This window comes from Hippocampus zosterae, chromosome 17 (genome assembly GCF_025434085.1).
Source record: "Hippocampus zosterae strain Florida chromosome 17, ASM2543408v3, whole genome shotgun sequence".
In the NCBI taxonomy this organism is placed as follows: Eukaryota; Metazoa; Chordata; class Actinopteri; order Syngnathiformes; family Syngnathidae; genus Hippocampus; species Hippocampus zosterae.
In genome coordinates this window covers 6,221,932-6,491,386 of record NC_067467.1, presented here as the reverse complement: position 1 = coordinate 6,491,386, position 269,455 = coordinate 6,221,932, and the positions used below count along the sequence as shown (strand labels likewise).

General features: G+C 43.3%; 18 protein-coding genes and 2 long non-coding RNA genes across 40 annotated transcripts; 12 read left to right on the top strand and 8 right to left on the bottom strand.

Moving 5' to 3' along the window:
* Positions 1-18,156: 18,156 nt before the first annotated feature.
* Positions 18,157-20,906, bottom strand: LOC127590149 (suppressor of cytokine signaling 3-like). The gene is made up of 2 exons (XM_052049599.1): positions 20,706-20,906; positions 18,157-19,413 (listed from the first exon to the last, which is right to left on the bottom strand). Exon 2 carries the CDS (start codon positions 19,303-19,305, stop codon positions 18,691-18,693), a length of 615 nt encoding a protein of 204 aa, XP_051905559.1. The 5' UTR covers positions 19,306-19,413; positions 20,706-20,906; the 3' UTR covers positions 18,157-18,690.
* A 14,946-nt stretch (positions 20,907-35,852) lies between these two features.
* On the bottom strand, positions 35,853-62,397 carry cyth1a (cytohesin 1a). 5 transcript variants are annotated; one of them, XM_052048326.1, is made up of 13 exons: positions 62,192-62,397; positions 47,332-47,414; positions 45,279-45,343; positions 43,344-43,410; positions 43,145-43,263; positions 42,412-42,492; positions 41,905-42,017; positions 41,339-41,487; positions 41,151-41,262; positions 37,911-37,987; positions 37,769-37,837; positions 36,957-37,111; positions 35,853-36,752 (listed from the first exon to the last, which is right to left on the bottom strand). In XM_052048326.1, exons 1-13 carry the CDS (start codon positions 62,208-62,210, stop codon positions 36,674-36,676), a joined length of 1,188 nt encoding a protein of 395 aa, XP_051904286.1. In that variant the 5' UTR covers positions 62,211-62,397; the 3' UTR covers positions 35,853-36,673. The 5 variants fall into 5 exon arrangements, with proteins under 5 accessions (XP_051904286.1, XP_051904284.1, XP_051904285.1 ...); XM_052048324.1 differs by lacking the exon at positions 62,192-62,397 and adding an exon at positions 60,137-60,413; XM_052048325.1 differs by lacking the exon at positions 62,192-62,397 and adding an exon at positions 56,723-56,994.
* Positions 57,512-60,281, top strand: LOC127590155 (uncharacterized). The gene is made up of 3 exons (XR_007959553.1): positions 57,512-57,784; positions 58,665-58,840; positions 60,132-60,281. It is a non-coding gene; the product is annotated as an uncharacterized LOC127590155 (long non-coding RNA).
* A 1,547-nt stretch (positions 62,398-63,944) lies between the features above and the next one.
* Positions 63,945-76,366, bottom strand: usp36 (ubiquitin specific peptidase 36). Of its 3 annotated transcripts, none has more exons than XM_052048301.1 (20): positions 76,224-76,366; positions 73,328-73,593; positions 73,003-73,224; positions 72,661-72,771; positions 71,670-71,772; positions 71,501-71,568; positions 71,242-71,312; positions 70,876-70,958; positions 70,689-70,800; positions 70,460-70,600; positions 69,706-69,806; positions 69,480-69,618; positions 68,964-69,329; positions 68,460-68,687; positions 67,142-67,251; positions 66,395-66,979; positions 65,842-66,029; positions 65,582-65,767; positions 65,396-65,511; positions 63,945-65,220 (listed from the first exon to the last, which is right to left on the bottom strand). In XM_052048301.1, the coding sequence occupies exons 2-20, from the start codon at positions 73,578-73,580 to the stop codon at positions 65,089-65,091; spliced, it is 3,315 nt and encodes a 1,104-aa protein (XP_051904261.1). In that variant the 5' UTR covers positions 73,581-73,593; positions 76,224-76,366; the 3' UTR covers positions 63,945-65,088. The 3 variants fall into 3 exon arrangements, with proteins under 3 accessions (XP_051904261.1, XP_051904262.1, XP_051904263.1); XM_052048302.1 differs by having other exon boundaries at positions 73,003-73,218; XM_052048303.1 differs by lacking the exons at positions 73,003-73,224; positions 73,328-73,593; positions 76,224-76,366 and adding an exon at positions 72,921-72,939.
* Positions 76,367-77,301: 935 nt separating this feature from the next.
* Positions 77,302-80,353, bottom strand: LOC127590146 (metalloproteinase inhibitor 2-like). The gene is made up of 5 exons (XM_052049597.1): positions 80,080-80,353; positions 78,730-78,809; positions 78,546-78,648; positions 78,233-78,357; positions 77,302-77,942 (listed from the first exon to the last, which is right to left on the bottom strand). The coding sequence occupies exons 1-5, from the start codon at positions 80,207-80,209 to the stop codon at positions 77,745-77,747; spliced, it is 636 nt and encodes a 211-aa protein (XP_051905557.1). The 5' UTR covers positions 80,210-80,353; the 3' UTR covers positions 77,302-77,744.
* A 6,390-nt stretch (positions 80,354-86,743) lies between these two features.
* LOC127590150 (metalloproteinase inhibitor 2-like) lies at positions 86,744-88,136 on the top strand. Its single transcript, XM_052049600.1, has 5 exons — positions 86,744-86,983; positions 87,139-87,218; positions 87,287-87,389; positions 87,592-87,713; positions 87,931-88,136. The coding sequence occupies exons 1-5, from the start codon at positions 86,854-86,856 to the stop codon at positions 88,105-88,107; spliced, it is 612 nt and encodes a 203-aa protein (XP_051905560.1). The 5' UTR covers positions 86,744-86,853; the 3' UTR covers positions 88,108-88,136.
* An 887-nt stretch (positions 88,137-89,023) lies between these two features.
* On the bottom strand, positions 89,024-90,427 carry LOC127590145 (metalloproteinase inhibitor 2-like). The gene is made up of 5 exons (XM_052049596.1): positions 90,211-90,427; positions 89,859-89,935; positions 89,683-89,785; positions 89,421-89,542; positions 89,024-89,251 (listed from the first exon to the last, which is right to left on the bottom strand). Exons 1-5 carry the CDS (start codon positions 90,371-90,373, stop codon positions 89,078-89,080), a joined length of 639 nt encoding a protein of 212 aa, XP_051905556.1. The 5' UTR covers positions 90,374-90,427; the 3' UTR covers positions 89,024-89,077.
* Positions 90,428-90,832: 405 nt separating this feature from the next.
* LOC127590148 (metalloproteinase inhibitor 2-like) lies at positions 90,833-92,080 on the top strand. Its single transcript, XM_052049598.1, has 5 exons — positions 90,833-91,001; positions 91,096-91,172; positions 91,240-91,342; positions 91,530-91,651; positions 91,810-92,080. The coding sequence occupies exons 1-5, from the start codon at positions 90,878-90,880 to the stop codon at positions 92,002-92,004; spliced, it is 621 nt and encodes a 206-aa protein (XP_051905558.1). The 5' UTR covers positions 90,833-90,877; the 3' UTR covers positions 92,005-92,080.
* Positions 92,081-93,234: 1,154 nt separating this feature from the next.
* LOC127590144 (metalloproteinase inhibitor 2-like) lies at positions 93,235-120,758 on the top strand. Of its 2 annotated transcripts, XM_052049594.1 has the most exons (6): positions 93,235-93,412; positions 93,636-93,712; positions 93,788-93,890; positions 93,997-94,118; positions 94,194-94,310; positions 120,609-120,758. In XM_052049594.1, exons 1-6 carry the CDS (start codon positions 93,283-93,285, stop codon positions 120,741-120,743), a joined length of 684 nt encoding a protein of 227 aa, XP_051905554.1. In that variant the 5' UTR covers positions 93,235-93,282; the 3' UTR covers positions 120,744-120,758. The 2 variants fall into 2 exon arrangements, with proteins under 2 accessions (XP_051905554.1, XP_051905555.1); XM_052049595.1 differs by lacking the exon at positions 120,609-120,758 and having other exon boundaries at positions 94,194-94,412.
* LOC127590152 (metalloproteinase inhibitor 2-like) lies at positions 95,760-97,461 on the top strand. Its single transcript, XM_052049603.1, has 5 exons — positions 95,760-96,028; positions 96,465-96,538; positions 96,607-96,709; positions 97,009-97,130; positions 97,242-97,461. Exons 1-5 carry the CDS (start codon positions 95,899-95,901, stop codon positions 97,407-97,409), a joined length of 597 nt encoding a protein of 198 aa, XP_051905563.1. The 5' UTR covers positions 95,760-95,898; the 3' UTR covers positions 97,410-97,461.
* Positions 103,697-114,709, top strand: hs3st2 (heparan sulfate (glucosamine) 3-O-sulfotransferase 2). The gene is made up of 2 exons (XM_052048342.1): positions 103,697-104,448; positions 113,453-114,709. Exons 1-2 carry the CDS (start codon positions 103,991-103,993, stop codon positions 114,069-114,071), a joined length of 1,077 nt encoding a protein of 358 aa, XP_051904302.1. The 5' UTR covers positions 103,697-103,990; the 3' UTR covers positions 114,072-114,709.
* Positions 120,759-130,891: 10,133 nt separating the features above from the next.
* On the bottom strand, positions 130,892-143,677 carry usp31 (ubiquitin specific peptidase 31). The gene is made up of 16 exons (XM_052048299.1): positions 142,552-143,677; positions 142,206-142,340; positions 141,996-142,090; positions 141,834-141,926; positions 140,685-140,820; positions 140,458-140,605; positions 140,117-140,294; positions 139,889-140,000; positions 139,703-139,797; positions 139,226-139,303; positions 138,788-138,917; positions 138,091-138,210; positions 137,700-137,925; positions 137,457-137,615; positions 137,047-137,199; positions 130,892-135,631 (listed from the first exon to the last, which is right to left on the bottom strand). Exons 1-16 carry the CDS (start codon positions 143,077-143,079, stop codon positions 134,253-134,255), a joined length of 3,765 nt encoding a protein of 1,254 aa, XP_051904259.1. The 5' UTR covers positions 143,080-143,677; the 3' UTR covers positions 130,892-134,252.
* LOC127590158 (uncharacterized) lies at positions 139,633-140,957 on the top strand. The gene is made up of 2 exons (XR_007959556.1): positions 139,633-139,749; positions 140,474-140,957. It is a non-coding gene; the product is annotated as an uncharacterized LOC127590158 (long non-coding RNA).
* A 2,038-nt stretch (positions 143,678-145,715) lies between the features above and the next one.
* baiap3 (BAI1 associated protein 3) lies at positions 145,716-177,881 on the top strand. The gene is made up of 34 exons (XM_052048300.1): positions 145,716-146,815; positions 154,290-154,432; positions 161,160-161,247; positions 161,705-161,788; positions 162,008-162,115; positions 162,272-162,331; positions 162,464-162,530; positions 162,845-163,058; positions 163,145-163,189; positions 163,853-163,930; positions 164,480-164,585; positions 164,676-164,783; positions 164,857-164,949; positions 166,102-166,205; positions 166,280-166,397; positions 166,564-166,688; positions 167,625-167,715; positions 167,819-167,875; positions 167,966-168,063; positions 168,155-168,210; positions 168,675-168,822; positions 168,944-169,067; positions 169,949-170,089; positions 170,433-170,528; positions 170,770-170,985; positions 171,368-171,436; positions 171,514-171,593; positions 172,088-172,196; positions 172,278-172,343; positions 172,540-172,623; positions 173,130-173,250; positions 173,541-173,664; positions 174,411-174,616; positions 174,903-177,881. Exons 2-34 carry the CDS (start codon positions 154,299-154,301, stop codon positions 175,004-175,006), a joined length of 3,522 nt encoding a protein of 1,173 aa, XP_051904260.1. The 5' UTR covers positions 145,716-146,815; positions 154,290-154,298; the 3' UTR covers positions 175,007-177,881.
* Positions 177,882-178,301: 420 nt separating this feature from the next.
* gpr146 (G protein-coupled receptor 146) lies at positions 178,302-202,979 on the top strand. Of its 4 annotated transcripts, none has more exons than XM_052049589.1 (3): positions 178,302-178,368; positions 188,597-188,703; positions 200,024-202,979. In XM_052049589.1, exons 2-3 carry the CDS (start codon positions 188,692-188,694, stop codon positions 201,047-201,049), a joined length of 1,038 nt encoding a protein of 345 aa, XP_051905549.1. In that variant the 5' UTR covers positions 178,302-178,368; positions 188,597-188,691; the 3' UTR covers positions 201,050-202,979. The 4 variants fall into 4 exon arrangements, with proteins under 4 accessions (XP_051905549.1, XP_051905548.1, XP_051905551.1 ...); XM_052049588.1 differs by lacking the exon at positions 178,302-178,368 and adding an exon at positions 181,120-181,646; XM_052049591.1 differs by lacking the exons at positions 178,302-178,368; positions 188,597-188,703 and adding an exon at positions 193,891-194,236.
* A 165-nt stretch (positions 202,980-203,144) lies between these two features.
* Positions 203,145-211,275, top strand: gper1 (G protein-coupled estrogen receptor 1). Of its 2 annotated transcripts, XM_052049593.1 has the most exons (3): positions 203,145-203,716; positions 208,225-208,799; positions 208,869-211,275. In XM_052049593.1, exons 2-3 carry the CDS (start codon positions 208,521-208,523, stop codon positions 209,544-209,546), a joined length of 957 nt encoding a protein of 318 aa, XP_051905553.1. In that variant the 5' UTR covers positions 203,145-203,716; positions 208,225-208,520; the 3' UTR covers positions 209,547-211,275. The 2 variants fall into 2 exon arrangements, with proteins under 2 accessions (XP_051905553.1, XP_051905552.1); XM_052049592.1 differs by having other exon boundaries at positions 208,225-211,275.
* A 2,846-nt stretch (positions 211,276-214,121) lies between these two features.
* On the top strand, positions 214,122-235,486 carry unkl (unk like zinc finger). Of its 2 annotated transcripts, none has more exons than XM_052048312.1 (14): positions 214,122-214,277; positions 216,094-216,303; positions 216,955-217,131; positions 217,592-217,725; positions 217,827-217,962; positions 218,847-218,964; positions 219,066-219,150; positions 219,409-219,563; positions 220,112-220,289; positions 220,454-220,543; positions 220,875-221,105; positions 221,655-221,839; positions 222,684-222,941; positions 235,244-235,486. In XM_052048312.1, the coding sequence occupies exons 1-14, from the start codon at positions 214,213-214,215 to the stop codon at positions 235,250-235,252; spliced, it is 2,031 nt and encodes a 676-aa protein (XP_051904272.1). In that variant the 5' UTR covers positions 214,122-214,212; the 3' UTR covers positions 235,253-235,486. The 2 variants fall into 2 exon arrangements, with proteins under 2 accessions (XP_051904272.1, XP_051904271.1); XM_052048311.1 differs by lacking the exon at positions 235,244-235,486 and adding an exon at positions 223,028-228,238.
* Positions 230,026-232,375, bottom strand: igfals (insulin-like growth factor binding protein, acid labile subunit). Its single transcript, XM_052048320.1, has 2 exons — positions 232,087-232,375; positions 230,026-232,007 (listed from the first exon to the last, which is right to left on the bottom strand). The coding sequence occupies exon 2, from the start codon at positions 232,000-232,002 to the stop codon at positions 230,266-230,268; it is 1,737 nt and encodes a 578-aa protein (XP_051904280.1). The 5' UTR covers positions 232,003-232,007; positions 232,087-232,375; the 3' UTR covers positions 230,026-230,265.
* Positions 235,487-235,810: 324 nt separating the features above from the next.
* shisa9b (shisa family member 9b) lies at positions 235,811-244,598 on the bottom strand. Of its 3 annotated transcripts, none has more exons than XM_052048341.1 (4): positions 243,883-244,598; positions 242,802-242,908; positions 239,670-239,810; positions 235,811-237,959 (listed from the first exon to the last, which is right to left on the bottom strand). In XM_052048341.1, exons 1-4 carry the CDS (start codon positions 244,290-244,292, stop codon positions 237,586-237,588), a joined length of 1,032 nt encoding a protein of 343 aa, XP_051904301.1. In that variant the 5' UTR covers positions 244,293-244,598; the 3' UTR covers positions 235,811-237,585. The 3 variants fall into 3 exon arrangements, with proteins under 3 accessions (XP_051904301.1, XP_051904299.1, XP_051904300.1); XM_052048339.1 differs by having other exon boundaries at positions 243,781-244,597; XM_052048340.1 differs by having other exon boundaries at positions 235,811-237,956; positions 243,781-244,597.
* mrtfbb (myocardin related transcription factor Bb) lies at positions 237,069-268,986 on the top strand. Of its 7 annotated transcripts, none has more exons than XM_052048317.1 (17): positions 237,069-237,205; positions 238,774-238,863; positions 247,915-248,074; positions 258,187-258,391; positions 261,807-261,872; positions 263,589-263,644; positions 263,745-263,820; positions 263,878-264,039; positions 264,486-264,643; positions 264,903-264,992; positions 265,351-265,604; positions 265,997-266,090; positions 266,509-267,003; positions 267,106-267,183; positions 267,268-267,390; positions 267,480-267,540; positions 268,211-268,986. In XM_052048317.1, exons 4-17 carry the CDS (start codon positions 258,295-258,297, stop codon positions 268,504-268,506), a joined length of 2,106 nt encoding a protein of 701 aa, XP_051904277.1. In that variant the 5' UTR covers positions 237,069-237,205; positions 238,774-238,863; positions 247,915-248,074; positions 258,187-258,294; the 3' UTR covers positions 268,507-268,986. The 7 variants fall into 7 exon arrangements, with proteins under 7 accessions (XP_051904277.1, XP_051904275.1, XP_051904276.1 ...); XM_052048315.1 differs by having other exon boundaries at positions 265,348-265,604; XM_052048316.1 differs by having other exon boundaries at positions 264,900-264,992.
* The last annotated feature ends 469 nt before the right edge of the window (positions 268,987-269,455 follow it).

Genomic DNA, 269,455 nt, shown 5'->3' with positions numbered 1-269,455 from the left:
GATGTCAGGTGCAATGATGAAGGATCAGTGACCTCAATCAGTGCTCTCATCAGCTTTGAAGACTGAGGCTGAAGACCAGATATGCATTATTTATATAAGCTCTACTATTTATGGGGGTGTGTGGGGGCACGCAACTCTCTCTGAATAGTATTCCAGCTCCTACGTTGAGAATAGCGGCACAATCTTCAACACAATGGAGGAGAGAGGATAAAGAACGCTTTGTGACTCGCCTCCATCTTTGTCACCATCACTCCACCGGCCAATAAGTCTCCTTCAACCGCCTTCCGGGCGTTTATTTCTACAGACAATAAACTAGCGTTTTCGTTGAAGCACAGCTCCACTTGATCGCCACAGTTCAGCTTCCGCCACATCCCAAACCCAATTACCAAGTGATGTTACTCTGGCTAAATGAAGCGAGCAAATAGTGCAGGGCACAAGGAGAAGCGACCTCCATTTCTGCTGGTACCAGCACATTTGACACCCCAATGCGGCAACACACCATAGACCCCCGCCACTTATTTGACACCCCTTGTCGATCGATTGCCTTAATAATCTTGGTTACCATATTCTCATATATAGTCTGGCAAGAACATTAAAATATACTGTATGTGAAGTAAAACTCCAGTCCATCAATCCATTTTCTAATTTTGAGTGTGAAATTGGGTACATCCTGTCCTGGTGCTCAATCAATTGCAGGCAGCGGTGACTGATGTCTTAATCCATCCTCGATCACATCCTACGTCGGGAGTAAGGAAGGAAGAAGAGCCAAATATAGCATTAGCGTCATTGTTTCCATCTGTCTTTGGGCAGATGATTAATTGTGCTCCTCATCTGATCCGGTTTGCGCGCTTTCATATCAAGCTTCTGCTGATTTTTTTCCAGGAAAGCTGTTTGAAGTCAACTCACTGCGAAACAGTGATGTCGGTCGGACATACCCTAAATCAAGTTGAATTCAACTCCGCTGAAACCTCAGTGAAGCTCAGACTCGCATCTAATTCTTCATTCATCATTCATGTTTACATCAGCGAATGATGTTCAAATTGATTTGCGTCTGCTTTTTTGGGTGCGGGGGGGTTGGTGGAGTAAATACATCCGCGTCTCCTCAATTCGGCTTTAGCGTTAAGCTAGCTGGGGAGTACGCCTCCCTTTGACGCAGACAAGCACACGTTTATTGCTGTAATGGCATGAGATGCCAAGTAACGGCAGAGGACTTGATACGCTGCCAAGATGGACTTCAACGAGTGTACTGCGAAACAGTTTGTTTCACGCTAACCATTCCCACACGTTTCTCATATCTCTGGAACAACCCGCCACTTGCCTTCATGCGACACATGCGCACTCCGCGCACGTATTCATCAGTACGTGAGACACACTCAGTGTCAGCCGGCGGAACAATGCGACAATATGAAATGATACGTTTTGATTTGCCGTTCACTTTTTAAGGCCCATTCACCTCTCAGTTGGAGTCACCACCAATTCGTGCATAGCCCCGCATCTCACAATTTATTCTAACAAGCAGTGGAAGGCACGTATTAAATAAGCTAACGATGATTACAACATAGATGTGGAGTTGTGGAAGCCAGTTTGGTTTAGCAGGACAGTGGACACATTGCACTATTGTTGTCTTTTTGTGAGTGTAAAATGATTGATGTCCGAAATGAAACATTTCGGACATCTTTCACACGCTCTTTCTTCCTAATTTACACTAACCGCTTCGGGAGCCAGTGTGGAAAATGATCAATGCAAACTGTGATAAGAAAAGAGTGGACACCAGAATTGTTTTTATTTCATTCATTCGTCTTCCTAACCACTTGATCCTCACTAGGGGGGTGCTGGAGCCTATCCCAGCTGTCTCCGGGCAGTAGGCGGGGGACACCCTGAATCGGTTGCCAGCCAATCGCAGGGCACACAGAGACGAACAACCATTCGCACTCACACTCACACCTAGGGACAATTTAGAGTGTTCAATCAGCCTGCCATGCATATTTATGGAATGTGGGAGGAAACCGGAGCACCCGGAGAAAACCCACGCAGGCCCGGGGAGAACATGCAAACTCCACACAGGGAGGCCGGAGCTGGAATCGAACCCGGTACCTCTGCACTGTGAAGCCGACGTGCTAACCACTGGACTACCGGGCCACCCGATGTTTTTATTTATTTTTTGTTAACATTCGCTGATGTCTGCATTTCATTGTGGTTTCCCGTGATTTATTTTCAAGGACATTCTACTCCTGGATCAAAGGTAGCACTCAGCATGACGACCCATGTTTCTCATGACAAAAGAGTGGTTAATAGGATTTGTTGTTAGGCAACAACATAGGAAACGCAGCACTCAGGTAAGGACGCACCCCTGCGGTAAAACAAGAAAGCACTGCCAGTTGGCCGTCATCTCAGGTGTTAAAAAGAGTTGTCAGGGGGCTCATTTTTACAACAGAGGACACCGTCATGAATTCCAATTAAGTCAAACAGCTAAAAGTCTCCACGGAGACCTCCCTCGTAAAAGAGCGCAGCAGCTCTCATGACAATATTTCGAATGAAAACTGAAGTCGAGTCACTCCGGTAACTACAACTGTATTTTAACCGTCGCACCTGATGGCGTTTTCCTGGGAAAGTGTGGAGCATGACTGTGGCCCATAAACAAGCCAAATTAAAAATTAAACAACGACGGTAAAGATTAATCGCCTGGTTTGTTTTTGATGGACGGGAGATTACACAGACCTTCTCGCAAAGTCATTACCCAAAGCCTGCCGGCCCTGGTGATTAATCATCCTGTTGGCCGTGCTAGGACAATCAAATTGATCGTCTGGCTTTGGACGGGCATCCCATAATCCACTAGGTGTCAGCGTCCCATCATCTTCTCATCACGCTGCGCTCGCTTGTGTTGTTTTTATAGGGTGTCGGCGGTCCGGATAAAGGATGGATTTGACCAGCCGAAGACTTTTGGACTTGCTACTCATCTCGGCATCCTGCGTTTTTGTACAGCCACGGTGACATTGAGCTCATCTACTTTGAGGTCACTTAATCGAACAGGAGTTGCAGCTTTCTTTTGGCTACCCTTCATGTACACGGATGTCCCGCTATTGATTGTAAAAGGGGTCCACGCCAAGTGCCAGGTACTCTTTCTGGAATGTAGGTCAAAGGTTATGTTTGGATACACAGCGGTTTTCAATCGCTTCAATTCCAGTGTGGGAACGTTGCAACAAAACCACACAGGCAAAAAGCAACAACACTGCGCTCTCTCTGAGACATATTTTTTTTCACCATCTCCTAAAAATATTTATGTGTTGCTCTCCAAGGGCCGCCATCATGACCAACTTTGAAATACCGTGGCGTTGGATGCCAGGTGTTCGAAACCGAAACCATCGAAACCGAGGCAGGGTCATTACTCCTACGTAGATTTAATACTTGCGCTCGTTGAATATTAACACTGCATTTTAAATAGCAGTGGTTAAAGAACGGTTTCATTAAACTTGAATTGAAATTGCATCGCAAATGTTTGAAAACAAATAATTCAAAAATATCAACTGATTAAAAGTTAAATCCAACTCATTTATGAGAAACACATAAATGGACTCAATAAATATATATTTTTAAAAAGCCACAGTAATATTATGAAGAGTTTGAAAATTAACACTGCTATTCACTGTGGGAAAATAAAAATCGGTACTTTTATAATGATTCAATAGAAAACAAATTGTAGTCGTGAAATTAAAAACTGGACCTTTACCAATGTCAAAATAAACACAAATGCAACTGTGAACCCGTGCAGGTCTTAGCAACCACACATACACGCTTACTGGGAAATACACTCATTTTAAATTTAATTTGACTCGCTAGATCTGCGGTGCATAAAAATCTGAAAAAAATCTTTTCCAGCTCAGACAAGAATAGTCAACAAACAACGGTGCCATGTTTGCACACGCCGTGGTGTAACATCCCCCATGTCACGCAGCGCCATCAGTGTGACTCCTGCTGTCAAAACAAACAGTGCAGAAGCATGTTCACTATGTGCAGTCTTAATCCACAATCCAACACCGCCCGTCGCCAACCCACAGGACAAGTTCGAACTGGCACGGCTTGAGAAGCAAAATTAAAGTCAAGACGGGAAGAGCCCGAAAACACCCCCGCGTCCCCGTGCTGCCTGATCATGCTGCAACACAAACTTTCAGCTTTTTTGCCCTCACAAAGGAGAAGGGGCATGCGGAGTAGTGCCCCACCAGAACCAGCAGATGGCACTGTGGGTAAAAACAGCGGTGACGAATGTGCTTAGCAAATGTAGTACTTTACGGAGGATGTAATAAAGCGCTTCAAACAATTGGGTGGATGGATATAAGGGGAAAATCGACTTTTGGCGTCATGTGGCAATAGTAGTTGATACCCAGCCTTACACAATTGTTAAATTCCGGGTAATACTGTGACGAGGTTAACAGTGAGGCAGTCGTTTTGAGACGAAAAAGTCACCATCACTCATCGACTGACTCACAAGGGTGAAATGAGCTCAGCTCCACTCACTTGAGCTCACATGGTTAAGTTAATGATCAACCGTGTGACTGTCAGAGGATCCTTTGGTCAACTGCTGGGTTTTGTTTGTACTGTCTGGTTATTTGGAAAGAGGAAATCATTGTATAAGGCTTACGATTCCACATTAGTGGCCTTGGTGGACGGCCATGGTTCCCGTGAAATTCATTCAAAAAAATAAAAATAAAACTTCACCATGATCTAGCAGAAGTTAACGAAAATCACAAAAATTAGGTCAGGGACTTTTTTTGCCTTTTTCTGAGTAAAGAAAATGAAGTAAAGGTTATTTGGTTAAAATGTTTGATCGTTTCTGGATAATTTGGGGCTGCTGAGTGCGAAAATGACATCATCGGTTTCTTCGAATTGGATCTCGTATTTGATATTTCCGACGCTGAATTGACATCACCTGTTTTTATATTTTGTTCACGACCTCATTTCATTTTTCAGAATTTTGGCTCGATTTGCACACGGAACATGATTTGCATATCGAGGCTCTCGGCGATACCGATCGTTGTCTTTCAGGGTATTGCATCAAAAATGAACGAATAATGGATTGACATGCTTGAAAAGACAGATACAGCCTCATCAAAGTTATAGCGTAAAAGAGAATAATCGGTGCCCTGTTTTTCCCTCGCATTGATGTGCTCGGGCTGGTCCGTCGACATCTTACGCACAACCGAAGCACTCCTATTAATGGAAAAACACCTGCTGGATCTTCCTTATCCGTACCGTTCTCCAGAAATCATGCAAAATCTGATTTTTGGATGTGGAGGATATGGGATTAAATGCTCAAACAGCTGTCATTAGTATTGACAGTCATGGTGGTAGAAGTACGATACAGGATTAGTAACGGTTGGAGTCTTTTTGGTCAACGTCATAGTCGTCGCAGGAGTGATCTCTCGCTTTCGCTCTTCGTCTATCCATCTATCGAGTCGATCTGTGACCTGCTAAAGCTAATGCTAAAGCCACATGCCTGCGCTAGCACACCCTTGAAGCCCCTGCCGATATGCGATCCACTCACGCTCGGCTGACGATGACCTCACACCGGAGGAGCTTGGGTTTCTCACATCGGACGCCAGGACAAATGGCATCCATCCCTGTTCATTGAGCTCCACGTCTCGGCCGTTTGCGGACAATTATTCAACCGCGCGAGGGAAAAGAAAAGATGCTCTATCGGATGTCTGTAATTCAATCGCGTGTGGCTGCATCTGCCCTACAAAAAAATGTCATGAGGCTTTTTGGGCGCAGTGTCTGGCTTGGTGGACCACCTTCTGGCTAAGACACAAGAAGCAAAACGCAGATCGTCCAATCCCAGGACCGGATCTATGTCTGTCTATTCATCCATCCATCCATCCAGTCAGCCAACCATCCAACCTACAATGTCTAATTCACAGCAAAAAATAAAATCGACCTTTGGAGAGATCTAAAGTCTCCCACAAGAATAAAAACAAAATTAGAACATTCATGGTCGGGGATGTTGAAAGGTGGCGGAACTAGGCTTTATTGAGTCCACCACATGTTTGATGGTGTTTGGGCCCGAGTTCAGGCCATCCAAGCAAGCTTTTATGGAACTTCCCCTGGAACCAAACAAGACCTTGGGGAAAGCGCACGGTAGAAATGTCCAAAAAGAAACAATTCAGAATGCGTCTCGATACTTTTTGAGTGCGCCTTTGTGTTTCCTCATGAGCATGACGATTATCAACAATTCTGCTCTGTACACAACCCAAACAGCTGGAGAGCCCCCATTATGAGACTTCACTATACTTAACTTTTCGATGATTAACCCTTTCATGCACCCTGTAACCTAATCACGTGATAAGTTGTCCACTGCAAGAACCGCTGTCCCTGAAAGGGTTAAAAAAAATCAATAAATAATTGGACGGACTACTGTGTGGTATTTGCCCGGCAAACACACACTTTCAGAATTTTTTTTTGTAGTTTTCTAAATAAACCGGCCTCAACGTTTCTGTATATCAGATCGATTGTATTTCTACGTATTGCAGCTAAAGTGTCTGCTGAGCAGTTTCAATTTGTACGATTGAAAGCGTAAAACGCTGCAGCTGCAAGTGTTTACACTCCACTAACTTCCCATGAGCTCATGTAACGCACACGTCATGGAAAACTGTATTCCTTCCCACAGGAGAGTCATTTAAGCGGGACGTAGTGTAAAATAGGTTTTTAATGCTTTTTTTTTTTTTTTTGGAAGGTGTGCTGTCAGCATGGCTGGCCGAAAAAAAAATAAATTTAGGCAAATGAGCGTGCGACGGTGCCCACATTACTATTATATTTTTTTTTATTATTATTATAAAGGTGGTGGACATTGGATGGCACTTCTGAGCAAGGTTATCTCGATTAGCAGGAACGTGAGCTCAGACAAGAAGAGTTCACAAATAAACAAACTCTGGATGTGTCATGGAGTTGAAGACTGGGTCGAAAAGCAAAACAAACCCCAAAATATCTTGTCTTGCAGCAATTTCTTTTCCGGGAGATGCAGCTAATTCCACTGTGGCGTCACCAAAGTGACATGAGGCGTGTGACGGACTCGTTGCGTCTTGAATGGTCAATGATGAGTAGAGAAATACTAAAATGATGAAAGTCGCATTCGGGAGTCGTTGCGTGTTTTTCTTGTTTGTGCGGTGCGATGCGGTGCAACTGGTACGTTTCAGTCAATTTGAGTATCGTTTAAAAGTCGATATATCGCAGACGCGCAAATCTATTTCAAAAATCACAAAAGCGTTTCAACTGCATATTCAAAATCTTTTTAATATAGCATTCGTATTTCTGGAGTTGGTGAATTTTTACTCTAAGCTCACAAAATAAAATGCCCAAAAATTTCAATTGTGACGATCAACTAACAACACCGATGTCCACGTTCTCCCTATTACCAGCCACTACGAGAAATGTGAAGAGAAATATTTTTCCAATTCGTTATTTTAAAAGCAGGTGTTTTCTTCTACGTCATACATTCGATTGGGAAGTTTAACAATCGCTTTACCCAATTCTAGACAATGAAGGGATGCAGAGTGATGTCTCCGTGACTAAACCTGATACCGGGAAACTAGTGGCAAAACTGTATCAATTTAGAGGAACACCATCATCATCATCCTCTCGGGGGAGGGGGATTGGGGGGTGTCGTCTGTCGTGTGACTTCCTATTCCCTCTTCTCAGTCAGCCGAGAGGATGTTTGTGTGTCATTTTTAACCGCTGAATCACAATAATAATTTGGACTGACTGTTAGTTAGAACACGACCAGCTCTCAAACGTGATGACACGGTGTGAATGTCGTATGTACGGAGTACATCGTCCATTTTTCAAGTTGGTGATGCCATTTTTGCTTCAAAAATTTTTTTTTATTTTTTTTTTTATTTTATTTATTCCATTTTATTTATTTATGGGCGGCCCGGTAGTCCAGTGGTTAGCACGTCGGCTTCACAGTGCAGAGGTACAGGGTTCGATTCTAGCTCCGGCCTCCCTGTGTGGAGTTTGCATGTTCTCCCCGGGCCTGCGTGGGTTTTCTCCGGGTGCTCCGGTTTCCTCCCATATTCCAAAAACATGCGTGGCAGGCTGATTGAACACTCTAAATTGTCCCTAGGTGTGAGTGTGAGTGCGAATGCGAATGGTTGTTCGTCTCTGTGTGCCCTGGCAACCGGCTGGCAACCGGTTCAGGATGTCCCCCGCCTCCTGCCCGAAGACGGCTGGGATAGGCTGCAGCAACCCCCGCGATCCTTGTGAGGATAAGCGGGTCGGAAAATGGATGGATGGATGGGTACTTGGTGTAAAAAGTTTGAGAACGTCTTGAAATCGTATATGCGCGGGAATACTGTATAACAAATATTACTCAAGTACTTGATCTCACTGTAGCTGTGCATATCCATTGCACATGCTGTATTTCACGAATGTTGCTTGGATGGAAGCAGTCCCGTGTTCATGTAATTCTATCCTGCCAGCATAGCTTGAAGGTTTCTTTTGATTAATGCATTTGACTGAAATAAAACCCGCTCATCCACACACACACATGCAGAGTACCGATGAATGAAGGACTCATGATTACATTGATAAGAATAGGTTGTTTGTGCTCCTCCCAGCATGCTATTTGAGCAGTAGCTGCTTTTAAGAACAAAGTGCAGGCTAACGTGGGTGGACAAACATTCTCCTCCTCAGGTCAGGAAATTCATCAAACCACCTCTCGTAACAGTGAAACGACCGGCGAAATATTGTGGCATCAAAATGAAGACAAGCCCAAGGATACAGGGCCAAGCTTTTCTTCCACCTTCCAGCGGCTCCCAGCGCTGACTCACTCATCCCAAACAGAGATCACAGAAAACGTCCAGGTCTCACAATAAGATTTCCATAAGAATCCATTTAACAAAGCGACAGGTTTGCTACATTCTTGCAAATACTACACCTGCCTGTATGGTTTTTAAGTCTATGCTATTATGGACTGTAGCGATTAGTAAACCTCCGGTTGTGTTGCCAATCTGCATCGATGGATTTACAAGTTCCGTCTGTCTGTGAGTCTGAATATAGTTGAATGAGCTAGTTTTCCAAATGGGATTGGTTGAAAGCAGTGCGGGGGTGGAGCCAGTGCAATCGAGGCCAAAGGGGAAAGTGAGGGACGTATCAATGGCCGTCATCGATTAATCGAGATCGGTTATCATCAACATCGATGGCAAAAACCTGTAAATTTACTGCACGGGGATATGAGATGATGACTACAAGGTGAAAAATACGGTGCGGGCGCGCCGTGCCGTGAGTAATGTGCGAAGGGTTTCCTGACGTGCCACAAGCAAATGACTCACGTTTCTCAGAGTTCTCAGTCAGTTCCTTGATTTTTCTTTTTTTTTTTTACTAAAAGAGCGTCACTAATGCCATGATTCTGTTTTTGTGCGTCTCCAACAGGTGGCAGAGGAGGGCCTTCCCTCCAACAGGCACACCTGCTGCACATCACCATTGCTTATACATAAGGACCGTCAAGCCTCGGTTGGATTATGGTTCATCTTCCTTGTTTAAACGTTTTGTTTTGTTTTGCCACGGTTTATGCCACGTAGTTTCTCATCAGGTTTTTGCATTCTGGATGTATTTTTGTTGTGTAAATATCGTCTCGGTTTTGTATCTGTCGTGGTTTTTTTTATTTCTTGTATTTTTTATTTTTTTATGACCAGCTATTTTTCTTTGGGGGGGGTTATGGGGGGCGGATGTTACTCTCATTCAGTCACTTCTGGTTGCGAGACATGTCGAAAGACAGCATTTTTTTCTGACGCCAATTCGCAATGTTTCATTTTTCCTGTTTCTTGACCGATGTCGACACCCGGGCGGTATGAAACTGCGACTATTTCCAGATAAAATGCAAGAGTGCAGGATGTGAGTCACGCGAGTAGCCAAGCGCTTTATTAAATCTATGAATGGCGCACTCTGCAGTGATCCTTATGTCGTTTATGACTCAACCTGCTGGAAATGGTCTTCAATAATCACCTGCACTCTACTTACGACTACAATTACACCTTCCATTTCTACCCTTTCATCATATTATTATGCAAATTCACAGGATTTATTGGGAAAAAGAGCAAAACAGCATTAGAGCCAGTGGGTGCGATAGTTGGCACTGAATTACAAGAATAAAGTGGCGTTTGTAACAACAAAGTCTCATTATGTTCTTAATATGTTGTGTTTATACGTGATTTAATTAAAAAAAATATATATATCCCTGCAATTGTTGAAATAAATAACAAGCAAGCCAGCTTGTGAGCACAATACTGCCGCATCATTGCTTGGTGACTGACCATGCAACAGGGATCAACGTCAAGTCTGTCATCCTTATCTCATCTTATCTTAAGCAGCGTTACAGCCCAGAGTCCCCCGTCGTCCACTGCAGGAAGACAAGAGAGCACAAAGCGCTCGTCGAGCCCTTCGCTTCCCTCATGCAATTCATGAGGTGGAGGAGTGTTTCAAAGGAAAAGCGCAGTGCGCCGCTGATTCACAGATTCAGCAGAAGGGAGGCTTTGCTTCTCTGCTTCAATATACAAGTTGTTCCTCGCCCGGCTTTTTTTTTTTCAAATATTGTTGGTGGTGTTGTAAAACAAGCTCAAACACAATTCAACCAATAAGAAGTCCATTTCATTTTAGAACTGTGTAATTGTATTTTATCATTTATTTGTTTAGTTCAATGACCCCAAACGAGTCACATGGCATATTTCCTGGAATGATGACAATCACTTCCACTGTTATCTTACATCACGGATGAATTCAGACGAAGCGGCCGCATGACCACCAACCCTGGCGCTCTGTCAAGAACAACTCCGCCAAAGCCATACCTGTTCAACTTCTTTTGCTAGCAAGTGTTGCTTGCAAGAACCTGCTCGTTACTGTGTATAATAGTTACAGGTTTGCCTGTTAGGCCCCCATCTACGGTAAATTATTAGCCACACCCGCACTACGTGCAGAGCAATAGTCTGTCCAAGTACCACCATCGTGACAAGAATGCAGTAGCATAGTAGGGCTATAAATCTTCGATACAAACACGATAGATTAAAAAATCAATTTTAAAAAGAAGCTTTTTCCCCCCCGGGAAAAATAATGGTTTTGGAGGTGTAAAGATTCCGCCCGACAACATTTAATATTAAGGTCAGTAATTCTATGCACGGTTTGAACATTAACAAAGAGACATTCATCAAGTTACTTTAAACACTACAAACGTATAATTGTTTCTTATTTAACCATAATAACACATATTTATAGGAATATAAAGACAGTATATTCATAATACAGTCATATTTGAATCACATGGACAGTGCTTCAAATTGTGAGATTAAGATTCAGCGCATGCTTTGAAAACAATCTTTTCTTGGTGTTTTGGGGGGGTTGTTTTTTTTTTCATAGAAAATAATAGAAGCCAATGTTCAATGTTTTTTCGAATATTGACATGAAAATTCTTTCCAATGCAAAAAGAAGAGGGGATTTATTCATAATATTTCTTAAACACCCTCGAAATGCAAAAATAAATAAATAAATAAATAAACACTTACACCATGTGTTTTTTAGTTATGGTCATAAGATGAAGTGGGCATTTCCTTCCAGTATTGTTTTAGTTATGGCCTCCATTGGCTTCTGTGTTTCTGGTTGCCATGGTGAAGCTAACCAGGACTCTGTTTGCGCGACTCGAGTGTTCGCTAACCAGAAGGGCGTTGTTACTTCACTACGGGAGAGACTTCCAAGACTTCGTCTGTCACGGTGACTCACAGGGTGTTTCCCGACACAGCGCTTAGAGTCTGTTTGGGATTTCTGCTCAGCTGACATTTTTGTTTTGTTTTGTTTGCTTTGCATGACAATAGTTACATAATATGCAGAGGGCACTCAGGGACTCCCTCAAACCGAAATGATGGCCAAAAAAACATGTTTCCTACAAGGCTTGGAACATTCTGCAAAGCTTCATCGATGTCATAAAACATACTAATCGCAAAAAAAAAAAAGTTCGGGTGAAAACTCAGAATGAAGCTAAAATGTATTAAAATCTTGACAGGTGAACCTATTTTGACCTTTTGAATGCAAATAACTGCTATATCTTTCAATAGGCTGCTTTGGCACAAGGAGATAAATGGCAAAATTCACAAAAGGAGTTTTGTTGTTGTTTTGTTTTGCTTGCCCAAGAAAAACCCACAGTTCTATTCCTTTCTGTGACTCTTCCAGTCATTTATTTATTTTAATGAACTGACAATTTGAGCGCCTGCATTTGCATCAGCATCTATCCATTGCAATTGCGATATGCAGTTCGCGAGCTAAAACGCATCTTCCCCTTGGATAGACCACTCGCGTTGTCGTTTTGAGAGTGCCTCGTTGTTGGCCATGAGTGCTCACGCCTTTCGCCCCATGAAAAGAAAGGTGGAAAAATGAAAGGGAGAAAAAAAGAAGACAGACTAAAAAGTCAGCAGGTGGACCGGGGCTTCGAGCTGGAGAGGCCATTACAGAGCGCCTCGTCGTTGCCCCGTGACAAACCCGGCGGAATATTTGCCAGCCATGGGAGGCTTTCCAGCAAGCATATATTTCACGGCTCAAAGGTGCATGGGTGTGGCTTCAGCATATTCAACAGAGACAATGGCTTGATTTTCACAATTTCTAAGCCTCATTCTATATGGCTGCCATGGCGATTACACTTTGCCCAACAAGAAATGCGTTTAAAACATTTTGCCGACCTTCACGAATTATTTAAACAGGTCAACAGTCTAGTCACACACATTGTTGTGGGGATGGCATTCCGCTACCCCGAGCTAGCAAAAGGCGAGGACTATATTTACTTGGCAACACACATAGTGAACGTGACAAACGTTTGGTGTCATGCACCTTCTACTGCGATCTGATGTCAAGCCACTGAGTGCACGGGGGTGTCTAACCACATTGTGTCATGACCTAAATGCAATTTGGTTGCGATCAGCCCACTCTCAACAAAAAAAGCACATGGTGCACATTGTTGCCTGGGAATGACGTTTTTGATGATGTTTTGACAAATTTTGTTACAGCCAGGGAAGAAATATTTTTTTTTTTCATTTCTGGGTGAGAGCGTCAACATTTTCAATGGAGTACTTTCAGGAATACGCTGCTGTGTGTGGTGTTCCACTCAGAAAGTGGTTGAGAAGACCGAATTTTTGTGAACTAAGTACTTGGATTTGGTGACCGGTTTAAAGCATTTTGAGTCCATCTTGTTCGTCCCGTTTGTCAAGACGGAGCACCGAGCGATGATGTCGAACAAATGCTATTTTAGCTTCTCCCGGTTAGCTGCCAAGTGCGATGACAGCAGTTTGGACTCTGGAACGAATCCCGGTGTCTTTTATTGATACATTTTTATGTGTGTTTTCTTTCACCTTCTCCCCCACCTCCCCTCCCATCTGCATTTTTTTCTCTCAGCTGGAAAGCATCTGAAGTGGCGCAGACACTAACACAGATGAAGCGTCAGCTTGCATGCTTGGACGCAGATAAAAGTGAATATCTACGCGGCGGGGGGGGGTTGGGGGGGGTGCTGTTGGAGGTCTAACAGTAAATCCCAAAGTATGGAGGAGCAGGAGGAGTGTGCCCGGAGAAGTCGCTTTGGACTGGAGGGGTGGGTGGGACTTACTGGCCCGTGATGACTCACAGCTTTTGGCCCGCTCCGTGCTATCTGGCATCTGGAGCTCATTGACGACCGCGCTCCATGGCAACCGGCAGTTGTGGAATTGTAAACAGGCTGAGCCAGTGGAGAGACGAGCGGGAAGCTGCTTTTGGCTGCTTGCCGCCGTCTCACTCGCGCACACACAAGAACGCTGCCTCGACATGCTGAGGTCACGAGGAGCATGTTAGGTGAACAGGATCAGACGCAAATATGTTGACATGCGATACATGCCCCTCCTCTTCTGGATGAAGGTTGGTGCGGGCTAATTGTCAATCTCAAGTCATATCAAATAGAAACTTTGTCTGTCTTTGAAAATTCAACCCAAATCTAGTTTCACTTAGAAACAACAGATAGGATTACTAGGTCCATCTTTCCTAAAAAGACACACACAAAAAGTCTCAAGAACCCATGCTGCAAAAACTACAGGAAGTCTGCCATTTCGGTTTGAAGTAACAATTTTCAAAGGGTCCATAACGGATTCCAATTTGTTTTTAAAATTCAGATGGCAAAGCCAGTTTGATTAAGCAGCGTGAAATTTGGTTGGCTTGGCTATCACCAGAAGACACACAAAAAAGACTCAAGAACACATGCTGTAAATGACACAGAAAGTCTGAAGTTTTGGTTGGAAGCCTTCATTCGCAGCATAAATCAGTTTCACTCACCAACATGAAATTTGGGAGGCACTTCTATCAAAAGTCCGTGCACCAAAAAGTCAAGAACCAATGCGAAAAAAGACAAGAGGTAGTTCACCATTTCGGTTTCAGGTGGCCAGTTCCAACTTAGTTCAATGGTACATGAGTAGAAACATGAATGTCCCAAAAATATGTGTTGAAAAAGGAACAGGAAGTCTGCCGTTTTGGTTTGGAGTGGACGAAATGAGCTTCACTGTATCACAACGGTTGGGAAAATTCAGCCCCTGAAGGCAGTTTTACTTAGCAACAAGAAACTTGGTAAGCACTCCTATCACGAGCAGACAAACAAACAAGTTCCACGAACCCATGAACGAAAATACACATGGAGTCAGTCATTTTGCGTTGCGTTTCCATCAACAAATGAGCTCGATAGCACAACTCTAAATTTTTTGAAAAAGCAGTTCCTGAAGTCGGTTACCTAGCAACAAGAAACTTGTTTGATCACGCGTAGACGCACAAAAACTAAAAAGTCAAAAACCCATGTGCAAAAAGACACGAGGGAGTCAACCATTTTGTTTTTAGGGGTGTGGGGGGGCCTGTCCATTTTAAAAACATTGGCTCAATAGCAGAGCCATTTATGTTCTGAAAATTCTGTCTCCAAATGCAGTTTTACTTTTAAATTTGGTCGGATTTTCTATCATGAAAAAATCCACAAAAAAAGCCTGCAATGTGGATTGCTTTGCAACATACAAACCGAACCTAATTGCAACATATCAAAAATAACACCGTTCAGTGAAACAGCCTGCAAGTGTAATTCTAAAGAACCAGAAATCACAAAAGCACTTCTGAGTAAGTTCATAGCTTTCCCTTGAACGTCCATAAAGCATAAATGACACAACCGTCACAAAGGAAGTGTGTATCTATGGTGACGAATCTTGAGTATCCGCCTGCAGTCACGTGACATCCCTACCAGAGAATTTCCTCAGAGCAACACAAACAAGCAACAAGTGTCCCTTTTTATAGCGCTGCGTAGAAGCTCTCGCGGGCTTCGGCTGGTCGTTCGCATACTTTGGAAAGGCCAGCCGACGGCTCGGCTTGCACACATACAGCGAGGATGGCATTCAAAATGCCGCGGCTACAAAACGACATTGGCGTCCGTACGCGTGCAGTTAATGACGGGTCTTTTTTTCAACTCGTGTCCTTGATTTGTCTCATATCAATACACTGCAGAGGTACAGAGGGAGAGGAAGTTATAATGGCTGACTGACAGTTCACAAATCAGAGCCCAGACCGGTTGGGAGCAAAAATATGCTGTGGAAGCAGGTTGAGCCCCAAGCGGTTTTTCCCGTAACTCCGCAGGAAGTTTACTGTGAATTCCCGCTCATCTGTCATTTTAGCAGGTTGCAGTAAATATAGTGTGCATATATGCTCCTGGATATCATCTGGTTCTGGTGGTGGTTTACTACATGGACTTCAGTCAGTATAAAGCACCACATTAAACGCGACAAATATTTGCCGCCGCCGCAGTACTTCAAAGATAAGGAGAGATAAGGCCGACAACCAGCGAGTGCAAATTTAATTTAAATTACGATGTTATGTGACCTATCATGGAATTCAATTTGGCGTCACCTTAAATAACCGCCAGACTTTCAGGAACCTAAACGGTCTAAAGGTTAGATCAGCAGTTCTTAACCCGGGTTTGATCGAAGATGATCTAGACATTCAATGAATTGTTCAGATATTTGCGATGCATTAATATCTAAATTATGTGTCTTGAGATTAATTCATTCCAGCCTCCCAGCAGAAAAACAACAGAAAGTTTTAATGTGTACCGGTATTTTAATGAGGAAAAATACTATACCAAAACAAACAGACAGTCGCAGGTTGGGAAATTTCCGACTTCCCAATCTTTTGGACTTTGTGTGTCTGAACTTCAAGTGCGTTCAAATGCACTTTTTCCAGCCGTGGGTCAGAATTTGCTCACTTTACAAAAGTTTTCACTTGTTACATTTGGAGGTTGAAAGTTTCTGCCAACCCAGGTTTTTTCAAATGCCATGTCTCAATCAAGTCGCTGTAAAGCAATTTATTTTCCCTGACTTTACGTGGAGGCACGCCAACTCTAAGAGCGTTAAAGTGTACTTTTCCAATTTGGGAGACAAACATTCCAGACTTTCCAGTTTCCAGTACACTTGTCGTGGCTCGTGAATTACCGACTTGCTAATGTTTGTAAATGTTGCATCTTAGTGAAGTTGGGTTACAATTATTTCTCCTGACTTTGCATATAGCGTGGGTGACATTCCATACGATTTTCCAAGCCATAGTTTGCAAACTCGTGAGCACAGCAGACAATTTCCAGTTGGCTCCAATCGGTGTGAAAGACAGCAAAAGTCCACAAATTCAAAACAAAATCCTCTTATAGTTAAGAGACGGAATATTTCAATGTTTTATTGATAAAGAAAAACACAATGTATGAAGACTGCAGTAGGAGGAGAACAAAAGGGCAATTTCTCAAGTATTAACATACCAGAAAAGCTCAAGCTAATTGATAATGACTATTTACCATCCTTATTGCTGGGGAATTTTTCATCACTGGAAGAGATCAGAGCGTTTGAAGTCAATTCAAAATGTATGCCAAGTGAGTCGCACATGTTCAAAGGAATTGCACAAATCAGAATGTTCACGACAGATGACATTTCTGAGAAGTTATTGCACTGGCAAAGTGCTGCGATAGAATCTGATGAGTCATATGCATGCGAGAGCTCCTTCAAAGCAGGAAAAGCTTCTCGGAAGTCTCGTAAGTTCCCAGAAAGTTCTTCGCTTGGGAACACGCCACAGCCTCGTGTGGAAGTCACACAAGTTGACAATGCGTTCTTTCCGGTGGCAAATACCAAAGGGTTTCCCCCATTTGACCAAAGCAGGTTTGATAGCCTAAACAGTGTAAAATGTATGAAATGATGATTTTGTGTAAAGTGTCAGACAAAAATAAGAGCTTAGAAGGGTGACCCAAGAGAGACATTTTTCTCTGGTGGTTGGCCCCCATTAGTCAGACTCTGTCAGTTCTTGTGGTGTTCCTCAAGGCTCCTTTTTCGGCCCCATCATTTTCACGCACGACATGCTTCCTTTCAGAAGTACAATCAAAAAAGTTAAAGGGATCTCATTCATAATACAGATGTATTTTTATTTTAATCCTGAGTTCATCCAATTATGTACAAAATGCAACCGATCTGATTTTGTCTGTACCTTATAGGTTCAGGCACATCATTCCCATTCAGTTGTCCTTGCAATGGCTCCCTGTTCATTTTCAGATCCAGTAAAAAAAAAAAAAAAAAAAACACTTTCAGAGCCCTCAGGGGTCAGGCTCCTCCATACTTGGTGGATAATGCGTCACTTCCCCGTTGTTTTAGACAACCGCTGTCTACTGACTGACTTTTGCTTTTTGTTGATTGAAGCTAATGCCTGGCTCTTTTGTGGACATTTTTAAAAACAAGCTTGTGAAGGAAATGGTTTCAGTCAGACTTGATTGCTTTGATGTGTAAATAAATAAGTAAATAAATAATTTAAATATACTGTATATATATTTTTTTTGTTGGACAGTATTAAATGAATGATGCATGAGAAGTGTCTGAGAAGTGGAATGGCTAAATGGATTTAATTTTTTTTTTGGTTCACGTTTTGTTTTTTTGTTTTTCTAAACAGCATTATATTTGGCACCTTGTACATCTTGGCCCCCTGGACATAGTTTAAAATGGTTCTTTTTTGGGTTAATGCTATTCATTATATTATTGAAATATATATGTGCCATTTAAAGTCTCCATACAACAGAGATCACCATGCAACAGGGTGGAAAACAGAGTACACTGATATGCAGCTCAGTAGAAAAATAACATTCTTTATTATAAATTACTGAAATGTTCGTCCACATATAAATAAGTGCAAATCGTTTTGTCGACCAGTCAACCTTTAAGCATCTTTCGTACATCTTTATAAAAGATTTTGTCTTCAATGTAAACATGGTGTTGTCCAACCCACCCCCCAAAAAAAGACAGTGAATTAAGACAATTGTTGTGTCTTGTTTAAATACATTCATTGGCGAGCAAGTGGCGTTCCTGTCAGTGCCGAAAGTTTAAAACGAACAAAAAAATAATTGACCTTGTAAATCTGCCGTAATGGAGGATCGAGTCAAAGTTCAGCCCTTACAAAAGGTGCGACTGCTCTTGTAAAAACTACTCCCAGAATGCACTGTGGGAGGACCCTCCCGGGGCTGCTGGACGGACGCAAATGCGTTCATTGAGGCATCACACCACATTTGTTAGCAGCATCATTAAATGAGGGAAACTGTGCGTCATCTTCGCCGGGAACTTCACTCCTGGCTCGCAGTCCTCCCCTCAGACTTGGAATGCGCTTCTAAATGGGAGACTCGTAATCCTGCATGTATTGTCTTAGAGGATGGGGAAGCTGGTCCCTCGTGGAGGAAATGTCCAAATGTCCATTAACGGTTTTCCTGCATAAGTGCTGCAAGGTGGACGGGCAACAGGCGAGCGGTTTGACCAACTCCAGCGGCAGCTTCTCGCTGCCCGAGTAAATATAGTCCACGTTACGTCCGTTGGCTCTGCTCTGAGGCATGTAGTAGTGCACCAGCTTCAGGATGCAGTCGAAGTGGGGCACGTCGTGAATGTTCTTGGGGTCCGTCTGCAGGTAGAAAGAAGCGGCGTCGCATTGGACCCGCAGGTTTTTGGTGCCCGCCGTTGTTTTGACGCTGAGGGTGAACAGGTGGCGGTTGTCGGAGCTGTCGCGCACCAGGAAGGTGCCGGCCTTCTCGGCGCCCAGCAGGCTATTGGCGTTCTTGCCCGTGATGGCGCCCCAGTAGAAGCCGCTCTCCTGCAGCTTGCGCAGGGTGGCCAGCACCATCTGGTACTGAGCCATGGACGTGAATGTCTTGTAGCGCTGAGGCAGCCGCACGCCGGCAGAGTCCAAGTGGCTGCTGCTCATGGCTGAGTAGGCCTTGCTGAGAGTTACCATGGCGCTGTGGCCGCTATGTGGTGCGGGGCGTCCTGGAGATGTGGGGGCGAGGGGTGGCACCGTAGAAGAAAATGACACTGGGACGGAACGGTACTGAAGAGGCGACACCTGAGGAGGCAAGAGGAAGACCTGGGTTAGCGCACAGTCTGGATAAAGCTTTTCGATTGTGAGAAAATGTCAACTTTTTCATACCACCTCAAAATACTAAATACGCATCATCACAAGAATATAATCTTATTTTTAAAGAATCAGGATACCTCCTGTTTTCTGGGGAAAAAAAAAACACCTGACTTGGTTGTCGTAACATGACAAAAAGATTCTCAGCTAATAGCTTCTTGTCCAATAAATACATCACTAAACTTCTGTCCTGACAATGGTCGAGACAAAATAATTCTTTGATTTGCCCTAAAACTTTGACCCGAGTAAAAGTCCAAAAATCAGTAGTGAGGTGGGCTGTGAAGGTATCCTTGACACAGTTGACCACTTGGCTCTGTGGGGGTACTTCGGAGTGCTTAAGACGACTCCTGTTGCCTTAATTCAAGGGCACGCTTGCCTTATCTAGTTCTAGGGTACATTCAGGGGGGGGGGGGGGCTTTTTGGATCCTGGCAGAGGTAAAAAAATAAAATAGTTTTGGAGCTCAAAAATGATTACTGGAAATGAGAGATGAGAGACCGCTGTTGGCCTAATTTTGATACGCACGGGTACTCCCACTTTTAATTGCAGGAAAGGAACCAAAACGTCATTTTGTGTTAAATGAGATAAGATGTTACAGTTCTGTTTCCCTAATTCTGAACTCGACAGAAACGTAGGCTTAGGCGCCTCATATGAGGTGACCCAAAAAAAAGAAAACAGCTTTCGAAAACTTGACTGAGTTTTTCCTGGCAGTGTAACTAACAAGTGTTTCACGAGGCAGCGCGACTGGAGAAAGCTGCCCGTTTGTCTTGGCATCTTTGAATCATACATTCCTATTTATGATCGCGTGCAAGTCCGGTAAGTACTTTTTGTTTGTGCAACACTCTGCCTCAGGCACCATGGTCAGTTCCAGTAAACTTCTTGTGAAATTTGCACGGGAAGACCTACGCTCGTAGACATAAATACAACTCTGGAAAATAAATAAATAAATAAATAACTGATGGGTACAAAATTATCCATTTGTCTAATTTTGTGATTTATAGTTCCTGCAAATATTATTTGGAACCTCTTTTTTTGCAGACAATAACACCCACAAAGCTCCATTGTTTTTTCTGTTACTTATTGAAAGTGTTTTTTTGTTGTGTTTTGTTTGTGTGTTTTTGTTCTGAACTTTTCCCAGAAGTATGATGCAATGACACCATCAGTAAGATACACATCCACATTCAAAGTTGTGAGCTGGAGAAAAAGATCAAAGATGGATGCTCACCTCTTGCCAAAAGTCCTTTCAAAGTTTAAATCCAAATGGTCCAAATGTTCCTGAGCGTGGAGGCAGCTCCCGGCTTTAGCTTGAAATTGAAATTCCTACCCCCCAAAAAGTAGTTGTGTGGAGTTTGCCGCAAAATTGAGTGCGGTGGAGCAGTTGTGAACGGCGTCTGCGCCCTGCACTGACGCACAGGACTGCCTTTATAGAGAGAGAGATCCTCCTACTGCTTAGTGTGCGTCTGCTGTGCTAGCAGGCCCCACCCCCACTCCCACCCCCCTCCTTCCAGTAAGGCGCTGGCAAGTTGACAGGAAACTCAAGTTCTTTCTCTCTTTCTCTCTCTCTCTCTCTCTCTCTCTCTCTCGACCCCCCCCCCCCCCCCCCCACAGAATGGCAATGAAGCCACTATTTATTATTCATCTTTTGGATACTTTATCACCACGCCTAAACAAACAATATAAAATAAATATAATAATAATAAAAACCGGTCATGGTGCACGTAATTGAGTATTTGCATACTGGAAGTTCCTCTTTATTGTCAAGCTATGAGGTAATGACTTGGACTGCGCCGAAAGGGATTGTTGTGTAATAAGCTTCACAGAAATTCTCGGTAAGAGGGGTTAAAAAAAAAAAGCTTGCAAGCGCACCTGTTGGCCAAAGGGGGCGCCAAATCACATCACACAAGTGGTAAAGTACTTCTACTCTATCCTTGAAATGTTCAAATATTTTTGTAAAACACCCCCCAAAAAATGCTAAAAGTAGAAGTACTTTCAATTCCTGTAGTTACTTCTCACCACTGCATATAATGTAGTGACGTTGCACATTGTCCAATATAACTATTATGCATGCATAGTAACCATAAAAATCTGAATTTATAAACACTAATCATTACAGCTGTTGTTTTTAATCACTGATATTCAGTTGAGCATCAAGTACTTTTAATTATTGGTACTTGTGCTTCCTGGAACTAAAAGGCTTTACTATCAAATATGATGGAACCAAGCACAACAGGTTCCATGGCCTCTTCGAAGTTCGACGACCCGAAGCAAAGTCTTCTTTTGGTCTCTATAACTAGCCGTCACCCTAAATTCAGCCAAGACGCATTCGTCCACCAAAAGTTCCAGGATAAAAGATACATGAGGCTAGGAACATATTTCCTCAAATGGTGACATTGAGCCGGCGCCAGTGCTGCAGTCAAAATGACCCATGTGGAGCTCCAGACAGAAATCTCCAAACTGATAGAAGAGGCATGTGCAACGGCATTCAAAAACCGCTAAAAAGGTAGACTAGGCTGTCGTTGGGATGATGTTGTTGGAATGCCTGGAGTGAGCAATGCTGATTCCTGAGCATCAGGCAAAGAATGTGAATCTTTGGCATTTGTGATGGTGATTAAGAAGGTGCTCGTGCAGTAAGCATGTCAAGGCTTTGCATTGCTGACTCAGGAATGATCAACAAAGTCCACACCGGTAGCAAAAAGCCTCAGGTCACCTTCCGGTGCCGTCCCATGGTTTTCCTGAACCGGCTCACTCCTTCAGTCATCAGTACTGCTGACAGAGCATTGGCACAACAGAAAAAGGTCAAATAATCAACCACATCCTCCGGGAACTGCACACAAGAAATTTAGTGAATCTCTGAATTTGTGGAGCCGAGTTTTGTGAGTGATGATGCACTCTAACCATAGGCAATCAAGACATTTCAATTAGGGGAAGGATTCCAATATCACTCATCTGTCTAGTACACAATGTTCACATTTGGTAACAATGACTCACGATCTCTTAGAGTTGTTCACGTTTGAATAACTCTCCAATGGCCGAATCAAATGAAAATGGCAGACTGTGTCTCTTTTCAGTTCATTGTTTCAGTGACTTTTCTGTGGCTCTGTTCGTGCGAGATAGACCTACCAAATCTCTTATTGTTTAAGTCCAAAGGGCTCAAGGGAGAGGGTGGGGGGCTGAATTTACCTGCAAAATAGAGATGCGCCAATTGAGATCATTTTTGATAGAAATTGCCACTTAGAAGGAAATGGTTGGCTTCTTGTGCATATGCAAGCATGTGTTTTGAGACTTTTTGGGGGTCTACTGCTGATCGCAAATTTTTTTTGGATTTTTTTTGTGGGTCCACTCATAATGAAAATGCAGACTAAACGTCATGCTGCCAATTCAAACTGACTTGGTGGCTGGATTTTTCTGAAAAATTTGGGATGTGCAATTAAGGCAAGTTTCAGTAGAAACGGCCACTCAATTTGTAGAATGCAAATTAACTTAACTGGGACACACCAAGCACGCAAATGATTTTTTATACACACACACCTTATTATAATAACCTTTACCAACAATTGCTGGATCTGGATGGGTACTGGCTCATTTGCCCCTCATATAGAAATGAGCCGTGCTATCAGATGTGAGTAGAGGCGGACTGGCGGCGGGAGGGGGGGGGGGGGGGGGGGGGGCTTGCGGGTAGCTGCCTGACGCCACGGGCCTGATGGCCTGATGTCTTTTGGTAAATGCCAGCTGGGTCCACAGAGGAATCAGGTGTTGTCTGATTCAGAGGGGACGGCGGGGAGGGGCAGCTAGCCTTGGAACTTATTTCCAGAAAGTCCGTTGCGTCATCATGAGGAGACACGTATGGTACATTGTGTCCACGCTTCCCACCCCCTTTTCAGATCTCTTACATTCCCCACACCCAAAATCACAGAGACTGATAGGAGTTCATGAAAAAATGTCAACTGGCCGCCATGGGAAACGGGATGGTTGATTTTATGACATGCGGATTCCAGTCTCACGCACTGTAATTTACACACTTCCTAGAAAGTGACGTTTAAGTACATTGTACTCCTTCAACGGCACAAAGCGGATAAAAAGAGAACTTCTGTGGAAATACTTTGGAAGTTGCACACTGGGAAAAGACCAGACTTGCTGTCCCAATTCTACAAAAAAAATAAATCGACTCACCTTTGGATCAATAATGTACATTTGATTGCAGTTACTTGGAGCAACATGTTGCTTCACTATAACTTGATGATCTTAATGTGATCACATGATAGCGCCGCTGTTCTCTGGTTCAACAACCAGATATACCTTATGTTATAAGCCTAATTCTGAAAATGATCTTCGACCTACAAGCCATTTTAAGTTGCGAGCAAAAATGTTTGTCTGGACCCGCCGCCGTTTGTCTGGACCCGACTCAAGCCCATTTCAGTCCACTGCCTCATTGTTATGCAAAGTCAGTCAGCATGTTTGTGTAGTGAAGTCTAGTGCATGATAAGTCCCTGGTTTAAACCTAAAAAAAAAAACAAATAAGGCAGCTGCTTTTTTCCCACACCGACTCAGAAATGTAGCTTCGCTCAACATTCCCGTAAAAAGCCGCTGGGCACACACGGGAAGTTTGCAGGAAGTCTTCCCTCTGGAATGATGAGCGAAAAAAATGTTTTCATACTAAATATTTGTCATGCAGGCAGAGTGTCAGAGTGCTGCTACAGTCAGAGAGAGGCTGTTTCCTCTGCCAAGGAAGTTTTAATTGCTTGGTTGTTAGCTGTATGGTAGGGGTGAGGGGCAATATTTGGGGACAGCTGGATACTTTTTTTTAAAATTAAAATAAACAAACTACCGGTATATAAATAAAATTAATGAATGAGAAATTGTTTGCAGGGTGGGCTGTCTTTTTTTTCTTTTTACTTGATATTATAAGCGTAGTCACTGTAACGTGCCACGCATGCAGGTGGCCGTTTCCTGGCATCGAAACACACTCATCATCCTTCCTGGTGGCTTCCCGTCATATTAGATGGAGATGTGCATTCACTTCCTGTACCTACCTGTTTGCTTCCTCTTTCATGCACCGCTTGCTTGGGCAACTAGCTCCACCACTACGTGATTACTGGTAGTCATTTCCTGCTCACTAACCTCTCTTGCTGTCGATAATAGGAAGCGTAAAGCCCCGAAGCATGTTCTTGCTTTATTTTCCTTTTTTCCCCCTCCCCCTACAGCACATTCTTTACTCTGACGGGCCAACAGCACATGCTGTGTATTGACACCTGTGTGTGTGCGTGTGTGTATAGGCATGCGTGTCGCAGGATTCCAGGAATTCTCTGTCGAACAGTTTGTTTTCACGGTCTTTTGAAACGTGTCGCCTTCATGGAACTAGAACAAATACAGTGCTACATATATGCTTATCTCCTGGATTTTTCTCATCAGTGACAAGTAGTGTATTACAATAATATGCAACAATACAGAGTTGCAAGTCACAAATAAAGCTCACGCCCTAACTTTGAAGTCTCAAGCAAGTCCTAAAAGTCACTGAGTGAATCAGCTAGGAACTATTTTTCACATTTAAAAGGCCTCAGCTAACTTTAGCATGATCAAGCTAACAAGATAGATAATGTCTGCTCACTAGATAGCATTTTTTTCAAATGCTTTAAATTCTCTCAAGAAACAAAGAATATAGAGCAAGATGGTAGCTTGCTTTGACGACACAATATGTTGCGCAAAAAAGAGGTCAACTAGGTAAGTGTGACGTTTAATTTTATTTTTTTTTTAAGCGTTGTCATCACATAAGGCAAGCTAGGACAAGTCAGGCCGAGAGGGTACATTGAGTTCTTCACATGGCCGCCCCCGTATTACATGAGGGCTACTTAGGCCAGTGGCAAGTAGCATTATTGTCAAGTGTCTTCTGGGAAAAAGCACAATACCTCATACCATTGACGCCAGTCACATTCCCGCATTTTACACTTACTGTAGTGTACACAATAGCAGGTCCCCAAACTAATGACATCAAGATCAGGTTTTGTAACACAATGGAAATAAATGTTAGGTCACTACACCAAACACACCCGATTAGCCGGAGTGAAACAAAACCAAATTAAACATAGAAGACAAATAAAACCAGGTAAATTACATTCACGTACGTTCTAATCCTAATAGGGGAACACATACAAGACTGATGAACGTCATTTACTGTCATAGAAGGTATGGTGTGTGTTTCAACTTTTTGTTTTTCCATATCTACAAAAATGAAATGTCAAAAAACATTTGTTGACAGACATAAACAATGTGGGAGTGTGCGTAAATCAACACCCCCCCCAATCTTTTTTGTTTTCTAGTAAGAGTCAAACTGTTGAGATCTGCAATATTTACTGGACAGCAACCAAATGTATTGCAACAAGGTTCAAATGTGGAAAGAGAGAATTTAGCCACGTTACGTCAAACAGCTGCACTATTGCGAGAGTCAAGTTGTAATTCGATGAGAAACGTGCCAAATGATGCAAAACCATTTTTTTTCATTTCTAATTAATATTGAAGTATAAAAATAAAAAACATTCTTGATTCCCGCAACACGATGACTTCTTTTCTTGGCAATGGATGACTATTCTTGAGCACGATTATGCTCTTTTCTTCCACTTTATAGTTTTCTTCTTTGCATGTTATGAAAAATAGGGCAACATTTGGGTTTAGGTGTTCCCTTGTTTGTGGAAAGGTGGGTTTATTTTGTAAAATACATATGTTAGCGTGGTTTTAATGCTATTTAGTAGTACTGACTTTTATTTGCGTTCTTCTCTTGTTTGTCTAGAAATGGTTAAAATGTAATTAAAATCTATATTTAATTTCCATTGAAAAAAATAGGAATGCGTCACTTTATACTACATTTTATTTTTCTCTTGTGGCTGGATGACTTGACGTGACTTCAATTCATTTAAATAAAAATGTAAACACAACATTGTATTATCTAAATGCAATGGTGTGTTCTACTTTTATTTCAAAAAGAAACGAAAAGGGGAAAAAAAGACTAATTATTTAAAAAAATAAACATTAAAAACTGTGGCAGGTGGGTTTATTCCGTTTTTAATTTAAAAGCGTTTTTGACTGACTAAATTTCTCCTGTCTGTTGTGCAAATCAAAGAAGAGGAGGCCTTCTTAGATATGATAAAAGGCTGGGTTGTTGTTTTTTTTGCACAAGCGCTTAATTTGCTTTATTCCTGGCGTCCGAGGCTTTGCCGGAAAGTCTGTTCGCAAATGGATTTCGAGCCAGCGAGCTCATTGCTGACATGCGACACACATGACAGGTCAAAGGTTGCTTTGTTTGTTTGTTTCGTTTACAGGAATGAAATAAAATGATGAGACACTGCACTGACTGTGTGCAAAAAAAAAAAAAAAAAAGAGCATAAAAGGGTTCAGAACTTCTCATCGTGACTTGTTATGTGTCCCAAAGCGTTACGGGAAAAGATGTGTGGTGACATTAAGAATAGATTACCATGATTAATCAATCCACTTTGCCTTGGTGAGACGCGCACGCCTTGTCATGTAGTCACTTTGCAGAGGAAAAATCATTTGAAGCCGCACAATGCTCAGTTGCAACACTCTGGCCTTTTTGTTGTTGTGTTTTATGCTGCACAACACTGCTGGTGGGAAAGATTTGCGCAATATCCCTTTGAAAAAAAATAAATAAAAGCCATCCTGCTTGCTTCACAACATTCTGGACTGTTCCCGTTTTCCTCATTGACGCCATAGCCAAGCTTTCCTCATAAATGTAGCCCAACTTCTTAATGTGAGCCTCCGTGACACTCAAGGAGGAGAGAGATTCCCTGGAAGTGTTTCGAAAGCATTTACCACAAAGGGTTGTGAATCTTTGCAATAAAAGATGATTTGATGCAGACTGCAAATGTGCCGTTTCCTTCAGAGAAATTATATACAGACATGCATAAGAGATATATCAGGGAAGAAGCAAAAAAATGTGATATTGTGAAATGACAACAGCTTTTAACTCAATTAATTAACAAAGCCAATTCAAAATTCAAATTCATAAAGCGTAATTACGTGACATTGTGTAGTATTCATGTGTTGGATGTGTGCCTTTAAGGGGCGTGAACGAGTGCGTGTCAAACTGGAGCTGGAGTCGGCCGGTTCGTCAGCGTGTGAGCATCTGAGTGTGAGCTGTGGTCTATGTCAGCTCCTTGCAGGAACGATCATTTTTAGATTTGGGTTTGACCCTTTGTTCGATTAAATGACTGGAGGTGCACCAACAACTGTGCCACCCCCCCTTACTCACACGCGAGGACATCACAGTACTGTAATTACGCCACTTTTTTTCCCACTTCGCTCGAGCTGGAGTGAATCTCAAGTAAAAACAACAACAAAAAAGCTGAACAAAACAACAACAAAAAACACCGTATTAAAATGTCATCACAATTTTAGAATTTTGAGAAATATCTTTGGACCGCTTCCGACATCACTTTTATTCCTGCAATAATGTGAGCCTTTTCTTGTAAGTCCTATTTCTTGTTTAGTCCCACCTTTTTTTCTAGCAGTCACAATACTATTTATAAGTTTACTTTTATCACATTTAGAAAAACAAATAGCATGTGTTTGCACCGATAAGAATATGAGGTCATAGCCCCCCACACACACACACACACACAAACACACAGACAGTGAAAAATGCCTATCTGGCAAATCGAGCATGCTGAGAATGGACCATTGTTATTCATGGCGGTATTAGGATTGATCCAACCCGGGCTGCCTGGCACCACCGCCGCCATCCGTTTATCAGTATCGGGTGGCGGGAGACGGAGAAGGCGATGACATAATGGGGATGGCTCAGAATGGACTTAGGTTCTCACTAGCGGGCCTGGAAATAGCAGGCTGATGTCATTGGGAAGATGGCTAATGAATGCGTCTGCGCTGGAATAGAAGCTCGGACGCAGCCGCGCTGATAGCTGAGATGGACGGTTGTGGTTTTTAAACACACACATTATTCATATGCAAAACAGGTTGTTAGAATGGTTACCCGCATAATGATGCCACACAAACACAGGCAGTAATCCGATGCTGCGCGGTGCCAGTAAGTGCGGTGAGAAATTTCCAAATAGACAAAGTGTGCGTCTGCGTGTGTGCGCCTGTGTCAAGGTTAACATGGCACATAGACACACCTGCAGGGATGGATGGATGGATGAAAGTAAAGAAAGATGGACATATGGATTGACGGATGCAAGGAGTGATGAACAGATAAAAAAGATGGATGAGGGTCAAAGACTGGATGAGTTCAGTGCATGGGCAGAGCGATGGTTGGATGGTCTGTGGACCGGTACCGGGCCTCGGTCCAAACAAGTTCATAGAAGAGACCCGATGAGCAGTTTAGTCGCTAATAACTAGCCAGCAGCCACCGGATAAAGTAGCAAATGAATCATGTCGTCTTTTGATCGGTCACATTTGCAAGTAGCAATGATGCTAACGCCGTACGTAGCATCATAACTTAAAAATTATTGTGTTTACTTTATGGGGCGTATTTATTCGTCACATTCATTTCTTCATAGTTCAGCGTTTTATTTTATTCTACATTCGTTGCACAGGTCAAATAACAATGTTTGAAACGATTTAAATAAAAAAATCAATGTTAATAAAATGATGAATTGCTCGATAATCATCTTTGTTGCCAGTAGCGATGCTTTAAAACTTGGCAATTTGAAAGCAATGAAAAAGTGGTCTGCAGAACTAGAAAAGTAATTGAAGCCGAACGGTCTCTCTTTCGAACGAGCTTTCCTCCTTTTACCTGCGCACTCAGTGACTCAGAGGCAGATGTTTCAGGACGCCACACGCCTTTTTCCTCTCCGTTTCTTTGATGCCATCAGAAAGTGATTTCCATGTGACTCAGCACATACAACGGGTTCAAACATACAATGAGATCATACGGGGGGGAGCGCAAGCGGGTTGCTACGAGCGCCATTCTTCATGCTTCAATGGAGCCTTTGTTTGGAATGCAGGTGGGCCTATGACACGACCTGTGACACCAAAAACTATTGCAGGAGGGGAGAAAAAAAAAGCCACAAAACAAGTAAGCCGCAAATATTCATCACACAATTTTACAGACATTTTAGCTAGCGCGAGATTTCAACATTTACAGTCCCGTCTGGCGCCAAAGTGTCCAAGAAGAATAGATCATAAGGCATGACACACTTCCCCTACTTTAATTAGGGAGTATGACTTCATAAATGACAGCATAGTTCTCCATTTATGCACACTCAAATGCGCGCGGGCGCACACACACACACACTCATGTCCACCTGACATCCTTACAGGGTCAATTTAATGCGAAGGGTGATGTGGAAGAGTTCCGAACATCTGACTTATGTTCAGAGAAAAAATGCCTGCAGGCCTCATGTCATCCAATCTTGAGACTATGCTTTAAAGTCGACCTTCAAATCCACTCCATATTTTGTTGGATTTAAAAAAAAAACATAGAAAATAAAAGCTAAAAGAAAATGAGGCCGCATAAAAGTCATCAAGAAAACAAAGAGATAATATTAAAAGAACCTCAAATGGCACCATTCTTTTGGGATGCACAACAACGGCCGTTAAGACACCTTGGAATGAGGACAGCTGCCAGCCAACAACTCGTTTGGATGGAATCACTCGATAATATTTCAGTCATTGTAAAAAAAAATGGTGCTAGAGGCCAAATGTGTCTGTGTAGTTTGTGACTTTTTAGAGGCTACATTATTGGGGTTTTTTTTAAGCGGTCGCATACTGTATTTTTGCATGCCTGCCGCCTCCGTTCAGAGATGGCCTCTTAACCTGAAAGCATGCATAAAGTAAAAATAAATATGCCTTCTCAATCTGGCACACCACTGACAAGAACAGTGATAACAAATCATGGCATTTTTTTATGTAGCGTTTTAAACTTTTTTTTTGTAATTGAAATGGTGAAAAACAGTTTAACAATATATTGCCATAATGTATTCCATCTTTCTGTCTTTGCACGCGTTTGTATACTGAGTCGCAGTGGCAACCCCTGACAGGGAAAAGTCTCTAAATTCACTTTGCAGGGTCATGAACAGAGAAGGCCTCAGTCATCTCTCTTTGTCTTAATTGAAAGTCATACAAAACAGCAATCAAAATGACACACTACCACTAGAACGGACCTCCATTGAAGCCATTTCCTTTTGTTTCTTTCAAAATGGGCGCTCCCCAAAGACAGGAAATTCTTCTGGAGCAGCTCCAAAACCACCGCCTCCATTTTTTTTCCTATTATTGTTTTGCTCCTTCCCTTCACTGTCCCACTTCCCAGCCAGATATCCTAGAAGAACCAGTACAGTGCGTCCTGAACGGCGTGTAAACAAACCACCTTGCACCATTCCAGAAAACCTCTGCCATCAAATGCGAAATGTGGCATTTATGCGGGAGAGACAACGTAATGAGACGCGAGGTCAGTTGTTAAACTCCCACAAGAGATAATAACACTGGCACCACATGAAAACACACATGCGACGAGAATTCCCAAAATGAAAGCCACACACACACACACACACACACACACGCCACATTTTCTTTCTTGCCCCCAAAACAAAGTCCTTCCAGTAAATGTAATAATGAACGCCGGCCAACTGGGCGGTCACATGACGTTGACTTCTGCTAACATATCAAATCATTGACAGAAACCTTTTATTGTCTACACATATTCACACTTACAAGTCATAAAACGCGGCCTGTTCCCATTCTTGTCTGCTGATAAGATGCAAAATAAAACAAAACAATTACATGCACAAGTTCCAGGAAAACTTTTTTTTTTCCTCCTGAGGCAACATTTGGGAAACCCAAATGGATACCGTTACGAGTGTGACAAGATAACTACAGACCTGAAATGGACTTTAGCGTATCATGGGAAATGGTCTAAGATTTATGTAATGCTATTTACATACATGAATACATGAAAGCCCAAAATAAAATTTAATGAAATTAAAAGAAAACTGTACAAGTGTGAATTTAATTTGACACATTCCAAAACAGTCCAATACTTGTAATATTTTTCAATTATCATCAGGACACTGTAGCAATGTTGTGAATTTACACATCAATAGCCAAGAATTTTTTTTTTTTAATCTTGTATGAAATTACACTTCAATCACGAGAAAAAGTCAGTATTTTCCCAAAACAAAGTAGCACGTGCATTTGTATGAGACAGAGGTTTACTTCTACTTCATCAGCAGTTTTCATGATTGCCTGGAAATATTCACTTCACGTTTCTTTGGGGCAAGAAGTGTTTAGAAACAAGAAAAACTTGGAGTCAAACCAGCGTGACCGAACAGATTGCAATCTACTTCCTTTTTAAAAGTGAACTTCAGTTTTAGGTTGAAAAGAAAAAGCTGCACTGTGTAGTCTTGCCCATTTCATGAAAGACAACAATCTATAGGAAGGAAAAGGAGGGCATGTCTTGTTGTGGCCGCCTTCTAATCCTCTTTCTGAGAAACGATTCCCTCTGGAATCATTTACTGTCCCTCTCCAACGTTTTACCACTGATTTACTGTTCTGCTGTAAAAACACATACTGCTTGCAGCTACAGTGCATCTCCGACAAATATGTGGCACAGTTGTATTTTGGACTGAGAAGCTTCAAGACTGACTACTTACGTTCCATACACTCGCCAGACTTCATTAGGCACACCTGCCAAACCGCACTATTGTGACATGCAATCACAAGATCGTAGTAATAAATAAATACATGGCCTTCATAAAGATATTCTAAAAAAGAAAGTTTTATGTATTCATAAGTTATGGGTGTAACTGTGAATATGAACAAAACAAGACAGAAAATGAATGAATGCATATTGATATTTTTATCACCTGTTGCATTTAAACAATTCAAGGTATTTTGAAAGTTCTGAATATTTTTTTCCTCTCCGAGTTGCCAAATAGGAATTAGCTAATTTAAGGGAAAAGGCCACTTTCATCTGAAAGGGGATACAACAAAATGCATGACGTGACGGCTAACAAAAACTACAAAAACGAAAATGAAAGCCACTAATGTTCAAGACAATAGTACACACACCGCATCCTTTTTATTTAGCAATTATAAAGCAATTACAATTATTCCGTGTATGTGTGTTTTCTAACTGCTTTACGACCAAAAAAATGACGGACGTTAAATTTTGTAAGAAGCTAGCAAACTTGAAAACCAGACGAAATTCATCTCGGGATATCAAGCAAGCTATTCGTGTGTTGTTGTATTTTTCGTGTTTAGTGCTCATAAAGTCTTCCAACGTGTCAAAGAGAATAGTAAAATAAAAAAATCTAACGAAAATAATAACATGAAAACGGTATCGCGGATGGCGATACGACTTACAGGTTTATCGGTGCGAACATTTTGAATTAGCACGTCAGAAAAATGGAAACGTGTCTACATTTGGTCGTGGATGTTTGTGTTGCTACGCAGTGGGCTCTCACTTACCCGGGTCACAATGGTTTTACGAGCCGAATCGTTTTCACGCGAGGTCGGGACGGCACTCGGTTCCCTCGCCGCCGTGCCGGGCCAGGAGCGGGAGAAAGGAGGGGTGAGGGGCGGGGGGGGGCTTCTGGGAAACAGTCTGGGCCTAATTGGAAGCGTCTCATGTGTATCCACTTAAACACACGTACAAAAAAAAGAGTGGGGGCGCGAGGATCCCGCTGCTCGCCCACTTGGGTTTCCACCTGGGGAAGCTTCCACCCACGCACGTAACGAGGCAGGCATGAACGTGCTGAGTGGGTTTCGACTTGGCTTCGGGCCCACAACAGTAGGGCACACTGTCTTACCGCAAGAACTGCTGCCTGATTGAAAATTGTATACCTGGTTTCAGTTCGCCAGGTTTCTACATTCTGATAATAACAATTATAATTCACAAGTCCCAGCCCTCTTTTGTTTCTGCAAACACAAATGATAACCTTGGAATAAATCTCTTGGCGGAAATCCTTTATTATGTCAGCTCTGTTCTTTAAATCATTAGCTTCAGCTGGCAAAGATACATGAAACCTGACACACGTTTCTTGTGGTCACCCACGCCCCCAAAAATGCCCCACTGAAAACCCTTATGAAAAAAAACGCTGTTGTAATATTAGGGGGCATGATGGTCGACTTGTTCGCTTTTTTTATTTGTCCATATGTCAACCAGATGATGCTACTTTATCCCATTCAAACCATGGTGCAAAAATGTTGCAATATTTACTGGTTTGCATTACTGAAAAGACAATCATATCATGTGATAGTGGAATTTTTGACCAGAATTGAACCTGCCAAGTATGTAATGTTCAAGCCCTCGTTTGTTTTCTTGTACACCCGAATTCTGTAACTCCAATCACAAATAGTAACCCTTCTTTATGTAATTGCTCGTTCCTTAAATTAGCCTGGACTTGTTCCAACTAGTGACAACAACAAAAAAGACATCCCATTGAAAAATAAAAAAAATATTCCTTTTTTATTTTCCCCCCAAATTATTGCAATCAACTCCCATTCGAAGAATGCAGCAAAATGTCAAGCAGAATTCCACACTGGCTGAAATGATTAATCATATGGTTTGACCCTGAACCTAATAAGTACTGTATGTCTCTTTCAACAACATAGTCACAGTCTCCCCCTGTACCCCCACCCACAAATCATAAACTTGAAAGTTTTATAGCATTCAGTATCTCTTATGTTCACCCATACATCTTATCCTGAACAGGGTCGCGGCGGCGTCCTGGAGCCTATTCCAGCTGACTTTGGGGGCGGACGGCGGACGACACCCTGAACTAGTCAGTCGCAGGGCACATGTTGAGATGAAGCACACACAGCCACATTCACACTAGCACTGAATGGGGATATTCTCCGCTGTCTGCACACAAGGCAGGCGAGTATACCATCAGCGGTATCTCGAACGTAATCCACAAAAGATAATGGGAGGCAACTGGACTTGTGACCCGAAATGCTTCAGTTGTAAATCTTAGATATCGTTTTTCTTCAGTAATCGCAATGCTTTCAATTCAAATGAAAAAGTTGAATGTGTCATTTTTGATGCCATTTAACTCTGACTATCACTCACCTCTGGACTGTTAGAATAAAGTGTGGGGCAGGATCTTTTTTTTTCTCTCAGAAGACAACCTGCCTGTTTCGATTTTCCTCTACAAAAGTGTGATACTGAACGAAGCAGCTCACTTTCTACACCGCCGCCGCAACGGTGTTGAGAGATGTCTCCGTGACATCTGAGCCAGAGTGGGGAACTTCATTAACCTACCTGTGCAGCAGTGGGTTATCATCTTGAGTTGTGGTCTCGCCGAGGCATGTCTCTAACTGTATTTCCTCAGATGTTTAATCAAATTCCTCTTGTTGAAAGTGCTCGCCTTCAGCCATCCCCTGGACAATTTTGCAGGGCATAATTTGCAGTCGGCTTTCGTGTTGTTGGAAGTGTTTTACATTGCCATGAGGCTGACTTTACTTGTGGCTTTCATCAAAAATTTCAAAGCCGCTCTCCTCATTCGGGGCATTTGTCAAAATGTCACAAAAAATATTACTGTTTCCCAAAAGGGTGGCTGGTTACAGTAATAAAAAGGACGTATCTTTATTGAACATCTGAGTGAAAATGCAAATAATTACACTTTGAAGTTATTGCAATCGTTTGCCTTCCGATCCATAATTTGAGCATTTTCTCCATTCAAAGCATGCAGTAACATTTCAAGCAAGCGTGACTAACTGAAATGATACACATGTCGCTATTATGTCAGTCAAATGTTTGATAATGATTTTGCCTGCCAAGTATGTAGTGTTCCGCACCGAAGGACCCTCATTTTTGTTCTTTTACACCCAAATAACAGTGTTGTGACTTCTTGCTGCAAGCTTTGACTGTGTGAATAGTAGCGCCATCTGGTGGGCTAATCAGTTACCTATAAAAGTATCAATGACGTGATGAGTGTCAGCTGGTTGGTGGTGGTCTGCCTGGGTGGTGTCACAGGCGCACAGCTGCACACAAAACAATTCGACCAACAACATGCTTGCTTATTTATATACTGGACCACTCTCACCCAGACCTCCTGTTCACTGAATGAACGCTCACTCCATATAGGAAAGTCATTCCTATTCATTGCTTCATTAGACATCACTTCACATATTCCTATTCCCGCTGCCTCAATGTTGGGAGCTGTACAAAAACAAACAAACAAAAAACTGTGAAATGGCTTCAGGCTAGAAAAATGGCCCGATGTTAACACTCACATGCTGTAAATTAGTTGTATGAAAGGAATGATTTTTGTGTTGCTGGACATCCAACAAGTGCCCGTGGCCAATTATAATATTTGGGATTGATGGTACAAGATCTGAATAAGGCTCACCTTAAGCTGCACTTATTAGTCCCATAGTGCCCCCTGTTGTCCATAATAACACACGATCATACACTTAGGTCCGTTTTCTTTTAATTTTAACTCAAAGAAATGGCAACAATATTTTTTTTTGTTTTTCTTAAACAGGGTTAAAAAATGTCACGACTAATAGTAAAACAAACCTTGATAAACAAATACTCACTATACATTGAAGTATGTACAACATGGTCGATAAATAAAACAATACTGACTAGCAATATGATTGTTTTGTTTCCAATTCTCTACGTATTAGTGCACCGAAAGGAGTGGAAGCGGAAGAAAGATACATCAGGCACTCGTAATCATGAAAACGGCGCGTTTTGGTTCGATAACCTGAGATGAGCCATCGTTGAACGCCTATCAGTGGCCCTCTGAAGCTTCTGTATGCAATTTGCGCAGAAACATCCTGCAGCAGTGCGCTCGATGTCGTCGTTATTAAGATACGGGACTGATTTGTTATCGCTAACCAGCAGCATTTCTCTGTACAACATTAAATAAGGGGAAACCTGCATTTGTTTGATGAATAAAGCTCTAAAAAGACTTATCGAAACATGTTAACGCTTTTTCAAAAAGTTCTTTGCTTTTCCTTATGAGGAGTATTTTGTTGCCACGCGTTCAGACCCGCTGAGTTTGATGTGCTGCTTGGTGGAGTGAGTGTCGAGTGGGTGGGGCTGCGTGACGGATTCGTTTTTTTTAGAAAGCAGTGGGCTATTCGCAACCCCCCCACCCCCTTGTGACTCCATCCTGAACAGCCAGCGTGCGTCTTGGTTTCCTCGCTAGCCGAGTCCCAAAAAGCTCGGAGAACGCCCATCTGCTCCTTCGAGTGCAACAATGGTGAACGTGGAGAAGCTCCTCAGTGCCTCTTCATGGACGACACCTTCTTTTTCCTGGCAGCCAGCATCTCATAAAAGGGGTCTCTGCTGATGGCGGCCCTGCGGACACCATCCAAATTCAAGGATTAGTGATTATTTTTGATTATTTATAGACGTGCTTAACTCATTCACTCCCAAAGACGTTTTTAAACATCTTTTCAGACTTGGTCTAGAATTGGGTGGTACTGAATGAGTTAAACTCGGACCCACGAGGTGAGAAATAATTGTCTTTTTTTTTTTTTTGAAAAGCGGGGCATCACATACTTGATGCTGTTCATCCATTCGTCCTTCTCCTCAGCCGTGGGGGCCGAGATGCGGTAGAAGGTGTGGTTGCCCTCCACCACGCGACCGTCTGCCTCCGTCTTGCAGGCTTTGATCACCTGGTCTTTGTTGTCGGGGATGAAAAGCTCAAAGCAGTTCTGCGGCGGACGGAGAGACCACACACATGGCGGGTTACTGACGACAGCAATTCTTAGTCGAACTTCACCGGTGAACGAGGAACCTTTGTCGAAATCTTTAGCATCGTCTTGTTTTGCAGTAAAAACTTTACACCATCAAACTGGGAACTTTGAGGAACTGCAACTTAAGCGATGAATTAGAGGAACTATTGCTCTATGTTAACTGTTTTGTTACAGCTGCCGCTGTTGTGAAAGCGCTATATAAATCAGCATGTATTGTATTGTATTGTACCTCGGAATTAAGAAAACGTTTTGAGAAGTGAACGTAACCTCAGAACAAAGAACATTTCAGAGGACTCTTGTGTGGGAATAGGGGCAACTAGGCACTTTGAGGAACCGCACCACGACCCAGAAACGAGAAACTTTTGTAGGAACCATGAAGGGCTTTTGTACAGCAGGAAATTGACCCACAAACTTGGAACTTTACCACAGAATACGTCTTTGGCGATTTTACACTGCTTATCCCAGAACTAAGAAGTTTTAGGGGAACCTTGGGTGTACCACACTCATAAACCGAAACGTATATCCAATTTTGCCAGTAAAATGATCGATTGGAAAAGTTGCCGTTCATATTTCCATGCAGTGAGAAAATGAAGCAGAAGAGGGCGCTGTGCTTACGGGCTTCTTGTCCTCCACTTCCCTGATGCTGAGGTTCTCCAATGGGATGATCCCTCGCGGTTCCTTGTCCTGCACGTGCCGAGACACAAGCGAAATGAAGGAAACGCCATCAGAGGAGTACAAACCCTAAAATAATACTCACCGTCGTGTACTCAAAGTAGTAGAGGCAGTTGTCGGTTAAGATGAACCATCTCCTCTTCCAGGTTTTTACTCGGCCTCCTGTGTAGCAAATCAGAGCAATCAGAGTGGCTCAGTGGTAGAGAGCAGAAAGAGAGGACAAAAAAAAAAAGGACAAAGCGCCGACTTTAGCAACACGCAGGCGGACAGACGTGAAAAGACAAGACAGATGGAAGCTGCTGACAACTCCCCCGCTCACAAAGCGGTGCAGCTGGTCCTACCATGCACTCTCCACCACCACCACCACAGGTAGAAAGGAACGTCGCTTACAGATGAGACTCCCGCCTTTTATGAGGTCACTGAAAACTTTCTGCTGGCCCAGGAAACATAATACATCTCACCAAGACTCAGTATGGGGACTACTCCACTTGCATACAAATGCTGGATTTGCATATAAGACGCCAGCTGGGGTTGTTTACTCAACTCCATTACAAAATGATAAAGTGGAACCAGAGTTAAAAAGAATGACAACTGTTTGACTGACATTGAAAATCAGAGTGAAAAACGACATCTGAAGCTTTTAATCATCAGGTCTCTCGTTACAAGGCCTCTCGGCGACTTTCACGCCCGGGTGGGAGCTTTCATTAACTCGGGCGTCACTGACCCCACTCGACCTCTCACCTTCAACACGGCGGGCTCGTTTCCTGTGCGGGGCGGGGGGCGGTAACCTGATCCGCACAGGCAGATGGCAGCCTCCCGTTTTGCTACGAGGAGAATGCCAATGAGGGTTGGGAGCCTGCCGCTACGTTTTGCTACTCTGAAGCCTCAAAATTCCTGTTGGGGCGGGTGGGGGGTGGTGTGGGGGGGCTTCTTGGTTAACTACAAATGAAATCTAGACTACGTGAGCCCACCACCGTGTTAGTCGACATACGTCTACACTGCGAGAGAGGAAAAAGAGGGTTATAGTTCCCGCACATTTAGGCACCCTTTTTATGATCATATGCAGGCATTCAAGCTGTATATGACATCCCATCATATTCCAAAGCATCATGATAGGTTAAACATCTGCAAATCATCTACACAGGAGTGGGCAAAGTACGTAGGAAGTCAAGGGCAAACCTTGCCCACCCCTGAACAACAGACACGTGTAGCCCCCTCCCCCGGAACGTCATCTTGACCAAAAACAAGCAGGGTGGCATAGACGAACGAACACAAAGCTGAGTGTGGCTTGAGGACCCTCGAATTGAATCGGCGGGTGGATGCTAGAGTGGAGGGAAGGGGATGCGAGGCAGGCGAGCTTTGACCTCCATTTTGTGTTGGTTTGGGGGTCTTTTGATCAGTGCAGAGGAAATATTGTGACTGCAAAGGTTTTACGATGGAGACAGTTTGGACTCCGGGACAAATGATCCCAAATTAGATCGTATAGGGGTTCCGCTATAAAAACGCCAAATAATATTCAATTGAATTACATATAGAGGCCCTTTCAAACACTTTGCTGCCCGCACCGCTTTCGCCACTCGAGTATAGCACACAATGCCTCTGATCCACCGAATAGAAAAGAGAAGAGCCATGAAGTTGAAAAGCTGCAGTATGCCCGTTCGATAGACAAGAGAGCCAACCGGCGCGTACCAACGTCTTTATGTGGCTGCCGCGGCGGATGGAGGAAAGGGTATAATGCAGCTTTTAGATGCAACAAAAGTCCACATGAAAAGATAGTAACCATCAGAAGACCTCAGCGGGAGAGGTCATAAAGCCAGAGGAGCCCACAAGGGTGGACGCCAACCACCCGCAGAGATAAAAAAGAAAATGAGAGGACACAAAATATTAAAAAAAAAAAACACCAGCGCGGCGAGCGGACTCAACAGACATCTAAAGTTGAAATAACAGAAATAACCACAGACACGGAAAAAAAGACCCCAACTGGATGTCGGAGGAGAACAAAAAGCAACAATGGCGCACCACCAAAAGCACCGGAGAGCTGAGAGATGGAGCGTGTCTTTTGTTGTTGTTGTTTTTTTTTTTTGTTTGTTTGGGAAGAGCAGGTGTACATACCTCCTGAGGTAGGAAAGATAACAGCCAAAATCATGGGAACAAACAAACAAACGAAGAGGAAAAAGGGAAACAAAAAATAAATCATCAAATTAAATAAATGAGAAGGAATTATTGTACTTCATGCAGTGCTTTACGGTGTCGCACTTCTTTCAGCCACTTGGTGGAGCTGTGCACACTGAAAAGCCCAAACACAAAACATAGCCTTGGCTCCATATTGTCACTCATTTTATCCTCCACCTTGATTTTGCTTCGTTTTGATTAGCGGGGGAAAACTTGACGCGGGCCAATTGTCGAGATTCACAGTGATTGACACCATGGACTTTTGACTAATCAGAGCGAATCAGTACAAGGAGGGAGGAAACAGGAGGGGAGTGTTGAGAAATCCACCACTGTGAGGTTCAGCCACCATCAGTTGACCTGTGGAACATCCGGAACACAACAAGGGAGCCGACGAGCGTCTACCATGCGTACATCACGAATAAAAGACCGAAGGAGACGTAAGAATCTGGTTCACAATTTAAAAGCGCTCCCAGGTGTCTTAATAACATGTCTGCGGGCATGTTTTTATCAAAGGATCAAGAATGATAGAACTATAGCGATGCCTCGTGATGGATTTCATTGGTTTTGTGATCGTGCTAAAACTCAAAACAGTTGCACAACTCAAATCATTTTTCTTCATTGCAATAAATGGAAAGGCCATTAATTCATTCTATGCGTAAATGAAAATTGTTTTCTTTCAATGGACATTTTGCTGCTTTTTCTGGTGTGCGCACCCTGACCATCTGGGGGCAGTACAAGCATATGGTACCTGGTGACCGTTTTTAATAGTGGGGGGGGGGGGGGGGGGGGGAGTGTACTGCGTCTCCTTTCACTCCACTAACAGTTTGTTGACATTTATGCACATAGACTTCCTTTCCTGTGTGTATGTCAATGTATGCATCTTCAAAGATTTATAAGCCTCCACATATGGCGGTCTGATCTCAAGACCACCTTCATAATTCATGAAAACACGGCGTCTTCAGCGTCGGCGTCAAATGTGTGTACACAAAGACACACGCACATCCAAGTTGTTGACCTCGTTTTTTTGTTTGTTTTTTTTAACCGACTTTGATGTGTGCGCTGCGACTTGTCTGACAACATACCATACTGGATGACAATGATATTTTTTAAATTATTTTTGGGTGATGAAAGATATCAATTAATCGCCCCTCACCCAGTTTTAGGAGCCAGCCTTCTCTGTCCGGGTTGAAGAAGGTATGCGTGAGGTCGTTGCCGTCATCCTCTGGAATTTTAAACGGCTCATTCTTGATGCTGTCGTAAAGATTCTGCATTGGAGAAAGATGCGATTAACACACAGCGACTTGGAATCGGAACGAGAGGGGCCTTAGTCCCGAAGCTTGCCCTGAGCAGGTCTTCGGGGAGGTCTCCTCCCTCGTTGATCCCCCGGTTCATGGAGATGAAGCGCTCGACGGTGGGCTTGTCCTTCACGTTGGGGTTGTGGAGGCTGGTGTTGAGCATGATGATGGCGAACGACAGGATGTAGCAGGTGTCTGGAATACACGCGTCACAGTTACACCCGAGCGGCATGCCATGCTGTCGTGTCAACACGACCACACGCAGTCTGAAAGTTAGCTTAATGTAGCCACTGTTCTAGTGAAAGCCTGAGCATGCAGCTGACGAAGCAGCACTTTATCTGTCGTGCGAGGCGGTTAAGCAGCCCCCCCCTCCCCACACCCCCATGCATTATGCACATCCTTCTGCATCCATGATAGAGCCGCTCATCTATGCGCATTATTCCCAAAAGGCAGACAACGCCTGAAAGACAAACTTGGCAGACTTTGTGTCTGCCTAAGAAAGTAAGTAGCTCGGCACACCATTAGGCTCCCCTCGACTGAAATAATGGCAAATGATCAAACAGTCACTCATGATTCCAAGAGAGCTAAATTGAAAAGTTTCTTAGCTGGCACCTGTGGATTGGAAAACGCCAGGGTTGCATTGGCAGTAGCGCTGAGCGAAGGCCTCCATCATGCGGTCGATCTTCTGGGCTTCTCCCGGGAGCCGAAAGCTCCACAGGAACTGTCTGTGAGGACAAAGGTCGCAATCAGAGTGCGGTGAAGAAAAGTGCTTGGTTGGGCATGGTATCGAGCAGGGGTGGGTTTTAAACTTGTAATTTTAAACGAATAAAGACTTACTAAAATGGTCGTCTTAGTCTCAGGTTTGCTTGGTAAGTCAAAATATTCAAGAATTAAGTTATATTTTTCAAGATGTCACACATTTTTTGTTGTTTAAAAAAAATTCTCATCATCAAATTATTAGACAATGCTATGGCCTGACTAAATGAAGCCGAATCAAGTTATTTTTCGAGAATGGAGTCAAATCATATTTTTTGACACAAAGACATTTGATGTCATGGCTGTTGGTTCCCCTTTGTTTCCAACTATGTCGCAGATGTGACGCAGCTACGACCGTCTTACCTTAGGGCCTGCACCAGGTTGAGGTCTGTGAATTCATGAAGTTCAACAAAAGCGTGGAGGACCTGTATGTTGAACTCATCTCTATAAAGCAGACATGGAAATACATTTGATTAAATAAGAGCACAAACTCAGAACTTAAACAAAAGGTAAATGTCTGACTGTTGAGGCCTTTAGAGCAGGACTGAAGATATGTTGGTCGTAAAGGGACGGCGCTCCTCATCAGACGGTGTGACAGAGGCTCGCCCCTTTTGCTAATTCATTTATCATCTCATCTGGATGACATCACCGCGTGACCCGTATGCCCTTCGCAGTAAATGATCGTTCCCGTGAGCACCCACCGCCTCACTCCCAGCGGACTAGCAACAGAGTCAATCGCCTCAAAGCGTGCTGAGAGAAAATAGTCGTTCTCAGACCCCACCCTTAATGCGCGACCGTCTGACTCGTAATCCCCGCATACCAAAAAAGAGCCCGGTGTCATTTCCTCGGACCGGCATTGAGCAACAGACTCCAATCTTCAATTTCCCTTAAATGAGGCAGACGGTGTCTTGAGCGCATCACTTAAGAGTGACTAAGACAATCGAAAGCAGATGGAGGCGAGCGAGGAGGAGACATTGTCTAAACGTGGGACCACTCAAGTATTTTGGGGAAAGAATGGGTGTGGCCCTGCACCAGAAGGAAAGTGAGCAATATGGAAACTATGCACTTCTAGTATATCGGAATGTGGGTCCCTTACCTTTCCCCGAGATAATCCCCAATGGCTGTTTTGTTTAGACCCTCGCCCTTGCAAAGAAACTGAGCGATGTCATCGCTGGTGTTCTTCAGCAAATCATTCTCAATGAGGAACTGAATTCCCTGGAAGAATGACACGTGGGGTGGGGGGGTAAAAAAAATCCTCAGTCACATCTCAGGAATCACAGTTGTCGCTTGCCTACCTTTTTGGGGTCCATGTTGAATTTCTTGCGGCCCATTGCCACCTGTTTGTTCCTCTGCATGGTTTTCCTGGAAGTTCAGAAATGGAGCTGCTGTTATTTATGAAGATCATAGATCAAACCTAAGGACTAAGACTGGGGTGATCATCCAATCATCCATTTTCTATAGCGGTTGGGGTTGCAGGCCAGGTGGAGACTATCCCACTTGACTCTGGGCTACACTCTGAACAAGGTGGCCAGGCAATTGTAGGGCATAAAATGTAATAAGCAATAGGACTGTTTTTTTTAACCAATCAGATTTCAAATTCGTCCTCACAGAGCCAGACTGCTGGCCCTCAATTAAGTCATTATTTTTCCATTTTCTGATTGGTCATTTGAAGCAAAACTTGTTACCGCTAGCTTCGACCAACAAAAGTGATTTGCCCAAATGAATACATTTAGCGGCGGCCCGGTAGTCCAGTGGTTAGCACATCGGCTTCACAGTGCAGAGGTACCGGGTTCGATTCCAGCTCCGGCCTCCCTGTGTGGAGTTTGCATGTTCTCCTCGGGCCTGCGTGGGTTTTCTCCGGGTGCTCCAGTTTCCTCCCACATTCCAAAAACATGCATGGCAGGCTGATTGAACACTCTAAAAATTGTCCCCAGGTGTGAGTATGAGCGCGGATGGTTGTTCGTCTCCGTGTGCCCTGTGATTGCCTGGCAACCAATTCAGGGTGTCCCCCGCCTACTGCCCGAAGACAGCTGGGATAGGCTCCAGCACCCCCCGCGACCCTAGTGAGGATCAAGCGGCTCGGAAGATGAATGAATGAATGAATACATTTATCAAACATAATTTCTGGCAGATAGATTAATTCATTTATTTAAGATACTTTGGTCATCTGACACGCTTTGGCATTTTGTGTAGTACAGCAGTTTCTGTACATCATTGAACACGACAGTGTCTTGAACCGCAAACTTCGAAGCTGGGAGGCAGACGTCCTTCCAACCACAAGGCTACCTTGCTGTCTGACCTCAGCATTTTTGCCTAATTTTCACCTATAATCTTCCACTGTGATTCATTCATCCAACCGACGAGTCATCTGATCCAACGTGACTCACAAATCGCATTATTAAAATGATATTTCCTGACACCTCCTCTTTGTGGACCCTCACGGCCGTGACTAATCCTTCTTATGGGAAGAAGTCTTTTCTCGGGCCTGGAGCTGCTCTAAGGGGTCAAAGTGTGTTTTCAAGGTATTGCTGTCGCCGCGGTGATTTCCCCAAGCCTTCTTTGCCTCGCTCTCCCGAAATTCCTTTGGCTTTTTTTCTGTCCCGCCGCTGAGCTCCTTAAAAGTAAAACCTCAGCAGACAACGGACAAACGTGAACACAAAGTGTCGCCGTGGTAAGACGCCGCGATCGCATCGAGGAGATGAAACCCTTTAATGGGTTTGGGAGGCAAGCCAAAGTGCGCCATGATTCATCTGCTGTTGATGGGATCTCTCTGACCAAAGTAGTCGACCCCAGCGCACCCTTTCCCTGGGGACCTCGCATTGTCTGCCTCGGCCCACTGCATTATTCAATGAGACCTCCCATCATGTTGGGTGTGAGAGGGGGTGCGCCGGATAAAACATTTAAAGTGCCTTAAAAGCACGGCCAATGTGGGAGGAGTTTTTGGTGTGACGAGATAGCCATCGACTATCAATAATTGACAGCTTCATTGGCTAAGTAAACAGAAGGAAAGCAAGTCGGTTTTGGGCGACAGGCAAGGTGATGTTTGCCGTTGGGCGGAGTGGGGCGGGGTTGTAGGGATTGGTTATCCCCTTTTTCACTGCCTTTAAATGAAGGCATTTGTATTTGCGGGGTGGAGTGTGAAAGCCCCCAAATTGCGACAATGCCCACTTGGAGTAGGTTATATCTAAATGGCAACAGCTGAGGGATCTCCGAAGGAAGTTCCGCCTTACCTCTCCTCGGTGGAACCCAGGTTCTCGATCTCGTTGGTGACCTCTGCTATCTCATCCTTCAGCCGCTGTGGAAAAGAAAACGGCGTTCCCTTGTTAACTCATTCACTCCCAAAGACGTTTTTAAACGTCTTTTTAGACTTTGTCCAGAATTGGCTGGTACTGAGTGAGTTAATTATGTCCAATCTATTCTGAAATCACAATTAGATATATCGAAGAATACAAATTTGGGGGCAGTCTCATTTTAAATTGAAATCGTCTTCAGAGGAGGCTGTCTTAAGCCCCAAACGCCATTGCAAATGGTGAAGCAAGGCTGAAAAGCGGATTTGGGTTTGGGTGTCTCTTGGCGTTTGAGGAAAGTAGCATCACTTTTGTGCCGCTCATGTTTTGAAATGTTTTTGCTGATTTACTTGGGTAAATCCGGATGTTCCGGCTGCTCTCTGCTTCAGAATTCATCACCCCCAATAAACAGCTCTCAAACTACACTATCTAAACTAAATCCACATTGCGATATCAAACGAAAATATTTTTGGTTTACAGTCAAGTAATAGAATTGGCCATGCTTCTCGGGAAAGGTACCATCTTCTTCTCGAAACATTCAGAATAGAAGATGGCTCACTAGCTTCATTGAAACAAAGTGACGTTGATCGGCTTATTGTCATTTTGAAGGACATTGGTTTCATTCGTTGTTTGGCTTCATAAAAAATTCATGTAGGAGAACACCAAAAATCATTGTATTAAAAAGTCAAAATAATCATGATACGGGATTTGTATACAATCCTGTATTGAGTTCTAATGTCATACACGAGCCAAACAAAGCTCCTTGATTCAGAACCGCTATTTCATTACGGGCCGTACCACAAAGGCAACATCTGTGTCGTCGAGAGCTGCGCACTCCCGACGCATTCCTCAAATGCTTGCCTCTGCAAACAATGGCTGGGTGCACACTGGAGGCCTTGACCCGCAGGGCCGGCGGAGGAGGGCGTGGGAGTCAACAGGGGGCAGGGGGCAGGGGGCGGGGAGCGGTCAGTGCGCGCACCACCAAATACGTAGAGGGGTGGGGATATTAAGGGGGGGGTTCAGGCGACGATGCCAGTCAAGGCTCATTAAAGTGTGGATGTCAGCCTGCAGCGTTTGTCTGCGAGGACGGTTGGAAAGTCGATTCTCCCGCAGGGACATCTGGACGTGGGGCATAACAATCTGTCACCCCTGTGTGTCAATTGTCTTACCACCGGGGAGAGAGCATATTTTATCTGAATATTACCAAACATTATGTCGTTAAAACCACACTTCAAATCACTCAGCTTACAGCAATCACTTTATAGAGAGCTTCTTTTGAATGGCTCAACCACAAGCACAAATGTTTGGCTGGGGAAATTAGATCTGGGTAGGAAATACTCCACATTCCACTTGGGTTGAAATGTGTGGCGGGGGAATTTGTCGGCGAAGCGGGTGGGGAGTGGGGGGGAACACCAAGACGTGGGGAAAGAGTTAAAGCAAGTATTCTGACATTGTTTTGCAGGTCCAAATATAAATACCCGCCCACAGAGGAAAGTTTGGGAGAATTTTTGGTACTGTAGAAGACAAACAAATGTGTCGATGCTGCACAAAATACCACTGCCTGTTTTCATTGCTTTTGGTCCCATTGAAATTGGCAGGACTGTAGATATACAGTAGTTGTATGTGTGGGAGAGAGAGATAGAGAGAGAGAGAGAGAGAGAGAGAGAGAGGGAGAGAGAGAGAGAAAGAGAGATGTGATTGTGTACAGCAGCATTTGATTATGCATCAAGGAATATTTAACGCACAATCATTTGGCAATAAACAGCAATAACTAACTTTGACATAATGATGCATAATATCTTAGGTACATCGATTACACTGGAATATCTCAGGTTCAACACAGCCTGTACTTTGTTCAGACTTGTCAAGACAAAGCAGACGAAAAACTGCAAGCGGAATTCAGCTCTCATGCCAAACATGATTTTTTTTTTGTGTCCAATTCCAAATTGCACAACCTGTAGGGCATATTTAGACGTTCATTTGAACTTGACAGTACCTGAATGTCCTCCAGCAGCTCCAGCTTGCGCCGGCGGATGTTCTCCAGCTCCTGCTGCTCCTCCGGAGTAAGGTCGTCCGGCACTAGGACAAAAATGGGAGATGAGCACATAAGACACCAAAAATAAAATTGCTTTGTCCTTTTTCAACGAGTTAACTAAAAACCACTCGGCAGGCAAATCCCTGAGGGCGAGGCACAGAAATTCTCTTCATCTCACAAAGTCACAAATTGGCTGGGACAAGAGGGCCTAAAATTCACATGACTTGAGTAACTGAATCCATCCCCCTACATCGCAATATGAAATTAAAATATATAAATTATCATGGAAGTGTTTCTAAATAGGTTAGATGGTACTTTACTAAACTCAAAAAAGAAATACAAACAAAAACAACACAGAATATAATTTTGACAACATTTATCGAATTCATTCATTCATTCATGAATGAATGAATTTATCGAATTGAAAACATAAAATAAAAATTCAGCACTTTGTAGTGCAAAATAGTACACACCATCACAAATAACCTGGGGATTAGAAAATCTGTATTTAATACATTCTTAAATATAAATATACTTTTCATCTGTAAAGCTGGCTGGCGTTCATATGAGGTAACAACAATTCAGTTCCAGTTTTCAGATGTGCATGCTATCTCTGTAGCTATTTCATATTTTCTTTCGAGACATAATAATAATAATAATAAGTTGACTGGCGCATTTGATGTTTATAATCGATTACACTCTGCTGTAACGCCAGACTTCTGTGAAACGTGTACAGTCCTAACCGAAAACTTATTCTCAGGGTGTGCTACTTCAAAATTTGCACTAGATTAGCAGTTAGCATTGCTTCTCCGTCCTCTTTTTTTTGCTTGGCGCGTAGCATGCTTTACTCATCCACCTTTAGAAATCACAATCATCGTCAGAGGGGTCATTTTTATCCTAATGGCTGATGATTGACTACAATCAACAAATCACAAGCTAACCACCTTCATCACTCTTAATATTGAGTATCTATGGAAACCATACTGAACAACAAGGTCCAGAGGAGATCAGGACCAAAAAAAAAGGCCTCATCCAGGTTGGTACCAAGCGTGTGTCACTTCCCAAAACACAAGCAACACCGCTGGGCAGGAAACCATCCACTTAAATTAAAGGCTGAGAGCTGCCTGTTTCCCTTCTTGTACAAGTCACCACTTGGCCATGAGTCAGCAAACGTCTGGCCTGGCACGGCCTGATGAAAAGAGGCAGTCTTCGGAAAGGGAATATATAAAGACAGAGAGAGAGAGAAGTAATGAAGGGAGAACGAATGCATAAGAACCTTGTAGCAACGTGACAGATTGGGACCAATGTAATGAAATGTTCTCCTCCAGAAATAGAAAGAAATCCAAGTGTATTTTGTCTTCGAAATAGCAATCTTGATTGTTATGCGAGTGCATGCACTACATCCATTTTGTCGAGGTACGGGAGTACACTTTCGGACAGCTGAGTTCCCGGATTGCTCAAACAGTTTCTGGTGAGGGTCCGGGAAGTGACACATCAAGGGAGAAACAATTACAGCTAAGATTTTTTTCCTGCGTTCAAAATTGCATTGCGGCCACCTAAAGCTAATTTTGCGGCGGCACCAGTCAGTCCGATTGATATCGCTCAAAACAGGGTAAACCTCCAGCTGTGATGATTGAAGGACTGATGTGCCTCTGCGGCAGCTTTGTATTTTAACTGCAGTTGCAGCGGTGTGCCACTACGGAGGTGCTATCGCAACAGCAGCGCACAGGAAAGACCCGAACCAACGGGCTCACGTTCTCCTTCACCGAGCTCCGGTACTTTATGAATACTGACCCCACAGTTGGTGGACTCTGAGAAGAGGCCTTTATTACGCAAGTTTTAATAAACTACTGCTTGAACACGATAATAGTCATATTCTCATTGGAACTCTGAATTCAAAGTAGGTTTCCTGTAAAAGAAAGCGAGTCAGTTGAAATGACAGAACGCATGCACGTCGTGGCGCATGGTCGGGAGGGTACCACCTCTGCCTCAATTTGAGCCAGGAAAAACCCTAATTATAGCTCACTCTCCCGCAGCGTCACAGTCCTCTAATATCCATGCAGAAATCCACATTGGCCGGAGAGACAGACATCTCATTTCCACCCAAATCTCAAAAGAGCTCTCTTTGGAAAATAAGGAAATTAGGATTCAGAGTCCTTGCAGGATCACTCAGTCCTGCTCTCTTGCAGATGTGACCCAATTTAAAGAGCGCCTCTCTGCACACAAGGTTCAAAATATTTAAACTCATCACTTGTGACTGTGCTAATGATGGAGCCTCTGAACTCTGGTGTTATGATACGCAACCATGTATTGACACTTGCATCATAAACACTGGAACTAAAATTTCCCTGTTAAAGGATCAAGTAATTGAACAGGACAGCATTTGTGATGACTCACATTTTTTTTTAAACTTGGACCTGATGCAGTTGATTGGAATACAAAGTCAAAAGTCATGCTTTGTTTACTTTGGTCCTTCTGCTGTGGCATGACGGTAACATTTCTATTTAAAGCAACAGCATCCATCTCGTCCTAAGACACGCTTCATTGGGCTTAATTGCCTCCGCGGCCTCTTTGGTAACATCTCTCATCACGACTCATTTTATTTAGAGTATTCCACATTAAAATAAAAATAAATACATTGGGAAACAAGGGTGCAGGGTCATCCTTCCATTTAGCTATCTTGCTCTTCAACCCTCGAAGCTTCCAAACAATCGACCCCGTGCCTGAACCAGAGCATCGGCTATAACAAGAAGTCATGATGAGCCGTAACGCATTCGGCACAATTAATCACTTCAGGTGGCCACTAGCAAACGCCCGCATACATACACCATTGCCCATTAGGCTTCCCCATATCAACGCTGTTCTTCCATCAACAAAAGTGGCGTAAGAATCATAAGCGGACACAACGTCGAGACGTCAAGTCCCACCGCCAATGCTGTGAGACCACACACCTTTAGACCCAAACCAAACAGCCTGCAACATAGACAAGTCAAGTCAGTCAGTAAAATAGGCGCCATCCCAAATGTGCTCACCGCTGACTTCCCGTCTCTTAATTGGCGCACACTTGGACACGATACGAGCTGGAGCCACCAGACCACCACTTATGAATCATCAATCCGACCTGTGCTGTGGAAGCAGACGTTCAAAAAGAAGGAACGTTGCGATGTCGTGACGCGTGGGATAGAAGCCGAGTCGGTGGAATGATCCCGGGGTGAGTTAAAAGCAGGATAAGGTGAATTCTTCAACAATGTGCAAGTCAATGCACAAATGCTCTCTCCCCGTGTCAGGAAAACATTCAAATCTTTTTCTTAAAGGCTTTTTTTTTTTCTCCTCAGGATGCACGTTCACAGTCCGAAAATGTGATTTTGGTCAGTGAACTAAATCTTTCAAACAAACTTCACTGCACCCACTCTGACAAGCACCACATCACCAGATGCAGACCAGAGTTCATTTCTTTTAGATGTCATTCGAGTTTACCGCAAGCCAACGGGACAACACGTCCAATGCGGGACTGTTTTACACGATTCTGATTGCCAGAGAAGTCCTACATGACAAATCGAGCAAAAAGAAGATTGATTCCCAAGCACCCGAACACTCACCTGACTGACCGACACTCTGAGGTCTCAAGGTTTTGTTCTCCTCTTAATCCCAAACTTCCTGGATGACACAAGAATTGAAAAACCAAAATGATGATTCTGCTAATTCTTGTCGAGCAAGGCGTCCATCCTCGTGAGGTAAAAATAGATGTTACAGAGCGATTTCCAGATGCACGGACTGCCGGCTTACAGCGGGAGACACGTGGGACGCAGCCTCCCTCCTCCCACCGTCTCCATCTCCTTTTTTCTCTATTTTGCCTTTGCTGCCTTGAAACGTGGAGGCTCCACCCCGTGGCCGTTCCTTACTCTGCCGCCTCCTCCCCTCAAATAAACAAAACATGGGGAGGAGCTACGTAGAGAAGAAAAAAAAACATTCGCACAGTATATCACAGATGCCATTTACTTAATATTAGCGTATATTTCAAAGACGACTTCAAACGTCTGAAGCAGTCTGACTTTCATACATTTTGGGTCAAACCGTCACTGAACAAAGACCATCTAATGAGCCACAATGGTGCCAGCAAATTAATGACAACAACAACAACAGCAAAAAAAAAAAAAAAGTTGAATGGAATTTGTGAGCTCCAACGAACACGAGTAGACGTGACTCAAGCCCTTCACGCTGGGATACTCGATCTCCTGACAAGTCCTGCGACGAGTCATGCTGATTCACGCCGACCTCCTTGACAATGTGCATCTATGCTTGGGATAATCATTTGTCTGCACCAGGGGTGTCCAAACTATGGCCCGAGGAAGCATTTGCGGCCCGCCATGCCTTTTTTCAGCGGTCCGCGGCATGATCAACAAAATTAGAGGGCTGGTGGCAACTCCCAAAAAATACTCAACTATTTTCCTTTAACACTTTGAACAGAAAGCCGATGAAATCAACTCGACAATACAAACAAATATATAATTGCTTTCTTGACTGACTTTAGCGTGTTTCAAAAAATTGAATAATTTTAAAATGGCCCCTTTCATCGTTCCATTTTTATGCATGGGGCCCTGAAACAAACAAAAAAAGTTTGGACACCCCTGATCTACCCCGTAGAGAGCGCTATCTTGTCGACACATACCAGGGCATTGTGTAAGATTACGGCTTGTTGCCTCTTGTGTGCGTGCGTTAATGGCATGTGCTTTGCAACCCCGTGTCTGCGCCGAGTGGAATGAGTCAGCTCAACACTCTGCTGTGTCTCATACGGTGAAACGTCAATCCTGAATCCATGTCGGGAGTCGAGACAGAGATATTATGGTCTTAAATTAGAACGCTTTTCATGTTTGCTTTCCTGGTTTTGTGTAGCACCTTTATACCGTATAACGTTACGGGATAATGACTAGACTCAATCGGCGCCTCAATCAGAAACACTCGGCGAGAGAGCGCATGACCATCCTTGATTAGCCATTCCACGCTGGTTTTGTTTGAGTGAAAGTGTCGTCCCGCCCTGTCACACGAAAGTTTCGTTTCTGTTCCAATGCTAGCAAAGTGAAGCGGCCGTAAAGGAATGAATAGCGAGGCCGCCGCGACTTCAGCGTCAAAGCAAACATGCGGACAAAAAAAACCCCACAAACATCCCGCAGCTGCGCTCGCGCAATCAAACGCACGTAATCCATCGACACGGACGCTAAAAGATACCGAGTTATTTCAATAATCGAGTTGTTTTTACACGCCGAGGCAAAACGCTTCTCGGGGGCCCCTTTGGAAGCGGAAGAACCATTTGGACTGACAATGCTCGCCTTTGTGCTCTGATGGTCACTAGCCTTGATTCTTATCGCGGTCGCCAAATTATCAACATCCTCTCGGCAGCGGCACATCCAGACAAGCCTGGGACTTTCTAGTGCAGTGGCGGGAAGTAAAAAACGCACGCACGCACGCACGCACACACACACTGTTGCTGTGCTTGTGTTCATTTTTCGGGAATCAGTATTCTGTTTGAGGATTTCTTTTTCTGAGGACTACGGTTTACCCACTGCATTAAAAACGGATCTTTACTTTCTACGTTATGAATTTTGGGAAACCATATAAATGTTTAATCACCTCCACATATTACATACAGAGCGCACAACAAATTGATAGATAACTATTTTAAAAATCAAAAGTCAAGATTAATGACTGTTATCGTGGATTACATATGACGATTTGACATTTTGGTTCAGACTTGAGCAAGCATCGTGGAACTTGACATGCTTGATTTGCTTTCGTAGGCCACATAAAGAGATGTGGCGGGCCAGATCTGGCCCCTGGGCCCTGACTTTGACACCATGCTCTTGGGAGTCTTGAAACAGCCTGCTTTAAATAGCAAAATTGGAGCAAAGTCAAACACAGCAGGTTGCCACTTCCTGTGCAGCGTATTTTCAAACTCTGAGCTTCCTGTTTGTTGGTCTCTTTCACGCACGTACGCACGCCGCGGAGGGAGTGAAAGCTGAACACGGCCAACCTTTTGGGAACGCTTTCTTTTCTCTCTCTTTTTGACATCGTCAAGGAACTGGCGAAGTGCGCACAGGCTGGGTATTTGCTTTCTCTATTTACAGAGCACAAACGAAGCACATCTGATTCATAGTTACACGCCTGCTTTCTATGACACTCCCAAGCTGTACCTGCAGACCTGAGCCGCCATTTCGCACCGAGATAACTGCGACCGCAGGCATGTATGTACCTGCTGCACACAAGCCTAAAAAAAACCTAGCTGTGGAACTGGCTGAGCCTTCCCAGTGTTCAGAGTAAATTCATTTAATTGGCTGGTTAATAAAGACCACATCAAATGCTGCTGAGGTTTGTAGCCTTGTTTAGAATTTTTTTAATATTTCACGTGAGAAGGAATTTTTTTCATCATAAAATGTAGAATACAGCACGCTAAAAATTGAAAAAAAAAAGGGCAATTTTTGGCCGATTTTTCTCTCTGGACTTAAGGATAAAGTATTGAAAAAAAAAATCAAATGATCTGACTGCAATTCGTATTTTTTATTGTTGTGACGTCAAGGGACCAACTTATTTTATTCAGAATATATTTCGCAATAAATTGCCAATTAATCAGAAATATTGGAATCGGCATTTGCCTAAAAAAAATTCCATATCAGTCAGGCCCTACTAAGTGAACAACAGATATGTATTCAGTCCTTTGTGTGAAATCTGCTTCAGTGAATAAAACTAACTTCAAACTAATACGCGTACATGTTCTGATGGCCACAATTTGACCCTGGGATGTATTTCTATTTTGCGGGAGAAACTTTTTTTGAAATTCCAAAACCTTGGGGATTCCCAACTTTCGATGCGCAACATGTTACTTGGCATTCATCCCTACGCCAACGGTCGTACTTTAGTAACATGAGACTCGCGTCAAAACACAATTATCTAACTACATTATAGTAAAAAACGCTGAGTTGAGCGGAAAAAAATGGCGTCCGCCAACGCAAAAACCTGTGAAAAACACGATTGTGGCGAGACAGCGCGGGTTTATCAAACCACCGGAGCAATTAGCGGCAGGGACTTGTGGTGCAGCCATTCGTCTTGACTAACTTTTAAGTCCACAGGCCCACCCACCAACCATGCGGCACAGACAAATAGGACAAACAAAGCAGCTGCGTGGCCGCGCGTGTAGTCTCTTTCCGTCTTATCCTGAGCATCACAAAGTAGCAACGGCAGCACATAACAGGATCAGTCGGCGAGATCAACGTTAATACGTTTAGCGCTCACGCAGTCGGCGTGGGCTAGTTAGCGGCGCCTGCGACAGAGAACAGAGATGTATTGTTGAACCCCCGGGGAGGGTGTTGCGAACACACTTCTTTTGGGATTATAAAACATTCAAAAGAAGGGCAACGCGAGCATGGTATACGTAAGGGCTGACAATGGAGGCCGGAGTGGGGGGGGGGGCGCTTTGCACCTGTTGCTGCACTAAACATGACATTAACGGCACTTGACGACTGCATGCAGTGTCACATGTCAAACGGCAAATAAAGTGAAGCAGCTGCCTGAAAAGTCTCGTGTTTGCTGACATAAACAAACCCAAGAGGAGGCCAGAATCAGGGTTTATGAATACAATACAACATTGATGAAAACAGTGAATATAATCTAAGATCTAGGTTTGAATCTTCTGGGACTTTTCTTGTTCTCCAGCTTCTTCCGATATTCCAAAACAATCAGCAACAATAACTTGGTGCCCTCAGTCTGGCTGGCAACCAGTCCATGGGGTACACCGCATCTAGACTCAAAACCAAATGGGATATTTGTATTGTTGTTGATTGCATTTCCAGTTTGCAAAGCTGGAAATGTTAAGTCCCAGCGGTATGATTGTTGCCTTATGACTAGTAACCAGTCCTCTGCGATACTTCCTGGAGGTGCCCATGGGCAGGGCTCCCATGCCCAACCCTGCCCGCTGCTTTTCTGTAATGGAATCTCATCCATCGGCAATTTTCCACATTAAGGTGAGCTGGAGCCTTTTTCAGCCCAGATACACCCTGGATTGGTCACCTGCCATCACAGCGCACGTATGGCGTCCAAAGTGGAGCAGCTGGAGCTCTGGTGCGGCCGACACAACCTCGGGCTGAACACGCTCAAGACTGTAGAGATGATCGTGGACTTCAGGAAACATTCTTCTCCTCAGTTGCCCCTCACACTATCCAACTGCCCTGTGTCAACCGTCGAGACCTTCAAGTTCCTGGGAATCACAGTCTCCCAGGACATGAAGTGGGAAGTCAACACCATCTCCATCCTGAAAAGGGCCCGGCAGCGAATGTACTTCCTGAGGCTGCTGAGGAAGCATGGCTTGCCACAGGAGGTGCTACGACAGTTCTACACGGCAGTCATCGAATCAATCCTGTGTTCTTCCATCACGGTTTGGTTTGGGGCCGCCACAAAAAAGGACAAAATCCGACTTCAACGGACAGTTAGGACGGCAGAAAAAATCGTTGGCATCGCCCTACCCACTCTTGAGGACTTGCACACTGCAAGAATCAAGACAAGGGCACGGAAAATCCTCCTGGATCCCCCGCACCCTGCCCACCACCTTTTTCAGCCACTCCCCTCAGGCAGACGCTACAGATCTATGCGTACCAAATCCAGTAGACACTTAAACAGCTTCTTCCCTCTAGCCATTAACTCCTTAAACAGTCACTGACATAGTCACTCTTCTTGCACCACAAAATGGTATTACAAAACTACTGGTATACTCTAAAATGGTTCAATGATTTTGTTGTTTACGATGATACTAGTGCAGCGTGTTATACCGGAGACAAATTCCTTGTGTGTTCTACATACTTGGCCAATAAAGATGATTCTGATTCTGATTCTGATTCTGAAGACATTCACATACATGGGCAATGTAGAATAGAATGTTTAATGTTTTGGGAATTTGGGATGACACTGAAATATCCGGAGAAAACATTTTGAAGCAGGAGCTGAGCATGCAAACGCCACACAGCTTCCATATTCGAACCTGGAACCTCTGAATGTGAGGCAGACGTTCCAGGGTCAGACGTTAACGAGGGTTAACATTTGTACATTGCCCTGAGTATTTTCGAATTAAAGGTCCTTCAAAACGTACACAGAACTCTAATATATAAAAATAAGCGGGCCTTTTATGAAGAAAACAACACAGAACAACCTTTGAGGAAAAAAAATTAAACGACTGAAATTAAATGCCGATTTCATCGACCGGAGTGTGTGCATATGCCAAAGTTTCACACAAGCGTCACAGTCGAGTATTACAGTAATATTCTTTCCAACAAATGTACATTTCATGTGACCCGTTCAGAGTCTGACTCACCTACGCCGTCTTCGGATTTTAATACCATGTTGTCTGTCTTGCTGCTTTCGAGTCCGACGCCAAAGTTCGACGAGGCTTATAAGCACCTAAAGTTAATTTCCTCAGTCTTTTTATCACTTTCGGCCCAACAACTAACAACGAACTATGTATTATCACGGTAGAAGTCGGCTGTGGCTTGTAAAAGGGAACCGTTTCAACGGGTGGACGCTCCAGGCAAAAGTCCGCCCAAGTCCCGGAGTTACCGTGCAAGTACGCGCGACTGTGATGTCAACAAAGACGGAACTACAACCAGCTACTGAAACCATCCATATTTTCACAATAAAGCAACAGCGCTCTGTCGGGCAAGAGTGTCCAGGGGAAATACATCAAATTTAAATTGGGGATTTACGATTTCCAATATAGTCTTCCAGAAGAACAATAGGTTTTTACCAAAGATACAGTTACATACATTATTATGATCAAAATGTATTATTTTGAAGAAAAATACATGACATATGTGGGTGTCCTTTCATCTTGACGCTACATGGACGAAAGGTGCCTGATGACGCATTCAGGGACCACTTCTCCACCCGATTTTGTGCACAATCGCACACGCACGCGCGCACACATGCACATTCGCGCGCGTGCATGTGTGTGTGCACGTACACGCGTGAGGGCTTGAGGAGGGCGGGACAGCTGGCCGTGTGGGGGCGGGTAACTTGATTGACACAGCAGCTTTCACCACTTTTGCTGCAGAAAAATTATATATATACAGGTATGTATATATAAATGTATTTATTTATTTGGCCCGCAATCCCCTGTGTTAGTCTAGAAAAATAAAACAACAAGCTGTTGAATGTGCGGTGAAACGCACACAGGCATCTATTGATTATACTGTATTAATGTTTTTTGCTTTCCAGCGACTCATTAACGCCTGGCAACCGGAAAGTTGAAGAGCCTGTCGATGCTTGCTCACGAAGGCAGAAGAGTTGGAGGTGCAAGAATGCTGCTTTGTGAAAGCATATGAAAACAATCCCCCCATTCGCACGGGCTACATGTTCGGATTCCACGCATCAGTGTCAAGTAATCGACACTTATCAAATACCGCATGTTCCTCCGAAAGGTCAGGACTACAGATCATTTCGGACGACTTTGTGCTGAAGGCCTCACTTGTGTTCAAGCGTCACACAACAATACAGCCAGTTCGGAGGTGATCACTTAGTTTAGAACTTTACTTTTGTTGCAGAAAACAAATTACAGAGCGTTCTCCTTTTGAATTCTCTATTCTTGTGAATTATGGAGTGATCAATGTCCAGCAAACGCAATCAACAGTGACCCCTTTCGGTTACTTCTATGAACTAGAAATTCAATTTCAAGTTAGATTCTGGAACCAGGCAGGGCAAAGTCGCAAGTTCTGTCAAATATTCACTTGAAAATAAAACATTTACAAAGTTTTACAAGATGTTGATTTTTTTTTAAGCCTTCATATTCGTCCATCCATCCATCTATTTTCTGATCCACTTATCCTCACAAGGGTCTTCATATGCATCTTTGTGGAAAATATGTAAAATGGTTGATTTTAATCATAAAGGCATTCAAGAGCATGTAAAAATTATTTTCAACCCAAAATTATGTAATGAAATAAAAATTCAATGAAATTATTCAAAACACACAATGAACCAATACATTTCCACCACTTCACAACCCACCCCACCGGGCCCCGCCTCTTAAAGGAACATGCAGCACAATACATACGGTATCTTCTGTACATTTTATGCTTGCAATTTGTTTTGGGTGTTAAATTACAGTGACAATAGATTTCAAGAGTGATGTTTTGGTCTCTCTATATTTTATATTTGGCTTCTCACTTATTGCTAGGCACACGTGAAAGATGACTCAGCCACAATTATTGAGTTGTACCACTGCAGGTCTGATTTTGAAAGCTGCTGTTTTCCTTTTGCAGGTGCACGGAGCGTTCATGACAACTTTCAACGGGGAAACCTTCTTGTAATTGTCTGACCGCAAGGCAGAAATAGTCCTGAAGGATTGATTGCTTGCATGCGTGATGTGAATGCCACACCTCTGGCTGCTTGCATGTCGATTTCACTGCCCTGTAGCCAAATAATAGCTTTTAGAATGGTGTATATTACTTCCTGTCTTGGAAAGCAACTTGCTGCGTGACCATTAGCTGAGTCGGGTATCATGTTTCAGTTCAAGTTGATTTTTAAACTAAAGCATAAAAGGGACACATGTACTTAAAACAACCACACAACAATGCAAAATGCCATAGATAGGCTAATGAATAGCATTGATAGTCAAGCGTGTCATAAACTTTTAAGCAACTTAACTTGACCCTTAAGCAACAATCATCAAACATGATCGACAGCACAAAAAGTGTGTGTATGTGTGTGTGTGTGTGTAAAAATATCGTTTTTCTTTCCAAAATGGCTGCCTCAAACAAAACGGAGGACTTTCTGTACATTTGGGCCCTTTAGACATTTTTTTTTTGGGGGGGGGGGTCCCATTACGAGAGACACATCTGCCAAATTCCGTGTTGATAAGTGAAACTGTTGTGAGTGTGTAAATTTTTTTTCACTTTTCAGGGCGCGCGACTGAGTGAGTTTTGGAGGGTGATGTACGAACACACCGAAAATCAATCTGAAAACGGTCATTATGAGGTGACAGCACAAGTCAATCAGGATTAAACATTCGTGAGACCTTCAGGGGTCATTTGAGTTTGCATGACAACAGCCAGTGAGATTGTGCTGTCACCGCATTACCACACCACAACCAACACTAATGGACTTCCTCATTCGAGATCCACGTTGTCTCTTGACACACACACACGCGCACACACACACACACACACACACACACACACACACACGCACGCATGCACACACACACACGCACACACACACACACCATGCTGATTCAGACATTTGGAAATCAGTGACACTTCCCTTTGCGTCACACTCCGTCAGCAGCTTACAATATTCGCTGTAACACGTCAAGTCATGTCAACATTGTCTGGCGGAATGACTTCTGATAACAAAGCTGGGCATCAAGTATCATAGTGTGACAAAATGTGCGACAAAGGTTGCACCGACCAATCGATTAGGGAATGGGACAATTCATATAAGACAAGTGCTCTGGCCTTGTGGGGATAAATTTGAAATCTGATTGGTTAAAAAGCAGTTCCATTGCTAATATAGTATAAGTTACATGAGTTAGCACTACTCTGAAGGTCAATGGAGAGGTCAGATTTCCCTGGGGTCACATAGACCTGAAATCTGATTGGACAAAAAAAGAAAATCTTAACGTCCACATGTACTACAAGCAGTCGGAGCATGAAACAAAAAATACATGAAACAAACATTAGAAATGAGTGACAAAAAAATGTGTTTTGTTTTCTTTTTTCATTTAAAAGGTTACCTGCAGCTTGCTGGAGTATCTCCACGCCAGGACACAAGAACGAGTGAAGGCTGGAGATGCAGAGTTCATTGACTGTCCCCATGTCAAATAATATTAATAGAAGTCAAAAATCTAATTTGTACAGCACTTTTCTGAAGACTCACACTACACACACTTCAGATATATAACTAGGAAGTTGTTATTCCACTGATAGTTTCTTGGGCGAATCCAGAATAGTTGAATGAACTTCGCCGGATTCACTTCATCTACTCGCGCCTCTTAGAAGACGGGACTTGTTCTCCAAGGCGGCTGCTTCCGTTTTCGCCCGGTTCCTCTTTTTGTATTGCTGCCTCAGTGTTTCTCCATCAACTCTTTTCTCCCTGTCAGTCCCCAAAATCATGCGAGACGGCGCAAAAATGTACTTTTTTTTAGCAGTCACAAGCACTTTTAAAGGGACATAAATCCATAGTCCATAATTAGTGTTAATAAGTGACAATTTTTCTTTTTTTTTTTCCATTTTATTTATGTCGTCTGAAAATGTGTCGTTTATTAACGGGCAATGCCTTATTATCCCAGATTACTGTTCTAGTTCTTATTGTAGTTTTGTTACAGCATTGAATAGGGGGCGCCATCGCTCGATCGATTTGAACGTCATCGCGGTTTGCCATACGCCCAAATACCAACAGGTTCACAAATATTTTTGTTAAAAGATAAAGGTGATTAATGCCACTTGGTGGCATATTTGAACACAATTTCGAGGTACAAATTACCCAAACGCAAAATTGATAACAAAGTCAACCACAAGGTGGTGGCAGTGTGCAACTACAAAAGGAATGCGTCTACTCAAACAATTTGGGACATTTTATGGACTTTTGACTTTTGAATGGATCGTATACAAATAGTTGGGTCTTTGAAGCGTTGACTACAACAACTTCAAAACAACAAAATCGCTCATTTATACCAAATAAATGCATTCCCGTCGACCACTACACGCCGTGCCGTTCATCCCCCAACATAAAAACGTTAACATCAGCGAGATGCTAGAGCTCAACACTAAATATAGACTTCATGTGGAGATCACAGAATTAAACTGTCACAGTAAAAACTTCCGATGGTCACAATCGGTGCATTTTAATGAGACGCTCTCACTTTTTAACATTCATTTCTGCGTCGTATACTCTGTTTTTACTATTATTAGCATGGGTCTCCTGTGGTTTGGCTGCTTTGCTGCTAACGTTGACAGCTCCTCTCTTCTCATTGTGCGTTTGTTCATGACAGGGTCAGTGTGCATGCGCTGCACAAGTGCCAATCATAACGGAGGGAGGGTTCACCAACATGATCACAGCAAATATACCTCAGTTCAATTGGAGAGGAACACGTGTGGTGGTGGCAGTACAGTGGAAAAAAAAATCCTACACCAGCTGACTGGGTGAAAGTTGGACTAAACCCTGAACTGGTCACCAGCCAGTCGCGGGGCACACGTTGAGACAGACGACTGTGATAAGTATATATGAGAATAAATATACCATAAAATGAAAAAAGTTTAAACGACTATGCTTTAAAAATCTTAGCGTAATATAAAGTATACATGTGTGTGTATAAATATCAGCGTAAAGACACATAGATATGTAAATTAAACATTACATGTGAAAAAAATCAATGTAAAATTATAATAAAAATAAAACCAAACTACTCCTGACATATAGAATAACAATTAATTTATAACATTCATTCATTTTGGTTGGAAACGTTGCAATGAGGACAGTGCTTACTGCTGCTCTATTTTGAGATGCTCTGCAAGCACACGGAATACTCAAGTGATGCATAATTGATACATACGCCTCTGTCATTTCCTCGCCAACCTCAGCACATTATGATAAATCATCTAGTATCCTTTCCACCTTCAATTACCGGTACATTAGTTAGTTGTTCAGTACAGAGGCAGCGTGCCGTCATATGTGTAGTCTGACGCTTCATAATACTGTACATGACATAACCTATTTTCCCCTTTTTTTCAATCTGCATATAGCAAGTCACATGGTAGATGTGAGGAAAGAAGAGTTGTTAGAGACAAACCTGGAGCGTCTCCCTCCATCCCGGTACTCCTGTGGCGGCGTGAGGGAGTCTCAGTGGCCGGAGGAGGGAGGCGGCAACGAGCTTATCAGCGCACCGCCCGGAACAAGCCGGAAACCTCCTTCCGCTCACTTTCTCTCTATTTTGGATACTCCTCCTTCCTTCGTCGACGCTCGTATCCACCCAACGTATCCTTCGCCTCGCCACTTTGAACTTGACAAAACACAAAATAAAGGTTTGTGTACGTGCTGTCAAACGAGGGCAGCAGTAACTTCTGACGCTGACGCCCCGCCCCCATCTCCTACGTGACGTCACACCAACTTCACCTGACAAAAGGTGTTCGCATACCCCCCGCCAATTCTTGGTCTTTCGTGTAAATAATTACATAAGAAATGGGAACTGAATTTTGTATGCATCAGTGTAGGAAGGTGGGCTGAAAACAAGGGTGACAAGACGTGAAGGAAAAAGGGATGAAGGAAGGATGGAACGAAGGGAGGAAACATGGAAGGGGTAAGGAAAGGAAAAGGACAGATACAAGGAAGATGTATGGCGGGAAATAATGTATGAAAGGAAGGATGGGTGTAGGGAAAGACGGAGGAAGATGGATGAGTACATGAAGGAAAGATCAAACGGGGAAAGGAAATGAGGACGCATGAAAGGAGGGAAGAATACAATGACTGTGAAAAGGAAGGAATGAAGACAGGAAGGAAAGTTGGAAGCAGAAGGAAACGACGGCACTAAAGGAAGGATAGATGGAATGAAGCAAATGTTTGAAAGGAGTGCCAGGATGGAAGGAGGGAGGGATCAACCAGAATGGTGTGAATGGGAGGGAGGGGAACGGAAGGAAAAAATGGCAAGGTGGAATTCAATGTATTGACAAAAGGAGAAAAGGAAAGGGGGATTAAGAAGGTGAAGTGCCCTGGATGATATGAAAGGGAGGAAAACGGGATGGAAGGAAAACAAAGAAATAAATGCTATGAAAGTAAGGACCTTAGGGATGATGGATGGAAGAAATAGCGAGGCAGGAGGGTGGCAAGATGGATGCTACGGAAGGAAAGTTATGATACAAGTAGGTAGGGAGGATGGATGGAAGGACATGAAGGAAAGGTATGTTAGACAGGAAAGAATGAAGGGGATTGAAAAAGGGAAGGAGAGGGAGGGCGGATCGAAAAGGGAGACAGGATGGAATGAAAGGATGGGGGTAGGAAACTCTAAATGAAAAAACGTTATGGGCAAGGAGGCAAGTATGATAGAAGGATGTAGGAAAGGAAGAAAGAAGCACAAGGACACAACAGAGGGTGAATGAAGGGAGGGAGGTGGGAAATAACATGCAAGAAAGTCATGTGGGAAGGAAGCAGGCACATAAAAGGAGATGTATGATGTATTGGAGGACGAGAGAGAGGAAGGGGACAATATGAAACGGAGGATGAAGGAGGAGGAAGAAAAGGAAGTATGGCTGAAAGGAAAGGCTCGCCACCTTTTTTGATCATCATACCAACACACAATTGAAGACCTATTTTGGAACAGTACTTTGAGTTTCTGAAATGAAACCAACATTTGTGATTGGTTGCAGACCACACAATGTAACCAACTCGCAGGATTTCGTTGTTCCTGTCATGGTTCCAATGCACCGGTGACTGAAAGCACAAATCAACTCAAACTCGACTGCCATTTTTCGGCATACATCACACAAACACAGCAGCAAAATCTTGACAAATCAACCAACGACCCCCCCCCCAAAAAAAGTCAAACTTCATTGCAACTTTTTTTTCCTTTTAATTCAAACAGCATCCATTTCGAGTGCCACGTGGCCTCGACAAAACACACGAGCAGGTAAACACCCACCAAATGACTCATTAAAGATGTCTTTTCAATATATTTATAACCGTTTTAAAAAAAACAACATATGTATATATTTATATTGCCAATTTAAGGCAAAATCTCTAGAATGGAAAGAAGGGGCTAAACTTTACAGCATGGGAGGACTGTACACTTAAACGGGTTTTATGTCATGAGGGTGCGGGGTGGGGGTCCTCCAATACTGTGATTTGGGACCCAAACATGAGTGGCCGGTCACTTTTGTGGGATTTGTACAGTACATGTCTTAAGTTAATGGTTGGGTGGAAGATGATGTCCTATTTTCCCCCCCCGCACCACATGTCATACGTTTATAAAACGGTTGTGGTCACATGGCGATGGCGTACAAGTACATACAGGGTGTCTTCGCGCGTCGCTGTCCAGTTTGTGGAGATAACCGGCTGAAAGGGGTGAAAAAAAAAAAAAATTAAAAAAAACATTGCATAGAGGTATATAATTATTTCAAATGACACGTGGGGAAGAACAAGCGCAATGTTGAACCGTGAGTTGATAAACACCCCTGATAAACAACCCACAGCGCAAATACTGTTAACAATCGGAACAGTAGGTTTTATCAGATTGGATATTAAATTGTGAGTTAAAAAAAACAACAACAAAAAAGGAGATAAAAATACGGTAGTTGAGAACTAGACATGACATGTGGGGCAGTTTATTGTGGTCACAATTTAATCCCGTCCAAGCAAGTCATGTCTGGTGCTCCATAAATTGTGGACCTGAATTAGAGAGGAAAAAAAGCCATTCAACAGAGTAACATAAAACATCAGCTGATAAAAAGGTAGAAAATTAGAACACAATTTGTAAAGGACAAAAATATCCATAAATCCATTTCGTAGGAGATCAAGTGGCACAGAGGTGTTCAAAATGGGACCAAAAAAAAAAAGTGGCATCTGAGGTTAATGATACATGGTGGTCCACCAGTCCTATCGTTTGGCTCATTCAGAACTGAGAACAAAAACAAACAAAAGTGGAATTTGTTGGGGGGTTTTTTAACGGGTTTTGTGTCTATTTCCAGTCAAAAGGTGTCAGCGACGCCCGGCGAAGGCTCGCTTCCCGCCGGGCATCACAGACCACTTGTTGCGGCGGTCCTGGATCTGCTGGAAAATGCTGCTACCGCCTCTCCACCTTTCCCTCTTGAAGCTTTTTACTTTTTTCACCTGGTGAAATTCAGCAAAGGAAAAGATGTTCCAGATGAATTGTCCATAGGTGGCGCACTTAAAAGCTGACATTTACAGCCGTCTTAAGTTTTAAGGGTCTTTCTACGGCTACTAATTCCGATACGGGCACTTTGCTAACCCTGTTCTATCGTTATCACTCGTCGACATCACTCACTTTTCCGCTGTCGAATTCTTCATCCCACTCGTCAATCACAGTATTGCACATGGCGAGGCGGACATCTTGGACGGCATCGCGACTGACAGCGGAAACTTCGCCGTCCCAACCGAGGACTACAGGAGACACAGTGTGATTAATTTTCTAAATGGTTTGGCGCTCCGTTTCCACAGCAAACACTCTCACCGCTCACGCCGTAGGCTTTGTCCATGGAGTTCCGCATGAGCTCCTCCACCACGTCGCTGCTCTTTTTGCCGTCCCAGGACACACTAGCGGCGGCACGGGCCGGGCTATCACCTGACGCGGTGCTCGCTGGCGCCTGACAACGCTTGTAGCCGTCCTTCACCTGGCTGTCCCAAAGCACCACCGAGACTGCAAACACAACGGAATAACTAAACGTGGCGTTTTTTTTGTTTTTGTGCTTGTTTTTGCACGTGTGCGCATACCAGCGCTCGGCTTGCGCGCCTTTTCACTGCTCTTTTTGGGGGGCGGCCCCGCTGCGTCGCCGTTTTCCCCCTGCGAGCGAGGCCGAGTCTCTTCTTCTTCCCGACTCACTTCTTCTTTCAGCCTCCTTTTTTTCTTTTTGACTTTCACCTTCTTGCCGAGGACCATTTCGTTGCTCGGCTCAGCGTGGCTGCAGTTCAAAGTTGTGGGGGGGTTATAGGATTGGAAAATGAATTTTTGTGTATTCATGTGAATTATTCGATGCAGTCACTTCATTCATTCTAAGAGTTTTGGTTCAAATCTCTGCTGCGTTTAAGTTCTCTCCATTGCTGCGTAAGATTTCGGAGTACTTTCCAAAACATTGCATATAGGTGTGAACGTGCATTGTTGATTGTCTAAATGTGTCCAGCGATTTGATTCCAGACTTTTCACCGTGTCGTGCCCAAAACCACAACTGGAAGCACTAAAAGAATTCTATACTTATGTACTTCGATAAATGAAGGCCTCCGCGTAAATAAGTAGAACGAAGTGGAGTAACGATATCAATTCTCTCACCTTTCTAAAGCTACATGTGGTGAATCTGTGTCCTGCGGAGCCTCCATCATCATCTTCTTCTTCTTCTTCTTTTTCTTCTTTAACAACACGCAGTCCATCTCATGTTTTTTTGTGTTGGTCTGACACGTCGCCACCGTGGTGGAGTCTCGCATCTGTTTGGGCTTCTCAGCTTCTTGACAGCTGGAGAGACTCCACATGCCGCCCTGGCACCAGTCCTCTTCTTCCGGCTTCGATGGATCCAGATGGGATGGGACGCTTTCTCTCGCAGCGGTCTTTTCACAGTCTTCTTGCTCCCTCTTTCGCTTCTTCTTTTTCTTCTTTTCGCCGGGGGGGCTACACGGCGCCTTTGCCACAGCGTCCGTGTTGAGTTCTACCTTAGAGTGGCGCCGCTTCTTTCTCCTCCTCTTCTTTTGGTTGACATTTTGAGTCGCCGGGTCGTTTGGTTCTTGTTGGGGCTGGTGGGAAGCCTTGGGGCTCTTTTGCGCAGGACTTTGGAAGCCGTTGAGAGAGGGGCTGGCGTGCGGCGTGACGAGATGGGAGCGTTTCAAAGGAGATGAGTGGTTTTTCGGGGAATGGGATGAAGCTCTGGGGAAAAGAGTAGCATGGTCACTTTTGTTGCCCCCTGCCTAAGGATTATTATGGTCGTCGGGGTGGAATGTCAAGACGAACCCAAAAATGCACGATGGCTTTTACAAGGGAACCGAATTATAATTTCTGAAACCAAATACACTCGAACAAACAACCTACCCGTGAGTGTGAGGCGTGACAGCGAAGTGGTTAGGGTGATTTGGATGAGGGGAGTCGCCGGACAGTCGTTGCGGAGCATCATCAATGCTGCTCGGACTCCGGCTGCGAGCCTGCAGTTATCGACAAAAATAAAAACTTGGTGGTCTAAAAGAAAAAAGTAGCCATGAATGCGACAAAAAAAAAAAAGGAGAGAGTTAAATTAAATCAAGGATGGGAGATGGCAGGAAAAGATGGAGGAGCAAAGAGGAAGGGGCAGGGGGCATGGCAGAGAACAATTAGAAATGGTTAGAAAAAAAGAAGGTAAAAAAGGAAAAGAAGACAAACCATAGACTGTGTGGTTGATTAGAGTGTTACATTCGCAAGATATGTTGACGCGACAATATTCAATGTGTTTGTGGATTGTATACTGTAGGTGCCACCTTTCAGTTTTCAGTTAAGTTCTAAAATTATTGAGGGGGGGGGGCAAGCATGCAACTCAAGTCACCACCAAATATCAACGTTGAGTCAAGCCAAGTCATTACTTGGTTCAAAGCAAGTCCTCAGTCAAGCCAAAATCTTGCATGATTAAATGCATGGAACGATTAAATATTTTGAAAAACTAAATCTCTCAACAAAAAAAATAAATAAGTCAAACGAACATTTACATTCAACGGACAACTTAAGAGTGTGAAATTAATGTATTAATGAAATTTTAAATGCATACATTTAAAAGAATGCACTTTTTAAAAATTAATGTTTGTATTTGTGTCACACTGTCACTGTGATGAGAAGTACTGAAATATGCAAACATGTCTAATCATTCGATTTAAAATCGACAATTGTTGTTATGGGCGCCAATCTGATTTTGGTGTGTTTTGATGTTGAGGCAAGTTGACTGGCATTAGTTGACGGGGGGCTCTGCCATATCAAAATATGATGAAAATGCTCACGAACAGAAAAGTACTCAAAGTATCGATGTCAATATTTAAATAATGGACGCTTTTTTTAATGATATAGCTAGAAGAGAGAATAGAAATTTTGGGAAGTCTGGGAAATTTCAAGGAAAACTGAGCTTTTTGGCTTGTCTTGACTGTTCAGATATGAGTCATGTTTGAGTTCAATACATTTCATTTTTGAGAACTTTAATGATGTGCAATAGATTTTAACTGAGCCATTATTCCCCCCCCCAATGGCCCGTCTGAAATTCATGTTAACTTTCAACCCGTTCAGAATGTTACAACTGATGACAACAACATTAAAATTAAACCCCAAGAAAGCATAACAAGTTTGACAAACACTATTCTACTGTCTCAGCATGCGGATGGGAATTGTCGCTCACCTTCTTGGCCGACAGCGCCAACTTCTTAGCGGGCGGCGGCGACATGGTGCTGCCGCTGGCTTCCGATGTGATGTTGTTGAGGGCCGGCGGTTTCATTTTCACCGTCTTCGGCTCCTCTGCGCTGTGAGAGCGCTCCACGCTCTTGGCGGGAGAAGACGTGCTGCTGGATGCTTTGCGAGGGGTGGAGGGCGCACCTCCCGCCGGCGCACTCTTAGGACCCGCCATGTCCTGGATGGACCAAACGATGAGCAAAAATGCGCTTTCAAACATGGCGCAGGAATTAGTTTGCACACAACGGTTGTCAACACGATTTTAACCATCAGATTTTGCTCACGGGTGGGCAGAGAATGGGATCTGTTCTTCAGTCTGGCCCACTGAGCATTTATTATACGTTAGCAAGAGTCCGGTGATATTTCATGTGTCTTGTTCATCTACTTACAACTTCACACAACATGTTAAAACTGTCCAACAAGAGGGAATGAACCCCTTGGCCGGTGGACTTACCTTGGATTCAGTGGTGTCGGCAGAAGAGGAGTCAGACAGAGACTTGAATGAGGTAGACGCAGTGAGGCCTCTGCCGCCATCTTGCTTTTTGTCTCCATCCGTCCTGCCGACGCCATTGCTGTTGGACGGCGTTGGCGTGCCGCAGCGCGAGTGGCTCTGCGGAGAGGGCTTCTTCAGCTTCTTGAAGGGCTCCTCGATAACCGTGGGCCCGCCGGGCAGCTTGGTGGCGCCGTTGGACGACGACGTCCAGCTGGTGAGCCGGTTCTGCAGCTGATGCTGCGGAGTACTAGCGCCGTTTCTGGCGACCGGCAGGCCCAATCCGCCATCCATGGACTGGATCTTACGCAGCTGTGCTGGCTCAAGTTTCTGTTAAAACGGGCATGGAAACCATATTTACTCAAGCTGAGGCCACCCCTCAAACACAGGCATGTTCCAGGCATGTCTGGCACTCAAGACAACTAAACAACTCTCTCAAAAAGATGGGTTTTATGTTTATGTTTAGGAATGGGAATGTACCTTTGTGACCTGCGGGGAGGAAAGAGGTCCGTTCAGATTAACCCTCTTTATTTGCTCGGATGAAGCGCTGTTCTTCCCAGAATGCAACATTCCCTGTTTGCCGGTGTGTCCGTCTGCATTCTTCTTTGTTTCGGGGATCCTTTGATAAACAGTACAACAGAAACATCGTAAAAGAGCATGAACATGAAAACATTATGGAGGAGTGCGGACGTGTATCGCTTCTCACCTCAGGTAGAAAAGCACATAAGCCTGCTGGTTCAAAACGACTTTGATGTTACTGGAGTGCACCATGGAGTCATTCATTTGGTACCATTGTCCATTGCTTGCCTACAATAACACAAGTCATAAAAAAAGTCCAAAATGAGGATAAACTGAGAAAATGGATGGAACGCCTAAGCCCAGAATGATTTATATGCTGACCACTATTGCCGTTAAAGGGAATTGTGATTTATTAAATGGCTTTGTTTTGCCAGGATATTATACAAGAAAGGTTCGGCTGTTGACAGTGTGTTAAGAAATATTTTTTGGATAACGTCCCAATTCGAATTGCTTATCCCTGATCCTATCGGACAATTTTGAAGAACCACGATGAAGTATTGTGGCATCAATTTTAATGTATGACCCATTTAAAAAAGTAAAAGCTTTATCATCTCATTTCCAGCTAAAACATGCCCAATAAACGAATAGGAATTCGCTTCAAGTTTGTAAATGTTGGTTCAGTGCACATCACTCACCACTAGGGGTCAGTATAGTGTGTTCTTTTTTTTCCCCCCTCCTCCTGATAATTTTACAGGTCACCCTCACCCATAAACATTACTGGTAAAACAAGTTAACCAACTTAAGAGGAGGGTTACGCCAAAGCGATGCCCGGGGAGTCAGGATGAACATGAGCTTTTTTTTTTAAGAAGAAGAGCGATCTCAGGCCTTTGTTGCAGTTTTTTTTTTTTTTACAATGAGGTTCATGTCCGTCATGGTCGCACCTTGACGTAGCAGTAGTAGTGTCCAGCGTGACAGCTGTAGCCAGAGTGAACCAGGACGGCGTAGAGGCCGTACATGACGGGATCACCAGAGCTCTGAGACATGTACGGGCGGATGTTTAGGAACTCTGGATAGCCAACATCCTATAAAAAAAAAAAAGACAAGGACGTCAAATATGAGCTGTATGGAGGAACAAGAGTGGCCCTTCAAACTCTGAAATTGTTTGTTCACCTTTGTTATTTTCCCTCCGCTGAAGTTGGCAAATCTCTTGAGGGAAAGCGTCAGCACATTTGATGTTCGATGGACGGTGAAACGCTTTGTCGCTGGCACTTTCTTTTTGCACCTGCAAGGGGAGAGGAGGAACTCCTCACTCAAGTGAATAGAGCACATAGAGTATACAATGGGTCCTTCGACTTACTTGGCACACATGTAGGCATTCTCTCCACTCAAGACATCCGGTTTAACAAAAAGCTCCAAGGCTCGCACGATGTTGACAGCTTGCTGAAAGACAGAAAAAAAAAAAAGACGCCGCAATATTTCTACAGCGAGTTCAAGACATTATGAGGTGAAATAAAGTCATAAAGCAATGAAAGATTTTTGCCTAAGTCACGTCCATTAATCAATTACGTCTGATATTTTTTTTGAGGAAGGTACAGCTGTTCCTGTTTTCAGTCCCATGGTTCCAGTTGTATGAATGTTTTTAAGACTGGTGGCAATAGCCGACGCTATCAAGTCGAACAGCGGAAAATAAAATAAGATGACGATAAATTCTGTTGGAACATACCCGTATCTCCACGGCAATGTCCAGGTAAGGGTCATATGTGTCTGACACACTTTTGCAAATGGAACATTTTACTGCAAAGAGGGGAAAAAAGCAATCAATGGGTCAATCATGCTGTCCAGGTAAGGGTCATACGTGTCTGACACACTTTTGAAAATGGAACATTTTACTGCAAAGAGAGGGGGGAAAAAAAGCAATCAATGGGTCAATCAACCAATTGTCAAAGGTAACATTTTTGTTCTCTTGAAAACACTCTAAATACCTCGTGATCTGAGGTAACCTCCAAAGATCTGGTGCACAAGTGTTGTGGCCTGTGTCTGCCTGTCAAGCCTAGACAAAAGGAAAAAAGAGCTTTGAATCAGCAAAGTTCTTCGTTTTATGAAGAAAAATGAAAATGTTAAAAAAATATATAAACGAAAACCAGGCCTTACTTTGGGTAGCCGTTGAGACAGGCTTTCTGCATGGCGTCAATGGTGTACCGCAGGAACTCGTGCGCATCCTCCTGGCTACCGAAGCGGAAATGTCGGGCGATTTCTGCAGAAAAACAGCACGTGTGACTAAACTCTCCATAAATCGCTGAAATAACATATTTTGAAGTGCAAACTCTCTCATTAAGGCATTAAGCATAATCAAGGCTGTGGCATGAGGGTGTTGTTCAGAATGGTCATTCGTTATTGACTGCCAAAAGAGCGCAGTTAATCTCATTAAATCATGTCACAACAACATACTTCAAAGCAGATTTAGGGCATGCTTTTCTGAGTAACCAGCAACAATGTTTTTTTGTTTTTTTTTTGCAATCTGCACTTCTAAAAACCTAATGAAACATTTCCGGTCACTAGGCGAGTTCTAACAGACTCATCGCATTAGCGCTAATGTAGGCAAGAAAGCTTCGAGCCCTTCCTGGAGGCACAAATGGAAGGGGGTAGGGGGCGGGCAGTATGAAACTGGTCGATACTTAATGCGCTCATCATCAGCGCATTCTCAGCAAAGCATCCTTTCACACAAACAGCAATAAGTCACCTGCAGTGGGTGGAAATCTAAAATGTGTTTTTCCTTCTAATAATTCAACTGTAGTGACATTGTGTTGTTGTCCCCCCCCACCCTAGTCTTTTCAGGAGTATTTTGGAGCTAAAACATCCAGGCCTGCAATCACAAGGAGACGGAGAGGGCACGAGAGGGAAAGATGGAGGGGGGTGGGTGGTGGTTAAGGAGACTGCAGCAGTAAGCAGGTAGTGAGGGAGGGAGTGTCGTTGGAAGGGGGTGGGATCCTTTGGGACTCCAGCACCTAAACTCACGCCTCATCCCCTCCTCTCCCCATGCGCCATCCATTCATTCCTTCCCAGGCCTGCGCTTGCTTAATGTACTGCAGTGTGATGTCACTGTCGCGGCGTCAAGCAATTCAAGTGAAGGCGGCGGTCTCACTTTTCAGGTCTCTGATGAAGGACACGGGCTTGATGGCGTTGCCCGTGTTGGCAAATGTCTGGATGATGTGGTTCTGCATGACGCAAATCATACAGAAGCCCGACTGGTGGCCTGGAAGAGCACAAAAAGCGTCGCTATGTGTCACGGCGTGGAAATTTGTCACTGTGGCAATGGCACAGTTGTGTGAGCCCAATTGCACAGTAGAATCTTGCGTATGTTGACACAGATACAATTGATAGATAATTAATATGCGTCTCCACCTTCCACCCAAAGTGAGCTAAAATTGGCCCCACGTGATGGATGGTTGGATGCCACTCCTGTCATGTGGGATTGAAGACTCACAGACACGGCTGTGCTCCTTCGCGAGCAAATAGTTGGCGAGGGGCGGCGTGTAGGTGAGACACTGCACGGTGGAGTTGAGGAAGCAGGTGTTGCCGAGGTTGTGGAGGCCGGCCCCCACCCTGTACACCCGCTCCCACTTGAGGGTCAGCTTGTTCGCAGGGAAGAGCATCTTCTGCGGCGCAGCGATGCCATCGCCTTGGCCTCCGATCGTGTTCTCTGAAATTAGACACAATTGCGTTCGGAATTAAAATAACTATGAAGCACAGATGTGTGAAGTTTCAGAGTACAAATGGCAAATGTAAAGTGAAACGGTCCGTTTGGTTACCTTGCCTCTTGAATTGCGGGGGCTCGGACGCCTTCTGCCCAGGGGCGCCCTCATTCCTGGGATTGAGGATCACATACTTGTTCTTCAGGCTGTCCAGCTGGTAAGAGAAACCCTTGCTGGCGGGCTCAAACTCGATCTTCTGCAAGAGGACCTTCTTGGCCGAGCAGGCCAGCAGCTTGTTCAGATCGCCGTCATCGCCTGACTCCTTTCGACTGGGCTTCAGAGCCTCCTTGAGTTTGTCCACAATCGGCATTGTTGAAACATCACTTAAAAAAAAAAAAGAATGGGGGAAGTCAATTGTGTGGCATGGGGTAAAAGACGATGGGGTGGGGGGCTTACTTGCGTGGAACAACACAGTCGGTTCAATGTCACATTAGGGTTGATTAATGAATTGACAAATGCTTTTTGGGAGTTAAAACCAAGAAGAAAAAAAGGAGAAAAGAAAACTCTCTTCTTCTCGTCTATGGTGGCAAACATTTTGTCAGTTCTGCTGAATTAAAATGAATTACCCGCCCCTCGGATAAAGTAAGGCTACTGTTCCTTTAAAGACAGCGTCAACACTAAATGCTTAGTGTCTTAGCTCTAGCATCTAGCAGTCATCTAATAATCATGCAGCCCGTCAGTATTGTCCTCCACATCAAACATCTTTTTCCTCATCACTCCAATACACTATATAGTGCCTGGAAAGGCATTGCAGAGGACGGCGATGTCACCAGAGTGGGGTGGTGTGGGGAGAAGGCCCGAACATATGTACAAGGACACTGCGACCTTCACGTTCCGCTGTTACTGAACCGAGGGACGACACGCAGCCCAAGGGCGTGGCGACAGCAACATTGTTATACAATTTAACAGTCACCCTTATATTGGAACTAATTGGCTTACTCAAGGGGCTATAAAATTTAAAAAAGGAATGCACAAAGGCATTGAATATAATCATTTGCAATTCATCGGTCGCTACTGCTTATGAAAAAGGCTTTAGCATCAGATCTTGCAAATGTTTAGCGAATTATGCCTCAAAAATCACATGGCTTTTATATTATGTTTACTGAACAACATATGGTAGACAATACTGGCAAATAGCAAATAAAATACCTATAAATTATTGCTCAAAATGTTTTACTGTTCTTTTGCATCTTACACTAACGTGGCAGTCATCATCAGTGAGGAGTTTGTAAACAAAAGCACAATCTCTGTTGCCAATTTATTAATTTTCCACCCCCTCCAGGGCATTTTTTTATTTCCCCCCCAAGATGAAGCACATATTTTTACATAATCTCTTGAGATTTCTTTTCAAATATTTCTGATATGATTCCAAAAATCACCCACTGCTGGTCCCAGGCCTAGTTAAGAAATCGGGTAGAATTGATCAGGAAGGGCATCCGCCATAAAAACTTAAACATGCAACTGACTGGCTGGTTGGACCCGCAGAAAGTCGAAATAAATATACATCCAGACTTTATTGAGGATCAGAAGAATGATATCTGCAGATATATATTTTTGGGAACCCATAATCCGTTATTTGATGTCAATCTTATCTATCTGCCTTTTTGTGCTAATGCCAAGACTTAAATATTTGTATTGATTGCAGTGCAATCTTGGTGATGAACTTCATTCATCACAAACCTTTGTTTGTAGATTTGCCACACCCAAAGATTAAAGGCATTTATTTATATAGCTGCGGAGATGCAATAAATTATGAGACAAAGGCGAATAATGAAACTACTTTCAAGCTACAGGTAGCCATATCACATTTTTCCCAATATCGCTCATTCCTCCTTTCAAATACTGTATATCATCTCTGAAATATGGAACACACCTTCCCCTCCCTTAAAAGTCAGGTGAATGTAATTCCAATGTGGGTGCCTACAAGGTATATTTAGAATATGTACACTGAAGCTATGATGGACAGTCCCTCCCACCCCCTCCAGCCCGCCCTGACAGCACTAGGTAGCTCCTTCAGCCAGAAACTGTTACAAGCGTTACAAGTAGGAGAGATAACGCAGCTCGTTCCTACCGACTGCGGTCAGGCTGCTGAATAAAAAAAAATAATAATGATAATTAAATGATGTGAAAACAATTGTAAATAGCACTGCGACTTATCCATATTTGTACTTATATTGCACTTAATTGAACAATGGTTTTTTTTCTTCTTTCTACCCACAATCTTGCTGCTGTAGACTGTAAATTTCCCCAGTGTGGGACAAATAAAGGATATCTTAATTTCAAGTGTGACACAATTCGTGATTGTCTTTTTAGGGGGGGGGGGTTGTTTTTGTCAAATTCATAAATTTACACTCCCACGGATTTACAATGCAGCGAAATCAGTGATGACAAGTACCGGTATGGCAAAAAAACTACTAACGTGTTTTAAGTGATATTATAATTGGCCTCATGCACCATACGTCTGACACTGAAGATCGAAGACTGTAAGTAATAAATTAAAACCACTTCAAATCTGAGATTTTATAGGGGTTTACTCATTTTCACATCGGCGGTGTCTGGTGTTCCATGACCGCGACGTGTCGGGCCACTTGGCGTGGGGTTAGCATGCTATGTTGCTAACCAAGAACCACTGTCGACATTACACGGCGTAAGAAGGGCGATGAGACGATGCCATTACGTTCGTGTTAAACCCAAGAGCCACTTTGACTCATTATTGTCCTTAACATTGAGAAGTCGAAACATTTGGCGTCTCTTTGAGGATAAGGACGGCGGTGGCTAAATAGCTAGTCGGCTAACTTAACGTGGCGGAGAGGTTTCGAGTAGCCCTCACTTGCTGCACTGTGGCTCGCGTCCACCCGCCGGAAAATGCCGAATGACGTCGTTGTCTCGCGAAAACGAGACAAAAATAAGTCATTTATTTATAATGATGTATACAATTTCTGAACGGTCTCACCTTTGTATCGCTCAAAACGATTGAAAAGGGAGAAGTCCTCTCCTCAGATTTTGCTTCTCCGCCTGCTGGTATTTTCGCCCATGCTGCATTATGAGAAGGCGGTGAAGAGAATGACGGACACCTAGCAAGCACCAATCGGCGAACAAATCACGTGTAGGTGGCAAGTTGAGCCAATCAGCGCCCACATGGTCATTACACTGTTCGGGAATGGACACGTGACGTGCGAGCTGTGCTGTTTACCATTTTCAATGATCACCAACTGGAGAGTTTAATGTCAAGATAACGATTAAGTCAAGATACAATAATTTAGAGCCCAAAAAACAAGAAAACATTATAGATGTAGTAGTGGTAAAATGTGATGTGAATCAGATTCTGCAAAATACAATTTGTCTTGATTTCTTGTGATGACGACCTCACAATCCATTGATGGTGAGGTGACGTTTTACAACTGCCTTCTGATACCAGTGCATTCGTTTATTCGTTCCGCATCTTAAATCTTAAAACACTCGAAAATCATATTTCCCTTTGAAATTAATTGGAATTGCATTTATTCTTTCCACCCCCCGCCCCTTTTAACGTTATTTTACTTTGTAGCATATAGTAATAACATACTTGAATTGATCATAATTAATTCTGATGTGCGTGACTTGGTCCACCTGCCAGCAGTATAATTCAATACAAAGACTTAAGTGCTTTATCATCATTCCTCACTCATAAAGTGCTTTATCATCATTCCTCACTCACGCAAGTGATATTTACCAATGAGTATGAATTTGTCTGTTTCTGCAGTGTGTGAGTATGTGTTTATGTATACTTTCTATAGCAATATCATAAAGCCATATACTGTCATGTAGATGGCAATTGTTTGCCCGTCTATGGCATTTACGGCACTGTTATTTGGCGTTTTTAAATGCAAGTGTAATTCTTTTTAGTCTAGGCTTCCCTGCAAAAGCTTATGCCCCGCGACCCACCTCAGATTAAACAGGAGAAATGGATTGTTACGTTTTTACAAGCGTCATCAATTTATTGCCACTAGAGAGCAGCATATTTAAAGTAACCACGACCCACACTTCATACGTACTGTAACCATATTTAATCAACATTTATTTCAAAAAGATACAAATTTCAAAACACTGCTCTGAAATGAATCATGACCACACAAACTTGTATGAAAAACAGATATTGTTCTCTTGACAAAAATGATCAATATAACATCTTAAAAATATCAGCATATAAAACACAAGAGTGATCAACCCTGTTTCCACCCTTACCCCATCATCGTTTACTTAAATATATTTGGGCTACAAGGAGGAGAAAAAAAAAAAGTCAGATGTGGAAAACAGTAATAACATCGTAGTGAAGCTTAATACTGACTGACTTATGTGGACTGCGCTTATTTCTGCTGAAGCAGTAGTTTATACAGAAGTGCTTTGGTGTCAAAAAGTGCTGAATCGTCACGATGGCGGCGGGGGGGTGGGGGAAGAAAAAAAAACTGCAATGACTTTTCATTCGAAATTTGAGTTAAGGGTCTTCAATATCCATGAATTTCTTCTTGGGCAATTCAGCACCCCTGTACCAGGCGCAAGAGTTGTCGTTTCTCTTGATGCAAGCAAAGTGTCGGGCCTGCTTGCCGTTTGTAATCTTCTCCGTCAGATAGTCAGTCCACAAGCACTCGGCGGGGCTGCTGATGGTGCACGGGATGGAGGTGCAGGGTGTGATCTGCGAGGCAACCAAGGACAGGATTTTCATGATCTTGTTTACATATTGTAGGCTGACGACTGATACGCTCATCTTTCTTAAAGACCGTCTCGTCGTGACCAAAGATCATTAATACCGCACAGGCTTTTACAACAAGTTGTACGTCATCTCCACACTTTAAACTGAGAGACTTCACTTTCATGCAGGTGCTGCTGTTTTGGGTGGGCACCATCTAAATGATTACGTGGCCACCACAGAGCAATATAAAACCATAAACGCAAAACATAAAATCCACACGTTGCGTTTCCTACCTTGCAATCGCAGCCCATTTCATAACGCTGCACCAGGCTGTTTCTTTGCGTGGCGGTCAACTTCTCCCAAGGCTCGAGGAAGTTGCACAAGGTGATGTGGAGCGAGTTGTTGGACTTCAAACTCCCTGTAAATGCAAAGACGAAAGGAGAACTGAAAAACTCGCAGGAGTTTTTGGTCCCGCATGCCCATAATAATATTGCAGCTTTAGCATACCGTCAAAGTATCACTACTACTAATTTACTGAGTTCAAGTAACTCTTGCAGTGTGCTAATATGCTTGTCTAAGTAGTTACTGTACTGTAAATATAAATACCTGTGATGAGATACTCGACGCCTTTCGCCAGAGTGACTCCACACAATGAAGAGGTCGGCGCAGTGTAGATGGCATCAAAATTCTTGTCAGGGCCCTTGAACATCTGTGGAAAAAAGTTAAGATCAGTTAGAGAAATGTTGAATTGGCATAGGGGCAGAGTTCAAGCCTGTTTGAAGTCTTTTACCTTGGTCTGTTTGATGCTGTACTTAATGGGTTTGAAAAAGTCATCGTCAGCTTTCACTCCAACCACCTTGGCCTTGATAACTGAAAAGACAGAATGAATTTTCAAAGATGACATTATATTAAAAACAAATGGGGCTTGGGGGATTTGGGGCCGAGGCAGAAGCACCCGCATGACTGTTTCATCAGCTGTACACAAAAGAATGAGTGTGCACAGCCGGGATCCAAAGCACGCTGAGGAAACCAGTCAGCATTTCCAAGGCTCGAATTAAAACAACGATAATCCTCCTAAAACCCTCACAGGCCTGCCTGGATTGTTTTTTTTTAAATAAATGGGGATGAGGAAATCACTCTTACTTTCCAGCTTCCTGATTGAGAGGTTTGAATGTGGGATGGGGAGGTGGGGGATAGAACACTTCAAGTGGAAAAATATGATTAAGCCTTTTACAGACTTGCCTTTTTGTCTTGAGTGCAGCCAAGTGCTTGAAAAAAAAAATTGAAATTCCACGTGTCTCGAAAAACTGATATGCCAGCCATGTCACGTATCGCTGGATCATCAGAGCCAATGTAGGTGACTCATACGCTTCTTAACAGAGAATCCACATCTGTCAAGGAGGCGCCAAAGCAAACAAAATCATTTTCTCAGATCGATCATGATTTGATTACAAAAGGGGCTTCCAGAATCCAGCCTCTCCTTTTAAGGAGATGTGCAGCAAAGCTGACTTGCGAAAAAGAGGAAAACAAGAAAAGCGGACGATTGGAAGGGAACAGTGCTGATGCTGCTGAGAAACTCCTCTGGCTACAATTAGTGGTAATCCTGCTCGCCTGCCTTTGCAGAATCACGCACAAACGTTACTCTACTGGTGTTCAGTAAAATACTTTTTTTTTTAACCTCGGTGCTGCAAACTGTGAGATGTTCATTGGCCCTGTGATCATTAGCAATAACTTAAAAGTCTTAGTCTATTACATGTATGGATTTGTTAGCTCGCAGCCAATCAGAGTGATCATTTATCACAGATTGCCATTGTACATTTATTCTTGACATATGTCGTTTTTATTTAAAATGTGACCTAATGTCAAAGGGTGTAAGAATCGATGTGAACATGGCCGAAAAAAATAATCTGAAATATCTAAATTTTCTCCAAGGTTTGGGGTTTGCCAGGGACGGGGTGGCCACTGGTCACCCCGTAGCTCCGCCCCTGAACAGACTCGACTTCCACGTGACGATGAAAACGTGATAAAAAGTTAAACACGCTACAACAAAGCACGCGTACATACCGTCAAAAAATCCCCACCCCTAAATCAAGAAAAAAAAAGTTAAGAACGAATGAATGCGGGGCACCGTTCAACTTACCGACGTCTGCTTGGCAAAACCCCTGCTGCGGATGCGCTGCGCCACAGCTGCAGGCTTGTGCTCCTTCGTGTAACAGCCACAAGCACAGCAGCACCAAGGGAAGCACCAGGCTCTTCACCGTCCGGCTCATCGTTGATTATTCAGGGGGGGAAAAACAACAGCAAAATAACAAAAACTTTAAAAAAAATTAAGATTCTGCACAAACCGTTTCGGAATGGAAGCCCTGTTCAGTGCGCAGGTCGGGTTTGTTCTGCTGGACTCCACGTTCATGAGAGCCCTTTTAAGGCTGCAGAATCCGCCCACAAGTGACGTCACTTGCAATGTTTAGACGACCTTTTTTTTCACCTCACGAAGCGCGTATACACACACATACTGACACACACGCGCGCACATTAAAAAACGCGCACGCGCGCACGTGTGTGTGTACGTGACGTTTTTTTAAGGGTGGCGGGCGAGGGGAGGGGGTGGGCAGTCCAATACTTGAGTGGGATACACGTTGGAGGAATGTGACAGCACTTTCCAGTTTCTGTCTGATCTAACCAAGTTCAAATTATAAAGAATAAATGTGAGGTCCCAAGCAACATGGTGGAAAAAAATATAGCACCATTGTTTTGTCATTAATAACTTTTGCCTTTAACCTTGTGATGGCATCTCATTGAGTCGGGTGATTCTCAAACTGGGGTCACTGGACCTCCATATCAAGAGCCCCCAAGAAATGTATGCCATATAAAAACGGAATTAAATTCTAAACATTATTTTCTATTTTGCAGTACCACTTGCCAAAGGACTGGCTTTGGGACTGCAGGTTGTTTGGCTGGAAAAGGAAAGCGGAAAGTGAGTCACTGCAAGTGCTTTATTGAGTTTAATGAGACAAGTAATGAGTGAAGTGGGGGGGGGGGGACTTGCTCATTATTTTCTGAAGAAACAAATGCGTCCTTTACTCTGAGCCATCTTCACTGGAATGAGCTAAATTTAGCATGCCAGCTCATGTTGGTTTTGCGTGTACATGTTAGTACCAACATTACCGTAATACACTTCAAAAACAACTTTTTTTTTTTCCTGACTGGAAAGGACAGCGGTAGGTGCTACTAAATTGAGTGAGTGTAATTCATCCACCCCTATCCTCTCCCTAATTTAGCACACCTCTGATTTATTGGGCGTCGCATTCACACCTTGACACCGCCCTGCAAATAGGCTCTTCCGAAAAATGACCTCAATACTTGGGCTTTAAGTCACGCGATGACGAGACGCTTATTCGCGTCACCAAATGACGACAATCCATAATTAAATGTCCAGATGTGACATCAACGCCATAAAAAAAATGGATGCTGTGGTGCTAAGAATCAACTGATGGGGTGCAACATGTCGTACCTACATGACTGTGACACACGCTGAGTTAAGTTGTCTTCGTGGACTTGATGAATGCGGTCAGTTCCAGTCATGAAAACGCCACTGGCAAAATAAGAGAGGAAGACTGGGAGGAGCGCGGTGACATCATCTTAAGAGTTTAATAGATTCAATGTGGGGGCGAGTCCTCCGAACCTTCGGGCCCCCGTCTGGGAAAGTCTCGTGTTGTTATGGTCACATTCTTGACTTACTCATGCAAAGTAATTGGCCTTTTTGTTGGAAACTTGACCGCCGAGTTCCAGTAGCAGTTTTTGAGTATCAAGATCGGAAAAGATGTCCAAAATGTCGAAAGATAGTTTTGGATATTACACAAATAATCACAGGGGTTGGGATAGATAGATGAGATCACATTTAAGTCACCAATTTTCATCCTTGGGTCATTTTGTTTTTAATGAGACTGATTTTGTCTGTTGCCTTTCCTTCCGAGGGCAGTAGCAGTGCTGCGGTTTCGCACAGAGCTCTGGATCTTTGACCTTTGACCGCACAGGGATGTCTTCATGTGAGATGTGAGCGTGCCACATTTAAAGGGAATGAGAGGAGCCGCTTTGATTGGCGACAAACGGAGTACACTGTTTTCACGCCCACAACAGCGCAAATGGCCATTTTTTAAAAATAGCTTGTGCGTATCTTAAAATTAGTATCTTAAAATTACCAAAACCCGGAATAACTTGCCCACACAACTGTATATAAAACTTTAGATATATTTTTATATACCTCTAGATTTAGTCGTCAGAGTATTATGATTTTATTTCTGCAACATGCTGACTTTTATGGCGTAGCATAACAACACATAAATATGAGTATTCCATTGACTTTGTGACTTAATTCTAGTAGCTTTACGAATTCCTTCAAATGATATTGCGACTTTATTGCAAAAAAAAAGTCCCAACTTTTTTCCTGCAATAATCATAGTCTGACTTTATTTTCGTATCATTCTGACTTTATTCCAATGAGTGGCCAACCTTGTCTTATAACCTTACAAAATTATATCCAGAGTTTTGCATGTTATCTCATTATTTTCCTACTTATGCACAACATACTAGTTTCCACATTATTACTTTTTTTCTCCAAAAATGCAACTTTGTACTCTGAATGTGACTTTATTCTTGTAACATTCTGACTTTATTCCTTGTATCCTTCAGATACTCGTAATATTATGACTTTTATTCTTGTAATGGTAAGACTCCATTCCCATACGTTTTGAACATATTTGCGATAAAATATGTTTTATTGATGTGTTTATTTTAAAAGGAACTTGGTTGGTTTTGTGCAATCGTGCACAAAAGGGAGGGAATACAGTATGAGTCTGTTTTAATTACAGTTTAATTGCAGTTGGTACGTAGTTTCAGCCAACTACTGGCTTGGCATGCCTATTATAGCCTTTTGGAGGTTTTGACGTTTCACGAATGTGAAGGAATAAACATTGTCGTCGGTTTTGGGTTATTGTGTAGCCTTTGAACATTTCAATACGTCAAGCTGACTGCGTGTAAATAAGACGAGTAGTCTGTTGAACTCACCCGTCTTGCTTCCTGACATCATACTTGGCTATCTACCGGTTTTTGGTTTATGGTCACCCAGTGGTAAACATTTTTACTATTTTCCAAAGAAAAGCATATTACGAGCATCGTTTGGCCTAATCTGAAAAACAGAGCTGGAGACATCATGCTTGCAGTCCGAACGACAAAGGGCCGGCACAGCGATGCCGTCGAGAAAAAGGAAAGTTCCCATACGCATGGAAATGTTGTAAGACTCCATGACGCGTCGATTATGTGGAATTTACCAGATGTTGGATGCAGGAAGAAAATAGGAGGAAATGACACATCATGGAAAACGGGTCAAACTATGCTTTGTGTAGAATCACAGGAATACCAGAAACCTCAAAAGTGACCAAAAGCTGACCCATTCCCGCCATGTTCTCATCTTGAGGTGTATTAATTGCATGGCCTCACAAAAGAATGTTTTGTCATGGCAGAACGGGCTTTAACCTCAGGGGTTGAAATCTGGATTGTTTTATGATAACATTTGGTTGTTGGTAGAAGGCGGCTTTGACAAAGAGGTACAGAGTAAGCAGTAATACAGCCAAAAAGGGACAAAAATGCTATCCAGTGCCTTTACCAGAAGTATTGGAATCGAGTCACATGACTTTACTTGAGTCAGACTTAATTAGCCAATTTTAGGACTTGGTAGTTGGCTAAAACTTATAAAAAGACTTAACGTGACTTTGACTCCAACCACGTGACCCGAGGTGTGCATGTTGATATTTAAAATGTGCCGTTTCAAGATAATGTGCCATTTGTTTTTGAAATAAATAGCATGTTTTATGGATGAGATTTCCGACCCTCCGCCACCACCCTGAAAGCTAAATAACGGATTAAAGACGTCCTCTTTAATTTAAAGCGATTATTATTGTTTTAGTCTTGAATGGCAAACTTTAAAACATATCAGATCTGTCATTATGGTTCACGTGCTCCCCCTGCCTTCACATGTAATGGACTCGTCCATGTAAATTCTTCCTGCGCATGTGCGGACTTGATTCAAAAAGAATCTATTCAAAACAAATTTATTGGCGCTTTTGGAGGAAAATGAAATTGTTTTTCGAGGGAATGGGGAGAAGTCGGGAGGAAAACAGTGGCAATGAAGTTACAGCTGCAGTAGAAATGAAGTGGAGGGTGACAATTTTGATCAGGAAAAAGAAAATGTAAGATGACAAAATCGTAAATTGCATTACATGTTGATTAATGTTCATTTCAACGACAGTAAAAGCGTTGGGATGATTCACCTTTTAGATAATAGTCCTCGAGGAGGATATTTAAATGAAAGTGAATAATTGATACCAGGTTGATTTTGGCATACATTTACACCCCGCTTACAATTATACATGAAAGTGGTTTTACGATTAGAAGCACCCCCTGCCTTCGAGAGCGAGGGATGAAAAGTTCATAATTTTCCATTCATCAGTCGTTGTTCACCGGTGACAGGGTCAGACAGTGAATCATCGGAAACCCTCAAGGCAAAAAAAAAATATATACTGTACACTGCTATTTCATTGTTCGTTGTCGCAAAGTCAGCGAATGTCCACAGTGACCCTCAGGAAACGCGGTCGGATTGCACAAGTTCCTTCGTGTTTTATTTTTTTTCCAAACCGACACGAATCAGAAAGAAGATTCACTTCCTTTATTTGCGTAATTTGAGTTTTACCTCTTTTGCAGCTTGTGTTTGCATCCATGCAAACAAGCGATTGTGACATCCTGTATTTGTGTGCCCCCGAAGTGACACATGTCAAGGTCACCAAGGTCAGCATTAGGTCAGATTATTTTGGCTGTGAGGGGAATTTTCACATTAAAACTGACTTCATTCACATATTATTACAAAGAATAATTGTATTTCTTGTATTGTGACTTTAAAAAAAATGTCACCATTGCATTTCATAGTATCCCCATAACTTTACAATGTTACTCTTGCAATGTTATGACGTAAATTGATATTGGAACTTAATCACACAGAGAAGCATTCATTCTTACAGGTTGTGTTCAAATGACATTTTGTTGCTAACCTTTTCCAAATGTATGTATCATTTTAGATTCAACTTTTTGTTGACATGCACAATATGTCCTTGTAATTGTATTGTAACTTTTTTTCTTCCTCTTGGTCGGAACACCCGTGAAAAAAGATTTTTTTCATCTCAATGGTACATTCCTGGTGCAATAAATGTTAAAAAAGAAAATATTTCCATCCATACTGAAATAAATGGTGTGTTGAGTTTAATCAGTTTTAATCGTGGCTGCACACATTTCTTCAGTACAGACTACCGGTACATGACAAAATTATTTGGATTTGGATAAGCGGTGTTGAAAAATGGATGTCACAACTTTATTTCCACAACTCACCCCCTTTTTTTTACCAAATGTTATGACTTTCGCAAGATGATGCTAACGTGGCTTTCGAAATTAGAATTTTTCTCAAAAACAGCAGTCCACACTCACAGTCATGCAGAGCCAGGAATTAGAATTATTGCCGTAGTATTTCAATAAACAAATGCGAAGACTTATTGGGACACAGTGATTGGAATACAGTCAGATATTATTCACAGATAACAAAGTCAATTATGTGAGCAAATATCAGTGCTTGGTACATGAATCAGCAACACTGACCCATCAGAGACCGGTGGAGTCATCTTTGACTTCTTGTGTACTGGAGATATGAGTCTCATAGCCCACCCGCCCAGGCATGTTCCTATGGCATGAGGTGTGTGATGAAAACATAATCACTAAGGAAAAGTATTTGACTCATGGAGAACTGCTCTCATCCTTCATCACTGGTGTATCTTTTTGTATCTTTGACATTGAATTCTTGAGAAATGTTCCACTGTTGACAGTAAAACCACGGCAAGCAAATTTCTTTTGAACTTAAGACACTTTTTTTCTGTAGCCTGCTCACACTGGTTCAGTGCAGCAAGAAAAGTATGGATATGGCTCCATAGACAACATTAAACCACACCAAATTAGAGTAGCAGTAGCGCTACACCGGGGCTAGCGGCTGCTATGCCACCTTCAGAACAGTGTAGCCTCATTCAAGCCCCTCAAGCATTTTATTTGAGATTATAAAATATGTTTACAAAATATTTTCTCAGCCTCCATTTGGCCCTAGGAGGCGGGGAAAAAACCCCTCTGTAGCTGTTCTTGCTCGTAGTATTATAGTAAGCTAGCAAGCGAGTAAGCTCAGTAGCTAGCTCCTTGCTCCAGTGGTACCACCATGCGTGGGCCCACACAACAGACAAATAAATCACAAAAATGACTGTGTTTTCAAACTCCTCCATGTTTTTTTCATGTCCTTTGCATTAAGATACAGTACATGTCTCCTAATTTTATTTTTGTTATTTTATATTTACAGTCACAGCTGTTGTCAAAGCGCCATATAAATCAGGATGTATTGTATTGTATTTATCTTATTTAATTGTCATATGTGTATTGTGCTTATTGTCGGATAGCTACTACTCCCTTGGAAGATATTTGTTAAAATCCGATTGATGCCATTTTTGTGTATTGTACGATGTTTTAATAAATAAACAAACAAATAAACAAAACTAATTCATGTATTCTTGTGAGTAACGGCATCCTAGCGCCCTCTATTGGCCAGTCACCATGCACGTGCTCTCCCGTGTGTTAATTGCGTTCAATGGGGAAAAACAGGTGAAACCAATCATTCGAGTCTGCAAGTGACGTCACCCGTGAGGAGATCTACGCCTTTAAAATGGCCCACATGAACTTTGACTCCAGCAGTGTGAAACAGAGCTCGCGTTTTGCGCAACTCGAATCTGCTCTTCCAGTTTTTGGCTTTCCTCACACTGCCCCCCTTTAGCTATCAACGATGACCTGGCAATATTTTGTACTACCTCTTATGCTGTTGTGCTTGTGGGGGCTGCAGGAGGAAGGAGCGCAAGCCTGCAGCTGTTTACCAATGCATCCGCAGCAGGTGTTTTGCCAAAAAGATGTTGTTGGTAAGCCACTTGAATCAATTGATATGGGTTAAAGTTGGATTGCGTCATTCTGTGTGACAGAACTTGCCAATTGGTTTACTCGCTCATCAATTTTTGTGCCAGGAGCCACCCAAACAACTGTTTTTTAATGCATCTTTTCAAAACCTATCTTTCAGTCATTAGAGCAAAAGTTGTTGGAGTCACGCCTGCCACACCCGTAAAACGTCTGACCAAGTATGACATCGACCAAACAATGGTGAGAGACTTAAATTCTATGCAAATTGAACAACTTCTCACGAGGTCGCCACTTATTTGCTTTTCCAGTTCTTCAAGGGCTCTAAAAGGCGCTTTCGTGACGTCTACACTGCACCCTCCTCTGCAGCTTGTGGAGTCACTCTGACCATCGGTGTTGAGTATCTCCTCATGGGTATAAAAACCTCATATTTCATTTACTTTTTAACCGACAAAAACTCATTCTATTGTTGGCACCCAAATGTAAGCCTCTGACGTCTACAAAACGTTGCCTTTGGTTCCTAAAGTGTTTTTTTTATTTTTTTCGATGTGGCTTTGACATTTAATTACGGGAGCCTATTGCTGCCAAATCAGGACTCTTCCCCCCCGGTCTACAGGCAGACTGGAGCCCGATCGTACGCTGCGTATGGTCCTGTGTGACTTCTACAAACCATGGAGCGCATTGAGTTCTCCGCAGAGGAGCCTTTTGTACCGCTATGCACTGGGCTGCAAGTGCACGGTAGGAATGCCGAAGGTGGATTTAGTGGGGGAAGGGGGTTGAATCGACTCATTTTTGTTTTGTCAGGTGTTTACAGAAAATTTCAAGTAAATGCATTGGTCTAAAATTAATCTGCAACCACTCGATGAAACAAAATTGAGCAATTCACTTTTTTTTTGTCGTTTCTTCAATGTTCTGTGACCATGTTGATGAAATTCCCATTCTTGGTCACCCGCAGATCAAGTCCTGCTTCTCCTACCCATGCTGCCTAACCGGCTCGTCAGTGTGCCTGTGGACAGACGTTCTGGAAGAGAAGACGGGCAACGGCGAGCAGGCCCGAAACTCCGCTTGCATCAGGAAAAAGGATGGCCGTTGTGGCTGGCACGATGCACCTTCCTGGCCCCGACTGGGATAGCCAGCAAAGGCTATTGAATTCAAATAAATTGTTTTGATAATTCAATATTGTTTGACTCCTTTACTTCTATGAAGGTTATGATTCATAACGGATACTTCATTGCTCTGGTTAAAATTGCAATGACTTGTGAAACTATTTAGTGGGTGTTCATACTTTTTGTGTACAGATGTTTTGTTTTTTCAAACGATGCACACGGGCATGAAGCTTGGAAAGTGTATTGAACTTAAAATCACATCACCTGAGTGGGAAAAAAATCTTGATAGCCTTTTGATTTGTGCAGTGAGATATGGAAATATTTTTGATGTGCAAAAACTATTTGGTACCTTGCCCCTCTCAGCTGCCTTTGGGCAGTAGGCAGAGGACACTCTGAACTGATTGTCACCCAATTGCAGGGCACAGATTAACTATCATACTCGCACGGCACAATTTAGTGTTCAGCTTGCCATGTATGTTTTTTGAATGTAGGAGGAAACCCACGCAGGCCCAGCGAGAACATGCAAACTCCACACAAGTGAGTCAAGATGCACTCCCAAATCCTCCAACCTGGATGCACCTTGTGGTTTTTAGTTGAACTTTAGTCTAACTTTAAATCAACTCCCCCACCCCCCCAAAAAATAGGGGTGGGCTAAAACTACACTGATAACACAAGAAATGGCAAATTATAAAGCAAGAATGCCCCAAAACAAGACTAGGAACAAAACTATAAATTAGTCTCAACAGCAAAACTTCAGGGAAAGTACCCAATTTAAAGTTTTATTGAACTTTGTTCAATCTTTACAGCCTTGAACTTTTGACCTGCTGACTTCCTCAGTTGTAGACTAGATCCGGGCAATTGCCTCATTTGCTTACCCTGTTGTGACATCAATGTCTTCTATGCAGTTTAACAACAATCAATGAAATCTAATTCAACAAAATATTGATTTCAATTATTTTTATTTTGCAATAAATAGCATTTTCAAACTCGAGGAGGCTATCCCGATTGGGGCCCGGCAACACCCCTCTCCCAGAAACAGCCATCGCCTTTCTTAATGCAAGCAGAGTTCAACTCCTGGTCAGGATTGCCGAAAGCACCCAGCTGGAAACCCGTCCACAAGCACTCTGTTGGTTTGGTGATGCAGCACGGGTAGGAGATGCAGAGCTTGATCTGTGGGCGACCAACATGTATTCACACAGCTACTACACTTAACGGAAAGCAACCGCCGCTTGTCCATAAAGTGGACAACTTCTACTAGAATCATATCAGGGGCTGCAACATAGCAGAATAAACGAACGGCTAATTCTTCGGGGGTGGCGATTGGAGAAATGGTGTGTACCTCGCAATCGCAGCCCTCTCCGTAGCGGTACAACAGTGACTTTTGCGCTGCACTCAAGGCTTCCCAAGGCTGATTGATGTCACATACCTGGATATGCAATGAGCCGTCAAAGTGCAGTCTGCCTGTTTGAAGAAAATGAGGGAGCGGGACAACTTAGGACATTTGATACCAAAATAAATAAAACTTATGGACTGCTTTGTAAGTCTTCATCTAGCATCAAAGGCACCAATAGTATATTTTTTAAAAACCTTCCAGATCATACCCAGGAGTAGATATTCAACTCCCTTGGTCAGAGTGACTCCACATGCTACAGAATGGGAATTTGTGTAGACGGCGCCAAAGATCTTTTCAGCACCGTTGAAGATCTAGAAAGCAAAAAGTTAAGTTTATGTCCCATGTGCATGCTTAAAAAAAAAGGCATCAACAAAAGCCCCTCACCTTTCTCTGTTTGATGTCATACTTTGTGGGCGTGGCTCCCACGCCGGGCGTCACTCCAACAACCTTTGCCCTCATGACTAGGAAGACAAGATTTATTAAAAAAATAAAAATAAAAACCAACTTGGAGGACTTGCAGGATAAAGAAAAAGTATAAAACAGAAGTGTTTGTCACAAAAGTACATCATCATCATAGATTGGGAAGCAATGCCAAACAATGCCAAAATATAATGCAGACCCATTAAATGTTTCTCATTTATTATTTATTGGTTTAGAAAGACACTGACAAACTTCATTGCATTTTAATTCATTCCCCCCCACCCCCCAAAAAAAAGGGAAGTCCCATCAAACTTACCAACAACATCTTTTTGGCAAAACAGTTGTTGCCGATGCTGTGGGAAACAGGTGCAGGCTTGCGCTCCTTCCTCCCAGAGCCCCCACAAGCACAGCAGCAACAGGGGCAGCGCAAAGTTCCTACAGCTCATCGTTAACCCCTTAACAAACTCAAAAGAAGACATTTTGGGTTATGCAAAAAGCATATAACACCAAGCAAGGTGACTCTATTTGAATTGAACAAGGGCCTTTTTTATAACTGTAGACTCCGCCCACAATTAAGCGACGGTTTGGTCAATGTTGACCATTTACAACCACAACTGTTTGACGTATGCACGCGAGCAGAACAATTGGAGTAGTGTTTTTTTTTTCTTTTCCTAACCACAAAAAAATGCAATTTATATATTTCTGAAACGTCGTCAGGGAGAAACTTAATGGGATAAAATCTTTGCGATATTTGACAGGGAATCGCTTTTATTTTGATGGTGAGAAAAGAGTCAGGTGAAAACAATTATCAATCAGCGCGTGCACGTGACATTGCTTAATTGTGGGCGGAGTCTACTGCTATAAAAAGACCCTCGTCAGACTTGAATTCAAGCAGTGTCAACTTGCTTTGCGTGGCATTCTTTTTGCACAAAAAACAACAACAAACACAAAAACGGGTCTTTGAGTTTGTGACAAGGTCAACGATGAGCTTGAAAATTTTTGTGCTGTTGCTGCTGTGCTTGTGGGGGCTCCAGGAAGAAGGAGCGCAAGCCTGCAGCTGCTTCCCGATGCATCCGCAGCAGTTGTATTGCCAAACTGATGTCACCGGTAAGTCGAATGGGACTCCGCTTTCAAACTTAATGTGTTGAGCCACACAAGAATGAATTCATTTCTCATTTCAAATCTTTCAAAAACTTCATAGTGATCAAGGCGAAGGTGGTTGGAGTGACGCCTGGCGGCCAAAGAAGTCTCACAAAGTATGACATCAAACTCATGAAGGTGAGATATTCGCCATATTCGCATTTCTTTATGGAAGCACATTTACACATGACTGCGACTTTTCCAGACCTTCAAGGGTGCTGAAAAGCTCTTTACTGCCGTTCACACCGGACCCAACTCTGCAGCGTGTGGAGTCACTCTGACCAAGGGTGTTGAATATCTACTCACGGGTATAAAAGCTGCAACAATTTTTTTTCTCCTCAATATGGAAACGATTCCACAGCCAAGCTCTGAATGGCCTTTAATGCCCATTGAAGTCTTGAACAGTCCCCATGACTGTTTTTACACCTCGGAAGTGTGTATTATGTTATGAGCTGTACCCCCCCCCCCCCTTGCATTTTTTTTCTGCCAATACAGGCAGACTGCAGTCTGATGGATCTCTGCACATCCACCTGTGTGACATCCATCAGCCGTGGAAGGACTTGAGCATCATGCGAAAGCACCTGTTGTACCACTACGGAGAGGGATGCGATTGCACGGTACCAACATAATAGTGCTTTAAATGTATAGTAAGAACAATTTGTCGATAGGATTCTGGAGTTGTTGCTTGTGTTAAAGTGGCCAATCAATTGTCACTTGTGCTCTTGAGGCGTGAGGGGGAAAAAGTAATGAAAGCGTTGTCCTCAATCATCCGCAGATCAAGTCCTGCATCTCCTTCCCGTGCTGCATGACCAGTCTGACTGAATGCCTGTGGACAGACTTCCTGCCGGGCAAGTTGGGCAATCGTGACCAGGCCCAAAACTATGCTTGCGTCAAGAAAAGCGACGGCTGTTGTGCCTGGGACAGGCCTGCTATCGATCAGCCAAATGGATACCCAGGCCTGAAAGGCTAATAATGAAAAATTAAAAAAAAAATCACATTTTTCTTTTCCTGCATGGTTATTAAACACTGGCTGAATTGTGGACAAACTTGTCATTTCACATTAGTGCAGTGTGTAAAGTATATGCATGAGTTGGGTTATTTGATCTTGTTGCCATAAAACTGCATTGCAAACCTTTTTTTTTGGGGGGGGGGGGGGGGTTAGGTGGGCTCAACATTTGTGATTGAGTTTTCATTAAATCGCCTGCCCCCTTTCTTGTACCTGACCGGCCTTTTGTCTTCAACCACTCTTGATGATGGCCTGTGCAATCGTCTGCATTTAATGAAAACTTTTTTTCTCTCTCAGGTTGATTGAAATTTATATCTAAATGGCCACTGAACCCCAGTTTGGAAACCGTGCAACATGAGAGGCAACACAGGCGTAAAATGTCTGCTCTTGGTCTTTCAATGACTTGACCACTAATGACTCAGGATTTGGAATCTGCTTGGGGATTCCCAAGTAGTCTGCTGGCTGGGCACTGACATGAACTTTCTCAAGTGTTGCGTACTTGCTAAATGTTTTTTTTTTTTTTAAATTGCATGATACCCTTTTTCTTAGAAGTGTAATGCTTTTTTTGCAAGTTGGAATTGTACATTATACGAGAGTGGGGAAGCCCCCCTGTGTTCTTAGCCGCACTTTCCCTGGTCAAAGGGTCGAGCAACCGCAACTATTTTTTCTGGAATGCATAAAAGTCCTGAATGTCAGTTGATTTTTATTTAAAGAACTTTATTTGAAAATATGCAGGAACTTAGATGAGACTTGAATATAATTAGTGTACAACAAATTAATACACCGGAAAAGTTGCAAAATATATCAAATGAAACAAATGGTGAAATACAATTTATCTGTGGAAGAAAGTGTTTAAAATTTCCATACAGGTTTTTGATTTGTGTGGTCCAAGGTGGAGAAAAAAAAATTGTAGTTTTATAAGGCCAGACCATTTTTTTTTATAACCTCACTACCAAAATTGCAAACAATATTTATCACATTTACTCATTCGCCGGTAGAAATAAAATAAAAGTATACATCATTTCATAAGAAATTTATTGAATTTTATTGGTGATGAAAGTCTCAGGTGAACACAGTCATTCATGAGCGTGGGCAGGTGAGGTTGATTTAATTGTGGGCGGAGTCTACTGCTATAAAATGGTACTTGTCCCCCAGAAGTCAAGTAGAGTGAACTTGCCGGTGTGACTCAACACAGCCACCCTTCTGGAACTGCATCGTGGTTGTTTTCCTGAACCTTCAACGATGAGCTGCAAGAACTTTGTGCTCCCCCTGCTGCTGTTGTCCTTGTGGGGGCTCTGCAAGGAAGGAGCGCAAGCTTGCAGCTGCTTCCCGATGCATCCGCAAGAGGTGTATTGCCAAGCGGATGCTGTCGGTAAGCTGCAGGAGACTCCACTTTATATCATTTTCCTTTTATTATTTTTTAATAGTTCAATTTGTACTCTCATGACAGAATTTTGTCATCAGATGAATTTTGTCCCAGCACCCCCTGAAATAAACATGCTTTTTTTTCTCAGTATTTTATTCCCACCCCATTTGTGCAGCCATCTTTGCTTCAGAATGCCCTTTTTATGCATTTCTTAAATTTTTCTTTATAGTTATCAAAGCAAAGGTTGTTGGAGTGACACCTGGCATGGAAGGGAAACTCAAAAAGTATGATATTGAACTCATCAAGGTGAGCGACTTATTTGTAGATCTTCTTTCAAGCACATCAGATGAAACCTTTTTTTTTCTCCCGCTCCCAACCCAGACCTTCAAGGGTGCTGAAAAGCTCTTTACTGCCATTTACACCGGGCCCAACCCTGCAGCGTGTGGAGTCACGCTGACCAAGGGTGTTGAATATCTCCTCATGGGTATAAAAGCTTGAATTTTCTCCAACTATGAAGTTATTAGGCTTCAGAGGTCACTTTACCATCGGTCCTTCAAAGATGTTCTGAGGTTTTCTCTCTGCCATTACAGGTAGACCGTATTCCAATGCCTCTCTGCACATGCACCGATGTGACTTCTATCAACCGTGGGATGCCTTGAGCAACAAACAAAGGGACGTGTTGTACCACTATGGCGAGGGCTGCAGTTGCACGGTATAGCAATACAACTGCTAATAATTTTTTTTAATGCGTGTATCGTAAATATCTGTCCTTTGTTGTCAACCACAGATCAAGACCTGCTTCTCCTTCCCGTGCTGCATCACTGTCCCGACGGAGTGCTTGTGGACAGATTACCTGCCAAAGATGGCCAATGGTAAACAGGCCCAGAACTTTGCTTGCATCAAGGACTTTGTTGGCACTTGTACCTGGTATGAAGGGGTTAGCCAACATCCGGACGACCTACCTGAGAATAAAAAGGAAACTCATCAATAAAAATTGATGAAATGAAATATTCAACACTAGCTGGATTGTGCACAAACTTGTCCTTTCACGTGAATGCACTGCGTCACGTCGACGTGTGAGCTGGGCTATTTGACAGGCACAAATATTTGCAGTCGAGACTCCACCAGAGGGCGCTGTTTCATGTGACTACGTTATCAGTCACTCATCAAGAGCCCCCTTTCGACGTTTCAGACGGCACGGCAGTTCTCCCAATTTAAATGAGAGGCGAGCTGTTATGTTCATGTGTTAAAAGTGACGCTAAGGTGCATTGCACGAGCAAACTGGATGTCAATGTGAAGGGGAAAAAAATGCTAATTCACTCACTGTTGGTTCACACATACTGATTAAATGTCCCCGCACACCTACGCAGCTTCAAATATTCAAAAAGCAGTTTGGGCTGTCTAACAAAGTAAACACAGACCTTCATTTTTAATTCTATATACAGTACGAACTACAGCATGTTATGAAATCAATGAACTGCTTCATGGAACACATTTTATTCCTGCATTTAGTATGCTTGGTTGAAGCTTGCTTTCAAATTAAATGCTGGCAATTCTAAAATTTTAAGATGTCGTTGCATCTCATATGCATCACTAGCACCAATGTGCAAAATCCCAATGTCAAGATTTATTGATAAATTGGATGGACGCTTTAGGACGGTGAATGTTACTGCAATAAAAAGAGACAAATTGTGCCTGAATAAATGTCTGAAAACAATTAAGTGATGAATTGCAAATGCGTTCTCCCACTTTACCCTGGAGTGTGCAGACTTGTGATTTCTTTACATACCACTAGAGGGAGCTTGCGATTGGCGAATACCTGCACTGTACTTCGACTCAGTTTCCGAGAGGCTGCTGTTACTGCAATAACATGGCAGCATCTTGCTCATGGTCCCCCCTACTGCCAGGCTTACCCCCCCCTCCCCCCCCCAAAAAAACAGACAGACTGCAATATTAAATTTTACCACTAAAGTGTCAGTCAAAATGGTTGTGCTTTTATCATTCTGATAATTTTTCACATGTGATTTTTTTTTCAAAGTTAATTATAAACCCTCCTTTTTGGTCGGAGGGAGGGGCTCCACTGACAGGACAACAGCTGTGTCTGATGGTCAATTAAGGGCGCGATGGTGTCACCCTGGCAATGAGATTGGACATCAATTTACTTTCCTTGAACACAGCCGCCCAAACCCCCAAAAATAAATTAAAATAAAAATTTTAAAATGACATTCAAGCCATCTGATAGATAGTCCCTTTCATTTATGTGAGTATTTATTTATTTATTGTGTCAATTGTAAACATTTTGCGCACGTGACATTGATTAATTGTGGGCGGAGTCTGCCGCATAAAAAAGGCCCTCAAACCTGAGTAGGACAAGTCAACAGCTGTTGAGAAACATAGTTTGGGGGTTTTTGTCGGAACAATATTCCTGTTTGTTTGCACAAACAAAACCTCTTTCTACCTTTCTTAGACTTCATTACCCCGATTAATTAACAATGGGCTGGAAGGTGATGAACATTTTGCTACCCTTGTTGGTGCTTTGCTTGTGGCGGCTACAGGAAGGAGCAGACGCCTGCAAATGCCTCGTGAGACATCCGCAGGAGGTGTTTTGTCAAGCAGACGTTGGTAAGTTGTAAATTTCGAGTCGAATTGTAATGTAATCAATGGCAGTGAGATGACTTTGAGAGACTGTTAGTGTTAATGACACCCCAACTTGACTTTGTCAAGCTAACAATTTAGTTTGCTTCGTTCAGAAGCTGGTGTTTGCGGTTAAGTCTATACTTCTTCAGTCGTCAATGAGGGGGGAATTTCTATTGTACTTTGTCACAAAATGGTTTGCACAGTAACGTTGATGTAATTCTTTCAAAAAAACCTAAGTTTGACCTGGCTAAATAGTGAAGACAATTTACCTGTTGCCATTTTTTGTGAATTTCAGAATGTCTTTTTAATCGGGCAATAATTTTGTTAATGGCTTTATGTGAGGTGCTGAGTGTCTGAAATTATTTTTTCCACTTGTATAAACTTTTGGTAAGTGTAATTCATATTTAAAAACACTTTCCAGTCATCAAGGCAAAGGTATTGGGAGGGAAGACTGACAGTGACAAACTCATTAAGTACATCATCAAACAGACCAAGGTAAAAGACATAAGATTTATTTTCGTATCTGTATGTATGCAAATATAATTCCTCCCCCTGACCCCCAGATGTTCAAGGGCCCGAAAAGGAATTTCGATGCAGTCTACACTGCGTCCAGCTCTGTAGCATGTGGAGTCACTCTGAAAAAAGGAACCATGTATCTACTCATGGGTAAGGAGTGTAACAATTCTGTAGAAAATGGTTACCCCTGGAATGAGCCTAGCCTACTTTAACCCTTCTTCCTGGCTATCAAAATGTGGCCGAAAGTAGCTGCTACGCCACTAATGTGGCAGGAGGACCACAGTAATGCATGGATAGGTCCAAAGGAAGCGTTGGCGAATCGGCCGGCGGTTGACTATAATTGAAAATCTTATTGCGCAAACTTTGCACAGTGGCGCCTTCCCTTCAAGTTTTGTGGCTGTCGAGATTTATCATGTCACGTTCTTTTGTATTTTCTTCGGTCATTACAGGCAAACTGGAGTCCAAGGGCTTGCTGCGCATCACCGGGTGTGATTTCTTTCAGCCTTGGAGTTCCGTGAGCGCTGGACAAAAGCGCCTGTTGCGGCGCTATGAAAAGGGCTGTGATTGCAAGGTAAGAACAAAATCTTGCCCTTTTTGAAGACTCACTCTGAATTTGTAATAATTAGAATCGCAGTCATCTCTCTACAATGTTAATCAATTTCCTGTCTTTGGTCGCTCGCAGATCGTACGCTGTACCTCCATTCCATGCGGCATCAGCAACCCAGCTGAGTGCTTGTGGACGCAATTCCTGCCGATAAAAATGGCTAGCAACGAGCAGGCCCAAAATTTTGCTTGCCTCAAGAAAGGCTACGGCTATTGTGCTTGGACCAAGGCATCTGGTTCTCCCTAAATCAGGTTCATGAGCATCAAAGGCCATAACTTTTGAAATAAACTTTAAAAAAGATCAATGCATTTTTTTCTTCTCTTGATCACTTCTGCTTTTATAACGATGGCCAAAGCATTCACTCGTCTGCCTAGTCAAATTGTGTAGGGAGGTAGTGATGCATAAAAATGAAAAATGCCAAGGAACAGATTTTTTTTTTTTTATTCTAAAAGGCTAATTGTCCCCTTTTTTTTGTCGTTTGTGATGGAACAAAATTTGATTTCATGTATAGCTGCCAAACTTTTTGCTGAACTACTTATGACTGTAGCAGGCAGGGGGTTAAAGTAAATAGAATTGTGTCGTTTCATCAAAGCAGAAACGTCAAATGCCATGAAATGCTTTATAAAATTTTGCACAAACGCCACATCCTTTCGGGATTGAGCCTACTGTAATTTCATACACGGAAAACCCAAAAAGGTCAATAGTGAACTATTCAACCCAATCTACAGAGTCAAAATTAAGCCAATATGCTCCAAATCCAGTAACTCAATGAGTGGGTTAGGAAAACGACCCTTTTTTTTTAAGTTTGCACCCAAAATCATTTTCGATAATCTACTTCAAGGAACACCCCTCCCCCCCCAGCAAAACACTGCCTAAAGTGGCGTTTGGAACAATAGGGCAAACCGGGCCATAGAATCATTCCTTTGCTTGCTAAACTGAGGCCTCATAAGTCATTGCGGTCCGTGCGAATGTGCTCAGGGTGTTAAAATCGGAAAAGGAATGGCAACATAAAGGTGGGAGTAAGCATTAGGAGCGATGAGTGTGGCGGCCAAGCCATCGACAGTGGCTGGCCGGCGACGCTAATGCGAGCTCTACGTGTGAGGGGGAGCGGGGGGTTCCTCACTTTGGGCGAGCGCTCCTGATTAAACAATGATTTATAGGCCCGCTGGAGCCTCTCTGGCAATCGGTTCTCGCAATGAGATTCTTTTCCTCTCCTGCACCGGTGAAACATCTCGGGAGACCCGTCCAGACTGGACGAAATGTGTAGTTCAGAGCTGGGTGGGCATTAAATGCGATCATCATGATGGCTCTGGTGGGTTCATGGGAGTATGAACGTCTATTTGTCTCTCTCGCACACACGAAGGGACAAGTCGGGCTCGGCTGGCTTCCTTAGTGGGATGAAGGAGCCGGTCTGTTTTAGAACCTTGTTTGAGCGAGTGGTGAAGCTACACATTTCACACCTTGCACACCACTAGCTTGATTAAAAGTTTTAGCTGACAGTGTTTCTCATTTCTTTATACTCGATACACCATAAGTCTGCTTATCTTACATGAAGAGAAACAAGCGGAAAGACGACTTTGTGTTTCATGTGGAATGTCTGGGTCTGATTCAAGACCATCTGATGAATGATTGAAGCCACCCCCCCCCCCCCCCCCCCGGACGGATACAGCCTTTTTGTCCATACACAGAAAATTCAACGATCAATTTGTCAGAATACGATATCACAAGCCCGGTGCTGTTGCCATGGCTGCGGGAGAAGCGGCGAACGTCGCATGATCACAATCTTTAAAAAAAAAAAGATACAGTATTCCATGTGTTGCCATGGCTACGGCCAAGCAACCCCCTCCCAGATAAGAACATCCATTGATGGTCCATTCCTGCGGGATTACAGCGATGCGGGTGACAGTGACTAAATGTAGATCATGTGGGTGGGGGGAATCGGCGCACCCTCTAATTTTTTTTTTTTTTTTTAAATCTTGCTCATGCTTCAATAATATAGTGGCTTGCAGGATTTGCATTTATTAGCCGCTCTTTGTACAATAATCTGGTAAATAAAGGGATACATTCTCTTGTAATTAACCTTGAGTGGAAACCATCATCATAACACAGCATCTAAAGCGCATACTCAGCACGTTAATTATTCAAGAACCTTTATCACAAATGTGTCTCTGTGCTCCTCGTGGCTCGGCATTCCTTGATCGGGATGCAAAGTTTTTAAAAAGTGGAGTCACTACAGTATGGTTGGGAGTGAAATGCCCCCCCAAAAAATTACACTTTTATGTTTTTTTTGGTTTGCTCAAGGATCCCGATTATCGTTAATGGCCAAACCTGACAAGCCTTTTCTTTCGACACCCCGAGTCGCCCCCCAAACTAGTTGCAGACTGTCAGCTACTCATGAAAACATGCAATGGATTAACCTGATAAGGTGGTGTCATCCCGAAGGCTTGCTAATGAGTTTGAAAGCTGCTTAAGTAGTCCAGAGCTGTTGGAGCAAAGAACCCCTTTCACCTGGAGAGTTGGGATGGGGGCGGGGCCTTAACCTTCACTCAGGAAGGGACTGTTTGGAAAGTGCCGTCAAGGCAAACAGCGGGATAATTGCAGCGTTTTTTTCTTTTCTTTTTAGGCCAGACATTGAGATGCTCAGCGATGCCGGCGAGCGATGCTATTTGCCCGATGTGTCCTCCCCCCTGCCTCCCTATTGTGATGAGACAAAAGTAAGCGATGCGAAAGAAGTGCTTTTGATTTTAACAGCCCGGGCTAAATGTCAACGGCAATTAGCTAACAGTGAGGTAGCGTGGTAGCCTGCTGTTTCTGTGGCCTTTGAGGGGATGTTTGATTTTTTTGGTACTTGTTGCATTCATAAGAAAACAGAAGACGAAAGGGGGGGAAAAAAGTCGCAGCAACTCCTTGGTCTCACTATTGGATCTCCTTTTTGTTGGTTTTACTTTTATTGTAAGTGGCACAGGTAGCATGGCGGATGAGTGGCTGAGGGTGGTGATGTCAACTATAGCTCCACCCTGACCCGACACAATTGCATGCCCACAGACAGAAATAACAGACAAAAGAGTGACTTGGTCGTTTAATTTCTTCCGCTATTTGCAGGGTAATTAGGACGGAGCCCGGGCGGGCCGCCGGTCGGGTGGTTCACTTTGATCTGGCCTGTCAAAAATAATCATCAGCAGAACATCGGCATCATGCATCCCGAACGTACACTATCATGAACTCACGTTTCATAAACAACTTTGTGAAGTGGTTAGACGATTCAGAACAAACGAAACCATCATCACAGGTTCGTCAATAGTCATGGCTAGCATAACAAGCTAAATGACACACACGCTAGTACAAACTGGCATCAAGCAGACTACGAAGGTTGTTCAACCCCCCAAATTATTTTCACTTTCACTTGTATTGTTCCCTCGCATACAAAACAGGCAATCTTAAATGCAGACGGGGACCCCCCCGAATTGTTTAAACCCAACAACAGCAAGATGGTGCCAAAGTAATAGCTGTTATAGCACTGCGAATTAGCGCAATTTTCAACAAATTAAAAAAGAAAAACAGACAAAATAATGAAGTGACTTTGCAAATGCTGAACGACAAAGAGAATTTACTGTACCGTCCATCCAGCCATTATCTCAACCGCTTTATCCCCAAGAAGATCGCGGGGCATGCTGCAGCAAATCCCAACTGACTTCGGGTGAAACAAGGAAGGCCAAAGTCGGAATGGAACCTTGCACCTTCTGCACTGTGAGGTGGACGTGCTAACCAGTTGACTAGCGTGTCGCCTTCTACTGTACTGTAAGTCCTCTTTTTTTTTTTCTAAAATGGCACTGTGACAAAATATCGTAGCTGTAATAGTCTCCATTGTGCATAAATCTCAGGAAAGTCAATTTCCATTCACGGCTGCTTTTAAACAAAATAATGTTCTGGCACCCAGGAAGGTTTTGCTCTTTGTGTGTTCTAAAATAAAGTAATAACAACACAATGAATCCAAACATGATTATGCAGGGGAACAAACCGGAAGCCGCGGCTTATACAAATGCTTCATTCCAAATTAATCCCACGAGCCGCGTGATTACAGGAAAGCCCCGTCGTGGTGTTCTTCGCGGGACTTAGCTCAAAGTTAATTTACTTTAGCGCGCCGTTCAAGCTGTTGTTCATTTACAAAGCGACTACCTTTAGCGTCTTCTCTCATCACGTAAATGTCAGACAGCCGCAGTCCGCCGTTAATGAAATCATTTGGTCGTTTGGAGTCAGCGGGTGCCGTGTTTCGTTTAAGCCTTGTGAGGAAACGGGGTTTGGCCCGAAGGAACACAGATGAACATATTAAATCATCCACCGTTTTCTTCACAAGGCTGGAGATGGATAGAAAAACTCTCTTTATTAAATAATGGCCTCGGCGACTGCATCGCCTTCTGCTACAGAGAAATAACTCTGTCACGATTCGATGAATTGGCTTTCTCCATGAGGCAGTTTTAGACTCAGCGGAGCGTAATAAATGTCCGCAATACTGCATTTAAAGAAAGAAAAGTCTTAAAAATGACTTATGACCCGTTACACGAGCGCTTTTTAATTGCAATTTCCCTTGAAAGCAATTTTTGTTTGAAAGGCGCCCCCCCATAAGAAAGAATCCATTTTTGGTTCAAATTGTGGACATCAAAAAAAGCTGCATAGGCAATTATTTTCAGTGACCTTCTAACCCATTCAACGTCAGCCATTTGCGCTGATCGCAAACCTAGAATGCAACGACTTGACCGCATTTTCACCGAGTATTGTGTTCGATGATTTACATCAATCAGATCTACCAAATAAAAGAACACAAACACCTTTCAACAGAAAAACATCTTTTTCCGTTCTCTCATAAAAGCTTTAAGAAATTCAGCCACTTTGCCCAAAACCTGGAAAAACATTTTTTTTCCTTTTTTGGTCAACAAACACAAAAAGCAAAACAATGACTTTGTGCATCGGATTCACTTCACCTACCGATGAAGAAGAGAAAAAAAATGGAGCAAATGACATCGCTCAGCCTTTAGAACGAAATATTCTTAACACACTCCACACCACGGGATAATCTTTTTATCACTCATTTTTTGACTTGGACCATAAGTAGAAAATCGGGCTCTAATTACCCCCGATTATCGATATGCCGCGACAGCTAGGTCAGATCGTCTCTATGTGCGTATCCGATTGAGAGTTGCCGTAGCCGTTTATTTTCCTCCAGGCTGGATCTTTGTGAAATAAAATTGGTTTGGGGACGGCGGGGTAATGAGCAACGGGTGCTGCCAGCCGACAGCTGCGATTCTCCTGACAACACTCGGATGTGTGTTGACACGTTTTGACTGTAAACTCGCATTTTTGAGCCTCATCATCTGTCAGATGAAACAGTAGAGAAGCGCAGCTGGCGGTGCGACACATAATTTAGTTGTATAATGTCACTGTTTTAAAAAATATATATATTTTTGCAGAAATGGATTTGGGGTTGGGTTGTGTATAGTGGACGTACAGTACGTCGTTTTTGTGATTTACATCCGAGCAAAACAAAGCGTCTTTGGATGCAGAGAGAAATGACAGGGAAGTGTGAAGACAGGCTGTAAGTGCTTCTCAAGCAACACTGGCTCATCAATATGCACATGATTGCTCTTCAGCTTCGCCAAGTCCCCCCCGGCTGTTAATTGTTTTGCGCTTGCTCTATTATTGAGACGACTTGTTTTAGTTTAGGCTTGACCAACTCCGACGGACATGCTCGGAAAGGCTGAAACATGCTTTGAGCGCTGGATTAGTAGAGCAGATCCGTTAAACAAATTTCAGTTGTATTTAACTTTTATGTACATTTGCTAATCTTGGAACTGCTCCCCCACCACCCAAAAAAAAAAGTTCTATTCAGATTAGATTTTTTTTTTTATATTTGTAACTTGAGGTGCAATAAATTTCAATTCAATCATTTTTTAAAGTAGGTTTTAATTTTCCTGCATTCCAGGCACAGTGTTGTCGTGATGTTTTAAACTGCGCATATCACTCTTGAAAGTGTTGGGTTAAAAGTAAACCAAAGTGGGCTAAATAGCTAATGAGCTTTGGGTCCAAAAGGGAGCATGTTGAGTTATTTTTGGGTCAAGATTTTTATTCAACGAAGGGCATAAACTACCCATACTGATGAGTTAAATAGAGCAGTGGTGAAAAATAACACAGATACTAAAAACAGTTGGCACCCCCCCCCCAAAAAAAATCTGAACAGGGACCAACCATCAATTTGACCCAACTTTTATCTTTTTTTTCTTTCAAAAAAAAACAACCTAAAGAATTGGATTTTTAAAATGCTGTGGTCCAATGTTTTTACCCCAAATGTTTTTTTAAACAATTGTTTTTAAAGTGATACCAACATTTTCTAAGAAGTAACAACTTTCCCCTTTGAGGGGTTGCCAGTGCATCGAATATTTCTACTTAAATAGATCGTGATACATTTGCCACCTCTGGTCAAATCACACCAGCAAAATGCTTTAGTCTCAGTATGTGACAACACGAAGCACTTTTGTGTTCATATTGCAAGATATGAACCCATCCCTGTGATGACGTCAGAGGTTCGTTGAAGTCTGCATAGGTGGGTGAGCATCACCAGAAGAACCACTTCCAGGTCCACGATAGATGAGGAAGGTGGACTTTTGTGGACTTGGAGCGTGCAGCTTTTCTGGGATTCTTCTTAAGACGACTCCAGTAGACCACACGTTTGCGCCACAGTTTCGGAGGAGGAGGAGGATGGTGATGATGAAAAGGAGTTGTCGGAGGACGGGTCCAATGGAGCGCCGTGCAGAACCTTGAACCCTCATGGAGACATGGCACAGCGGTTCCTCTCGTCCGCCTTCATGCTGACCGTCTCGCTGTCGTGTACCTACCTGTGCTACACGATCATCTTTGGCCGCACAACCGTTAATTCGGGTCGGATGTATGAGGGGAGCCGATGCCCGCCGAACCCCAACGCGGCCGGGAAGAAACTTCTCGCCCAGTCGGAGCAGTGTGCCCGGCTGCGGTGGGTCCGCGCCGCCGCAGCCGGAGCCCCTCCCGGTGCTTTCGGACCTCTTCCTCCCTCTCCCCCGTCTCGCTGGGTGAAAAACTCAAGTTTGGCGCAAAGGTACGGAAATAAAAAACTCCCTGGCGTCTTAATAGTGGGAGTGAAGAAAGGAGGAACCAGGGCGGTGCTGGAGTTCATTCGGATCCATCCAGATGTGCGCGCGCTCGGAACCGAACCCCATTTTTTCGACCGCAACTACGACCGAGGACTCGACTGGTACAGGTGGGCAAAACAAAGTCAAGTTTTCAGCCTTGAACGTTTCTTTCCTTCATGTTTGATTCACACCGTTCATTTGCATCAATTCTGACGTATGCGCACTATTTGCGACAACATACGGAAATGCTGCTTTTGGGAAACCTGGGAAATTTGTCAAGTCACATTTAAAAGTCGACATTTCTATTTGGGGAAGTACGTGTGATTGAATTGAGACATTTATTAAGTATATATCATGAACGTCAAAAGAAATGGAATCGAACTGGAGTAGAATAGAATCAACCAGACTAAAACGGAAAGTCTTTACCTTCATTGTACGCTGCAAATACAACGAAACTGTGGTGCACCTTCAATTTGTGTTCGTATTAAAAATACAACCGAAAAATAAATAATACAAAATCTATACCAGTACTGAGACAAGCCTATAAATGATGTAGTGTGCAGAGCAGAAAGGCACAGTGGAATCGTGTTGGATGTGAAAGATACATGAAATAATCATTAGATTAATTATGTACGCCACCGTGGAAGTCACACGCCTCTGAAGTTGTTGCTGCATTTTATAAAACTGGGAAATTGGAAAAGTACCACTGGGGAATTTGTTTTTGGCAAGCCCAAGCAGTGACTTCTGACGTTTTACCGCCAATGATGAATGTAAAACGGCCATTCATTCATAATTTGGATTTTTGTTGCATTCCAACCACAAACATTAATGCTGCATTCAAGCAAATTTTCTGATGTCAATTCAACCTTCATATGACATCAAAATCAATCAATTGATGTCGACCCGACACAGCAGTAAAAGCCAGCTACCTAATTGCTGGCAAAATAGCATTATAGCCGTATAATAGCCGTATTCCGACGCTGACTTTGTTGATTAAACGATGCACGATGAAGGCGGCTGTGTTGATGTTCAATTGACATCAGGTGCCCACTGGGTGGGGAATCGGAATCTTACAGAGGAATGCTGCTTAGACTTTACATTCAGGATGAACCCATTAATGTGGGGAAATAAATATGTGATGTCAACTTTTTATGTACTGTGGGATTTCTAAATGTAACGCCTCAGAAGTAATGCCATTTGGAGTGTCATTTTGTGTACTCCAACAAACATTTAAAGCTGCGTTCAACAAAACTGGGAAATTGGACATTTGTATCGACACATAGCAAACGTTGAAACATGTCAGGAACAATAATGCAAAGTTTCCTGTTGAACTCTTCTGAAGTTGACCTATTTGGGAAGTGTGACTTTGTTGGAGTCTACCAGGGGGTAAAGCCGCGTTTGGGGAAACCGTGAAATCAGAAAAACACATTGGAATGAGACAGGGGTGCAGTGGTGTGTAAAGGGGCGGTGGGGTTGGGTGGTGGGGGTGGACGCGGCAATCTCAACCTTCCTGACGACAGATAAGCGTAAAGTCATTCTGGCGGCAGACATACAGAATATTGAAGAGCGAATTGTAAAATCTTCCACCTGAAAATCTGCAATATAGAGACCATGTCTTTTAGATGACTCCTCCCACATGCTTAAAACAAATTTGAATGCAAACATAAAATGGATACAAAAAAAATCGTCAAACGTTGTATATTTAAACACCAAAACGTTCAATCAAATCATATTTTCTGTCTGACAAGTCAGCTAGCATAATGCTAACTGTAAGTTGAGAAACGCCGTAGAAATTTGCATAGATCTGACAGTAGTTATAAACCTTCAAAAAACTGCTTTACACATGGAGCAGCAACGCACACAAGCAGAGTAGACAACACTACCTACAGGCATATATTCTGTTTGTGGTGAACGTGTGTGATATCAAACCATGAGCCTTCACTTCATAATTGCAGTTTTTTTGGGGTTTTTTTTTTGGCGTCACTTGCTGAGCATGTATCAAAATCCAAATGAAGGACATCAGATGAATATGAGTGCACCGACTACGAACGAGGGTGCTCAAACATTCTGGGCATCATGTTTCATTATGTTTGATGTTAGTAAGCGTGCATTCCAGCCTGTCTTCTGGAAAAGGCACCACGGCCCAACAAGTCGAGCGTTGAAGGCCGGAGTAGTGATGTTTATGCAGGGAGGAAAAGAAAAAAAAATCATGACAGCCATCAGGAGTCAAAATGAATCGTTTGGCACATTCATGGTTTGACGCCGTCGTCTTTACTCAAATCCACTTTAATTGACACTTTAATTTCAGACACTCACCGCGTCTCAGTTTGATGAATGGCTCGCGTAATCAATTACGAAAAATGTCACCCATTGATTTTCTCTCAACTGCAACTTCTGAATTATTTATTTATGTATTTATTTTATAATTCTTGACCTCTGAATCGGTTGCGCCGACACAGTACAATTCATTACAATCACATTAGAACTCACTTCTGTAACGATGAGGTTAACGACAATTCCCGAAAAACAATTACCATTCCCGAAGAAAATTCACGTCACTCCGTTTACAATATGGAAAACTCAGTTTCATACTTTGTATTTATTAATTTTTTTGTTATTCACTTTCTTTTGTCCTCGTTAGTGTCCCTCATGTTTTCACTCGCATCAATCCCTTTAGCAAAGAACCCCCCCGACGCATTTCTAATTGTGATAACGTTGCTTGCTCTCACCGGCATCACATTTTGATTCTATTTCATCGCCCCTCCTCATCCCACAGCCGAATCAGTTTTTATTCCTGCATCTCAGTGATCGCATCATCACCTTGGTGTGACACGATCAGTATCATATCATATCAGGAGTTCCTCAGTGGTTCCCATCTCTCATGCTGCGCCAATAAATAGTCTCATGTGTTTGAATGCGCTCTGACATGTATATAACCCCGCAGCGGGTAGATGATACGATATCCTAGCACTCAGAAATCCGAAAAAAGATTTATTTTTAATCGCCACGCTCCCATTGGTGAACCGACATGTCCGCCAAGATCAAATCCCGCCTGAACTCTTCCTCCTGTGTCTCTATGTCCTTTTATATGGCAAATATCCAAGGCACGAGTGAAGCAGACACAATCCGCCTGCACCGAGAAATACCCTTGACCGCCACGTTGCTGGAGGCTGTACAGTAAACTCTGCCACGATCCCGTGCATCCAAATTTGCTGCTGCCGCTTCTTAAATTCAAGGTTTCCGATGAACAAGAATGAAATGATGACGGACGTTTGATCGTTCTTGGATCAGTATACCCCCCCGATCTCCCCTTGAAGGTTTTGAAAATGTAACCTGTGAAAACAGTATCGATTAGCAACATGAAATTTGGAAGTCTTTCATGACCCACAAAAACATAGTCTCAAGGCGCCATGCCGCAACAGAACAGGAAATCGGTGATTTTAAGTGCAAGCGGTCATTTTTGTTCAATAGCATGCTCAGTTATAAATTATTATTTTTTAATTCAAACTGTTTAACTGAGCAACAAGGAATTTGATAGAAATGTCTACTATGAGGAGACCCACAAAAAAGTCTCAAGAAGCCATGCCCGAAAAGATATAGCAAATCTGCCATTTTATTTTGAAGGGTTGATTTCCAGATGTTCTTCCGAGCTAAACTTACTTTTGAAATTTATGTCAAATTTTTATGATATGTCAATGCGTCTTGGTGTCATTTGGTGGTAGCACACGGTTCATTTATTACTTTCGTGACAAAACCAGTCAGGGTATGAATTGAGTGTCAGGCTGTTTGGGAAGGTTTTGGTCGTCGACTCGAATTCAAACTCAAACTTGACCAAATGTGTTTGTTTTTGAATCTCATGAGCATGACTTGGTTTGTTGCATTAAGATTTGTTGTTGACTGTGCCGTTAAGGCTATCAGAGCCCCCATCACGACATCGGCTGATTCGTTTTTCCTGCCTGCTGTTAATGTGACAGCCCTTAAAATGACTTCAATTCACAGTCTTATTGCTCAGGGAGAGCAAATGTCAGTGATTTCCCTCCGCACTTCAAACTATGACGACTTGTTATTCCAAAGTCAAGGCCCTCCGGTTGAAAAACAAGCGTTTTTCAAGGTCAACTGTCTTATGCAATTTTTTTTCTTTTTTAGCGTAGCAGAACTACTTTTTCTTTGAACTTACATTTAGCACTTTTAATCTGAGCTGAACCCTCCACAGTCGGAAAGTCTTGCATTTTGATTCATGACCGGACGTCTTTTCAGCTCTAATTTTAGAAGGATACTTTTAATAATGGAGAAGCTGTCGACGTTAGATTTGTCATATCGAGAAAAGAGCAAGATGCCTTTTTTTGGTCTCTCTCTCTTTTTTTTTTTTTTTTAAACGTGGTGCATCAATTGAGACGTTATGAGAATCACTCAAGATGGGGACATTTTCTCTCCACTTTCCAGCTAAACCTTTTTTCCATTCACGGTGTGTGCGCTTTTTGGGACATTTCGCGACAAATGTGGCACGACTCTTCCCCCAACAAGTTGCTTTCCTAATGTGTGGCGAGAACTCCATTTGGACTGCCCGATTGTTACATTATGAATGTGATATCTGCGCCTTCCCTGTACACACCTGCGACAAAAATTAATGCAATGACAATCCTATAAGACCTTGCCCTATATTTGACTATTTAGTTGAAGATCTCAAGAGACTGGACAGCCACGATTTTGGGCGCATATTGTTTAATGGGTGCCATTATTTTTAATTACAACGACAAATAGTTGTTGTCCAGAAAGCGACAAAGGCCATTTTTTTTTCATTAAATCATAATTAATATAGGCCCAAGCCCAAAGCTAGCAGCCCTTACATAACATTTTCAATATCCTAAATGTATGTTTTGTATGTGAGCTTGTTCAATTGTAAATAATCTTGGAGAGGTTGGTCAAATATATGAATTTCATATTTGTCCAAGGAAGCAATCCCCGCAGACACACTCTGAAAAGGAGCCGAGCTCTGCTTGTCTCAATAATTTTGTCTACATCGTGTGTGTGTGTGTACCAAATTAGGCAAACAACCACAGTCACCGCATTATTGTGGTGTGAGTCGTTTTGTTATCCCAGCCGAGATGCACACCGCGGCGGCATCACAGCCTAATAGGGAGTCCGCGGCGCTTTGAATTACAAGACATGGGTGTCGTCTTCCTCCATAACGATGTAGCCGCGTCCCAAAAGGAAGCAAGTGTAAATCTCCGAGACCTCTCGGTTCCCTATCACGCTGCAGCAGCAAGATAAATCACGGAGCGACGCAGCCGACCGGGTGCTCTCGGAGGTCGCTTTAGTAGTGAGCGCTCATTATGCAACGGAGCAGCGGGCGCTTTGTGTTCCGCTCTTGACCCAAAGTACCTGTGGAGGAGACGTCTCGAAGGCCGCGTGTTTTTGTTTGCTCCTTCTCGCTGAGAGTTTCACATCATGACACATGACAGAGGGTAAAACTTGATCGAGGTGAGCAGTGCCTTCTCCGCTGGTCTACGCAGAGAAGTTATACTCGGCCTTATTTTTATTTTGTAGCATTTCTCTTTATTGCGTCCAGTTTATAGATGTGGAGGTTTGTTTTTTTTAATTTAATTTAATTTTATTATTCAATCGCATTTTAGCCTCTATGTGCTGCCATCAAATCTGCCCATGGCCTTCAGAATACGCTGGCCAATATAACTTGTAGCAATGTTTCTTGAACCCAAAATTTGACCGTCCTCTAATTCGAAAGAATTAGAAACACCTGAGCATGCTTCAAAGAAAGGTCCTGATTGCTATTAGCAGTGCTGGACGTGCTTAGCCGCTAACGGCTAAACGGGCAATATGTGCCCGACTGAAGCTAACGAGGCATTTGCGATCTCGTATTGAATTCAAAAAAGACAAATTGACGTATAACTCAGTCAAAAACATGACGAATTGGCTATAAAAGGAAAGTAGTCATTGGTATTTTCACGAGTTGACGTACACCTGAATGTCATTGTACTTTTGAGGAAATTTTTTAAATATATCATTGCTTTGTACCATCAGGTCATGGTCCCTTTCCACTGTGAAGGGTGTAATAGAGAGCAGTGATTGGACAGCATTTCTGTATCGAGCCTCGTCATTAATTGGTCACACCGTGTGACTTGTTGCTAGGCAGAGTTCATAAGGTCTCCAGAGCTGTTATAATTGTGCCGAATGAACTCTGCCGAGCCAAAAATGACCAATCTGATTGGTTGATCTACATTGGCACACCCACGAAAATTACCGTTGCTGCTAGTGCTCTTTTAAAAACTACATTGGAAGAGAATTACTGCGTATGGGTGGTCTTTTTTCCCACAGTCCAAAAACAACCATCTAGTTGGGTTAATTGGGGACAAGAAACTTCCTGTTGGAGCGAATGTGTGACTGTATGCAGGATTGCAGGTCTTTAATGTGCCGCCCCGCCCGGCTCCAGTGCCTCTCAGCCTGTGTTGGCACAGGTGAGCACCAGCTCCGTCTGCACAGGATAAGCAGTTAAGACTCTCTACGATGTATCCTAAAATGGAACACTGCACTGAATTTAGATTCTGACAGCGAAGAGAATAATGGTTCTCAACTTTTGCTGAGGACCGAACCTGTCGGATTGTGTCTCAAGGTCAAAGAGGTCCTCGTTGCACTAAAGTGCGGATTCACACTCACAAGACATCATTAGGTACTCTGCACTGATATGCGGTGTCCGGTGTGGTGTAAAATAAACACGCAGTCTTTTCGAACAGATTGTCCATGGCTCGTTAAATGCAATGCACATATTGAATAGATAATGCATTATTAAATAATAATGCCACTATTAACAACCGTACCGTCTATTGGCTCACTCATTGGAAACTCATTATTTAAAACGCTGGATGTATAATTGTATATCTCATTAACAATTTAACCACTAATTAAAATTGTCAAGCAGTTGAGTACACAGTAAGCAATTACAGGACCGTTCAAGCATTTTAGAGCATGCGGCAAAGTCTCTGCGTTAACAGTATCGAACGCATTGTCCTCGCCTCACTCGGGTTCATTTTCTTTAAGTCATTAAAATGTCACCGCCAAGACTCCTAATGCATCTTGACTTAAACTTTAATTCACCGTCAACTTAGTGTGTGTGTGCGTGTGTGTGCAATTCTGTGTGAGTGTGTAACAGAAAATAAAGATGTAAGACTTTTTACAAAATCAATGATTCTTCTTCTCAGTACCCGTGCGGTTTGGTTCAGCTTTAATTTTAATTCCTTCACAGTAGCGTGAAGCAGGTAAGCAGGTTGGGGAGTTTGAAAGATGGGTAGTCACTTTGGTTCATTGTGTGTCAGTCATTCAGTCAGTTTGCGCATCAATGCAGATGGTTAGATAGAGGACAAAACATTTGTTTTTGATGCAGATTTGATTGGACATTTTCACAAGAGTCACTAAGGGAACTAACGAAAACTTTTTTTGATTGTTATTTATTATCCACCTTCTTAGTTACAGATGAGAAGTTTGTATGTTTGAGTTAATTTATTGCTGATTCTGTCTGTCTGTCTGTCAGTCAGTTAGTTGGTTGGCCTGTTTTTTGTGAGTTGGTCAATGGCTCGAGTGGTTGGTTCATCTCTCTGACAATCAGTTATTCAGTTAGTTAATTAGTTGTTTGGTGGATTAGTCAGTCAGTTAATCAGTTGCAGTACTTTAGAAATCAACGGTGTATGGACCAATTGCAATGGTTAGGTGGCATCTATCTATCTATCTAGCTAGCTAGCTATCCATCTAGCTAGCTTGCTATCTACCTAGCTGTCTAGCTAGCTAGCTATCTAGCTAGCAGGCTGGCTAGCTACACTACACACAATAAAACAATGAAAATAATGTCCCACACGCAGTCCGTCCAAATTGCCTTGGTGCCTACTTCTTTCGTTTGAATACAGCTGCTGTGATGCACCTAATTTGCCACAGTACAAAGCAAAGGAATGCAGACAGCGCAGTGCAATACGGTAGTCGGTGTGTTTCTAAGTAACCTGTCAGTGTTGGTACTATTTAAAGACGCTCCATCTGTGAACTTTCACACCGTCAGCCCTTTTTGTGTGTGCTTTGACAGCCTGCAGCAGACACCTTCCACGCCCCTGTTGCAATCATCACCACAAGCGTCCGCACAAATCCTGTGAAAAATGCTCATGAGTTGCCATTTGCTGGGGAAAAAAGGCGGAGTTCTTGGGAAAGATTAATTGTTTGCTCTCCGGCCCCCAATGCTCCGGGGGCCCACGACGACTCGGGATGAATAAAGCAAAACGGATCGATAGCGGTGAGACTTTAGAGGTAACCTATGGCTGGAGTTTGAAAGGTTACCTTTTAATCGAACCGTGCTTACACTCATCATGAAGAAATGTCATCTTTAATCATCCAAACACTAAAGCACAGACCTGTGAGAAATTGCAAAAAAAATAAAAACGACGCTTTTTGGTGTGAGAAGCTGAGCTAATACTTTTACAGTGTCTACTACTTGATGTTCAGTTGTCACTTGTAACTTCCAATATTTGTCATCATATATGTACTGTGTACCACTTACAAAAAGTTTGGGCTATTTTGGCTTTCAGGAGAAATTTCAAGATGACCCACTTCACCAATCAACCACTTTTCATATCTTTTGATGAACTTGTTATGAGTCATTGAGTGGATGAAGTATCCATCAACTAACGTAACCGAGACAGAGACGCGCAAGAGCAGGCTACATGCTAAACTGAAGGCTAGAGCGACAGGAACATTGTTGCTAGCTAACCTCTGGTCTCGATGGATGGATGAGCTGAGAGCAAGGATACTCTCAGTAGAGAGTTTTGTGCTCTGATTTTTGACAGAACAAAGAGTCAACCAGTATGCAGACGTTCAGGTGATGGAGAAAAACTGCGCGAAGGACAATGATGGCAAAATTGTAAAAATGAGACTGCTAATTCGTTGTAGCGTGAGATTTTATCCTTTTTACATCAGAACTATTCATGTAAGGTTTTTTTTCCATGAATCATGGTAGGCCCAAAAACAAAATTCCCGAATGCCAAAATGTTTTTCTGTATACCCTGGACTGTTTGCCAGTCAACTACAGTACCTAATCTAACTTCTATGAACAACTTGTTTTGTTCTGTTCTTCCCCTCAAGGGGTCTCATGCCACGAACACTGGACAGTCAGATCACGCTGGAGAAGACCCCTAGCTACTTTGTCACAAGGGAGGCACCCCGTCGCATCTCCAGCATGTCCCATCAGACCAAACTGATCGTGGTGGTGCGCAACCCAGTCACCCGGGCCATCTCGGACTACACGCAGACTCTATCAAAGAAGCCCGACATCCCCACCTTTGAAGATCTAGCCTTTAAGAATAGGAGCATGGGCGTTGTGGATACCTCGTGGAACGCCATCCGCATCGGCATGTACATTCTACACCTGGAGAACTGGCTGCGCTATTTCCACCTCTCACAGATGCACTTTGTGAGCGGCGAACGCCTCATCACGGACCCGGCGGGCGAGATGGGTCGCGTTCAGGACTTCCTGGGACTCAAGAGGATCATCTCAGACAAGCACTTTTACTTCAACAGGACCAAGGGTTTCCCGTGTCTGAAGAAGCCGGAGAGCAGCGGGCAGCCTCGCTGCTTGGGGAAGTCCAAGGGCAGAACTCACGTACAAATAGAGCAGGAGGTTATTGAGCAGCTGCAGGAGTTTTATAGACCCTTCAACATCAAATTCTTTGAAACAGTTGGACGGGACTTCAAGTGGGATTGAACTGAAACTTCTACTTGGGCAAGTATGAATACTTTGACTTGAAACCTCTTAAAATTTATTGGAAGCTGCTCGACAAAAATGAACTCATCCAGAGACCTGATTGTCAAACCAGGAAGTTGTTTGCATTTACGTAAAAAAGAAAATCCCTTGGAATATTTATGGAACAAAACAGACGGCATCCGCTGGAACTGTCACGAGCCAAGCCACAGGATTGAATGTGTCACGTACACACCCGTAAAAAAGTTCTCGATGTGCTTGAATGCAAATAACCAACAACATCTTCATGCAAACTGCTGAAAACAGGGTTCTCATACAAAAACTCGATGGTATGTACAGGAAAAGTAAAACACACAAAAAAAATGTATTTTGGAATTGAATGTGTCACATAAAGATTGAAATATAGTATTATCCTCGAAAGCCCTAAAATCGTATTCACCAAGTTCAGTTTGGGTAAGCTGTATGGGGTACCAAAACAATGGAACCACAATGGACTACAGTACCCCCATATGGGCGGAGCTACACACCCAGCATTCCATTGATTGGTTAATGGAAAATGGTCACTTTTGTCTGACGATGGGCAGTACCGTCGTGAGTAGAACCAAATTGGGGAACATATGGCTGCTGATTATCTAAAGAAACTTTTTAAAAAATCAAACCAAGTGTAGCCGCTCCTCGCTTGTAAATCACATGAATAAATTAGCGGGCAAGGTGCATTAATTCTTCAAGGCCTCTGTCGCGTTAGCGCCTCACGCCAATGCGAATGCCACCATTTTAATATTCATTGGCTCCGATTGCTTTCGAACGCGCTGGGAATACACCCAAAGCAAAAAAACATGATCAGTTCTGTCCAAGTGGCAACAATGAAAGCAACACAAAAAAAAATTAAAAAAATAAATCTTTACTGTTGACCGGCCTGACTCAATAGTCGAGTGTATGTTTCTATCGCGAGATCTGTCCGCCGATTTTGAATCTCTTGACACAAGTTGGCTGAGGTGGGCCAGTCGAAATCAATACATGTTCCCTGAGCTGTCTAACTGATCTTTGGGCTAATTGGCTACTGTCAAAGCAAGAACACTATTGATTTTGATACCTGAGGAAAGACGAGCAGGCTATTTGATGTCAAAGTTGAAACGAAAACTTGCTCTTTAACCGGAGAAAGTTTTTGGGCTGATCATCAACTTTTACGAACTTCTCCAAAAAAGCGAGAACGCTGCTTATTTTCTGACTTCTTTTCAGGCTGCCATGGTTCTGCACAATATTGATTTTTAACCATACCAGACTGAAGACGTAGTCGTCTCTCGAACGTTCGAAATGAACTGCTACACCAAAGCAAGACCCCAAATGATTTTCGGATTGTCTTTTGACTCCTTTTGTTCAGAAACCAATTGGTAGTCTAAATCAGTCCATGTTTTCTTTTCAGAGTCTCCGGAGATATTGTCAAAGCGATAACCCATCTGATTTCACCCCCATACTCGCTGGGTTTATTGTCCAATGTCAAAGCAAGAACACAATTGATTTTGAGCATCTTACACAAGATGAATAAGGAATCTGTTGTCAAAGTTCAGATCGATACCTGTCACCTGCACTTTTCAACACTTCTTCATTCCAAGAGAAGTCTTATGTCCAAGCAAGAACCCGCAAGATTTTTTTTCCAGACTATTGGGGATTTTGTTTGGAACACAATTGATAGTCCAAAACAATTCACATTATATTTCCTCTGATTTTAAGAGTCTTGAAGATCTTTTTTTTTTTAAGCAAGAACCCATCTTTTTTTGTGGGGGTGGGGGGGATTTGTTCCTGCCCAATGTCAAAACAAGAAAACAAGTGTGCGTAATGGTAGTGGACCCAAAACGCAGGGAGGTAGGAAAAGCAGGGTGTACTGAACAAAATGTATTAGCAAAAAACACTTGCAGGGGAACAAAGTCATGAAAAGATCAAAATTAAAAGTAACAACCCCCAGGACCTAAAACACCCAGTAGTGGCCGCAGGAACAGGAACAGGTGACAGCCGTAGGACGTGCGGCACCTAAAGAGGATGGGTGGCGGCCGCTTGGATGTGTAGCACAGGAACAGGAACAAGTGACAGCCGTAGGACGTGCGGCGCCTAAAGAGGATGGGTGGCGGCCGCTTGGATGTGTAGCACAGGAACAGGAACAAGTGACAGCCGTAGGACGTGCGGCGCCTAAAAGAAGATGGGTGGCGGCCGCAGGACATGCAGCACAGGAATAGGAACAGGGGACAGCCGTAGGACGTGCGGCACCTAAAGAGGATGGGTGGCGGCCGCTTGGATGTGTAGCACAGGAACAGGAACAGGTGACAGCCGTAGGACGTGCGGCACCTAAAGAGGATGGGTGGCGGCCGCTTGGATGTGTAGCACAGGAACAGGAACAAGTGACAGCCGTAGGACGTGCGGCGCCTAAAAGAAGATGGGTGGCGGCCGCAGGACATGCAGCACAGGAATAGGAACAGGTGACAGCCGTAGGACTTGTGCCGCTTTCCAGATTTCGTTTTCCAGTGTGCAAGTGTTTTGTTTTTGTTTTGTTTTGTTTTTTGCGAATACATTCTGGTTCAGTCCACCCTGCTTCCGGGTCCACTGCCTTCACACAACAGGACACTGACCAAATGGGTAGTTTGTCTTCATGCATTTCATCATATTACAACGAAACATATTAATCACAAAATCAAAAAAGAGCCACTTGAAATTAGATTCGGACTGCTATTTAGAATTTTTCTCCTTTTGAAATTTTGATTGACGGTTCAATTGCGTTAGACGTCAGCGTCTCGGTCAGCCATTAGCGGCAGACACGTCGTGTTTGGCAACTTTATCTCGCGTCGGTTATTTATATTTCTTTTTCCCCCTCTCTGCGGATTTCAAGAAAGCTGAAGGCTTGATGACATTACACTCACAAAGTTTGGGTGATGTGATACTTTCTATTTGACAAGTGATTAAAAATGTGCTCGGCGCAACAGTTTTGGGGGGGAATCTTCTTCTCTCCTAGTGTTCATTTGCTTCTTAATGCGGGCCCCGGTTTGTCATAGATTTGCATGCAATCACAGAAGTAATAGATGTACGCCACATTCAAAATGAGAGCGAACTATTGGTAATGAATATAGAGCCTCTGGGATGGCTTCTCCAAGCGAAGGCCATCAGTGAGATGATAGTCCAACTTGTCAGGGTGTCTGCCCAGGTTTAGCATTTCCATTATGACTTTTTTTTCTTTCTTCTTTTTCTACTTCCAGAGAAAATGGCAGTTTCAATTCAGCCGGTGTCCCCATTTCCTGTCTTGTCAGCACTGACCTCATACAAACTAATGAGATCCAATGGCAGGAATGTATTAGTAATGTTTATTATTATGGTCGCAGTTTTCTATCAAATATAAAAATGCTGCTAGCAAGATGTGAATGTAGCCACGACTTTACTAAAATTCCCACGAACAGCTGTGGAGCTGAGCTAGCGTTAGTGTGGCTACTACATGGGTAGGATGACTTCTTCGTAACAGAATCTTACTATAAGAGTGAACGTTATCGGTTTCAAAAAGAGGTAATAAATGTTAATTTCATGTCGTGAGATCCCTTTGGTCTGCTTCTGTTTGCTAGATTTATGCCCAGGTGTTGAAAAAAAAATGAAGGATGGGAATGTTTTTAATTCTCCCCAATATTCCGCAATAGTTTCAGCAAGGTCAGTGAAAGTCTGCGGAGGTGTGCAGAAGGCTCCCTTTTTTTAACATGCAAATATTCCTAATTGTAATATATAGTATGTATATTATATCGAGCATTATGAGAGAGCCTCATTCCCGACGCCTGTCGTCTTGCTGAATTACAGCAAACCTGCCTCCTATTTGAACTCATTAGATTTCCGACAAATTGGTGCACTGCAAACAGCAGCAGCAGCAAAAAAAAAAAACAATCCAAAGAAGAAAAGACGGTAAGCGAGAAAAGTCCTGTGTGTTCTGTCATGCACTTGGCAGAGACGACTCGACAGCAACAAAAGAAACCCATGACAAGTTGAGCAGCGCTTGGCTTGAAATGTAAGCGGATTATTCATGTCTGCTGACATCGCTGGGACTTCAAGTCAGCTCCAGCAGAGTCCAAAGATGATGACAATAAAGCATTTCATAACATTTTAAAGAGTCCGCAGTTTTGGCGTCAGATCGCCTCAGGGATCCTCAGGCAGTCCCCGCACATTACGGAATATTTATTATTATTCTTCCACCAAATTAATAGCCTTATCAGGGGGTGCTAAATTTTCCTGAAAAAGATGGGGGTGTTTTTGCAATCGTGAATGTACAGTCACGGGGGGGGGGGGGGTGCCACCTTGTTTTCTTCAATTTCTTGTTAATTTGTAAAAAAAAAAAAAATATATATATATATATATATATATATATATATATATACAGTACCGGTGTATAAAAAATATATATATAATGTTTATATTTTTAATACAGTATATACATATATATATATTTAAAATATATTCTTATATATTTTGGGGGGGTTCTCTCAAACAGTACCTGACGGGGAAAAAAAAATCCCAAGAACCAAAGTGTCTATTTTTCATTCATTCATTCATCTTCCGTACCGCTTGATCCTCACTGGGGTCGCGGGGGGTGCTGGAGCCTATCCCAGCCGTTTTCGGGCAGTAGGCGGGGGACACCCTGAATCGGTTGCCAGCCAATCACAGGGCACACAGAGACGGACAACCATCCACGCTCACACTCACACCTAGGGACAATTTAGAGTGTTCAATCGGCCTGCCACGCATGTTTTTGGAATGTGGGAGGAAACCGGAGCACCCGGAGAAAACCCACGCAGGCCCAGGGAGAACATGCAAACTCCACACAGGGAGGCCGGAGCTGGAATCGAACCCGGCACCTCTGCACTGTGAAGCCGACGTGCTAACCACTGGACTACCGGGCCACCCAGTGTCTATTTTATTTATAGGTGGGGGGGGTGTTCTGAAGAGCTGCCCTGATGTTGTTTTCACTTTGCTTTGATCAAGTCAACTCTAGGTTTTTGCTGGAGTTTCAAGGACGAATGATTCCCCGACATAATAGCAAGTTCATGGTGTCATCAAATTCGGAATTCAACCAAAAATTGATTTCTTTTCAAGTCTCCGTCCTGGCTCCTCAGTCCAAGTAAGGATAAGCGATTCCGAAAACGAATAGAAGGGGCAAAAGAAGTCGACTCTCTTTGAGCTTTCCGTCCGTCGTCAAAGGGTGAGTAGCTTTATTTATATTTTCACTTTGTCATTGTTTTAACTTTTCACATTTGTCCAACAGGGAAGAATTTGTAAAGCTGACTCGTCTTCAACACCTGAGCTGATTGCTGATCAACTGCAGGTGTGGAAAAACACTCTTCGGAAATCACTTCACCCAGTCTGACAATTCAAGGCAAGAGACAGACAGAAAGTTCCAAGAAGCGGGCTCTCCAAAAATGAACGAGCGAGTGAAAATAAATACACAGAAGAAAGAAAGTCTGTGACAACACACAACTTTTCAACCTCATTTTACACGAGTAAGACAGCTAACGAGATGCAAGATTGACTCATCTTTGGAAAGAGTCCATTTTGACCCGCCTCAACGCTGACCCGTTTGCCGTCGTGACAACGTGAGTCGTTTGATATTCTTTTAGTTTCGGGTTTACCTTGGTTACAAAATGTTCTGCAGGCTACGTATCATCGAAGGGAGCCTTGAGCACGAATCTCATTGAGCTGCGAAGGCTAGCAAGCAGTTGTAAACAACAGCAGTGACGTTCGCCAAACATTCCCAAACAATTTTGATGCTTTCAAACTGTTTTTCTTTCAGCCAACAAATTTTGAACGCGTTCTAAGTGAAAATTGTTGGCGAAGGTCTTTCCGACCTTGAGCGAAAAAACATTCCCTATGTGTGCAAACACTTGCAGCCCTTCGCAGCTCAGTGAGAGACAGAAATTGATGGAGGAAAAAAAATGTTTCTCTTCCTTCCAGCTAAGAAAACATTAAAGAAAATAAAGGTGCGCAATCAGGGTGAAAGGAGATGATTCACGAGCCCAAGCCAACACAGCGGCTCTTGTTAAATGTTCTGAAAATCTACAGTGGCCTTTCTAAACCCCCCCCCCCCGCCCAAACTCCGTCATGCGTTCTTGGCTGCGGCGCATCTTCGGCCAACCCTCCCGAGACGGAACGATATGTCAGAACTTCAGCCCCGCGTGGTTCATCATGGAAAAGGTCATGGTGGGCCTGGCAGGGATGAGCTGAGCGGCATCTGAAAAGAGTGTCGAGTGTTTGGAGGCAGCCATTAGAAACAGGATCTTGTTTTGATGAAGAATCTTCGTATCCTATCAATGTCCATTAGGTAACTTTATGAAGAATAGCGACAGAATAAGATATGTGGAAGGCGACTCAACTGGCCCTTGTGAGGATAAGCGGGCGTGCTGATGAATGTTTTTATCTATCCCAGGGGGCGGCCATCTTAAGATGTTCAAATCGGTACCCTGCGTATGTTGACATTTGGTTTGAAATTAGTTTGTTGATTACTTGGTTAGGTCAGTCAGTTACTGGAAAAGGGGTGAAACCATTTTTATGGGGAGTGATGTCATGCATGCGCCATGCCACCGTTGGACTAATAAAAAAAATAACAATGCAGGAAGGAGAGCGATTTGCGTGTTGAAGCTGGAAATCCAGTCATCATTTTGAGTGTCAGCTGAAGAAAACATGAAGGTACATTGCACACTGTGCTGTTGACAAAGTGTTATCTAGCTTCGAGAACCCTACCGCTACGTCAAATTTAAATAAAACCAAACATAATCTAGATTGAATTACATCACACCACTGTGGCAACACTGGCTGAATAACACAAAATGGGCTCATGTGAGGGCCACGAAATATGAAGAAAATTTGGCCAAAACACTGCCCCAAAAAATCTCATACTCGAAACAATAGTCATGTTGAAAAATTACGTCTTGAAAATGAGCAATGCGTGCTGTTATTTACCCCACGCAGCAGCTATTGTAGCACGACATCCCAAAGAGCAAAGGCTAGTAAACAGTAAATCTCCCTGCTGACATTCCAGCTAATGAGCTGCGTTACAGTTTAACTCTCCCTTTGCCCGCGGCAGCCACTCACGATAATGAGCAATAATTACCCCAACAGGACATGCATAATTGGGATTGTGATAATAGTTGTTTTTTTTTTCTTCACTGCCATGAAAAATGCACTGTAATTGGTTTCAGTGAGTCGTTTTGTATGAATGTGTTGTTCGCATCTAGAGGCGCGACCCCAGCTATCATATGCATTACAACGTTCATTGCATTCTTCCAATGATTGCACCGCTCCTGAAATGATTAAAAAACGATTAAGTGCTCTTGAATGTCAAACTTTAACATTTGATTACCGTTTAAAATGCACTACTTGGACACTTCTTTAGGTACACTTGAATCAGCTAAATCAGCGGTTCCTAACCCCCGTCCCGCAGACCGGTACGGGTCATTTGGCAGCCGGGCCGCACAGAAAGAGTAATTAACTTGAATTGCTTCCGTTTTATTCATTTTGGAATCTTACAGATGTTTTATTTTGAAAAATTACCGGATTCTCTGTTACATTTGTCGACAATATGACACTTTTGTCGCAGGTGAAGGCAGTGCTTCTCGGTCATGTGATAGTTTCCCGCCGAAATGAATGCCAGAAGCTAGCAAAATGAGTAAACAAAAAAAAAATTTCCTGGGAAAGTTTAATAAGATAGTATCAGGAGTCCTACTTAGGATACGGATTTATCTCAACTGGAGAATCCCACGCACCAAGCCCACTCTGCACAATATGCGGCGATGGGGATTCGTATTTCTCATGCACCTTTTATTTGCGGTTTATCTCATTTTGAAGGCACGTTTAAATGTTACCGTAGCGACCAGAGAGCGTTGCGGCCAGATCGAACGTCCCTCATGTCATGATTCGTGTTTATTATGTTACGAAAATACCACCGTTTTCATATAGGTCATGCAGTATATTATTTTGTTGTATTTATCCGGCCTCAAAGGTCGATCCCTGGAAATATTGTAATATCTGTTTCTTGTATTTGTGTGATGTCATAGAGAGGGGAGGAGCCATGTTGGGGTAATATTGGCTCAGGTAGTTAGTCTGAGTGCGGAGCGCATGGGCGTGAGGTGTGGCTAACAGCCATTCCTATGAATGTGTGTGTTATTGCTCTTTTTGTTATTTAAAAAAACCGACAAATTACATCATTGACTGCGTACATCCTTCTGTCTGTATTGAAGGGCATTACAAAATTGTCTGACATTTAACCGGTCCGTGGGGTTAAAAAAGATTGGGGACCGTTGAGCTAAATAACCATACTGTGTTGCAATAAAGTCAGGCGAATGTGACACACATAAAGTACAACATGAACGACACTCTTAAATCGTATTTTAAAATATTTCCCCCAACCCAGAGTTTTTAAACAGGAGTCAATTCCAACCGCAACATAACTGAGTCTGCCCCCCTTCAGCCGCACCGCAAAACAACCTCGTCCGGTTAACCGCGTCGTCCACTCCAAAATAGGGCGGGCTATTGACTTTATTTCCCAGCATTGATATTACAAGCACACGTCAGGCAGGTTGTTTGAAACGCTTCTAAGCCCAGCCCGAAGGCGAAATATTCTTTGAACGCCGCAGATCAACGCGTCTCCAGAGATGGGGAACGACGGCGCTTCCGCCGGCTGGCTTTTGAGCTGCTGCTGAAAGCTGTTCATTTTCAAACACTGCTGATGCCCCTCCAACGTCACGTGACCGCCGCATTGCAGGAACGCAAAGCTGCTCCGGTGAATTTTGAGGACAGCGATAGAAAAGATTTCAAAAATCTTAGTAGAAGTATTACCAAGCCTTTGGTCGATTTGGGTCTTTGAACCAATGACTCTTCTACACAACTCGATGGCTTTAAGGTGTATTAGATTGGCAGGAGCTTGATCTAGCTTTGATCTTTTGAAGCACACTTTTCGGAGTGTCATATTTTATACCGAGTGGTTAACATCCGTGCGGTGTCCACCCGCAATGACAACTCCCCACCGCCCCCCAAGAAAACCAAACAAACAAGCAGCAGTTGTGCAAATACAATCGGTCAACAATTCCTCAAAAAATAGGCTTCAATCTGTTTTCTTTTCCGGCAAAGGTTCTTCTAGCCTTTTTGCTGATCCACTCATGATAGATGATAGTGAGCAAATTTCATGTTGAAAAGTGAAACTGGCTTCAGTTCAGGGTGGTTTCAGCGTTGAAACTAATAAAAGTATCTTTAAAAAAAAAGCAAACCTAATTTACATTTTCACATAGTTGTCCCCCCCATCAATACTTTGTCTAATTACATGCCAGGAGCACTTGCTAGAGAGCAGCACATTCCTTTGAGCTGACATGTCCAAGTGGATCATCATAATTGTGTCTTATTAATCATTTATAGCAAAGCATGAAGCAGCTTTTTGATGTTCATTATAGCCTGCAGAGGGACATTGTCTATTTTTTTTAACAGATAATCAGCTTTGGCTGATTGTCTGCTAATCAATGTAGCGGTCTGTGAATACTTTGATGACTAATAGTCTATAGGCTCCAAACCTTTGCTATTTTCAGACTAAATTGTCAATTTTAGGACTTCGGACTTGCTTGGCTAAAACTTATGAAAGGCTCCACTCGACTTTGACTTGACAATGCTACTGGGACACAAGCCGGGGTATGATCAACCCTAGGTGGGTCAACTGAGGGAAGGGAGTATGATGTTGGAAGACCCGAAACCCCTGATCTCAGACACATCACTGATGTGTCCCAGTGCATCCTCGGATGTATCTCACACTTATTGATATTTAGTTGTGTCTATAGACAGTTATGATATCCGCTGAATTTAGCTTGTGCGGGTGAGCGAACTCTGTGGTTTTGTGTTCAGGACCTCCGTATTACATAAAAGCAAAAAAAAATAAAAAAAAGACTACGTGCAGCAAAAGACATTGTGAACTTTAAGCTGACTAATGCACATTAAAGCCTGATTCTTGCAAGCTGCTCCATTAGCTCCTATGACCTTTTCTGGTTAAACTCAAACCAAATACAAAAATTAGCATGCAGCTGTTATTGAATTCTCCAGACTTTGTGGGGCCGCAGCGACTTCATTTAAATTGTGCAAATCGTTTAAATTCATTTCCCCACGTTTATCTCCAGGCCCTCATTAGCATTCATTTGTTCTCCTCGCACTTGGGCGCTCATTAGCATGCTAACGGTCATCTTTTAGCCCTTTATGCCCCCCCCCTGACAGACTTGTGTAAATAAATAGCCGCAATTAAACATAAACCGCTTTGAACTAGCCTGCCTGGCTCCCCTGAGTCATTTATTAGCCTCGTTTTATTTTTTGTATTAGAAAATATCTTCTAGATTCACCTCTGGATTTGTAGTTGAAATGCTAGCGGCTTGTTAGCTCAACATGCACGTGTGATGGTTGGTTGCTAGGTCGTTAGTCAGATAGCAGTTAGCATTAATTAGTTGTAATCTACGGATAAAATGAACACACCACACGAGCGTTACAATGCACTTTTCAAAAACTTCCTTCTTGTTTTCTGTTGTGTATAAACATGAAAGTGGAAATGATTTATGATTCAATAAACTCCTCGCCAAACAAGCCGAAATGAGGCTTTCATGTGGCGCTCCGAAACAAGGATTTAAATTCTCAAATTCATACGTTTTTGAATATTCCAAAGGATGCTATAAATCATGTGTAAAGCCTCTTTGTCACAAGCCCCGCTCTTTTCATCTTTATTTAATCGACATGGTGGCTGTCCAAGCTGACAGAAGATCCATCAGTGGAGTTAACGGTCCTGATTCCCTGAGCCACCCGCGGTGACTAAATGGGGATTAATTAAGCAGGCGCTGGTTGTGTTGGATGGGAAATGATGCGTTCCCAGGAAGTTCTTAAAGATGCTCCATCTAAGTTACTGTCACCTTTCACATTCCTGGAAGCCAATAAACTGTCGTGTAATTTTGCGATTTTTATTTTAGAAAATGTCCTCCTTTTTTGGTTTGTACTACAGTATTGCAACTAAAATTTGTAATTTCTATCTTCTAATTGGTCTTGTTTCTCATTCATGTCAGACTATTTGTTTTCCCCCAAAGTGTTTTTTTTCTACTTTCATCATATATCGCTCATTCTTGAACATGTTTGACTTTATTCTCTTAAATTGCAACTTCTTCATATCAAATTCCAAATTATTGTCTACTATTTTCAGTTCATTTAAAAAAAATGTGACTTTTTTCGCGGTTATGTAACTTTAAAAAAAAAAAGTCAGCCACTTGTGATTCATCACATTTGTGTAGTGCTTGTTAGCGTGAACCCATTTGATCAAGTTTGTCAGCCTGCATGACATTATGTCGGAACAAAAAGTAACATTTCAGTTGCAATAATGCATGTAAAGATGACTGTACTAATGGATTAGGAATGCATTAGCTTTGTAGCTCTAAGGTGAAATGTAAAATAAGACCTATAAAAAGAAAAATCACGGTGTGAAATGTAACTGTATGCCATTAGCAAATGTTCACTTGTTAGGAGCGAGAACACCACGGGCCTTCAACTAAATCATAGGTGTCAATCTGTTGTCGTCGAGGGCTGGTATCATGCCATGTTTTAGACGTTTCGCTCCTCCAATCCTGATTCAAATGATCAGCTCCTGAGCTCTAAAATCAAACACAAATTAATCGAACAAATCGTAGAATTGTAAATGAAGGTTAGTACTTCGAATAGTGTTTTGGCCAGCAGAGAAGTCCTTGCTGGTCCTGACTCCCTACCACTGGGGAGCGCCATCTGTCACATTGCGTAATGAACTATAACAGCCACGCTCTCGCTTATAAGGTGCGAAGCATGGTTGTGTACAGGACTGCCTCCGTGCTTGCACCGCGGGTTGGGAACAGTGACGGGCAGCTGGCTGTGGCAAATGGTTTCACACACCCATACAATGTGAAAAATGCTAATTTGTTCCAAGCGGACCAGCTGCGCAAAACGCAAATGTTTGGAAAATGGTGTTGAACTACTGAACCAGTGGCCCACGAATAATAACGTACCGCAACATAACCTTGACTCTTGATAAAAATGTGCTTTTGCCGTGTCATGCTAGCTAAATGGCTAATTCACTCACATGCTAAACTGCTACTAGCAAACTAACAACCAGCCACAGATTATTGATGCGTAACTTCAAAACTACACAGAAAGTCGAGATTTGGGAGGGTAAAGGTTGCTTCCATGTTCTCCAGTGAGCTTCCCGCAGGCAAGTGAAAATTGGGGAGTTGGGGATAATTTATGATATTCGAGCGCTGGCAATGAGGCTGTTGAAGCTTACACCGCAGCCTGCTCTTAACTGTGATTCATTACTGACGCACACGAGCCTACATGAAAATAAAAGAGCCGGCGAAGAACCATTGCTCTTCTCTTGCTACAAATTGTCTTTGCATTCAACTAAAATAAATCTGTTATTGAAATTTATTGAAGAGATTTTTGGGGCTTTTTACGACAGAACCTATTAAAATTTGTCGTGGTTCCTGATAAAGGCGTCAGTTTAGGAATATGGTAGTTACTTGACTTCGGAGTGATTTGCAAGATTTTTTTTTTTTTTTTGCTTTGTATTGTGAGCCAAAATTTTAAATACACGCAGGCTTCGGAAATGCAGTGACAAAAAAAATTGGAGTGATTACGTTGCAATAATACCCTCACATGTGGGCAAGGAAAAGCAATATTACGACTGTATTACCATATTTTTTTTTTGTACTTCCATAAGTTTTTTTCAACATTTTTGAATTACATACGCATGCTTTAAATGCTAAAATAAGTCTTTTTCACTTTTAAATTTCTCCTATTTGATTTTATTCCAGACCAATTTGGCATTGGACGCCACATGAACTCTGTTTTCTTCATGCATCCTTGGTTGTTTGTGTATCTTTTTTTTTTTTTAGCCAGTAATTAAAAATGCATAAAAGGAGACTTTTTAAGGCCGCTGCAAACTTCACACAGTCAAGGCCCCCGATGCAATGTTTTATTCATCGCCGTGTTTCCTTACACGATAATTATAGCTTGCCTTCAAGTCACAGCCAACATTTCCATGGGGAGCGTATCTCTGAGGGGTTCTTCTTCACCTCTCTTTTAAACCGCTAAGATGAGCTCTTTAAGACGCTTGTCAGGGTCGGACAATTTTGCATCCTCACCAAAAAGATCAGGACAAAAAAAATATATTTCACTGGCCTTTTACCTTGAAAAATCATCACTTTTTAAAAAGACCCATAAACTGGCATGTTTGTTCAACCATGAACATCAGTTGCAAATTGCTCAAAAATGTTTAAATCCAACACAACAGGAAGCACCCGTAAAGACGCGGCGTGACTGGTCCAGCGGGCCTGACCTGAGCTGGCAGGGGCTTGGAGTCTTCAAACTGGAGACGACTCATTAGTCACTTCTTCCCTCCGGCATTGAAAAATTTCTTTCAAATGGGCTACTGGCCATCCAAAGTGGTCGTTTTTTTGCCCTTCCGAGCGAGGCTCTCACTGCTAATTCATGCCGCCGGGCTTCATTGTTATGCTCGGAATGTGACTGGGGTCTCTCCTTCCTGTTAATTAGTCGAACAGATACGATGGATTCCTTCTTTTTTTTCTCAAAGCTGCCACGAGCATGACACAAGGCCATTAGGTGCTGTCTTTTTGCCGGTAAAGCTGGAATAAAACGAGTAGTTAACGACACTTCGATGTCATGGGAACGGTGCCCGTATGTGTAAAAGAGGGCAGATAGACACATGCTTTACACGCTTCAGGACAGTTTGGCTTTCGTGTATGCATCATGGCAGCAGCCCCGACATCAGAAAGCACGAATGTTGCCCGATTTTGAGCCGACAGACATGTTGCAAAAAGAAAAAAAACAAAACGTAGCGTGTCATCGGCAATTTTGCGTTGTCCTAACGCATAGTAGCCTGTGTTGTGCGGAATACTTAACGTTTGGTCATCTGAAATCTGGGATGCTTTAGGAAAGTCTGCCATCTCTGAAATTTTGTTCGCATGTTGTGACATGTCTTATATAGATGTCAAATGGAAGGCCCGGGGGCCAGATCTGTCCCACCGCATCATTTTTTTGTGGCCCGCTAAAGCAAATCAAACATGTTAACTTCTGTGATGCTTGCTAAAGTCTGTACATAAATCTCAAATTCTTATGTAATAAATATTTTCTTGTTCGACGATCCCCTCCTACTTATGAGAGACTGGATGTGGCGCACATAAACAAACAAAAATGGCGAGAAAAGGAACAATAGGCACTTACTGTATTTGAATATAACATAGAGAATGGACGGACGACAGGATGCATGAAGTAAAGGAAAAAAAAAATCCTGAATCGCCACTTAGTTGAATATTTCATATGAGATCTTTCTAAGTGCTGCATCAGAGTGGTGATAAATGGGGCATGCGTTAATGATGTAAATCCGGGTGGGCATCTGAATATGTTGCTCATTAAGAAACGTTACACTGCTCCTGCACAGTAAAAGGACGCACTGCCCGGCCAGGCACCTCGGACCGTTGCAATAAATAACACTTAATTCTTTGACAAGCCCCATCCAATTTTCATTCTTCTTTTTATACAACGTCGCGTGTATGTACGGTAATAACGCAAACATTTATGCACTTACGAGCGCCTCCTGTCAAAGCCGCTGTTTTTAAAAGATTCACCATGAAATAAAAAGAAGCATGATGAATTGTTACGCTTACGGTTTGACGTGTCATAAGTGTGACAAACGCGCAAGGATTTTTTTATCATGAGGCAACAGGCCGCCTTTAATAAATCATATTGGAGTAGCCAATGCCCAGCTGCCTGTAGTTCGATTACGGGCCACTGGGTGGCGTTGATTTTCGAGTAGTCTGCGGACGAATGACTGAATTATATTTATAAACTGTGCATATGGTTACAGTGGCTTAAACTTAACACTTCTATGCAAATATATGTCCAATTTTAAGTTACCAGGGTTTTTAAACGATGAATCGATTATTAAGCACTGAACCTCTGTCTGATTCGAAGTCCTGCGACCATAATATTGAATTTGTGTCGGGTGTCATTCAAAATATTTAGAGTGCTTGCGTTGAGAACCAAGTTCCCGAAAAGTCCAGTTAAACTAGGACATAATAGCTGCTATGTTGTTTGATCCTATTCAGAATATATCGGATTCCTTGTAGCCACTCATGTACTAAGGCCAAGTCTGTCCAAAGCCACAGAATGGTGGTCCGTGCATCTCATTAAAATCAGTCATCTCTCTTTTGAAAGAAGCCGACAGGAAATAACAGCAGAGAATCAGCAAAAAAGAAGACAATGAAACATTCTTGACTTCTGACAGACAATAATGACTAATGAGATACAAAACGTCCTCCATTTTGGTTCTGTGGATCAGCACTGGTTATGTCGGTCTTTCTTTCTTTGTGAGTACTTGGGGGGGGGGGGGGGCACATCAACTATCAATCTTCAAAAGCTGTCGGCAGCATTGACCCTGTCGTACTCGAGATATCAAAGGCTTCTTCCTCTCCCGTCTGTATCTTGTCCTGTCACCATATGTGTGTCTGTCCTCTGTGATCTTGTCATGTCCTGTGACAGAAATCAAACTCTCCTTCCTCTCAGTTCTGTTTTCGAAAGCAAAGACTCCTTCCTCTTTGTCCATTTGTCCTGTCTAACCTTTTCTTGTGACATTAGACACTCTTCCTGTGTGCTTGCGTCCTGTGATAGAAATCAAACATCCCTTACTCGCAGTTCATTTGCATTTGTCCTGTCATACAATTCAAATTGTGCTATCCGATGGTGTCCTTTCCTGGGGCAAAAATCAAATGCTCCTTTTACATTGTCCATACACATTTGTCCTATGATAAAATTCAGACTGTCCTATCTGATTGTGTCTTTTCCAGTGATATAAAACTAACAGGGAAAGGAGTTTCTCCCCTTTTTGATTCCGTTTATTTCAATTCTGATTTGCTTGCAATTTCACAAAGACCACTTGAATAGAAAAAAAAATCAAACTACAGTAACCTTCCCGTCAGTCTGTGGCTGTCTGTCCTGTCTTCTCATTTTCTGTGATACAAATCAAACGCTCCGACATCCTCATCTGTGTGCCTGTCCTTTTTTTAATCTGTTCAGTTTCTACATGGTTATGTCAGCGCAAGAGCCCTATTGACATGACACCTGATCCAAGACAATGAAGGCAAAGCAATTTTCCGTTTTGCTCCCGTTTTCAAACAATTGTACCCTTCTCAGCGGTTGTGCCTCAGTCATTTCTAGTGATGAAAGAAACGTTTTGTAAGACTTTTGCGCAACCTTTAGCTGCTCCTTTTTCCTGCTCACAAACATCAATAATTATCGATCCCTGGTCATACTTTGCAGGACAAGAGGAGGAAAGAAGTGACGTGGAAATGGTGACAAAATACAATAAAAGTGTATTAATAGTACAGTATTTTCATGTTAAATCAATTCAGTAATGGAAGGACTTTATTGTACGTTGTCATGCCGTCACACATTTCTGAGAAAACAGCGACCTCTAGAGTGTGTGCAGAAAATAAATCTTCAAAAATGACGTCATTTGTCATATTTTTTTTTGTATTTTACATAGTAAACCAGCAATATATGTACATAATTGTCCGTTTGATGAAATAATAAAAATAGAAAAGTGCATACACATTAAAAATAAATTGCCACAGAAAACTTGGGTGATGTTTAAAATGACATTTCCCCCTTGCTGCATATGTAAAATGTAAAAAAACAGCTTTTTGAAACTTGCCTGGTTTTTCTTGCGTGTGGAAAAAAAAAAATACAGCACTAATGATGAGGACAGGGCCGGGGTAGATTTATTGCAAGTTGTTGCGTTATCCTTAATAAACTGGCATGACAAAATATTTAAAAAAAAAAAAACAATGGTAAAAAGTGGATTGTACACATCTATTAACAGAATACAACTTAGACGGGCTGTGCATTCAGTCAGCGTTTCAGTGTCCTAAATTGAAGTTGGTTTATTTTTAAAACAACAGCAACAAAAGGAAATGTATTGCAGTTAAGAAAAACACATTCAATCACTTTTACAGCTCCTTAGTTAATAAGGTTTCTCAAAAACATTCAATATATGTGATACTTTTTCAAGGCTATCGACATTTCATATATGCACTGCAAGTAAAAAAAAAAAAAGCATTCTCGGTTATGTATACATTACCAGCAGATCTTTTGTCATTTAGTGTCATGACGTGATGATCACACATCCATCATTTCTACACAGTTGAGCGTTATACTATCGTACAAAACTAGAAATGTATTACTGAGGTTATTGCTTTTTTCTGCACAAACTACTCATGAACTATTGATTGCCTGACATAAATACACAATGTTATAAACATTTTTAGAAACAAACAAAACATCACAGCCGTAGTGTTGTGCCCTGCTGGTGTACAACTGTGTGTGTGTGTGTGTGTGTGGGGGGGGTCTTTTTTTTTTTTTTTTTGTGACGGTGGTTGACTGGTTAGCATAGCACGTCCGCCTCACAGTGCAGTGCAGAGAGTTCAATTCCGAGCTTCGGGCTTCCTGTGTGGAGTTTGCGTGTTCTCCCCCTGTGCCTATGTGGGTTTTCTCCGGGTATTCAGATTTCCTCCCACATTCCAAAAAACCTGCATGGTAGGCTAATGGAACACTCTAAATTGTCCCTCGGTGTGATTGTGAGCGCGGATGGTCGTCCGACTATCCGTGGGCCTGCGATCGGGTGGCAACAGGTTCAGGGTGTACCCCGCTTGCTGCCCGAAGACAGCTGGGATAAATTCCAGCATGCCTGCGACCCTTGCGAGGATAAGCGGATTAGAAAATGGATGGTTGGTTGGCTAGATATATTTTTGTATTGGAGCACCCAGAGAGCTTAAAGTAAAGTGGCGATATAAGAATGGCGATGATGTGCGTGAAGTGTGCAAATGAAGCTGCGTGATATTCGGCGGCGTGCCCAAGCACTCGAGATTTGCATAGTTCATGACGAGCATGCTTGAGCGTTTACTGTACATGCGTGCCTTCCGTACATCCCTACGAATCGCGGCTACGATTTCTCCAATGCGAGCTGATGCTACTTGAAGATGACGGGAAGACAAATTTATTGCCGTTTTGAAAGAGCAATGCGCGCGTTTAAGAAGGGGGAAGTCGGGTAAATAGTCGATGTGAAAGTGCGATATGATATGGACACACGTCACCGTGTCGAGGTTAATATGGAAGCGAATGACGGCCAGTTGCCGGTTAAAAAAACAAAACAAACTTGTCTTTTGATTTTCGAAAAAAAAAAAATTTCTGTTCGACAAGTGGAAATGTAAATGAGTCGGATGAGATGAGAACATTTGTGTGTGTGTGTTTTTCTAGCAAATATGTGATGAGACCGCAATAAGATATATTTTCAGGCATATGAACATCTAAAAAGTACACCAAGCGAGAGGTACCACAGGTTAGGAGAGATGCTGCCGACTGGGTTCTTCTGAGTTCTGCTTTTAAATTGAGCAGTCGGAGTAGAGCGGTGTCCCGTCATTAGCACCACGCGGAGAAAGTACCCTTTTCTTCTAGTCATAAATCTAAGGCATGAAACTACACGATGCTGAGAAGATCCCCGAAAAGGTTACATTGTTAAGTTTGTAGTGTTATCGCTTACGGTGAGTTACTGGAGGGAGAGGAAACTAGTCATCTACTCACAAAGTGCAGACCAATATGACATTCCTACTTCATGATGCATACAGTAGTCGACTAGTATCGGTTTGCGTTATTAGTGTTGAAAAGGCGCTTACGATCGTTTTCCTTTTGGAAAGACATAAAAACACTTCATACTGTAGACTGTACTTTCTATATAAATGCATTTATAGCTACTAAATATATATGATTATTTATTTTAAAGGGTGTCATTCCAAAACTCATCTTTTTTTAAGTTAAAAAAAAGCTCATAAAAGACGTTTCTATCACAAAATTTCAACAAAAATAGCTGTTTAAATATCAGAAAATTTGGACTATTTTACAGTGGGTTTTCATATGTTAATTATAGTGACCGTTTTTCATTTTAATCAAAGCGCTTTTTCCTCCAGAGCTTTGCATGACATTTATATTGAGAGCCAATTTTTGGGAGGGGGGGGGGGTTCATTGAGTGTGGGTTTACACTGCATGCTTCCAGTGACACAACTCTAATGTATATTTTTTTCTGCTCTGATGGGGCACCATTAGGATATGCGACATCAACCAAAATCTACGTGTGGACAAAAATCGGATACATATCGAATATCTGTCCAAGTGAATGCGGCACAAGACCACAGATGGGATACACCCTGGCCCGAGGTCATCGAAATGAGGTAAACACACACACACACCTGCATCTGCCCAAACAACACAAATAAAAACAGTTGGGAAAAAAACACCTGGTGTAAATCTAAACAGCAAAAAAGAAAAAAAAATCGGCAAATAAAAATGGTCCGTATAAGCTTCAATAGTCAAGGTCAACTAGACGCTATGAAATGTTTAATATTTATGATATTTACATACTGTTGTATTATGTGCAATTTCAGTGTCTCGTGTTGTCACTATAAAGACAACCATATTGATATGTGTCAGTTGAAATGTTTGTTAAAAAAAACGACAACAACAAAAATGATTGGACCAAACCCTGCTAAGAATATTGAAAAACGAACTAATACCTTCGCCAAAAAGGTTCATAATTATGTAGACGCTTGCAAATAGCTTTCAAACCACTTTTTATCAAAATGAAGCTCATCAGCTGACCTCAACGTAGTTCCACAAGATAATAAAGGCTAGTCAAACAATTGGCCAGATTGTAGTAAGCTGTGTTGTTGTGTGCACTACATTTTGGGCAAATGGGGGTGCCTTGGCGACCAGGAAAATAATATAAATGCAGTAGAAACTCCTCATATTTCTTCAACTTAGTTTCTTGGTGCCAAGATGCTACAAGATGGGTGCAGAGCAAGACATTTATTGGGAATTGGGCACATCGATCTGCAGTGTAAATCCAGCCTTGGCTAGGATTTAAATTCCTCAATCGGGTGAAATGGTTTTTTTTTTGTGTGTGTGAGTGTGTCAAGTTTGAATACTTATCGCTATGAATAGAAGGTAGGCACAAAGAATGTACAGTAGCTGCATTTAGACAGAGGTGTACGTACGTTCGCTGCGTTACTCGGGCTACTGCGTGCCCAACGACAGCTTCCGGGAAGAGGTCTTCTTTTCCAGGGGCTTCTTCCCATTCGCGGGAGACTTGAGACTCACGTCCGCGGCGGAAGACTTGGACTTGCCGACGTGGAGCAGGGAGCGACCAAGGGAGCCCGTGGGCTTGATGGGCTCCGATTTTGGAGCGTCTGCGGGCGGCGGGAACGCCGCGACGTCCGGCGCTTTTGCTTGTTGGTTGCAAGTCTCCTTGACCTGTCCGTTTTGCTTACACGTCCTCTCCGAAGCCTTTTTGAAGAGCAGGGCGCTCTTCCCCAAGTCGGCCGACCGGCGGCTTTCCCGTTGTCGCAAGGCGCTCTTGAAGAAGGACAAGCCTTTCTCCTCGGACTTGCTGCCACGCTGGGGGTCTCTGGCGGACACGCTGGGCGAGCGCAGGCTGGTGACGGAGGAGCTGCTGCTAGAGCTGCGTACGGACCTCCGCTCCGGCCGGCTGTTGTCCGCCGACTTGGGGACGGAAGAGCGCGCTGCGACGCTTGCTCGCTGAGCGCTGACCACAGAATCCCGACTGTAGCTCCTCTCCACATGACGCTTGCGAGTGGTCTCTGGCAGTTTCTCATGGACGCCGGGGGTCTTGGTGGTGGGAGAGGGTGATGCTGACGATCGAGGCGTGGAGCGAACGCACAGCCGATGTTGCGGCGTGGAGCCTGCGGGTGGGAGCGACTCCTTGGTTTTAGATGGCGTCCCGCAGGGAGTGGACATGCTTTTTTTGTCATTCTTATCTTTCGCGGCGGGCGCCGTTTTCCCTTTCACAGGTGTGCTGGCGGGCGTTTGCGAAGGCGAAGGCTTGTGGGTTGAGCACAGGCGCTTCTTGGAGCTTTTTCCTGGCTCCGCTTTGGTGGTTTTGGTGGCGCTCGCGCTTTCCGTCTTGGACGCGAAACCGCCAACGCTGCTCTTGCGCTTCTGATCTTTCGAAGGGGCGTTTTGAATGTTTTGGTCTATCGCTGTAATCTGGTTGTTGTTTTCCGTCGTCTTCTCCACGGGCGTGGGAGCACGGCAGTACATCATGTCCACGAATCTTTTATTGTTTTCCTGCTCGCTCTCCATCACGGACAGCGGCGTCTTGCTGCCAAAGTAGCGCTCGTGCCGGCTGTAGCTGCCAAAGCAGGACGTAGACACGCGGTCGTCGCAGGACTCACCGATTCTCTCAAGGGGGGGCGAGCAACGCGAGTCCAGAGAAAAGCGGGAGGGAGAGTTGGAGCGCATTTGCAGCTTGGCCGAGAGTGACCACGAGGGTTTGACGCCGCCGTCGCTGAAGGCTAACGGGCTGGCTACGGACGATCGAGAACTCACGCTCTGACGCTGAATGCTCCTCACGAAGGGTCGAACGGAGAAACCGCCTTCAAAGCAAACAAAGATTTCAAAAAGACATCCTGTCAATCAATAAAGAAAATGTTTTTATGAATCCACAGGTCTCTGGTTGGATCTTTCGAGTGCCTGCCCACCCATCAAGAGTCAAATTAAACAACCAAGAAAGTTATAAGATATAATCCTTCAACATTGGAGTAGTTTGATTAAAAATATGTCCAAGATGTGATTAAAAGAACTGGGAAATGTTTAAAATTGTGGGGGCGAAAAATGCACATTTTATTTTGTTTAATACTTTGATAGCTACTTGAAATAAATGAGCAAATAATGGATGCATACACGACAGCCCTCAATTAACTGTGCCTGCATGTTCCGGCTCATTTAACGCCGTCAAATACTACCCAGGCAGTTGCTATACACTGGTGATAGTAAATTACATAAGGTTGTGTGTGGTGGCGATACACTCCCGGAAAGGACAAATGCTTAGGCAGCAGTCTGCAGCGCGAGCCCCTCATTATGTGAGCCGCAAACAGCAGGCCCGGGCGAACATCTGTTTCAGTTTGACACGGCAGCAGAGCTTTTGCCAGAGTAGAGAAACCACCTCGCTTTGACCCTTCATCACTTGTTTAAAAAAAAAAAAATCATAACCAACTCACAGCAAAGGTGAGGCCAGTCTTGAAACGGTTGAGTCCAAACCAACGTTTTGGATACTGGCATTAGGATTTGACTATATTCGATCTCGTTTCTTGATACAGTGACGTCATCAAGAAGTACAGGATACTTTTCACCTACCATTTCTTGTCTTGCTGGAATTAGCCCCAGATTTTTTGTTTTTGTTTTAATTTTATATTTAATAAGTGGGCAGGCACTCTAGATACACAACCATGTGTACACAAGTCCACTTTAAGTGACGCAGTCTTGTGCTGGGCTCATTTTGTCTAAAGAGAGATTACCGTATTTCCCGCACTAAAAGGCACACCTAAAAGCCTTCCGCTTTCCTCAAAAGCTCACAGCGCGCCTTAAAATCTGATGTGCATTGTGTATGGTCATTACGGTAATGTCAACCCAAAAACGGCTCCTTGCTAGAGAAAGACAACGCAGAGTTCAAACTTAAGGTGATCGGTTTCGCAGTTGAACACAGAAATAGAGCAGCGGGAAGAGAGTTGTGTGTTCACGAGTCAGTGTTATAACTTGCTGTTGGTTAAGTGAACTGGGTTCGCTGCTTTGTTAGTTTTACTGACATCCATCTGATCGTTGCGAGGTAAATCGGGTGTAGTGTAGGCATTTCCTTCAGCGTAGCTCCATCTAGTGGATGCCTTGTAGATTGCGTCTTATAATTCGTCCAATATACGAAAAAAATGACAAAACGGGCCATTCATTGAAGGTGCGCCTCATAATCCAGTGTGGAAAATACGGTAAATGAAGGTAAGCTGAGGCTCGGCCTCACCGTCGTCTTCGCTACGCTCTGCGGTGAATTCCACCGACTCCGCCAGCGAAGCCAGTGAGGTGCGTCTAGACGAGGCGCCTGACGCTAGACTAGCAGGTCTGCTCCCGGGTAGCCTGTTGATCCAGTGGTCGCACAGAGAAGAACTGGTAGAGCCTGTGAGATGGTTCAAGAGTCATTTTCTCAAAGTAAAAGTCCAAGTCAAATATTCACTGCACTTTACTTTTTTGCCCCACGTTATTTAACAGCCTAATTCTAAAATGGATGAAGTGACTCGGTTGGTTTGTGCTGACGTGCAATGTCAACGGTGCCTTTCCAACTCATGTCCAATCGAATTAAGATGGAGAGTCATCTCAAGGATCATCAGTGGAAACAAATCCCACTTTCAATCAAATAATCTGCCACGGACTGACCTGCAACGGAGCTGTTGGCCGACCAAGAGGGAATGGCTGTCCTGCGTTGGTAGAAGAGTATGTAAGCCGTCTGTTGACACACGTCGTCGTCGGCCACGTGTGCGACCTCGCTGTCATCAAAGCAGTACCACTGACCGTCGACTGAGTTCTTGCAGCAGGCTTGCGAGCGCACACGAGGGAATGTTGCTTTAAAAAAAATAAGAAAATGCCGCCGCTCGTAATGACTCTTAATGTCGACGTTACCCGTGTAGTGGCCTCCGTGCATGCTCCCGTGATGGTTACACACGGCGTAGAGGTCGTACAGGAAGTCATCTGGGTTCCTCCCCAGACCGTAGGGTCTTCTCCACGGTGACCAGTGCGAGGGGAGGCTCCAGCTGCTCTGGCTTCTTTTCACCACGTGAGGTGCCATGTCCATGCCCATGAGAGGGAACCTCACCATGTTCTGCATCTTCACCCTGCGGTCGCCCTCCTGTGACAAATGTTCAGTTGAAAGAATGAATACTTTGCATCTCGTCACAAAAGCTTAATTGAGGAAATGTTATTCATGGGTGAATGTGAAGCTCCCGAGATCAAGCTAAATCTGTAAATAAGCCACATAGTTGTGTAAGGGGGGGGGGGACTTTCCAAACTTCACCTGTCTGAACCGCTTGAGGTGCAGTATGAGCACATCCGGCAGCGTCCACAGGCTGAGTTTGATACGGCCCTGTTGCAGCTGTTTGCAATGTGGGCAGCGCCAGGCGTCATCCGGGGCCAGCTGAAACGCACGAGAACTCGAGGGTCAGCTATCAAGGACAAGCAGACTTAAAAATAAGGCGTTGGCTTTTTTTTTTTCCCCCTGAGGCGAGTGCAGCCACAATGTTTATCTTGGTCCTCACTTCTGGTGTCTGGTTTAGTCCGAACGTACCATTCGGAATTAAAAAGACAGCAAAACCGCAGAGAGTTCCAGACTCTGTTATTTTGTGTCAGAATGAGCACAGAGATAAACATGGGAGAAAATATCCCGATTGACACGCAAAATGGAGACACGGTGATCAGATATAGGGGACATTTTTATTTCTTTCCCTATACACGTGCTCCTCGGCTTATGATGATCTTCATATGCGACATTTTGAGGTTACAAAAATTGTTATACAGCCCAAGCACAGACTTGCTGGGTTAGAGGCATACTAACTGTAGTTCATTGGACAGTTTTTTGGGGGGGGCTTCCCGATTACTAAACTTGGGTCCGAATTAATTGCGGCTTGCATTAATCTTGATATTTTGACTGAACAAATTCCACTTCATCCAAATATGTGACCGATGGATTTCTTGTGCCTATCCTCAGGGTTCACCTGCTCCTCTTTCGTGTAAAGCTGGAAACACTGAGCCAGCGTGCAGGCCTGCGGCTGGTGGTGCTGTTCTCTGTGCAGGTACACGCTCTCGGCGTCAGGGATGTACTCCTCCTCCGTGTGTCCGAACAAACTGAGGTTAAAAAAAAACAAACGTCCATTGGCTGGCGGTGTTTTGTGTTTAATTAAGTTCAGACATGACAAAACCTGGCAGAGGTGAATTAATATTTGCTTTATTGCTTGGCAGCTTTCTGCCCATGAGACGAGGCCTTTCATGACGCCAGTGAATTTCATATTCCAACGTCTCCATAGTAACCGACATATTCGACCTCTTGACCGCAATTTGTAAGCGTACTCGTCCCAAAGTAGCTCTGAGAAATATGCTGTTCTTGAGTGAAAAGGAACTTTTAGCACGCGGATGACAAAAAAGACGCCACTTACTAGTCTTTGGTCGCTTTGTCCCACTCCACCACGATTTTCACATGGGGCGGTCCACCCTGTCCGCAGGATTTGTATGCTCTGAAACCCCCCCGGCAAAGAAAACGCGCCACCACCATATCGCAGATGGTGAAATGACACGACTGAGTGCAAAGTTGTGCATTCAAACAAACCAAATTCTGTAATTTCTCAAAGTTCACCATATTTATCATGACAGATCACCCTAAGGACAAAAAAAAGTTAAAAATCAGCTACGCTTTGTGACTGATGCATTTTTGTGCATGTGTTGTGTTCTGGCTTGCTTTATGTAGGCCAGGAAAGAAAAGAAAAAACATGTTCTACTGGCATTTTAAAAGACATGCCAGGGCATGTCACCAAATTGTGCTGCGACACAATAAACGGGATGCTTCTTGCGGGGTGTGATTGATGGATAAGCGTTTTCCTTGATGTGAAATAGGAGAGGCCAAGAGTGCGACTCACCTGTCCACCGTGGGGTGACACAGCGGTCGCTCGTCTTGAGGGAGGAGGTAGGTGATCCCAACCACACCAACCACACGGAGACTGAAAGGCCCCACCTGTGCGTGGAGATTGTTTCACAAAGCTTCACAATGCATCTATTCTAAAAAAAAAAAGACCACATAGAAATCATTTGATTTCATTTCCTACCTGAATGTAGACTCCAGTTCGCAAAAGATGCCGCATTTTTTCCAAAATCTCCTTCTGCAATGTGTCCCAGTTGGCCGTGCGCTCTATGTACAGTACAAAAGGCAAGCCAAACCTGAAACGACAAAATCAACGCATCCTCTGTTGGGTCAAGTGTTATTTTGATACCTTTAGATACACAAGTGCACTTTCGAAGTCACTGTCGCGTCGCGGCGCAGATGATAGATTTACCTTTTTGCTTGGTGGCCGGTGCAGGCTCTGTTGCAAACTAGTAGGATCATTTTCTCCGGCGCCAGGTTCTTACTTGGGGATGCCACGGGAGTCAAGGCCCCTTGCATGAAAGACGGCGTGCGGCCGTTTTCCACGCCGTACTTCAAGTTGTTGTGATTCAGGTTGGCCAGAAGACTTCCTGAACAAAGTCGTTATTTAGCTGAGGCTGGATTTAAAAATCTGATCCAAATCAATGTGTGTCTGTTTTTTTTTTTAATTTATGCTAATTATTTTTGATTATTATTTCACTTGAAACGTGCAATAATAATCCAGCATTTAACCCCAAGTGTTGCGCGAGTTACCTCTTTTTGTGCGTAGGTTCTCCAGTTTAAATGTCTCCGGTGTCTCAAAGGCAAAGATGGAGTCACTCTCTTGGATCATATCCAGATCATCGTCGTCGTCGCAAAAGGAACGATGGAAGCCGTCGTAATACATCTCGGTCAGAATGAACTACAAGAAACAAGCAAGCAAGTAAGTATGTGTACAAGTACCCAAGGAGGATTCGATTAGGCCGTCAAGAAGTAACCACCTGGTCCATTGGCATTTTGGTCTCGCGCGACACAGCATCTCGGAGGCGGTACACGGTGCTGTTAAGGGGCACGGCCACCCCAATCCGCAGACAGTGAGAGTATTTCCCCTGGTAGACCACTGTGATGTATAGCGGCCTGGCAAACAAAATACGTGAATTTATTTTTAAAGGTGGTTCTGTTCCAGACGCATGAAGCCAAACCCAAAATCTGAACGGACCATGTCTATCACTCATGTCACGCAGTAATAAAGTCATAATTACAGTTCGCCCATGTTTTGGAATTACAGTATTCACTCATTCTCTACAGCACAGGTGTCAAACCCAAGGCCCGGGGGCCAGATCTGGCCCGCTACATCATTTTAAATGGTCCGCGAAAGCAAATCATGACGACTTCCATGAGTTGCTAAAATCTGTACTAAAATGTCAAATGTAATCAAATCAGTGACATGTAAGCATTTTCCTGTTACCAAACCCCACATTACAGTTACTTCAACAATAATTGAATAAAACATTATTCTTGACTTCTTTATATAGTTTCGTCATCCCAGCCCTCCAAGGGAAACGGTAATTATAATGTGGCCCGCGACAAAAATGAGTTTGGCAACCCTGCCTTACAGCCTAATCACTATATCGTGATGTTCATAAAGTAGATCATATACAGCAGTCGTGTTTTCACAATACCGTACCTTCAATGCCAAAATATGCAACTGAAAATATTTTTGATTAACTCAAAATAATCCTGTCGAAGGAACATATCAAATAAAATAAAAAAGATGTACTGTAGATATCACTTTTTGAAAAAAATGAAAAATTGACACGGCGGTTCAGATATGAAATAAAAATAAAATGATTCTTGCAGCTTCTGAAAGGTGTCACCTTGTTTCAAATATTTAAAAATTGCTTGACAGAAGAACAATTTTTGTTTACAAGGGGTGGATGCATAAAAACCTCGTCTCTCTCTCTCTCTCTCTCTCTCTCTCTCTCGCTCTCCTTTTGGGTTCTCTGTATCTCTCTCCTTTTGGGTTCTCTATATCGGCGCAAGGTATCATAGGATACATTGCTCATCTCATGACCATTGTCACTATTTATCAAGATGCATCGTGGGATACTAACGGAGCACAACTTTGACACCTCCGTTTGTCCACTTACCGCGTGTGTGGCAGCGGGATGGGTAAGGAGATGCACAGAAAAGGGTCAAAGGTATTGCTTTGTTTTTGGCAATGGGGGCAGGTGAGGGAAGACCTGTAAAAAGAATAACTAGGAGTCAATTCATACTGCAAACGCAGGACAAGGAATGTAGCAGACTTTTACCTGTACTGAGCCTGAAAAAGCTCCTGAACAAACGAGCCAGCCGAGAGGGGCGGGGAGGGTCCCTGCGCGTTTTGGTCATCTTCGTCGATAGGTGGCTGAACAAGCGCAAACGGGTTATGATGACGGCAGAACCAAAAGTCGAAAATAAAGCAGGCACAGCAGGCTATTACAGAAACATTGTCACATTCAAGGACTGTGTCAAAACCTCACCCTCATGGTTGGCCTGCCGATGGGGCTGACGGTGTTGAGGTCCTCGTGCACTCGGTCCAACAGCCACAGCAGGAACTCTTGGGCGTCGTGCTGAGCGTTCCCTTTAAACTGCGTGGCGTTTTTGGACACCGCGTTCTGCAACGGGCATTTGGCGTGCGTTTTAGTCGTGTTTGGAATCACACAGATCAGGAGTATTTTGATGTTATTCAAACAATTGAGACCTGTTTTAAACTGTGGGGGAAAAATACATCTATTTGTCAAGCTTATTTAAATGCACAAAGAGTGGCAAAACTTTGTGGTTAGAGTCTGCTGAGCTTTTAGTGCTCCTCCTGTGTGTCGGCCTTACCTTAAAGTCTCTGCTGTGCTGAGGGGTGTACTCAAAAGTCCATAAAGCCCGAACAAGTCCGGACAGTTGCTCTGTCACTTCCCCCTTGGCCATGGAAGCTTTATTCTGCAGATGGATGCCATTTGTCTTTGGTTTATTCTCCTGGTTCGCCTCACCTTCCCTGTATTGCTCCAGAACGAGATACTCGGCAAACAGCTCAGTGTTGCTGAGGCACTGCAGAATAGCATTCATGAAGCAGGTGTTGCCATGGTTCTTCAAGCCAGCCACGCCAGGGATCCTCTCGCCCGAGAGGAACCCCCCGAGGTCTCCGTCGTCCAAGGGTGCGTCCTTAAGTCCGGAGTGAAAGGCGGAGAAGCCGCCGTCATCCTTGTCGTCGTCGGTTTGCACTTCGGAACCAAAATGGGACAAGGCTGTGAGCGTCCTCAGGACTCTGCTCATAAAGCTACCCACGGAGCGCACCGAGCCTCGCCTGAAGAGCTTCTTGCCGAAGCTGGTCTTCTTGTCCTTGGTGGCGGCTTTGCACGACATAATTGTACCCTCACCCTGACCCTCACCCCCTTAGCTCGAGTCAAGGGGGACTTTCAGCGGCTGCTGTCCGCCGACGCTACATCGCTGAAACAATCCCGACCAGAGTTAACTAACCCTTCGCCAGGTATAACATTGTAACTACAGTCTCTCGCCACACTTGTGAAATAACATACCGATAACTTTAAGACCAGCTTGGTGAAATCGGAACAACCGGAGCGCTCGCTCCTTGCGTCGGGGTTGGCGACTGCGTACTCCGTCCGGAGTCGCCTCACTTTGCGGTCGAGTGCCACATAACGACGAACCAACTCCGGCTTGCGTTTCGGTCGCAGAGCGCTAGTGTTAGCCGATGTGGCTAACGCTAGCTGCACAAACAGGGGCCGAAAAAAACGTCACCGGTCTTGTTCAGCCGAAAGGTCCAGGTCCAAAAAGGAGCAATTGTCCGCCATGGCGAGCGCGTTGTGACATTCCATGTAGAAAGCATGTCAAATGTGCAATTATTTGAACATTGTTTGCATATTTGGAAGGAAAGTTCGTAAATGGGTGCCAAATAGTCGAATGCCTTCTGTCTCTTCTTCTCTCTGTTGTTTGTTTTGGCAGTCAACTGGCAAGGAGTTAGACGTGGATGTACTGCCCTCTATCGCACGGGCGATAAACTAACAACAATGACAAAATGGGAAGGGCATGTGCGCTCCAGTTTGCAGTTCTCTACTATACCTATGGGTGGCGCAATAAGCACGCAGGTTAAGACAAACACCACCTGAATGAGTGCAAAGTTTAATAAAAAGTAGAGAGGAGTAATATGTATTGACTGAATGAATGGAATCTTTTTTTTTTGCAATCAGACACTGTACATGCAAACATCAAAAGATGTGAGCTTGCTGGCAAGGTGGATAATCACAGGGTGGACATGTCTGACTATTATGAGCAAATAAGATAGCAGCATGATTCAGTTAGCACGCTGACTGTGTACTATTTAACAATATATTTTTTATATTTTCGCTTTTTGAATTTTGGATCTGGTCTTGCGTGGGTTTCCTCAAGGTACTCCAGCTTCTTCTCACATTCCAAAAAATGGAAAAAATAACAAAAACTTGCCTGTTCGGCTAATTGAAGACTTTTCATTTCCATAGGTATGACAGTGAGTGTGAATGGTTGCTCGTCTAAATGTGCCATGTGAAAGTTAACTGGGTTAGGCTCCAACTCACCCTAGTGATGAGAAGCGCTAAAATAGATGGATACCGTAGGATAGTTCCATGACACAAAAAAGGGTACTGTGTCATTTTATGGTGACATGACGGTTCGGCAACCATCAGGTTGCAATCATTCGAACCACGATAGATTAATAAAATAATTAGTGGCGAGCAATTAAAGAGCCTGCGCATGAGAACAGGTCGTATAAATAATCTCTTCACTTTGTATTCAAGCAGGCAGAGGGAGCCAGCTGGGGAACTTCTCTCATGACGTGTCCATGGAAACAAGGCAATGGGTGCGGGGAGGTGGTGGCGGGGGGTTCTCCTGTTTTTTTGTTATTTTGCCTGGGATAATGTCAAAACGTGGCAAAATTTAAATGGGACGTCAATTGTTTTGTTTTCCACCCAAATGAGTCCTCGGGTGGTTCTCCCTCTCCGGGGCCACCTGTCAATCACAGCTCAGACCGGTCTTGCCATGGCGAGCAAGTGCCACACAGTTGAGGAGGTCCTTAAACGCGACAAGCAACCAATGGCGATACACCCGAGGTTTGGGGTTTCATTAAATGAGGAAACTAATGGTGAATCGATTTGAAATTGTTAACAGGCCCTATAATTCAGTTGAATGTGCAATGAACACTCTTGTAATAGTTTTGAAAATGTCAATGTTGTTGTTTTTTTCATAATTAAATTAAATCCTGGTCTTTATCATGCGACTGACCAGCAACCAGTCCAAGGTGGATGCCGGACGTCTCTCTCCCAAAGCACTCATAACCCCAGTGAGGACAAGTGCCCATAAAAAAATGGATGGATGACTGCTGGATGAAATCATTTTTACATATAGTTGGAAAAATTCATGGTAACTTTCACTCATTCTGGCTGACAGCACCAACCGGAGGTTTAAATACCACAGAATACTGATACTACACATACGTTGCCTTATAGTTTAATTTCAATCACATGAACAAATGATGCGTTTCTCCTGGTAACTCAACTGTTATTTAAAAAAAATCACATGCATCTTCCAAATTCTGCCAGGGTATTTAAACTGACTGGTACAACTGTATGTGTCTTAGTTACTATTTCCTGACATAGTTTCTGGTGCTATTTGCTGAATCAACTACATAGAGTACCAAGCATTTATTCGAAGTAAGGCATTTTTTTAGGGCACAGCTGAACACGGTGGTGTCTGCTGACTGACTGACAGGGAAAACATACAAGGGTCATTAATTGACAAAGTACTGACCGATGAACCGAGGCATGGCATTTAGTAGAGCGCACAGAGGCCATTATTTGCGGAAAGCCCTGATCCATTGACCAGCCAGATTGTTCTGTCATCCCCACTACTGAATTTGCGAGGCACCTCTAGCCTGCCGGCATATAATTACATCCCCGTATTTATTTAAAGCGTTTCTGCACAAGTTTGTGTGTTCTTAAGGTGATAAATATGCCTCATACAGCACGTACTGTAATGTGAGTGCGTGCCATCTGCTTCACTGGATTGGCATATGCTGTGCAGCGTTACATTGACGCAAGCTAATCTAATAGTTTAATATCGCCAGCATCACAGAAAGTGACATTTCCTGGTTATTAGCTAAATGTTAATGGATTTTCCATTATGCCAACAGTTAAAAATGAGGCAATGTAGGTTCACGTGAGATAAAGTTCTGTCATAATTATTTCAAGCCAGATTCACAAAGGACAACTGTCAGGCTCTTCAAGGCCAAGCACAAATCCAACGACCTTTTTAAGAGTCCTTATTAGACTCCTGACAAAAAAGTATTTTTATGCCTCACATTGGTGGCAGGATGGAAGTTTTGACAAGTTAAAGGGCATAAGAAAGTTGAATTACATGGAAGTCACTGTGACTGATCCAAGCAGACCTGCACCTGCTGCCTTGTGAGAGGAGAAAAATCCTCTCAGAGCCATCCCTCAGCAACAGTCGAGTGACGCGTTCAGGTGCAAGATGTGGGTGACGTAATTTAGGCATTTAATTTTTTCTATTTTTAGTTTTGTCTTTTGCCCAATATATGTGCATAGAAAACACACATACGGATATAATTTAATGATAGTAAATCTAGCAGAAAAACACAAACACAAATGATTCAATGTATAAGGCCAAAAAAGAGAAGAGCAACGTTTGAATTTTGTGGTTTAAAACAACACAAAAACTTTAATACCACTGAATTGGCAAAACATCTTTGTCTTCAAGACGTCATAAAAAGGCTACTGTAGTTTTCATAAATCTTATTTTTCGGATGAATTATAAAATTGATATTTCCTACACTCTTTGAGGGACCTGAATTTACCATCACGCTTCCTGTGACCATATTTGGTAGCTCATATGGGGAAAACATGAGCTTGCCAAAGCGTCTCGAAGGTCTAAAAATGAGCGTTTCTCTGTCGCCTGTCACAAGAAAAACATCCAAAGCCTCACTGGCAAGTTGATCACACGCCCGAGCCGAGTGGTAGTTCCGCGGAGAGCAACTCTGAGTCGCGGCGACAAAACAATTGTTGAGAGCGGATAACTGCCCGGAGGAGACACACAGGTAAGCCAAGCTGGACGTCTCATCGTTTAATTAAAAGCAGGAACGACTGCTTTAAAAAAAATTGGAAGCATTTTCTGTCAAAATTATTATTTTTTTTCTGTTGTTCTGACTCACATCACTTGCGAGCTGTGTCGATTGACACCTGTTGAGCTGTTAAAATGAACATATATCTATTAAAAGGGGGCTAAAGTTTAGGTACGATAACATATGAATGCCCATGTTTGACAAGAGAAAGTTCAAGCCCTACTATTGGAAAGATATCACTTTTTTTTGTTAATCTCGTCACAATGACAAAAAAGTTACATTTATTTTGAGTTAGACACCTGCCATGAAATTAAAATGATTATTTTCTTCTTTTTTTTTTTGCTCCCCCCACCACCCCAATTCAGGAGCACAAGCTTTGCTTTTCATGTATGACATTCTTCATGTATTCAGTTTTGGGAAATGTAAACTCTTATTGCACTGTCATTATTTTCTTACAGTTTAGATACAGGTCCAGGTAATATACAATACATCTTTATTTATATAGCAATTTCACAACAGCTGCAGCGAAACAAAACGCTTTCCAAAACATTGAAAATAAAATAAAAATAATACAACAGAACTATGGCACCAAGTTGCCATGGGAGACGTGTTATTATTTGGTCAGGGGAGGTCAGAGTAGCAGTTTTTCAGACACAAAAACTGCACCCATGTGTTTTGAATTGTGGCCAATAATTTCAGAATACAGGTTAAAAGCAGCACTGATAGTCTAGCAGCGAGCCTCAGAGTGAGAGGAAGCAACGGTTTGCAACACAGCGCAACATATGTGCAAATGTCTGAAATCTCCATACCTAAAAATATCCTCCTATGTCTAACTTTGTCCTCTTTCCTTCAGAAGCCGGCTGACTCGGTTTTAGACTCAACCCCACGCAGCAATTAGTTGGGAATTAATCACAGTCGCCCTTTTTATCATATTGTGCATCAGGGTTATAGTGGCGGATAGTGTTTTGTTCTCGTTGGCACTCAAAGAGGCACCGTAACAATATTGCTCATACGCCTTTAATTACAGCATGAGTGAGCGCCTTTGTCTCCTTTTCTTTTCCTGTAATGGCTGAGTTATTTTGAAAGTGCGTGTAGTGAGTGAGTGTATGAGGCGAAATGAGGCCTTGTTGTTGTCGCACAAACGGTAGGGTGTCTCCCTGCTCGGCTAAGGCGCAAACACGGCATGTAAAAGCTCTCAGTTCCACTGGATTTTCCGCGCCGGATCAATGGCCTGGTCAAATCGGCTTTCAGGTGCATTGACAAGAGCCACCAGGAGCTTTTGGGAATAGAGTGACTGAATTTCTCTCTCAGGTCTTAAAGGGGAAGTCAACCCCCCAAATTTTCTTTACAATATGTTCTGTGTGCCCCCACGAGTCTAAACATGGCATTTTGATTCATATTGCGTTTGTAGAGAATGAATGAAGTAGGAAAATCCTCTTGTTTTTATCCATCTCACGGGGTGGCCATTTTGTCCCTTGCTGTCAACCGAAGATGACATCACGGTTGCTCAGGTAATGTCCAATCGCGACTCATTTATGTTTTTGAGTTAGGTCGTGAGATGCTTGCAAGCCGAGCTGTGATTGGTCATTACCTGACAGTCGTCTCTGAAAGATTATCCGAAGTGATTATGGTGGTGTTAGGGTACGCGTGATATACTCTCCCAGATTTGCTCCAACAAAAGGTGGTCAGCCAATTGAAAATCTCTTGATTATAATATAGACAAATTTCATGCATGTGTTTATTTAAAAGTAGATTGGAAGAGGGCCTTCAAAATTAATCACATACTAAATTCCAGTTGCGATATAGAGGAACAAAAATTGCAATTAGATTCTTTTTGAGTATACCACGCACTATACTGCAAGAGCAATAAGAACTCTTTTCCTCATCCTGTGTTGTCTCTGAAATTGTAAAACTTATTACGATGTGCAGAGACATTATGCTTGCTACGGGCAGAAGCTTTTTGTTTTTGTCCGAGTTTAGTGTCACAGAGCTGTCACTTGGATCCACTTGTCTCTTCAAGTTCTCCAAATTGAATTGATGGTTCATTGTGTCTCGGCCTGAAAGGAGGATTCAGCAGAGATCCATTTAAACAATGTTTATTTTTTTTGGAAATGCTGATCTTGAAAGTTTTTGCACGATGCGATGTGCTCGTTTTCATGCTACGGACCGTTTGGTCACCCCATGGAGTGGTCACCTGTCAATCGCCAGAAGATTGCAAATGAGTCAGTGACTGAGACTGGATCCAAATCGAACCGCTATACTATTAATGGCTCCTTCAACTGTGTTTAGAATCTGCTCGAAACCACCCGGGCATAAAAAGTCACCTCATGGGGTCTCTCTTCTTATATCTCCTTCATCTTACAAGCCCTCGAGAGGGCGGACACATGTCCAACTGCGTGTACGTTTGGCTGCGTTAAGGCGAGCCCATTATGACATCAAGGCTCTGCTCGGCCCTTTTTGTGAAATTCCATTTACCTGTATTTACGAGCTCCCTTCCCTCTGCCATTACCATAGAGACACTCGGCAAGGCGCCTTTGCCTGCAAGGCTCATTGGCTCACAAAGAAGAGACACTGGCGAGCAAGCGTTTCCCTGGCATGCCGTCTGCACCGATATTGGGAGAAAGGCATTTACTTGGCCTTGACTTCGTTCCCCCTGGCAGCTGCTTAAATCCCCTCCCTCGCCCACAACCCCCCCCCGCCCCACTCCACTCCCCGATCGCTACCAGTGAGACACGTTTTGTCACCACAGAGTGAAATCCTGTTGGGAGAGGTCCCCGGCTGTAATTGAAATGAGTTCACCTGAGAGGCAGGTGCTTGCCGCTGTTGCCTGTCAACACGGGCCACGCTGCAAACGACGTGCCGCTTCCTGCTTGAGTGTGTGTGTGTGAGACCCCACCCTCAGTGCAGCGAAGACAACATTTTCACTTTCAGCGACACGCTTCGGGAGGTCTCTCGGAGATGCCGCCAAGTGAGCTGCCGATCACGACTTAGGCGCAGTGAAGCATTGATAACATCTCATCATTTTTCACTCGGAGAGGCAGCAAAATGGACATGCACTTGAATGCCACATTACTCCCCAACCGAGCTCCCGTTTGGAAATAATGTTGAAATTGCCGGTGTGAACAAAACGCATAGTTGAGCTTATTGAAAAGTAAAAGAAATGTTGACTATGGAATGATTCACACGTGAGAATTTTGCAGGATCACACATGATCCCTCCAAAACAAAGAGCAAAAACTTGTTTATGTGCGCTGATGTTTTCTAATGAGTATTGTGATCAAGAAAAAAACAAACTTGTTTCGGAAAATACTTCTCGGCGTCTGGGGAACCCGACTTTGGGTACGACGTATTTTCTTTTATTGACTGCTATTTCCTTATTTGTCAGTCAAGGTGCTTCTATGATTGTCTACATTCTGTTCCTGTCACAGGCCGCGTAGTTGAACGACTCGGGGAGCCAGCTTTTGAAAATAGATCTTTTTTTTACCATGTTATGAGGACATTGCAAGCGCAAAATAAGATTTGAAGTGATGGAATTGAAATTGGACGTGTACGCTATCTCTTCGATATTGGAAATGAGTCATGACCACTCTGCTTGTGTGCCTACCGTGTTTTTTTTTTTTTCCTCCCATTTTGAGAACGTACCTTTGATCCAAACCGGGGGAATTTTCCAAGTCTTTCTCTCAGCGGGAGGCATTTGAAATGAACCATTGACGATATGTGGCAGGGAAGACGCGACACTTGAGGTTAATGGAGTGGATGATCGATGAGTTTGCCAGATGTCAGCGTTGTGGATCAATAAAATCTCATCCGCCGATGCATCTTTCACTTTCTTACGACTGACTGAGTCTGCGATCCGTCTGATTAATTCCACGGTTGCGCAAAGTATTGTGGTACACCGGCAAAATTGAATGAGATCAATACAAAATGTGGCCTTCCTCAATGTATTTATTCAGCATTTATATCTTAACCCTCCTGTTAAGTTGCGGGTGATCGAAAAAAAAAATTCCAATCATATTTTGTTTTATGATGAACATTAAGCGAAAATTTGGCACTCCGAAGAAAGTGTGCAAATTATTTTCGGGGGTGTTTGAGGTCCACCCAGATGTAGTTTTTTTTCACGACCGAATGCCTAAAAGGGACTGAATTCTAGAGCGCGAGCAAAGATCTATTGATTTTAAATTTCCGCCACCTCTGGCTATTAGAAACTTCATTTGCCTCTGTCGCTCTGCTCATCTTAAAACATTTGAGTCTGGGAATGACTTTGCTCTTAATCCGATTCAGATGAAGGCAATCGGGTTCATGATGTTAATTCAAAACAACGTCCACTCAAGACTCCCATTCTGCTAATTGTCCTTCATTACACTTGGCTAATAGCAGCTGCCATTGTTCTGCTTGAGGCGCTCCCGCCCGAGGCACCTCCGCCTCGCCGAGCTTCTCAGACGTGGCCTGTCAACTTTTTAAAAGAGTGTTCAAGCGAGCCGGGGTTGACTGTGTGGAACGGCGTCTCCATCAATCACTCGGGCTCTCTTGTACATCTTGTCAGCCGTCCTTTGTGAGCTGGCTCTTCCTCACCTCTCTTGATTTGCAACCTCACACAAAGGGCTTCGCGAGACGTGCGGGTGTCGCAAAAACTCACGCGGGCTGGATTTACACTGCAGGTCCTATTGCCCGATTCCCACAAAAAGCTGAAAATCACAAAATTTGCGGTGGAGTGTGTATTTTCGTAACACTTCAATATTGCGATTGTGGTTTATTATGCGATTATTATTTTTTTTTTATGAAGTCCCACATATTTTTACAAATTTATCAGCATGAAAATAAACTGTACTATTCATTCATTCATCTTCCGAGCCGCTTGATCCTCTCTAGGGTCGCGGGGGGGTGCTGGAGCCTATCCCAGCTGTCTCCGGGCAGTAGGCGGGGGACACCCTGAATCGGTTGCCAGCCAATCGCAGGGCACACAGAGACAAACAACCATACGCACTCACACTCACACCTAGGGACAATTTTAGAGTGTTCAATCAGCCTGCCATGCATATTTTTGGAATGTGGGAGGAAACCGGGGCACCCGGAGAAAACCCACGCAGGCCTGGGGAGAACATGCAAACTCCACACAGGGAGGCCGGAGCTGGAATCGAACCCGGTACCTCTGCACTGTGAAGCAGACGCGCTTACCACTGGACTACCGGGCCGCCCTTAAACTGTACTATAAATAATTGAATAAAACCATTAAATTTTTGGGGGAGGGGCCAATTGTCAGCATTTACGATTTCAAAATCGCATTTGATGACCAATAACTTTGGTCTGTACGATCTTTATTTTCTTTTTTTTTTCCTCTTTGCACCGCCACGACTTACTTCTCAGTTGTACCGCTTAAAAGAAAAAAAAAATCATAATTGTGACACTTGGAAGCATCTAATTTAAATCCAGCTCCGGTCTATCTGAAATGAATGGTGGCCGTCTCGAGGGTATCTCCAGCAGAAGCACACCCCCGAGTGACATTTATCGGAAGAGATTATAATGAATGAAGCAAATGCGACCATCAAGTTACACTAAACGTGATAAGATATGAGCGAAGCAATGCGTAATGTGGGTTATAAAATGCGGGTATTTATAGACCCTCAACCTTCTGTTGATATTAAAATAATTAAATGCTAATAAAATGAGGAGATGCTCGTATAATCCTATCAAGTGGCCCCGGGATTATACATGATCACTTTAGAGTAAATCGTCATTTATCGTAAATGGGGCGTGGGGGTTTGATTTTGGCCGACTTGATCTGATTTATTAAATATTGTTTGTTGATATCGCAAGGAAAACCCGCCGTGTGCTAGCTGACTTGCGCCGCTCGGTTTCATTAAATCCATCTGACTTTATTTGAATCTTCTCTGCAGAAAGCTGCCATGTTATGAAGGTGACATAACTCTGTTAATCTACAAAGGCAACCTTGAAGTGGAATGAAAGTGGACGTGACAAGCGACTGCTGAGAATGTCTGCTTCTATCAAAATAGAGCATCTATTCTACGTTGCACAATCCATTTTAATGTGTCACGTTTATACTGTTGACGCAGTATCGCAAGATTGTGCAACTTTAGAAGTATCTGTCAGTTACATGTATGATATCTGCTTTGGTCAAAAGTACTCAAGGATAAAAAAAATAAAAATAAAATAAAGCAAGAGGCCAAAAAGACGGTAAAAGCAAAAACTGTATTTTCATCCGTGGAGGCAGTACTTCATCCCCAAGCCGCCGATTTATATTTGCCAATTTAGGGAGCATGGCTGGAGCATGTGACACAGGCTCGCTCACAGGCACATTTTCTGCGGATTGGCTGTGCCAAGTGGTTGACTTGGTTGTTTTACTTTCCCACTTGATAGGTGGGCCAGCACTCCCCGAGGCTCAACTGTTTATACACGAGCAATTAAAAAGCCACCGCGCCATAAAATGTCCCATTAAATTCAAATTCATTGTAAGAAAGTCACCCGTGACACAAAGTCAAAGTGAACAAATGAAGGATCCTAACAGATGTTTTAATTCACGCAGAATAAGTGTTCTCATTGGGTTTATTAACTCAGTCAGTACCAGCTAATTCTAGACTAAGTCTGAAAAGACGTTTAAAAACGTCTTTGGGAGTGAATGAGTTAAGAACCCCCAAATCCCTGTTCCTGATTGTCGTAGCATTTCGTTTGAAGCCCCAAAAGGTGTGCCATGAAACACGCACCTCCTCCAGGTGTCTCCGGGAAATTGATTTCAACATCCGGATGATTTCTTTCGACAATAACCGAAATGAGCATGACTGTCAATCAAGCGCTTTGGCCAACACGTCCGACGGATGTTCACGGCTCGATGTGAGATCTACCAACGAGGGGAGGGGTTCAACTGCAGTTGGAGGTTGCCATGGCGATGACGACCAACTAATGAGACACGCCGGCTGGCTTTTTCCCCACTTTTCTGACCTTCGTGTTTGTTTGACACCGAAGCAGTTGAAGTGGGCCCGCAAATTTGCCGGATTCCGAGGTGCTGTCGAGAGGCGGAACAGGGAGTCACTGTCCATGGCCCTTTCTTTGTGTTGAAAGCAGTTGGCATTACGTTTGTCATGTGTGTGGCTTCCTTGGATGTGTGAACTCACAATCCGGTCACAGGATCGTTCTTCGGTTACTTCTGTCCGAAAAGTCCTTTGTTTTTCTTCTTTGCCAATATCATGAGCTTTCAGGGTTTCTTTTAAAATTATTTCGGTGTTGCTATACGTCCATATCGAAAAATGATGACCATGTTTTATTACACAAAGACCACATATACTGTATTTAAAAAAAAAAAAAAGCTAAAACTAATACCAAAAAAATAATATTTTTTCAAAAATAAGTTATAATAAAAACTACCTAAAGAAAAACAAAACCTGAGACAAACCCTCGGAATTCTTTGTCACCCTCCTTGTCTTTTGGGGGGCCGGCAGTGTAGCGCCATGACCACGCTCCTGGACCTGAAGAGTAGCGTCTTGCGGCAGGTGCAAAGGAGCCAGTCGTTGAGGAGCCGTAGGGAATCGCCGCCCGCTGCCGGCAGCCCCCTCAGCCACTGCCCAGAGCCCTTATCCCGAAGGTGAGTCAAGCACAGATGCACACAATTTTTTAATTTTTTTTTAAATGAAAAAAAAGCATAAGGTTGTCACAAAACTATTCACAATTATATTATTAATTCATTCATAATCCCTCATCGGAAAATTTGACTCCCAAACTGCTCACTTTTGTCGAGACTTGATACATTTTATATGACATTAAAAAGTGTAACAATTAAATCTATAACTGCTTCATACAACAAAGAGGAGGCAGAAATAAAAGTGTTGCGTTGTATGATTTGGTTATTTTGACTTCAAGATGGCGCCGCGAGAGTGGCTGCCTTTACAGCAGCTCCTATATTTTGTTCTTCTACTTCTTCCTTTCATAACTTTGCTGCTGTGAATTGGGAATTTCTCCGTTGTGAGACTAATAAATGTTTTCAAATAAATACATAAATAAATAAACAAATACATAATAATCAATGAATGTTTTTTTTAAAACGAAATACAGTGCTAAACATTGAAGTATAACAATATTAACTCCATCCCATAAAGTATCCAGTAAATAATACATCCAATTATAGATTATAAATGAGACTTATTGAAAGAAGATATTATGCAAGGCAATAACTCCCCCAGTGCAATAAACGTTGAATGCAGAAGTTGACAATTTCTCATACACACACACACACAAAAGACAATTTCTTTCATCCATGATAGCTTGTGCGACTGCCTTTTTTTTTCTTCGTACATACGCGAGTACGACGAGGAGTCACAGACAAGCTCCCTCTGATTTGTTTTTAACCAGCCACCAGCGCCACCTTCACAACCACCCATATTGTTCTTTAAACGCAGCTGGTGTTATATTCTCAATCTCCAGACTCACCGTTGCACTCATCAAGCATAATATCACAATGCAGCATCACAACGTCAGGCTTCGATAGCTTTACAGATGCCTCCGTGTACCTTCACACCACGCGGTGGCCACAACAATAAGATCTATGCTCTAATGCAGGGGTGTCCAAACTTTTTGCCAAGGGGGCCAGATTTTATGTGGTAAAATGTCGGGGGCCGACCTTGGCTGACATTCTTTACATTGAACAACAATATTGTTGAACTAATTTTAGTAAGCCAGTCTGTTTCACATTTCCATTTTTATTTTAATTTCAACAATCTTAAGAATTTCTTTTGGTTCATTTGAAACAGGTATATCACATGCAACTGCTTATTCACTTGACTTTTTCTTAAACAGATGTCTCCTGAGTGCAAATTGATTGATTTGAAACATAAAATGTATCACCATGACTTTTCAATAGTCCCAAAACCTTTGCCTCGAACAACAGGGAAATGAACAAGCAATACACATATCCACAACTGCAAGGATCATTTGAAATATGACATATCAGTCAATATAAACACGGAGTGATGTCTTGTTAACTCGTGAGTGATGCCCTCTAGTGTCTAAATGCTATTACTCATTTAGTGAATGCTATTACTCATTTAGCCACTAGAGGGAAGCAGTACTCTATGAAACATCACTCACCAGTCTACGAGACCTCAGTCAATGCAACACGTGTTCCATTGCGCCCAACCTGCTGGCCAGACGGCACTGATTTTATGAGAGGGGCCGAAGGCCGGATGAAATTCGACCGCGGGCCGGATTTGGCCCGCGGGCCGGACTTTGGACATGCCTGCTCTAATGGATGCCTTACGCCACTTGATCAACGGGCGTGTTGCCCCATTTGAAGGAATACTGAAGGCGTTGCATCGTAATTGGACACCTCTTTTCCGCAACACCTATCGGTATGTAAGAGTACAGTCTTGGAATCATTCTAATATTATCATGAGAAAAAAAACATCTGCTACATTGGTACAAAAACAAACTCATTACTTCTCACGGTTGCCTAGCGCTCTCTGCAGTTAAGTAAACAAACGCCCTCAGACGCCAAGTAAGGAAATGCAAGAATAGGTCTTTGTCATTGTCAAGGATCGCATATGCATTGTATGTATTATGTATTATATGACGTGAATACGTGCCTTTAACACGTGCTGTCACGCTGTTGCGTTCTGTCAAACTCACACAGACCCTTGTTTATCTTTGTCTTGCATTTCGATTGAATGCAAGTTTGCCATGTGCTTGTCTCGTAGCAACAAATCAAGCGACACAGGTGAAATTCCCCCCTCACCCCCCCCCCCCCCACCAAGCCCCAACCTCTCCCCACCACCAGTTCAGTCTTGTTTTGAATCCTCATCTGCAGCCAAAAAAAACAACTAATAGTATGAACCTGGGGTAACCATAGCAACATAAACCCAGGCTTTGCTGCCTCGACGTGAACTTCCCTTGTAATGACGCCCGTGTTTATTTTTAACACGGAAGGCGACCTCGGGTGCCGCGCACAACCCGTTTATCTCCTCGCGTATCACTCTGATTAAATATTTTAATAAATGCCTAATCCAATAAGCTCTGCTATAATTTTTTTTGGGGGGGGGGCGCTGTGGGGGTGGGAGGTTACTCCTTTAAATAGTCATCTGAACTGTCACTACGGTGCATGTCATTCTTCATTTCCCATGGTGTAAAAGCCTCCCCACTGAGTCCCCGCCGTGCATGTATACTGAGAGCTCGTCATTAGATGCAGGCTACTGATCTATGTTAGCCCTTCACACCGCTGTACACACACACGCACACACACACACACACACACACACACACACACACACACTTGCACTGAGGCTTTCAGTGACAATGGAGACTGGCAGGTCGATCGTTTTAGTTTTGCGTAGGTGTGTTCACTAATTGCATTGGGATGCGACAATCAGTTTCCGGTCGGCAGAGGTGGACTTCCCACTTTGCGTTTCTGCTTTGCCGCGATCTCATTAGCAGGTTTGCCAGCTCTGTGTCACTGCACAGTGTCCGCACAGAGGATCACCGCACCGGGAGCGCGGACCTCCATAGAGGGGAAAGAAGCGGCCCACTAAAGTGATTTAACATTCAACGCTGAGTCAGTCCTCATTATTTTAGGGGTACGGTTAGCCCTTTTCTTTTTGGCTTGCGCCAATGAATGACATCTAATGACATCATAGTGCGGGCCTACGGCAGCGAATCAGAAACCTTTGAGGTGCGGTCGGGTGTCCGACAAGGCTGCGCGCTCTCACCAACCTTATTCAACTATGCCATCGACCACATTCTCAACACTGCTCTCCATGGCTTTGAGGGAGTGAGGGTCGGCCGAGATGTCGCAGTGTCGGACCTGGCATACGCAGATGACATCGCTCTACTTGGAAACACGTTCGAGGAAGTTGAAAACGCGCTGATGAAAATCCATCGAACGGCCCTGACCGTTGGAATGCGCATCAACGCCTCGAAGACCAAGATCATGTCCTCCCTCACCAACCCAGCTGACCAACGGTCGCTGTCACTGGAGGGCGTGACCCTGGAAAACGTTGATTCCTTCACATATCTCGGCTGCTCTGTGGTTCCGTCGGGGCAAGGAGAAGCAGAAGTCGTGCATCGCATCGGGGCTGCCAGATCCGCCTTCGTGCGCCTACAACGCCATCTGTGGGGTCGGCGCGAGATCTCGGCAGTGACAAAGGGGCGTGTCTACCAGGCGATCGTGCGGACCATCCTGCTTTATGGCTGTGAGACCTGGCCTATGAGAGTGGCTGACCAGCGCAAGCTGGAAGTCTTTGATAACGATTGCGTCCGCCGTATTCTCCGCCGCCGCCGATCGGACCGGGTCGACACTGCTGACCTTCGTCGCTGCCTGCACCTTAGCCCCTTACCAGCGTGTCTCCTGCAACGTCGACTCCGTTGGTTCGGGCATGCGGCACGCCACCAGGAGGGCGAGTTGATCAGGGATGTTCTCCTTCCTGCTCCTTTGCCAGCCTGGCGCAAGCGGCGTGGTGGACAAGTCAAGACCTGGGCCACCACGATGAAAGAAGACCTCGCGTATCTTTCCGGCCCCTTGGTGGTGGGTCTGAGACGGTGGAACCAGGACTGGCTGAAGCTGTCGGTTGACCTGGCACAGGATCGCCGCGCTTGGGCCGCCATGATCAGGGATGTCGTGCGCGCCAAGGAAGAAGCCGGTTCAACCCGCCCAGGGTGAAGGCCGTTGCAAACAAAAAAAACTAATCAATGATGTCATTAGAGCGCCAACGTGTCAAAATTGTCGAGGGTATTGCGTTGGTGCTTGTCACGCACATTGATGATCCGATGCAAGTGACAAGCGTGTGACAATCGGTTTTCTTTCAAACTAAAAACAAAACAAGCATGATGTTGGATGAGAAAGCATCGCATGGTCTTTCATGCTCTCGCCGACAGTGATGCGCGCATGAGTAATTGCTGTTTACGTGCTGCCACTTGATGTTGACGTTTGAAAAACCAGTGGCCGCTTGTCACCTCTGCTTTTTCAATAACCCGTCTTCGTGTTTGCTTCCCATCTCCGCGCCAGCCCGGACTGCGGGGGGAAAAAAATGTAATTGAAGCATTGGAATGAATTCGGGGAAATACATTTGACTCAAAACAACATGAGAACCTGTTTCCTAGCAACATCAAGCCACTTTTCTTTTTCTGGTGAGCAAGAATGATTATCGAAGTGTGTTTATTTCATTGTGTCGGATCAGGCATTATTATTTTTTTGAAGTTTTTTTTTTTTCAAAAGCTGGGATTAAAAGATTCAACAATGTTTTGCCAAATGTCTTCAACACTAAGACTAAACAGATTTCTGCCCACGACAATTAAGAGCGGATGTGGAGGGAATTGAGGGTCTCAAAGCGCCAGCAAGATGATGGAGTGGAGCTCATTTGTACTGTATACGTCAAAACAAAATCCTACAAAAACTGTAATACCACAATAGCAATCCTTTAGTAAGACTCACTCATTCTAACTACACTCCAACGAACCAACATCCATCTGCAGGAATATTTCCACGGATCTTAACTCCAACCCGGTTGAGCAGTCAAATATTTCAGCTAGTTTAGCCCAACAAGTCCACTTTTTTGGGGGGGTCAAGGGGCAGGAGCTCGACCAGCTCTCCCAGCATGGCTGCCATTAGTCTTCATCAATACCTCAGGGGTTTGCCATCTGCTCACCCCCGCCATGGCGAGAGTCGGCGGGTGGCGATGAGGATTGTGCTGCCATACGCCCGCTGCGATGCGCCAATAAAAGAGTGCGTGACGGGGGTCCTCACATAGACTGGCTTGACCGCAGCGTAATATGAGGAGGGAAATGGGAAAGTGGTGAGTGGCAAGCGATTCGGGGGGAAAAGGGCTGATCCCCAGCGCTCTGCCGCTGCGCAGATCAGAGGTGATTTCCATCCAGGTCGGCAGGGGTGGTGGAAAGATGCCGGGGAGAGAGAGAGAGATTTGGAAAGGGTTTGCAAGTGGGATTCCCAAGGTGCTGGAGCTTCCCTACTCTATCCATATATTCCCTCTCTGCTTTCGAAAAGTGCCACCGTGGATCACCATGACGACCGAGAGGCCTGCGGGAGTCCGGGAATTCTCTCAAATCCGGAATAAATACTGGGGGGGGGGGGGGGTGATTTGCATTTTTGCACACAGCTGTGCTCATTTTATTAAAACAGATTCTAGAGAACAGCCATGGTGGATCAAATTAGTGGAGCCCAGTTTCATCTGTCATGAGAATCATCAGACTTTCTCAGACTACATTTAGTCCAATAGACATTAGGATACAGTTTAACACTTTGGACTGAATAGTAACATATTTTAATAGTTTCGCTCACAGGTGTCAAACTCAAGGCCCGGGGGCCAGATCTGGCCCACCACATCATTTTATGTGGCCCGCAAAGGCAAATCAAACATGTCCACTTCCTTAATGCTTGCTCAAATCTCGACCAAAATGTAAAATTCAATCAATAAGAGACATATTGTAAACATTTCCTTTTGTAACCAAACCCCTCAGGAGATTAACTTAAACAATAGTTGAAGAAACCGTCATTGACATTTTTTTTATTTGGTTTCAGTCATAACGACCCTCCAAGGGAAACGGTAACTAAAATGTGGCCCATGACAAAAATGAGTTTGACACACCTCGTTGAAAACTCATTCACTCCCAAAGACGTTTTTAAACGTCTTTTCAGACTTGGTCCAGAATTGGCTGGTACTGAATGAGTTGAGCAAATTAAAGACTGATTCCAAGTCACCCAATTTAAAATTAATTTTTTTTGGAAGTCTAATTGGGCAGAGATTGTAATCGAAGAAGCGTCAAACTAGTCTTTGGATCATTGCTAGACTTTCTGGCATGTGGGTTTCATTAAAAGAAAAAAAGACATCTTATTTTTCGCCACAGATCAAGGAAAAACCAATTAGCGGAGCTTGTTGTTTTGCTGTTAGCACTTCACAGGCATGCAATGTCTTTGAAGTGCTCAACACAAAACAAAACAACATGAAAAGTGACGCACTGGGAAAAGATCTCACGAACATTTCAAACATTCTTTGACAGATGCCCGAGTCGAATCCTACAACATTTGACAACATTACCAGGGTATTTCTTACACGGCTAGGAAACATAGCATCCTCACAAGTAAAGTTGAATGCAAAAAGGACAACAAGACCAAGGCAACTTGGAGGACCTCAGGAATGGTCGCGGCAAGTCGCTCAGACCGTGATTTGCCCACATCCAATCTTCAACCCTGCTGGGTCAAAACAATGAACCCAACGTTGGGTAAAAGGAAGCCAATCTGTTCAAAATCAAAAACAAAATAGTCATTCTAAACACCCCATTCATCAACTCGTCCCCCCCCGTTTCCTTGGCAGGATCTCCGAAGAGAGCATGGAGTTCTTTGAGCGTATGAATACCATTCTGCAGAAACAGGAGAACATGTTGCAGGCCAGCCAGGCTGAGGTAACCTCTCGCCCGACTTCCAACTTTACATCTGTTTGCAGGCCAACGACAGCATGCAAACTAAGGAGTGCGAGTGGGCAGAGCCGCAGCCCGTGACGTCTGTGAACAGACGGGGCCAGCATTTGTTTTGGAAGTTGGTCACTGACGAGCTGCCGTCAGCGGTGGATGTTTCACTTCCAGCCTTCACAGCGCATTGATGATTTATCAGCATCTTGACAAAGAGTTTGTCATCATCCAAACGTGGCATCGTGATTGCTTTCAGTTCAGCAACAGCTTGGCGCTCAATTTCCTCCGAGGACATTAACATGTCTGCAGCGGATGATCAGAGTTGCGAGCCTTTCGACGCAGTTGTGTCGCTGCAGCAATTTCTTGTTTTGTTACATGTAAAGGAAGCCCGCATAATGTCCTCCTCGATATGTTGACTTTAAAGTTTTCCTCATGACTGATCCCATCGCAGTGCCAAAGAGGAGCCTGCACCGTGCCACCACCACAAGAACATGTGGACCAGGCCTTTATCCAGGACAGACCCAGCAGGATGGAGGTTTGTTAACTCCGCTGTTTTACTTGCCTCACACTTGAAATTGCAATGACGGAAAGAAGAAAAACGGTACATCAGAAAGTGGGTCTTAACTCATTCGGTACCAGCCAATTCTACACCAAGTCTGAAAAGACGTTTAAAAACATCTTTGGGAGTGAATGAGTTTTAAGTGTCGCAATTCTGTGTGTCCCCCGGCCCTGCCCCCCGCCCCTCTCCATGCAGCTGGACTTGCTCTATGAGGAGGTTGTGTATACAATCGTCAACCGAGTGGGGGTCCCTTCGTCAGAGCATGTGACGAGTGATGAGGAGATTTTTGCCTACCTCCTGAAGGTATTCGTAACCTAACGTAATATCGTGACATCTATTCCCAAGTCATGCCAAGCTCTTGCAGGCTTGTTTTGTGCGGCTTGTATTCTAAGTGCGTAGAATTTGTCCCCAAGAGCTCATGAAAAAATATTCTTGCTTTTCTATCCATCTTGAAAAAAGGTGTTTGATATTTGCGAGGAGGAGCATGACATTATACTCCAGAAAGTGCAAGAATCCAAGGTGAGTCCAGGCAGCGTTGATGCAGAATTTCACAAACGTTTGCAAAAAAAAAAAAACAACAACACTCACATACACGAAAAGCCTTCTTCATGATTTCAATCATTGAAGCTATTTAGTGCATCTCATCCACAGAGAGCCACTTTTTCCTTAAGAGCTTCTGTTTTGAAAGCCAAGAATCTGCTGGCGAAGGACGCCAATGGTAAGCCACTTCAAGTACTAAATGGCCTCTCTCTGGCCAGAACTAATAGTCTCCATCGTGCCACTGAAAAGCTTTTTACACGCGATTAGAAAAATAGTCAAGTTGTTTACCTCTTATTTGCTAATAGCATGTCATTTGCGTCCATAGAATGTGCAGAATTTTTATGGTCATATCCTGGCCAAACTGAGACATTTCAGCAGTTTGACATAAACACCGATCCGACTTTGTACGGCTTGGTGTGTATGTGGAATTTGCTCGGCACTATCAGATATCAGTCCATTGCGTGTTTAAATCTGAATCTGCTGTGTGTCCAGGCTACAGCGACCCCTACTGCATGTTGGGGATCTTGGAGGGTCAGAGCTCGCGGGAACCCGAGGAGAAGAAGGAGAGGAAGTTCAGCTTCAGGAAGAGGAAAGACAAGTTGGAGAAACGCTCCAGCACCAAGGAGGCGCTACCTGCCAGGTGCATCCAGGTGACTGAAGTCAAACCGGAGACCCTCAATCCCGTCTGGGACGAGCATTTTGTCTTGTGAGTTGGGCAGTTTTTGACCTTTTGTGATGATGACGCAAGAGGAGTATATCGTGAGCATTTCTCTTTTGTTTTTATATTCATAGTGAAGTGGATGACGTCCACAGTGACTTGCTACATTTGGACATTTGGTAAGATTAGGGTGTTTAGAGGAAGTTAATTAATTTAAATTAAATTCATTTTTCCACCTCATAATATGGTCATAGTGTGTGTATGTGATGCGTACCTACATAGTATGTCACTTAAAATGAAAGCATGACTCAGTTACACAATGTAAATGTGGTTTTAGTTGGTTTTATTTTTTTAAATATGACCCCATTCACACAGAGGTCCTATATTTTGATATTATATTTTGGCCACAATATTCAGTAGTCTTACACAATCGAATAACATCTGGTATATATAGGCAGCTGGTAATGATTAGTGTCAGGTGCGGCTTAGGAGGGAACGCCCACTCTCCAGCTGGAGACTGAAAAAACAAAGCAAGCAGGACAGAAACATGACAAAAGGGATAAAAATGTTGCTTTAAGAAATATAAAATAGTGGCAGTCGAATTGAAATCGTAGTAAATATGAAAAACTCATAGAATGAGGATAATTTCAAAATAACTAAATATGAATTACGGTACTTCGGATCCTTTGACCCATATCTTCAATTGTCGGATAAAGTTCAATCAGACCTGACGCTACGACTCCAATAAAAGTCCCCATATTTTTCTTGAGATTTGAATCTTGATGTCCTTGTTACGGTACAGAGAAGGCACTCTCCTTTTCTTCTCTCCTTTTCTTCTCCAGGGATCACGATGATGACGTCTCAGTGGCCGAGGCTTGCAAAAAACTCAACGAAGTCAGTGGACTTCGAGGAATGGGAAGGTATTATTTTCATTGTTAGTCGTTGTTCTGACTTGCTTGATATTTTTATTTCACAATAAAATGGCAGTCAAAAAAAAAAAAAGGAACACGGTGCGGGCGTAGAGGGAGGTATATATTCATTCATTCATCTTTCGAACCGCTTCATCCACACTAGGGTCGCGGAGGGTGCTGGAGACTCTCCCAGCAGTCTTCGGGCAGTATGCGGGGGGCACCCTGAACCGGTTGCCAGCCAATCGCAGGGCACACATAGACGAACAACCATCCACGCTCACACTCACACCTAGGGACAATTTAGAGTGTTCAATCAGCCTGCTATGCATGTTTTTGGAATGTGGGAGGAAACCGGAGTACCCGGAGAAAACCCACGCAGGCCCGGGGAGAACATGCAAACCCCACACAGGGAGGCCGGCGCTGGAATTGAACCCGGTACCTTTGCACTGTGAAGTCGACAGTCATTATATTAAGGGTTGTAATTTTAGTATTAGAACTCTTCTAGCTGTGAGAATTCTATTAAAAAGAACTCTTCTGTTACTACTACCACTCCGTTAGATATTTTAAGCAGATTGCAAAATCAGTGCGTGCCAACGGATCGTCGTCGTCCGGCTCCGAGGAGAATGCGGACGACTTCTTGGGGTGCATCAACATCTCTTTAAATGTGAGGAGAAGTTCACATGTTTGGAAATGAACGTATTTTCTTCAAATGTCACCCAGTTAAAAAAAAAATGTTTTTGAACAACTCCGACAGGAAATTCCCGTCGGCGGCTTCGACACTTGGTTCAAATTAGAGCCTCGCTCGAGCGCCTCCAAAGTGCAGGGAGAATGCCACCTGATATTGCAGCTTTTCACAAGCCAGGTGTGTGAAGCGGCCATCTGCAGGGGTCACCTCATTTCGGGGAACATGTTCACGCTTTCGTTTTTGCGGCCAGAGAGACACGACGCTGTCGAAGAAAGAAACGAACGTGTCCATCCACAAGAAACTCCTGAGTCAGATTGTGGAGCATGAGCACGCTCACGTCAAGGTAAAGATTTCCTTCTTTATTTGTCAACAACATTCAAGTTATGTTCTTTGGACTTGAGAACAGAAAATTGCCTTTTTTCTATACAAGAAGTTGATTTTTTTTTTTTTTTTACAAGAGTTTCTCTCATTGAGCTGAAATGAAATGAATAAACTCAGCACTCTGCATGGGATGACATTCGATACTGACGGTGTGATAACAATCAACAAAATGTAGAATATTTCGTGCAGAAGAAACGTGTACCATGTTAAATCTTAAAAAGTTAACATTCTTATTCTTTTTGTTTAATTTTTTGGAGGAACTCACAGTGTCATGTCACTTGTAATCTATTTTTAGAAAAGACGCGTGAGCTACTCATGTTGTCCTCGGGAATAACTAGTACCCGCTGGTACCATTTTATTTATTTATCCATTTTAGGACAGTGCACATTAATCAACAGAGCAGGCATTGGTGTTTGCAGTATGTCTTCCGTCCTGCTCACCCCTCCCCTCTCTGCTCGCCAAGAAGGAGAAAAAAAACGTAATTGCAGACAATTGCAAAATGCTTAATCTTGACCCAACCCTGACCTTTCCTCTACCATGACTCTGCCCTGATTTAAAAAAAAAACAACCCCCCCCCCCCAAAAAAAAACACATTTACAAGATTTACTTGGTTGTTGAATTTTACATTTGGTTCATATGCAGGCACTCCACAGCCCCAACTATTTGAACTTGTATGTCTTTTTAAAATTAGGCCCCGTCTACCAAGGACGTATTTGTACGTCTAAGTCTTTTTTTGCGTCATAGAGAGGAGGAGGGTGTGATGCAATCTGAATGAGAATAAGTCATTTGCATTGTAAATCATGTAAAAGCATCCAGTTGGTGGTAGTGGTGCCCAGGAATCACCATTTTCATGAAACGTAGCCATTTGTAATACCGATTGCTGAAGAATGGAAAAAGATAGAAACACATTTTTTTCTGCTAAAAGACGAGAATCTAAACTATATTTTGGTAGGCTGCACGTTTGTATAGCATTAGAACCAAATATTTTGTGGGCCTTGCAAGATCAGTCAAAATCCAGTAAAACTCTGGGATTGAGGGGCTTGCTCCAGTGAAAATGGCTGGGATTTAATGAGTTTAATGAAATTTGAAGCGTGACCCTGACGTCTTTTGCTAGCGTGAGCCGTACAACTGGAACGGGCAGGTTAGCCCACCCGGGTGGACGGTGCTGACTCACCATGCTGTGCAGACGGACCTCACCCGTCTCCAACAGGCCATTATGTGAGTTTCTATTGCACGCTGGTGAAAATAAAACCGCGGCTATCATACTAAAAAGGTTGCGTTTTCCGCCTCAGTCGCTGGCAGTGCTACAGCGGACACCATCGAACCCAGCGGGTGTGCTACTCCCTGTTGCTGCGCCTCCTGAGGGCCATCGATGCAGAGTGGGACCCTCCCTCTGTGAGAGGGGACCTGGTAGGCTCTCCACCTGGGGGCACCTCAAGGGGGGGTCGGCGGGGGGTAAGGGTCATCATCTGAAAACGTCGGCCTCATTAGCTCGTCACTGACATTCACAGAGTTGTTTTGGTTTCGCCCAAAATGTCTCTGAGCATAACATGGGGGAGGCGCTTCTTGTGTCCAGGAGAGGCAGCTGTCAGACAGCTTCAGGCTGTACACAGAGCACTGCCTGTGCCTGATGAAGAACATGCGGCAGGTTTTCCCCTGCACCAGCGCCGCCGCCATCACGCGCTATGAGCTCATGCTGAGGTAACGCCCCCGCTGCTGCACAACCGTCGCATCGCATCACATCCCGTCGCATCGTGTGCCGTGGCGGGAAACGTCTGACCTTTTCTCGCTGCCCACCAGCCGGCTTGGCCATGCAGAAACGTGAACCCTTTATCCACTTAGCCGTCCGGCCACCACCACCAACACCACCGTTTCCTACGTCAAATTTATTTCAACTTCAGTAAATTACTCCAAAATGGCAAATAGCTTCAGCTTTTTACATTGCCCAAAGCCAATTTTCAAAATAAAAGTTCATGTTCATGTCAACTTTATTGTCAAATGTGCTACATGTGCAACATACAGCACAGATGAAATGTCTTTCCTCAGGAGAGAGAGGAGCCGCTGCGGGTGCCCGCGCCGCCATCAAAAGAACAGTTAACATAAAATGACAAATAATACAAGACAACACATAAGAATATAATACAATATAGAACATAAAAGTAACACACTATATTCATAATCCACAGCGAGTAGGTTAGGAAAGCAACCCAGCTTTTCTATATCAATAATACAAATGTTATTGGCAATTTGTTTATTTATGTATTAGTTATTTTTAGAGAAAGAAGCAACTTTACCTTGTCAGGGATCATCGCATATCCTATTATATGCATCCATTTTCCATGAATGGCATATCTGCTCTGACCAGGATTTGAACCTTGACCTCTGTACTTACCACGGAGCCATCCAGGCACGAGTTAGTTTTGTAAGAGTGTTACCAGCGTCGGGCCTTCAGGCTTCCCAAATTCAATCCTCAATCCAGTTTGCTGGGTCATCATAATTAAACCAGCTTCGGGTATCTCAATCTGTCCAAAATCCACAGCGACTACTTTGTTCGTGCATTCTGTGCATACATACATTTGGAGTACAATAACACAGAACGACTATCGTCGTTAAATGGTGTTCTTACTCCTCCACCAGGGGGATCGGCTACATGCAGAACATGCGGGCCTTTAAGACCGTTTGTCCCCTCCGTAACGAGCTGCACTTGGACATCACAGCCGCCGTGAAGGTAACGACAGTGAAAGGGGAATCATTCCTCTGGAGTCTTTTTAATGAGATTGCGTTTGATTTTAATGACCGACTACTTTGAAGTGACTTCACCCTCTCCACAGAAAGGAACCTCTGAGTGGTATGAGGGCCTCATTGCGCAGTACAAGGCGGAGGATGGGGTATGTGCACGCAAGGGGGAAACACTTCAGCGTTATTTTGGATGGTACCTCATTGTTAAGAATGGCAAAATTCATGTGTTTTGGATGTAGTCGCTGGAGGAGCACCTGAAAAAAATGGTCACGGTGGTGGACGCTGTCTGCGCAGACATTCAGAGAGCTCAGAATATCTACAACAAACTCTTCTACAGGTGCAATCGAGGCTGGAACTTTTTGCTAACGTTTACTCGCATTAATATTCACCTCTAGGTGTTTTTTTGTGTTTTTTTTTTCTCCCCACAGTGCGGTCAGAGTGGATTTCTTCAGCGTCTCCTACAGGCAGCTGGAGAAGCTGGTAGGTCTCCACAACCGTGAATCTTTGTTATTTCACAAATATGAGGTATGAAAACTAGCCACGGTGGGTTTTTCATGGGCTAAAAATTAGGACCTGACGGATCTTGATCTATTGAGACCAATTCGAACATTTGTCATCATAAAATTCCGATACCTGATTAACAATCGATTACCGGTTATTAAAAACTATATATGTAATTCCGATTAAACTGTCTTTGAAAAGAAGACCGATGGCTTTTGCCAACCGATGCTGGGCACTCACTGATAACTAGCAGCTAGCGGCTAGCTGCTAGCCGCTAACGCAACTGCTGCAACATTGTACACTGACAGCGTAATTATTTTATTTAATTTAATACATTTTCCTAAGCAAGGTATTCAATTTACCTGAAAACTTGTTTCACGTCTAACACCAATTATTATATTTTTATGGTCTTTTATTATTCTTATGTTATTTATTTTTTACAGGTAGCCGATGATGTCAATATGGCCATGGAGAGGCTTTGTGGCACCCTGGAGCTAGAAAGTTCCAAACTGACGCAGACGATGGGCGAGACCATCTTTGAGCTTTTCATGTCCCTGAAGAGCCTCCAGGGTTTCCGGGAGTTTCTTCCTCTCAAGTCCGTCATAGCCGCAACTCGCACACTTTCGCTTAGCCAGTGTCCTGTTACTTTTGTTCATAAATGCCATGAGTCATGCTTTTGTTCCCTGTCGTGTTTTGTTCGTCGTCCTCCTCCGCAGGGATGCAAAGATGTTGGCCTTAACGGGATTTCACAACTGGTTCAAGTCATCCATTCACAAGTTCCTGCAGATTGTTCACGACAGGTCATGTGACAGGATCTGCAAAGCAGTGGAGACGGACAAGGTAAGACGCCCTGCCCCTGATTTTTCACTCGTTTCTCAAGTGCGGTAACCATGGCGATACAGCTCTGCGTCATCTGCTCCACTGGGGTCACATTTAGTAATTGCTTCTCTATGACCAAGCAATGGATGTCTTTTATTTTTTTTTTTTCATTTTCACTGTTCATCCAGGAACACATTTTCAACTGATTCTTTTGCAAACATCATGTGGTATTGCCTCACCTGAAAGCAATATCCCTGAGGTTTTTTCACAGATACTATATTTGAAATGACAGGGGTCAAAGGTAAAAAAAGAAGAGCTCCCTACCAGTCACAATTTTTGTGACGTCATCTATTTTACGTGAAAAGTAGAACTAGTTCAAGTTGGACTGGCGGTTTCGAAATAATGGGAACTTTTTAAATGCATTTGATATTTTATAAATACAGTTTATGTCACAATTAATAAAATGTGTGAATTAATGGGAATGTATAATAAAAAAGAATATTGGAACTAATATACTTTTACATAGAATAATTATACTAACAAATGTTGTGAATTTCTTGTGAATTCATGGCAACGTATTGCTTTGAATAATTTTTAAAAAAATAATTTAATGAGTTCCAGCATCGATTATTACTGGAAATTATTTTAGCATACCCTCCGTGCACAGACGTCATCACAAATCAGTTGCACACAAATGAAATGTGGTCACCTGATGCAAATTTTCTTTCCCTCTCTTCTCCTTTAAAAATAATGACGCTTGACACACATTTTAATCACATGCGACTGATATTCCAATGAAGTCGATTCAAAAACTCTTTGCCAGTGTAGTTGCTTTTTGAATTGATATCTTGACACAATGCTCATAAGGTGTTTTTGATTAGGACACCTCGTATCGGTTTCAGATGGAAGCGGTGCAGCAGGCCAAGCACAGTTCCTCAGCGCTGGAAGTGACATCCTGCTTCCGGCAAGTCCGAGACATCTGGCTCCAACTGGCTTGGCCGGACTCTGCGGGAACATTCATCTTCGTCACCCGCTTGACCGACGTTAGTACCCCCGCGCTCGATAACTCGCAAGTTTGCTTTTGAAATGGCGATCGTTTCGGGAATTCACAGTAAAATGTCTGCAAGTGAGTTTGATTAGTGTTCCATGGATTAGCTGGGAATGGTTATGTAATTGATATAAAGTAAAAGACAATTTACAGGCATTAATGTCACAATTTTGGAATCAGATGATATGCCTGAAATTTAAATTTTGTTAGCATTCTTCTGACACATTCAAATTTGGGGGATATGACTGTACATTCAAACAAAGTTATTCCCCATTCATTTCCACGGAACGTTTCTAATTTTGCAATGTTGTGACTAATCCCATCCCTGCTTGTCTCAGAACTTTTGTAGCGAGGCTGTGTACTACTCAGAGATGCTCACGCGCAAGATTGAGAGGAGCCAGCTGGGCCGGGACCACAAGAGCTTCATAGTTCAGGTAAGTGAGGCCCATAGCAAGGCGTGTGTGGCAAATGGCAGCGAGATCCCAGCAGGGGCATGAAAGCGCAGCGTTGTGATAAAAGAAAAAAAAAAGCAAGTTGTTGCCTGTCAGTTATTCATAGCGGCACCCTGCCCTCTTTGTAGCCCTGCTTCTTTTCCTTCACCCTTCTCTCCACCTCCGCCCTATCTCTCTCTCTCTTTTTCTCCTCCTGCCTTCCTCCTCTTCGCTTCCCGCTTAGCTGTGCGTGGCCCTCAACGACGTTGAACACGTACGCGTCTTCCTGGGAAACCTGCCTCGCGAACTGGACTGGCCGGGCGTGGAGCGAGCCATGGAGGAGTCGTGCGGCGCCGAGGGCAAGGAACAGGTGTTCAAGGCTCTCAATGGGCAGCTCTTCAACATGGACCTCGACCTGCAGAGGGAAGCCAAGCACCTCATCATGCTGCTTACAGACAAGGTGCAACCACACCGTAACTTAAATCCTCTTTCACTTAGATTGAATTGAATACACAGGATATTTAATATTCAAATGGATGATTGTGATTTATTCTATTTTTTTATTGTGCCGATATTTTTTCTCTTTGAATTTGACGCATCCAACGCAACAAAATGGGAGATAGACAAGTAACGAGGACACCCCTATTTATTTCACCAAGACATTCCCCAAACAAAAACATTCTGCTCCTTACAACCGCGTGGCTTCGTAGTAAAAGAGTGCGAGTACTTGCCTGGCCTGCCAGTAGTCCTGACCCGTCTCCCATTGAAAATTTGTGGCGCACTTTGAAGCGCAAAATACAACGCGTCCTGCGTTCCCAACACATATTGTTGTTGACGTGCAGATGGTGCCTGAGCTTCGGCGTTATATCCAGCACATAAGCTTGTCTCCCGACTCCATCAACAACGACGACGTAAGGCCTCAAGTCACTTTGTTGCAATGACCGCGTGTGTGTTTGTAGCTTGAGTGTGTTCACGTTGTCGTGAGCAGGCGGTGGCCCCCCTCATGAAGTACCTGCAGGACACAGTGGTCATCCTCACCGACACGCTGGTGAAGGACAACCTCATCCGGTAATTACTGCCTTTGCCTCCCACCTTCCTCTAAATATTTTTATTATACCGGGCACAATGTGTGATTAGCATAACCATTATGATTTATAATTATACCTTCTGCCTAAATGCTTTTCCCTGGTGCCTATGATTTGCGAAGGTGGCGCAGAATCACAGATGACAATGCAAAATCTAAATGATGTATTTAAAAAGAATGACATTTCATGCACATTGTTCACATTTTAAAACGGGTCCCCCTAAGCGTACTGACATTCTTCCTGTCAAAAACACACAAAGGATAAAGAATTACAGCAAACGCAGATTAGAATGGCTCAATTTTGTGCGCCCCGTTGCGTCTTAATGCTAATGGAGACTACTGCTTTCTTTACGTTGATGACTGGGGGCGGAGCTTGGGCTATTCGGTTTTGGAAACTTTTCCGACCCCTCAAGAGACTTAAAAAAATGTGTGGTGTTTTGGGAGATTTCTAGAGACTGAATCTTTTTTGACTTATCAGGGTTCTTCAGAGCCTGTGGGAGCTGCTGCTGCGCATGATTCTGGACTCGGTCACAGAGAACCGAGGCGTTCAGGTGGAGTTCTACAACCGCTTCCAGTACACTGTCGAGGTCCGTGCTTGACTCTTTTCACACAGGTGCCGTTTGTGCGAATGTGTCTCTCAATTTCTCCATCTTTGTGTGCGCTCGTAGACCTTATTGCAATTTCTCCAAGGAAACGGTCTGTCCCTTGAAGATATGAAGAGCGGAGACTACAAGGTCATCGAAGACACATTTTCTTTTTGCTCTTGTGGCTAATGTTTTGATGCTAACGGTTGTCTCATGTGTATGATGCCTACGGCCGCTATAATCCTGATTAGAGAGTTGGAATGATTGCATGGAAATTATGGTAACCATTTCCAATCGACTGTAAGACAAGATCAAATGTACTGACCGCACAAACATGTTCCCAAAGGCCCTGGAGGAGGAGCTGAAGATGAACAAGTGTTCCTCTTTCGAACTGATTGAACAGTATTACTTGGAAAAGATCTCCCTGCAGGTGCGTTCCACCTCACCGGGCATCGATCCAGACACTTGTTCCCGTTGCACGCCACTTGTGGTTTTGATAGTGTTGTTGTTGTCAAATGGGGGGGGGGGGGGGGGGGGGGGGAACGATGAAAAGCTTGATTACATGTTGGACACTTTATTACTCACACCATCCATCCATCCAGATTTTTACAACGGGTTTCCTCGTTCAGGCAGCGAGTGAATCGGAGTCTATCGTACGTATAGTATAATTGGCTGTAAAACTAAAACAAATACTAAAACAAGAACGAAACAAAACATTTTGGGAGAAAAAAATCCCCCACACTAATCAAAACTAGCTAAAATGCTCCAGAAAATAAGTCATTAAAGCTAGCTGAATACAAAGATAAAATCAAAACTATAATGAATAATCCACAACCATTATAACTCTGACAAGCTCGCTGTAATGAACGGGTCTTCCCAAATAAGCGAGACACCCCGATGATACTCTGAGGCGGTGCGCATGTGTGTGCGTTACAGAAAACCCTCAAACACACACGCTTCGGTCGCATCAGCGTCAAGTGCTACTACGACGCTCCTGAGCAGAGGCTGACTGTAGAGATCCTGCACGCTGCCGACATCATGGCGCTGGATGCCAATGGTAAAAGCCCATCTGCTCCGAAAAACGGTTGGGTCGACAATTGTAAATGTTCAATCCGATTTTCCTCATTTGTGATTGAAAGTTTGGAGAAGCCCAAATCTGGGAAACATAAACAGACGAGACTAACACCATCTATGTACCCCCCCCCCCCCACACTCGCATTAACTCATTCAGTTCCAGCCAATTCTAGACCAAATTTGAAAAGACGTTTAAAAACGTCTTTGGGAGTGAACGAGTTAAACAAGATGAGGTTTCTGTGGTTTCATCATTTCTACCGATCCCGACTTCAGGTCTGAGCGACCCGTTTGTCATCGTGGAACTGTGCCCCCACCACCTCTTCCCGCTGGCCAAGAGCCAGCGCACGCAGGTGAAGCTGAAGACGCTGCACCCCGTGTTCGACGAGCTCTTCTACTTGTGAGTGCCCGTTCCCGCTCGTGTCATTTAAAGGTCACGCCGGGGGTGGCTTATGTGCTTTCGAATTTGTTATTGCTTCGCCACTCCATTTCCTCTTCGCAAAAGGTCGCTCCGGTATTACCTTTCTCCACCACCTTTTATTAGCAACATTACATCCTGTCGGCGGATTATATAGGATTTAACATCAAAGCTTATTAAGGAGCCGTTCTCTCCAAACAAATTTCAAAAAGTCCGTATTGAGGTTATTATGTATCCCCTAATTCTGCTGAGTTTTATTTATGCCTATTATTGTTGTAGTATTGAAGATCTGCTCCATATGGAAAAAATGCTCGTGGACCACAGGTGTCAAACTCAGGGCCCGGGGGCCAGATCCGGCCTGCCATGTCATTTTACTTGACCCAAGAAAGCAAACCATGTGTGTCAATTTGCATGAGCCTCACGAAAATGTGCACCGAAATGTCAAATTGTCGTGTAATAAATAAGAAATGAGATTTTGCAATCATATTGTTATCCTGTTTGCACTCCCTTGAACTATGATTGAACAAACTATTATAGTTGACTCATTTCAAAAATAGTAATCCAATCATTTGTCATGTACAAATAATAATGCGGCTGAGAGGATTGAAAATGTTTGTGGTTTCAACGACCCTTTGAGGGAGGATGTAACTCCGAAGTGGCCCGAGACAGAAATGAGTTTGACACCCCTGCGATAAACGATTGAATAATCCTAACTCACGCCTGTGCAGCCACGTGAGTCCCGAGCAGTACAGGCACAGATTTGCCTGCTTGACCTTCACCGTGATGGACTACGACTGGCTGTCCACCAACGACTTCGCCGGAGAGGCCGTGGCCCCGCTCAGCGACTTCTGCTGGCCGGGCAGGCCCAACGCCACGGCGGCCGGCAAGAGTGTGCAGCCCTTCATCCTCCACCTGTCTCGCAGCAAACCCAGCGGTACTCTTGTCTGCCTGGAACCCTCTCATGCACAAATTAGCCTGATATTTCGTTCTATCAGGAGAACCATTTTCATCGTCGGTTTAACGTGGTAGAAATATTTTTCTCTGCTCTTGCCTCGCGACGAGATTCACTACAACGAAGTGTGAATTTGCTACAGTGAAATACCCCCTCTTGTGAAACATTTCTTGCTGCAAACATTATTTCGTTGTAGAGGAGTTTCACTGTATCACTTTGTAGGGTTGCTGTTAAAGGTCTTCTTTTTTTTCTGCTTTCCGTCCCGCAGATAAACCGATCATGCGGATGCTGGACGCTCGGGTGGGCGACAGGGAGGCTCAGGAGTTTGTCCGGAGGCTGAAGGAGATTGAAAAGTCCATGGAAGAAGAGTAAAAAAAAAAATTGAAAAAAAACCATACACACAGAAAAAAGACGCCCTGGGTCAATGCGTATCAATGTTCTCTGACCATGTCTCGCCACCTGTGCTCTTGTACCGGTACAATGTTTACAATTTTCGGGTTGTTGTTGTTGCTAGGTATTTTTTTTTCTTCTCGTTTTTACAATATTCAAATTTATTGATTTGGTATGCATACCAAATTGACAAATTAAGAGGGAGTCACTGTGCGACCTGATGCTGTTTCAGTTGAACTCCATTTTAGGAAAAACTATATGTGACTATTTTCTTTTCATTTTTTGTTACGTTCTATTTGGCGTATATTTGATATGTTAGAATTCCAAACTGTTTTGTGGAAGTAGCACACAGTCGAAGTATGAATCTTTACCTCACGTGGGTTTTTGGTGGTTTTTGGATGGTGTTCGATGGGAGGAAGCTCAGGGTACAAAACTTGGCGGCGAATCATTGAACATTTTTTCCAACTTTGAGTCGTATTTGTAGCTGTTGTATGAATTCAAATGGATTTGGATTCGGGCCTTTAATTACTATTCTCAATTTAAAAAGACTATAGCGGATGTCTACAGCCAACAAAATCCGAAGGCTTTTTTGTCCCAAAAAGTAATTCACCTGGTACGGATTTATTTATTTATTTATTTATTTATGGATGTGCTGCATTGTATACTTCATTGGTTAATATTCCATCCTCCAAACCACTTAGAAAAGTTCTTGTAGCAAAATGTCGTATTATTAAGCGTACCGCGTCGGCCATCTTTGTGGAATGGGTGCGTTTGTAATTTTGTGCAAGTTTCTACTAAATTACGTCGACAAGATGCACTTTTTGTATTTTGATGTTGGGTATTTTAAAAAATAAGAGGGGAAAGGAAGGCAGTTTTGCTCATTCAAGTGTTTCATGGACGAAAAACGCTCATCCCCATCTTACGTGATTAAATTTGGTGAATTGATAAATTTCTTTACGAAAGAAGAAAAACATTTGAATGTATTCCAGTCATTAAGTGTCTCTTATCTGCCATCTTTGTCCCCCCGATATTTGTGGGTGCTTTGAAAATATTCCAGTTTTGATGCGTTAGTGTTAACACTCTGTGATATTTCCTCCAAAATTGTCGTGCGACATTACTAAACATTCCATTGCACTATCGAGCTCTCACTCTGTCGAGTTCATGTCATTTTAACTGAGTTTTACTTGAATATTTTTGTTGGCCATATAAAGTCTGTCTACATGATTTTTGTGATTTTTTTATTTCTTTTTTTTGTTGAAACATTTAAGTCAGACTTTGTCATTTCATCATGTCAAACATCCCCTACCCCCTTCCAAAAAATAGTGAGTCATAGTGTATTTTTAATCTGCGGTGTGTTGAAATGCTGAGTCACTGCTTTGTGTACAACTACCTGAAAGGAATCAAATGAAACCCTGAATGGCAGCGTAGGCACCAAAGCGTCATTCTAGTGCAGCTAATAAACTCCTTGCGTTTCAGATGACAAGAATGCTCATTCGTATTCCATTTTGAGCAATGTGTTAACATATGCACTTAGCTAAGATATACGTGAATAAAAATTCAATTCAATGTTAAATAGGACAATGCGTATGTTATTGTGAGTATTTAGTAGCATCAAGTGCTCTGGGATTATTTTTTTCCCTTTTCAAAGCTTCAGGAACGTTTTTTTTTTGTTGTTGTTTTCTTTTTTTTTACAAATGCATATAATAGCCTAAACTAGTCAAAATATTCATTGTTATGCTTGGAGCACAGCATGTCCATCCAGTTCGAAATCTACTCACAGTCGCAACTAAAACCTTGCATAAAAAACAATCTGATACCAAAATAAATATTCAGAGAAATAGAGAATTGTCGCATGAGCATGTTCTTGTGAGCATTTTCTTAGATTTTGTACTGTAGCGCTCTGAAATTAGGGGAAAATCTGGATTTGGGGGTTGATTAATAAAATAAGATATGTGAAAGAATGTAAACTAATATGTCCAACCCCAAACAATACAATGTGATAGACTTTGATATGATTCATTTTGTTAAAAGTACTGCTTTTCAGTCATCCCGTGGTGGCATGGTGCCAAGGAACTATTGAGAAGTGAGTTGAGGAGCTTCATTTCGACAAAAGTAGCTCTGTAGTGCTGCCTTGTGACAGCTTGGTTCCAAAGAAGTGTTTAGAAGTGATTTGAGAAGCTTCATCTAGACAAAAGTTGCATTTCGGTCCCATCTTGAGACAGTTTGGAGCTATGTTGAAGTGAGTTTTACTGTGAGATGATGCTAAACTTTTTGCAGAATCATTCAAAAATTATTTCAGCATTTTTTTATCAGTACAGGTGTAAACACCCCGGGCACCTTCATTGCCTCAATCTATGAAGTATTCTGAAAATAAGCACTCAACTTTAATCATGTTTCCATACGAATGAACCCTCCCCCCCCCCCCCCCCCCCCCAAATGTAAGCATTTCAAGAAAGCATTTACAAGGACACCTCACTTAAAAGATGATGATCTGCGCAGGAGTCAGTGGAACAAAAATTGCAGCATTTTTGATGACGTAAACTCTTACGGTAGCTTCTCGTGCAGTGTTGTGCCTTCTTTTTTTTTCTGAGGACTCGCTTTCGAAGGTTTTTAATCCATCAGAGGTTGAGCACAACACAAACAAAGGACAAATTTTCTTTGAAGCTCTTGGTACAAGAAATAACGTGAATTGGCACTTGGGGTGGATCCGAAGACGTCTTGTTATCGTTGCAGTGAATTCTTTGTCCTTGAATATGTAAATGACTGTTGTTGCTGTTTATTAGATAATCGAAACGTTTGAGATCTGTCGATGGACTTAAAAATGTAAAGTGAAAATAAAATGATGTTTACATTTCAACCACACTTGATGCTTTTTCCGCAATTTAAAACATGTCATATATTTATATAAATAGCCTACAACAACAGCTAAACTCAGAGTGATTGAAAATGGTCGCAAGTATGTGCTGACTTCCTTTTAACGTGAGTCTGAATTTGATTCGTTAATTCGGAACACAGCCACTTACCCACTTATAAGAAGATGAATTCGCTTTGGAACCCACATTATCTCACTTGTTTCTTTTTCACTTTGCCCAAGCGAGAATGTTAACAATTTCAATTTGCAACATCCACTGTGGCGGCAAATTGACCTTTAATAAACCTCCTGGCACCTCCTTTTCTTTCTACTCCTCTTCATGGCTGTGAATGCCACAGCAGGACTATAGGAGACACACACACACACACACACACACACACACGCACACACACACGCTAACGTGCGAAACGAGGACTGAGCCTCGGGACTCTTCGGAGTGTCTGTGGGATCCGCCGCCATCTTCTGGTGCTCGGTAAGTTCATGAAGCAGTTTTTGTGTGTTGCAAGTGTTGCACTGTCAAGACCTTTGTCTTCTTCCTCCCTAAACGCAGACCAGCGGTGTCCAAAGTCACACCCAGGGACCATTTATGCCCCCACAACACGTTTATCGGCGTGCTACATATTCGAAAATGAGCACTTTGAATGCTGTCAATGTGGCTTACTGTTTTTTTATGTGCACAGAAAAAGTCTTGGGCAACTCTGACTTGATCATTAAGATGAGAAAATCTAAAATAAAAACATGCTAATTAAAGCCAGCAGATGGCAGCACTGGATCCCTCGGTTGAGATCGACGTGTATCGACACGATACTTGACTCTTGTTGAGAACATAACGCACCTTTGGAAATTCGCCCATTATAAGCAGTTTGTGATTGATCAAAATGCTTGTCGCATAAAGTAGAATACAAAGCGTGTCAGAAAAAAGGGAAAAGGCGACAAAGATCATTTACATTTCAAGTCGAAGCGATTATGTGATGTGCACACATACTTGATGTAATGTACTCACACACACTACTAAAAAACATTACTACTACATAGCATGCAAACAGTTTATCAAGTTTGTCTCATGAAAAAATGTTATTTGGAATGGAATGATATTTGGAAACGCGTTATATTGTCATCAAAAGCACATTTTCATTGCTGTTGGCATTTTACACAAGAGAAGGATTGTTCAGATGTTTGAGGCGTCATAAAAGCAAACATTTTTAGCATAGAAGTCAATGTTTCACTGAAAATATATCTTTTCACACAAACAAAGTTTTCTGCCTATTGCGGTGCCCTTTCAATGTGGTTGAAGAGCACCACAACAAGACGCATACAGTGGCTGATGCAATCTCTTCGCTTTTGAACAAACAAAACGGCCACAAACTTTACACATTCAAACCAGAGCTGCTGTTGGTCACAACCCAGTGTAGAAACTTATCAACAGTTTGTCTTTGTTTTGTGCAACAGTCACATTTGCTGACACGTTTTTTTTAATCATTTGGAATTTCTGTTTTCTTCCGCCAGATGTCGTTGTAAATTCAGGTTCATCCCAGCACAACAATGCAACACGACAAAGTTCATCACTCCCAAAAAAATGTCGCATATATTTTCTATCCAAAGGTAGTTGACGTGAACATTTTTTTAAATTAAAAAACTAAAATAAATAGTGAAATATATAAAGAAATTATTGGTTAACGCCCACATAGAATATGCCCATAATAATAACGATAAAAAATATTGTACACGGAATGTGTTTTGTTGTAACCACAACACACAGCATGTATATTGGCTAAAATAGCTCAGAATTGCACCATATACGTTGTTACATATTTATTTTTGTAGTTAAGTTTTGTTAATTCAAAATTTCAATTGATTTTGAACAAAATAAAAAGATATTTACATTTTACGTTTTCAAAGAAATAAGGAAAGCAAAACTCGATCAAATGTCATTTTATTACAAGGAGTACCTTATAATTTCAAACATGCATTTATGTGATGAATAATGACTTTGTTTCATATTTTCTTATACCTAATTTGGACACAACATCTATTACAATATTTAATATGAAGAACTAAAGCACAACAAAGTTGCACATACATTTTTTCCCATCCAGACAGTGCATGTATGTACCTAATATATTGACCCACCGGTGTCAACACCTGCAACGAGGCCCCCGGGGGCTCGAGGGGAGCCCCGACACAGCAGCTCCTTAGTGTCTTGTGCCTGTCCAAATGAGCGGACAAAATTGGACAGTGTGCATCAGAGGAATGCAAACTGGAATGGCGTTTACTTGGCCCCCCAGGTCAGCCTTTCTGAGCGAGCTTGTATCAGGTCCGCCGTCCCTGAATCATCCTGAGGACATACCACTATCAGTACAGTGAGCAGTACATAGTACACACTGTATGGTCTAACAAGAGGCTTGTTTAGCCACTACACTGAATGTCCTTAGAATGAAAACAGCCTCCCGTTTGTTTTACTTGATTAGATAGAATGACTATCATGTTCGTAGACAAACAATCAGTTGTGCTGAAAATACACACATGGCTATTAAGTACTCTTGGCTACTAGGACTGTACATTTAGTGGTATGAAGTAAGAACATAAAAGTACTTTGTTACTGTACTGGAAGAGTTTGCAGTTTAAATCAGCATATTTGTTACACGGGGTATAAGACTAGCTAACAAAAGCAGAAGGACCTCAGGAGGTTAAAATGATTAAGAAGTGACGCGTAGTGAGAAACAATTCTGCTCAATGGGTAAGTTTATTACCTTTTTTTTAAACTTAAAAATATCACTAAAAGTAACACTCCATTACAAAAAAAGTAATGCTATGAAGTAATTTTTGTTTTAAAAAGGACATGATATTGCAAGAACAAAGGTTAAGGTTGTAATTTTACAAGAAAACCAGTGTCATTTTATTTCTAAAAAGACACAAATCATAATTTTAGAATAGAAAATAATGTATGTTTTCAATGAGGAAATAAACAATTTTCACAATAAACAGTACAGTAATCATTTTTTAGAATAATGTTCACTATTTATTATTATTTTAGACAATTTGTCAAGATAAAGGCACGAGGTTAAAATGTAATTTTAATGAGAAAAATGAATGTCAACAAGAAAAATAAAATCATAATTTAATGAAAAAATAAAATATTATGAGGTATCCGCTTACTTTTGCAAGGGGGAAAGTCATAATATTAAAACAGGAGAGGCGAATATTATGCGTGGAAAGTTAGAATTTAAGAGATAATGACTGTCCCAATAATTTGGAAAAAGTCTTAAATAAAGTAAGTCTTAGGTAAAATTGTCCCAAAAAATATACAGTATAATAATAATAATAACAGATTACACAACGTGGAGCCTCACCGACTAAATGATAACGTCGGCTTTCGCGAAGTGTGAGATCCCCCCCTCCCCAGCAGCCCCTCTGCTTCTAATCAGCACGACGTCGCGAGTTTGGCGAACACCATCTGCCAAAAGCTTGGCCCCAGCCGAGTGAAACTCAACCCAGATGCCTGCTTGCTTTTTTGGCAGCGCCGAGCGGAACCGCGGTTCCGCCTCCGCCCAACAGGGGGCCCTCTAGCGCAGCGGCAACAACACAACGCGTGGCCCCCGGCGAGATGGAACGTGACAAATATTGAATGACGCGTGTTGAGATTCCGCGTAGACTGAGTCATCTGGCTCGCGACTCACAGGAATTTCTCTGGGATTTACTGCTACGAAATGGTTGAACCAGTGGCGTCCAGACAGTGTGCAAACTAAAATCGTGAGTACATTCAAAGTACGTCATTACTGTGTGTTTGTGTAAAGTGCAATATGATCAAGTCTTGTTTTTCTAATTGAAAAAACACTACTATGTTGTTGTTGTGGTATGTGTATCTGTAATAATGGTGGTCATGGAATGAATTAAATTCTAAAGTCCCCGCTGTGGTGCTTCCCATTTTGTCCCAATTACATAATCAATCAGGCAAAGGACTGGATGGTAAGTTCCACGGCTTTCTTCAACTTGATCCGTCCCATCATTTTTTGAAATAACAAGTGTCACTCTCTAGCTCCGCTTGTACTGCGTGCATGTGAAGGTTTGCTACCGAACACTCGCAGCAACTGGCATTTAAGATGTACGCCACATGTTATTTCTTCAAACGCCTGTGTTTTCCTTCACCCGTCCAAAACACAGCCTCGAGATGCAGATGATATGTTTCCATCAGAAACTTGTAAAATAGGCCTTGGCAAGGATCTCTCCATGCACTCATTGAGGAGGCCAAAAACAGTAAACAAGAAGTATTATTTTTGGTCGGTTTCATTCTGGTTAATGGAAACACATCTTTTGTGAGTCAAGTCTTCATGCGGGCTTGAATGTTTGTAGGATTTTTGTCTTGAAGCAGTGAGCAAGATTTGAATGCAGCCTCACTTCATTCCTAGACCTCCGCCCGGCACACTAACGCATGTGCACGGCAGAACGGCAGGCCTGCTTACATTACAACCATGACTTATTTATGATGGTGTACTGGCATATTGTCAAAAAAAAAAAGAAATGTTACCGGTTTGATGTGGTGTTTTTGGGAATGTACAATCTTGAGCTTTTTTTTTTTTTAATGTCTCTTTACCAATACACGTCCATTCAATTTCACGTCGATTGGTGAAACAGGTGTCATGGGACTACATTTTTCTAACTGACCAGTCAATTTTTCTACGGACTTGTTAGGCAGCTCGAAAATGCTTAGTTTTTGGGGAGGATTCTTATTTCTGGAGGGGTGGGGGGGAACAGTAAAATTACAAACCAATTACTTATTAACACTTTGGGAGTAGGCACTCTCTGTTCCTTTTAATTGTACCACATAGTTGCTTTGAGCAGGTTTACAGATAGCGTTCATGCCCCTGGGGGAGGTTACGAATATATAATGATAGCTTTTCTTCCTGCGTGCCCCAGTGGAAATAATCATCCTGATTTTATTACAGAGCCTCACACTGCCAAATCTCTCGACATTAAATGAGGGGTTACTCAAAAATAAACAAAGTTGTGTCTCCAATGTCACACGGGGTGGTCTGTTGTGTTTGTTTCATCGCGAAATAGATTGGGCGAGGGGAATGTTGTAGTTATAAGCTCCGATCCCATCATCACTATGTGTGATTAATCTGGCAACGAGGGAATAATAAACGGCATTGCTCTTGAATGAAAGCCAAGAATATGGTGAGAAAACAAAAGCTTCCCTGTGCGAGAAAGGCCCAAGAACGCTTCGGAAGGAGCTCATACTGACTCCCTGGACTAAACGCTTATCTGATCCCCCAAGGCCACGAGAAGCCCGTTTTCATTTATTCAGTCTTTCTCAAACTAAAATGCTAAAGCCTTCTTTTCCAACTCCGCTTTGGTCACGGGAGAGGATTTTTTTTAAAGAAGCAAGATACAACACCTTTTTTTCAACAACAGTGACATAATAAATTGCACCTTGACCTAAAAGTTTACTTTACGGTTCATACTGAGTGAAGAAGGGGCATATTCGGGACCCCATTAAATTCATTTTCACCAGGATTCACACGCCTCCATAAATTTTTTTGTCACAAAGTCCACTGAATGGGTGAAAAATGAAAACTTCATTCAGCCTGTTCACTGAATGTGGTGTTGAAGCTTGTATTCCCAGGCAGAAAGATGTTTGTGGTGAGGAAGGCTGGAGCCTGCGCAGCTGATAAGAGAGCACAAGAACAATAGAACAGAGGCTAAAAAGGGGCCCAGAAAGGGCTGGCTGAAAGGCTCACACAGCGGAGCCTGGGCGGGAGGCACACCTCTGCGTGCATGCTGACTCGACCATTCGGAAAAGCGCACAACAGTTCTTTTGTTTGTGCATCATCCCAACCTGTGTTAAAAAGTGCTGAACATAAACCCAAATTGAATACGAGGTCACGAGGCAGGAAACGGGTGGTGGAGGACAGGAGAGCATGAAGGTGGAGGGGTTGCAGGTGGGCAGAGGGGTTCATAGGCAGAGGAGGCCAGATGGAAGCAATAAAATAGCCAAGACAAATACGTCGGATTTACTGCTAATCTGTGCCCTAAAGGTCACCCATTTTGGCCAGTGTGTGTGTCCTGGTGAAAATCTTTGTATGGGTCTGCTAACGCAGTAGGTTTATGATAGTTGTACATTTTTCATGCTGCAGTGCACCCTCGTTTTTTGCGGGGGTTACTTTCCAAAAATAATCCGCGACAGGTTAATCCGTGAAGTAGTCAGCTTCATTTTTTTTAATTGTTGTACTGTACTATAAAATTAAACCAAATATCAAAACCTGTTTTGGTTGCAAACATAAATTTGACAAGCTGTCCAGAGATGGGCCGCAGAGATTGTTGACATTGGTCTACACTTTCATCGCTAATCAGGATATAGAACACAATACACTGTAAAAAAAAAATGCCTCAAAAAATCCGTAAATTCAGTTTTAATGACATTTCAAGAGCAGGTTTGTTAGTTTTTTTTGTATGTTTGTTTTGAAATGCTTTTTTTTTATTTCAGGGTTTTTAGTTTTAGTTTTAGTTTTTAAAAACATTGAGTATTTGTGGAGTGCAAGATTTTAAAAAAAGACACTCAATGTAATAAAGACAATCATGGTCATTTCAAGGATTTACAAACAAAAAGAGAGTAGAAGGGTCTGTTTGCAGCTTCATTTTTTTAATTGTCCATTTTGAAACTTCATATCCTGGATTTTATCCAACGTGTGAGGAAAGCATTGACAAACATCCTGGTGACATTTTGTGAACTGTAGAGCATACCATACAACTTGAACTCTAGTGGATTGATTAAATGGAAAAAATGTGAATAATTTTGGACCTGGATCTTTCAGAAAAAAAATGTATTAAAAAAATAATGACAATTCCTTTCCAATGGTGCATGCAGAACTGACAGAGAATAGAAGGACACATGTGGACTTGATAAGCGCCTATGTTATTGATCTTTATTTTCAATATTGAAATTGTATGTTGTTTTGTTTCATCGAGTTTCCATTTTGTCATCGGGACATCACTCACTAGGCTGTCCTTTGGCCAATAAGCTACCTGCTTTCGCTTACATTCGCGCCACTGTTCCATCGGTTGTCTGCCTCACCGTGTTCATGCATTGAAGATAACGTACAGTGCTTCACAAATTCCTGAAAGCGCGATTAGGGCTCCACCGGGCTAGCGTGTTACCTTGTACGAGATGTGAAACATGTGGTCCCGTTCTGCGGTTTGGCATCTGCATTTGCCTCTCTGGTAAGCATCGGGTGCACCGCAAGGGTGTGGAAAGATAAATTTCAGAGAAAATGCGGTTCTGAGCCAGATCTGGTGGCACGTCGACAACATCGACCACGACCACAATAAAAAAGTTCTGATCACAGTACATGTGGGCCACATATGTAGCGCAGCAAGAACCTTTTTTTAATTTTTATTTATTTTTTGGTTACGTCTGAGTTTGATTTTAATAAGGTTTTATCAAAATTAGTAATATGAAGAAGGCATTGGTTTCATACTAACCATGAATGAGTCATGAGTCATTTATTTTATATTATCCAGTGTTGATAAACATCTAGTTTTGGCCTTGAGATTTTGGCTAGGCTAATGTCAGCTAACCAACTTGGCGTATAAAGATTAGGTGGCAAATAAAGGCACACAGAAGGTAAAGCAGAAGCTCAAAACAGACTTTTTTTGGGTGGTTGGGTTCCGTTTTATTAGCGAACTATTGCAGGGGCTATTTATGTTGTTAAAAAAAATAAAATACTTCAGTTTTGAGATATATTGTCATGTCTGTGTGTTTGATTTTGTTTCAGCTCCAGGTGGGGTGAAGCCTGGTTCCTTGTTTTGGAGGTGGGAGGGTTGTTTTAAATCACCGGCAGTTTTTCAGCTTGGTCGCTATTAATTTACCACATATTGAGACCTTTGAGTTGTTCTGTACGAGGTTTCACATTTGCGTCAGTAGCTTTTAGCAGAATGAGACAAGGCAGACCTGCTCTGCTTCCTGAAAGGAAAAAACAAGACGAAGACATGACACTGGAGGATCTGTGCTTTTTCATCTTTCTTCATCCGAACCTGTAAGGTGTTTTTTTTTTTTTGTTTTTTGTTTTTTTTAAATGTCAGCTGAAGCAGAAGAAGCCAAGATTCCTGGCTGTAAACTCGTAAACTCAATGAGGCCCAGAGGTCACCAGTATCCATCAGATACATGATGCATGTCCTGTTTATTGCCCAGAAAGATCGTTGACATTTCCCCCCGCCCCTGCTGTCTTCCGCTCCCTTGAACAAACGCAGGTTCCCCAATTCAATTCTCCACACTTAGGAGGCCTGCAGTCTTTCCCAGCATTCTCAGAACTTGGGCGCACACATCATCATCATGAGTCCAGGAACTCTTTGTTCTCCTTCAAAGCCTTCCTCGTACTTCCTTTCTTTTGAGGACATTCACCCATCGGTCACAACATTGGGGACACCTGCACAATGTTCAGTTCTCCTTGGTTATTTATACGTTTTGAAACCCTTTATGTTGCTACATGTTAATCACCAGTGTGATAACCTGACCTTTGACATCCAAGTTGTTCTCATAAAAGTAGTCGTTCTACACAAAAGACGAAAAATACATGCCATGCTTGTGTGTATTGCTGTATGTCTACAGGTGTTGGGCCACCATTTTTGTTCAAACACTGCCACATAGGCTCTATTTGTCAGAACATGTTAGCATTAAGCTAGCGGACCAGGCAGTGATTAACTACTCACTAGCAAGTGAGACTTGTACAGTGCATTCAAACATGCACAAACTTACTTCTCATGATGACCTCAGCAGTTGTGCTCCGTCACGGAACAAGCAGTGCACAAAATAGTCATTGTTTTTCCTTTCTCATTCACATCCATTCAAAAAAAAGGGCCCGGTGTTAGTGTAGTTTGGAAGGCTAGCTTTTTTTTTTTCTTACTGGAAGGCGTGAGAGCAAGTTCAGCAGAAGCACGCTGTATTTAATCTGACACAGGGCAAGCAAGAAGACTTTTAATGAGATAAAGCTCCGGGTTGGGGGTAGGGGGGGGAGAGAGTGAGTTTCTGTCGAAAGGCACTCTCTGATGTTGATTAAAGACGATGGGTATCATGAAAAAGTAATGAGCTTGTTCACTACTCGGCCGTCCTTGAACGAGCGCGTGAGCTTACTTGAAGAAAAAATAAAAATAAAAAAATGGTGGAGCTGGAAAACATCAGCTGACTGAAGGTGTTTGTTGGCCCCTCTCTCTTATACGGATCACCTCTGTTTCCAGACTAAACAAGGTCCTTTTTTTCAGATAGAGCATTTATACGGAGGATGCCATGCAAATGCAGGGCATATACACAGACCTGTACCTACACAAACATGCCCAGGCTGCTGCGGACTCGCTAAAGCACAGCGTGCTGACAGCCAAGCGCTTTTTTTTTTTCCGAGGGCGGCTTGACTGCAACATCAAACAAGAGCAAAAAAAAAAAAAAAAAGAGAGGCACTCTGTCCAATGTGTCTGCTGCAGGTGTGGAGCGATGAGGCATTTGGAAAGCTTGCACTTTTCTCCCAACCATCAGATTTTCTGTCAGTGCAATGTTGAAAGGAAGTACAAAAACAAAGTAAAGCAAAAAAAAAAAAAAGTACTAGAGGGGTCTGATCTAGTGAAGCCGGCATGCATTCATCCACATTCGCCAACCGTATTAGGTTCATCTGACTATCTAATGAGTGCCATAAAATCACAACATTGTATACCTTCTCAAATTAGTTTGTCATCAACCAAACCAAGATAATTAAGCGGTCCGCAAAGTTTGTTGGTCACTCTTCAAAGCAAAGTGCCAATGCGGCTGTCAACAGTTCCACATCGTATGCCAAGAATGTGACAAATGTTCACTGTGTGACGCATGATGGATGACGCCGCTTTCCCAACTTTCATAAATTTTGTGATGGCACTGAATAAAGGCTCGGACATTTCCAGCAAGTCCTTTCGGGATTGTTTTCCATTAAAAAAAAAAAAAAAATCAATCACAGGCTAAGGAACTTTGACCACGTACAATTTACCAGAAATATATGCCCACACAAGTGTTCCATGAAAAAAAAGCAGCCCTCATGAAGATGATAATCCATTGTTTTTGTTAAAATATTTGTAATGGGCTGGGAAAAAATTGTCTTTGTGTTCTGTATTCCGTTTGGCCAAGTTCAAAAGCTCCGTCAAAAGAAAAAAAAGACTAGATGAGTCTGATGTGATGTCTCTGGATGCATTTACACACAAGCCAATTTAAACTTGAGGTGTGCACATGTACTTTCTTGCGAGATCCATTAAAATTAATTTTTGGTTCAAGAATAATAGACAAACAAAAGAAAACCTGTAAAGAAAAAAAGCAACAAAAAAAAACATTTCTGGCATAACAATGGATACACATCAAATTCTTTGTTAATAAAGAATGAAAAGGCCAAGTACAACAAGTCACTTCAGGAAAAGCAAGACTAGACAGGTCTGAACTACTGTATGTAATTGGATCCATCAAATTCGCTGTTGGTAAAGAATGAAAGGCTATGTACAAACTCTTAAAAAAAAACCCCACAAAACATAACCAGACATGTCTGACGATGTAGCTCCATGTATTTACATCGACTAATCCATCAAAATCACTGTCGTTAGAGCCAATAATAGAAAACTCAGTCTTGAAAAAAAAAACAATACTAGACAGGTCTGATATGTTATATGATCATATATTATGCGTGATGTCATTTCAGCCCCAGTCTGGAGACGGGAGTCCTTCTCCAGGGGTCCGGCATGGAGCGGCCAAAGAAACGTTCCCGCTTCCTGCTGTCTGCAGCCGGCGAGCTTTATGAACTCTGAGGTCAGTGGGAGGGGAAGGTGACCGGAGGGTCCGAGCCAAAGACGTCTCGGGGGTTGAGGGGGCAGAGAAGCCTGAGCGTTATGAAAGGCCCAAGAACACAGCTGTGTGTGGTTAGCCTCCCACCGTTTGAGTCCATCCACCAAAACAAGCCAGGCTAATCCCTCTTAGATCTGCACGTCGGCGCCCGGATAGCATCCATGCACCGGGGAACCACACGGTGGAATAATCTTGCTTCATGTTCGTTGCAGAATAAATCTGGTGGTAGGCGAAAGGCTTGTTTTTGTGTAACCGTAAAAAGAGTAGAGCTAACATTCGGCGATGCAGATCGTTAAAACTGGTTTTTGGTTATCACGCTTTGCGTTCATAATTTCAAATCGGACGAGGCAGTACCAATACGAGGCGGCAAATACTGGACTTTCATCCATCCATTTTCCGATCCGCTTATCCTCACAAAGATCGCGGGGGGGGGGGTGCTGGAGCCTCTCCCAGCCGTCTTTGGGCAGTAGGCGTGGGACACCCTGAACTGGTTGCCAGCCATTCTCGGGGCACACAGAGACGAACGACCATCCATGCTCACACTCACACCTCGGGACAACTTGGAGTGTTCAATCTGCGTGCCATGCATGTTTTTGGAATGTGGGAGGAAACCGGAGCACCCGGAGAAAACCCGCGCAGGCCCGGGGAGAACATGCAAACTCCACACAGGGAGGCCGGACGGTGCTGGAATTGAACCTCTGCACTGTGAGGTTGACGTGCTAACCACTCCAGACAGTACAAAAGGTCTCAAATTCACCTCGATTCAGCAGTTTGTAACTCTGAATTCATGAATAATAATTGTATTACATAAGATGAGAACATGATAGTAGAGCATGGCAGTCCCCAGATAACATTTAACCCTTTGAGGGACAGCTAATCATGTTATCAGGTTGCAGGGTGCATGAAAGGGTTCGAATAGTACGTTTTACTTTTCTGGCACCAGCGCAACTGGAAGAGGCGGGTTCGAGGTAGGTTTTCTTGTTAATGCTCAACCAGTGGCGCCACCTAAACATTTAATCAATGCAATTGTCACATGAAACAAAAGGAAAGACCTGAAAAGAAGCGAGAAGGTCACTTTTAGGTCGTATCATCAAGTGAAGGCAAATGTGAAAATATGCCTGAGCATGGCGAAGTGCATGCAGCGTTATTGCGCCAAAACTTCCCTTCATGGGTCTATTAGGGAGGATTTGTGGTCGAACTGGGAAGGCACCACCCGGTGAAGCCCACGAGGACACAAAACATCCGTGCGTGACCTTTAGTGTCCACGGTAGTAGGGAATGAAGAGTCTTTGAGAAGTAACACACAGAGGTGCTGTCATGCTGTGAAACTGCTTTGTGGCGCTGGAGGCCCTTTCCCGCATCAAAGACATTCTGAAATCACAGGAGGCAAAATAATGTTACCCAGTGTCAACAAGCAACATTTCGAAGAAGAAGGGGAAGGGGGGGGTCAAGATCTTTGGCTCCAAATACTAGCGTCATGACTCAAAGCCCACAAGCAACAGCGCATACAAATGGAAACAATGCACCCTGACCTAAATCCCGTTGAAAATATTTGGGGAAATCTGGAAGGGGGGGGGAGAAGACTTGTAGCTCTCCAGCATGGAAAGAGTTGACCGTTTGGCAAGAAGCTTCTAGATGGTTACAGTAATTGCTCATGGGGGCTTCTGCTGTTGTTTAAGCACTCAGCATTCCTCAGGGCCGCAAACTCTCACTGTAACTTAACTGAAAATATCATGTCGTATTTTTTTTTTCCAACAATGCAAACGCCGTAACCCCATAAGTGGATTTAAGTACATGAGGATTTGGCAACTACTGACCCGGCCGGGGCCTAGACTACTGGGCAGCTTTGACCAAAGACAACAGCTGACCAAGACTGTAGCTTTTACCTTGTGTAAGATGTTTCATGTCCGATTACACCAAAAAATACTTTCTTGGAATTAAATAATGGTGCTGGATGCATGTTTTTGTGCTTCAGCACATTTCAGCAAGCATGGCATCGCCTCTTTGAATCTGCCCGCCACCAGCTGATCTTGTCCTCGTCACTTATTTCAGGAATTCAATTCAACTGTGCAGGCCTCTCTGTGTAACCACATACAACATACAATATTTTAATTTTATGGGGGTGTGGTTTTACATAAGTGATTTAAGTCTTGTGGGAAATTTTCAATTTAGAAAAATATTTTATATCTTCTGAATCAGAAGAGATTTTTTTTGTATAAAGTTCTGTGGACAATTTTGAAATTGAATATGAGCAAAGAAAACCCCACGGGGCAGAGAGCGGACCTCTGAGGTCTACCGTAGTCATCGCCATGACAATTGTGAGCGAGTGGTGATGTTTCATAACCAAAATCCTACCCTCTTTCAGCGAATGACTTGATGTCGCGTTCAAGCAGGGTAAGGATCAAGAGTAAATCTCCAGGAAATTGACTTGAGGCCATTTTGAAGTTCTCTGAAATCATGGGACAGTTTTACAACCTTTTATTAATCATCTCTCTTCAAAGTGCTCCAACATTGGGGAAAATTGCAGAAATGATCACCCTTTATTACGATACTTTGATTTCATTTTTCGATTTAATATGTAACCTCGTACTACTTATTTGAGGGTAAACAAGGAAAGAGGTTGTTAGTCAAGATAAAAGATACTTCACAGATATTCATAGTGTCGCTCTGCAGAAGCATAGAAGTCAATGGCTCTTTCTGGGGGAATGATACAGATCGGAGGGGGAATATTAAATTTCATCATCAAAACCTTCTCCAAAACATCAGATAAGAAGACATCATCTTATTTAATGTTGATCCTGCCTGTAAGGCCTGTTTTTTGTTTTTCCACAACATCAGACATACAGTTATGTCCCAGACCACAAGGCATACAATCAACAGTGCATATGCTGACCACAAAAACATTTTTACCACAAGGGAAGTCTTTTTCCTGGAACCAGCCTCTCCCCCCCCCCTTTAAAAGGTGAAAGGGTAACTGTCTATACAGCTTGGTTTTGTTCTTGTGCTTGCTCATGTGATATCTGGCATCTTATTGCATAACAAAATCATGTCTCAAAATGTAAACTACTTCAATTCCCGTCCCGATGCAACGGCGACCGTTTCCAACGGTCAGTCTAACTCAATAGTAACTGCTTCTTTTTAGCCGGAATTTGACATGTCCCGGGGCCAGGCACTGAACATTGGTGTCTGGTGCCTAAACGCACCGTAATCTCCATCACAGACTTAATGAGCTTAGTGTGTAACCCCCACACCCCCCCTCCCCCGGCCTCTGAGCTTAAAGGCATGTGCGGGGCATACGGCACACAAGCACGGTGGTGTGCTCCACTGCCTCGTCTTAGTGGCCGCATCTGTGCTACCCTTGTTATTAAAAAGTCACAAGTCACAACGATGCAAGTCTGCTGATTTGGTTGGCAAGCATCCATGACTTTCTTCCGGAATCGGCTCAGAGGTGCTAATCTGACAAAACCGGCCTCAAGTGCATCGCGGGCACAAACGCATCCGTCTAGTCGTTAGGACTCGCTTTACGTGTCGGTGACCATCTGGTGCCAAAGTAATTACACAAACACCTGACGTGCATCTTGGGGCAGACGGAGCATAGATTTCCATTTGTAAACAAGCTAGCGTGTCGTCATGCGGCCTCAAAAGTTTGTAAGCCACACCTTGCTGCGCTGCTAAGCCGTCTAAAAATAGGGACCGATTTTTAGTGCTTGATTTGCGGCTCAAGTGTGATTTTTGTGCTCAAGATATGTTAACATTAACAAGCGGTCTCCTCGCTAGCTTCGATCCATTTTCTATACTACTCATCTGAATCGATTTTACAATAAATTGCGATGACAAACCCGAGTGATTTATCAGTTAGGACTGAAGCTCGGTATGTTGATTATTTCTTATCGTCGACTCTTTACTCACAAACTGATGACACGGCGTCACCGAGATAAGCCTTGTACTGTCTTGCTCATCACATTACTGTGAGTTTAATCACCGTTCCCTGAGATAAACACCTGGCTGCTTTACAGCGAGTGTCACGCGAGCTCACCCTAAAACCCACGCTGACACATAAAGCAGTTCCATCAATCCTCCCGATAAGAATATTGGCGAATTAAAGCTTCAGCATCCTCCGACCTTAAAACAAATAGGTTGTGAATGATGACAGGTTTGTCGTTACGACCGAGAGAGCTCATGAAGATAATTCAGCAGATCTTCACCATCAGCTATACACAATGTGGCAGTCCTTTGTGTGTGTGTGTGCGTACATGTGTGTGTGGCATCCAGTTCAGGGTGTCATAAATAAACTCCCTTTAGCGGCTAAAGGGAGTGGCCAATTATTTTTTGCATAGGGCCACATGACAACCAGAAAATATTACGGAGGGCCGGATCAAAAGGGTGAACTAAATTCGACATAATATGAATTGGATTTCTTAAAAAGCAGTATTTTGCATTTTTGGGCACTTTTTTCAGACTTTAAGAGTACATTATTCCGTCGTATCGAACAGGATTTGCTTGACTTGGCGCTACTGCGGGCTTCCGTATCGTCTCCCCCTTCCTCCCTATGCTCTGCAACTTCAAGTTGCAAATTAAATGAATGCAGTTGTTGACATCGAACCTTAATTGTGTACCAACCTTCGGCGGGCCGGATTAAAAAGACCAACGGGTCGGATTTGGCCCGCGTGCCGTAGTTTGCCCACCTCCGCTTTAGCCAAAACTGTCCCTCTCTTCATGAATTTCATGTACAATGCATGAATTGAAGGATTCGTGCATGAGGAGGAGCCACTCGGTTCATTTTCCCTTCTATCAACAGAGTATCTGATACACAAACCTTTATTGTGAATAAAACCTTCAAATATATAGTACACTGATTAAAATAAAACAAATCTGCCTTTGTCATGTTTTTTGATAAATTATGAAGTTACTTTTATGGACACCCTGCATAGGGAGAGGGGGAGGGAGGGAGGGAGAGAGAGAGGGAGGGAGGGAGGGAGAGAGGGAGAGAGAGAGGGAGAGAGAAAGAGAGAGAGAGAGAATGGGGATGCGGAACCGCGAATGAAAGGGAGTCCAATGTACTTTTTTCAGCAAGAGTATATTTGTGTGTGCACGCGCGTTCGTGCGCGTGTACGAGGACTGCCTCTGCGGTTCCACTTCGGTCTCCTCATAACGCCCCGCTCCTCTTGAAAGCAACCGCCCAATCAGAACGGAGGCCGTCCTCCCGTGGCTGGCGAGCGGAGATGAAGGGAGGGGGGCGGTGGGGTGGACTGTGGGGGAGGGTCACGTGTGTACACATTGTAACGCTCGTAGCTTCTCCAGTGGACCGCCCCCTTTTTTCAGAACAAGCCTCGTCCCCAAAAGTTGATACGAGTCGAGGGCTACGAATGGAGTCCAGCGGTGTTTGTTGTTCTCTTTTCTAAGGAATTAAAAGGAACGCAGGTCGTGTTTTTTTTCTCCTCCAAATGAAGCGACTGAGAAATGCCTGTGGAAATGCTACATCCTGACCCGATGCCTCCGTAGGTTGCGCCGTTCGGGAGCCAAGTCTCAAACGTCTCTGGTGAGGGGATAGGGGGGGGGGCTTTTCCCTTTTCCACTTTGTGATGTTTTTACCTCCAAAGTTCCCACACACACAAAAAAAAAGTGCGAAAATCTTGTGTTTTAGACGCGAGAACTAGTAGTGGGGAACGTTTGAAAATTGCTGACTAAACCGTGACAGCTAGCCAGAATTTGATCAGTGGCGTCAAGTGCGATGGAGGTTGTTCTGTTTGTTTTCGTTCCGTGTTCGTAATAGAGTACAATGTCTTTACCATTTTAAAAACTACATTCTTTGACCGTTTCTATTCTGAGCAAGTTTTAAGAGTTTCATTGTGTGTTATGAAGATAGCTTAAAAGTACCGCGGACGTTTTATGACATTTGAACGGTGTCATCAAACTTAAATAGTCATCCTATAATTGTTATACACCGTGTTTGTTTTTTAAAAAAAATCGAATGCTAATGCTCAGTTTTGAATGACACTTTGGAAATTGTCATAATCATATGTTTACACTAGCCCAGTTGTGTTTTATATATGTACTATATTTTGCACTATATATTGTTACAGTATTTAGTTCGACTCAAATTGGCAGATTTTTTTCATGTCTGTTGTACTAGGTGTTGTAGTTGCATGTCTTTTACGGTCAATGTATGCAACCGATATGTTGATGCCAGGGCAATCAATATATTGTGTTGCTTAGTTATTCCAGCTGGGTTCTGAGTTGTCAAACCTTGATGTGAAGTCTCAAAATATTAGAAACCGCTCCAATTTAATCATGAAAACATCCCGATATATTTGCAATTGCAGAATAGAATGTATAGGAGTACCTAATTTTGTGGCCCATGAACACATTTCCTGCCTCAAGTTCCTCCTCTTCATCCCTGTAACGCAGGGGTCTCAAACTCATTTTACGCTGGGGACTGCTGGAGATTGAGTCTGATTGTCTTTTTTTTAATCAAGTATTAAAAAAAAGACACCTAATCCAATCTTCTCATTCTTTATTAATAACAGTTCAGAACATTAAGAGTTCTTCAGAAGTTGAACAAGATTGGTGACCTGTTCCTGTCTATCATCCCCCTGCTACTTTGCCTGCTTCTCAACCTCTTGTTGCGTAATGATGTCTGATGTCTTGAGGACCGTAACTTTGCCTCCTGTTTTTCTTGAAATTGGCCATTCTTCTCGACCAACCTTGCTCTTTAAAGGCAGGTTTTGTAAACCCTTAGTGGGACTTCCTTATGCTTGCTGTCACTTAGGAATTCCTTCAAAATGAGCCTGAACTATGGTAGCCCATAAGTCATTAAAACACACACACACAAACACACAAAACAGCAAAAAAAAAAAAAAGTGGGCACTGCAAAATATAATGCTGGCCGCAAATGACCCGCGAGCCTCCAGTTTGAGACCACCGTTGCAGCGCTGTTCAAACTGTACCTAACACAACAACAACAAAAAGTCCGTATAGCATCAGTAGAAAAGTAGTAATATTAAACATGTGACTGTCATTGAAAGTGAAAGCTTCAATTTGACCGAATACTTAAAGCTGTAATCTTCCTGCTCAGCACATTAAATGGCGCCTGAGATGTAAGGCCCCTCGCCACCTGCTCTTCCGGCCTGCCCGCACTTGTCGTCGTCAACTTCAACCACGTGACCAAAGGCGTGTGTGTGTGGGTGTGGGGGGGGTGGTGGCTTAAGTGCGCTTAAGCCTGCTTTGTGGTGACCGCTGAACTCTGACTTCAGTTGACGGCCATGACAGTTCCAACATACCAACGGCAGAGAGAAGTCACCTGAAAGCTGTCGGAGAAACGTGACACCTGATTGATGATGTGATATTAGTTGAGGATCAACACGGCTCTTTGTGAAATTTTAGTCATTTTATTGAACTAGTCTTAAGAAAACAAACGCCTGATCAGCGCATTATTTTACAAGCCGCTTATGTCCGCAGCACAATTAACACTCTCATTCGCTGACGCCCACGTCACTCACCAAGCCAGGCAGGCCCTGCCTGTTTCAAGCCTTACACACACAAAGTCACAAATACTACAGTGGAACATATGTATAGAGACCTCCCCCAGAATATAAATATAAAAACATTAACAATCCACTAGAACTCTAAGAGCACTCCATTTGGCGTCCTTTCCTTCAAAAGCAGTTGAACGACAGAATTCTTCATCAATTAAGAATATATTTGGTGTTTGGCATCTGGTTTGAGTCCATTGAAGGGATTGTTTTTATTTGACTTTTTTTAAATGACAGCAGTGTTTCACAGCGTAAAATAAAAATACTTGGTACGATGTGCTACTTTATTGCGTGCTGTTCGTAATCTCCAAACTGCAGATGTCGGGATTGACGTAAACCAGGGAAATGGCTAACGGGATGTTATGGCAAAAATCAGTAGTACTTCCTGAGTAGTGACTCGTTTTAATCAGCGACATGCAATGCGCGATTAGCCTTGATTCAGCTGCCTGATTATTATTACACTACCAAAGTTCTTAGTGGCTTAGGGAATTGGTCTCAAGAGATTTGGGGACTTTGTGATTTAAAAAAAAAAAAGTTTTTCAGAAGTAGCTTTCGGTGCTTTTGCTGTAAATTATACACCAAGACGAGTGCTGGATGTCGCAGTTTTCCTTGACTCCTGTCACCGCTACCCAGCCGCAACATTTGTAGATGTGAGTCACCGCATGTATTTATTTATTTTTTAAATTTATGTAGTCGCCCTGCCCCACTGCCTGCAGTAAATCATGTGACATAATCTACTCATTTCTCAGAAGGATCTCAAAATTCCAGTAAAAACGTCCCGACTGTCAGAATTGGGGCGTGGGGCCCGGCATGTCACACACGAAGCCGTTTGGGGGTCACTCTTACGACATCATGTTTGGTGGGGCCCTCGCCATCTGGGAAATATTTCATTCCGCCACTCCTGACGCAAAGTCATACTAAAAGTTCAGACTGGGCTGGACAGCAGAGAACCAAAGCAAAATGTCTTCCTCATGTTGTTTTTGCCAAGGCTTGAGAACGGAGTACGCTTTTAGTGTCAGTCACTACGCATAGCTGGCGGACACTTGGAGGGGTGGCCTGAAGCCCAAAAGTCGGTGTTTTGAAACATGCTTCATTCGCCGTTAAGTGCTACAACCGATTCTTTGCGGTGAAAAGAATGCCACATGATAATGAAGAAATAGAAGAAGCTAGGCTAAGTAGTATCTAACGGGGACTGCCTCACAGTTGCAAACTCTTCTCCTTGCCATTTTTTATTGTGATGAATGACGTGCGAGACACTTTTTAAGACAACCACTTGTTCCTCTTTTTTTTTTTTTCCTGTCTGTTAGAAGCGCACCCTCCCTATTTGGCATCTCTCTGTTTTGTGTCACAGTCACAAGAGTTTGCGATTTGACTAAACTTGGTGTTGAACACACCCAGAACGGTTGTGCCATTGCAGGTTTAACTTATGCAATTGTCCACCCGACAGTTTTCCGAGGAGGGGAAAAAAACACGGTCAACGACACACAGTGGTACTGGAATAACTTTCAATCGCTAATTAAGGATGTTTTAAAAAAACAAAAACAAAACAATGACACTAGTGTGTAAAGAGAGCGTTAACTTGAAGCCCATGGCCCTTTTTTATTAGAGTTGTGACGTTCCCATGCATCTAATTATCTTCTGATACCAAAGTGCCATAAGATGGCAAATCGAGAAGAATTTTCTGTTTCATTCATTCATTCATTCATCTTCCGTACCGCTTGATCCTCACGAGGGTCGCGGGGGGTGCTGGAGCCTATCCCAGCTGTCTCCGGGCAGTAGGCGGGGGACACCCTGAATCGGTTGCCAGCCAATCGCAGGGCACACAGAGACGAACAACGATCCGCGCTCACACTCACACCTAGGGACAATGTAGAGTGTTCAATCAGCCCGCCACCCATGTTTTTGGAATGTGGGAGGAAACCGGAGCACCCGGGGAAAACCCACGCAAGCCCGGGGAGAACATGCAAACTCCACACAGGGAGGCCGGAGCTGGAATCGAACCCGGTACCTCTGCACTGTGAAGCCGACGTGCTAACCACTGGACTACCGGGCCGCCCCATTCTCTGTTTTCTCTCCGTTATTTTTTTTCCCCTTTTAACTTTTGCGAATTCTATTATCTTAAACTCCCTTTGTGATCCGAATGTGTTAAAGGAGCCTACTTGCCCATATCGAATCCCGTAAATGAAAACGGCGCCGTACCCGTGGCCTACTAATCAACGTTACAATAACGTTGCGCAATGCAGTTTGCGTTTAAGAAGCCTTCGGGGAGTAGACTATTAGCTGGCTAATTGCTGAGTGAGCTTTCAGCAAAGAAAAGTTGCTCGTAAATGATTCACCCGCTGATGTTTGCATGTGGGCCGAGCAGCGCCGTTGTGGGTGAAAACAGACTTTTGTCGACAGTAACTGGAGACGCTCTTCCTGCTGACCCTGTTTCCAGTCCAACTGCTTTGACTCCCAGTCTCAGCCACAAGCTCATTAGAGCCAGTCGCACTAGTAAGGAGGCAGACTGACGTCTCCGCCTCCCGTAGGCCAAAACGCGGACCTTCGGTAGTGGCTCTTGCGTAAGTAGAGGAAGAAGAATGCTTCCCCTTTTAACTGGAAATGCGAGTCATCCTTCTGAAAACAAGGCGGCTTTCCCGCACTTTGTTTTGCAGATTAGCGTACGTTTTGCCCCCGGAGTTTATTTCCTCATCATCAGTGGAAAGGCGTCTTTCTAAAGAAACCGAATCTACAAACGGCCAAATTAAGCCCAGCGAAAATAAACAAGAGCGAGCACTTTCAACAACTCTGGCTTGAACCCCGACGCCGCTCCCGGTCATTTTCCTTGACCTCGCCTTGAACTCCCAGACGTTTGGAGTGGCCTCTTCACTGCAGCCCGCTTCGCATTTTTCACTTTTTTTTTATGAATCTAGTCGTCGCCGCGTGTCAAGAAGATTCAAAGTGCTTTACACTCAGTCGCCAGAAATTCTTCTCATACATCAGCCCATGTTGTCAGTGCAGGATTCCTCGCAGTCTCGGCTCCCATGTCTGCATCCAAGACGCTAAGTACAGTAACACTTGGACTCATCGAGTCATCGGGTATAAAAAATATATATATTTTGCAGTATTTACACAATAACGTCCATGTAAGGTGCAGCCAGGTATTCTTTTGTCCTCCTGCAGTGGCTATAATATTCATTCTCCTGTAGTGTTTGTGTCTTCGCGTGTGTATGGCTCTCAAAGGAGAGAACTGGGCTGGTGAGTGACGTGGGTGTCGGCAAATTTGACGGTCGAGTTGGCTGGCTGTCAACCTGCTAATTTGTTAGCGGGTCTGTTTGTTGGCGGCTCGCATATGAAGATGAAGATGATTCTGATTCTGATGAATATGCGTCATACCTGTTTGCTTACTTACCGTTTCTTCAATAAAGCTTTGGAAACGCTTACTCCAGAGTAAAGTCAAATAAGGAGTCAAAGTACTGTCATACCCTCGCTGATGGACCGCTAGGGCCACATTTTCAACATTTTATTGAACTTCGGATGTCACTCGCTTGGCCGCGTTCTTTACATGCTCTCGCACTTCACACCCTCGAAAAAAATACCATCAGAGCTGTTGTGTTCCCAACAGCGTATTGCAAGCAGGACATAAAAATGACATTGTCTCGAGCTGCGTGGGAGGATACATTTTCATTTGTTCTGAAATTGTGGGAAAAATGTCACATATATGTTTCGAATCGCCGTCCCTATCGTAATCGTTTGACTTCATATGGTTTGCAGTCCACCTGCTGCCGGGGTCCAGCGATGTGGATCTGCATGGTTTACAACGAGACGGAAAGCAGCGTGGACTTCCGCCTGTGCCAGGACTTTGGCCTGATCCTGTCCGTGCTGTCCCTGGTCTATTTGCTGGTGTGCTTCCCCTTGGGCCTGTGCTACAACATGCTACTGGTGGCCGTCAACCTCTCCAACAAGGTATCCATGACCATGCCCGACGTCTACTTTGTCAACATGGCCATCGCCGGCCTGGTGCTTAACGCGGTGGTGCCCGTGGAGCTGCTGAGCTCCACCTTCACCCGCTGGCACGCGTGGGAGTACACCAACGAGGTGTACATCACGCTGCTCATCCTCTTCAACATCTCCTCGCTGGTCATCATGTACTCCACCACGCTGCTCAGTCTGGACTATTATATCGAGCGCGCCCTGCCCCGTACCTACATGTCCAGCGTGTACAACACCAAGCACGTTTGCGGCTTCATCTGGGGCGGCGCCGTGCTCACCAGCTTCTCCTCGCTGCTCTTCTACGTGTGCAACCACATCTCCACCAAGATGGCGGAGTGCTCCAAGATGCAGAACAAGGAAGCGGCCGACGCCATCATGATGTTCATCGGCTACGTGGTGCCCGCCGTGGCCGTGCTGTACGCCTTCGCGCTCATCCTGCGCATCCGGAAGGAGTCCACGCCGCTGGACCAGGACTCGGCCCGCTTGGACCCTTCCATCCACCGGCTGCTGCTGGCCTCCGTGTGCGTGCAGTTTGCGCTGTGGACTCCGTACTACGTGACGCTCCTGGTGCACACGGTGGCCGGCGCGCCGGGCTACGTGGGCGCCCCGCGCTACCTGCCCACCTACTATTTCCTCCGTTGCGTGTCCAAGCTGCTGGCGTTCTCCAGCAGCTTCGCCATGCCGCTCATGTACCGCCAGATGAACAAAAACTTCTCCAACAAGCTGCGACGACTGCTGGCCAGGCTGCATTGCCGGGACCAGTCGTGTCCACACGAACGCTCCACAGTGCAGCAAGTGGTCACGTGAAGCTCCCCCGCCACATTTTCCCTCTCACGCCCCCCCCCCCCCCCCCCCCCCCCCCCCCCCCCCCCTCCAGAGCCAGTATCTCGCCGCCGCCACGCCCTCGCCGCTTTGGACTGCGTTAAAGCGCGACATAGCAAACTGTGGAATTTCCTGTCCCCTTCTGGAGCGCGAGCCGACGGATCCAAGAAACCACTAAGTGCTGCCATTTTGCGGGTGTGTGGGTGTGTGTGCGGGTGTGTGTTTGCGTGTGACCAAGGGAAGCTCTCCACTAAGTCACTTTGGCCCGCATCATCAGCTCTTAGCTCCTCACCATTGCAGCGGCCTGACATCCTGGCAATGTGATCAACACGCGAATGTCACGGCACATTCGATAAGCTCTTCGATATCTCGCCGCTTGGAATGCAACTACGAAACGGAGTCAGAGAAACATCAGCTAGCTATGTTCTCAACGCAGTATGTATCACAAGAGACGAGCTGCTTGGCCTTTCGATGAACTCAAACTTCTTGTGGTTTTTTTTTCCTCAGCTGCCGGAATTCCATCGTTATTGTGCCAGAAAATGGCGTTAAGTTTTGGCATCGGAAATCAACGTTGGCATCGTAGAAAAAGATTTACAGGTCGTTCTGCTCCCTTCAAATGCGTGAGCACCCTTTTCAAATGTAGTTTTTAAGTGTTTGTCTGTATTTGGCAACCTGGGGGGTCAAATTTGTGGTTAGCTAGGATAGGATACGCGCTATAGAAAATGAATGTATAATATCTGTATGGTATACGGTATGCTTTTTCCGCGCCAAAACTTTTTCTACAATGCCAAAAATTGTTTCATTTGAAATTGCAGTATTTTGGAACAACGCATTGTTACCTAGAAGTAGCTCCGCGATCAGGATGTTATTTCAGATTCCGTTTTGAGAAATGCCTTCACGTGTAAATAACCAGACCGCTTTGTTGTCGTTCGGGGTTCACACATAACCGCGTTACCTCATCACGCAGCAACTCATCAAATTTCCAGCAAGAATTTGGCTCCCGTGTAAGTTCATTAGCATTTGTTTCCATTAGCATTTGCTACCCAGGCTGCTAATTAAGAAAAGCATAGAGTTGCTGACTTCTTATTTTGAGTTGAGCACTTTTATTGTTTGATAGCGCATGTAGAGAAATGTGGCAAACGCAACTTGACTTTCGAGTGTAAAAAACAACTTTCGGCGATTCCGCTGTTACATCAAGACGGAGAAAATTGTTTTGAATTTGATTTGGTTTTATTCACTCGACCGGATGGCATCCATTTATAGAAACTCTAATGTGCTCTTATTGATTATCAAACACACATATGTCCCATCGGTTAATCATTAGCTGCTCAAAGTCCAGTGTGGCTATTCATACAGTACAATACACCTGACATTTTGGCTGTCGGCCCATTGAGTTAAACCTGAGCTCCTTCCCAAAATTCCAACCGGATCATGAGATCTGATTACGTAATGTTGTCATATCAACGACATTTTGAACTTTTACAAATTGCTGCATGTTCAGGACGAATTGATTCGAGTCGATTTTTTTTTTTACCCCCAGCATGTTTCTACACCGCCACCTGCTGGACAAACACCATCATTTGGTAATTCTGGCTGCATTTGTGATCAAGACTTGGCATTGATTTCAACTTGAACAGCCTCCAAGTTCTCAGTTATATCATGCAATGTTCATACTTACATACCTCATACGGTCCAACTGAGTCCACTTATGCCCCCCCCCACCCGCTGCGTATGAGTGAATATGATGCAAAATGAATGTGTATATATTGTGAGTGAGAGACATACTGTACTCTAGGGTGCTCTTCCAACATGTAAGGTGATTTTATTGTACTCCCTCACCCCCCAGAGATTTATCTAGATTCTCTAAGTAATCTACTGTCATCTGAGTCAAAGACTGAATAAACCTTAAACTAACCATGAGCCCCCCTTCCTTGTGTAGCTCGGCCACTTTTTGGTACACTTGCACAATGGCATAAAAAAATGAAGAAAAATAAAGAAAGAAAGTCACTATTTATCAATATCTTTATTATTGTGCTTTTCGCAGTGTCGATCATTAAGAATATTCAACATAATGACACCGTATTAAATTGGTGCGAGGGTCAAACCTCATGTCTAGCCTGGATGGAGCTGTTGCCTAGCAACCATACAGCCCACTAAACTGAGCTAATCCTTTTATATTTGGGTCGAGAAGCCATCGATATACTGGATGACTGATTTTTATCCTAAAAGTGCGTGTGGCAGTTTTGACGATTGTTCTGCACTGATTTTCATCGATCATGTGACAGATTGGTATTGTTGAGCTACGTTTGCAGTTCTGTCTAACGTGCTCCACATTAATTTCACATTTACCTCTGCACAAATGAAGTCGTATGAAAAGAATGTTTCCTCTTCATTTTCACCAAGTACTGAAACCAGAAAAAAGGTCTTGACAAGAGTCTGCCGGGGGAAAAAAATGTTACAATGACATTGCACACGTTAGACTTGTTTTTCTTGATGTTTTTCCCTCATTAAGAAGCTTCTTGCTGAGCTAAGGAGTAGCAGAGGTTCAGAAACCTTTATCTAGTTGGAACATTTGGCCCGTTGGATTCACATCTTTCGTTTGGCCGGCAACTTGAGTTTACAAGAGCTCAAGATTCACAGTCTTCTCTTAACGTAAGAACAATTTTGAGTCTTTAGCAAAAGTAAAGTGTGTGCTTTCATTAAAATCAAGACTATTTAGTTAGTTAGGCTAAATCCTATAAAATAATAATTTTTAAATTTTCCCACAATTGCGCATATTGACTTGCTATGCGCAATTGTGCGCTCACAACCATTTCACAGGTGGACTGGACGAATCTCACCAACAATGAAACCTTAATAAACGGTTTTAGAAAATGCTGCTAAGATTGAACATTGTTTTCTGCATTCTTAAATTGCTATCGTCAAAATCAAAGGTAATGAGTAATGCTTTTTGGGGCATAACATCTGGTATTTTTTGGGGAAGTTCCACCCTCTGGAATTGGGATGGGTTGCTGTTTTTATGGTTTACTGTATGTTTGAACGACTTCCGTCCATTCGAAAGACATCGTCCATTTAACTCATTCACTCCCAAAGACGTTTTTAAACGTCTTTTCAGACTAGGTCCACAATTGGCTGGCACTGAATGAGTTAAAACTGTTCCTGCCACATTGTAACTTCCACTCTTCCGTATTATATTCCTTATTCACAGAAAAGTCTCAAAGGGCTTCACGGACGAACCCACAGCTGACAAATATTAGCGACATTCCCTGGTCTAAAATGGAGGGTTTGGGGGACGAGGGGGGTTAGACAATACAATCACATACCATTGAGGAACCATCTAGTGGTCAGTAGTAGAATTACACCAGAATAGACGAGAATTATAATGTCAGTTTTTAACTGTACAAAAACCGCCAAATAGCTGCACCGCAAAACCTGAACCCATGATGGCGGTGACTTTACTTTACATGTGTTTTCTTAAACATCTACAATTATTTACAGTCCTTTCAGCTGTTGTGAAAACGCTACATAAATAAAGATGGAATCCTGCTCGACCTGCTTTCAAAAACATTAACAGTCCTGAATGAAAGTAGCGCGTTTTCAAAAACAAAGACTGAAAATTCTTGTGACGAGTTAATTTTAGTCTTGGATGCCAGATATTCTTTCTCACCACTCCTCGTTAAGAGAAGAAACCACAACCTTCCACCCCCTTGCCAATCTTCTTTTGTTGATTTTCCCTGTTGCTAAGGACACACAAAAATGCAGTTTTAACAGATCGGCTTTGTGTGTGTGTGGTTTGTGGCTCTTGGAGATGTTGAGATGTCATCATTTGCTTCCAGATGTTAAAGTAGAGGCAGATGAGGCGGGTCGGACCGTGCCTCGCGTAGTCCTCCCACTCCTGTTACCACACAGCCTTGAACCCCACAACTTGCCATCAACTGTCACTCCAAAGGTTATTACTGCCAGATTAAACTTAATGGACGATTTATTAGGTACACCTGTGCGGTGTATATTTATATTCTGCATAGCTGTGTCTATAGTTAAATAATTCAGAGTAGGTCTTACACCAATCTATCAATCAATATTTTTTTTTAAGTATTTTAAGTCATTTTTGCAAAGAAATCATATGTCCATTAATTAAGTGTTCACCATGTTAGCTGTGCAATTTTACGGGAGCAATGGATAGTATGCTAACCAAATAGGGAAACAGTAACATACTCTGAATACTTTCTCGATACAATGGGGATATTAACGTGTAGCTATGATTATTTGTTTTACTGTAGTGTTTGTGCTCAGTCAGCAAACACTGTTTATGCGAGAGGGCCCTCTGGTGGATTCTAATGAGAAGTGCAGTCTTCAGTGTGTCTTGACTTAACTGACTGACTTCATCAACATTCACTTATCAAGCTACCCCAAACACAGTCCAGGCACCAAATTGGATATCGGCTCATACCGTTTTCACATGTGCCTGAAGGCTAATTAGATCACAGAAAGTCTTTCCTGTCGTTGCGCAGTATCCACTGTCATAGATTAAGGGCCCCTACTGTAACCTGTCATAATTGAAAACAGGCCCTATTTTGTATTTACTGCATATCTGAATGTATGCCGATACCTGAAATTTAGTTGTGGATTTCTCACAATTTCTTTCTTCATCTGCTTTGTTTTCGGACAGCAGCAGGTGCTCTGACAATAACCACGCAGATGAAGATGATTTTATTGTTGTTTCTGGCCACGGTGATGGCAAGTGTCCCAAGTGTTGCCAAGTAAAAATAATTTGATTGCATTCTATTTTTATTAGCGTAATTCAGTCTGCCCGGGCGTAAAGAAAGGTTCTGCTCGCCCTCCACCTCTGTGAGGTAGGACGGTGTCGCATTTCCTTACATATCAACGATGATTTAGTCTTCAATGAAACTCATTTACGGCGTATGTATTTTCATAAACATCAAAGACATTTCGTCTCCAATGAATGTTTGTTCTTTCGTAAACATCAAAGTTCATCATCTTCCACCAAACTAGCTTCGTATAAGTTTCCGTACACATGAGCCAGTAGGAGTTATTTTAAAACCAGGACGTTTTCATATGATGGTGGAGTGCTCACACTCGCCCGATTTGTGTGTAGGCAGCGTGGTGGGATCTGTTCCTACCCGGTGACGGTGTGCATGGTTGTTCGTCTCTACTTTTACCCTGCGACTGACTGGCAACCAGTTCAGGGTGTCGTGCGCCAGTCGCCCAAAATCAACTGATCGGCTCCAACATCGCACACAAGTCAGCCGAGTGTACCACTACACCATCAGCGACCCTTATAAAAGTGAATTATATTTTATTCCAATTGTATTATTCCGATTTAGTCGGCATTAATGTTTCCAGGGGCAAAGATACTGTTCTGTATCCACCTGATTGAATCCGACAGGTGACCAATTATATTATGTTCACATGGTATTATAATCCATATAAACCGTAAAGGTCATATCAAGGATGTACAGCAAATAGAGACAACTGACAATGACACTATACACTAATGAGATCGTATCAGTATATTCTAAGCATAAAAAAAAAAATCAGTTAAAAAAAAAGTATCTTAGTTTAAATAGTGATGTAGATGTTTCAAATCAGTCAACTTGAGCTGTTATGGGAGGAATATAAGGGAAGATGATGAATCATGTCAAAAGTCCAAGTGACATCTTGTCCGGCCTGCCTCCTCCTCTCTCCGCAAAGGGGGTGGGGGGGGGGGTGCATACACAGCAGGTGGTGCGACAGAGGATCACGGACATGGGATTTGTTAATCTCCACTTGTCTGACTACTTGTGCACAGGATAAGGAGAACCAAATTTTGGGGACAAGTAAGTGCAATTTTGGATCCATCATTCATATGTTTGGGGGTGGGGGGGGGGGGGGGGGTGTTGTCTTGGAGGAACTTTTAAAGGCCCTTTGCATGGAAATTAGATCTGCAGTCATTTGAATGAAATGCAAAAAAATAATTTATTCCGGCGACATTAGTTAGTTTTAATTTCAGCTCACTTTCCCGTCTAAATTTGTTTTGGCTGTTTGCTATTCTTTGTTTGTTTATAAGAGCTGCTATAGAAGAGCAGGTCTTATCATATGCTGATCATAACGTACTTACGTTAACTTTTGATGATCATTTTTAAAAAATATATTTATCAAAAGAAAACTTTTAACAATTTGGCATCATTTTGGGGTTCTTTGCTGCCGGTCATTACATAATTGTACTTTTTATAACGTGTTGATCAGTGTTATGTGATATCTGTCCATGTTTTGTCAGACACCACTGGATTAATAGGAGCTAGCGTAAGTGACTTAAAAAAAATAATTCTCGTGCTTCTGAGTGACATTTGATTTGCAGTAAAAACGCAATTAAAATCTTGCTGATTTTTTTAAAAATTTGGCACAGTATGGCGCAATGCATCGTGTTAGCAATAAAAAGTGACCTTAGCAGCGATGATGCTCTTCTTAATAAGGATACATTGTTACATTGTTACACTACAACATTACATCATTTTAGCTCTTAAAATTGATTTTTTGTGTGTGTGTGTGTGTGTGTGTGTGCATGCGTGACTCCGCGCTTAACAAGTCAATACTTTTAATAAGAGTGCATTAATTTTGCAGAGAGTTTCCTCCGGTCCAGGGAAAAGCCTGCGGGCTGGGAATGTTTGTTAAAGGTCATGTTGGCCAAACAGATATCAGGATTTCTTTCTCTGGGGAACATCTGACAACCAAAGGCAGTTGACGTTAAAGTGCACAATTTAAAAAAAAAAAAAAAAAACAGTGATGTAATTCTATATATCGGGCTATGCAGTGTATTTAATAATCGTGGGATAGCCGGCCAAAACGTTTTTAGCTTGCCATATGGATGACGCGACAGCCAGAATTGGCCAAAAGGATTTTGAAGGCGGAATTTCAATGCATCTGCTTAAGCCCGCAGTTTGAATTTTAATGATGGCACTTATTTGTCTGCCATGTCGTGAGGACACAACAACAAAAAACAACAATAAAATTTTCAGAACAACTACTGAAATAAATCTTTGGGTCAAGACCTGAACTGAACTTAATCCAGTTTTTGTTTGTTTGTTTTTTTTTCCCACCCTCCCTCGATGACAGATTCCCGTTTGTATTGAGTTTGTTCTAATCTTCCCTTCCCTCCTTAGCTCAGGTGTCACGTCGCCGTGGTCTCCAGCCGAGGTCCGCTTAATAAAGATGGAGCGGCGGGGGGAAAGCGGCGACCAGTGACGCATCGAATCAATCGCAGGTGCGTTAAGGCCAAAAGGTGGCTTGGAAATGCCCCCGCGTTGCGTCTGGAGTCCGTCCCCCACGACCGCCGATGGAGCTTGACGCGTCGGCTTTCCTCCGTCGGCATCCATGATCGGGTCCGCCCGGCCGAAGGGCTCCAACCATGTAGCGGCGTCGGTGTCGGGTGATCCGAAACTTTCCCCCATCAGCCACTATGGAAGTGCAGACCACCTCCCTGGTGTTGATTTACGTGAACGTCACAGTCAACGCTTCCGATGAGTTCAACTCCACCGAGAGCTCGGAGAAGTCTTACACCATCGGGCTCTTCCTATCCTGCCTGTACACCATCCTCCTCTTCCCCATTGGATTCATCGGCAACATCCTGATCCTGGTGGTCAACCTGAACCACCGCGAGAAGATGACCATCCCCGACCTGTACTTTGTCAACCTGGCAGTGGCCGACCTGATCCTGGTGGCCGACTCGCTCATCGAAGTGTTCAACCTTAACGAGAAGTACTACGACTACGCCGTGCTGTGCACCTTCATGTCGCTCTTCCTCCAGGTCAATATGTACAGCAGCATCTTCTTCCTCACGTGGATGAGCTTCGACCGCTACGTGGCGCTGGCCGGCTCGGTGGGCTGCAGCCCGCTGAGGACCATGCGCCACGCCAAGCTCAGCTGCGGCCTCATCTGGATGGCGTCCATCCTGGCCACGCTTCTGCCTTTCACCATCGTGCAGACGCAGCACCGCGGCGAGCTCCACTTCTGCTTCGCCAACGTCTTTGAAATCCAGTGGCTGGAGGTGACCATCGGCTTCCTGGTGCCCTTCTCCGTCATCGGCCTGTGCTACTCCCTGATCGTCCGGGTCCTCATGCGGGCGCAGAAGCACCGCGGCTTGTGGCCGAGACGGCAGAAAGCTCTGCGCATGATCGTGGTCGTGGTGCTGGTCTTCTTCATCTGCTGGCTGCCCGAGAACGTCTTCATCAGCATCCAGCTGCTGCAGGGCACCGCCGACCCGACCCGCAGGACCACCGCCACGCTGTGGCACGACTACCCGCTGGCGGGGCACATCGTCAACCTGGCCGCCTTTTCCAACAGCTGTCTCAACCCCATCATCTACAGTTTTCTGGGGGAGACCTTTCGGGACAAGTTGAAGCTCTTTGTCAAACAGAAGGCCAGCTGGTCGGCCGTCGGTCTCCATTTGGGACCTTCGGTCAGGACTGATGTGTCGCAGGTATGAAACAATACCTCCCACTTATGCCTCGTGCATTCAGTAACCTGCTCACTGTATGAACAAACCCCCCTCCCCCCAAAACAGGCTCTGTACATATTATTAATCCCATTCCCTCCATCACGTGGATTACGTTCAACATCACCCATGGGATCAATCCATTAAGAATCATTCCCGGAAATGTACAACAGCCGTTGCTTTCTGTAGGCATAAAAAGCAGAATTAAATAAGATCTTCAGTCCATCCATCCATCCATCTTCTACCGCTTATCCGGGGCCGGGTCGCGGGGGCAACAGCTTTAGCAGGGAAGCCCAGACTTCCCTCTCCCTAGCTACTTCTTCCAGCTCTCCCCGGGGGATCCCGAGGCGTTCCCAGGCCAGCTGGGTGACATAGTCTCTCCAGCGTGTCCTGGGTCTTCCTCGGGGTCTCCTCCCGGTGGGACATGCCCGGAACACCTCACCAGGGAGGCGTTCAGGAGGCATCCGAATCAGATGCCCAAGCCACCTCATCTGGCTCCTCTCGATGTGGAGGAGAAGCGGCTCGACTCGGAACCCCTCCCGGATGACCGAGTTTCTCACCTTATCTCTAAGATCTTCAGTAACAATCGAATTTAGTGTGACACAAAATAGGACCACCATCTAGTGGCCAACCATGGAATTACATGCAAAATAGAGTCACAAACAGTTAAAAAAAAAAAAAACTCTACAAAATAGCAAAATCATGAATCCGGAACCCATGATGGAGGGAGGGATTACCGTGTTTTTACACCCGTCTAATCATTTTATCATTCAGGGTAGCCTCATGCTTTTCTTTCAATGATTTCTTTGGCAGCAGCATTGTGGTCAGATGCTTCACAACTTATTCAGTACCAGCCAATTGTAGACCAAGTCTGAAAAGACGTTTTTGGTAGTGAATTGAGTGTGAACATATCAGTTCTGAGATTCAAGGTTCAAATCTGGGCCTCTGGCCTTCATTAATGGAGTTGGCATGTTCTTGCATTGGTTTTCTCCTGCTACAGCAGCTTCCTCCCACATTCCAAAAACAAAATGAAAGACTATATCGTCGTCCATCGGTTGTGAACGTGAGTGCGAATGCTTGTTTCTCTATAAATGCCCTGCGATTAGCTGGCGACCAGTCCTGGTTTTGCCTTGCTCGCTGCCTCTTTCCTTGCATGATCTGCTTGGCTTAAGCACCTTTAACGCAGAATTGGGCAATATTGACCCTGCAATTTCTTGCCTGGTGAGGCAGGAACAGCAAATCTGAAACAACAAGACCTCCGCCAAGGCCAAAACTTGTGTTTTTTGGTTTTACCCCATGGGTGTTGCCAGAAGCTGTTTTTTCCTTGCGTGATTTGCAATGCTCTGTGGGCAAAACAAAATGGGGATTGGACCACATTGACCAAGCAATCGACCTTCTCCAGAGGGAATAATCAGAGCCGTAAAAGTGGCAGGCCGACGCCCAAGTAACAGCCTCAAATCAGATGCCACCAAAGACCAAATTCCAAAAATGTCGGGCTCACTATTCTGGCTCCGATGTGGCAATTTCGCCAGAGTTTTCGCTTGACGCCGGATGAACTCCATGACGCAACTGTCACGTTTATCCAAGTTGTTGTTTTTTTTTTTTCCATCGTCTCCTGTGGTTTTTCTGTGGCGTTTTCCCATCATGTCACAAAGAAATATTTTGGATCCACACCAAATTTTTCCCTTGCCTAAACGCTGCAAAAAAAAAAAAAATCAAAGAAATCCGCTGAGCATATTTCCCCCTCCCCCCTGCATAATCGTGCTTTTGATGTTGACCCACATGTTAGCCTAGCTGCCTCTAACTGTTCAAAGGGAAATCTGTTACATAAACAACACCATTTTATATGTTTTTGTGTATCTTTCAAGTGCTTGTAATCCATATGCATTACGTTTCCAGTACAGCAATGCCGGGGTAGAGAAAGTATTTCCCGCGTGCCGCTAACAACCGGCTTCGTTATGATAGCCAGGCAGCCAGGCATTGACATTATCAAGAGTCCTGCCGAAAAATAAATAAATAAAATCCCCAAATTACCCAATTAATTTCTCGCAGTGTATCATTGATTATTTTATTGTGGATCGGGAAATGAATATGGGTTCAAAAAAATGTTCTTAAATGATGCTCAACGAATTAACCAAGTCTTGCAATTTAAAAGGAGATTGAATTATTCTGATGATTACAATCAACTTTTTATTCATTTATTTATTTATTTGACCTCATCAGAAATGACTTTGGCCTATCTGTCCACGTTAAAAACCAAATGTGGCCCTTGAGCGCTCAGGTTTGCCCACGTCTGATATCATGACGAGACCATTTGTACACAAACTGAAATAACGCATTGATGAATTCATGTGTAGAATGTTAGAAGGAATTGCAGTCGAGGGAATTGTTGTATGAAATGACAATATGTCATGCAACAAAACGACTTCAGAGTTTTGTTAACATCCTCGACTCTTTTGGGGAAATCTTTTGCACTTTTTTTAGGGGGTGCATTTTGGAGCATAATGATGTCTTTAAAAAAAAATCCTACATTGGACATTGCGACTGTTTATCATGTACGGTAATAAATGAAAGCATTACCGGCCTGCGGACATGTTTGCATGACAAGCATCGTGAGATGAATGTTTGTGTACAAACCACAAAACTGTTGTTGCAGCTGTAAGCGGCCCAGAAGCCCTGGGAAAGGAACACAGAGGGATACTGTTTTGATTCAGTTTCATTAAGAGGGTTGGCAAAAAAAAAAAAAGATGACAGCGATTCTCCTGCTATACGTTATGTCTGTGTCTTTGTCTTTACAGAACAGGAAAAATATTTCACTCTCATTCCTGCGTAATGACTACTTAATTACACTTTGAAGTGGATTGAACTGCCTGTGGCATCGGAGAAATGAAAAAAAAGAGTGACCAAAACAATGCTGTCATACTCGTTGGTAGCGCAGGCACATACTAATGATGCGTTGACAAGCTACGTGTTCACCTGTGATTGTTGGCGAAGGTTAAAAGGTTGAGTCGGTGGTCAGTGATGTCACAGTGTCACATATCGCAACTTCAAAAGACAAATGACCGGAATATATGTCAAGTCTGTATGACCGAGGACAGCAACGCAGCAGGCCCCGGGAGCACACCAGACCAGGTATCTTCGGCCCCGTCCTGCCGTACAGTACAGGACAGTACAGTTATTCGTTAATAATTGATTTTTTAAAGCAATTAAAACATCATTTATGATGCCCTCCGAGCAGCAGAATGCCGGGGTAAAAGAAAGCAAAACATTGAGACGACAAACTGTACGGTGAGATGTGATTGCACAATACATTGCATCATAGCTTATGGGGGACAAAAATCAAAACACACATTAAAAAAAAATAGAGCAGAATATTCACCAAATGTGGTGTGGGGGTTTTGGACCGAGCGGGTTAATGAAGTTGGTGAGTCACAAACCTTGTTCTGTCCTGACGAATTTCCCCCAAAAATATGATAAGATGAACAGCCAAAGGAGGAGTATTTCATATATACCAGGTGATATAGTGTGGCTACTTTATGTAAATGCTTGGCCTATTTCCTCAATAATTTTCATGCAGAAAAAAAAGGGAAATTGCAATAGACTTTTTTTTTTCCGTTTATGTCACAACAGTATTGAGACAATTTGTAATCTGCGTGTTGGTGGTTGGGCAAGCCAAAGCAATTACAAGAGCCTTGTGGCGGTTTGATGCATAATTACAAGGTAGGGCACGTAGTGCACCTCAGCAGGTGAATAATGGATTCAAAGTATAATTGCATTTGTAAATTTAAATCCCATATGAGGGGAAGGAAAAAGAAAAAAATAGACGAATGGAAAGGGAAAATAAGCCAAGTAAACCGTCTAATGATGTCAGGGTAATTTTATTATGAGTCAGGGGAGAAAATAAAAATCTACAAGTTGGTGTCCAGATGATGGCTGAATCCAACATCCATTCATCTTTTAAGAAAGTTTTAGTTTTACGGCAATAAGGTTCTACGACAGAAATATACTTTAGTCTGTGACTGCGATCTATATTTTACAGAATTGAAATGGAAATATGAATGAATCAAAAGAGTTTTACTTCTATAGCACATTTCTTACAAAAGGCAACTCAATGTGGTTTACACAAGCAAAGGATAAAATTGTAATTTTCTGGGAATAAAGTTCCCTATTTTCGAAATGAAATAGGGAAAAGGGTCTAGGTACTAATTTGTAATATTATAGATTTTGATCATTTAAGTAAATCAAGTGCAAGAATAAATCGAAAAAATGACCCGCGAAAATACAAAAACAAAATGTAATATTCAGAGAATAAAGTTGGAATATTCCAAGCAATAATACGAATTTAATGACGTCATAGATTTACTACGTACAACCCACTTCTTATGGGAACATTTTAATTTTATGGGGATAGTGAGAATACAGTACTACTAGAATAGAAAATGCGGAAATCTTATCGTATAATAGTTTTTATAACGATTATTATTAATGAAAAAAGATCTAAATCATTCAGGAAATCCAGATCCGCCCCCCCCCCCCCATTTGAAGCTGATGCATATCTTCTGGTCACCACTGGGTAGCGCGCTTCGTCTGGGACGTGCATGGGCCGTCGTGGAGCAACAGATCAACGCGCATGCGCACTTGATTGTTTTGACTGAAAATGCCGTCCGTTTCGAAAACGGCGACCAATGCGTCTCCTCAAACCGAGAAACCGACCCACTATACGTGAGTATTGCACCATTCTCTCTCACGCGTGCAGGGCAACTCGTGGAACGTGTGCGTCGCCCTCGCGTTGTTCCAACTCTTTGGTTGCGTACGTTTACGAATGTTGCTTTCGCAGGGCTTTGTGACTGCCCCCAAAAATCTGCGATTCCACGGGCTTGAGACGACATCTCTTTCACGTTTCCCTGACATGGCGGACCATGACGGGATAGTTAAAACAAAACAAAAAAGAATACGCTCAGTAATAGTACTCTTTCCCGCTATTAACTTTGCAGGCTAATCGTGTTTTTGCCACGAGCTGCTAGCTCGCTACCCTCCGTCTGCTTGTCAACACCTCGGCCTTTATTTTTGTGTTCCCCTCGCTCGCTGTCTTCTCGCTACGTGCTTTAATTGACGTACGCTCAAGGGATTCCCACCAGGGTTGCGTCGCAATGCGTTCACATTCTGCTACGTGAATAAGAGGCCTGACGCAAGTAACCCAAAACACATCCAGGGCTCGTCTTTCCCAACATGAAATGAGTCAAGGCACGCGTTTTACAAAAGAAAAATGTCACGGCAAAACACCAAACAACAAGAGTCAAACGTGAAGAAAGTATGACTATGAGTCGTGAGATAAAACGCTTTGTCCGTTAAACTCTTTGATGATGTCCTTAATACTTTAAAGCTTTGACGGCCTTAAACTTTTTTAGTCGTTAAAAAAGGGACGCCCCCTCCTGCTGTTAAGGGCTTTTTGATTGATCTCTGGAGACAGATTGTAGTGTTCCACAACATCCATCCATCCATTTTTCCATCCACTTTATCCTCACAAAGGGGGTGCTGGAGCCTATCCCAGCCGTCTTCGGGCACTAGGTGGGGGACACCCTGAACCGGTTGCCAGCCAACCCCGGTTGCCAATGCCGGTTGCCAATGCCGGTTGCCAGCCTTTTCTTTATTTGTTGTGTTCCACAACAAATAAAAAATAAAATCTACAATAAGAATTTACTCTAGCTTCGCTGGAAAAAAGTTTTGTGTCTAGCTTTTTCTGTTCTTCAGTAATTAACAGTAGAACATGGTTTCACCCAATTAATTGGGTTGGATTTCATTTGCAAATTTAAATGTCCACTGCAGTGAATGATTTAATGAAAAGAAAGACAAATCCGTCCATTTTACTTGGGCCACTTTGCACACTTTGGCTCTCATTAGTTCACAAAGACTCTTTCTTCAGGTTCCCTTGGCAGGGCACCCACTTGTTATTTAGGCAGCACATGCGGTGGAGGACTATTTGAAAAAGTGCTTGAGTAGATCTGCAGCAAAGCCCGCATTTTAAGTGTAACTGACAAATCAGTTAATTTAATTGTGGCAGCCTTAATTGCAATCAAGATTGAAATTTCATTCACTGTGTAGCCCTACCCCCTGGTACGCACAAGACAAGCCCCTTTGGGTTTCATTTTTCAAACTCACTTCAAATCCTTTTTACCCCCCTTTGGTGTCCAACAGAGCACAAAACGTGAGCTCTTATTTTTTTGTATTTTTTAACTTTGGTACAAATTTTTAAATTGCTACATTCAATCTTTTTTTATGCCTCATACCTTGTTTCAACCCCGGTGTTGTTTCATGTTGTGTGCAGTTGATCTCCTCTCTGGCTGCACTACATGGCTACAGATATCGATTGCAAAACAATATGTTTTGATTCGAGGTCGCTTTTTTGCCATATTATTAGACTCTACCAAGTTCTGATCGGCAAGACAGATATTTTGATATTCTGCAAATTTTTTTTCCCGTTCCCCTGAGTCATTGAATTAATGTTGTGTAACCGCACTTGTCATTTCTACCCTTTCAGCTACTTGAAGGAGTTCAGGACCGAGCAGTGTCCGTTGTTCCTGCAGCACAAGTGCACGCAGCATAGACCGTTTACGTGCTTCCACTGGCACTTTCTTACCCAGAGGCGGAGGAGACCCATCCGCCGAAGGGACGGCACCTTCAACTATAGCCCCGACGTTTACTGCACCAAATACGACGAGACCACCGGCATCTGCCCCGATGGAGATGAGTAGGTCATCATGCGCGGTGCTCGTTTGCATGCCGGCGATACTTGAAACATGCCGTTACCTCTGCCAAGAAGCTTTGTTGGTGTGGAACCGCCTGTCGACAAGTTTGAGGATTTGCTTTAATGGGGAATGGTGCCAGCAAGGTCTTCCCTGCTGGCCTTAACACGATCAGAATCACTTACCTACATGGTGACACTTCAATACCTTTAGTAAGGGATTTGTTGGGGTTATCACTGGAACATTAGTCATTTTCTCCCATTATTTTAACCATTGTATAATTTCTACTCAGGCCTTTGTCAACATTCATTTATTCATGCAGCCAGCCTTTCATTCGTCCACCACTGGAACACATTCAGTGCGGGAGTCCAACTTCATGCATATAGTCTACTCGTTTGGGAAAAAAAAAGAAGCATTGAGGAAAAGAAAACAAGCTCCTTCCATCAATACGCCGCCCCTGACAATGGCAGCTATTTTTAAATGACCTTACCGGTTGCCATAGTAACTGTTGCTGCTTTGGCTCGATGGTGAAGTCGGTGCATGAGAGAAGTTAATAATGCAACCGCACGATGGACGACTGTACTACTACTACTTTTTTTTTTTAAATTGTTTTATGTGGGTGGGAAAAAAAACATTTTGTACCCATCTCATGTCAGCTGTCCTTATCTACACCGGACCACCGGCGACACGGAGCGCAAGTACCATCTCCGCTATTACAAGACGGGCACATGCATCCACGAGACAGATGCCCGGGGGCACTGCGTGAAGAACGGCCTCCACTGCGCGTTTGCCCATGGCCCTCATGATCTCAGACCCCCCGTCTATGATATCAGGTGACGACAGAAAAACAAAATACTGTTTTGCTTGGCGATGGGCGCAGAGCGAGAGGGGGAAGTTTCATTTTTATAGACTATTTTATGAATTATTATTTTTAGCCTTTTTAATTGCTCCTTTCAACTCTTTGGACTTCAAATTTCAGATTTTATTATCGTTTTAACTTGCTAATTACTTTCCACTTCTGTACTTTTTACAGGCATGTTTTTGGTACTTCTGAATGATTCTTTTCAACTTTAAAATAATTGTTTTTACTTTTCAAATGTATTTTTATTTTGACTTTTACATCAAAATTTAATTCATTTTCCAAAAAGAGAGGGTCAAAATATAAAAATTTAAAAAAGCTTTACAGCGTGATCCATTTCACTGCTTGGTTCATTACTTTAAAGGAGATAAGGTGCGCATAGTGCCCTGAATCAGGCATAATCATTTAAAAATAATACTGAAATATGTCACCAGAGAGATCCAAGCTCAAGAGGTGCTCCAGAATGGACAGCTGGGCCCCGGCGAAAGTATTCCTGACCTGCAGCCTGGTGTGTTAGCCAGCCAAGCAATGATCGAGAAAACCCTGACGGAGGACCCCAGGTGGCAAGGTGAAAGACGCCAGTTCATGTCAAGAACTGTTAACTTTGACACGCTCTCTAGTGGGAACATAAAATGAGACTTGCTGTGCCTTTTTGGGGTCTCCCCGCAGACACCAATTTTGTTTTAGCAAACTACAAAACGGAGCAGTGCACAAAGCCGCCCAGATTGTGCAGACAGGGCTACGCTTGTCCGCACTACCACAACAGTCGAGACCGCAGGCGCAATCCACGCAAATACAAGTACAGGTGAGAAGTTACCTTATTAAAGAATTACCAAATACAAAAACTAATCATACGACTTCTCGGGGGTCCTTTAACTCATTCAGTACCAGCCAATTCTAGAGCAAGTCTGAAAAGATGTCTAAAAACGTCTTTGGGAGTGAACGAGTTAACCTGAGTTATTAAACTCTACATCGGTCAAGTCGGTATTGTACCTGTGATTGCTGTCATAGAGTGCTGCTCACCAGCGTCAAGACAACACCTCCCAAAATCATGTTTAATTTCTGATTTAAATCCTGTTGATTACGTAGTTAAAATAAAAAGTTTACAAAAATCAATTTCAAGCCAGGCGGCCCGGTAGTCCAGTGGTTAGCACGTCGGCTTCACAGTGCAGAGGTACCGGGTTCGATTCCAGCTCCGGCCTCACTGTGTGGAGTTTGCATGTTCTCCCCGGGCCTGCGTGGGTTTTCTCCGGGTGCTCCGGTTTCCTCCCACATTCCAAAAACATGCATGGCAGGCTGATTGGACGCTCTAAATTGTCCCTAGGTGTGAGTGTGAGCGTGGATGGTTGTTCGTCTATGTGTGCCCTGCGATTGACTGGCAACCGATTCAGGGTGTCCCCCGCCTACTGCCCGGAGACGGCTGGGATAGGCTCCAGCACCCCCCGCGACCCTAGTGAGGATCAAGCGGTACGGAAGATGAATGAATGAATGAATTTCAAGCCATCAATGAATCTAAAAAGCTAACAATTTTTGTTTCTCTTAAATGATATTCCAAATCGGACGTCATCTAAATTATATTCAGAATCTGAAACAAATTAATTGAACCATGATATATTATTCTAATATTTCGAGGGGCGCCGACTGTGGATGAGAAAGGCAAACGTTTTTCGTTGTAATATCACACAACAGGTCGACGCCGTGCCCCAGCGTGAAACACGGCGACGAATGGGGCGAGCCCTCCAAGTGCGAAAGCGCCGACGCTTGCCAATATTGCCACTCACGCACGGAGCAGCAGTTTCACCCAGAGGTGGCTATCAAGTTTGTCCTTTATCAACAAAACACGCAAGTATGACGTTTGTATCTAACTTTGCTTCTTTTCTCTCTTCCCTCCCCCGCGTCCATTCCGAGATCTACAAATCTACCAAGTGCAACGACATGCGGCAAACCGGCTACTGTCCCCGAGGGCCGTTCTGTGCCTTTGCACACGTCGAAAGTGAGTCATTCCAGACGCTTTCAAAAACAAGTCGTAAAAGGAGACCAACTAGCATAAAAGTTAGAACAAGCAGTTACTGGAATGGTACGAATTGGAGCGCAGACCCACGGTCAAGGTGAAATTTGGAACCAAACAAAAACAATCAAAGGTTGCCCGCTCTTATTTGTCTTAATTTGTCCTTGTCCTTGTGAGTGAATTCCTCTTTGTTAGAGGGGGTGAGGCGTTTACGATAAGAGCCATCATGTCTCCGCCCCACAGGAATCCCCTCCACCGAGGATACCATGAGCTCATTGCTAACGGCCATACATTCCAGCTCACATTCCCAGCCAGGCCCTCAGCAGTATTCCGAGTGTCCTGTCGCAGAGTGGACGACGGCCGGCGGCTCCAGCACCAGCAACGGACAATTGGCGAGTGTATGTCCTCCATATATGGCTTGAAGTCATTTTAAGAGTTTTATGAATCAAGACATTCACACACCACCGCAACCAAGTACAACCGCGACGATAATCAGTGAAACGAATACCTCTCCGACAGTAAAGTGGGCACCATTATTTTCAAAATGAAATGGAGGTCGAGCCATCGATTAAAAATGAAAAATGTCACCTCGGTCTGTATATTTGATGATATTGAGATTAAAACATAAACTAACACATAAAACTTACCATGACTCCACCAAGAAATACCTCTCTTGTATTTGAATCAGGGATTCCCAACCAGTAGTCTTTCATTTGTTACCCAATTTTACCCAATTGGTGTGAAGACGACTTAACGACTCCAAAATTATGGAACCCTCCCCCCAAAAATGTATCTTTGTTCATCTCTCTATGCCGGCGACGTATCGTGGCAGGCAGAGCAATTACATGCACTTGTGTGGGTGTGTACAGCAAGATTAAATGCATGGGAAATTAAAACGTGCTTTGTGTGTCCCTTTGCCCCCCCCCCCCTCCGCCCCCCGTTTCAGACCCAAAACAGCGTCTTCTGCGCAGTGAACCCCCTGGCGTCCAGCTTCACCTCCAGCATAACGTCCAGCTTGGCCTCCAGCATCGGCTCGGACAGCTCCTCCCCGACCACCTTGTCCACCATGAACGCAAAAGCCACTCCCTTTTATCCCGGGAGCAACACGGTGGAGTCCGTCATTGGTACGAGGATGTCGCCTTTTTATTTGATTCCCCACCCCACCCCTGCATATCGTTTTAACTCATTCACTCCCAATGACGTTTTTAAACGTCTTTTCAGACTTGGTCCAGAATTGGCTGGTATTGAAAGAGTTAAACTTCTCATATCCCCCCCCCCCTGCACTTAGGATCTGCTCTGGACATCAACTTCAGTGACATTAACGTTGCGTCGCTTGATAAGGAGCTCGAAGAACAAGACAACAGTGTTGGACTAGAAGGTAAGGACGAGAAAATGTAGACATGACATGAGTGGGTAGAACAATCAAATTGGCCACACAATATAATAATAATAATATGCACTCAAAATGCTAAGTAGAAGACTGAAGACAAGAAGCTCTGCCCGCAGAGGCCATCGCAATTTGTCGCAAATTTCCGGCAAATATGGGCTCTATTTCCAACCTCGACGTCCACTTTGTTCATCAGAATGATATGAAACCCATGAATGTGTATTTTGTGCGTACATTTGCAACCCCAATTATTCCCCCCCATGTCATGTCTTGGGCAAATCTAAAAATGAGTTAACCCACAAGGTGACCACTTCCGCCTCAGGTCACAGAATGTTCAGCGGCTCGGCCCCGGTCAACATTCCCGGCTCGCTGGCGCGCTCGTCCTCCTTTAACTCGTCTTCGTCGCTGTCCACGTCGCCGCTGAGCTCGCTGTCGCAGTCGCACTCCCTGCTCTCCGGCGCGGTGTCACAGCACAACCACGCCGCTAACATGTTGGCTAAGCAGGAGCACGGCCTGCTGGGAACGCCCTCGTCTTCTTCCCAGAACTCCTTGGGTCAGTGTACATACCAGACATCCAACATAAGAGTGCAACAAAACAAGTTATTTGTCCGCGTCCAAATGAAATGATGTGGCGTGACCTTATATGGGCAGTTCGTGGACAAAAAAAACCCTCTAGCTTGACTAAATTATTTTGTAAAAGGGCATGTACGTTTTCACATCTGTAATCAGAAACAGGACGAATACTTGTTCCCAGCATTGACATTCGAAAAGGACGGAAATTTGATGAAGCTTGATTATTATTGTCAAGAATGAAAATAAAAACAAGAACGGAATTTCCCTCTGACTTCATATTTACCAAATAGGATTATCCTGTCACCCGAACACATGTTAGGAAATTATTTATTTGAACTGTTGGTCAGTGTTTTAATTTTCTGGCGTCGACTCCTTAACAGAAAAACTTTTACGATGAAATCAGCGGAGCCAGCAACCTCTTCCCATGGATATCGGCTGAAGGATTTCCATATTTTTAGCCCAGTAGAATTATAGCAGCCGTGATTTGAAATACACACTTCAAAAGTGTTTGTTGACATTTTCGGTACAGGCTTGAACGGCGCTAGCAGCATTTGGGACTTTGTGAGCGGCAGCTTTTCCCCGAGTCCGTCCCCGGTCTTCAGCAGCCTGACGTCCGCGGCAGGCGGCGGCGACGTTTCACGTCTCTTTCGGGAACTGGATGAGGCCAAGAGGAAGATCAAACAATGGGAGGAGGCCTGGCATCAGGTCAAACAGGTACGCTTTCAAAAAAAGGGACAAAGTAGTGCACGTGGTTGACAACCAATCCGAACAAACAAACATGTCATGTGCTTGATGTCGCGAAAGTGCTGTGCAGGATTTACGCCATTCTCAACAACCGTGCACAGCACAGTACAAATTTTAGTTCATTCAAAAGAAACAAAACGGTGGACTAATAATGTTTGAGAATTGTCCAATTTTTCTCATTCCCCTGCGACTCATTTTAAGTCTCAGAGAATATTTTTGACTTGACATTTAGTCAATGTTCTTGACAATGGCCATTCTTTGGGTCAGTGTTGAGCGATCAAGACACATTTTACATTCTTACCAATTAGTTTTAGGAATGACAGTTCACATGTCCAAAAAATACTGAGATCTATAAGAATAATGTTGCCCCAAATCTCTTTTTTTTGGATGATTTTTAATGCAAATTTGAACCAAAATTGTCTGACCCAGCTTTCCCAAAACTCAACGGGCGCCTTTACGCAGCCTTTCAAAGCCAATCTGCCTATATTCACTTGTATCAGAGGTCGTATTAGCTACAAGAGAGGCACCCAATCAGAAGGCTGGGACGTTTGACAACGTCGATACATAGTATAAACCTGATGGATGGAATTACAGGACAATATCTCATTGTGGGATCCTCGGTTGCTGTATAAAAGCGCAAACAGTTGTTACTTCACTGGGTTTTGTATAAAAGGCAAAGGTGACTGAATGCCCGAACCGACAGATGATGTCGCTGATGCAGCTACGTCTGGTTGGAGAACGTGCAGCATTTTTCAAGTATTGGAATTTGTCAGCCTCCCAAAAAAAAAAAAAAAAGCTACCACTTTGCTCATAGGCATGCGAAGCCTGCCAGAAAGACGCCCACGAAGCCAAGGAACAAGCCAAGGCGGCGGAGTCGGAGCTGCAGCTGGCTGAGCAGAAACGGGACGAGACGGAGCGCAAGCTGAAGGACCTCCGGGGTGATTTTGACGCTCTGTGCCGGGCACCCGGAACGCCGCTCCTGCGCAGCTACGGCGAGCTGGAACAGCTCTCCCTGTCCAAGCTGCACTCGCTCAAGAACCAGCTGCGCAACGACCTCGACCTTATAGACGGGGTAAGAAAAAATACCCAGCGCACCCCCCCTCCCCATGCGTTTCTAACCCACTTATTTCACATTTGTCTCCTCTCCTTCCCTAACAGGTCATATATCGGCTTCAGTCAAAGAAATGCGTAGTTTGCCAAAAGCACGACCGATGTGTTGTGCTGCAGCCGTGCCAACATTACGTTCTATGCGAGAGCTGCGCGCCCAGCAAAGCCGAATGTCCCTACTGTCGAACAAAAATACTCAAGTGGTGATGTACGCTCACGCATGAGAGGTACTATAGTACTATAGAGATATCAACTTTTGTATATTTCATACAACACTTAAAAGGTCGAAGGAAATGATGCTTGACTCGTACAAATGCATCGAACGGCGAATCACGTACGGGGGATTCTGATGTTTAGGTTTTGCTCATTTTACGTGGCCAACAGCTTTAGTTAGCAAAAAATTGTCAATTTGGCAACGGCAACTAAACTCTACAAAAAACGCGTCCTTTCTCAATAAGTTAGGTATGATGGAAAACGTCATTCATTAAAAGTCAAACTCAATTGAAATATCGAATGATTTAAATTTGTGCAATTTTGATGGTGTGTCAGGAAATTAGAATATGATCAAAAATGAACAAGTGAAATGATTTTCCACTTTTCCTTGCGTCTTCAATTGTCAAAAATTCCCTTGTGTTTTGGGAGAGAAATTAAAATTCAACACTATGCAGATTGAATCTTTGATGTAAACAAAACAACAACAAAACAAACAAAAAAAACACTATTCGGACTGCAAAGTTGTCAAGTGTATTTCAGGTATTAGCGCTGAATGTTCCTTTTTACGTAAAAAAAAACAAAACAAAAACAAATAGTTGATATGAATGCAGCCGGTTAAGCAATTATTCTGACCAATTTCCCGAAGATTTCTTAATTGAAGCACTTTGTCGACTATTACGAGGGTAGCTAGACATTTTGTTGAAGCTGCTTTGTAGGGATTGCTTTTTTTTTAACTAGTCATACTTTTTATAAGTATACCCATAAATATATATATAGAGAGAGAAAGATTTTTGGTCTGTACTGTGAAACATAAATGGACCATTTCATGTTTCCTGTTGTTTAAATCATAGCATGATTCTGCATATTAAGATTGAATAGGAAACTTCAAGTATTTCATAGTTTCTACTTTCATAGTTCGATTTATAAAATAAACAAGAGAGAAAAAAATCAATTGCAAACTTATGATGCATTTTAAGCCGAACCAGCAGCTGTAAAATGCGTCAAGTGTGCACACACGCTATATGCACATGGTTAAAATCAGTTACTTTTGTTTGTTTTTTTGGGAACATTTATAAGGAGGAGCATGTATTGTCTTTGTGTGTGTTCGTATTTGTGTGTGTATGTTGGAAACTAGCCTCTAGAACATAACGGCCTCCAGCTCTCAAGTGCCTTAAGCTCAAATTGTGGAAGTGGAAAAGCTCTTTTTTTGGTGAAATGTCTTTAAACCTGACCATACTTATATCCGGCCCAGTTTAATTCCTCTTATTTTTTTTCGTCTTATTTTATTCTATTTTGATGGAACATCACCAGCGCCTGCGATCTTTGTCGTTGGCCGCAGTGCTCTTCCCGTGCAGCTTCGCTCTTTTGAGATGAGCTCTTTTCTTTCCTGGCCGTATGCAAAATAAAGGGCACCTTGTATTTGTACCGAAAAAAAGCTCTTAGGACAATTTCCGTGATGAACGTCATCGAGTCCGTCTAAAAATGACCTTCTACTGTGTTCATGAATCGCTCTGACTTTAAAAAAAAAAACATAGGAAGTGTGTCTCCAGGTGCAAATGATTTAGCTACTTATTCGCTAAAGCTACGTGTTCGATTTACATTCCCCGATGGGACAGGAAAGCGGCGCCGCACGGAAAAAAATGCATTTTTATCAGCTGTTTGCTGAGTTAAAGAAGCGGGCCATAGTCAATATGCACCAGCGGAAGCGGGGTACACACACGACGATTTTAACATCTTAACCTTTTATTTTCTTTTTTGTTCATGGACCCACACATGGCGAGGGTAAAAAAAAAACAAGTGTATACTTTCTGCTCTTATAGCACGACAGCTTCTGATCAGATCAGGGAAGGGCTACCGCAGGATAATCGCTCAGGATCATTTATAATGTATTTTTTGTTTGAAACATTGGATAATTGGGTCTTTCCATCCCTGTTGTCGGTACGTGTGTACCCCGCTTAAGCCAGTGGTTCTCAATTATTTTCTGTCATGCCCCCCCCCTAAGAAGAAGAAAACATCTCGCGCCACCCCCCTCATGACTATACCTGTAGTATCATTTGTCTATAAAATTGTTATAAGTACACCTCTGCATAACACTGTTTCCTTATTAACGTATAAGAGAATAAAAAAAGAAATATGGACCAACTTAGAACAAAGAATAGCTTTATTACCTGTAACAGAAAAGAGTTAAGTGCATCTGAAATTCAAAAGTAAAATTAATCCTTAATTTAACTATAAATATTGTTTGACGGACCATGTCAAACCATACGATACTGAAAAATAAAATTAAGTCAAGGGACAAGCTTGTTATCTGAATGACAGCACGACAATCGACATCCACTCATTCCCATTCAGTTTTTAGGAAAAAAGGCCGTCCTAAAGCCTTGAGCCGACTATAATCAATCCGAATTTACTGTAATCGTGTCAAACTGCCACAGTGTATTTCAATTGATGTTAAAAGCTCATTCATGACTACCGTAAAAAGTATAAATGTAGTTCCTTCACAAATTCTTTTTTTGAATTACGTTTGTAATACGGTCGGTTTTTCGGAACTGCCCCTGCAATAATGTCGCAGAGACCTGTACTGCTGTAAATTGTCACGGGTTTGTTTACGTGCTTTTATTTGGTTTTTTTTAACTTGTTTCATTTGACAGAGTTATTTGGTCTTCATCATTTTTGCTTGTGAAAACATAAATAAATAAAATAAGGACGTCTCACTCTAAATTTAGAGAAACAAAGCAAAGTGATGTCTCCTGTAGCTGTCCCGGTATTTGAGAACATTATCCCTTTTTAAAACGGAACGCCGCCATTTCGTGACGAGTACAATTGAATGCCTTGCGAGATGTAGAATTCAGTTTTTGAGGTCATTATTATTTCACTTAGCGGCTTAATAACAACTCTGCTGACGGCTTTTGCTTTCAACATCGACACACTTGGGCCCGTGTTCGTTGCCGTTTGACCAAAGACCTGTAATTTGTACTTTCACCTCAAAATTTCAGTAAAAAATGGAAGTTAGTAAAGGAAGGAAAAGAATCACCTGCTACCTTAAAGATTGAATTAGCAGTCATAAATTATTTTTCTCCCGAGTTGACAAAAAATACAGACAAATCCCTTCAAATTGTGTTTTTACGGCCAGTTCAGAGGTTCTGTTAAGGATAGTGAAGGAAGTGACTGTGACCCTGATGTGGCCATATCGGCTTCGGTTTTCAGAAGTTCTCTTTACTCGAAAGGGGTGTATAACAGTGGGTGCTTTAATTTATATACCATACGGTGCTTTGGATTCACTGTCCGTAAAGTGAGTTTATGAGTGGCAGATACTTAACTTATTCCATCAAAACAATCCAAAAAGTCCACTTAATAAGCACTGCAGTTTAGTCTTAACTTTTTGTGCCTTTTTATGATTGGAGTTGTGTTTAATTAGTTGCTCAGAGGAACATCAAAACATTTTTAACGCGGCTGTTTAGTTTTGTCTGGAATTCAGAACATTCAAGAGTGAGAATTCCCCCCAAAATGCTATTTAATAAAAAATATATTTTCCGTAATCACTATTTTACCCATAACAGTACGGCAGCAGACAGTTTGTAGAATATATGTCGGGACCGTCTCGCTAACGATGCTAAGCAGCTCCATGCATTTGTTACAAGCGTCCTGTTTCGAACAGGTTACGTTATTTGAGTTTGCATCTAAAATGCTCACACGGACAGTGACATCAGAGTTCAGAACTTTCAGAGATTTTCCTCACGGCTTGACTCAATAGCCGAGAGTATGAGGGAACGCAGATGGAGGCCATGTCGCTAACCATGCTAAGCGCTAAGACTGCATGGCTAACCAGCTCCTCGGACATGGAAACACGTGTTCACAGAAGCTCGAGAACAATCCATTAAACAACTGCCCCAAAACTCTTGAGTAGCATGTCTCCATAGCTAAAATATGCTCAATTAGCTTAGCTGGCTAGCAACTCTTCTGCTCTTTCCTTTCTCTGGCCATTTTAGTTTCGACTCGTTAATGGAACAAATTTTCACTGCGCAATTTCATTTGTTTTGTTTCAATAGCGAATTAAGGCATATGTGAAGCTAATTCTCGAAAGTGGTCTGACGTTGGTGTGGAAAGGGACTATATTTCCGTCATGGTCTGTATTTACCATCCTATTCAAGACAAGAACTTAAAAAGACAGCATTATTCAGCCTGTAAAGATGTAATTTAGATCAATCAATCCAAATGTGAAACAAAGCGCACCAAACAGGAAGAATCTTGTAAATGTAAATGCACACTGCATACTGTACTTTTGAATCTGTTTTGCATTTTAGTTGTTGTTTTTCATTGTTTTTGAATGATACAAACATGCGAGCCTGAAGATTTATGCAATCTTGTACACGTGTAATGACGTTGAGTGAGTAAAATAAAAAGTAAAAAAAATAAATAAAAGAATCTGAATGTGGAACCGGCTGTTCCATGTACTGTAGACATGTAATTATTTTTGTTAATGTTTTGATGCCCTGAAATATTGAATGTATTATTCTAAATTAGATATTCAATGAAGAGGTCACTGGAATATTATCATTATGGAGCGCAGTTCATTCATTTTGATGTAGCATCTAGTTGTAAACTGCTATTCAATAAAAACAAATGTATTAGCACTAAACTAAAGGTGTGTGTCCCCCCCCCCCCCCCCCTCCACACCAGTTAACGCAGTGCTTGAATGGAAAATAGATTTAATGGGATTATTCCTGTCGGTGCGTTTAAATATTTGAATATTTTTGTGATCATCTGTAGGAATTCAAACTGATAATCACAAGAATTTTACTGTCGGTATCTTGATTTTGTGTTCTGAACACAAACATATTGTATAGGTGCAGGTCCTAGAGTACTACCACAACTTGTTTTTCTCTTATTTTTTATTTCTACATGAAAGATTGTGTACTGCATATTTTCTATAGTGGATGACTAATTTGTTAACACTTGTTAAATTGTTACACTAAAGTGTTGTTATGGTTTACAGAGTTCACAAGATTATTTTTTATCATCTTGACAATTAAACAAAGTTTTCATCGATGTCTGATTGATTATTTTTTTTCAATGTAATTGATTTAGCCCTTCACAGGTAGATGTAATTATTCGATACAGTTGATTCATTATTTGCGCCTGTATTAAGTACTTTAGGCGGCCCGGTAGTCCAGTGGTTAGAACGTCGGCTTCACAGTGCAGAGGTACCGGGTTCAATTCCAGCTCCGGCTTCCCTGTGTGGAGTTTGCATGTTCTCCCTGGGCCTGCGTGGGTTTTCTCCGGGTGCACCGGTTTCCTCCCACATACCAAAAACATGCCTGGCAGGCTGATTGGACGCTCTGGTTGTTGGATGGTTGTTCGTCTCTGTGTGCCCTGCGATTGGCTGGCAACTGATTCAGGGTGTCCCCCGCCTACTGCCCGAAGACGGCTGGGATAGGCTCCAGCACCTCCCGCGACCCTAGTGAGTATCAAGCGGTTCGGAAAATGGATGGATGGATTAAGTACTTTATTGATTACCCGCAATGATCGAAAGGTATTTTAAAATATATACACTTGATATATTAATGTAAAGAAAAAAAATCAATAAAATCACCAATTATAAAACGAAACTTCCAGGGCTATTTAAATTGCATTTCATGCACACAATCGTTATCTGTTATCTGAAAGTGAAGAAAGTACTCTAAAAGACTTATTTAAAAGGATTCTGGCCACACTTACTTGTGAGTTGATTGGTAGCAATTCATGAATTTTGTCTGGGAAAGCTAATCCACTTCCAATGCAAAGTTATTTCAAAATCAATTTTAGCAACTTTCTGATAAAATACATTTTAAGAGCCAGGAAAGAGACTATGCCACTCCTTTAAAAAGCAACGTCATAAGTCATTAGGTTCACCTACTCATCACATGAAAACATTTTGCCCCCCCCCCCCCCAAAAATAGACCTACTCCTGTCGTAAGTTTCCCATGATAAATCAGTGCAGTTTTTCGTCCTCCCACCAGAAGGCAGCCTATCCCTTAAAGATCACTGTTAAGCACTTCATACCTTAAATATTAACGCAGCATTATTAATTTGAAAGGCTTTTATTATCACATCAATATGCGCATTTTAGTCCGATAAAAGAGGTTGAAGACAGTAATCATACTTATCATGAATTTATATCTATCGACAGCTGTCTTTTGTGATGCCTTCCATGACATCCAGAGAAACAAACTATCTGGGCTAATTCTCGAAAATTAGCTTTAATTATTTTTTTGGCGTATGATACATTTAAAAAACTCCTGACCTTATTGAGGAACTCTACACAGAAAACTCCAAAGGCGTATGCGGACGAACTTGTTTACAGCGTTACCTACGTCACCTGAAGTGTAAAAGAAACAACTTGACCTAAACGCCGCAGTCTGTGAAAGGGGAAAAAGTCAAGTGGACATCACAGGACTGTTATTAATGAATTTTTCTTTCGTTTTTACAAACTTCTACAATGGCTCGTGCTCAAGGTAGTTCTCACAAACACAAACTATCTTACGACAGTCACCTCAGCGAGTCCTGTTATTCACCTGCAACTTCAATTACCTTGCTCATTAAGCGACATGTTAGCTCGCTACATGTGTACACAAGCTACCTGTACTGAAAAATGTGAGACAGCTCTCCCGTTTTGACTAATTAAACCCACAGTAGTAACCTTTAACTTTTAGCGTCATATCTTTATGACCGTGTTGGTCCAGACTGCGAATTAGTGTACAGTATTTGATAAGCGGGTCGATGGGATTTGTACGTAAATCGGGACGCTGCATCCTGCATTAAAGGTGGCAAACAAACAAACAAACAAAAACAACTGGTAAATGTACCGATGTAACTTCTTTTAATCAGGTAAAAGTACAAAAGGGTAGACTTCAAACGACCTTCAGTACAAAAGTCAAATGTGTTTGTACCTTAATACTTATCACCACTGTTTGGGACTTAAAACCAAAGACCCTCCCTGTAACTCTCTTATTGGTCGACTTTCTTGTGATTTGTTTTTTTAGTTTGTTTTTCAAAGTGATTTGGCTCACTATTTGGAACCGCCATTGCTACTTGCATCAACGTATGGCTGCTCTGCATGTTTGGAAGAGTTCAGTGTCAATATCTCGCAGGTCCTGACCTGCGAGATGTGTGGGGCTAGCGCACGTTATGTTGTTGTATATGGTGATGGTGCTGTCAGGCTCTTCACCCTCGGCGTGGGTCTCTACTCGTCGAGGCACCACATTCGTATTCCTCAAGATGTAGGTCCTCAGCGAAGTGGCGCTGCAGTCGCATTTCCAGCGGTTTCCCGACAACAGAAGCTTCTCCATTTTTTCAGAGAAATCCGGCACGAGGCTCGTCAAGGCGTTTGCTCGCAGGTCGAGGTAGCGCAGCCTTGGAAGGAGAAGCTTGGTGCCGTTGTGCGGAAATTGGTGGCATTCGTTGTTGGACAGCAGCAAGTACTCCAGATTCTGAAGACCGGAAAATGTGTGGCTGGTGAGAACGTCTAATTTGTTGAAACTCAAGTCCAATCCCAACAAGCCCGCCAGGTTTGCAAAGCTCTGTCGTTCCACAGTGGAAATGTTGTTGTGCTGCAGGAAAAGTCTGCGTAGACTTGACAGCCCCGTGAATGCTTGACTCGTCACTTTTGTCAGACAGCCTTTGTCCAGATGAAGGCTGTGCAGCTTTGACAGACCTTTGAAAATCTGATTGGGTAGACTCTGGAAGCAGCTTCCCGACAGATTTATGACGGCCACATGTGAGAGTCCCGCGAAGCTACCCGCTTGTGCCTCCTGAACTTGGTTGTGTTCCAGTTCGAGAACCTCCAGATGTCCAAGGCCTTCAAAAATCCTTTCGCCGAGCGCACGGATTTTGTTGTGGCTCAGACGCAGTTCCTCTAAGAACTGCAGATCACGGAACGTCCTGGGCCTAATTGCGGAGATTGAGTTGTTGGAAAGACGTAGCACGAGAAGATTGTGCAGGCCCAAGAAGGTGTCCTCATGGAGGGCGGTCAGTTTGTTGTTGTTGAGGTCCAGCCATCTGAGAGATCTCATGCCCACAAAGGCCCTCGGCGCAACTGTGACAATTTGATTCCGTGCCAGATAAAGCTTCTGCAGTTTCACAAGCTTGACGAACACGTTTGCCTTGATGACTTTGAGGAAATTTCCCGTTAGATCCAATTCTTTAAGCTCGCCGAGATTTTGGAAAAGCTGGGGCTGCAGGTAGGCGAGTCGGTTTCCCGCCAGGACCAGTTCTCTAAGACCCTGCAGGTCTTGGAAAATGTTCTCGGGCAAAACGACTATCGAGTTCCAGCCCATGTTTAGAAGCCACATGTGCGAGAGTCCGGAAAAGAGCCTCTCCTCGATGCGAGTGAGCTGGTTGTTGTGCAGACTGATGGAAGCGAGGTTCGGCGTGTTCTGGAAGACGGTACCCGGTAACGTGCGCAAGCGATTCCGCTCGAGGTGAATGTGAGCCAACGACCGAAGTCCTCGGAAAGCCTGAGCGTCCACGGTCTCGAGCTGGCCGCTCTGCAAATTCAAGAAGTGCAGATTGCCGAGATCGTTGAAAGAGGCCGCCGGCAACGCGGTGAAAAGGTTGCCGTCCAGCCAGAGAGAGTGCGTCGCTCTCGGAATGTCCGTCGGGAGTTGGGTAAAGTTGCGGATGCTGCAGTACATGTTGAGTTCCAGGCTATACTCATCGTGCAGACAAGAACATCCCTTGGAACACGGAATCGCTTCTTCCGTCGTCGGGCTGGGTTCGGGCGAGACCGCCGATGTTCCCAGCACCCATAATGAGAACAGCGCAAGGGTTTGCATCCCAGCTGTGGAATGACGGGCTGGTTAAATTACAGCATGGGGAAACCCGTCCTGAAAAGAGAGTCACGGAAATAAATGCCTTACCTTAAACCTGAAACGTCTCGCTTGTTCGGAGCGCAGTGTGTAAGCAGCGGAAGGACACAACCTTGTGCAATCGTGAACTGAATGACTGCAAAGGCATGCCCCGAGCAATCCTTTTTTTTTTTTTTTTTAAACCAAACGTGTTTGGTTAACCCAGTTCCTTCCCGAACCCTTTCAAATCCACCACCTCTCCTAAAACAGAGCTGTCAATGTACTTCTAGTTATATGTCATCGATATATAATACCATCTTTGTCCACCCAGTCGAGTGAGGGCGGCTTTTGGCGCTTACTAAAGTGCTCTCGAGTAGAGAGCACTGGACTAACTCAAACAACGTTGTGTACATTGTCCATTCTAACCCCCGCCCCCCCCCCCCCAAAAAAAAACCAAAACGCTCGTCACTGTGACATTAATTCATAATGTCAAGCATATTCTCTCCTTTTTTTTTCTTCCTCATTTGCACGAGACTCGATAGCAACGGAGTTCCAGAGGGCCGTTTCCTAATCTGTGATCATAATGGCTAACTTTTTGTTTGCTCTTTTCCTCTGTATCTCGGCTTGTTTTAGACAGCCATGAACCGCTGATGCTCTTGAGGACAAGACAACCAAATTTAGATAACGCGCGTCGTGTGTCTGTGTGAGGCACATGAATGTCACTGATTGATTGATACCGTGAAGAGGATTTTGTCACATTGATGCAGGCGGTCAGTCGTCCAAGTCGTCATTTGTGAAAAATCTGTGACACCGTGCTCATGTCACGTTTGCAGAATTTATTGGGGAAGTACTTTGGAAAATGGCGTTCTGAATGGAATCAAGTGCGAAACGTTTTGTCCAAATGGCTACTCGGTTCTTTGAAAGAGTTTTATGTTGTCTTTTGTCATTGTAGCCTGAAAACCAGCTTGTGGACTGTTCGTTCTCTCTTTGTTTGTTTGGTATTTATGAGCTTAGGCTGTTATCCAAGTACATGGTACTGAGAGCTAAATAACCTTTGAAACCTCCCAATGTTTCCCTTTTAGTGTGAAAATTAAGTGTACAACAAAGCATTGACGGTACATGCCGTGGAATAGTTTTATTTATTTTTGTGTGTGAATTAGTCCACTCAAGCGCAATAGTGAAACCTCAGTCAGTTGTTCAGTCTCATATCACAGCCACCACACCGCCAAGCGTCGGCAAATTGGTGGACCACCATTTTCTTTATCTGTCACGGTTCACAGTTAACTGGAGTGTCCATAGCTTAGCAGATGTGCTCAGCGGCTTTTCACCCCAGGCAGGTGTGCGCACTGCTCTTATATGCGGTGCCGACTCAAAGCCTTTTGACAGCCAAACACACACGCGGACCTTCCCAGGGGCTAATAATAGGTACCGAAACTCGCTTTTATCTCAAGAATGGCGGGGGCGACATCTCGGAGGAGCTGCAAATCAGCGACGCTACATTTATTGATTGTGACCTGTGTTGCGAGATTCAATTGTACCAAACGAACCGCTGACGCCTCCTCTTTTAGTGGCTAACTTGTCGCGGTTTGCTAGCATAGCCGCCCTTCTGTGCCACGACGATGAGTTGTCGGTTCACGACGCAACGTCGTCAAAAATACTTTATCATGAAGCACATTGAGATACCGCCGTGGTTAATGTTTTAATTTATATTTATATGTACTGCCTCAGCTCGAAATGACTAGTCGAGGCTCCTTCTCGGCATCGACATTTAAATGCTTGAAGTGGACGACTCGTTCAACACGTGTTTTTTGACATCGAGTCTTCCAGTCGATTCATTCACAGAAAATTGAGCGAGTCGTTCATCTTCCGCCGTCGCCGAATTTTAACGCTCAGTGGCGCAGCGAAATGTCCAGCAGACAGACGGTCCTTAGATTTCTGCGTGGGTCCGAGCGTAGAAAAAGAAGCCGGTGGTGGATGAGAATAGCGGTTAGCCTTGTTTCTCTCGTGTCTCCTCTTCAGCAGTCGTATGTATTTATTTATTTTTTAATGCAGAGAAATTTTGTTTGTAGATATCAGAGATCATTTTGAACCGAAACTCACTGGAACCAAGGCTGGTCGTTTTTAATCCGCAGCCTTTGAAGTCCACGTAAGTGAGTGGAAACTTCACATCAAGATGTTGCATTATCGTTGTTAAATTCTAGTATTGGTACTGTTTGTCCTTGAAATGGAAAATGTGTTTGTTTTGTGGTCAAACGAGCCCAAAACGTCCATTGTCCACGTCGCTGAGCACTTTTTCCCTGATTTCCAAAACAAAGTAATGAGTGATGCAAGGCTAACTACATCCGTGGCATGCTCCATCAACCGTAATTCTGCATTGAGGCATTTTATGATGGATGATCTAATACAGATGTTTTTTTTTTTTTGTTGGTGTGAATGGGTGGTCCAACGTGTAATTCACCAGCTTTGCAACTAGGTAGCGCAACCATACAATTTGTGCCTTTCCTGCACTAGTCATGCTACATTCCTATGACCATACCTGCCTAGTTACCTCTAACGGTTCACTGTATTTCATGTGATGGATTTCCTGTGACTACACGGGTGTATTTCATATTGACACCAGAGTCTCGAAATGACCCATTTGTGACAAGTTGGTCACACGTAAACCGGTAAGCAGGTGAGGTAAAAGTGTGTCATTGGAATGGGTTGAGATTTTTATGATGAGTGTTAACAGTCAGTTGCCCAGGGCTCCTGTTCCACATTGAGGGTAGTGGAGTGAATAAATATAGACAGAAGTGTAGGTCAATAAAAAGGAAGAGGGGAAAACTGATGGTGCCTTCGGGATGTTTGAAATATTTTTTTAGTTCAATTTTATGGACAAGGATTAAAGCGCTGCATTTCAGCAAGGTTTCTGATATTCTTTGGGTTAAGGAATTAAAGCCACTTCACATCCACTTTGCTTTCATTAAAAAAATAACACATACTAGACACATACATAACACTATTTTATAGAAATAATCCAATCACAGATATTTTCAGGATCTTGATTTGTTGTCTGACTCGTTCACCCCATCACAAAGGTGTCAAGACGATATAACAACAGCATAAAACTAAGAATAGTTGGGATTATTTTCAGCTTGACATCCTGGCAAGATTCTCAGTCTGCGTCTCAACATATGAGCATAAACACAGTCACTCACTGTTTCAGGATTCCTTTCTTCCATCTTCGCAGACATCCTGACTTTCCCTCAGTCTACCCTTGAACTCGGCAGTTGGAATACCCAGCGGACGTCTAACGTTTCGTCGCGTCTGCAGCGGAGGCTCCACTCACAACTCCCCACAAACATAGCGACTGGAGAACGTGAACAATAAATACCACATGAGCAATGTTTTTTGTTTTTGTATGACTCAAGCAATCGAGCGTAAGTCAATAAATAATATTTTTAATGGGAGGGGAGAATCTCTCGTTCGTGAAGTTTTGTCTTCACTTATTTCGACAGCAAATGATTTGAGTCACAGGGAATTGTATTATGTTTGGCCATCTGGAACACTGGTGTGAAACTTGAGGCCCGGGGGCCAGATCTGACCGCTCATATCATTTTGTGTGGCCCACGAGAGCGAATAAATCATGTCAACTTTTCCATGGTTTTACAAAATTCACAGTCATAATGGTCCTCTCAGGGAAAGCGTAACTACAATGTGGCCCGCGACAAAAATGAGTTTGACACCTGTGGTCTCGAACAATCGAAAAAAGAACAACATTGTAATCGGCTTCAAGACACTGCACAGACACATGGCAGTCTGCTATTAAAAATATATATTTTAATAGCAAAATGAACAAAAGCGTGACATTTTTGTACTGCTGCAACACAGTGAAACACAAACTCACAATATCAAACAATGTGGGGGTGGGGTGGGGGGGGGGTAGATTAAAAATACTTTCCCTGTTTTTGCAATCCACTGTAATTTCCCAAAATTTGAACTGTCTTTCCGTTTTATGTGCTGCTGGCATATTTGGTCCTTGTTATTCTAAATTCGTCAACTCCCCACCTGTTAAATTATTGAATTTATGACACCCTTTGAATTAAAATGATTTCAAATAGTCCTCCAAACTGACGTTTTGCTCAATAACTGACCTCAAAAGCTTGTTTTGGTCATTTCCCCAGTACATACCATCAAAAATTAACCGGTCACTAAAATAATAGCCGTATTAAAAGGCATTTTCCTTATTATTGGAGAATGTGTGATATCAATCTTTGCACTGCAAAAAAAAAGTACTCATTAGAGCAACCGGTTACAAATAGAGTGCATGGAATAGGTATATATGTACATTTCTGAAAAACAGCAAAAAGTTTGACGATGTAGTTCTTCATAAAAACAGCAATCTTTTTGTCCGAGTAAAAAGGTATAGCATAACACGGCGTGCTCACAACATTCAATAGCATTGACTGGTTGAAAGTAAAAACATGACCCGAGCTTTGAATCAAGAGAACACACTGAATTTGGATCATTTTACTCGTGTAAATGACACAAAATTTTGTGTCACTTGGAGAACATATAGATGCTTATTTGTGACGCAATATACATAACAGTCTGTGTCATTTTTGTTTTTGCTCTTGGAATTTATGAATCTACATTTCAGTGGTGCCAAGAGAGTTATTAGTCAAAAATCTGTTTTTTTGTTTTGTTTGTTTTGTTTTTTCGCTTTGACTTTCCGCCAAAAATGTGAGGTACGAGCACTGCATGGTGGCGGTCAACTCAATGTACTTTATAACTAGGTGGAAAGCTTCAACCTTTACGTCAGGAAAGTCCATATGCCTTTAGTCTAACAGTGCCAAGAGCATCAGTGTCGTGGTTTTATCACTCTTTCAGCAACAGATATTTGAAGACAAGCAGTGGAGCAAAACATGTAGAAAGATAATATAACAATACTTACAAGTGTCTAATGTGTTATTTATCCTCTGCAAAGAACGGCTAATCTTACTGAAATTTACTGAGGATTGATCGTCTCCATGTATCTCCGGATGTCACCAACAGCAGAAAACTACTGCCAGGCGGCCAAGGCATGCGCACCACGAGGAGCAGCACAATGTCCGTTGAATTGAAAAACGAATCATGTGGCAAAAACTCTTGAGGATGGGCGATTCCGTGAAGTGGACGTTGACGACTTTGAAGCCCAGCACGGAGATGCTTGGTAAGTGTGACCTGTCCACAATTTGCATACCGCTTCTAATCCGTGAGCTCTGCGTCGTTTAAAAGCTCTTTAAAAAGAATGCGGTTTTGAGGATCACCAAATGATTTGCTCAGATCACGATTTGGATCCTAAAACGATAAATTGTTCAGCCCTAATCTCAGGGCATCACTGTAGTTTGGCCTAGGTGGTGGTCTATGTTGGCGTGGGAGGGTATTTTATTTATCTCGCATTTGTGATTTGATGTTATTGTTGGATAACACTCATTTGAATTCAAACCTTTGTCGTGAACACTGTCCATGCCGTCCACACAGCTGTGTGTTGTTGAACAGTCCACAGTCGTATTTTACACAAGCACTTCCAGCACTTGACGTTTCTTCACTTCATACTGTCACTTCCGTCTTGCTGTTGGTGACCAAATAGGGCTGCGGGGGCAGGAAGCGAACGTTCTGAAGTTCCCTCCCCGTGACGCAGAAATTGGTCGGGTCGTAGCACTGCCTCAGGCCCAGCACGTCTTTGCTCTCCCAAGGTCTCGGCGTGGCCGGGCTGGAAAAAGAGCCAAAGGACAGCGACTGGGAGCTGTGGCTTCGCGGGTTCTTGTGCTTGCGTACGCTCTGCATGCTTGACATCTGTCTGGGCGGGCTGTACGGGTTGCTGGGCTCCGCATCCACATGCTCCATTGGAAGGCTGCCCTTCGTTGTTATTCCGCTCAGCACTTGGCGGCGGTTGGTGTAGAAGCCGTCGTTAGCTTTTTCTGCTGACAGAGAGAGAAAAGTGAGACAGATGAATTCAAGTGGTTCTCAAAAGCTCCGGTCCAGAGAGGTGGTGGGTGATGGAGTTCTGTGCCTGTGGCGGCGACGTAACTGAACCAGGACAAAAGTTTTAACCCGTTCAAGTCGATCACAAACCTATGCTCGCGCGCTCAAGTTAATATTACAGTAAATACAATCCCGTATTTTTCGTACTATAAGGCGCACCCAAAAGCATTCATTGTTCTCAAAAACCGACAGTGCGCCTTATAATCCGATGCGCCTTATATATGGATGAATATTCTGATTTCATGGATGGAGCATTTTAGCGGAATTTAACTAAAGCCACACCGTATTATACTTCCTTTAGTGTAGCTCCATCTATTGGATGCAAAATGCAACCTCAGTCACTATTGTAGCTTCTAATCTATGCGCTTTATAATGCCCAATATATGAAAACCGTTTAAAAATAGGCCATTGATTGAAGGTGCGCCTTATACTCCGAAGCGCCTTATAATGCGGAAAATACGGTATATGTATGAAAAACACCTCTGTGCCATACACAATTAGTCTGGTGACATGTGCGTTTACCTTCTTTGTCACTTAGATAAAAATGTAAGAAAATCAACTCTGATTTTCTGTGAGACAAATCAAGTTGAGGGACCGAGATTTGCATGCGGCAGATGATAACCGCCTGTCGATGTGCGTCTATGCGGCTTCGCTCCAAGGAGAAACAGGCAGACACTTTTTAGAAAGCAACCATCAGGTTCAACTGTCTCCTTGCGTGCACGTTTGTGTAAAATTGTATCATTATTCCCGTAGTGCGCAGGATGTCAACAATAAAGACCGAGAACCCATCAGACCCCCGAAAGTCAGCTGCCGTGTGGCTTTATGACGCCATTAACGATTCGGGTGAGTACACAATTCATTCTTAACACTATTTTTAACAGGAAATGGATTCCTTCGGGTGTCATTATTTCCTTTTGTTTCAAAAGCCATAATTGTTTTGGATTTTATTCGAGGTTCCGCTGTGCATCCTTAACAACAACAACTACGTCTGCACGTTGTCCAGGTGTCGGGCTTGGCACTGTACTTGGGTGGCTGTGTTGCATCCACTCGCCACGAGTCATTTGCGGTTTGGGTTCTCTTGATTGCCTCCTGTCCTCGAGCTCATTAGCTAAGATCTGCTCTATTTTTGAGCACCCCTAATTATCTGTTTGCTTGACGCGCACTTCCGCAGAGTCGGAGGAGCTTCAGCTGCGTAGTCCAAAACGCTCCCCCCAGAGAAAGAGCGTTCACAAAGGCATGCTGTTGCGCTTCAGGATGTGGATCGATATTGACGTCTGCTTTCCGACCTGTTTTTTAACATCCTTTTTTTTTTTTTTTGCGCCACCTGGGAAAGCGCTTGTATTTTCAGTTCGCTTGAAGGTTTTGCCGGCTCTCTCACGTCGAGACAATTGCGTCTTCTCCGACTTATGCCGGATCAGTTCCAAAATGGTCACTTGAGACGATCAACAAACACATCCTATAAATACCCTCTCCTTCCTCTCCCTCCGGACCTTGACGGCCTATTAGTGTCGAAATGTGACCGAAGGAAGGTTTCTAGATATTCGGAGCCCTTAACTCATTCAGTACCAGCCAATTCTAGACCAAGCCTGAAAAGACGTTTAAAAATGCCTTTGGGAGTGAATACATTCAAGTTTTGTTTGCATTCTTACCGACAGCCTTTAGGGTGGCGTACTTGTTGAGGTCCTTGACCAACGTCTGCGGCTCGTAGGGGCTGCTGATCGAATCCAACAGTGCATATGGCTCGGTGAGCAGAGGCGAGGCAGGCGTGGCGTTGTTCATCTGGGGGCTGTCTGAAAAAGTGAACATTGGGATGGGCAAAATAGTAGCAACTGCAGATAAGCATATCGCCATCGACTGACCCTGCACAGCAACCTTGTGGCCGGAAAAGAAGAAGAAGAAGAAAGAGTCGTAGAGGAAGACATAGAAGAAAGTTCGGCTACTTCTTAACTATTGTGTAAGCTTTTCCTAATCATTTATATTGCGATGAAGACATCGGGCTCAGGAATGTTTAAGAGCTGGGTATAGTTTGTGCGCTATACAGCGACGGGCCCTTTCGCGGGTGCAGCTGGAGTGTTGTGGCTGCTTTCCCAATCCTACGCACGGCTTCTGGGTAATTAATGGCTGTGCAGCCAATGGACTGTCCCCCCCTCTGTCGTGGCCTGGCATGACGGCGCCAACAGATGTTTAGAAAGTCGCGGGAAACTAAATCCTGTTTGCTAATATGCATGTCTGTATATCAGTACGTTTGATACGAATGTGTTTTTTTAAAAAAAAACAGTTTTCAAAATAAGCGCTAAATTCAGATGTGAGATGATCAATCATGATTTGATAAACCGTCCGTTGTCATCGACTCATGAGCAGAATCAATCAAGGCTGCATCGCGACTTTTTTCAAGATTAAGATCCAATCCCATTGTTCGAGATTGAGCAATTTGAGTCGGCCGTTCGTTGCTGTAGGATTCCTGTGGAAAAACAGATCATTAATCCAGAATGAGGTTAATGAGGCTCTTATTCCCCACTGGTCAGCATGAGACTGTGCTAATTAATGCGGAAAGATCTCTCATCGCCGACACCGTCTCGCCTTATGATGCAGACGATGGGTGTGATGACCGGATGGATGTGTTGACTTCAACACATCTAAGATCTCCAAAACAAGGAGGATTCAGACCGCACCTTCCCAAACAAAATACAAATCCCATGATCGTTTACAATCACCGAAGCTTCACTTCCAGTTTTTCCTTACCACTGACCAATCACACCAGTGAGACCAGAATGAATGAATGAATGAATGGATCTTTATTGTCATCGCACATGCACAAAAGTACACAACAACAACATTGACTTCAACAGGTAATGGAAAAAAAACTCAGCACATATAGCGACATTACAAAAAAAGACATGTACACATTCATAACAGACCTCAAGACACATGTGGGAGACGGTGGTTGTTGGGGTGGTGACCAAACCAGTCACTGCACCGTCGCGGGCTGAACCAACTTTGCTTTGTCAGGCAAATCCTTTCCACTTGTTGACCTGCTTTACTTTCATACAATTAAAGCCTAAGTGGGCCAAAGTCATTTTCTTTATTCTGCTGCCATGCGCATGACCCGACTTCACACTTGTCTTCTAAAACTTTGATCACATACCGATTTTAAACACCCGTTTTAGATTTGAGCCACACACTGCACATGACAAAAGGAAAAAATGGGCAAGCGCACACCACACGCAACGATTTCTTCACTGATAATTGTGAGTCTCTATTGTGGACCTGAAGTCTGATTAAATTCCTTGACGGCCAGGATTTCATTCGCGATCATTAACTTAATCGACCTGACAAAGCTGAACATAGCGTGCCGAAAAATGTATTCTTTTTGCGTCGAAGCAACTGCCAATGGATGAATAAATGAACGACAAGGGCTTTGGTAAACATGTGACACATGTTTTTCTATTCCCAGAATGCTGAACTGCACGTCTAGTTGTTTGTCTTTTAACGCGTTGACAGAGTACTGTCAGAGTTGTGGCTCTCATGTCAAAAAGTAGGCCGCTGTTGCCTCGTGAGGTTCGAGACGCTTGTTGTCGCTGATAGACGCGTCCGTGGGACTCGTAAAATGTTTGACACAAGTATTTTTTTTGTTTTCTCAGGTGAGTTAGAGTTACAAGGATCCAACTATTTTCGGGCAACGTCATCTGAGGCCCGTTAAGTGTCACGCTAACAGATATGGAGGCTAAGCTACAAACTGGCTGCAACCACAATTGCATCTGCTAATCGCGCCTTATAGTCCTGATGACAAAACTCCTTTCAGTTCTGAATTGTTGCACGTCTGAGTCATTTTAGCGCACTGTGACAATTTTTCGTGGTTTACACACGACCATACACCAGATGGGCATTAAATTGCCACACATTCAGGACAACGTAAATCGAGAAAAAAACGGATTTTTATTGCGTCAGCTAACTTCCCCGACACGATTGATTGCTGCTTTTATCCGATGGCTGCTGGCGAGTTAATAGCGATTAAACTGCTAATATTTATGCGGGCAGGCTGTGCGAACTCTGCTTGCATTTTTGCTACTTGTTCAAATAATTTAACAGGTTTCTGCACAACTGTCGCTTAGCACGGCTGCAGTGGAAACAAACCTGACAGATCCATGAGACAAAAATATCGCCTCACCCCCCAAACTCACCAAGACTGTCGTCATGGGAACAACTGCTGTTGTCAGCGTAATTAAGCTGCACTGCTCACTTTCAACAAAATGTGAACTGCGGTAAACAGGTACTGAAAATCAGAACTGATTTCTCGCCTCTCCACTTCCTGATCAAAGCCAACAAAGTCCTAATTATCAACTGTCACTTATTTTATCCAAGGCAATTATTTTGTGGTGGGCGGTGTGCTCAGTCATCTTCACTCCCTGATCTGCTCAGAAAATAGTCCACGCTAACAACTGCAAAGGTTAAAGGTCTCGATATCATAAATTCTTATGTGTGGTCAGTGACAAGTTCGGCCTTGGCCGAACGTGATGTGAAACGGAATTCCACTGACTACTCTACATCTGACTGTTACGTCGTCTCTTTCTTCTTCTTTGTATTTTCGGCAATCTAGATGCTGCCTCTCATAGGTCAGTCTTAGTACTGCAACAGACATTGGGTTTGAGGGAATACATTGGGAGTTATGGTTTGTTTTTTTTTATGGGATGGTGGAACCCCACACATATTGCTGCATTTTTTTAAAAAATAATGTGTGTGTCAGGAAGAAGATGAATAAGTGCGTTGCTCCTGACACTTACGTAGACTGTTTATTGCGACTCTTGTCTGCATGTTCTCATAGTGCAGGCCCAGGCTTATCTCGTCCGGATGTTCTGAAGCGGGATGACGGGTCACATGCGCCAAAGCTCTGCAAAGACAAATACTGTACGTGTAATACAAATATCCAAACAGATTCGAAAGGATGCAAACGGAAATATGAAATGCTGTAGTTTTTAAATTTTTGTGTACCGTCCTAATGTCATCTGGCCTTTTTCCTGGAATTGACTTTGCTTTTGCGATTGGTTTTGGTGAATCAACAGTTGGGGCTGTAGCGCCACCTGTTGCTTTGGCATGTACTTTACAGTCTGGGAATGCATTTTCATGTTGGCGAAAAGTATTTCTTATGGTGGTGGAGATTGTGACCGGGAGAGTTGTAGTAGAGTCATGTGATGGTTAAATCCTGCATTGTCAGGGAGTTTTCTTTGTGTGTCAAATTGAGTTAACGTGAAAATAAAGTGGATATACAAAGTCACGTCTACTAAGTGCACAGGTTTGGCAAAATATTTGGAGCAAATTAAGTGAGGATTTTTAAAATTTCATTGATGAAATCATGTACAACATGTGCCTTTCTAGTTGACTCTGAGAAGTATTTGTTTTCAAACCTTTTTTTTAGGTGCAAATTTGAAGTCATAAGTCCCCAATACAGTTGAATTGAATTACTTCAAACTGTCCTATTAAAGTGGCTTCCAGTTTTAGTAAATATGCTCATGAGGAATTAATCCACTACCTTATTTTTGCTCAACGTGCGACTAAGCTCCTGAAATTGAATTATGATAATATGAGGATAGCAAAGTACTGCATAATTTTAGATGTTACAAAATGAAGATACATTAATTGGCTTAGATGAGTTGGGTTTAGAGCGGTATCTGTTGCTTTGGCATGCAGTTGACAGCCTGTGAATGCATTTTTGGAGAGGTTTGATGGAATCGCTCTAGAAATAAGCTGGATATCAAGTCATACTGTGGCATGTTTTCTTGGTTTGGCCGCTGCGTCTTCTCCAGCCCCAGCTTGGTGAAGATGCCAATCAGTGCCATGATGGCCACCAGCCCGCAGATGACATACACGATCATGTTGGTCTTGTCCTTGGCGGAGTCCTGCGCCACATCCACCTTCGACGGCGGTCTGCCGGTCATCATCCACGGCGGCGTGTCGTAGTTCTTACAGGTGGTCTGGTCCAGCCGGGAGCTGCGGAAGGCACAGCAGAACCGGAAGCCGCACGTGCCGCAACAGTACAGGTAGTTACCCGTCTGACACACAAAGGGCGGGTCCCACTGGCCCATCACGTCGTAGTAGCCGCGGCATTTGTCCTCCGTGTGCGGGCTCTCCGTGGCGCCGCTCGTCACGGACTCCGCCGACTCGTTGTATCCGCTCACCAGCACCAAGTCATCCGCCGGGCGCTCCCCCTGGCAGTCCGCGTGGCGCACGGCCACTTTGGCGAGGACGTAAGCGAGCAGCAGCTCGGCGCCGCGCATCTTCGCTCACTTTAGTTTGTTTTGTTCCCCTCCACGCACGTGGACGCGTTCACATCCTCCGCCTGGAGAGACGTGCGTAAAAGTGGTCTGGATGCAACTTGCCATGCGCCAATCCAAAACACAGTGCGTGCATTGGTACTCCTCGATGCAATGCAGTCTTATTAGTTCTGGCTCGGTTGTGACGAAGCAGGAATGGAGAAGGAGCGGTGATTTTCTCTTACTTTGGTTGCACTGGAGGTCGTCAGCCTCCTTCGGGCTGCTTTTCTCCAGTACCGAGTGGCAGCAGACAATACAAGTTGGGTGAGGGAAGATGCACAGGAGAGAGGTGGAGCCTGTGTGTGTGTGTGTGTGTGTGTGTGTGTGTGTGTGTGTGTGTGTGTGTGTGTGTGTGTGTGTGTGTGTGTGTGTGTGTGTGTGTGTGTGTGTGTGTGTGTGTGTGTGTGTGTGTGTGTGCGTGAGTGCGTGCGTGCGTGCGTGCGTGCGTGCGTGCGTGCGTGCGTGCGTGCGTGCGTGCGTGCGTGCGTGCGTGCGTGCGTGCGTGCGTGCGTGCGTGCGTGCGTGCGTGCGTGCGTGCGTGCGTGCGCGTGTGTGTGTGTGTGAGAGAGAGCGATGGAGAGAGAGATTTTTAACAAAATGCAAACAAAAACGTTTCCTTGATTAACTCATTCACTCCCAAAGACGTTTTTAAACGTTTTTTCAGACCGGGTCCAGAATTAGCTGCTATTGAATGAGTTAAAAGCAAAATTGTAGATGGAGCTCCCCATCCATTTTCCACCGCTTATCCGGGGTCGCTTTCTGTTGTGCAATTATTTTAGATCTTCCTCTTGAAGTTGATGTTTGTTTTCAGCAGAATGGTAGCCTAGTGGTGAGCACCCATGCCTCACAGTTGAGAGCTCACACGTTTGAATCTCGTTTCCCTCTTTTTTATGTTCGTCCATTAGTTGCTATTCTCTGCATCTTCTTATTTGTCCCGAAGCACCAACATGAGTGTGAATGTCTGCTTGTCGTAGTGCCATGTGATTGACTGACGGTCAGGCTTCAATGTCCCCCACTTCTTGTCCAGCGACGCTAGAATTTTATTGTCCTTTAAAAATGCACCAGGGGTTTGATTGTCCCGTTCGTACTTGTTAATTTTACGTTCAAGGCGTGACATACTTACCAAATGGATCTCTGGATGGAACAGATAAACAAATTCATTGTCAATGTCAAAGAATGATTGAAGATTATTTTGAGTAAAGTTGGAGAACTAATTAAAAAATGATCTAAGTTACATCTCAGAGTACATTTTCGATATATCTTCTTTAACTTTGCCTTCAACCTGCAGATGCCCTGATCCAAAAAGTAATTGTTATTTTCATTCTGTAACATTGACCATTTCAGAGCTCGGTCGAGGGAAAGTGCGCAGTGGAACGTCAGCGAGCAAACTACAACCATCTCAGATTGTTGTTTACCGTTCCTGCCATTGAATCGACATCGTGTCACGTCTCACAACGGTGCCAGTGTGATCTTTCAGAACAAAGGCGGCTGACACTCACGCTTCTGCTAAAAAAGAAAGCAAGAAGAAAAAAAAAAACGAATCAGCAGTTTATTTTTAGAGGAAGTTTTTTTTCTGATTGGAGAAAGGATGCTTGCCATCTGCCACTTGAGAAATCTCTTTTTTTTTTGCATTATTTGATGTTGAATCATCTTCGCGGTGGGAGGCTACTTTTATTTACAATTGGCCACCGGGGGACTTTTGGCTTGTTTCATCTCGTACATCTCCTATAAATAGTTCTCGTTCCCTGAAGGACTTTTTGATTTGCTTTCAAGTGCGAACAGCACGGCTTCAGTCAGGAGGACCACTCCCCACTACGAAAAGGCCACCTGGTCAAAGAACAGACATCGTACAATACATCCTGGTAGCCTTGAACTAGCTCGGTCCTATGGCTAAAGAGAACATTACTGACACTTTTTGAGTCGGCACCGCTCACATAGGGACGGCTTCATTTTGGGAAGAAGAAACATCAAGGTTGCCTTAACGCCCCAATTATATGTATATACAGTATGTAAATATGTGTGTGTATCTATATAAAACTTTGCGACTGCATTAGTCTAGTGAGTCACTTAATGAGACCAAGGTGTGCTCCAGCTAAAACGCTAATTTAGGTTACGTCATACCCTACAGTACTTTTGCTTTTTTTTTTTGGTACAATTTCCTTCTACCGTATTTTTCGGATTATACATCACTGCGGATTATAAATCGAACCAGCCAAAAAAATGCTTAATTAAGAAGGAAAAAACAAGTTGCACTGGAGTATCAGTCACATTTTTGGGGGAAATTAATTTGATAAAATCCAGCACCAAAAACATACATGTCATCTTGAAAGGCAATTTAAAATGAAAATAGTGAACAGGCTGAATAAGTGTACGGTGTACTAACGTTACATGACTGAAATGCCTGGTAATGTCAGTAAAGACGTAACATATTAAGAGTTATTCAGATAACTCTAGCATAAAGAACATGCTATCAGTTTCACTCTATCAGTTTCATTCCAAATCACTAAATCTAATGAAATCTTCATCCTCTGTGTCATTTTTAAACAATTCCCCCAACTCGGGAGGTATCAACGCAGGCCGAGAGCGCCCCTTGTGGTATAATGTGAAAATAACATGCGAAATGACATAATCATGTGTTAATAATTTCACATATAAATCGCTCCAGAGTATAAATCGCACCCCCGACTGCGACTTATAGTCTGGAAAATACGGTACAAAATAAAATGCAGTGAGAACATGACAGCTGAATAAAATCTGCCTTGTGTGATGTCCTTTAATGTGGGATCAGGTGGGCCGACTGTCGTGTTGTAATTCTACACTGAAGGGGTTGTGGGAGGGGGGAGCGTAATGAAATATGCAAGGATTTTTGCGGAATGACACAGAGGCCTTGTTTTTTTGTACATAAGAAATAGGCGTTCGAATATGTTGCTAATAGAGATTACAGTCCACGACGGTGGAGTAAGGTGATTAACATGAACGTTGAATTCCTGCGTGACACCCTCGTGACACGCTCCAAAAGACTTTGATGCCGCCGTCGACATGCGGAATATTCATAACGTTCTGTGATCCACGCCGAAGTCTGCTTCCGTTCAAAGTCGGTCTAATCTAATTCTGCTCATTTGGACCACTATATTTATCTGTTCTTTGAAAGCGGACGCTTTAAATATCGGAGTGGAGAAAAAGGTTGACAGGAGGTAGGACTTCAGAAGTGTTAATTTACAGAATAGGGTCACAATAGGCAATATTATACACACAAGCTCCCTAAATAACTAACTGCCTGATTCCTTCACACACAAGCTGCTTCCTTACATAAGCTGCTGCTACTTGTTTGTGTTTCACAAAAGTGCATCTGTTTTTTGTTTTTTTTTTCGTCCATACTTTTTGTCAGATTGTGCTCGATATCATTCGGTTTTGCAAAATTGGGAATGCAAAATTCAATTTTTATTACCATGACACCCCGACATTTTCCATCATATGTCCCCATCAATGTCAAATTGAAAGACGAGTACGGATAGATGAGAAATGATCATGAAACATGGCGACACGACGTGCGCTGACATTTTTTCCCTTTTGTCTTCCTCTTCAGTGGCCACGCAATCAAAGAGGAGGCGGTAGAGAACACGGGAAACGGCGCCATGTAAAAGTCAAATCGGCCGCGATGACCGCCAGAACAGATGCGGGCCTGATCCTTCGTGATCTGCTATCGCAGCTGTGCATCATTACGATGAGATGGACAGCTCGAGGAGGTAGCCTACGGTATGGTTTGAAAGGTCACAGGTGGATTTGTCAGGCAGACATTTGAATCCCATAAATAAGAATTATTTCATAAAATACATCGGCTACCCTTCAATACACGTGTTAATACTGTAAAAAATGTAATGCTAAAGTAGGAGCATTAAAAATAATATATAAATTCAAAAGTGAGTGTTTATTTCAAAACGAATACTTTTTTTTTCTTGAAAATATGACTTAATTTGAAAACGGGGCGGCCCGGTAGTCCAGTGGTTAGCGCGTCGGCTTCACAGTGCGGAGGTACCGGGTTCGATTCCAGCTCCGGCCTCCCTGTGTGGAGTTTGCATGTTCTCCCCGGGCCTGCGTGGGTTTTCTCCGGGTGCTCCGGTTTCCTCCCACATTCCAAAAATAACATGCGTAGCAGGCTGATTGAACACTCTAAATTGTCCCTAGGTGTGAGTGTGAGTGCGAATGGTTGTTCGTTTCTGTGTGCCCTGCGATTGGCTGGCAACCGATTCAGGGTGTCCCCCGCCTACTGCCCGAAGACAGCTGGGATAGGCTCCAGCACCCCCCGCGACCCTAGTGAGGATCAAGCGGCTTGGAAGATGAATGAATGAATGAATGAATTTGAAAACGTATTACATTATTATCCTGTTACAACATCAATATTAAAAAAAAGTATGACTTGTATAAAACATATACCACTAACTTTTTTTTTTAAATCTGGAAGTGTACACAAACAAGCAAAGCCCTCATGCACATGAAGAGATGTAATTGTGACTTGACCTTGAATGGTATCGTCTCGTTCGGTCGGAGGAGAGCCCTGAAAGTGACAGAGGACACTGGGTGAGGTCTCGCTGAGGTCTCGAGTCGATGCGATGTAATGTGATACACGGCGCTTCGATCAGGCCTATTTTCAGACCACATTTTTTTTTTCTTCAACTGCGGCAAAGCTCATCTGTCTGACAAGCACGGCAGCGCAATTTTGGCATGCGCACACACACACACACACACACACACACGTATGATGGCTAAATGAGACCCAGGGAGGGGTTGGGGGCGAGATTAGTCGCAGGTGTTTCCATCATCACCTCCAAATGGAATCGGAAAACATGCAGATACATGGGCAGCCCAATGAACACATTTAATTTGCAATAGGGAGCTTGTGCCAAACACACACATGCATGCATACAAATGCGCACACTCACACACACACTCACACTCACAGATTTGCCTTGAAAATGTGAAATGAGAAACACATTTCATTTCACGAGGGAGCAAAATTAATGATACATCTCACAGTGTTGATATAATGTGTGATAGAACCAAAAAAAAAAATATATATATATATATATACAATATATTTTTAAAAATTATTCACCATTTTTTGAAATTGATAATAAGGCCAAACAATTCCTGGCTGTTTTCCTTTTTTTTAAAAAAAAAATATTTATTTTTAATTAAATATGACGCCTCTACGGACAAGGGTGGGGTGGAATTGAAGGTTTTCAGCCAAATAACAGCATCCAGCCACTGTCACAGTCGAGCAAGCTTGTACACACCATCAGTGATTATTTTGATGTTCTAATAGTTCTTCGTTTTCATTTTTGCAGTCATACCCATTTCCCCATAGCTATTGCAGCGTATTTAGCAGCTCTTTGTTGATGCGGCACAGTGCGAACCTCAATAACACATTGAATTTACATGATCTCGTTAGGATAATATCAAAAGTATGCATTATTTTCCTCCATAAAGGTAGACTTTTGCATGGATTATAGATGAGTGCAGATGCTTCCTAATAACTCACTTTCATCTCAACTTTCATGTCCACCCCTTTTCACAAGTATAGCATATATGAATTTATGATGAGGCGCACTTTATTATGGCCCATTCTAATAGCATGCTTCGAGATTTAAGAACGTCTTGATAATTTCACTTTTGACAATTGCCGGGTAAAATCTAATTATCTCGCACTGATGGCTTCATAAAAAGCTTTTTATATTTGGCGATAGAAAAAAAAAAGGTAATAAAGAAAGGCATTGAGTCAGATGTAATTTAACCACACAACAAAGGAAACGGATTGGCTCAAGTTCTCCAAGACTTCAATCCAACCTTCTGTCTTTTCCTGTGAATGCTGAAGAACAGTTTTACAAATTCGCCGACTCCTTCCACGTGTCTCGACCAATTCGAACCGTTTCAAACGGCAAAAATATTCATCTCATTCAGGGCATCTTGGGAACTTTGCCTCACTTTCCAATAATTCAGTGTTCCAAATGTCCACATTTTCAATAGAATTTGAGGAAAAAAATGACCGCAGGGGCTAAAACTGCACATACAGTTTGTGTCACAGTAGAGGGCAGCAGTGGTCTGTGCATTTGGCATGTTTTGGTCAGGCCTCCAGAGCGTGTTATATGAGAGTTGTGAAAAGCAAACTTTGAGCAGCTAATAATTCAGGGAGACATTTTATCAGTTTATTCTTCACAGTGATGGATGTGTTGTTGAATTTTAGCTTTGCCACATCTTTTTTTTTTAGCTCCCGCAGCTCCCAAAATAAATGTTCAGGAATCATGTATCTTTTTGTTTTTTTTAAAGACACATTCTAAACCACATTAGCTAATATTTTTAGGGTCTTCTGTTTGATACTGTTTTTGGTTATTTTGCGGCACAGTGATTTATTAGAAACATCACATTGAGCCCTATCAAAACAAAAATGTTCCCATTAGATCCAAACTAGTTGTCAAACCTCCAATGTTTGGTTTCAAATCGCCAATGTTTCCAGTGAAATAATCAGTCCAATATCAATTTTCTTCGTCGCCACGACGGATATATCTTCTTCAAGAGAAAAATCGGAATCATTGGGGTCCCCCAACTCATATGACATAAGCTACTTGAGTCATCCAAATGCATCCCGACCAAACAGAACAGGAATGACATCGATTTTTTTTTTCTTGTGTGTGGACAGGGAGGGACTGCTCCCCCCTCAAGGAAAGCCCATGGCCTTTGCACGCCGTGATGCAAATGCCATGTGGGTGTGGGATCTGGACTCGACTTGCTTCGGGCCTGAGTAAATAGTGCAGCCATTCCTGGCATGGCTGCATATGGCGCAGGAAGGAAATGTCTGTAATCGGGGGAACATTGACGCGTTCCCAGAGCTGGCTCAGAGAGTACGTTGGCAGCAGAGCGATGACAGCGTCTTAAAAGCGGGTATGAATGAGCCCTTCGACATAGTTCATTTCTCGCCTGCATCCTCCTGAAAGATATTCTATTTCTACTATTCTAATGTGAGATTTGTAATGCAGCGGAGAGTTCCCACGTGGGGGTTCTAAACATCTCTCCAGAGAGCATAAAGTTATATTCTAGCCTGCCTTCCAAAGAAGCAAATTATCTTTTCCCCAGCATAGAAAACATGCCAAGAATGTGTTGCGGTCAGCGATGTTGGAGTCCTCGCATGCTACTTCACAGCTTTTATTTGAACTCAAAAGATATTGGTCTGAGATGACCGCCCTGAGGAACACCGTTCAACTGATATCCCGCAGTACCTAAAGTACGGAACACCTATACTGATTTTGGAATTTTGGAATTTTTTGCTATGTTACAGATTTTTTGTTCTTCTCCCAAAAGTCTGCAAATAGGTGAATTCGGAAACTGCGAATATGCGGTGCTGCAGAGGCAGAATTGTGTCACAGTCCATCCAGACTGCCAAAAAATACAAAGAAGGAAAGCGAGTATTACAAGAAGAAAAATCACTCCTCACACTTCCCTCACCACAGTATAATTGGCCCGGAAAATGTTTCAGCGACATCTGATAATCGAGCCGGTGCTAACTTTCATCACAAGCGAGGTAAAATGCTCAAATTTGGCCCGATTGTCGGTACGTGTGTAGTACCCAGATTTACGTTCTGCTGTTTCGGTAATTCACGAAGGGATCATTCTGGACACTTCGAAATCAATTAACAATACATAATTTTGTCATCAGCTGTCAGTTTATCTTCAGCAAGACATGATCATTTGGAGTTATTTGTATTGTGATTATTGCTCGCCGGATTGACGTTGTTGAGTTTATGCTGTTTTCCAGTTAATGGTGAGACCATCTCTTTCCTCTGGCCAAATAGAACGATGGGCTGAAAAAAAAGAGCCCCTAATTATATGCTCCAACAGCTTCTTACACTATAATTATCTATCCATTAAGATTTGTGAGCTTGAAAAATAAAAATGGACCTTTAGTGTGCTGGCCTGGAAACAGTAATTAATTTTTTTTCTTCTTTTCAAACCTCAGAAATTGCAAAACGCATGCGAGTACATCTAATGTAACGTCAGAACTGCGCCTGGCCTCATGTAAACCTTCCCCTTGAGTCAGCAGAAGTGCGTGCCGGCTATTATAATATCTTTTACGTCAATTTGAAAACTGCTTGCTCGTCTAAAAAGTTCACTTGGCGTTTCATGATCTAGATCCTCTCTCCTCTCTCTTGATTTTGCCCAAAGAGTTCTACCCGGCGACAAGAACAACAACAGCAGCAACAGTTTGTGTGGCAATGCCAGCAAAAGCACATGAGGTTATTTTCATCTTTGTTTGTTTGCAAGCCCGCCTTGTGAGTCAAGGCCACTCGAGGGTTAATCAGGACTATGGGAAAGCTGGAGTCTGTTGCAATCTGGGAATGTTGGACAAGTGTGAAGGAGCCACCCCCCTCTTTTGTGTCACCATAATCGTTTCATTTGTGGACGGATTGCGTAGCAGGGCGCAAACAAAAGCTCTTGTTTTTTTTTTTCCCTAAAATCGACTGTTCCCGCTATGTAATGGCTATTTTTAGCACTGTAGTCTTATTTTGCTCATGGCTTGATGATGTAATGGAAAAATATTTCTTTTGAATACAGTTGATCTGGCTATATTGCGCATTTTCCAGTTGTACATATCTCATTGACAAACTGGACACCCCCATATTTTTCCCCCTTGACTTGTTTAACGATCTTCCACGCGAGTCACTCACGGTGGCCTCCAACGTCGGTTGACTACAACAATTTCCTGTCCTTTGAGTTTTGATGACAGAAGAGCATTTAGCCATCCATCCCACATGGGAGCCCCGAGGGCGGCCCCGGCTCTGGGTTTCCGTACAGCAGTTAAAGCCCATTTGAACCTGCGGATCAGGTCGTGCTCAAGCTTCTGTCTGTCAAAGCGTCTCTGCTTTGGCACTTGAACATCTGGGAAATGAATTTTTGAGGATGATTTCAGACCTGTAAAACTTGCCTTGGATGCCTGAAAGCCGCACAACCCCCCCGTCCTCCCCCGCCAAAGCTGTCTTGGATGGTGCCCACCTTGGATATTTGTTGTGTGCATTGCCTCCATCCTGCAAAAGAGACACAGCTTCATAAGAAAGACTTATTTTGCGCCTCCAAGTGGCTGCTTGTGTTTATACTACAAAAGGCAGTTACCGGGGCACTGATCATATGTTCCATTCCCGATCCCATGACTGGTCGCCCTATGTGGTTGTTGCTTACACAAAAAACAAGTATAACTTCAGCAGTTACAGTGGTACCTATACTTACGCAATTAATTGGTTCTGGAAGAAATTTCTTAACTAGAAAATTTTGTAGAGACGCGTTTTCCATGTAAATGCCCTAATCCGTTCTAAGACCATACAAATGCATGATTTGGTAGCCTTCACAACATTTGGCAACGCCAAATAAACTCAGCCCTTGTTCAGTAGTTTGTGTTTAATGGCTTTTGAGTGTGAAGTTCCGATATTTCCTCTAAAGTTGTTAGTAGTAGTGAGATGAACAGCAGGCAGCTGCGTGGCGCGCCGCTTCAAAGAAGGTTGAAGGCCCCCGTGGGGATTTTCCTTTGGCTTTCCCACCATTTGCACGGGTTTATATGAGATGCAATGGGAGTTGAGTGCGAAGATTCGGAAAGAAAAAAAAAGTTGCACGCATACGCCTCCCCTCGCGTCCTTTAATAGTCGTTTGGTGGCCTTGTTTTTCATACATTTCATCTTTTGTCATTAAAAATTCAATGGAACCTCCAAGGAAGAACGTGATTCATTTGAACACTCGGCTCGAACTCTGACTCGTTGTAATCCCAAACGGTTTCGCCCTCATAGGAAATAATGGAAATAGAAAACCAACAAACTGTCAACCTTCACTTTGATAAGAAATGATGTACGATTCCCTGAAAATGGAACGTTGCAAGTTTCCACGCGTGCATTTTTGCTTCCTTATCTTCAACCAAAATTCCATCCAGGTGCTCTATGATGCTTCCAATGCCATTGATATGACGCAGACATTTTATTACCTAGAGAAAAACAGCAAAGATACATTACACGTCAGTCAGGTAGGCAGAAGCCAAAGCGAACACAAAAGCTTATTGCGCAAATTCAACAACCATCCGCTTCGCTAGCATGTTGGACCAAGCCCGACTAAGACTGATGCTCCCGCTCTGAATGTGAACCTTCCAAACCTTCTCAAGGATCCACCTTGGAATGAACACAGTCAAAAACGCAGAAGGAATTTGGGCAATCTGGCTTTTATTTTAAACGTGAGCTTAAGAGTGCCGCGTGGACCGACTCTTTCATTACGTCCCACCTGTATGCGATTACCCCGTGCCAGTCATCAGGCACCATCAGAAAACCGACAGGAGCGAGGCTATAAAGCTTTTAAACGCTGGCTTTAAGGGCTATTAAAGTTATACTTCCATTCTCTTCTATGTTGCAGGAAGAATTGCTTTTCTGGCATATTCACGGCAAGAGAGAGGAGACGTTGCACGTTGCGGATAAGAGACCGCAGCACGCGAGGTATCTTCCCACTAACACAGCAGCTATTTGTATCAAAACAAAACGCAAGTCATCAGAATATACAATTATTTGACATTTTACAGTTGCTTTTCAAACCGTAAATACTCCATGAACTAACTCTGGCCTTTCCTGTACATTTTACAAGATTAAAAAAATAATTTTCTACTGATTATTTTGAAGACTCTAACAAACCAGGTTGAAACTTAACTCCTCCCTGACATGCAAAGTCTCTGAATCTAACTGGATGCATCATTTTAAAATACTTCCTTGACACCAATGACTTCTTTCCTATTAGCCTGAGATTTGACGCCATCTGGTGGCATCTTAGAGCATGTAACACAAAATATTGAGTTTTTCAAGGAATAATTGGATAGCTTTTAAAGAATATAAAAATGGAAACGTGAATTTGTGCAAAACTGGGAGAGAACCACACTTTTTATATATTTTTTAAATTGCCACCCAGATGTTACGATTTCAAGAATATTCATCCTCACAACAGTTGGCTGTGTGAAGCTCAACCCCTCATAGCTGATGTCATGTTTGGACTTGATTAGACAGAAGACTCGTTAAGGCCGCTTTTTAAATATCTTTGTTTGTTGTGAAACCGCAGACCATTAGCACCGTTGCACATCTGCGAGTGCTTTCACCGCAGCAAAGTTGCGCCTTAGCGAAAAACAGCCGGCCTGTGGAGCTGCAGATGGAGGCAATCATTCAACAATGAGTGTTGTAATCATCAAAAGATCCACAACGACTTCTTGCAATCATCGATTCAAATTCTGTCACGTCACCGTGATCGCAGTGCTTTGTTCTCTCGGTTTATTGGTTGGGTATTTAGTGAGCTACAAACTTAATTCAAGCAAGAAATGCCATTGAATTTTTCACAGAGGAAGAGAATAGGCATGGCAAAGACGAACCGTTTTTTTTCTTTGGCCTTTACAGGTATTTCTCTCTCTCTATAGATATACATATATATCTATATTAAGACATATTTCTATATACAGTGGTACCTCTACTTACGAAATGAATTTGTTCCGGAAGAATTTTCTTAACTAGAACATTTTGGAAGTGGAGACGCGTTTTCCATGGAAATGCCCTAATCCGTTCCAAGCCCCCCAAAATTCAGATATAAATGTTTTATAAAGCATACAAATGCATAAAAATATTTAACATACATGTTACAATTACATTATTGCACAATACATAAGAATTGTGCATAATGTAAAAAACAAAGAATAGCATTAAGACAAAAAATGATGGTCATTTAACATTTATGGCTCGGGGCGAATAACGAGGATGCTGCATATACAATCATCTCTCTATTTATCTATCGACACACAGACACATACGGTCCAGGTCCCTCTTAGCCAATGGGATGCCAGGATGCTGCTCGGTAGTAGCCAATGGCAGAGCAGCGAGAAATATGTTGCGTTCAGGAAACTCGAAGCTGCGAGTGCCAACCCATACTGTATTTTTACCTTTCGTATCTTGAAATTTCTTTTGTAACAAGAGGCAATATTTTCCTGTTGAGGCGTTTCATAACTTGAACATTTCGTATGAAGAGACGTTTGTAAGTAGAGGTACCACTGCATATCAAATTCTCTACAGGTAACAGTCAGAGATTTGTTCCCTGTGCTGATTAATAGGACGTGTTTTTTTTCCACATTTCTAATGCTCCCCGCAGCGCTCGGGTTGTTAACCATTATTTCATGTCAGTAGGGACGCCTCATACTTCCTCTAATCCCGTTGGCCTGGCTGGCTGTTCCGCTGCGTGACGCGCACGTTTCCTGAAAGCCGACGTCATTTCTCATTAAGTCGGCGGTCGGCCCTGGCCTAGAATGTGTTGTCCCGTTCGCACCCGTCACAGGACCACGACTCACCAGGTTCAATTTCTACATTTAAACGGGTGTCTATCCGTCATCGTTCCTCCATCGTTATCCATATAGTAATTGTCCTCTGTCGCCGTCCGTCCTCGTCCTTGTGAAGCGCTTTCGTCTCTAAATTTGATTTAATATATATCCAGGCGATGAAAAGCATCACTCGACTTATGTCACACTCCTCTGTCATTTCTACCTCATCCTCCTCAACTGGAAAAAGTTTAAGCCTGTCGCTCAAAGCCAGCGAACATGGGCTTTATTGCAACCCGACGATTTGCGCTCCAAAATGGTTCGATGTACCTTTCACACGGAACAGCGATGCGGGAAAATGAAATCTTTAGAGCAGGCAGTAAGAAAGTGGCTTGGGAGCCTTGTTGGTTCCTCTCAGATTGGAGGAACTCACCTCAATTAGTGTTTTTTTTTTTTTAATCCCACTTCCTGTTTAGCACCATCATTACCATACCACTCTCACACTGACTCGTTTGGGTTGACTTCCTTGTTGCGAGTTGCAACAGCAGTTAAATAGCAGAAGAGGGGAAAGAAGCCAACCATAAAACATGTTAAGCGGCCACATAAATTAACGAGAACAAGTTGGAAGATAAGCATCTGTGTCCCTTTTGGGCTCTGTGTTGTTTACTCGTGTCTTTTGTGATTTGGGACTCCCATGACAAGAAAACAAGACTTCTCAGGAGAAGTGTCTGCAATTGCGACAGTACAGTGGTGTTTAATTCATTTTGGGATTACATTCATAAATGTCGCTAAAATGATTGACTTTTTAACGTTTGAGCCTCTGTTCTCCATTATTATAGTTCATGAAAACTAATGAAATAACTCAAACTAAAGTTAAAATATATATAAATAAATGGAATCTAGAGAAAAAAAAGAGAGTGGGAGAGAGATGAAAAATATGATAACTAACCGAAACTATATTTTACATTTATAAAACTATAGAGCTCTTGGTGTGTATTGATGATTTTAAATTAATTTCTTTCCGTATTACTGTACAAAAGAAAGAAGGTCAAACAGTTGTTTGGGAATTGTCGTGTACTGTTTTGCACAGTGACTTTTTCTTTTAACTTGTGCTCGTCAAATACATTAAAAAAAACTAATAAATACCCAAATAAAATATCTAATTTAATTTTTTTAAATTAAATTAAAATAATAAAATAAACCCACTCTAAGAATCAATTAAAATGAATATTTTTTTTAAGTCGACCTGCAATAAAAAGTAACAATAATGAAATAACCCCAAATATTCTAACCCAAAATTCTGCTCCATGTTCGTTGTGAGTCTTTTCATTTGATATTTTTGTGACAAGCCAAAGCCACGTTCAACATGACTCATGTTGATATCCTAGTCTTGCAAAGCAGCCTTGAGAGGGTTAACACGAGCAGCGCCGATCCCTCCTACTGATCTTAACACACACACACACACACACCCACATGTACTGTGAACACACACTTTGTCAGCTGAGCCACAGAAGAGGAGGAGGGGGTGAGGGTCGCCGCCAGCCCCAGCTGTCGTCGGCTCAGAGCTGAGTCTCGTCTATCCCGGACAGCCGCCGCCGTCGTCGCTCCATGGGACGCCAGAGGTGGCCCCCCAGCACAGCACCCTCCATGATGGCCTGCCTCCATGTGGAGACCCCCTCGATCTGCACGGGCAAATTCAAATCGGGTACGTCCTGCGACTAACTTGTTGCTCGCTCGTATGTCTTTGCTTTGACATCTGGTAACTGTGGTAACTGAACTAACTATTGGAGAAAAGTGAACTGTAAGTTGCAGATCGTTTCTGAACTGGCGTACAAGTGTAAAAAGAAGTTAACCCATTATAACAGACATCTGGTAACTGTGGTAACTAAACTAACTATTGGAGAAAAGTGAACTGTAAGTTGCAGATCGTTTCTGAACTGGCGTACAAGTGTAAAAAGAAGTTAACCCATTATAACAGCAAATCCTTATCAAGCTTCATATTGCGGCGTATTCCTCCCTAATGTCCCGTAATCCTTTGATTACACTCGCCGGTGTGTGGCTTAATCTGACATGACGCAACATTTCACCCCCTTTGTAATTCTCGGCAGAATTAGGTTTCCAATCAATTTCTTTGAAGATTTGGTGTTAAATTTATACTTTTTATGTGAATATCCATCCATTTTCTGTAATGCTTGTCCTCATTAGGGACATAGGTGAGATGGAGCCTATCCCAGTTGAATTTTGAGTAAGAGGCAGAGTATACCCTGGACTGGCAGGTCCGATATAGCCAAGCAACTATTTACACTGGCATTCACCCCTGTGGAGTATTTCTGAAGATGCATGTTTTTGAAGTGTGGCAGGAAGCCCAATCGACCCCCGATGCCAACTCCACACAGGATGTGAGCAAATCAGTTTTTTTTTTTTTCAGAGTTGTGGCACATGAAAGAATCACTGGCTTCATACAGTTCAGTTGTATTTAACTTTCATCTGGCAGTGCGTCTTTAAACTTTTATAGAATAAATTTGTGTAAACTGCACATGCACGGCCATTTATTTTGAATCATAAGGCTAAGGGCTACAGGACAATTGTATTACTTGTACTATGTTCAAATAATATTGAAACTGCAGATAATGATGTCATGGGTTACGAGAACAAGATCCTCCGTCTCGCTTTTGATGAACAGTTAGGCCTACTGCTCTCCTGTGTTTTTGTTTTGGTCACGATGGTGACACTTGGAGAGCGGAGTGTTTTTTGAGGTTGCGCTTGGAAAGCTAAGTATTTTTTCAAGGTGGTACTTTGGTGTAAATGTGCGATAACCGCCGCTCTGGACTGTGAGGCAGACGTTCAAACCGCTATTGCACCATGCTGCCGAAATTAAATATAATTGGTTGAAAATGTTCCCCCAATTCAGGGTGCCAAAAAAAACGCGGCTTGACGTCAAATCGATGTATTACCGTTGAAGTGTACAAAAACTTGCCCGAAAGCGCTGCCGCTCTCGCGAGTTTGTGATCACACAAACTGACTCGATACGACGCGAGCAAGGAGATCTTTGCTCAAATCAAGAGTGCATCTCAAGCTATCTTTGGATATTTATAACCGATAAAGTCAACATAAATCACCGGCATTCCCTTTCTAAAGTGCATTCATCTTTGAAGCCGCAGCAAACGGATGCGTTCTGTTTCTCAAAGAATCAAATCAAACGGGAATCGGACGAGGAGCTTTGCCGTGGGACGATGTGGTCCAGAGATTGGAGATGACGTCGCACGGGCAACCTCTGGTTATGCTCCGAGCTGCTTGACATGACCGGGGAGTTAGCCAAGGTTCAGCGCAAACTGTAAGGAGCACCCCAGGGCGCGGATTGCGTCCCCTTATATTAAATGTTTATTGATAGGCGCTCGCGTATTTTATTGCTTGCGGCATTCTTTCCAGGTCACGGTGACTATAAAGACTGAAAGGACACTTTTCCAAATCTCCACATCTGCTTATCGGGGTCTCTTAATAAGAAAGTGGCGACACCTTTTGCGGGTTCTTTCATCTGCTTTATCTCCGGGACCCCTCTTTGCAACCTTCAAGAGTTAATCGCGTCGTCTAATTCAGCAACCCCGCCGCCCCCTCAAACTACGTACACCCGATATGTCACGGTTCCCAGGCCTTGTTCTCACAGCTGCCCCATTTATTTTTGCTTGCTTGAGTCAGAGGGCCCTGTTCAACGCATTTCCCAGGAGAGCTGTGCAGGTCTGCCTTGTGTGTATGTGTGTATAGTGTGAGTGTGTCAGTGTGTGTGAATTGGGAGTATTTGCTTCCTGTGAGCCGCTCTCTACATGTAGCGAAGCAAAAGTCACAACATTGCATAGGTGACCATCCGGGTATCATCAACCATCGCCATTTTCTCTTTCATGTCCACACTGGCTGAAAGTAATGAGAGTAGCGGGCCCCCAATGTTTTGATGTTCTGTGAACCGGTTTCACCTAAAACAAGTGTTTGATGGACAAGAACAGAAACAAATAAAAAGAGTGGATTAAAAATTCACCTCTCCATTCAACGGAATGAATTTGGTGTTAATAGTTTGAGCAACACGCTTGTTTCTTTTTAACAAGCTAATCCCATTTTGGGGTATGTAATTTTACAGAAACGCATGACTCAAGTCCGTAATCTAGTTTTGGTCACCGTCTGGACAGGAAAATCCACTTCACCAAGTTCCGGTGTGAGGAAATGGAAGCAAATTAATCCAGTGCTTCTTTTGGCTCATATGCACCACAAATCACCTGCATCGATAAATCCAACTTTTTACATTGGTGCTGGTATTGGCTCTGTTTTTATCGAGAGCTGTGTCTGTCTAACCATTTGGCTCTACCTCCTTTATAAAAAGCTTTCCCATAACCGATATATTTTTTATGCGCTAATTTTTGTTTCCTTGCAATTTTTACTTTTCTTCTTGCCGTATCACATGACCGAGATGAGCGTTTTGATGTTTAAAACAGATGTAAAGGCAAAGTGGGGGTGTCGAGGGGGTGCGGGGGGGCTCACAAAGGCCGCCATTCAAGCTAAGACCATCACTCGTGCTAACGCATGGAGACACACCTCTCCAAAAATTACACAATCAGTCAAAGGCTAATATGAGTTTAGGGTCGGAAAATGACAATGAAATTTGCTTTGTTGAAAGTTTTTCCGGCAAAGTAGAAACAGTTGGGGTGTCCCAATACTTTTGTAAACCCATTTCCTGATGAGTCCGTTGAAAAGTGACACACCAATAACTTCTGGAGCAGACATGAGTCACGGTGGCTCTCGTTGGTGTCCCGTCTGACTGCGGCTTTACTCATTAACAAGCTTATAGCGGAGTTTGAATTCTCTTCTATTCACTGTTTACTTTGGCCAAACGTGGCTTGTTCAGCGTCTTCGCCGCTCAAGTCCCACGTGCGGTTTCTGCCCCCACTTCTCTTATGGCCGAGCACAGGAAGTGAATTATACTTCTTTAAACTTTGGTGTTTATTACAAAATATGACATCGGGCACAATAAAAAAAAATCACGTGGGCGTTCGCGTCTTGACGCCCGTGCAGGCTGCCTTGATGCCTTTTTAATTCAAATTGTTCAACTGGCTTCTGTGTCTGCACTCTCGCAGCTCTTCAGCTCTTCCTGCAGCACAGACGAAGCCGAGAACAACTCGCGGAGCGAGGCGTTGCGCCCCGTGAGTACGCACCTCACGCTTCACCTCATAATACGACGGAAGTCCTCGCTTTGACCACCGTCCCTTGAAATTTTGAGGTTGGGAAACGACGCACGGTGAACTCGTCGATCGCAGGGGGGCGTACGAATAAGTAATCCCGCGGGCTGCGGCACGAGATGGCCTGAATAGTTCCCGGTGTATTTCTGAGTTTTAAAAGTCCCATTCCGAAACAGCAGGGGGCAGCGCATACTCACATACTCGTGGCTACGGCGATGCTAAGAAACGATCGAAATTAACCAATCTGAAGCCTGTTCTTGTCATCCACTATGGCATAGTAATATTCTTTATTGAGATCATTACCCTGCAGATTCCTGGCCTAATTTTAGCCGTTGATGACAGAATTATAAACATGAGTGCGCTGTTAGCAAAAGGCAGCCGTCAGCTTCATTTTGACATCAACGCATTGGCTATCCCCCCCACCCCCCGCATGAATATGTATGAAAATGGCTCGCAAATGAGCGATTGTTTTTGCCATATTTTGAGTTCATTCCCCACTTTTGTTGACTCCCTTTTACAAAATGTTTCTTTTATAAAAGAGATACCTTCAATTGATGAAAGTGGTGGAGGTTGGACCTTTTTGAGCCTCTTTTGCCTCGCATCTTGGAATCTACCTTGCCAAGTTCCGACTCATTTTGCCATCCTTTTGGTATCGATGTGAAGTATCGACACCATTTTAAAAGTACCGACTGAAAAAAAAAGCATCATATTATTTTTCATTTTACGACAATTGCCGTCTCTGAGAGAATCATGCTGATAAAAGTCGTTTTATTTATTTTTTTGCTCTCTCTGTGGAGAAGTACAAGTCCCCCACTGAGTGAGCTCCTCCCTGGCTCCGCATAGCTTCATGAGTCACAGGCTGGGCCTTTGCTGGAGGTCACTCACCCCTTTGGACTCAAACAAAACCTCCCCCAGGCCAGTCTCCAGTAAGCGCCTATCCGTCCTCTTGGTCCTGTAGGTATGCGGCCGGGCTTTGTCATGACTGTTTTGGTTTCCTCTTGCCTCATGTGTCCATGAAATCAAACCGTGTTGGTCATAGCGGAGGTGACTGAGTGCTCAGAAAACACCAACCGGGCAGTGTGAGACTTATCTGGCTTGTCAATTCGTGGCAACAAATGACTGAAGGCCTAAATGTTGATTTGGACATGAAGAGGAAGAGAGACATTGTGTCATTTTTTTCACTTTTTAAAACGATGTCAATTTTCTCAAGCACCTCGCTCACATTTTCAGACTTAAACTTTATTTATTTTCCACACGATGAGTGGACTGGCACTGCGGAGACTTTTTCTATACACCTTCAATGAATGGTCTATTTTCAAACAGTTTTCCCGTATAGGGCGCACCGCATTATAAGGCGCATCGAATAGAGGCCACAATAGTGGCTGCGGTTGCATTATGCATCGACTAGATGGAGCCGCGCTAAAGGGGATACAATACAATACACTACAGCTTTCTTTATTTTGAGCCTTCGCAACCGCTGCAGCTGTAACAAAGCGCTTTACAGACCATTTAAAATATGACATCGAGGAAATCTGAATATTGATTTATGTATAAGGCGCATCGGATTACAAGGCACGCTGTCGGTCGGCTTTTGAGAAAATTGAACGCTTTTAGGTGCGCCTTATAGTGCGGAAAATACGGTAATTTAAAAAGCCATTTTAAGGATTCTGTTTCTTTCAGCTCTGAAAGCCCCTGCTGCCCTCCACGAGCGGATTCACAGTCTGGACAGGGCAAGGGTAAAAAAAAAAAATATTGTATATCTACAGCTAATCAATCTATTTGTCATTCATCTAACCACCCATTTTCTTATTGTTTTTTTTTCCCCCCTCTTATCAGACGGGGAACATACTGAAGCACAAACTTTGCCGCCGACCCGCTCGCTCCGAGCTGGTCCGCATGCACATCCTGCAAGGTACTTTTAAAAGCCTGCGCGATGGTAAAAGAGGCCGACGCCGACTTTCTTCCGCAGAGAGCAAAGCTCACGCCTCCGTGCAAGCCGCTCAGCTGAAGCTGAAGAGGGCCCGGCTGGCCGACGATCTCAACCAGAAGATTGCTCACAGGCCTGGACCCATGGAGCTGGTGGAGGAGAACATCCTGCCCGCGGACGGGGGTGTCAACAAGGACCATGACGGTAGATGCTCGTTTTTCTCAATTGTGGTGGAAGGCGCTCGTCACCATTTTGTGGAAATTGGTCGAAATTCGTAAGCATAATAGTCCCGCGACAAGCAACATAAACAGGATGTCAAATAAAAAGACATTTTTTCACGCATGATGTCATTGGACAGCAACGCTTTTTAAACTGCGCTGACCCCATGTTGCAGTCGTACAAAAATAGATGCGCGACACACATTCCTTCTGCATTTCTTATCTTTATTGTTATTTTTTTTGTTTTCCTTTAACCTCAAGGGAGTTCACAATCTGAGGAAAGCAACCAAAACAATTTCACGTTATTGAAGAGGCAAGCCCAAGAAAAAGAAGCTCGAAAAAAATCTTATAAATAATATAATGACATGACGTGTAATAGAAAGCCAAATGTGGACTAGATATGATAGCAATTTGAATATGTTTGTCCTCCAGGTGATAGTCCGGACCCCAGCGAGGCAATCGATGTGTACACTTTCAACGAGGGCAATTTATCGCCGCGCACTTGTTGCCAAACATCTCCGAGCACCGACTCGGTCTCGCCCACACCGACCGAGGCCACGTCTCTTTCCTGTTCCGGCTCCTCCGTGCGGGTGAGGTCAGATGCCGACTGTGTCGATGAAAACAAAGTGTAGGATTAATGTGATGCATCGGAAGTCATGTTGGGTGACCTTAACTACTAATCACGAATATTCGTCGATGCCATTCATGGTCTGTCGGTCTGAACCGAAACAGAGTTGTTTTTTTTTTCTTCTTTGGGCTTGAAACTAAAAACGAACATTAAAAATAAATAAGAAATAATAAGTCATAGTGTCCCCACCGTTAACGTTGTTGCTCTTCTTCACTCAGCAGCCCTCACCATCTAACTCCTCATCCGATTCATCCTCCACCAGCGAGAAACCCGCAGCTTCATCTCAGCCAATCACTGCTACGCTCACAAAGGTGAGCCTCGCCTCTTCACACTCAAATAAATACATTCCGCAAATACCTATCTGGCGGCGTGGTAGGCGGAGTCTGCGGCACCGTTTTTAGGTTATGGCTTCAAATGCAAAATCTGAAGTGGAGTTCGCATGCTTTGCTTCCTTTCAGCAAAACACAATAGTAGTTTAAAAACAAACAAACAAAAGCAAAACGGTCCGCTTCCTGCATGTGTTAAAACGATGAGGGTCACATTTCCACTTCCTCTTTCTTCATCCAGACATTCTCATCAACTGTCTCTCCAGTGGCATTCAACCAAATGTCTGCTTTCACATATGCCGTCCCGTGTGTGCGCGCGCGTGTGTGTTCGACTCCGCAGCAGAGCTCGCCAAAGCCGGCGGGCGAGAAAAGCCGCAGCAAAAAGAGCCGAGAGGCCAAACCGAGGATACGCAAGCTCAAGTATCATCAGTACGTTCCCCCGGACCACCAGAAGCACGAACTCAAGCCCTCGCCGGCGGCCGCGGCGGCGGCGCACGCGGATGCCGCTTACGTGCGCATCCTGCAGCAGCAGCAGCACTTTCTACAGCTGCAGATCCTTCGCCAGCAGCGTTTTGGCCACCAGCAGGCAGCGGTCAAGTACGGAAGTCGTTCTTCTACTTTATCGTATCATTTGTGTAGCTGTTTGTTGCTAGGCAGACTTAGTGGGGCAGAATAATTTGTGCCCATCCAAGAACAAAACATGATCAACTGTGTTTAATGGATGGGGTTTTTTTTCCAATGTTTGTGCAGCCACTGTAAGATTCATTACAAAACAAAACCATACAACACATTTTGCAAAAACTGTGCAAATAGAAACGGAAATGAACAAAAATGGTCCTTTTCTTGGTGCAGTTCGGCCACCAGTGGGTGGCGCTCATCTTCCGTCTTTCTTAACACAGTGCTTTGCTTCTACCACCCTCGTCTTTCCCCGCCGCGGTGAAAATTGAAGGATGACTCTCTCGACTCCTTTTCCTTTTTCATTCTATCAGGTCAACTGGCAATTTCCAAACCAATTGCTCTGCCGAGTTCTCGAACGAAAACTGCAAGCCAGATCAGTTACCGGCCAATGTGGACGAGATGAAGGTAATGTTTTATTTTTGGATTTTTATGCCTGTTCACCATTGGGCGGGGCAATTAATATTTAGAATAACAGCAGTGATTCAATTCAAAATTCTACTGCTTGTAGTGATGCACATTTGGACCCCATTTCCTACTAGAATCTTTTTCCGCACGTTGAGCAGTCGTTTACCCCCCGACCCCCCCCCCCCAAAAAATGCAGGATTTATTGTCATATATTCCAACAAGATACCAATACATGCATGCCACAGAATTGTTTGTATTTTCCTGTGCAGTTCATTGTTGCTAGGCAGAATTCTTGGGGCAAAAGCCTCAAAGCTTATTTAGTACAGTGCCATCTGCTGGTCAAATAAGGTCGAAAACTTCACTTGCCCCAAATGAACAAAGTGGTGGTGTGTGTGTGTGTGTGCGCGCATGCTTCCAGGTAGCTGAGCTGAAAATCGAACTCAAACTGCGCTCGCTTCCCGTCTCCGGAACCAAGATGGATCTGATTGACCGGCTGAAGTTGTATCACGAAACTGTCGTTGGCCTGGACACAAAAGTGCCCAAAAACACCTCAGCATTGTCCCCCAAAATGTCCGTACCTGGCTTGGAGGAAAACGGCGGAACGGACAGTCCAGCGGCGCCCTCTCTTGGCCGTACCGGGTTCCACGAGAAGGACAGACGTCTCCACGAGAAGGAGCTTCAAATCGAGGAGCTGAAGAGGCGACTCGAGCATGAGCAGAGGCTGGTGGAGGAGCTCAAGCTGCAGCTGGAGGTGGAGAAGAGAAGTCAGCAGATGGGAGAATCCCCTTCGCCCGGCCTCGGTCCTCCGTCGCCCCTCGGGGCCGAGCGCGTGCACATCAAACAGGAGGACGTGGAGACGAGCCCCTCGGCGCCTCCTGTCGTAAAAGTGGACAACGCAGAACCTCTGAGCAAGGTGAGAAGGGCTGGGGGAGGGGTGGGATCGATCACGTGGTAAAATCAGCATAAGATTGACAAATCTGCAGCCATCTTGATTTTTTTTCCTTTTTGTGTGCAGACGTGGACGGTGCAGAGGACAGCGCAAAGTGTCCATGACGGATTCCCGTCAGGCGTCACTAAGCCACCCATGAGCGAGGTAAAACATGCATTCTGTCATTTTTGCTATTTGACATAGTCAAGCACACGTGCAGATCATTCTTCTTGGTCGTCTCCCAACTAGCCTGTCGATCGCGGCCACAGTCCGGCCTTCACGCCGCCGCCGCCGCTCAAATGTAAATTCCTCAGAGAGCCTCCTCGCTATGAAGACGCCGTGAAACACGCGCGCATGCTACCTGCTATTCAGGTGACAAAATATTCAGATCACATTTTTAAAAAGGAATACGATAAAACAGTTTCCATACACTGAAAATGTCACGTAAATGTTTCCTCCAGGGTTTGTGTGCAGCCAGCCAGCAGATGGACGACCTGTTTGACATCCTCATCGAAAGCGGCGGTAAGAGTGAACCCTTTTCTTACAATCGATCTCGTCCCAAACACGTGCGTGTTAGTCTGACCACAAACGCGAGATACAAATTCGTGCCAAAACGATTTCAGTTGTATGGAAACAGCTTATTCAATCCTTTTTGGGGTGGCTTTCTATTGCTATTGTATAACGTGGCATACAAACGGTAACGCAACACAACTCGAAAACCATGTTTCATCCATAATTGAATCAACCCCCGCCCCTCCCACTCCCCCAAAAAACATTAAAATCAGCAGCATCAACCATCCACGTGGCACCAACTTGAAGGAACCAGACCAAAAAAAAGCCTTAATACGTCACATTTTCAACACAACAGTTCGACTCAAATGCATCCAAGATCTTTATTTTCACGCTTTGTCTAGAAAGTCATCCAGGCTTTCAATCTTGAGGTCATATAAAGCTGCATGCTGGCTCCCGTGGAGTCAGGGAAGTGGCATTCGAGAGCAATTTTCACTGTTTCGAACCGGTTCGGAATGCATAAAAACGAGCTGGGAATATAGACCAAGTGTATCACTTTGTGGAACTAAAATGCACGCTAGTGACACAAATTTACGACGAAGCACAATTTGAAAAATAATAATAATATTAATAATGGACATTGTTTCACATCACCACCTGTTTCTTCACACTGTCCACACAGAGATGGCTCCCTTCCTGAAACCCGACCCTCCTGACGCCAACAAGCGACTGCCCGTCACGCCCAGCGTCACCCTCCTGCCCGTCAACGCCGTCCTGTCGCGCCCTCCGCCCTGCGTCCAGGTGGCACACATGCCCGCCGAGGAACTTCCTCTACCCCTGATCGCCATGGAGATGGGACCGGACGACAGCATGGACGCAGAGTCCGACCTCCATGGCATGAACTGGCTGGATCTGAGCGTGTCGGCGGCCGAGAGCGTCTTCTCCACAGACTTCCTGGACGCTTACCAGCTGCTCTAAGGGGAACCGCGAGAAGGTCATCAGCAGATTGCAACAGAGGTTGGAAGAGTCACAGAAAGTGGAACGGTTGTCAAAATTGCACTTTGTGAAAAAAAAAAAAGACTGAAGTCCGCCTTTCAAGGAATTTCTCCCAAAAGCCAATCCTGGCGACGTATGCGTTAGTTGAGGGCCTTATGTCGATGACATGCAAGCATCACTGATGAGAACGACTGCGAGGAGGAAAAGTTGGACTGCGCTGCCACCTTCTGGTCATTTCAGGAGTCGACCAGTTCCGACACACACACCAGCTGATGGGAAGTATTTACTATACTAGTACAAGTCAACAAACTGTCATGCATAATTTGTATATGCTGTTTGTGTTACACATTTTTTGTTTACTTTTATACGCCGCTTTTTCGTTTTGTGTGCGTGCTAAAGCTGACAAGCTTCATGATTTCCCATCTTGTACTTGCCATAAAAGTATACATGGATCTGAAAGTACACATGGCTCCTTTTATTCTTTTTTGACGGGGGAGGGAATTTGGCCATGTGTAGAGTGTGAAACAGCTGAGAAAGTCACCATCATTTTCCATTTGTGGCAATGGGAGGCCACCAACTTAACCAACAGTGAGTATAGCCTCTGGAGCCAGAATCTTGGAGCTAGTCCATCCATTCAGCCACTTATCGTTGTACCAGGTCACGGAGGTGCTGGAACATACCCCAGCGGATTTCAGGCAGAAGGCGGATAACAACATGAAGTGGTTGTAGTCCATCGCAGGGCACAGAGATAGACAAAAAAAATTAACATGTATAGTAAGGCGTTTTTAACCGAAAAAAACGACTATGTATTGTAAGGCCTTTTTAACGGTAAAAAACTATCATGTATAGTAAGGTGTTTTTTGCAGAAAAAAACGACCAAAAAAAACGACCATGTACAGTAAGGCGTTTTTAACCGAAAATATCGACCATG

Excerpts from the sequence above, each read along its gene's own strand:
- LOC127590149 (XM_052049599.1), bottom strand. The coding sequence starts at position 19,305 with ATGGTAACTCTCAGCAAGGCCTACTCAGCCATGAGCAGCAGCCACTTG.
- cyth1a (XM_052048324.1), bottom strand. The coding sequence starts at position 60,218 with ATGGGGACAGTCAATGAACTCTGCATCTCCAGCCTTCACTCGTTCTTG. Across the intron at positions 43,411-45,278 it reads CTGGGTTCCACCGAGGAGAG|GAAAACCATGCAGAGGAACA; the intron begins GTAAGGCGGAAC and ends CTGAACTTCCAG. Across the intron at positions 37,988-41,150 it reads AGGCTGGCTCCTAAAACTGG|GAGGCCGAGTAAAAACCTGG; the intron begins GTGAGGGGCGAT and ends TTTGCTACACAG.
- usp36 (XM_052048301.1), bottom strand. The coding sequence starts at position 73,580 with ATGCCGATTGTGGACAAACTCAAGGAGGCTCTGAAGCCCAGTCGAAAG. Across the intron at positions 70,601-70,688 it reads GCGGAGGGAAAATAACAAAG|GATGTTGGCTATCCAGAGTT; the intron begins GTGAACAAACAA and ends TTTTTTTTATAG. Across the intron at positions 67,252-68,459 it reads TGGCGCTGTCGGCCAAGAAG|GCTCGCAGCCGGAGTCCGAG; the intron begins GTGAGCGACAAT and ends CGATAACTGCAG.
- LOC127590146 (XM_052049597.1), bottom strand. The coding sequence starts at position 80,209 with ATGAGCCGGACGGTGAAGAGCCTGGTGCTTCCCTTGGTGCTGCTGTGC. Across the intron at positions 78,358-78,545 it reads CGTCGAGTATCTCATCACAG|GGAGTTTGAAGTCCAACAAC; the intron begins GTATTTATATTT and ends TTGCATTTACAG. Across the intron at positions 77,943-78,232 it reads AAATGGGCTGCGATTGCAAG|ATCACACCCTGCACCTCCAT; the intron begins GTAGGAAACGCA and ends GTTGCCTCGCAG.
- LOC127590150 (XM_052049600.1), top strand. The coding sequence starts at position 86,854 with ATGACCTGGCAATATTTTGTACTACCTCTTATGCTGTTGTGCTTGTGG. Across the intron at positions 86,984-87,138 it reads TTGCCAAAAAGATGTTGTTG|TCATTAGAGCAAAAGTTGTT; the intron begins GTAAGCCACTTG and ends CCTATCTTTCAG. Across the intron at positions 87,219-87,286 it reads ATGACATCGACCAAACAATG|TTCTTCAAGGGCTCTAAAAG; the intron begins GTGAGAGACTTA and ends TTGCTTTTCCAG.
- LOC127590145 (XM_052049596.1), bottom strand. The coding sequence starts at position 90,373 with ATGTCTTCTTTTGAGTTTGTTAAGGGGTTAACGATGAGCTGTAGGAAC. Across the intron at positions 89,786-89,858 it reads ATGACATCAAACAGAGAAAG|ATCTTCAACGGTGCTGAAAA; the intron begins GTGAGGGGCTTT and ends TTTGCTTTCTAG. Across the intron at positions 89,543-89,682 it reads AGTTGAATATCTACTCCTGG|GCAGACTGCACTTTGACGGC; the intron begins GTATGATCTGGA and ends TTCTTCAAACAG.
- LOC127590148 (XM_052049598.1), top strand. The coding sequence starts at position 90,878 with ATGAGCTTGAAAATTTTTGTGCTGTTGCTGCTGTGCTTGTGGGGGCTC. Across the intron at positions 91,173-91,239 it reads ATGACATCAAACTCATGAAG|ACCTTCAAGGGTGCTGAAAA; the intron begins GTGAGATATTCG and ends CGACTTTTCCAG. Across the intron at positions 91,652-91,809 it reads GAGAGGGATGCGATTGCACG|ATCAAGTCCTGCATCTCCTT; the intron begins GTACCAACATAA and ends AATCATCCGCAG.
- LOC127590144 (XM_052049594.1), top strand. The coding sequence starts at position 93,283 with ATGAGCTGCAAGAACTTTGTGCTCCCCCTGCTGCTGTTGTCCTTGTGG. Across the intron at positions 93,713-93,787 it reads ATGATATTGAACTCATCAAG|ACCTTCAAGGGTGCTGAAAA; the intron begins GTGAGCGACTTA and ends CTCCCAACCCAG. Across the intron at positions 94,311-120,608 it reads AGAACTTTGCTTGCATCAAG|AAAAGGGGTGAAACCATTTT; the intron begins GACTTTGTTGGC and ends GTCAGTTACTGG.
- LOC127590152 (XM_052049603.1), top strand. The coding sequence starts at position 95,899 with ATGGGCTGGAAGGTGATGAACATTTTGCTACCCTTGTTGGTGCTTTGC. Across the intron at positions 96,029-96,464 it reads GTTTTGTCAAGCAGACGTTG|TCATCAAGGCAAAGGTATTG; the intron begins GTAAGTTGTAAA and ends AACACTTTCCAG. Across the intron at positions 97,131-97,241 it reads AAAAGGGCTGTGATTGCAAG|ATCGTACGCTGTACCTCCAT; the intron begins GTAAGAACAAAA and ends GGTCGCTCGCAG.
- hs3st2 (XM_052048342.1), top strand. The coding sequence starts at position 103,991 with ATGGCACAGCGGTTCCTCTCGTCCGCCTTCATGCTGACCGTCTCGCTG. Across the intron at positions 104,449-113,452 it reads CGAGGACTCGACTGGTACAG|GGGTCTCATGCCACGAACAC; the intron begins GTGGGCAAAACA and ends CTTCCCCTCAAG.
- usp31 (XM_052048299.1), bottom strand. The coding sequence starts at position 143,079 with ATGTCGTGCAAAGCCGCCACCAAGGACAAGAAGACCAGCTTCGGCAAG. Across the intron at positions 138,918-139,225 it reads GACAAAGCGACCAAAGACTA|TTTGTTCGGACACACGGAGG; the intron begins GTAAGTGGCGTC and ends TTTTAACCTCAG. Across the intron at positions 137,926-138,090 it reads ACCTCAAGCGGTTCAGACAG|GAGGGCGACCGCAGGGTGAA; the intron begins GTGAAGTTTGGA and ends CATTTGTCACAG.
- baiap3 (XM_052048300.1), top strand. The coding sequence starts at position 154,299 with ATGACCACGCTCCTGGACCTGAAGAGTAGCGTCTTGCGGCAGGTGCAA. Across the intron at positions 164,586-164,675 it reads GCATCAACATCTCTTTAAAT|GAAATTCCCGTCGGCGGCTT; the intron begins GTGAGGAGAAGT and ends CAACTCCGACAG. Across the intron at positions 172,197-172,277 it reads GCTTCCAGTACACTGTCGAG|ACCTTATTGCAATTTCTCCA; the intron begins GTCCGTGCTTGA and ends GTGCGCTCGTAG.
- gper1 (XM_052049592.1), top strand. The coding sequence starts at position 208,521 with ATGGAAGTGCAGACCACCTCCCTGGTGTTGATTTACGTGAACGTCACA.
- unkl (XM_052048311.1), top strand. The coding sequence starts at position 214,213 with ATGCCGTCCGTTTCGAAAACGGCGACCAATGCGTCTCCTCAAACCGAG. Across the intron at positions 217,726-217,826 it reads GGAGGACCCCAGGTGGCAAG|ACACCAATTTTGTTTTAGCA; the intron begins GTGAAAGACGCC and ends GTCTCCCCGCAG. Across the intron at positions 219,564-220,111 it reads GCAACGGACAATTGGCGAGT|ACCCAAAACAGCGTCTTCTG; the intron begins GTATGTCCTCCA and ends CCCCCGTTTCAG.
- igfals (XM_052048320.1), bottom strand. The coding sequence starts at position 232,002 with ATGCAAACCCTTGCGCTGTTCTCATTATGGGTGCTGGGAACATCGGCG.
- shisa9b (XM_052048339.1), bottom strand. The coding sequence starts at position 244,292 with ATGCGCGGCGCCGAGCTGCTGCTCGCTTACGTCCTCGCCAAAGTGGCC. Across the intron at positions 242,909-243,780 it reads AACCAAGAAAACATGCCACA|AGCTTTGGCGCATGTGACCC; the intron begins GTATGACTTGAT and ends TTGTCTTTGCAG. Across the intron at positions 237,960-239,669 it reads CGCCACCCTAAAGGCTGTCG|CAGAAAAAGCTAACGACGGC; the intron begins GTAAGAATGCAA and ends TCTCTCTGTCAG.
- mrtfbb (XM_052048313.1), top strand. The coding sequence starts at position 258,295 with ATGGGACGCCAGAGGTGGCCCCCCAGCACAGCACCCTCCATGATGGCC. Across the intron at positions 263,645-263,744 it reads ACAGTCTGGACAGGGCAAGG|ACGGGGAACATACTGAAGCA; the intron begins GTAAAAAAAAAA and ends CCCTCTTATCAG. Across the intron at positions 265,605-265,996 it reads CACCAGCAGGCAGCGGTCAA|GTCAACTGGCAATTTCCAAA; the intron begins GTACGGAAGTCG and ends TCATTCTATCAG.